Genomic DNA, 288358 nt, shown 5'->3' on the forward strand with positions numbered 1-288358 from the left:
AGGAACTGAATCCATGTCCTCTGGAAGAGCAGCAAGTGCTCTTAACCCCTAAGCTGTCTCTCCAATCCCTCTTTAATTCATTTTTTTCCATAGACCTCACAAACTAATGAAGCATTCTTCCCCCAAAGAAAAGATCCACACTGATTTTTATAGCGGTATGCGACTCAACTCTTGAGCAAATTCCTCACCACCAGGATGGATGGAAAGGTGAGCTGCCTTGAACTTGGACATTCACAGCAGACGATGTCTCATCTAAAGCTTGCTGCATGGCTTCAGAGACACTGGGGCAGGAGGCAGGGGGAGAGCCCAGAGGAAAGTTCTCGCCTTCATTGGCAAACACAAAGTTGAGATTTTCTGGAGGAGGCCCCCAAGCTGGGACTGAACTGGGGTGGGGGAGTTGGAGAAGCCCTTGTTATGATAAGGAGGGAGCATGGCAAGTGCCCAGCAGAAGTGGGATCATCGAGGTGTAGCCCTGGGTGGAAGGGAAGGGCTCCCTAAGGCCCTTGCCCTGGCTGCCCTGGGTAGTCTCAGGAGCAATTTCACCCATCCTCTCCAGTCACAGCCGCTGCCACCGCCTAGACCCTCAGTCTTGCATCTCCCAACACAAAGGCCAGCTGCTGGAACTCTCCCTGCAGCTCCAGTGAGAAGCAGTCAGGGAACAAAGCTATCTGTGCCTTGTGGTGCCCAAAATACGACTGTCATTTATTTTGTTATATGAAATTAGAGCACGCCTTGTAGCCATAATGAATCATTTCCTTCCTGCCTGGGCCACTGTGTCAGGCAGGAGCTCAGCATCCCCCATTCAGGGCCTTTCACTTCATCTCTGGCTAATAATAACCCACCCAGGTGAGCAAACGCCCTCCCCAGACAATGCAGGGCCTGGGCAGACATCTCCAAGAGAAGAGCAGCATGTGAGGGGTGGGGCCAGGCTAGTGTAGAGAAAGACAACGCCCATAGGCAGAGGAGAGGGCCTGTGCTCCATGGTAAAAAGATGCAAAACAGGAGACACCAGCCATCTTTCCCGGCTACTCCTCAGAGAATGCATCCCCTGCAGGCTGCTTTCTTGCAGACTTTCTTCCCACTCATTGCCTAGATTTAGCTCAGAAGGTATCCCCCACCCCACCACCAAGTTCCCACCATGACCATCCATCACTTTGCTCCCCATTTAAGCCTCAGGTTTCAAGGCACTATGTCACACCCTAACCTGGAGCTCATGAGGTCTTGCCCCTTCTCTCTCATCTCCCATCCTGGCTGGCTCTGTAGGAGCTGGTGCTCAACAAGCGAGTCAGTCGGTATCTCATAATAGAATCAGGCCAGTGGATTCTTCCCTCTGGGGAGAGGACCAAGGAGCCCTGCCCAGCCTACTACGGAGGAAGCCAAGCCAGGCCCTGCACTGCAGAGTCCCCCCAATGGGCCAAAAAGGAAGTTATCCCAAGCATGAAACTGCTGTGATCCTGTATCACTGGTCTTCTCCACCCTCAGAGTTGGCACACAACCAGGACTGCTCAATGAGGACAGATGCAGATGAGTGAATCAGTGAATGAGAGTCAAAGGCCACATTGCTAAATGATATAGGACCAATCCCAGAGGGACAGTGAGCAGAAAAGAGAAGCTGGCTGGCTGGCACAGGCACCTCAGCCTGCTCCTCCTGTCTCAGAGGGCTCTGCTGAAGAGGAACTGTAGCCAATGTCCCACAATTCCCTGTCGACACATGCTCCATAAACTTCTACTGCCACCTGTGTGTCCACTCTGTCAGTTTCATCTGTCACTCTTGGCTCCCTGCATTCACCTCTCAGCTCCATGTGCAGTCTGCCTGTTTCCACTCTTCAGTGATTAATTTCTATCTATTGTCAAGCTGATTTGGTTGAGACACTTCTAGAAAGTCAGTAAAGCAGACTGTGAGCAGAACCATGCCCACGGCTGGGGACCTAGCTGGAATAGATGGGGAGAATAAAGAAAGCCCACACTCTCGGTTTGCTGAATGCTGTGGCCTGAGCTGGTCTGCTCCACCATGCACTCACCTCTGCTGTGATGGACTAGAACCATGAGCCAAATTAAACCCCTCCTCCCCTCATTGTGAATATCTCTTGTTTTGTCTAAGGGGTAAGATATGACTAAGGTAATCATCCACCAAGGGTGTACCCTCTGCCTGCTCTACCTTCTCTCTCATTCTTCCCATGGGTCCTAGCTACCCAGCCATGCTGTTCTTTAGGGAGCCTCCTGGCTGTCCATCCTCCTAACCTCCATGACTCATATGGCCAAATGGCTCCTTGTATCCAAGTGAGCTCTTGCGGACACATACTAGGCACTGGCCTGATGCTGCTGAGAGGTCCGATTGGACAGAAGGAGGCTGTGTGTCTCCATCTCACCTGCAGGTGCCACAGTATCAGACTCACTGAAGGTCCCTGTGAGATGCTTTCTCACTGAGTGAGTCAATCAAAGCAATAACATGGAACTGACCAAGTCTCAAGTTCCATGCCTAATTTGTCATCCTGCACATTGCCATGAAAACTGAAAATACAAAAATCCATCCATAAAGTAACAAGTAGCTGCTAAAAGAGAATCAGTCTTCTGTTGTGAGGTATTTGATTACACTGTGTGAAGATACATCACTGTGACTGGTTTAATAAAAAGCTAAATGGCCAATAGCTAGGCAGGATTTGGGGTGGGGGGGAAGGACACTAGGAAGAAAAACTTCAGAGTTGCCAGCCAGACTCAGAGGAAGCATGACATGTAGAAGATAAGATAACAATCCATGAGTCACATGGAAGCATGTAAATTAATAGAAATGGGTTGATTTAAGTTATAAGAGCTAGTTAGAAACAAACCGAAGCTATCAGCCAAACATTCACATTTAATAAGAAGTCTCTGTGTCATGATTGGGGAGCTGATGGTCCTGATGAAATAGTCCAACTACAGTCTTCTCTAGGGACAAGCCTCTGATAGGTTATCCAGTCCTAAATGCTCAATCACTCTCTCTCTCTCTCTCTCTCTCTCTCTCTCTCTCTCTCTCTCTCTCTCTCTCTCACACACACACACACACACACACACACACACACATGTGCAACTCAAAATGATTCAGAAGGTTGAACATATGTGTCTACTATGTGAGTGTGTGTATAGCAACCATGATTACAGAAGAGGAGGTCACAAACTTGAGAGAGAGTATAAAGGACACAGCAGAGGTTGGCAAGGGGAGAAGGAGGAGTGGAAATTATGGAAACACAGTCCTCATGTATAAAGTTCCCAAACAAAGTAAGTTAGTAAAAGTAAATGACAAGGGGCTGGGGAGAGGGCTCAGCAGCTAAGGGCACCAGGTGCTCTCTCAGAGGACCAAGATTCAATTTCCAGAACCCACAGGGCAACTCACAAACCTCTATAACTTTAGTTCCAGGGGATCTTCACCCTTCTGGGCACTGCTTGCATGTGGTGCACAGACATACATGCAGGGTAAACACCCATACACATACACATACTACCTTATTCATATTATAATATATATTTATTATATTTTTAAATGTAGATAATCTTATTTATGTACATGTATGTATATAAATGTATATGTGTATAAATAAGAAAACGTATACATATGTATATAAACAAGATAATGTATTTGTGTATATGTATATAAATAGGTAAAATAAAAATGCAAATAGCTACTGTTATAGTTGTTGTACATCTTCTTCTGGTGTTCTCTACAAATTTTTACATAAATGAGAGTCTATAGTTTTTTGTCCACTTTTTGAATTTTTTGACAAATCCATAAACATCGTAGCATTTGATCATGAGATCACACTTCTTTGCTTTTCATGATTCTCTTATTAAATATGCAAATTATTTGTAGTCTTCTCTGTATTTCAAACAGCATTGCAATGAACATCTACATGCAGAAGTCAATTCTCTTCCTGCAGTGCTGAGGGTCACACCTAGGACTTAGGCTCCATGAAGCAGGTGCATGGAACTCTACCACAGACGACATCTGTAGCTCTTTCCAAATTTTAGTCCTATTGTTTAATGACATTTATGAAGCATATTTCCTGGGTCAGAGCTGATCCACACCTTCTAAGTTATTGATAATATTTCTAGGAAATATGTGATATTTTTATTAATTCTTTGAGAATTCTTATAAGCATACTTCATTTTGATCATACTCCTCCCTCGAACCCCTCTCCGATGCACCCCATCCCAACTGCATATTCTCTTTTTTCCATAACCCACACTTTGTGTTACCCATACACTCTTGGATGCAGGGCTATCTACTCAAGGGTGGGTTGGCCTACACTGTACTAGAGTGAGAAATGGCTGTATCCTTAAAGAAAACTGACTCTCCCTCCCCTAGCAGCCATTAGATGTCAATGGCTCCTCAATGGTAGGGGCTCATAAGCCGTTCCTGCTTCCAGGCTGGAATATTGATGACTCGACCTTGTGCACGTCTTGTCCTGGCATCCACAGCTTCTGTGAGCTCCAAGTGCAGCATGGCATGTCCCAGAAGACACCGTTCAATCCAGTTCTTCCTGACTCTGGTTCTTACCATCTTTCCACCCTATCTTCTTCAATAGTCCCTGAGCCTTGGGAAGAGGGAACATGGTATATATGTTCCTATATATAGCTGAGCACTCCACAGACTTTCTCTGGACTTAAGCCAGTTGTGGGTTTCTTCATGAGCAGACAGTAATGTTCTGAGGTAGCGTTAAAGCTGGGGATACACACATACAAACAACACTTACCAGAAGATAGGGACAGTAACCAGAGAACAAGCCATAAAAAGAGAGCAAGTGAAAAACAATGGCAAAATTCATCTCAAATGTATCAGTTATTACGTTAAATGCAAATATGCTAAATATAGCAATTAAAAGATATGATCAGTCCTAACCAACACATTCATGTCATCCCCTCTAATATTACAGAAGAGATAATGGAAAGAATGCCAGAGCCAGAAGATAGGGAGAGGGCTGCAAAATGTCATCTCCTGAACAAAGCAGCAGTCATTGCATTCATGATTCTCAGAGGCTCTGGCACCTACACTGGGTCTGTATGAGAACGGGTCAGCAGTCAGACGTGGATGGAGAAAGAGTTAGGAAGCCCCAATACACACTGGTGAGCTCTTTGTTGCTGACATGTTCATGAAAAGGGGAGCCTTTGCCCTCCCTCAGTTGTGCACCCATTGATAATCTCACCAAGGTCCAATGGTTAGTTCCAAATCAGTGACACATAGATACATGTGGCCTGGGTAAACTAAGACACAAAACAAAACCCAAGTCATGACTCTAGGAAAGGATTGACAGTGACAGGGAGGGGCTGACAGGGATGGGAGAAAGATGAGGAAGGGATAAACTGAAGACATTGTATACAAGTATGAAATTATCAGATAACAAAATTAATCAATAAAAAGACACAGTGGGAATGGGCTTAAAATATGATTGAACTATAATGCAATCTAAACGAAACTCACTTCAAATACAACACTGTAATCAGGTTGGAAACAAAAGAGTAAGAAAGATATGTCGCACAAGCATGAGTCAAAGAAAGGCAGCAGACTTATATTAACATCAGATAAAATAGAGAGCCGAGAACAGCACCAGAGAAACAGAAATGGAAGAAACAATGATTTTAAAAAGGTCAGTCATGAAGCAAACCATAGCATGCATGAAACAATGGAAAACATTACAGAATAAAAAGGAGAAGAACCCAGAGGGTGAACCACTGAGCTCCCTCTCTCAGCAGTCACATAGAATGTCACCCAGAACACAGAAAGGCTCCTACCACCGTCAACCAAATGGACCAAATTCAAGTATCAACCCATCTGACAGCAGAGCTGCAAATGTCTCCCCAACCACCCATGGAAGATTAGCAAAAACAGACTGTTGCAGGTCCACAAAAGAAACTTAATGGGGTTTCAACCTCACTGAACATGCTCTCCAAATACATCAAAATCACAGAAAAATCTCCAAACACTTGGAAACTGATGAACAAATTTCTAAATAACATGGCCTAGGATGGGAGTCTCAAGAGAAATAAAAGAAAATTTACATTGAGCAGAAGGAAAATGAAAATGTGATAGATCAGAAGTTGTGGGAAACAGCCACAGCTGTGTGAGGGAAACCTGGAGTACTGGGAGTACACAAGGGGAAGAGGAATCATCCTAGACCAGAAACTCCAAGTTCACAGACCTTGGCGGGGGGGGGGGGGGGGGGGGGGTACTAAACCAAAGTGTCAAGCATGGTGGTGCACACCTTTAATCTGAGTACTTGGGAGGCAGAGGCAAGTGGATCTCTGAGTCCGAGGCCAGCATGGTCTACAGACTGAGTTCCAGGTGACGAGCAAAAGAAGTGAAATAATAAGGAAGAAAAATCAAATTAAATGGAGAAGAGAAAAAGAATAAAGGAAATCAGTGGAACAAAGACTTGATTCTGGGGAAAGCTCGAGAAATAGACAGATCTCTAGGAAAACTAAACAGAGGAATGCCAGAAACCCTTCAGGCATCAAAAAAGGGACAGGGGATGCCTGGGAAACCCTCCACAAGTGACCTGTTGACAAACAAGGCAGGCAAGTTACTCTGAAAGTATAAATGACTATAGCTCAACCAAGATGAAGAAGAGAATGTAAATAATTCTGCTATGACTAAGAAACTTCAATTTGTAATTTTGTAAATTCCCCTAAATAGAAATCTTCAGGCCACATAGTGCCACTGGTGAGTCCTATCAAATGTTTAAATATGAATTGGTTGCTCTGGCTACTAACTGTGTGGTAAATCTGGTAATACTGTCATAACATGCCACATAACAACAATGCAATAAAATAATATAAAAGAGAAAGGAATGGGGAGAGAGGGAAGAAAAGAGAGAGGAATTGAAGAAGATTGGGGATGCAGCAGAGCAAAGGGCTATCAACCCAAAAAATCCTTCACAAATACTAGAAAATCAAGTCAGTCAACAGACAGAATTTCACAAAATGAATGCAAGGTTGGTTCAATGTCAGACAATCAACTAATGCAATCCATCACACAGACTAAACAAAACGTGTTGATATTAGTTGGTGCAGAAGGCACATGGAGCAAAATTCATGCCCATTCATGATTTTTAAAAATAAGAAGCTCCCTGTGAAGTAGGAAGTGAGAATTTTATTCAACTGGTGAGAGTGTCTATAAACAAGCCGCAGCTAACACTGTGTGTGAGTGTGAAAGCTGACGTTTTTCCTCCATGAGTGAAGCAGAATGTTGCCCACTCTCCGGACTCTAAATCAACACATTACTGAAGTTCTGAGCAGTCCAAAATGCCAAAACAAATGGTAAGTAAATGTTAAAGTTACAGATCAAAAGAAAAGAAGTGAGAGTATTCCTGTCTGCAGATAGCATGGCCGCCTGTATAGATGAGTTGAACCAAGCTCCAAAAATCTCCTAGAAGCCATATGTGAGTCCAGCAAGGTTGCAGAACAGAATTTAAACATAGGAAAGGAGAAGTTTCTCTGAATATTAGCAGTGAACACATGAACATCAAAAATTAAACATGTGTGTGGGAGAGATGACTCTGTTTAAGAGCACTTGGTGCTCTTGAAGAGGACCCAGGCTGGGTGGTGGTGGCACACACCTTTAATCCCAGCACTTGGGAGGCAGAGGCAGGTGGATCTCTGTGAGCTTGAGGCCAACCTGATCTACAGAGTGAGTTCCAGGACAACTAGGACTGTTACACAGAGAAACCCTGCCTCAAAAATAAATAGATAGATAGATAGATAGATAGATAGATAGATAGATCGAAATAAATAAATAAATCTTTTAAAAATTAAATGTAATACATATGTAAATATTTAACAAATGATACTAAGATACAAAAATAAAGCATGTATAAGGGTTGTATAATTAACTACATGATGCTGAAAACTCCAAGAAAATCTAATAAATGGGGAGACAGGCTATGTTTATGGGCTAAGAAACAGAAATAGTAAAGGGCTCCTTTCTCCTCACAGCCACATGTCAGTCAAATGCAATTTTTACCCAAATCCCAGAAAGTGCTTCATGTGCATAAGTACATACAATATTATTTTTTTAATTTATTAAGAAACCAAATATAAATGATAAATAAAATTATTTTTGGATAAAGAAGACTGAAGGCGTAATAATTATATTCAAGATTCATTCAATAACTATAGCAAATCAATCCAGTGAGATGCTGGCAGGAAGGCTCCAGACATGTGCATCAATGGAGTAAAGCAGAGAGAGCCACCAATGGGTTTCACTGGCTTTTGAAAAGAACATGAAATTTAATGAAGGAAAGATACAACTTTCTCAATCTTTGGTGCTGGAGAAATTATATGCCCATAATTTAAAAAAAAAAACACGAACTTTATCTAAGTTTCACAGTTTATTAAAATTAAAATTAAAAACTACTCATGGGCTTAAATGCAAATGGAAAGTTCTAGAACTCTTATCAAGAAGTATGGGAGGTCTGAAAATCACAGGAGTAGACAAATTCTTTGTACTTGACACTAAAAAATATATTCAGCAAGCAGAGAAATTGATAATTGGGCTTCACCAATTTACAATTTTTGTTTTATGAAAAACCAAGGTTAAGAGGAGAAAAGATAATCTATAAACTAAGAAAGCATTTGCAATAATGTGTCTGGTAAACGATGGCCATTGAAACTATAGGAAGAAATCTCGAAAGAAAAAATAGAAACATGGGGCATGGTGATATATGCCTGTAATTCTGGTGGATACTTAGAAGGCTGAGGCAGGAGGATCGCATTGAGGTCAACCTGGCCTTCATTGTAAGACCCTGTCTCAAAAACAACAATATAGCTAGAAAATGCACAAAACATGAAGAGGCCTCCTACCAAAGAGATTATAGATGTATATAAACAAGGTTTGCCATAGCCATTAGGGGAATGCAGCTAAAACTACTATCCACGGGCGCTGGTGTGGTGCCCAACTGGAAGACAAAGACAAACTGTGGTGCATCTGTACCATAGAGCACTCCTCAGCAAAGAAAAGCAACATCCTGGATGAATATCTGGAGAAATACATTAAGTGAAAAAAAGCCAGTTGCCAAAGTTTGCATGCTGTATGATTTCGTCGTTTACGTGGCATTCTGGGCCTAGGCTTGCAACCCAGTGGGAGATACTTAGCACCACAAAAGTTGGGCTCTGCACTTACATCTGTAACTCCAGCTCTGGGGAGGCAGAGACAGGCGGGTGGGTCTTTGGGAACTTGCTGTCCAACCATCCTAGTCAATCAATAACCTTCTGACTCAGCGAGAGACCCTGTCTCAAAATAAATAAATAAGGAGGGAAGCAATAGAGGGAGACATCCAAGACAACCTCCAGTTTCCACACACATACCTGTGGGCGGGCAGGCATGTAGGCTCGCACACACACGAGCACGCGCGCACACATACATACACACACACACACACACACACACACACACACACACACACACACTAAAACTAACAGAAAAACAAATTTGTGACGATAGAGTACACTAACTTATCAAATGCTGATTTTGAATTTTGCAGTGCTGGGGATGGAGCCAGGCTGAATAAGTACTCTACTGCTAAGCTACATCTCTGGAGTTTAATCATTTTTAATCTCTTAATAAATTATTAATTGCATGTATTAAATGTGTAGCAGTCATTCAAAAGTTAATAATCTTTAGTACGCATTGATATATTTTTTAAATGGGAATGTTATACTTCAAGATACCTGTGGTAGGTGTAATGATATGTGGAAATATCTGCGACTCCCATACAGATATCTTGTCCCCATTGATGGATAGATAGATAGATATAGGAAGATAGATAGATAGATAGATAGATAGATAGATAGATAGATAGATAGATAATAGCACGATGGTGGAGATCCACTTGGATAATTCACCAGAAACCTGAATAAACACCAAACCAAAAAAAAAAAATGAGGGGGGGGGACCCAGATATTAATGCCTCGGAGGTACATCAGCTGTTGGCAGTGGGTGGAACTTGTCTGATTCAGAAAAGGTTTCAAAGAAGGAAAAGGTTATGAGGTGGGCAAGACAAATTGAATACTGACTAAATATTTAACAATATTAGGGAATTTTTGCTCACCTCAAAGGAAGCCAAAGCCAGGATGTGTATAGTTTTTCTCTCTTGGAGAGATGTTCTTAATTGTTGATGGTTATAAAATAGTATGTGCCGGTAGCTTCAGATAATCCCGGGAAGGGGCAGACGTGACTCCGGAAGTGACAGCTACTGAGGATGGACAGTGTATGCAGGGGCATCGTGTTCCTGTCTGTACTATATTTGCATACTTTTGTATTTTCTAAAATAAAAAGGCAAAAAATATAACTTTGACGGAGAGTCTTTGTTTTCACCCAGGGTTATCTCCTGCAGACAAGGGGGACTGTCTATTAAAGGATGTGCACTCCTTACTCCTTTGGGGGGGCTGTGCATGTGCACATGAGGGTGTGTGTGTGTGTGTGTGTGTGTGTGTGTGTGTGTGTGTGTGTCCAGTGTGGAGGTCAAAAGTGGACACTGAGTGTCTTTCCTCATCACGTGCCACCTTTTTTTTTTTTTCTTGAAACAAAATCTCTCATTGAACACGAGGTCATAAATTGAGCCAGACTGGCTGACCAATGAGCTCAGAGACCTTCATGTCTCCACCTTCCCATCACTTCCAGGGCTGCCCATGCTGCCCTGCTGGCTTTTTACCTGGGCTCAAGGATTCAAATTCGGGTTGCCCTGCTTATGCAGCAGGTGCTTTGCCCACTGTGCCTTCTCCCCAAATCCTATATGCCTTTTATTATTATTATTCTCTCATATATTACATCCCAACTACAGTTTTCCCTCTCTCTTCTTCTCCTAGTCCCTCCCCCATCTCCACTCTCCCCCCACCCACCCACCCCATCTACTCCTCTTCCGTTTCCCTTCAGAAAAGAGCATGCCTCCCAGGGACATGTCATATCCAGTTATCCCAAGACTGAGCACCTCCCCTCTCTGACTCTTTTGCCTGCTTATGAGACCCTTTTCCTCCTACAGGATTGCTCGTCAGCCCTTATGCCTTTTGAGACACAGGGTGAGAGAGAGCACCTGACTGCCCTGAGCCAAGGTAGGCATCCCCCTCCCCATCCACCTTTCCTCAGCTCTGCTCCATCCTCCGTGGAAGAAATCAAAGTTCAGCAAACACTCAAGCCCCAGTTCTTGCCACTTACATCCTCACCCTAAGTGCCTAATATAAAACCTTGGACTTGTGCCACATCGGTGCCTGAGCATCTTCACTTGTCTGTTTCTCTGAAGAGGCAGGGAGTATGGTGCAGTATGTTTGATGTGTACATACGTGAGGGGGGGGGGCATATGTACACATGTGTGCACATCCTCACTGATCACTATGGCCATTGCCATCTGCCATGGGCTGAGGATAAAGTCCTAGAAGAGGTTCCCTAGGTCCAAAGAGCACACTTTGTCCACCTGGCTCCAGCCAATGCCATCAGTACTGCCAGTTCCCTCTAGCAGACACCATCAAATCCTGAGTTCGAATCCACCTGCCTGGCTGGTCCCATCTTTCTCTTTTTTTGTTTGTGGCACTTTTTTAAAGATTTGTTTCATGCGTATATGTGTGTGCCTGAGCACATGTATGTGAACAACATGCATGATTCCCCCAGAGGCCAGAGTGGCCTGGAGCTGGAGCTGTCTGTGACTCTAAGCTACCCTGCGTGGGGGTGCTGCGAGCTGAACCTGGGTCCTCTGCTCCAGCCCAATGGTTGAATTTTGAGAAAGGGTCTTGTTAAGTAGCCTTAGGTTGGCGTGATACTCACGGCAATTCTCTGGCCTCAGAGCTGAGATTACAGGTGTACACCACTACAGCCACCTGTAAACGTGTTATTGTCTTTAGAGTATTTGGACAATACTTGTACTTGTGGGTAGCCCCTGAATGTTGACCAGACTGGAGTAGACAACCACCTCCTAGTGAAAAAACTGTAATAAAAGCAATGAAATCTTTGTGGATTGTTGTAGTAGCACACACCTGTAGGAAGGAAGGAAAGAAGAAAGGGAGGGATGAAGGGAGGGAGGGAGGGAGGGAGGGAGGGGGGATGAGACAGAGGGAGGAAGGAGGGATGAGACAGAGGGAGGGAGGGAGTTCACCAACCAATAAACTCATGAATAAGCAACTAAGTGGGTCTTTAGCAGACTATGGACAAACGGATGGTAAACAGATGGAAGCCCGAGAAGCAGGGGAATCTGGAAGCCCAACAGAGGAGGAACTCAGCCTGGCCTACCAGAGCTGCACAACACTTTGGAGGAAGAAACAGAACCACATGACTTACCTACCTTCCCATGAGCCTCCTGAGGATGGTCACTGGTTCTCACTGAGAAAGGAGCTCCAACATCACCCACTGTGGTTTCAAACCTCTTCCCAAAAAATAATAGTTTTCTTTATTACCACACACTCATTGTACGAAGTGATGAGTTTCATTGTGACATTCTTATAAGTGCATCCTGTCCCTTGTACTCAGCCCCATTGTCCTCTCTTTACCCTGCCCTCTTCCTGCTGGTCCCTTCCCACTTTCCAGTCAGTCTCCCTTCACTCTCGCTATGTATCTACATAAGCTAGGCTCTGTGTGTGTGAGCAAAGGTACATATCTCTTTGCACTGGGCTTGTTTCCCTTCCACCCATTTCCTTGCCAATGATATCATTGTATTCCTCTTTATGCCGAATGAAACTCCACTGTGTGTGCACACCACATTTTCTTTATGCTTTCATGTGTTGACGGCATCAGGCTGGTTCTGTGTCTCAGCTGTCATGAATCATGCTAAGATGAACATGGGCATGGAGTATCTGTGTGTATGCTCTCTGATTCCTCCAGGTACATACCCAGATGGGATATGACTGGGTTGTACAGAAGTTTTGTACAAAATAAGAATTATTTTGTTGCTACAGATTTTTAAAGAACTTTTTAAATTGTTCTATATTCCAAATAATACCCAGTTCTTTGTGGGGAGAGGAGATACTTCAGCATTCAAAATAAAATCCTGCAAACGCATGAAGTCTGAAGACTCCCCAACAGGTGCCATGAGAGGAAGTCTCCTGCACACTCCTCGCCTCTCTCTGCTTCCTCCCCTCTACCATCTCCTTCCTGGGGCTGCACAAGCTACAGGAACCAGCCCTGCACCTCTTTGCCAGTCTTTGCTCAGAGGTCACAGGAATGCTGGCATGTCTGAGGCTCCCAAGTACTTCAGCTCTGGACATCTATGCTGTCCAACAGAGAAGTGATGATCTGACCTCTAACTTCATCCCAGTGTCTTTGGGAGCCACACAGCACCCAGGGGACCTCAGATTCCCCAGGACCCCAGTCCCAGTACTTCTAAGCATGTCTGGGTACAGCCCACCAACCATAAACACTGGGGTTGGGAAGAGATACTCCTGCCCCCCGGAAGCCAGGCTCATCTTCTCCAACACATTATTCTTTCTCCAGAGGGTCTCCCTCCTCAGTGAACTTAGGAGTCACTTTCACTAGTGGATATCACAGTGTTCATGAAGATTGTCTTAGTTAGGCTTCCTATTGCAGTACAACACCTAACCAAGTGACTTGGGAAGGGGAGCTTGCATCCCCTTACAACCCTCAGGCCACACTCCATCACTGAAGTCAGGGCAGAGGCTCAGGGCAGGATCCTGGAGACAGGACCTGATGCAGCCACCATGGAGGGGTGCTGCTGACTGCCTTGCTCTCCATGGCTTGCTCAGCCTGCTTTCTTCTAACACCAGGACTATCAATCCAGGGGTGGAACCACTCACAATGGACTGGGCTCCTCCTTAGGAATCTTCAACCAATAAAATGCACTATGAACTTGCCTACAAGCCCATTTTCCAGAGGGATTTTTCTCACTTCAGAGTGCCATGTCCCAGGTGACTCTAGTTGATATAAAACTAACCAACACAGAAGTGGATGACCCAAAATGTGATCAGGACTTTCCAGGAAGCAACTTTTACTCCTTCACTCCCACCGACCTTCCAGGATATTCCTCTTACCTTAGCACCTGGGGGTTCTGACCCCTGTAGGGCAGGAGATGCTGAGGACTTTGTTGATGTCATTCTGCTCCAGTGATCTAGGCATTATCACCTTTGTATGTAACTGTTTCTATTCTGTGGAAAAAAAAAAAAAAAAAAAAAAAAAAACAGCCCTGGATAGACCTGTCACCACCATCCTGAGGGCCAGGCAGAGATGAGGAAGTCCTTGTGGGTGCCAAGCTGCTTAATTACTCCCCACCCTGGCCTCTAGTTTTCTCTCTACCCTGTCTGTTCCTCCAGCTTGTCTGGACTCACCCTACTCCCTCCTCTTCTCTCCGACGTGACTTTGGGTCATAAAAAGGAACGATTCAGTGTTTATGCTTCTAGCTACATTTACGTTTAAGACTAAGATGTTGAGTTTAGTTTTAATGATGGAAGAAAAAAAAAAGCCTTTCAAAGACTAGCTCACTGAAACTCATTATGTACTATAAAGGCCACTATTTAAAGATTCCGTAATTCTACTGATAATCTTTTTAAGGCAGATTTATAGCTGAAAATAGTTAGATTCTTTGACTTCAGTTATAATTTTCCATTCTGTAATTTAATACTCCTTTAGTTTATATTTGCGCATTAAAAAGACTGGATCTAAAAGTCCATCATTAAATACTTTTAATAAGTGCAATAAATAAGTTTTACAGTGTGCATAAATCTAAAAACAAAACCCAACATAAATTGTTAATCTTACACTTTTTCTCATTAATTGCAATACATAAACATATGTTTTATACAAAGATATTTGCTCCAAAATAAGTATAATAAATACAGTTTACCACATGTATTAACCTTAATAGTTACAAGCTGTTAATCTTATATATTAGGTAATAATTTGTAATAAATAATTGTTTATTATCTTGATGTTTGCTTGTCTTGAGTTTTAGCAATATGCAATAAAGAAATGCAATTTTGAATAATTTGATTGTAAGACTACTGGGAAAATACTGTATGTTATAATTAGCCGGGAGATGGTTCTGCTCATGAGAACCAAGGAAAAGGGGGGGTTCAATAATCTAAACATATGTTATTGAGTCCATAAATAATTTTTAAAGTTGAGTTTAGTTTCAAACAAGACAAAAATGCTAAAACTTAAATACAAATGGAAGAGTGAAGCCATTTTCCTGGGCTTCAGAGCCTCTCTTGATCTGTGCAAAAAAGACAAGAAAACCAGAAGCCCCACACTGAGACAGGGGCATGGCCAATATTCAACTGCTCTTCCCCATCCACACCCACAGGAACAGCTGCATGTGTGTGCTCAAACACAGCACCCTCCAGAGCCCCTTCAGCACCATGTGCTTTCATAAGGATCCTGCATTTTCCAGGGAGGGGCTGGCAGAGAGGGGCAGGGAGAGGCTAGAAGGGAGGAGCTGGCAGGGAGGAGGGGTTGGCAGGGAGGAGCTGGCACCTTTCCTAAGCTTAATGGAAACCGCTAGTCTTAAAAGTAAAGGTAATAATTTGTCATAAATAATTGTTCATTACCTGGGCATTTGTTTGTCCTGAAGTTTAGCATTGTGCAATAAAGCTGTGCAATTTTGAGTAATTCGATTATAAGACTGCTGGGGAAATAAGGTGGATTTTAAAAGCTGAGGGAGGGTGCTGTGGGTTGGAAACACTGCTCTGTCAACCACTGTCCTGGGCAAGTGCAAGTGTCCCTAGAGCGACGGAGGAGGCTGTGAATTCTGCAGACAGAGAGGGAGCCTGTGTCTGCCCTGTCTGCCAGAGCAGTGCTCCAGGGACCAAGATCTGTGCTGGGTGAATTCAGCCTCCTCCCTCCTAGAATCCCAAGTCAGGGCACTGGGACTGCAGGGTAGTCTTGGCTAATGCCCCAAGCCCAGCACACCTGCTGGCCAGATGGCACCAAAGGCTCACCTGTGTGTGCCCAGGAGGAGCTTCCCAGAGGGGCACTCTCTCCAAAGTGCCCTGATGCATCTCAGGTCAGCTACCACTTTGTCAGGCCACACCCTTGCAGGCTGGGGGGAGGGCGGACTGCATGAAGCCACCTCAGACAGGAATCATGCAAATGCAAACGCTGAGCCTGTGCACTTGGGCCACATTCCAGCCCAAGAACATGAAGATGGGAGAGAGGGTGAGGTCTTCTGAGAGAGGCGCAAGAAATTAAAAGGGGGAGGGGACAAAGGAGGGAAGGGGAGGGGAGAGAAGAGGAGAAAGAAAGAAGAGATAGAGAAAGGACATGAAGGAAATGTGGGAGGAGGGAGGGCCTGGAGAGAGAGAAGGGAGAGAAGAACAATATAGTGGACCTAGGATGGTCTGCAGAGGATCTTCTTCACCAACTTACAGCTGTCATCCCCCTGCGCATGAGCAACCAGCATGCCTGGTGGAGCCCTGAAGCCTCACAGTCCCCTGCTCCCTGCCATGCAGTGAGCTCAGGTAGGTGCTTCTGTGTTTTCACATCTCCCTTTTCCACACTCTGGTGCTAAGGAACGTAAGGCTAGCCAGGTTTCACTCTTTACACACCACCCTGGACAGCCCAGCCGTCCCCAGCATCCTCCCCATGGCATCCTCCCCATGGCATCCTCCCCATGGCATCCTCCCTGCTGAAATTCTGACAGCTGGAGTCAGGGACTGGTCTCGCCACAGACAGCTCCACCCCCAAGTTCTTGCCTGTACTTCCAGCAGAGCTGGTTCCAGGTTCTGGGCAGCAAGTTTTGTGAACCCGAGGCCCAAGGAAGGTGAAAACAAGAGAGTTTCATGTCTCCCTTCCATGGGAGAGGAATCCTGTCTCTCTGACTGCGGCTGGAAGTAGAGGTCTCCACGTCGCCCCCCATTCTCCCCCAAAACTCACACATCACCACTAAGTCTCCAGCTGCCCCTTTCCCGGAACCTCAGAGGGAGAAACTCCCTCCTACCCCGTCGTGACCTCGGAGAGCTCCAAGGGGTCAACAGAGCCCAGCCCCAGCCGCAGCTCATTAAAAGAAGGAATTACAGGGACTGTCAACAGACAAAGGCTAGCCTAGGCTTCAGGTGGGATACAGCCTGCAGCCAGGACTACCTTGCCACCCGAAAAGATGACACACATGCCCTTCTCCATAGAGCTCCTTGCGAACCCAAGAGGGTGGGGCTTGTGGGAAGTCTGCTGGCCTGAAACTAGTGCTGCGAGGCCCCATGAGGACCTCTGGGGATGTAGGGCAGTTGGAGATGCTAGAAACCATCTCCACTCCCTGGGCAGCGCTGGGGCAACTGCGGGGATCATGCAGCCAGATGAAGCTCATAAATTTCCCCTATGAACAATTGTTTTCATTTCCCTCCCATGCCACTAGATATTATAAGTGGAAAGCAAAACACAAGTAAATATGTTCATTCCACTCTGTGATCGGTGATAAACGAGAGGCTGACAAAGGTCATCAAGCAGCCAGCCTGGAGTCTGCGAGCGGACACTGTCACCCTCCGGCCAAGCGCGGAACTGCATCCGCCTCCGCCACCCTGTCTCCACTGCCCTCCCAGGCTGCAGGCACGGGTTTGCCATCCTGCTCCAGATAGGACACCTCACACGTGCAAATGACACAAAAACCACAAAGCAAAGAGAGAATGAAATTAAAACTAAGCAGCATCCCTAATAACCTCTCTCACAAAGATAACTGCTTATTAACATTTCAGTCTGTTTTGCTTCGATCAGTGTTAGGCATCACATCACATGATGATATGTGAATAGGGAAGGAGGAAGGCTGTTTGTCCCAAACTCTGACTTTTTTTCACCTAATGCTCAAATTAAATTAACTCCTGTAAACAGCTGGAGATACTTTTTTAAGGGCTGTGCAATATTTTTTTGTTTTTTTTATTGTTGTTGTTGTTATTTATTATTAGTGGTGGCGGCGGCGGCGGCGGCGGCGGCAGCTGCGCTATGTGTATACAGTGGGGAGGAGGTTGCCTCCTGAGTACCTTCTGAGGATACCACATGAGTCCCAGCGGTCAAACTGAGCTTGTCAGGTTTGGCTGGCAAGCATTCTAACAGCATTGGTCAGGTGAGAGTTTAAGTTACAACTGTATCAAGTTAATTCACCATCTCCAGTTATTGTTTATTATTCCAATGTGTCCATCAGCACAGCTGATGCTGAGGCTAAAATGTTTATTCAGGAACCCTTGTTCATGAGATTTAGAAACGTAAAGGTAGAATTACTAAATAAAATGAAATTTGGTTCCATGTTGTTAGCATGCTAATCCCTGCTCATCCAACCTTTCAACTTTAATACCAACCCCAGGCAAAAATCCTATTCAAGCTTTCTTGACATTTTACCACATTTACGCCAAAGTCTATTGGATAAAAATAACTGAGGAAATATCCAAGAAACATTTTTTGGCAAAAACTGAGGCAAATGATTAAGACTTCAAGCAGATATTGATATACAGAAAGCTATAGAAATGAGAAGAACAGTACAGGGGCAGTCCAAAGCCAGGCACTGACAGCCTAACACAAAGGTGTGTCCTGGTTGTGGGAAAATGGTGGTTGACAGGTAAAGATGTGACCGAAACGTGCTACTATCAGAAAACAAAACATGTGTCTTCCTTCATGCCTGTCCTGTTTAAAAAAAAAAAAAAAAAAAACCTGTAGGAATGAAAGATTTGGATTCTGAAGTGGGACATGAAGGCTCTGAATCCAATATAAGGGGGAGTCCTTTCTGCATGCAATTCAAAAGAAAGGGACTGGATAGGAAACAGTGGTGTCTACATGGAGGTGGCCCACCTACAGCTGAGTGAGGTATACATGTAGAAAAATTTCAAAGAATAAGCAAGAAAATATCACTTTGAAAAAATAGCTAGATTTTAATTGTATAAATGTAAAAGGTATCTCTGTGAAAAAATATATATAATTTGGGGGTTGAAAAGCAAACCAAAATCAAAGAGAAAAAATATTTTTGACACATGTAACAGAAAGATGAATACCCTTAATGTACTCAGCTTTCTTACACGTGAATAAGAGATATTTCAATAGGAAAAAAAATGGATTGGGGACATGAATAGCAATTCACAAAAGAATAAATACAAATGATAAATATGCATAAAAGATGCCCAACCTTATTAGTAATCAAACACATGCAAATTAAAGCAGGAATGAGAGCGTATCTGTCCCCATGTTGATAAAGACAGAAACGGTGATGAAGATAGAATGTGGAGGAGTGAGAGCGGTCTCTCTACTGCACTGGTGGAGGGGTGAACCAGGCAACCAGGAGCAGGGATATTACCATCAGTATTACCAAACTGCTTTAAAATGCATGACCCAGCAGGACAAGCTGATGGACACCTGGAACCCCAGCACTTGAGAGGCTGAGGCAGGAGGGTAGGAGTCACAGGTTAGCCTGGGCTACATAATGAAACCCTGTTTCAAAAACAAAAACGAAAATCAGAATCCAGAGATTTTTGTTTCCAAAGGAACCTATCCCAGATGTATGAGAGTATTTGGATACAATGTGTTCTCTGCTCCCAGAAACAAGCCAATGCCCAACAGCAGAAGAGTATGTGTATTTCATATACAATTGTGGGGTAGGCAAGCAGACAGTGCTGCATTGGGTAAAAACAATATTGTAGAAATGTACTTGCTAACTGCTAAGGGTTTTTCATATCTGTTCTATAACAACAACAATAAAAGCTAAGCAAACAAGTATGGGAGCTGGAGAAATAACTCAGCAGTTAAGTATACTGGTTGCAGGGGCTTGGATTCAGTCCCCAGCACCCACATGGCAGCTCATAACTGTCTGTAACACCAGTTTCAAGTGCCCTGATGCCCTCTTCTGACCTCTACAAGCACTGCACTCATGTGGTGCACATACAAACATATAGAAAAACACTCATACACTAAAAATATAAATAAATAAATAACTTTGTTTCTGAGGCTAGCCTAGTCTACACAGTGAGTTCCAGGGCAGCCAAGGCTACATAGTGAGACCCTATTTAAAAAAAAAAAAAATTTAAAGCAAAGTAGAAACAATGATTGTGCTTCATCCAATCAGAGAAACATGCTAGGATAGCCATCCAAAAACCAGGATTACAGATGAGATCTCAAGTCCTTTGTTTTCCAATTGACTTTTTTTAACCTTTCTGCATTTAGCAATGTCCTACCAACTGAGGGAGAGGAAGACAGTGGTTTGAAGTTTTCTAGAATTGTCATACTGACCACATGCCCACCAGCAACACATGAATATCTTCATCTGTCCGTTTGTCTAGGCATCTGGTCTCGGAACACATCCCAGAGTGTTCTAGAACCTGGTGATCCCTGTTGAGGAGGTGGGGGTGAGCTGGTAAAGCGGCATGGTGGGTGGTGTTGATTCCCTTCTGTGGGAACAGACACTAGGGGCAGGGGAGGGAGATGGTCCTAAGAGGTAGCTCAGAGAGGGCCACTCTGAAGAGACCAGAGTAAGAAGATCCGGATGGCTGGTACGATGGCACACACCTGTGAGCCCTGCACTCCATGGGCTGAGGTAGGATGACCGTGGGTTTTATGCTAGTCTGAGCGACATAAAGAGTTGTTCTATGTCGGGCGGTGGTGGCGCACGCCTTAATCCCAGCACTCGGGAGGCAGAGGCAGGCGGATCTTGGTGAGTTTGAGGCCAGCCTGGTCTACAGAGTGAGTTCCAGGAAAGGTTACAAAGCTACACAGAGAAACCCTGTCTCGGAAAAAAAAAAAAAAAAAAAAAAGAGTTGTTCTACAAAAAAGAAAAAAAAGTCATGTGGGTCAGTGAGATGGCTCAACATAAGCCTGAGTTAGACCCTTGGAGCCCATGGCAGAAAAAGAGAAATTGCTTCAAACACACACACACACACACACACACACACACACACACACACACACACACACATACACACACACACTCATACACACACACACACACACTCATACACACACACTCACACACACACACACACTCATACACACACACACACTCACACACACACACATACACATACACACACACACATACACATACACACACACACATACACATACACACACACACACACATGCACACATACACACACACATACACATACACACACACACACACACATACACACACACACACACACATACACACACACACACACACACATACACATACACACACACACACACACTCATACATACACACAATAATAATAATTTAAGTATCTTTTCTAAACATTTTGCTAATTCTTTGAGAATTTCATGTAATGAATTCCAATCATATTCATGCTCACTCCTCCCAGATTCATCCCTGCCACTCCCCCCAGCTTCATGTCCCCTTTCATTTCATTTTTTATTCAATTAAAGAGATCTCATGAGTGTCTTCAGGGTGTAGATTACTCCAATGGCTTTTGAGGACTTACTTCTCCAGAGAGTCAATGCAAGCACTTTATATTTACATGAGAAAGAAAACTCTGATGTCCCTACTAACCCAAGCTAGAGGCACTCAGTCTCCACCTCTCCTGGCTCCCTATTGCCACTACTCCATGCCCTGAGTCCCCTATTTCTGAAGAAGACCCCCACATCTGCCCAAGCCCATCATCTTCCTAAGGAATCTACCTCCTCATAGTGAGAAAGAACCACTGAGGTCCTAGGGCGGGGCCGGGGGTGAGATAACTGTGGCATGACCCTGGGGACACAGCTGGAAGTGGCTTTTATGCCTTGCAGGGAGTCTGACATTGGGGAACATCATCTCCAGACAAATAGGTAGAGGAATCTATGACTTCTGTCATCCACACCCAAAGTGAGCTCCAGAAGGTGAACAAAACAAGAGTATCCAACCAGTGTCCTGATGCCAGTCTATGTAACAGACACAAAGACTCTAGGACTGGTGGGTACAGGTGTGGGGCCTCCAGACCATAGTCTTCCCATTCTCTAATGGAAACCCATCCATCCCAAGGTTTATGGTAAGACAATGACATCCCCATCAAATTAAAAGCCTTCTCGGCAAAGGAAATAATTACCAGGATGAAGAGAAAACCTTCAGGGTGCAGGGGCCTTGTGCCTTCAGAGATTCCAAAATTACAAGTAATCAAATTAATGAATGAAGAGCTTGAGAGATAGCTCAGAGGTTAAGAGCACTGGCTGCTCTTGCAGAGGAGCTGACTTTGTTCCTATGTTCCCATAATTGTCTGTAGCCCTAGTTCCAAGAGACTTGATGCCCTCTTCTGGCCGCCATGGACACTGCACACAAGTGGTGCACATAAACTCCCACAGGCACACATTCACACATATAAAATAAACTTAAGAAAAAATAATGTCAAGTCAATGGTGGGCAAATGAACAGAACATGGTTCTCAAAAGAAGCAGCCAAACGGCATCCTTAGCCATCAGGGAAATGCACAAATCCACAATGTCAGTGCCTCTCATCATAGTCAGAATGGCAATCATCAAGAAAACCAATGAGAAGAAATACCAGGGAGAATGTAGGGAAAGAAGAGACATTGTTCACTACTGGTGGGAATTTAAATTAGCACATCCACTATGGAAATTGGAATGGAAGTTTAAAATGAAAACTAACATAATATAGCATGGAGTTGAATCCAGTTATAGCGCTCATGGCCGTACATCTGAAGGAATCAAAGTCAGCAACATCCAAGTCCATTGCGACACTATTCACAACAGTCATTAAAGAATCAAATGATTCAATTTTTTAATATGGTATATTAGTCACCCATGAAAATTGAAGTATTATCATTTACAGGAAAATAGATGAAACTAGAGATGATCATATAAAGCAAAATTAAGCCAGACTCAAAAATATACTACATGTTTTCTCTTACAAGCAAAATTTATATTTTTTTAAAACATGGAAGGAAATAGGAGGGGTGATGTGTAATAGGTTCCCAGACTTCCTGCCTCTGAGCACACTTTTACTGCCTCACAGTATCTGGCCCAAACAGTGAACAGCAGTGGATACAGTTCAAGGCACTTAGAATATGTGACCTCTCTCTCTCTCTCTCTCTCTCTCTCTCTCTCTCTCTCTCTCTCTCTCTCTCTCTCTCACACACACACACACACACACACACACACACACACACACACACACCACAACTCAGGGAAGAAGAAGAGTAAAGAACTTAAGGCTTGGAAAACAGGGAGAAGGGCTGGGAGATGCTGACTTTGGGCCATGGCACAACCATAATGACCTCTTGATACCTGTGGGTGTCAGTACTATGCAGACTGGGCCTGTGGATAACTGGTCAGAGATCAGGGAGGAGCTGGGGGACCAACTCCTCCCTGCTGGACCATTAGCTATTGATGGATTCTGGGGGAGCAGCAATCATCACCTTCACAGATGTAGCCAACTAGAGGGTCACAAACAAAACAAAAAGACATGAACTAGGAGATGAGCCTGTAGAGAGGAGGGGGGATGACAGGGTGAGAGGAAGCTGAGAGAGGGTGGGGTGAGAGAAACCAAAACACACTGTGTACATGTATGAAACTGTCAAAGAGCAAATTTAATAGCATTGGGAGTGGGGGGGAGTGCTTGTGAAGGCAAAAAGGGCCAGAGTGAGGGACAGGAGGTATATAAGGTAACACTGAGTGAATATGATCAAATACACATGTATGAAAATACCACCACTGAACCCATTATCTTGTCCTATTTATTTGAATGCACTCATTAAAAAATAGAGAGTATTGGTCTCACTATGTATGAAGATCTCACAGTCTTCAGCCTCAGTTTCGCTGGTGCTTGAATTTGGACATGAACTTCTATGTTCTATCCTTTGCCTGAAAGACGATGTGGTAGACACTTAGCAAGTGTTCGCCAAGTGTATCAAGACACTAGCATGAGCAGAAAGGTAGGGAGACACAAGCCAGGGCATGTCTCTGTCAGTTTCATATGCAGAGGGTGGAACTCATGTCCTGACACCAGTGCCAACCTGAACAGCATCTGTTGGGGAGAAGGCCATTCCCAGGACCTGAGTGCAGATATATATATGGGGATGTGCAGGTGCTTGCAAAGGCCAGAAGAGAGTGTCACTCCCCAGGAGCTGAAGTCACAGATGGCTGTGAGTCATGTGATGTGAGTTCTAGCTTGGATCTTCTGCAAGAGCAGTATGCCCTCAACCACTGAGCCATCTCTCTAGTCCTCTGAGTGGTCCTTATCTCTATCACAATGCATCTTCTGAGAAACACTCTCCAGGTTTTCCTGGGGTAGATAACACAGAACCAGCTTCCTTGGGAGTGGTCTACAAAGTCCACAGCACCGCAGGCTTTCAGTGCGGCCCTTGGACCTAGTTAAGCAGGCTGTCAAAGTCAGACAAAACCCAATCTCCATTGCCCATCTGAAAGGTAGCAGTAATGACCTAGGTTCCTGGTGAGTCCTGTGACAATGAGCACCTGAGGCTCTCATCAGCCAGGGAGCAACATCCCTCCAAAGCTAAGGAAAGTAGTCTTTGTTGTTCCCAATAGCTACGGTGGGGCCATAGGTCTAATGGACTTGGCCCATAGCCTGTCAGACTCACATCTGAGGCCAGAATATTTGCCATTTGGATCTTACCTCTCCCCTTGGGACCAGAAAGCTATCTGATGGGCTGCACCCTTGGAGCGCTCAGGCATGGGCAGCCACACAGACCCAAAGAGCAACTCTAGATGTTGGATAACAGTGTCGTTCCTGGAGGAGCAGGACTCGAAAGTGGGAGAAGCAGTAAAGATGCCTCTCAGTTCCAGGGTGGATGCTCCCAGTGACCTCTGTGTGCAAGGACATAGGTAGAAAGTGAGCCCCTTTAGCTCACCAGTGATCTACCAGATCTCTCCAGGGAACCTCCTGGGGAACCCTTCTAAGCCCATGGACCTCTCTAAGCACACTTCATCACAGGGAGCAGACACAGTCTCCAATAAGAACTCCTCAACTCCTCTGTCTCAAGAAAAATGGAATTGAATATGTACCTTAGTGGTTGGGCACCGACCCAGAATATGTCAATGAGGGTCTGGGGTGTGGCTCAGGGATGGAATACCTGCCTAGAATCCCCCAGTGAAGGGTTGGGGGTACAGCTCAGGGGTAGAGCCCCTGCCTAGAATCCCCCAGTGAAGGGTTGGGGACATGACTCAGGGATAAGTCTTCTTAAAATCTACCAATGGGGTTGGGGATTTAGCTCAGTGGTTGAGTGCTTGCCTAGCAAGTGCAAGGCCCTGGGTTCGATCCTCAGCTCAAAAAAAAAAAGAAAAAGAAAAAGAAAAAGAAAATCTACCAATGAGGGGCTGACAGTATAGTTCAGAGGCAGAGTGTTGCTCACCGTGCACAAAGCCTTGGGTTCAATCTCCAGCACCACACACACACACAGAGAAAGAGAGAGAGAAAGAGAGGGAGGGAGAGAGAGAGAGAGAGGGAGAGAGAGGAATGAGAGTAAAATGCCTTAGAAAACAGAAACATAAAAACGCTTTGCTTGGTTTTCATTTTAATAATAATACATTAGACTGTAAAGCTGGTGCCCAGCCATCCCAGCCCACAAGATTAACATAGGGCAATGTTAGAAAGAGAGATGGATCACACTGACCCACTCTTTTCCCATATACATTCTAGAAACTGTCCCGGCTATCCACTCCCTCTCTAGAATAGCCCTATACCGTATGTAAAGGATAAATGCGGAAGAGGACCAGATACCACACAAGCCCTGTGTGTGTGAGGACAAAGACCCATACGGTCAGAGCTGCTTCCTTTATTCCATGGGTACAACGGGGGACAGGACTAACCCACCCCTGCTCAAGGGTCCTGTCAATCATCTTCATCATGGAGACACGTTTTAATCTAGCAATGCCCCTCAAACTAGTCCTTTAAGGGGCACAAGGAAATGGACAGGTGTTTTCTGAGTTGGGTACCCAACTCCTGTCCTGCTCAAGGCCAAGACTGCCAGTAAAGGAAAATGAGGTAGCCTCTTCCCAGAGCGCTCATGTTGAATCTAGAGAAAGGAAATCTAAGTACCAAGGACACTTTGGGAGCAGAGAATATGGCTTCAGAGGGCTGCAGTGTTGTGGACACCTAAGACGGTGTTCACTGGGGCAGGCAATCAATGCAGCCTTAGGGAGCAGACCTTGACATTCCGATGTGTAGAATGAATTATTTACCAAGTATCACTTACATTTCAAGGGTGGCTCTGGAAGCGAGTTCATTCAACTGCCCAGAGTGGCTTGGGGGGGGAGGGGCTGGCTGAAAAGCCAAGGGTTGGATTTGTCCCACTTTGAGGGGAGGGAATGCCAGAGATAGCTCAGATCCTGGGATCTGCTCAAAGTCCCTCCCACAGGGCTGAGCCAGTGGCCTGGAAGTTCTGCTGTGGCCTGAGGTAGGGGTGAAGGGAAGAAATCTGTAATAAAAGGCAGAAAGAGCATTGCTGAGAGGTGATTAAGTATGTCAACCACCCTAAAAGTCTAGGGGCTACCTCTGCCCACACCAGCCCTGTTTGCACACTTAGGCAATGGGCAAAATAAATGCACTTTTGAAAACCCATGATGATCATCAAAAGTTGAAATGAAAATAGGGGCCGTCTTTGCACACCCAGAGCCCACTTTCCCACTGCACTTCCCATGTCCATCACTGAATATGTATTAGGGTGATCTCTGACCTAATGAGAGTAGAGTTTGCCAGCCTGGGTGTGCCTGCCCCTCCCTACCTTAGAATTTGGAATGGAGGAAAGAGATGTTCCAGGCACACCAGACGAACCATCACTGTTGGAAAATCTACTGAACCCTGCAGGCCCCAGCCTCTTCCTGCAGGGAGGCCAGGCCTGGCCTCTGGGGGTCATTTGTTTCCATTTATAATGACAGGATGTAATAAAGGCAGTGATGCCTTGATTTTTCTGGGCAGTCTCAACTGCTGTCCACATTGTCCCAAGGGCCACCACCCTTCAGCCATGATGAGTGTGTCCTTCTGCCTCAAACACTGTAAGGTGTCTGGACTCCCACCCATTGGGAGGCAGATTGGACCCATTCCAAAACTGTGGCTCTATGTCCAGTCTTCAGAGAGAACATTTCTATTTTGAGGGAGTTTAATTTGAGTCCAGTCAGAAACCACAGTGGATGGGTTTGCCTCAAACACGCTAAGATGCAGGCAGCTGCTCAAAAAAAAAAAAAAAAAAAAAAAATCCCCAAATAGCCCTTGCTCTATTTTTTTTTTTTTTTTTTGGCATTTTTATAAGTTCTTTGAAAGGAAAAAGAGAAAAAGAAAGACGAAGAAGTGTGGAATTTCTCCCTTCTCCACATGACCTCCCCAGTGGCAGGAAAGACCCAGAACAATGGATCTGAAGAGAGAACCCCAGCTGTGCTTTGGCAGCTACCCACCCTCCCCACCCCCCCCCTCCCCACCCAACCCCAGCCAGTGCCACCCCAGCCCGCTCACTGCATGCACCTGTCCATTTCCTCTGCTTCTGGTTAGAAGAGGGAAAAGGAGACATAGCCTCCAAAGTGTATGTCCTCCCGATCCCGGAAGATGGCACATTGAGATGCCCATAATCTGTGTCCAGTGCCCACAGGCTCAGCACTGCTGGATCCTGGGGAGCCACAGCTGGGACCCACTGGGCTGACTGCTGAGGAACAGAGTGAGCACAAAGAAACATACTCTGCTTTAATCCTTTGTTTAAAACCCACCAGCCCCACCCCAGGTCTGCTCTCTCCCTTTCTGAAGGGACATCGATTTGCCTGCAAGATGCCCTTACAAGTCCCATATCCCCTCAGTACAGAATCCAAATGAGTCTCCAAATTGCCACTTATGTGACACTAAGCATTGGAAAAGTCTGGATGACCTTTTATTAACATTTTTTTGAAACCAGTATGTGTTATTAGGGTGTGTTTCGTCGCTGAACTGGGTGGGTGATTTATTTATTTATTTACTTTGCTACAAGCACCCTAAGGAATTATGAAAAATACTTGGTTTCTGTAGTTTATCCCATATGCTCTTAATAGGCTCACAAATATAATACCATTATAAAAAAGAAAAACTGCCAAGTCTGCTAAAAAATTGTCATAACACTAAATTATGATATAAATATAAAGGGAGTGTGTCTGTAAAATATTCAGTCAATGAACATCCCTAGGTGATGGTTTCGCCGTGTTGTTTTTATTCCTGGGAGATCCATAACGCATTTGGGTATGCCACGTGTCACCACAGGAGTCAGGCAGTTAACGCATGTGCTTTTCAGAAGGGTGTCTTCCCCATAGAACGAGCTATAAAAAAATGGAGAGATCTTGTTGCTTTGTGTGATAGGCATAATTTAATGTCTTGCTTATAACACTGCATCTTAAGGAAAAATACACACTGTCCTGTGTGGTTATTTACAATATATTGCTAAGTCTATGCAAATGGGTTTCCCGAGCCCGGGATTATATAACAAAGGTCAACAATGTTTGAAATATTTTGAAGCATATTCCCAGTATTCTCAGGGTACGTTGCTAATGTCCGATATATGCACATATATCTTAATATATTTCCAGATATTTCTGTTCCTTGTTCTCTCCGTTGCTTCCCACAGAATACCATTAGGGGGGTGTTTGGCTTTCTGAAGAGAGCCAAATGTTGCTGCTATCCATCTTGGAAAACTTTATTAAGGTGGCTAATTATGCGGTCCTTAATATTGAATTAGTAAGGAGGCTCCTTGATATCAGTGCAGAAAAGGGAAAACCAGAGTCATTTCCTTGGTGTTGAAATGAGGCACTCAACAAATGGGAAGCTGAGTATACACTTATGAGGTTCTAGTTTTTGGTCACAGATTTCCAAATTAGGCATTGCTCATACGTGTGTGTGTGTGTGTGTGTGTGTCTGTGTCTGTATGTCTGTGTGTCTGTGTGTGTGTGTGTGTGTCTGCGTGTCTGGGTCTGTGTGTCTGGTTCTGTATGTCTGTGTGTCTGTGTCTGTGTTTGTTATCAGGTGTTCACAGAACCAGGATTGAACACACACTTCCCAAATGAAGACTCCATTCTTAATTTTTTTAAGATTTTGCTTTTATTATTTCTAACTCTGTGCATACATGTATGTCCATGTAGGTGTGTGCATGTGAGTTCACGTGCCCATGGAGGCCAGAGGTGCTAGACTCACTTCCCTGGAGCTGGAGTTACAGGCGGTTGTGAGCTGCCTGACATGGGTGCTGGGACTCGAACTCCAGCCCTCTGGAAAGGAGAAGCACAGACTTATCCTCCACACCACCTCTCCCACCTTCATTCTTATGTTCTTAATGGGAATTATTTGACCATAAATAATTCAGATACTGAGGAGAAACTGACTGGCCGATTGCATGAGGGTGGAAAAGGCTTATACAAATCAGATCTCCTGGATCTAAGCCCTGCCCCAGAGAGGATACAAGGAGAGATCTGTCTGCTTCCAAGGTGTCTGGACTCAGCTTTCCATGCTGCCCTCCATTCTTGCTCCTCATAAACTCACTAGGTGCACTGTAACACCACTAGGAAAGAGACCTCTAGGAAAGATGCTCTCTGGAGTATGGGCCAGACAGGCCAGCTTCAGGTTGCCCTGGCCTTTAAGGTCCTCAAAACAATCCAGGCATGGTGGCACACTTCTATAATCCCAGAATGTAGGAGGCTGAGGAGGAAGGAGTGTGAGTCCCAGGCCAGCCTGGGCTACATAAAGTGTTCAAGGCCAGCCTGGGCTACATAAAGTGTTCAAGGCCAGCCTGGGCTACATAAAGTGTTCAAGGCCAGCCTGGGCTATATAAAGTGTTCAAGGCCAGGCTGGGTGGCAGAGCAAATTCAAAGTCAACCTGGGCTTCATTGGCAAGTTCCATGCTAGCATGGGCTCCACGTTAAGTTTCAGGCCAGAAAACAGGGGTGAGAAGAGCTCAAGGTGGCTCCATGGTGAAGGATGCCTGCTGCCAAGTCTGGCCACCTGAGTTCCATCCCATGACCCACACTGTTGAAGGTGAGAATTGACTCCTCAAGGTGTCCTCTGACTCATTCCCCCAACATAGACAGACAGAGAGAGACAGAGAGAGAGAGAGAGAGAGAGAGAACTTTGCTTTGTTTTTCATTTTTTAAACTCTTAGCTAGAGATTCAGCAGACGAGTTCCCTTGGGCAGGTGAGAGGGCTCAGCGAATCAAGGAGCTCACTGTCAGGCCTGGTGACCTGAGTTCCATCCCTGAGACCCACGTGGTGGAAGGAGACTGACTCCTGCAAGTTGCCTTCAGACCACTATATACTCACTCTGGCACACGCAAGCCCTCACACATGCACACACAAATACAGATAAATAAATATCATTTTAAAATCTTTAAAGCACAAAATAAACTTCCAAGGTAAAACTTTCTGGTGAATGCATTTTTTTTTTCAGACATTGACCAAACCCCCTACCCACTTTGGATACTAGGAAATCTGTCTGGATGTGATGGTAGATGAGGGCCTGTCAAGAGATTCCATTCCCCATTATCAATACACCAATCACAGCCTTCCTGGTGAGTCCTTTGCAAGGGACAGGAGCAGCAGGCCCACACTTCCTCTAAACAAAGTCTCGCAGCCATGTTCTCACAAAAAGGAGTGATGTGGAGCCTTCAGGAGCAGCACTCTTGGGATAGCTAATCTTGGCTATCAACTTGACATACTTGGGGAGAAGGGACCTCAGTTGAAGAATTGCCTGGATAAGACTAGTGTGTAACATGTCTGCAGGGCGTTTTCTTAATTATTGATTGACGTGGGAGGGCCCAGCCTTCTGTGGGCAGTGCAGTCCCTGAGCACATGGTTGTAAAAAAAAAAAAAGGGACTGCCTTGGGGAGCAAGCCAGTTCAGTTCCCGCCTCCTCCAGGTCTGACAGAATGTGACCTATAAGCTAAAATTAACCCTTTCCTCTCCAAGTTGCTTTTGGGCATGGTGTTTATCACAGCAACAAAGAGCAAGCCTGGATGCGCACCACCAGAAGCAGAACACAGATCTCCCCATAAGAGGCCAGCTTCCTCTTCCTCCGGAAAATGGCATCATGGCCACACACAGCTCCCCACATGCTTTCCCTGCCTTCTCTGGCTTGGGCTTCCCTGAGCCCCAAAATAATGACCCCTCTTATGAGGGAAGATGGGAAAATATATATGTACAACTGAAAACAGTCGCTGTTTCCTCCCAAACCTCAAAATGCTTTGTGGAACATTCCAGAAGGTTTGGAGAGAGGGATTTCAAAGGAGCCCAGAGAGCTATGAGCATCTTTGTTCTCCCACTGGAAACTCAACTGTATATAAAAGAGAGCAAATGTTAAATCATTTAAAGAGAGCTATTTTTCATAGTTCTCAGAACATAAATGTGTTTCGGTACATGTTATTGTAAAATAGTGTTCCTACTTACATTCTTATACATCTGTTGTTGTGTTTACTCATCTCTAGTTCTGACTTTTAGAAATAGCAATAAATCTATTTTTTAATCCCCTCTCCTGATGACTGATTATTCATCGCTAAAAGGGATGGAGAGGGGTCCATGTGAGGAGTGATCCGCCCTCCCCAGCAAACTCCACTTTTACAAGATAAAGAGGGTCCAGGGAGATTCCTCTCCTGTCCTGGGTAGTTTATGCAAACTAAATAAGGAGTTGGTGGCAGCTCAAATAAATACAAATTACCCTCCAGTGGAGACTCCAACCACTTGTTACAGTCTATTTCAACAAGAAGGAGCCAGTAGTGACATCTACAGAAACAATACAATTCATTTTTACACTGCAACCCTAATACAAAGATCACAAATGTCTTGGCTGAGACTCAGTCATCACGGAGCTAAAGTGGAGGGGATGGGAAGTTGGGAAGGGGAAGAGAGGAGGGATGGAGTTGCCATTTCTGAACCCTGGCAAGAGGGCAAGAGTCACCAAACCAAGGGCCTAGCTGTGTGTGTAAGTGAGGAGAGATCAGGCTTATGCTGCTGTAACAAACAGCCCCCAAAGTCTTGGTCATTTAGACGCATCAAGTGATTTCTTACTCTCAAGAAATGTGTAGAATCTATGAAACTCACAAGGGTAGATTTCCATCCTGTATTTCTGTGTTCTAATGATCAAGCTGTATTTATCTTGGAGCTCCTGTAGCTTGCTACAGGGTGACCGGCTAGATAGAAGAAAGGAGGCAAGAGCTGGCCATGTCCTGCTACCCACCAGCTCTTCCATGCTTTCCCTTAAAGCAGCTCCTTCACCAGAAGATGTCACCCATCCCATCTGCATGGGAACCAAGAAATTTAGGAGAACATGGGGCTAAAGAGATGGCTCAGTGGTTAAGAGCCTTGGCTGCTCTTCCAGAGGTCCTGAATTCAATTCCCAGCAACCACGTGGTGGCTCATAACCATCTCTAGTGGGATCTGATACTCTCTTTTGTCATAAAGTCTATAGAGCACTCATATACATAAAATAAATAAATAAATCTTTAGCTGGGCGGTGATGGCGAATGCCTTTAATCCAAGCACTCAGGAGGCAGAGGCAGGCAGATCTCTGCGAGTTCGAGGCCAGCCTGGGCTATAGAGTGAGTTCCAGGAAAGGCGAAAAGCTACACAGAGAAACCTTGTCTCAAAAAACCAAAAAAAAAAAAAAAGAAAGAAAGAAAAGAAAAAGAAAATAAATTTAGGAGAACAGGTGGGCATCTTTGGTGAACAATTCTTTCTCTGCCACAAGGGACAGATTACTTCCCAGTCAAGAACCATGTCGCCTGACTGGAAAGGAAGAAAGCATGCTTTTGCTGACCTACCTGTGCCCAGCCCTTGTTTGTTTGTTTGTTTGTTTGTTTGTTTGTTTGTTTTGCTCTTAAGACAAGTCTTGCTATATAGCCCAAGCTAGCCCCAAATTCCTTGTGCTCCTACCTTCACCACCCAAGAACCTGGATTACAGGTATGTGCCACCACGCCTCAATTGACTGGCTTCTTTGAGATATGTGACAGAGGATGTGACAATGCCAGTCTAACAGGCAAACACAGAGATGGAAGACTAGAGATTTATACATGTGCATGGTTAGTGCACACATGCAGATTGGTAAAAATAGCAATAATTACATGACCAACAGCTCAGCATGCCAGGACAGGGATGGGCATGGATTAAAAATTAGAGCTTTAACATACAGAGGAATCATCAGTTGGTATCTCATCTATTCCCAAGTTCCTTCCTAGTTTATATGTAGTAGCTTATACCTAGTCTGCCGGATAGTATTTTTTTCAATAAATTCCTACTGTACCCTAGAACACCTGATGATGCATAGTGAAACACTCTCTCAAAAGAAGAAAAAGTTAAGATGCAATACAATGACTCTGTAAGAGGGCCACACTTGGTTCTGATGGTAGTGCTGTTGCTACTGCTATCTTGTTGTTAATTTTTGGCTGGCCACTAGTTACAAGGAAATCTTCCCAAATGTTGCTTGGAAATACAGCATCTCTAGGTTACACAACAAAAGCATACTGTGATGTGATGAAAAACAGAACCCTCGGTAGCTTTACTTGGAGCTGGCATAGAATGACAGAACCTGGGGTTTGAACTTGAGTTCTAATCTCAACTTTTACCATCAGCATCCTTAGCCTTGACCAGACATCAGCTTTGGGCCTCTCCTAGCATGCAAGAAGGGCAATATAGGAAGGATTGCATAAGATGCCATGTCTAGGGAGTCAGGAGAGGTAACTCGGGTGTTAAGAGCACTGTGTTGCTCTTGCAGAGGACCTGAGTTCAGTTCCTTGCACCCACAATGGTGTCTCACAACCACCTGTAACTCTAGCCAGGGGATCTGACGCCCTCTTCTGGCCTCTGCAGGGCACCGAATGTACATGGTACACAGACATACATGCAAGCAAGACACTAACACACATAAAATAAAATAAGTAAATCTTTAAAAAAATAAATAAATAAGTGGCCATGCAAAGGATGGTGGATTGCTAAATACTGGGCATGTCCTTGGAGTCTCAATCTCTTAAGCTCCTGGAACCTCTCCAGACACCTGAAGTGTAACAGAACCAGACCATGTGTGTGACTTGGGAAGTTATGCAGGATATGTTGATGAAATGGAGCTACCCTCAGAAATGAGACCATAAGAACCTCTTTGGGGCTTAAATTGAGACCTCACAACACCCCACCATACAGTCATTCAACTGTAGATTCTCCAGAATTGCCAAGTTCAAGTCTGGCCTTGGCTGTGACAACCTCCTCCAGCACTGTGGCAGATGTGTCTGGTCCTGGAGTCATGTTATTCCTGGGACCCGCACTTCACTCTCAACAACAATGCCCCACACCCAGGAAAGCTTTTTTAACCATGCTATTGGCTGTTTCAATTGAATTACAAAACACAAAGATAAAATAATAAGAAATGCCCATTTTTCACTGAAACACCAGTAAGCAGGGCCTATAGGTTGTGAGCATTTTTAATATTATACTTTTGTGCTTTCCTAAACTAATTTAGCCTGCTAATTTTCTATAATTACCTGAACACTCTTAACTTCGCCTGGTCAGATGAGTTCTGCAAAGCTTATATAACCAGCATTAAAAAGATGCATTTAGCCACTCCGATTGTTCAAGTAACAAAGCCTGTGCAATCCGGGGCTTATTGTATTCTCCCAAAAGTACTTAAATAATAGCCTAAAATCTGAAGAATTACTTTAATACTTCAATAAAAATAACCCAATTCAAAACATTTTCAAAGAAACATAGTTCTTTGCTCTAGGCTACCAAGTAATGGCTGAGAGAAAGTATATAGCCTGTCACTTCTGATTAGAGGGCTGTGCCTCTGTGCTTTGAATGAGGGGCATGTCTGGTAATAGGAAGTGCAGATATTAAAGTTAATAAAATAATGTGGAATACAATCTATATGAAACTTGACCAAGTATTGCACTGACTAGCACATACATTACTCTGCTCAGTCAACTGCTGTGGCCTAGCATCTAACGGCAGGCTTAATTTCTGTTTCCAATGAGAGTACAGCTAAAAATACAATTTCCAGATTAGACAAATATTTTATCTGACTCCCTAACAAATGCAACCAAGGACGGCTGACACATCTACACAGATGCCCGGTCACCATGAGAGAGGATGACAAAGGTTAAGGATTGCTCAGCTTGGAAACTCCGAGAAACCCCGTCATCTTTGAGGTCATTATAAATAATTAGCTGTAAACACGGTGATGTGGAGGCTTCGTGACTGGAAAGGGACAAGGGTGGATCCATTTCTCTCCCGCCCTCAAAGGCTCTCAGCTCCCCCTTGGCACAATTAGGGCCTCTCCACAGACTGAGGCCCCTGCACGTTCATTATTGCATCTTTAATCTAAAATCCCAACACCAACCATAATGGTTTTGCTTTTCGATACATTAACCTTCAACTTGTATTTTCACTATTAAATAACCCAGCTCTGAGAACCACCTAGAATTCTTTTTTTTTTTCCCTAGTCACCTTCATGAAGCCATGCGGTAGCCATGATATGACCCTCTTCAGGGATTTAAAAGCAATTCCATGAGCTAATCTCAGTAAACCCAGAATTAAAGTTCTTGTTTCTATATTTCACTTTCAAAATATTTAGAACTTTGACGTATGTGACATTATGTTTTCATTAAAACAGCTGATTTCAAAATGCTGTGCTGAGCAGAAACGCCATAAACACTTTATGATGAACTGCCATGCTCTTAATTAAAACAATAAATCCAGCACACAATATTTGTGCAGCCTCGGGTCTGACCTTTGCCTCCTGCTATCCAGCACCAAGCCGCTGCCGCGTTCCCAACGCCAGACGTAGAAGGTTTTAAAACATGATCTACAAAGGCACTAAAGATAAAATAAGAGAAAAGCAACCATTAGTCTTTGCAGTTATGATTAATTCAGTTCATATTTTACAATCTGGTTATGGAGTAAAACTGCGGATTTTACATCAAAGTATTTGCCATGTCTGTACCTAATGTATAAAAATGCTAGATATTTTAGAAAATAGCACCATGCTGGTGCCCTATGATGCCATGATTGAAAATAATCAAAATAGACGAAATCGCTTATCCATCTGAAATGATGGACAGAGCTCACCTGTTGGTCAGTCTCGGATAATAATTAGTCCATTAGAACCCACCACTTCTGTATCACCTGTACTGGAGTAGTTTAAATTCAAATGGTCATTCAGTTTTCCCGCATCCATCCCCAAAGCAGGCAGCAGGAGGTGGTTAATTAATGAGCTGTAGTGACAGTGAACTGGTTGCATTGGTGTGGTGCCTCTAAGTGACCTTGCGAACTGCTGTTACCTCCAGGGGCAAGAACTGTTCTGAACTGTGCTAGCACACACCCCTAAGAGAGCTTAATGGGAATCTGGAGAGCCCATGCTATAGCTCTCACTAGATGGAAGGGCAGGTGACATCTGGGTTCCAAGAAAAAAGTAAGTGTCCCTATCCATGGCTGAAGCAGAGACTTCCTGCAAGGAGGGGATAGAATGGAGGATAACATTGTGATCCCTATGGTAAGGTAGCCCTTTAGTACCTCCCCAGTCACAGCTGACATGAGCACATGTCCTTGGTCCATTCCACTCCTCTGTCTTTTCAACCTTCTATTTTTGAGATTTATTTTTTATTATTTTAATTATGTGAATGTATGTGTGTCTGCATTTGGATATGTACACGTGAGTGCAGTTGCTCATGGGGGCCAGAAGAGGACATCAGATCTCCTGGAGCTGGAGTTACAGGCAATTGTGAGCTACCCAACATGACTGCTCCAAAATGAGCTCAGGTCCTCTGCAAAAGCAGTACTCACTCCACTGAGCCATCTATCCGGGCCTTTTCAACCTTCCCCAGGGTCCCAAACCTGCTGTGTGCTCATTTGAAAAACACCTGCATGTGCACATGTACAGAGCCTCAGAGTCCAGGGTGTTAATGAGGTGGTCTGCTCTTGCAGGTTACAGCCAGAACTCACCAAGGTTCTAGAAAGAGGTAGGAGAAGGAAGCTGTAAGGGTCACAGAAAGCCATCTAGACTCTCAGTCCAGGACCTGGGTCTATTTTACCTACATTTGGAGAAATGGAACTCCAGGAACTCCCACTGCAAAGACAAGATCTCCACCCTCGATTACTGGGCTTTGGTCATCAACCACCTATGAAGCCTGCTCTATCCATAGAGCATTGTGAACTTACAAACGTCATCCATACCTAAGTCCTGAGGGAGACCAAGACTACCCATTCCTGCCCACGGGCCACCAAAGTGACTTCCAAGGACAAATACCAAGCGAGTTCCAGAGCCCTTTCCACCTGACAGAAACATGAGTCTCTGATATCATTAGACTAGGGAATTCTGCTCCACCTATCTTAATAGAAGAAGAGCCTGGGGAAAACTGGGGTCTGAGGGTTCCTGAGCATGTCCAGGGTTCTTGTGCCCACACAGCCCTGTCCCAGATCTCAGGGGTGTCCTCTGGATAATTTTAGAGTAATTTAATGTCATAAAAACATATATTAAAGAGGCTAGAAAGAAGACTCAGTGGTTGGGTGTGGCTGATGCTCTTTTAGGAGACCAGAGCTCAGTTCCCAGCACCTATATAGGATATCTCAATGACAACTTGGAACGCCAAGTCCAAGGAATCCAGCACACTCTTCTAGCCTCCAGACACACACACACACACACACACACACACACACACACACACACACAATCCATGTAAAAATAAATAAATACAAACTAATTCTGGACCTCTTGAGGGTACAACTGGTATATGATTTCTTTGTCAAGTTTATGCTTTTCCATTGTAGGAGTGACAGACTCACTCATAATGTTCAAGACTGGAGTGGACAGAATCAATATGCAAGCAACACACAGGGGCTAAAAGAAAACAGATGGAACCACAGAGCATGGTCCAATGGAAGTTTCTCCCACCTCGGTGTGAGGAGTAAGGCAACACACCCCAGAGACTTGCCCACGATATATAACATATTTATTCTTTTCTCCAACTTTCTTCCTGTGGAGTGAACCCCTGGTGCATGCAGAATCTACCTAGAAGGACAACTGGAATCAACAGTTTTACTGTAACCAACCTGAAGGAGGGAAAATATATTCTGGCTCATGGCTTTGGGATTTTCTATCTGTGATCACCTAGTCCCATTGGGTTGGGCCTAAGGAAAAGCAGAATATCATGGTGGGGAGGGGATGGCAGAACAGACCTTCTCAACTCATGACAACCAGGAAACAGAAAGACACAGACAGACAGACAGACAGACAGACAGACAGACATACACACACACACACACACACACACACACACACACACACACACATACTGAGAGAGAGAGAGAGAGAGACCCTTCACATGCACACCCCCAGTGACATCCTTCCTCCAACCAGGCTCCAACTTTAGTTCCTACCACCTTCCATATAATGTCCTGATAGGACAGTGCTAACAGTGTTGTCAGAGACCTTATAATCCAGCCAGCTCCACCATCTGGGGACCATGCCTTCAACGCATGAGCCTTTTGTGGGGGAGGGGGAAATTATGTGCCCAGAGCATAATAGGAGGTAATGGAAGAAGGTATTCTGTCACCACATATGGTTCCAAGAAACAAAATGTAGTGGAAGTGTTAGGCAATCTTGCCCCTACCTTGGTGAGTTCTGGCTGTAACCTGCAAGAGCAGACCACCTCATTAAGATGAAGAGCAACTTCACCTTCTGGAAAGAACCGTAGGCATGTGGTCAGTTCTAAAATGGTGTTTCATGTCTTCTTCACTACTAAGTGAATGTTGCTGTTCAAAACTGTGTTCATTTCACCATTCTGTGTGTGCTTCATTGGTGAAGGTGACTTGGTTTTATAGCTGCACAGAAGCTACAAAAATAGTTGACATCTACTTGGGCAAAATCTACAGTTGAGAATGTTACCACCTTCTGTGCTGGGCATCTGTGAGGATTAACTACAACCCTGCAGGAGAGAGGTTGTGAGATGGCTTAGCAAGGGGGAGTTGCTACTCTCAAAGAGGACTCAAGTTCAGTTCCCAGCACTCAATCAGAAGGCTCACAGCCACCTGTAACTCCTCTTCCAGGGGATCAGATGCCTCCTCCGGCCTCTGCAGGCGCTGTACTCATGCGCATGTGTGAAAGAGCACACACACACACACACACACACACACACACACACACACACACACTTAAAAAATACATGAATGACACAAAGAATAAATTAAAAATATAATTAAAAAATAAAGGGGTTGGGGATTTAGCTCAGTGGTAGAGCGCTTGCCTAGCAAGCGCAAGGCCCTGGGTTTGGTCCTCAGCTCCGGCATAAATAAATAAATAAATAAATAAATAAATAAATAAATAAATATTTTTAATTCACAGCACCAGGCATAAAAGAAAAACCCAGTAAATGCTGTTAAATTAAGAACAAGGGAAGAGCTGTCACACTTTAACCCATTGCTCAGGCATGGCTGAACCCCTATTTCTTGGAACTGGCTAGACCTTCTCATTCACACCTAGATTTAGGCCAAGCTCTCTCAGCCTAGTGAATAGAAGAGCGCAGTCCCCCAGAGCACCAGGTAGGATGTGGGATTCTCGTTGACTGGAAACTAATGCTCACACACCTGACAGTGTTCTGTCCATCCCTCTCAAAACAAGCAAGAGCAGTGAGATGGACTTAGAGTTGTAAAATTCTCCCACAGTGACTGCACTGTGATTTGCTATCTTGCATTCTCTCCTACCTGGTTAATAAGATAGACTAGAATGGAGGGCTGACATCCTAAGGGGTGAAATCTACAGAATGGAGGGGTCTGTTAGTTTTATCACTGCTATGACCAAATACCCAAGAAAATCAACTTAAAGAGAGGAAGGATTTGTGTGGGCTTGTGGTTTCTAAAGGTTCAACCCAAAGCCCTTGGCTCCATTAATTCTAGACCCCGTAGTAAGACAGATATCATAGTAACAAGAGCACGTGGTGGCAGCTACTCACCTCAGGAGACAGGAAGCTGGGAAGGAAAGGAAAACTGAAAATGAGAAGCACATACCCTGTGACATTCTTCCTCCAGCTATGCCCCACCTCTGAAAGTTTCTAGAGCCTTCCAAGATAGTGCCAATAGCTGGGGCCAAGCCTTCATGACACGAACTTGAGAAGGGGTAAGTTGTGTTTCAGATCTAAACCATAACATGAGCCAATGCCCCCAGAGGGGGCAATCTGCATGGGCCAGTGGTCCAGGAAAAAGATCTGACTCCATAAAGAACTCAGCATATTCAGCCAGTGGCTGGCCTGGTGTCTGCTCAGAAAGAAAGGGGGAATGGAAACACGGAGGAAGAAAGGCAGAGGACAGAAAACCAACAGAGGCTACCTGTAGCGGTACACACCTTTAGTCCTAGCACGCAGGAGGCAGAGGTCCTGTGGGTTGAGGCCAGCCTGGTCTACATAGAGAGTCTCGGGGTGGGCTGCATAGTGACAGCCAGTCTCCAAAGGACAGAAAACTAACAGAACCCTAAGGGTATCTATGCTGTCTTCAGTTGCCCTCTGCCCACATCCCCACCTGCCAGGGGAAGTTTAAGTTCAGTGAGATGGGGATGTAGGTTGCAAATCTCGTCTCCTAATTAGGGGTGTATTTGGAGTTTTCTGCATACACCTCTGTTCTGTTTTGAATTGTGTCACCCACCCCCCAAAAGGAGATGTATGTTTGAAATCCTAGCCTCCAATATCTCAGAGAGTGACTGTATTTGTAAACAAGACATTTTTAAGTAGTTAAATTAAAATGAGGTCATTAGAGCAGCCTCTAATCCAACACATCTGGTGGTGTCCTTAGGAGGAGACACTAGGGTGTGAGCAAACAGAAGACAGCCATCAGTGGCCAGGGAGAGATGTCTCAGAAGAAAGTGGCCCTGTCTACTCTTCAATCTTAGACGTCCAGCCTCAGATGTGTGAGGAGGTACAGTTCTTGTGTGTGAGCTGCCCTGCCGGGCACTGGTTAGAGTAACACTAGCACATTGATGAACCCCGAAGTTCAAGAACTGATTTCTGGGCTCGAGTCTAGCTCAGAGGTAAAACATCTGCCTTGAATTCACCAGTGAAGACTAAAGATATGACTCAGCAGTAGAGCCCCTGCCTAGAATCCCCCAGTGAGGGGCTGGGGTGTGGCTCAGTGGTAGAGCTCCTGCCTAGAATCCCCCAGTGAGGGGCTGGGTATATGACTCAGTGGTAGATCCCCTGCCTAGAATCCCCCAGTGAGGGGTAGGGTGTGGCTCAGTGGTAGAGCACCTGCCTAGAATCCCCCAGTGAGGGGCTGGAGTGTGGCTCAGTGGTAGAGCTCCTGCCTAGAATCCCCCAGTGAGGGGCTGGGTATATGACTCAGTGGTAGAGCACCTGCTTAGCACATCCAGGGCCCTGAGTTCCATCCCTAGCACTGCAGAAAATAAAAACAAGCAACTGATTTGCCTTTTATGTAGAAGACAACTCTACCAACTGTCTTCTACAAGACAGATCCAAGTTGGTGTAGGGAGGCTGAAACAACAATACCCCAGACAACTTTAGTCTGTGACCAATCACAATTCCCCACCTCATGCTTGACCACTAGTACCCAGATGAACCTCATCTTGTCCCTGTCTCCAATGCTAATATGTATAGGTGTGACCTGCAGAAACACCAATCATCCACAGCAGACTGGGCACTTCATGGCATCTTCCCACTGTAGCTGTACCTACTGGGCTGGTCCCTAAGCGGGTGTGACATCAGGCACAGTGTCCATCTCTGGTTAGAGCCCCCAGGCACCTTGCTGTGCCTCCACCACTGCCCATCCATCCCTGAGTGCCTGCCATTTGCCTGCGGCCCTGCTGCTACACCCCGCTCTCTGCAGAAGATGAGGGCCAGAGGTACAAAAGGAGAGCAGGCACTCCCAGGGCTCAGCTCTGCTTTACAAGGGGACAAACGGACCGTTTCATTTCCCAAAATCGCCTTCCAAGAACACTCCCATACGGGGCCATAAAAAAGGCTCAGACCCAAGATTTTTTTAGAGGGAATTTTTATATCTGTGAGTATCTATTGAGTTTTATGTCCCTTCAGGGTGTCTGTGGGCTGTGGGCAGAGTGGAAAAGGTCTTTCATTAGACACAGGAAGCAAGCAACGGCAAGAAACATGTTGTCTCTTTGCCCTCTGATTTTAGGGTAATTCTTGGGAGTTTCCCTTTCGGGCAGTGGGCCGAAGCGCAGCACCCTCTGGTGGTTGATGGTGTTCAGAGTCCTAGCCTGGGTCACCCGCCAAGACAACCAGCAGTACAGAATGAACGGGACATTTAGGGGTCCTTGAGAGGTTGCTGACCTGCAGCACAAACTAAGCCCAGGTACCTCTGTGCACATGTAGTCGTGTAAAGGGCATATGCATGTGTGTGCACATGCAGGGGAATGCTTGTGGTTAGCCTCTGAGAAGCAAGGTCACCCATAGTGACCCAGGAAACATAAGATTCTCTCTTCCTTGGAGGTAGGATCCCCAATGTTTCCCTCTTACTCATTATTTACAACATGTTTCTTACACACACACACACACACACACACACACACACACACACACATACACACACACACAGAGTCTTGGGAGAAGGCGGTGTTTTTTAGAATGTTTGGGACACAACTCCCACAAGGAAATCTGAGAACAATGTGGTAGACTCTCCTGATACAGGAGACTAGTACTCTCTGAGGTTGGTGAGCAAGGGAGGTGTGTGTGTTGGCCTGAGGGAGATGAACAACTGGGAACCTAGCTCACATCCCCTTTCCTACCAACGCACAGGCATCTGCATCTCTACGGCTGAGGGCTTACAATATGTGCCAGAAGTCCCCTTGGTGTGCCTTGGCACTGCCCCTTCTGCCATCTATGCCTGAAAACTCCAGAGCAGCTTCCAAGGCCCTGGATGCAGAAGTGAGTCAGGACTTGAAGGGGTATATCCCAGCCAAGGGAGCCCTCTGAGTCTGCCCCTCAGCCAGCCACACCAAGCCTCCAAGCCTCAGTTCCCTCATCTCAACAGTGGAAGACAAGCTCGGAGCATGCTTCCCAGGCTGTTAGAAGAACAGGCTACACACAGGCTTCTGTCGATATGACAAAACACTGACCCAAAGCAACCTGGGGGGAGGAAAGGGTTTATTTCTGCTCACTTCTCTCATGTCACCATCCACCACCGAGGGCATGTAAGGCAGAAATAGGGTCGGAGATCACCAAGGACCACTGCTTACTGGCTTGCTCGCCCCCGATGGCTTGCTCAGCCTGCTTCTTTATACAAGCCAGGACCACCTGCCAAGGGTGCCACCACCCACAGTGAGCTGGGCCCTCTCACATCAATCATTAACCAAGAAAATGCCCCTATAGACATGTCCACAGAACCATCTGATGGAGGCGATTTCTCAGTTGAAATCCCCTCTTCCCAGATGACTCCAGCTTATGTCGAGTTGACAGGAAACCGCCTGCTCACCGTGGCCTGCAAGTGAACACTGGCCCTTAACCATCATTGTCCTCACCATTATCTATGCTGTTTCCTCACTAACACTACACATCCCACCCAGTGTAAGCAATAGCCCAGTGGCCCATAAAAGGCCCAAACTTTCCTAAGGGCCCAACAATCTCCATTTCCCATCAGCCTCTGAGGACACAGGACATCCCCCTACCCACAGGGATCCGTAGACAGGCCCCGGCTGGCTAGCTGGCCCCATCTGTCTGCTGTCTTAATTACTTCTCTCACTTGGAGGTCCCTACTGTCAAGCTTTCCTGTCAGGGAGATCACGGTGGAGGCTAAGACAGCCAGTGCAGAAGTCTAGAAACAGCTCCGAGGGGATGAGAAAGGATACTAGTGTATCCCCAAGTCTATTTCCATCTGGAACTTCAAAACGTCTCCAGAGACAGCCTTCACTCTGCAATAAAAGTGAATCCCTGTCAGCCCAAAGCCCACCTCCACGGCTCCCCCAAAGCTTGCATCCAGAGCTCCTCACAAACACAGGTTGTAACTGAAAGTATGAAATTCAGGAAGCGGGACGCTGCTAACTCTCACGGCAGCATTAACTCATTCGCTTGCACATATGGGGTATTTGGATCCCAGTGGGCCTGCTATATATACAGCTTATTATACAGTAGGTGCGACTTGGGAGAATTAATGTTACCATAGGAACATTTGGATCAAGGCTGGCTTCTAGGGAAGAGAGAGAAAAAATAAGTTTTCCTGCTCAGCGTGCTTCTCTGTTTGGAGTTGCAGAGAGGAAGGAGTCATGTAATGGAGTCAAATGAGGCAAGGAGGGGCTTCCCCCTTGGTGGCTTGGGGAAGGTGAGAATTCCTGGAAGCAGCTCACTGGGGAGAGAAAACAGAAAGTTAGAAACCAAAGCCAGAAGCCCCTGTAGCTCACAGGGTTGGGAGGGAGGGTGTGGGAACAAAGCCTTCCCTGCTAGAAGTGAGGGGCTGGGTGGCAAAGCTGGAGTACTGCCTTGGGGACAAGCTAAATTCCCCCCTCCATCTCTAAAATAAGATGTCCTTACTCCCCACCACCATACGCTAAGTCTTATTCTTCCAGGAGTCCATGGTCCTAGAAATACCATGCAGGCAGGAGGGGGTCAAGGATAAGATGCGCTCTGCTCCTGGTTAGGCACATAGCAGGGACCCATCCTTGGCTGAAGGGATCGGAAAATAGATTGGGGGTTGGTTCATCCATAGTGAGCACAATAGTTCTCTGTGGGAAGCAAAGACCTTGAGACTATCTATAGATTCCCTATCCCCAAGTCAAACTCCATTAATAAAAAAATCAGAGCTCTCAACCACTAGCATGTTCTCAACACATCTGGGTATGCACTGAGTTCCCACAGGCTCTGAAACCCATATGCCTACCACCTCTTTTTGGGAAACACAAGGGTCTGAGGTCTCCTGTCCCCTTCCCTGTCTTCGCACATCTGGGGGATCCTAACAAGCCACAGGTACGGAGATGGACCCAGCAGATTCATTCTACTCAAGCCAAAGGCAGCCCCACAACCCTGGGGACATGTGCCCCAGGTAAACCCCAACCCAGGGAGCCACACCGTCATGTCTCTGCATCCCTTAGCATGTGGCAATACACCAGACGTGGAGAGCTGGCCCGAAACTACTTGGCTGAAGGAGCGAGGGTTGAGTCCAGGATGAGAGCAAAGGGGTTGAGAAGAGGGCTGGAGAGACTGCTCAGTGGTTCAGAGCATTGCAGATTTTCCAGGGGGTCTGAGTTTGGTCTCCAACACCCAGATAGAGAGGCTCTAAACCCCCTGTAATTCCAGTCCCAAGGGATTCAATGCTCTGTTCTGGTCTCCACAGACAGACAGACGACAGACAGACAGACAGACAGACAGACAGACAGATACACACACACACACACACACACACACACACACACACACACTTAAAATTTAAAAAAAAAAAAATAAGTTCTTTTAAAAAGAACAGGGCACTAGCACCATTTCCTAAATCCAACTAGTGCCCACTTTGTAGCCCTAGTTGTGTGGATAATGAGACATTACTCTGCCTTCAAAATAGGGGGTGGGCAGAACATCATCAAGGACAGTGTCTGCCTCCTGTCTCCCTAGAATCCAAGCTTACACAGACCTAGAACAGATACCTGCCAACACCTCCAATAACATCAAGATGGTCGAGCAGCAGGGACCTGCTCAAGAGAAGTGAGAAGACACACACAGTGGGGGATTCATTCTGAACCACCGTGCAACACTCTGGCATCCCTACCTCCACCCAGGCTACCTGGTGACTGTAACCAAAGTCCTCCTCCCCTCTAGGCATTTCGGAAGCCTTTCAAAGACTGCAACAGAATTCATGGGACATTGCCCAGGTCGGGGCAGAAAGAAGGGAAGATCTTACCTGAGAATGGGGACCAGGCCGTGAAATGCTGTGCTCTGGACATGGCGTAGCTGTGGCTCTCGTGAACTCCCGGAAGCTGTGGTCTCCTGCACAAGATCAAGCCAGCGAGATCCGCTACCACTCCCGCAGGCGGTACTGACCAGACTCAGGGGGAAGGGGAGGGTGTTGGGGGTGCTGGGGGGAGGGGAGGCGGCCACGATAAAGATATTTATCTGCATGTATGAAATCGACAAAGAATACATAACAAAGAAACCACAACAGAGAAAAGGAGGGAGGCTCCCCATTTCATTTGAAGCTCTATCTTGAAGTTTATATAATAGTGAAGTGGGATATCTCAATGCCCCCTAGGCTACCCCAGCTTGGCACTGTGTACTAAATATCCTGACACCCTGAGTGGGAGGGAGCAAGTCCCAGAGATGGGAGGAAGTCACCCATGGCATCCTCAAGGAGGTCTGCATTCTCTCTTCCCACCCTCTAGTTAAAATAAGTGGGGAGGGTTGCAGTGTTCCCCAGCCAATGCTTGCCAAGTTTCTCAGGACACACCAGCAGGGGAGAAGGTGCTTTTGACATATCCATGGTCCTCAGAGGAGGGCAGACAGGTGCTAAAGGTTATCATCCAAAGACACCGGACACTACTGAAAAGGAAGGACACTGCCCCTTGCAGCACCCCACTCGTTATCACTCTGTTCTGTGCTGAAGATTTTTCTCTTTGTTCGTTTCACTCAGTTTTGTGTGTGACGTTTTCATTCTGTCTGTGGCATGATTTTGAAATTAAGCAGTTTGTGTGCAGACAGCTGGTGATACAACTGGCCTATTCCCTTCAGCCCCCACAAAGAGCCAACTTGTAGGGTGTACAGCCTTGGGGGCACTTACATACAACAAACACCCATCCTACTCACAGAGGGGGCAGCTCGGGGCAGAGGGAGGGTAATGCTGTCAGGGTGTGAGTTGCCACAGGTAAAAATGGAGAAAGGCTTCTGAGCTCTGGGGACATCCTGGGATGAGTCACCCATAAAACATTATCCTCTGCTCTTCAACACACCTTTCTGGGACCCAGTCCAGATGGAAGGTGGAACAATTAATCAGTCCCTCATGCTATTATTAAGCCCCTTCTCTAGGCAAAGTCTGCTTGCTTTAGTAACAGATAAAGTTGCCTCACCCAGATTCCTATGCCAGCTACACCTCAGGCAATTCTTGCACTAACTTAGCACATCTGATGGAGCCACTGTTGTCTTTTCCTTGAGACACCGTGCCCTTATCATTTAGACCTTTCCTTTATTATCACTGTGGTTTCTTTTTTACATTGCTGGCCTCGTGCATGCTAGGCACATGTTGTATCACTGGGCTCTATAACAAGCCCTTTCCATCTTTTCATTTTGTTTCTTATCATTATTGTTTTACTCTTGCTCTGTGTGTGTGTGTGTGTGTGTGTGTGTGTGTGTGTGTGTTTGCATGAGTTAATGGATGCCATATGCATGCAGTACCCAGTGAGACCAGTAGAGGGCATTGGATTCCCCCGGAACTGGAGTTGAAGAAGATTGTGAACTGCCATGTGCTCACCAATCCACCTTGATTTATGCAGATCTGAGAGGCAGGAGAGGAAATGTTTGGGGTGTTGTTGTTGTTGTTGTTGTTGTTGTTGTTGTTGTTGAAGTAACAGGTATTCTGAAGCAGGCACAGTGGTACCCTGCCTGTAATACCAGCACTCATGAGGCCAAAGGAAGTTTGAAAACAGCCTGGGCTAAAAAACATCACTACCTCAAACAGAAGGCAGAAGGGAACAAGTGTGGTCTGGCCTTCAATCTGCAAATAAGCCAACCTCCAAGCTAGGTGCCCAGCTTCTTGATCACATAAATGGAGAGTTGATATTAATGTATTATGAGACTATGTATGTTTTGTGTAAACTTGAGTTAATTGCTTATGAAGCCTTTCTTTTTTTATCTTTGTATGTGTGCCTGATTGTGTTTGATGCATGTATGTGCCTGTTCGTGTGTGCTTATTTGTGAATGTGAGTGTGTGAGTGACACAGCATGGAGATCAGAGGACAACCTCAGGTATGGATCCTGGACTCCTGCCTTGTTTGAGACTGTGTCTCTCTCTTTATTGTTCACCATTGCCTATGCCAAGCTAGCTGACCTGTGAGATTTGGGGATTCTCCTCTCTCCACCTCTATGCTCACCAGTTTTTGTCAACTTAACCAAAACCTAGACATCTAGGAAGAAGGGATCTCAACTGAAGAATTGCCTTCAATACATCAGCTTGTAGGCACATCTGTGAGGCATTTTCTGGATTGCTAATTAATGGCCTAGCCTACTGTAGGTGATGCCATCCCTAGGGGGGAGCCTAAGCTATAAAACAAAAGTGGCTGGGCAAGCCAGTAATCAGTATTCTCCATGACCCCTGCTTCAGTTCCTGCCTCCAAGTTCCTGCTTTGGTTTCCCTTGGTGATGGGCTGTAACCTGTGAGGTGAAATAGCCCCTTTCCTCCCAAGTTTGTTTTGGTCAGAATTTTAACTCAACAAGAGAAATCAACTTAGAGACACATGCCAAATGTCCAGACTGTTATGGGTGCTGGGGATTTCTACTAGGGTCCTCATGCTCCCATGGCAAGGGCTTCCCCCACTGAGCCCACACCCAGCCCCCACGAGGCCTTCAATACAGTGAAACTAGCCTGGCTGCCATTGCTTTCAGAGTGTTTCATCTCCCTTCACTGCCTCCCCAGTCCACCGATAGGGTCTTCGGCTCTCCAGTCCCAACTGCCCAGGATTCCCATGTCACTCAGCTTTCCCATGCCAGAGTGCCAAGTTCTCCCCACCCATAGGCTGCCTTTATGCTCCTTCCCTGTGTTTGGTTGGCTTTTCTCATTCTACATAAATGATGTCTTTCAGGGACTCACCATGAGGATAACAGAACTGAACCCAGGTCCTCTGCAAGAACAGAATGTGTTCTTAACTACTGAGCCATCTCTCCTGCCCCCTGAAATTGTATTCTTAGTTTCTTTCTAGCTGCACAGAGACTTGATCTACATGCTTTCCTCACTGTGGCCAATCTTCTCCTAAACAACCTCTTGGTGTTTAATGGGTCTTCGGGAAATAGATTTTTTTTTTGACAGTTTCACTGTGTAGCCCAAGATGCCCTTGAAATCGGAATGCTCCTGCCTCAGCCTCCTCCCGAGTGCTGGGACTGCAAACATGCACCACCATGCCCAGCTACAAAATGCCTACTTTTAATGAAATCCTCGTTTGTGCTATTAAGTCATGTACTCTGAAAAGCTGAAGTCAAGTGGGGGAAACCAATAAATAGGACCTCATCAAAATGTTAAAATTCTTACTCTGAAAAAAAAGAAACTACAAAGAAGTTAAATGAACACTCTGTGTATAGGAGAAATTAGTTGCAAACCACACAACTGGCAAAGGACCAGTATGGTGAATATGTAAAGAATTGCCAAACTTCAACAGTTAAAACTGATTCAAAAATGGGCCCCAAATACAAAGGCACTCTGTGGCAAAGGGTATTCACATATGTTAAACAGTCTCATGAAGGGCAGAGGAGATGGTAAAGTAATTGCTGCACAGACATAATGCCCTGGGTTCAGATCCCCAGCACCCATGTAAAAGGCTGTGTGTGGCTGGAACCCTAGACTTGGGAGGATCACTAGAGCTGACTGTCTAGGCAGGCTAACCAGCTAGAAAGTTCCAGATTCGAGAACAAGAGAAATTAGAGAGAGAGAGAGAGAGAGAGAGAGAGAGAGAGAGAGAGAGAGAGAGAGAGGAGAAATGGAGACTATTGGTTGTGTTGCTTGCTCTTTCAGAGGACCCAAATTCAGGTCCCAGCTCCCCCTCATCAAGTATTTCACAGCTGCCTACAACTCTAGATCCAGAAGATCTGATGCCCTCTTCTGGCATAGGCAGTAACTCACACATAAATAAAAATAAATCTTTTTAAAAGGTGGACTGTGATAGAGGAAGATTCCAGATGTTGTCCTCTGGCCTCCACTTGCACACACACACACACACACACACACACACACACACACACACACATGAGAAGAAACACGCACACAGCAGTGGGCTTTGAAAAGTCCACATTTCCTTGTGCTCCACAGCTTCTCTAGCCCAGTGGTTCTCAACTTTCCCAATGCTGTGGCCCTTTAATACAGTTCCTCATGTTGGAGTGACCCCTCAACCATAGAAGTATTTTTGTTGCTACTTCATAACTATAATTTTGCTGCTTTTAGGAATCATAATGTGGATATCTGTGTTTTCTGACAGTCTTAGGTCAGCCCTGTGGAAGGGCCATTTGAGCCCGGGTTGCGACCTACATGTTGAGAAACACTGCTGACAGGGGCTGTTTCTAGAGAATGCACACTTAGGACAAGGTTCTTCCTTTCCTCCATTGCTTTTATATTTGTGTATGTTCTACATATTCCAAGTTTTAGATTGTTCTAATTTTTTTAAGTTGAGTGTGTGTATGTGTATGTGTGTGTGTGTGTGTGTGTGTGTGTGTGTGTGTGTGTGTTCCAGATGAGCATGCATGTGCAAATGGACACACATGTGAGTGCAATGCTTGTAGAAGCCAGAAGAGGGCATCAGATTCCCTGGAGCTGGCATTACAGGTGGTTGTAAACTGCCTGATGCTGGACCTGGGAAGCAAATTCCATTCTTCCAAAAGAGCAGTAAGTGCTTTTAACCATTGGGCTGTCACTTCTCCAGCCCCTATTCCAAATTCTAAACAAAGAACTTTTATTTTCCCTTTTTCAGTTGAAAATAGTGGGAGGTTGGTCGGTGGGTTGTTTTGCTTGGGGGTTTTGTTTGGAGTTTCTCAAGACAGGGTCCACAACATAGTCCAAGCTGGCCTCAGACTCAAAACCCTCTCACTCAGACTTCCAACTGCTGGGATTAGAGGCATTCATCATCACACATAGCTTTCAGTGGTTTTTAATTTGTTTAATTGACACATAACAATTGTTCGTTTTTCTAAGTTTAGTGTGGTGTTTCAATACATGCATGCATTATGTGATAATCAAATCAAGGTAATTAGCATATCCATCACTCCAAGAATTCATCATGTCTTTGGGGCTTGGTGGGGGTGTAGTTTTACTTTTAATTGGCCCACAGTAATACATGGCAGCAGTATTTTCAAATAGCTTTGAATCCATGCAGAACCACGATGTTTTCTGAAACAATACAAGAGTTCCAAGGACAGCCACCCAGCCTTTTTCCCAGGTCACTGCCACTCACACCTTCAGGTCCCCCCCACAAGCCAACATGTCTTATTCACTCAATATTTTTCTGGGTCTCTTTATCTAAAGAAATTTATTTAGAAGGAATCTTTATCATGACCATAAAGGGAAATCAGTATCACTTGTCATAAATACAATGAAATGATACAGTAAATGCCATTTTAAGTGGTGTTATTTAGCACTAGCTGAATATCGTTGCCTGCGGAATGCTCTGAATCCAGCATCTGCCCTTGGTTTATCGAATAAGGCTAGCAAATTCACAGAGGCAGGTCTAATGACATATTTGAACCAAGAATCTCAGCTCCAGACACCATCAGGAAGCTTGAAAGCAGACTGTTGGAGAAATTACATTGAATTCAGTGTCATTGCAAGGTCCCTACAGAATTTCTCAGGGCACCATGGGACACATCTCACACCTCAAGCTCACCAGGCTTCCTGAATAAAGCCCAGGTGTGGGGCAGCGCCAAAGCTGGTCAGTCCCCTAATGGCAGCCTTCTGAGGGAGCCCTGACCTCCATGGAGCTCTAAGTAACCACACACACCCTCCCCTGCCAGGCTTCTGTTAGTCCTTGGGTAGCATCTTCCTCTGCCCCAGGAAGGGAGGAGTCAGATATGAGAGAAGCAAATTTCTCTTCTCCCTTTAGTCCAGGGAAGGTTTGAGAAGCCATTCCTGGATGCTGGATGGGAAGAGAGCAGGGCGAGCCATACACACTCACGTATTCAAGTTAGGATTTGGGGGAGAAATGATCTCTCCATGTCTAGAGTGTTATCAAGAGAACTGCACCAGCTCCATTAGTGTGTGAAGCTCCTGTATGAATCATGGGTGTTAGAGTTCTGCCTGGGAATGCATTCATTTGTGATCCGAAGTTCTATTACATGTGAATTCCATCCCAAACAGTGCTACCAACAGACCCAGATGTCTGACATTTTAAGCAACCTCCTTTCATTATTTCACACCTTGTCAGGGAGCAAAGGATGGATGGATGTGGGCTCTCATGATGAGAAGTGACTGATGCCCTGACATGAGAGGCTTTTTCCCACTCCAATTCCTCTGGCATGGGGGTCCCATCCCTCTGCCCTGCTTCAGCGAGCAAATGTGAAAACGGATATCACAGAAGGGGCTCACACAAAGTACATTCCAAACATCTTTTTTAAGATTTAATTGAGGGGGGGGAGTCTAGAGAGATGGGTCAGCAGCTAAAAGCATGAATGGTTCTTGCAAGAGGACCTGTGTTCGATTCCCAGCACCTACATGATGGCTCACACAACCAACTGTTGTTATTCCAGTTCCAGGGGATCTGACACTAACCTCTGACCTCTTCAGACACCAAGCATTCATGTGGTGCACATACATACATGCAGGCAAAATACTCATTCATAAATTTTTTTAAATATATAAGATTTGTTTTAATTTTAATTATGCATGTGTGTATAGATGAGCGCAGTGTTGAAAGGGGCCAGAAGTGGACGTCAGAGTCCCCTGGAGTGATCCATGGTTGTGAGCCACCCAATGTGGGCGCTGGAAGTCCAACTTGCATCCTCTGGAAAATCCACACATGCTCCTAACTGCTGTACCACCTCTCCATCCCCTGACCCAAAATCTCTTAAGTTGAACCTAACCAGGATAAATGATTCAGGTAGGCTGCTGGACATCATTTGGTACCTAACAGATGATCCACTGACAGCATTGTTAGGGTGTGATTCAAGATGTCTCCCCAGGTTCAAGTTTTGAACAATAAATCCCCCACTTGTAAGAAAATTTCAACGTAGTGGGGCTTGGCTGGTAAAGTGAGTCACTGGGGCAGACCTTACTCCATACTCCTTGCCTGCCACCATGGGAGGGCTGTCCATATGTCCCCACTTGCACTAATGCCACCATAACTGTGACAGACTGAAATCCTCTGGAACTCCAAGTTAAAATCAATCACCCTTCCATTAAGTTGCTTCTATCTGGTATATTAGTCACAGCAATGAAAAATAACTCACACAAATATCAAAAACTGTTTATTCAAAAGCTTGAAAATTTTTTAATTAATTTTAAATTTCCAGGAGGATGAAGGCAGGAGTTGTTGGGAACAGGGACATTGATCTTCAGACAGAAACACACCTGTCAATTTGGGTCCCAGTGGTGTCTCTCAGGGAGCCATCTCAAAGGTGGCACACATAAGACACATGAGGCCTCTTACTTGCTCTGCATCTGCTTTGGGATTCATTCCTTCCAGGGGAACAATTAGCCAAAAATACCATGATAACAAGGCTATGGTGTGGACCTGTCCACACAGCAGAATCAGGGGAGGCATTCCTGGGGTAGGGGGCTCGGACAGATGGTTTTCCTCAGGTTCCTATAACTAATTCATTCATCCATGGGTGCTTCTGCTTAGGAATGCTGCTCAGTGATAGAGCGCTCGCCTAGCAAGTGCAAGGCCCTGGGTTCGATCCCCAGCTCAAAAAAAAAAAAAAAGATTCTTTAGGCCAGGCGGTGGTGGCACATGCCTTTAATCCCAGCACTCGGGAGGCAGAGCCAGGCGGATCTCTGTGAGTTCGAGGCCAGCCTGGGCTACCAAGTGAGTTCCAGAAAAGGCGCAGAGCTACACAGAGAAACCCTGTCTTGAAAAAAACAAAAAAATGCCCAGTACCCACATAAAAAATAATGCTTTTCAAAAGCTTGGAGCCATGGTAGAAACCTGTAATGCCAGTGCTAGGGAGGCAGAAACAGGAAGATCCTTGAACAAACTCTGGGATCAGTGAGAGACCCTGTCCCAGAAACTAAAATGGAAAGAGATGGAAAAGACATCCAACACTGACCTCTGGCCACCACACACAGACACACACACACAGACACACACACACACACACACACACACACACGCACACGCACACGCACACGCACACGCACACGCACACACGCACACGCACACAAGCATGCACATGCCAACAAAGAAAGAAAAGACAAAATTCTCTGCAGTAGTGAGAGACCTGCTATCTTTTAGAAGTGTATGGCTGGGGTAGCCTTGGACACCCACAGTAACCAGTGGTAAAGGGCCCAGCCACATAGTGCTTGCCTATCACGTTCAGGGGTTTGGCTTCCATCTCCCGCATGATGGAATAGGGGTGTCAAGAAATTGCCAGCAGCAAACAGGTTAGGATGTAGCCTGGGTGGCACCAACCCGACTTGTTAAGTCCAGAAAACAAAAACCAAACTAAGCCTCGGTGTGAAAACTGCCCAGTGCTTGGGACACCGTGAGGGCATGTCCTTGAAGCAGAGCCCCCGCTCACCCTTGAGCCCCCATAGAGTGCTTCTCCCTCCCCTGCAGTTCATGGTCTCTTTAGAAGCAAGGCTACAAATTGCATGAAGAACAAGTAATTCAATTAACTCTCTAGTCTGTGATGAAAAAAATAGGCCATTTTGCTAGCTCTAGTGGAGAACTAGTTTAACCCCGGTGCTCAAGGAATTCCCAGGCCAGACAGCATATTAAACCAGATCTTCAACTTAAGAACAATTACTGTCATTTATCAGCCTGAATAGCAATAACGCACAAATCGACAGCTTTCAGGAGGCAAAAAGCTAGCTAGGTGTAATGATATGCAAAGCCACAGCAGTCTACATTTTGAGCTGTCTCCATCCCATCGATACATCTCCAGTTACCTACAATTTATCAATACAAATGTGGTGCCCGATGAAGGCAAGACCAAGAAGATAAATATGAACAGGGTGAGGGAAGAAAGGGCTCAGAAATGTTTGAATTTTAAAATGATGAAGTGCTGACCAGATTCTTAAAGCATTTTACATGCAATGACCCGATCACATCAAGTCCCTTTTGCAAGGAGGAGAGGAAATAGAAGGTTCTTTTTCTACCCCAAGGTTGCAGGCAGATGCTGCTCCTGTTCCGTTCCCTCTTCCTAGATGGTGTCTTTAGAGGTGTATGATCATGGAGGGTCCTAATAAAAGTCATAATGGTGATGCTAATTACAGTGATGGATTTGCATACAGCCTCCCCTCCTTTTTTTTTTTTTTTACTTCCACATCTATCATTTCATTTTCATTTCATCACATCTGCAAGAGGAAGTATGATACCCATTTTGAAAGAGAGGGAAACCAAGGCATGTCACAATTCAGGTACCCTCCACGTCAGTCAGGCACTGGTAAAGCCAGGGTAAGAATTAGACTCCAGTTCATCCCTCCAACATCAGAGTCAGCCAAGGACCCAGAGGGAACTCACGATGCAAATGGAGTTGAGAGAGGAGAAGGAGAGGAGAGGCAGAGAGGGAATTTCACATCCCCAAAACAGACGAGGATAACGTTCAGTGGCAGCACACAGTGAGCACCTCCTGTGTGAAAACTGCCGGCAAGAGTGAAGAAAAGCCAACTCCAACACAGGTGCGGCTTGTGGTCCTGTCCCCACCCCTTACATCCCCAGCCCTCCTAGCCACACACTGACATTCTGCTGAATAGCTCCGCTCAGTCTGATGGAGGAAATAGACTCTGCTTGCAGGGAAGCCCAGGAGGGCGGCACCCAGAGTAGACAGTGTCCCTACAGAGACAGGGATAGGATCCTACCAGAGCTCTTGACGAAAGTCCATCAAACAGTCCCTATCCACTGGCTCAGAGGACCCACTCAACCTATTTGTCTCCTTCTCCTTCCAGCTATTTCCACAGACCTAGTCAGACCTTCCAGCGGCTCAATCAGTGACGCTCATCATTTCAACCCCGGAATCTTACTAGCTTTCAACAATGACATGCAAACCCCGCCCTTCCTACAAGTCATAACTCTAGCCCATTTTAAAAGGAAAATGGTGATTGGACCAAAATTAAATAGATATTTGCTTGTCTGTCTGTTTAAAAGAGAAGTGGGTGTGTGTGTGTGTGTGTGTGTGTGTGTGTGTGTGTGTGTGTGATTTGTATGCATCACATGTATACACCTGTGTGTTTGCCTGTGCATTCACCTGTGGAGACTAGAGGTCCATGTCAGGTGAATTCCTCTATCACTCTCTTGTGTTTTGAAACAGGTCTCTCACAGAACCTAGAGCTTGCTGATTGGCTAGATTAGTGAGCTCCAGGGAACCACTTGTCACACACACACACACACACACACACACACACACACACACACACCAGCCCTGGGATTACCGACTCACACTACTGTGCTCAGTGTGTATATAGCTGCTGGGAATCCAAACTCATTGCCAGAACCTTACTCACTAAGCTATCTCCCAGTTCAGTTTTTTTTTCTACTCTTGTCTTCCTTTTTCATTACAGAATCTCTAAATAACACACATAGTGTGGTGGCTCATCACTATAATCCTAACACTCAGGAAGATGAGGCAGAAGAGCCCAAGTTCAAGGCCAAGCCTGAGCTACACAGAGACCCTGTCTTGAGTAGGGGGGGTGGAAGAGGAAAAGGGAGGGAAGAAGATATTGTACCTTGTTGTAGTGGTTTGAATGAAATTGTCTCCCATAGGCTCATATGTTTGAAAACTTGCTCTCCAGTTGGTGGAACTGCTTGGGATGGATTAGGATGTGTGGCCTTGTTGGAGGAGGTGAGTCACTGGGGATAAATTTTGAGATTTCAAAAGCCCATGTCATTCCCAGTCTCTCTCTTATGGATCAAGGTGTGAGTCCTCAGCTACTGCCCTAGTACCATGCCAGCCTGCCTCTTGCCATGCTCCCCAACATAATAGTCATGGACTCTAGCCCTCTGGAACTGTAAGCCCCAAATAAACTCTTTCTTCTACAAGTTGCTTTGGTCATGGTGTCTGCCTTATCACATCACTAGAAAGGCAACTAAGATGCTTGTAAAAGAATTTGGTGAACTGAAATCTTGTATTTTCATTTTCCCTCTTTTGTTAAAAATAGATTATTTTCTTATACAATATATCCTGGTTACAGTTTCCCCTTCCTCCAAGTTCCTCCCCACTTCCTCTCCCATCCATATCCACTCCCCCTCTGTCTTTCATTAGAAAAGAGCAGGCTTCTAAGATATAACAACAAAGAATAACAAAAATAAAATAAAAGATAAAAACCAACACATCAAAGTTGGATAAGACAAACTGACGTAAGAAAAAGAGCCCCAAGAGAAGGCACAAGAGTCAGAGACCCACTCACTACTGGTCATTCAGCTGTTTATTAGACCAATCAGGAGTTTGAAGCAGGCAAAGTAACACAGCTTCACAGTGTTGAACAAATGCAACATAAAAGAATGCAACACATCTTTGCATCATTAAATATTCCATAGCATAAATGAATGTAATACAACTTTAACTAATATTCCACAATAATCACCTGCACTAAAAGTAAGTGAATAAATAAATACATCTAGACATACTGTGAGGAAGGAAGACCCCCACACACAGAGTGTAATAAGCACTGGATCTCAGTGTAGCTAAAGCGAGGGACAATTGCATAATATAAAAATGATAGGGCACATAGCAACATTGCAAAGAATGGCTTTTACAGCCCTGGACACAGATCCCTCCCCATTTCCTCTTTGGCTAAGTAATCAAGGTGCAAGCCTACCCATCACCTGGCCCTTGCATCTATTTATTTCTCAACAGAGGATGTGCATAGGTTCTCTCTACATTTTATGTCCTGTTTATTTTAAGGTTTAATAGATGAGTGACCTCATCACTTCTGCAGGTTTTTGTGCAAGTTTGACTATTAATAAATGTTTGTCCTAACTTTCTAGTTTTGTTGTGGGGAGCTAGCCCAGTGGGTGTTAGCGGGGACAGCATCTTCTTTTCATCTGTAGCTGGCCTCAAGCTGGCTCAAGGCACTTTTGCTTTAACAATGGACCATTTTGTGTTTCTTAAGATACTTATTTTTATTTTATGCATATTAGTGTTTTGCCTGAGTGCTAGCTAGTTTTATGTCAACTTGACACAAAACCAACTCATTTTGGAAGAGGGAACATTAATTGAGAAAATTCCCTTGCTAGATTGGCCTGTGGGCAAACCTATGATGCATTTTCTTGATTGATGATTGATGTTGGAGGGCCCAGCCTTCTGTGGGCAGTGCCATCCCTGGGCTAGTGGTCCTGTGTTCTATAGGAAAGCAGGATTAGCAAGTCAGTAAGCAGCACCCCTCCGTGGCCTCTGCATCAGCTCCTGCCTCCAGCTCCAGATTCCTGCCCTGCTTAAGTTCTGTTCTGATTTCCTTCAGTGATGAACTGTAATATGGAAGTTAAGCCAAATAAGCCCTTTCCTCTCCAAGTTGCTTTATTTTTTTTGGTTGGTTGGTTGGTTGGTTGGTTGGTTGGTTTCGAGACAGGGTTTCTCTGTGTAGCTTTGTGCCTTTCCTGGAACTCACTCTGTAGCCCAGGCTGGCCTCAAACTCACAGAGATCCACCTGCCTCTGCCATCCAAGTGCTGGGATTAAAGGCATGTGCCGCCGCCGATGCCACCCAGCCCAAGTTGCTTTTGATCATGATTTTCATCACAGCAATAGAAACCCTAACTAAAACAGTCTATGTATGTGTGTATGCAACCTATGCATGCTTCAGGCCCTCAGAGGTTAAAAGAGATGTTGTGCCCCCTGGACGTGGAATTACAGATGATTGTGAGTTGCCATGTGGATGCTGGGAAATAAACTTGGGTTCTCTGCAAGATCAGCAAGTTTTCATAACCACTGATCCTTCTCTCCAGCCTGTTTGTTTTTTCTCACCATATGGGCAAATGTGCATCCTAAAGGCACACCTCAATTTGTTATCCCAGAGTAAACACATTCAAGTCACTATTATTGAAACTAAGAAATAGAACAGCATCCCTTTGTGCCTTCTGCCAATCACTCCTTCACCCTGCTACCCAGAGGTAGTTACTGTACTAAGGCCTAACAACACAGTTCAAGTTTTTCTTAGTTGAGGAATTTTATATAAATGAAGTTTCACAGTGAATGCTCTAGAGACTAGATTTCTTCTTTCAAAAGAGGAGAAGGGGTAGGGTTGTTGATCAAAACACATTATATACATGTGTGAAATTCTCAAACAATAAAAAAGACTTACTCAGTTTGTCAGATACAAACTTTTTAATTCATTTTTCTTGTCACTTAACAATCCTTTATATGAATACCCTGCAGTTTACGTATTCAATCTGTTCATGGCGATCTTTGGGGATTTTTAATACTTATTTTTTAAAGATTTATTTATTTTTATCATATGTGTGTATATGTTTTGCCTGCATTATGCACATGTACCATGTTCATGCAGTATCCTTGAAGGCCAGAAGGTAGCATCAAATCCCCTGGAACTGGAGTTACAGACAGCTGTAAGCCAGCATGTGGGTGCTGGGAATTGAACTCAGATCCTCTGGAAAAGCAGCCGGTGTTGTTGACCACTGTGCTGTCTTCACAGCCTCTCTTTGAGTTTAACATTGTAAACATTCTGGAACACATACAGGTGTTTCTGTTGGGTTTCTCTGTAGGAAGAGAAGTCTGAGGTCATGTGTTCACCTTCAGTAGATAAACACAAAGCTTTCCAAGTACATAATCAATTTATGCTTCCAACAGCAATCACACCTTCCTATATAGTTCATTCATTTCTGCTCCTAAGACTCAACTAAAGGAGACTTTGTCTAGGCGTGGACCATGGGAGAGAGCTAGAGATTCCTTTGTATAATGCAGGAATATGAAACTGGAACATCCAGTGTGGACAACAGTATAGAAGCTCTTCAAAAATACTAAAGACAGAACTCACATAGGATTGAGCTAGAACACTGTTGGGACACAATCAACAGAACCACAGCCAGATTATTACAAAGCTCCCCACAGACTCGTGGGTGCCAAAGCTCATCAATGGATGATGAATGGATAAATAAAGTATGAACTACACACACAGTGCAGCGTTGTTCGGGTATAAAGAAGAATGGAATCATGTTTCTTGCTCAGACATGGTTGAATTTGAAGGTCATTGTGTTAAGTGAACTAAACCAGTCTCACAAAAAGAAATAGCACAGGCTGGGTTGGGTTTCTTTTTTTTCTCTCCTGTATAGGATGTCAGGGGAACATAAAGATAAAGAATGTACTCAGATGTGGGAGAGGAAAGGGGGAGGAAGAGAAGAAGGAGTAATCAAGAGCAGTGGGTATGACCAAGCACAGTCTATGTGTGTACACAAATGTAGTGAGAGCCCTCACTCTGAAATGAATATTCACTAGTATAAAACTCCTACCTTCACTTTTTATTAGCTATGAACATTTCTTTGGGGAATTTCATGTGACCTCAGATCCCTGAACTATGAAAGGCCCATAATCAGAATATTCTTGAAAAAAAAATTGAGTTGAATTTTATACTAAAGACAAAACATGGTTCTCTTCAGACTACCCTGTAATCATGTGATGTAGGATGGATTTCTCCTGGTGGTGTAAGCAGAAAGAACAGCAAGCTGGGGAGACCTGGGTTACTGCATTATATCTGAGTCTTCACTCAAATCAATCTGATCCTCAGTTTTTTAAGCTGAGAAATAGGGGTGATAAGGCTACTCCATAAGAATTATAAGGATCAAAAGCTTCTATACAAAATTATCAATTAATAAAATTCAGCTTTTCTCCCCCAAGATTTCAGTCTTCTACCTGTTCCAGTGACTTGGGTGTTTAGTGTATCCAGAATGTCTGTTTCACCTCCCAAAGAAAGTTTACCATCTGGAGAGATCAAACGTCATGCTGGCATTTGATTGATGTTACAAGTCATGGGATATCAGGGTAGAGGGACCTGAGTTCATATTAAAGATGGGGAAACTGTGGTTGCAGGTCTGTGTTGGCACTGCTGGTTAATAGCATCACCAGCACTGAGGCCAGCTCTCTTGCCACTAGCCCAAGGCTGGGTCTTTAGCAGCTTCATATAAGCAATAACCTGCATTGCCCATTTTAATGAAGAGTCAGTTTATTAAAAGTCATTGGAGTGGAAGGGAAAGAGTTAAAGTCACATTTTATCCATCTGTTAATTAATCACATTTTGCTAAAATGTAAAACACAGACACAGGCAAATAAATATCAGCATTTATATTTCAAATAACATCTCATTTAAGAAATATTGGAGCACTCTGGCTTCCAGTCCTGCCAGAATAACTGATAGGAGCTTTGCCCTCCTGCCAAAAACAACTATAAGGCTAGACAAATATATGAGGCAACTGTTTGCAGATCCTGAACAGCAGGCAGTGCTGGATTGTAACTTAGAAGAAAAGCAGACACAAGGGATGAACCCCATTATTTCTCTGGCTTCTTCCTCTAGCGGTTTTCTCATGACACACATAAGCATGGGGGCAGACAAGGTGCAGTTGCTACCCAGTGCTGAGGAGGTGGGGGCTGGGGTCCCAGGCTGCTGAAGTGTCTGTGTTTTGTGGAACAGAATAACAAACAATAGAAAGCTTCACAAAGAGGGGCTCTGGCTAGAACTCTCCAGAAGATCTGGCTGAGGCCTGGGAATCCTTACAAATAAATGGTTTTTGTTTAGAAGCTGTAAAACCCAACCGTCATGCTTTACAAACAAGCACTCATGTGTTGGCCACACTAAAGTAGACATCCATGCATTCCCCCAAACCTCCAGTGGGGACCTCAAAAAGACCAGGCATTTGGGTGAAGAACCATGATCTACACTGTAAGTCCTCATTTAAGATTAAAATAGATGTGGCTAGAGAGATGGTTTAGTGGTTAGAGCCTGAGGTGGGTTCCCAGCTCCCACACAGCAGCCTGTAAGTATCTGTAACACCAGTTCCAGGGGTTCAACACCCACTTCTGGCCTCTGAAGGCACCCACATGATAGCTCACAAGCATCTATAACTCTAGGGTCAGAGAATCTGATGCCCTCTTCTGACATTCACAGGCACCAAACACACTCATGGTACCTATATGTTCAGGCAGGCAAAATTCATAACATAAAATTAATAACTATTTTAAAAACTAAAATTGATCTTACCAACAAATTGAGCCAACCTTAACAGAACAAAATGCGCCACAAATATTGCCGCCACTTGACTGGACTCTTGAAAGAAAGCCAGGCATGGGAGCACACGTCTACAATCCCAGCACTTGAAATGGAAATAGAAAGATCAAGAGTTCAAGTGTACCCCCAGCTACTTGACAAGTTCAAGACCAGGCTCAGCTAAATGAGACCCTGTCTTAAAACAAACAACAAAAAAAGACCCTTTAAGGAAAGATGCCATAGTTTGGAATGACCACAGTACCTGAGTTCATTCATGGTGTCCACTATAAAGTCAGAGATTACCAACTCATGAAAGCTGACCTCTGACCACCACACTTGTGCTAAGGTATATGCTTACTCCCCTCATATACACAGAAAAACAAAATGAAGGAAGGAAGGAAGGAAGGAAGGAAGGAAGGAAGGAAGGAAGGAAGGAAGGAAGGAAGGAAGGAAGTTGTTTGATCTAGGTTGGAGGCTCAGGGTTGGATTAGGTTCTACGCTAGGATCTGTAATTGGGTTTTCACTCATTAGCTGAGTATCCTTGTGTAAGCTACCTTAAAGATATGGGCAAGTTAGTTTCCTATACCTCATTTTCCACATTCACAAAATTGGGATAAACACCTGACCCACTGCAACAGTTCAAATAGTAAATGTCCCCTAGAGGCTCACATGTGCACCACTTGCCTCCCACCTGGTGGAACGATTTTGGGGGGCCTTGGGGAACTTGGGGGAGTGGAAGCTAGCTGGAGGGAGTTGGTCACTGGGGCAGGACCTTGGGGGTATAGCATCCCCTCTTCTGTCATGCTTTCTCGTCTCTGTCCAAGGTAATGTGACTAGCTATCCTCTGCCACATGCTGCCGCCGTGATGTTCTGTCCAAGGGCCTGGGCCCAGAGACCATGGGCTGCAGCCTCTGAAATTGTGAGCCATAATAGATGCATCTCCCTTAAGTTGTTCCTGTCAGGAATTTCTGTCATATTAACCCAAAGTGTGGAATACTTACTTCCAAGGGTATGGAATTAGCATTGTACCTAGAACAGACTGTGTGCTATTTGAATGTCTGTTTAATAGATCCTAAATGCAACTGGAATTATCTTCATGGGCTTCAAAAGGAGCATGTTACCCGGAGGGAGAAAACTGGCTGAAACAGTCAAAATTCAGACACATACTCATTTAAATGCACCACTCTCATGAACACTGGTAACTCAGCCATGGGGGAAATCACATACCTATAGGCAGCACAAGGCTGCTTTTAGCTTAGTCAACTTGAGCAGAGTTTTCCATGTGACAAGATAAAATAACATCAAAGACAACACTAAAAGAGGTGAATGGTGACATTGGGGTCAAGTGTGCTCAGATTGAGGGCACAGTAAGGAACACAGTGTGGGCAATGCAAGAAAGAAAGGGTGCTGGCCAAGGAGTGCCATTCATGGCCAGAGGAGCGAGACAATGAAGTCCAGCCTGAAGCTGCAGCTGGGAAGGGCAGAGTCAGGGAGGGACCTTCCTCCATCTCCCTTATGAAGGCAGAGGGGAGTAGATTGTCCATCACATAATGCTTAATCAGCATGAAGTCAGCAGTGAGACAGACCTGTTCCACAGTTAGGCAGCTCACCCGCCATGCTCCTCAACTCTCTCAAACTCAAAGACGGAAGTAAAAGACCTGAGCAGCCCTTTGAAGCAGTCACTGACAGGAGAGACCTCTTGAGCATGAACTAGCTGCCCTGGCTGTTATTGTGTATAGAATCTATCTGAAACATCTCTCGCAGGTTCACTTGTTGAATGCTTAGTGGTCTCCAGAAGGTGGTGCTATTTTGAAAGGTCATAGAAAAAAATTAGCAGCCAGCCTTAGCTAGAAGAAGTAAGTCTTGGATGGAGAGGGTCCTTGAGGGTATATTATTCCTGACTGCTTCCTGATCCACCAGGAAGTGAAGAGCTCTATGCCTCCACACATCACCATCACCATGATCTTGTCCACGTCCATTGGACCAAGCAAACATGGGCTAAACCCAATGAAACTGTAGTTCTGTCCATCACAGCATCAAAAGGGGAACACCCAACAAGGGTACAGGGTCCAGGAGAAGGCAGCATATATACATATATGCCAGCATACATAATAAATATGAATTAAATATCTACACCATACCACAGTCACCCCTAGGAGCATGAGACCAAGGATGATCCCAGCCATGATGGTGCCAACTTTCCAGTAAAAGAGACCAAATGATAGCGATAAACTTAAGTGATGGGATATTACATAGCATGTTGAAAAGGTGCTGAGTGTACTGGAAAAGAGAGCAGAGGGTGAGGAGTGGGGTTATTGGGTGGGAGTAGAGTGGGCTGCAGACTTTAGGAGGGTGAAGTAGATGTAAAGCGTGGATAAGAGGAAAGAAAGAAGGTGCCTGGATGCAAAATGTCGGGAGTGTCTTGGGTTCATAGCCACACAATAAGGTGAGAACCCATGGCAGTCCCTTCCCCCAAGAAACTGTCTCCTTCAATGGCATGCCCCAGGCACCTCTTCATTTGCCTCAGCCTCATTCAGGTTCTGAGTGCAAGCCTCTTTGATAAGGTTTCAGGCAAAACAATCTTGAAAAACAACAAAATGGAAAGCTTCCCCCTTCCCAATGTGAAAACTTACATGAAGCTGTAGGAACCAACACATGATGGTACAGACATGAATACAAGCACATGGACCACTGGACCAACAGAGCAAGCACAGGAGTAAACCTTCCCTTTTACTGGCTTTCAGCAGGAGTGCCAAGAACATTCACTGATGTAAGAACCACTATCCTCTAACAATAATGAATCAAAGCTTAAATGTAAGACCCATGATCTATAAAAACTCTTAGAAGAAAACATGGGGAATAGTTCCATGACATGTATTTAGCAAACACCTAAAACATAAAGGAAAATACCGATTGGGTGGAATTCATACAAAATAGCTCAATTAGAAAAGGCACATGTGATTGAACCTGAAAACCTGAGTTCAGTCCCCATAACCTACATGGTAGAAGAGAGAACCATCTCCTCCAAGTTGTCTTCTGACCTCCACATGTGCACCATGATGTTCACACACTATCTATCAATCAATCACTACTAAAAAAAATTAGTTGTAAACTTCTAATGCATTGAAAGATACAATCAAGCCAGGCAGTTGTAGCACATGCCTTTAATCCCAGCACTTGGGAGGCAGAGGCAAGAGGATATCTGAATTCAAAGCCAGCCTGTTCTACACAGTGAGTTCCAGAACAGCCAGGGCTACACGGAGAAACCTTGTTTCAAAAAATAAAAAAATAAAAAACAAAATGAAAGAAAGGGAGGGAGGGAAGGAAGGAGGGAGGAAGATACAATCAATAGAGGGAAAAGTAACCAACATAATATAACAAAACTGACAAATGATAAATCTGGTGAGGGTTAAAATGCAGAACTTTAAGTAACTTCAAATAATGGCCCACTTTGAAAAGCAGGCAAAGGCATTAACTAGTTCCTTCTTCAAGTAGGACCTATAAAATGGCCAACACACATGAAAAGATGGTCATTGTTTATCACTGGGGAAATGCTAAGCAAAGCCACAATGATGTACTGCCTCACACCTGGTAGATGTACTGTGGGTGAGCTGTGCAATGGTAAAGCCACTGTGGGAAAACAGTCTGAAAACTGATTCCCCAAAATACATAAAATAGAATTACTATCTGATACAGCAATGTCACTTCTTGGTATATGCCTAAAAGAATAGAAAGCAAGATCACACACACACACACACACACACACACACACACACACACACACACAAAAAAAAAAAAAAATGGTATGCCACGTTCACTGCAGCACTGTTCACAATAGCCCAGAGGTGAATCCAAGTCTCCATTGGTGGAGGAATGGATAAACTACCATACATCCCTACAACGGGATACTACCCACAGGCTGAAAAAAAAAAAAAAAACAATTCAGATATGTGTTACATGAATGAACCTCGAGGACACTGGATTAAGTAATATTAGACAATCACAAAATGCTACGGCATTTTCCACTTGTAGGAAGTCCCTGAAGTAGTCAAGGTGTAGAAACAGGTAGGAGAATGATGTCAAGGAGCTGGGAAGTGGTTGTGTGATGAGTACAAAGTTTTGGTTGCAAAAGGACAAGTTCTAAAGAAGGTGGTGGAAACCTGCATTCCCTAGCACTGAACTATCCCACTCTAAAATGATCAAGATGGGGCTGAAAGGATGGCTGAGCAGTTAAAAGCACTTGCTGCTCTTGCAGAGGGCTGGAATTCATCTCTCACCATCTATAAAGGCCAGCTCACAACCACCCATAACTCCAACTCCAGGAGATACGATGCCCTCTTCTGGCTTCCACAGGCACCTACACACACATGAGCATACACACACACACATACATGTATGTAATATTTTTCTTCAAAAATGTAAGGTTAACACAGTCATTTTTATGTTACAAGTATGGAGCACAATTTCAACAAGAAGGATAAAGGAGGTGGTGAATTTCGAGCAGCCGCTGAAGGAGGTGAACTTGAAGGGGTCAGAGCAGACAGGCAGAAGGCTTGTGTGACAGAACCACAGTCTTTCCCATACTTTATGCCACACCAGTGACAGTGCATGTGACTACCGATGGTCTCAAACATCCCCACCCAGCCAGCTCCTTGTCTTAGAGAGAATACATACCATTGTGCTGAACCAAAATCCCAAAAGTCTCCAGCAGAGTGGAGAACCCCAAGAGTGCAGTGCTTGATCTGGACTGAGACACCCACAGTCATTTGCCAACAAGAAGCAAGCTTGCAAAGAAATCATGGGATGAACACACCATGCCATGGTCCAAAAAGGAGTGAGGGCCCTGCACCATAAGGCCCCGAAGGCCAAATGGACTACATTGATTTGCCTTACTTGTCATTGTTTTGCTCATGCTTCACCAGTTAGCTGATAATGAGGCCTCAGACAAACCAGAGATTGAACTGTAAAAGACATCTGTGAACCACTGATCTCACAGAAGCATAAGAAGGGAATTTTTAGGAGCCTTTAAAAATTCGCTAATATTCTCATGGGGTGAGCACATCAATGGTGCATTTTAAAGTATCAAGTGTTTGGGAAGAGGAGAAAAGTTAGCCAAGATCCCTGTTCTTCTGGGACAAATGAGATCATTCACTGGGCTATGGCTGGATCTCCCTCACATGGGGTCCTGGGAAGGTTCTGGAAGTCCCCAAGCATGGCTGCTTTGTACTAATGGGGATTTGTAGGATTGGAGGCAAATGTGATCTAAAGCAGGACCCACACGGAATCCCCACAGGCAGAGGATCTGGGAAGTCAGAGGGAGAGAGACTTACCTGTGAGCCTGGGCCTTAGTACACACCCTGGGCCTCAGAGGACCCTACCTACTGTTCATCCCCATGCCTCTCTAAAGCTTCCAATAGGGGCATGATGGGATGCCAGGATGTTGCTAAAATCCCTTCCCTGGGGAACACATAAACAATGTCTACCCTCCTCCTAAGGTCCTTACAACAAAACAAGGTATGATTCCACCAAAGTTCACCAGGGGACCAATGAGTTTATGGGGGTATGGGTGAGGAGCTGTGGGCAAGAGCATGGGTGACAGCCACAATTGAAGGTCTGTACCCAGCAAGAATGGTTGCTTCCCAATGGCTGTGTGGAGGGAGTCTCATCATTCTCCAGCTGTATCCTCTAGCCCCTCCCAGACACCCCAAGGCCACATGCATTTAGGGAAGAATTGCATACAACTGGTTTATAAGAATGGCTGGATACTCAGGTATCCATGACCCTCCTTCCAAAACAGAAGGTCCAGTCAGCAAGCCCAGCCATTATGATTCTGGATGAGCAGGCTCAGTTGGACTCCTGAAAATAGTGACAGTTTGGCTCAGAGGATATTCCTGTACAACACAGGGTCATTCTAGCCTGGTCTGTGATCTCAGTAGGGAGATCCTTGTTCAAAGGGGCATCTGCCACTGTGGCTACTTAATATTCTCTTCTCCTCAGGTATCAGCTTTCTGTGATAGACCTCCCTCCTCTTGAGGCTTCTGCCCTTGCCTAGCCATGAGGCAACCATTCATCTGGGCCTGGCCACCTGTGATGACTAACCTTGGTTGTTAACTTGACACACCTGGGAAGAGGGACCTCAGCTGAAGAGGCTCTAACTATGGCCATGTCTGTGGGGCATTTTCTTCATTGCTAATTGCTGTAAGAGTGCCAAGCCCACTGTGGGCAGTACCGTGCCTAGGTAGGTGGGGGTATATGAGAAAGCTGACCGTGAGCCTGGGAACAAGCCAATAAGCAGCACTCCTCCATGGTCTCTGCTGCAGTTCCTGCCTCTAAGTTCCTGTCTTGAGTCCCTTCCCTGGCTTCCCTTTACGATGGACTATAACCTGTAATGTGAAATAAACCCAAGTCGCTTTTAGTCAAAATATTTTATCACATAAACAGAAAGCTAACCAGGATGCCATTGGAGCTCCTTAACCCGGGGCCCTAGGGCTACAAGGGAAGTGGAACAGGGAAGGAGCCCTTTAATTCCAACCTTGGTGCCCGGACTTGCAGATGTAGCCAGATGTCCACCATTATCTGAAACTCTACCCAGATGTCTTAATCTACCCTGCTTCCTCTCCTTTCCCCAGGCTTTTTCCTTCGTGCTTCCCATCCTCTCCAGAGCTGTCTGGAAGCCTTCCAGTAAATTCCTAATGTGTTAGAGTTAGTTTCAGTTGCCTGTCAGCAAAAAAGCCTGATGGGTACAGATGGGCACAGCCCCAGGGTATGCTACTAAGAAACATCAAAAGTGCTTGCACCAGCCAGTGTGATGACACAGGCTTGTTATCCTGGATACTTTCAAGGCTGAAGTTGAATATCACAAGTTCAAGTTCTCCCTGGGCAATTTAGTAAGATCGTCTCAAAAAAAAAAAAAAAAAAAAAAGGAGAACTGAAGATTGAATTTATTAGCAGAGCACCTGCCTAGAATCCCCCAGTGAGGGGCTGGAATGTGGCTCAGTGGTAGAGCCCCTGCCTAGAATCCCCCAGTGAGGGCTGGGGTGTGGCTCAGTGGTAGAGCCCCTGCCTAGAATCCCCCAGTGAGGGGCTGGGGTGTGGCTCAGTGGTAGAGCCCCTGCCTAGAATCCCCCAGTGAGGGGCTGGGGTGTGGCTCAGTGGTAGAGCCCCTGCCTAGAATCCCCCAGTGAGGGGCTGGGGTGTGGCTCAGTGGTAGAGCCCCTGCCTAGAATCCCCCAGTGAGGGGCTGGTGTGCAGCTCAGTGGTAGAGCCCCTGCCTAGAATCCCCAGTGAGGGCTGGGGTGTGGCTCAGTGGTAGAGCTCCTGCCTAAAATCCCTCCAGGAAGTGGTTGGGGCTCAGTGATAGAGCAATTGCCTAATATGTGAAAGGGCTTAGGTTCAATCCCAAATACCACAAAAAGGGGGACTCATCTCAAAGCAAACACTCCCTTTGCTTCCCAGAGGCTCTGCCTTAGGAAGACTAGTAAATTCCTCCAGAGGTTGAAATAAAGGTCTGTAGAACTATGAATATGGCTTTCCTCAGGGCAGGGGATAGACCTCATGTCCTTTCAAGGACCCCGACTGGATTCTCAGGTTAGAAGAGTCAGGAGCCATCACAAACCAGATGCACAATACAGGATTCCCAATTTCTTTTGACCTATGACAAAGTTTCTAGCAGTCCTGGGCTAGTTTGACTTCTGTGGCTGTGATAAAATCCTGACCAAACAGGCTTCCTGGGACATCAGGGCGGTATCTCAAGGCAGCAACCTGAGGCAGAAGCTGAAGCAGAGGCCATGGAGGAGTGCTGCTTACCTGCCTGCTCTCCTGGATAGCTCAGCAGGCTTTCTTCCACAAGACAGGACTGCTTGCCCAGGCATAGCATGACCCACAGTGGACAGGGCCCTCCTACATCAATCATTAATCATGAAAATGCCCCACAGGCCAGTCTGGTGGAGGCATTTCCTTGATCATGGTTCCCTTTTTCCAAGGGACTCTAGTTTGTGAGAAAATGATGAGAACTAATCAGTGCAAGTCTGATAAGTAAGCCCTTGCTCATTCTCCTGTAGGTAAGCCCAACAAACTCACCGGTTCACCAAGCTGGACCTAGGTGAGGCCATTATCTCCGTGTGTAATTACAGGTACCCTATCTTGAGTGAACAGACATTTTTCACATCTCTATAGCAAAAATTAATACAACATCTGATCACCAGTGCCTAGATTGGGCCTTGGTGCCACCAGGTCTCCCCAGATGTATGCTCTGTGCTAGTCAGTTTAGTGTCAACCTCGCACAACCTAGTGTCACCTGGGAAGAGGGAACCTCTGTTGAGGAACTGTGTTGATCAGACTGGCTTGTGACCAGGACTATGAGAATGTCTTGATTGGTAACTGATGTGTTAGGGCCCAGCCCACCATGGGCAGCACCATCTCTAGGCAGATAGACCTGGGCTGGGCATGAAGTGAAGAGTGAGTCGAGTCTGTAAACAGCATCCTTCTGTGGTTTCTGCTTCAGCTTGCCTCGGTGACAGGCTGTAACCTGAAACAAACCCTTTCTTCCCTAAGTCGCTTTTGGTCAGAGTGTTTTACTGTAGCAAAAGAATGATGCTAGAGCACACACTGCCCATCTGAAGGGCTACTCTTCATCTCTGCCTGTACGCAGTGTGATGAAGCAAGATCATCATCTCTGAGCCCTCTGGCCCTTGCAGCCCCCAGCGCTCTCCCTTCTCCCATGGCTGAGAAGCCAGGCCACCCCCTGAGTTCACTTAAATCACGGCATCCGCTCCCTCCGGAGCATGCATGCACACTTGAAACCCTTAAACAACCCTCGCCATATGTGTCGATTTAAATGGAAACCGAACGGGGAAGGATTCTTACGGCAGTCTGTCACCGACTGAGCTCTGCTTCCTCCAGTTAATTTATGTCTTCCGTAATCAAGTGGCTGCTTTTTAAAAGGCTCCACCTGGGAAGGCACATTTTCCCCCATACGTTCACATTCGAAGGTCCCCAGCCTGGGAGTTAATCGTCATTTTAGACACTGCGCTGTCAGAGCACTTTATCTTCCAAGCTCTTTACCTGTATTAATTAATTAGAACTATAAATACGATCAGTACATGACTATTCTGGAACTAATCAGTCATTGACTCCACTCAGGACCTGGAGGGGAATTAGGAAAATCAACTCTTTCCAAAGTTGGGTCCAGACAAGGTAATGCTATCAGTTCTGTCCTATGGGCTGGTGGGGAAGTGGCTGGCTAAGGCTCCAGCTGGGGACACTTGCAGTTTCCAGGACAAGCCAGCAACCCGAGCTGAAGGGACACAGATCTATCATAAGTAAAGAATGGTTATGCTTTCCTGCTGGTTAAGCATAGCACAATGGTTAGAGGTCTGTTCAGCGCCTGCCCCTGGGATGGAGACTAAGTGTTAGGAGGTGGCACAGACCTTTCCTACTAAAATGTCATGGCAGAATTAGGGAGGACCCAGACACAATAGAGGTCACACATCTTCATCCTCCCACACCACCACCACCATCAAGAGAGAGAGAGAGAGAGAGAGAGAGAAGCCAAGGAACTCTGACTGGAGAAAACACTACAGGACCAATGAGTCACTCCAGAAGTGTTCATTCTGTGTGCTGGAGAGACGATGGCTGTGCTTAAGAGCACTTGTTGTTTGCAGAGAACCCAGGTTTGAATCCCAGCACCTACATGGCAGCCTATAACTGCCTGTAACTCCAGTTCCAGGGCTTCTGACATCCTCTTCTGGCCTCCAAGGACACCGGGCACGCACATGGTGCACAGACATACTTGCAGACAAAACACTCATACACATACAATAAAAACAATTTTTAAATTTATTTATTAGCGCTGAGGACATAAGCCAATGAAAGAATTATGTTTAGCCCCCATACATCTTCCACAAAAAATACACAAGATACGTAGATGATGGATGGATAGATGATGGATGGATGGATGGATGGATGGATGGATGGATGGATGGATGGATGGACGGATGGATGGACGGATGGATGGATGGACAGATTACATACCAGACTTTCTAGAAATAAAACAACTTGGTCTTCACTCAAGCTTACAACTACTCAGAAAACATACTTGAAAACCACAATAAACAAATCCAGGACTCCATGACACTTAAAGTCTGGGAGGCAGAGTCCAAAAAATACCATTCTATATTCCTCAAGTCATCTGGCAGTGGACTGACTGAAAAGGCCAGAGAGAGACAAAGTTTGTTGACTTGACCATGGTTAGTATAGACATTAACTCTGAGTTTCTGGATTCAATCTGATTCTGAATTTACCAGTAGTGGATCCTGACAGGCTATAGGCATTGGCCACCAGTCTGGCAAGTTTCTGAATCAAAGACAAATACAGCTAAATGAGATGATATGAGAAAGGACACCACTGAGTCCCCACAGCTGACCTAGAACTAGCATTCCTCAAGCTACATTTTCTTTTGTTTATTTTTATTATATATATAGCCTGCATGTTTGTATGTGCACCACATATGTGCCTGGTGCCCACAGAGGTCAGAAGTTTGAATGTTTGTAAGCTGCCATGTGGGTGCTGGGAATGGAACCCACATGTCTGATCCCTGACTCACAAGTGCTCTTAGCAGCTAAGCCAGCCCCCTAGGTCAGTTTCTTCATTTCTCGTTATTTGCAAAACACATAACTTACATCTCTTGGTGTCTGGGGTTTGGGGGACTTGGGGGCTGGGGTTGGTATTCTGGCCTGTGAGTGGTCACCCCTCAACATGCATTTGTCTTTTGCGTGCCTTGCTGATTAAATACATCACTATCGTGTCCATGGGGCACAGAACACAACCCCAAAGGACTAGGATGGCGAAATGCTGACCCCAGCCTGGCACTGAAGAAAGGCTTTCTGGGACTCCAGCTAGGTACTTGGGTCTTCTTAGGGATGTGTCCATGGAAAACAGTGTCAAGTCCATAAGAGGTGCTAAGCACCAGACTCTGCCTACTCCAGTAAGAGAAGTGTGAATTTGCCCCACTCCAGCAGGGTGGGATAAAAAGAAAGCACTAAAGCACAAAGGCAGCTTGTAGGCGAGGGGAGGCATGTGCAGGCCACACTGAGTGCATATTACTTTTCTGTAGGTGCAACAAAACCCTCTGGCAAGAGCAACTTATAAGAGAAAAACTGCTGGGCAGCAGTGTGCACATCTTTAATTCCGGCACTGGGGAGGCAGAGCCAGGCGGATCTCTGTGAGTTCAAGGCCAGCCTGGTCTACAGAGCAAGATCTAGGACAGGCACTAAAACTACATGGAGAAACCCTGTCTTGAAAAATCAGAGAAGAAGAGGGGGGGAAGGAAAGCATCGGTGATTCCAGGGTGATGGGGTCCATCGTGGCCAGGGAAGCACAAGAAGTGGGAACTGTAGGCAGCAGCAAAAGCAGAAACTGCCTGACCACATTTTATCCACGTACAGAATGGGGGAAGAGGAGAGAGGGGATGAAGTAGGTGAGGCTATAAACCCTCAAAGCTCAGCCCTCAGCGACTACTCCAGCAAGGGTCCATCTCCACCAACAGCGCCACTAACTGGGGACCAGTCATTCACATGAGCCTATGGGAGACAGTTCTCACCCCGACCCCCACACTGAGTGACACCTGCAAGCCACTTTAATACCGGTCCTGAAAACACTCCTGGACTTCTGCTCATGTCCCCATCCAGTCTCCCAGACCCTCTCCTTCCCTGGTCACACACCTGAGAGCAGCAGAAGCAGGAACAGGTTCCCCCATGCAGTCAGTCTGTGGGAAATGACCTCTGCATCACTGGTACCTTCCCATTCCTTCTGTAAAACCGTGATGGGATATCATTCTAAGATAGCCCCACCAGGTAGAAAGAGGTGTTTCTTCCTTTTTTCTATCTTGGAGTAATAAATCAAACACACACACACACACACACACACACACACACACACACACACACACACACGACACACACGACACATACTTTCCTTCCTCTCTTGATGGATGAGTTCGAAGTCCAATGGCTGATACTTTGCTTAAGGGTTGAAAATGATAAAGGAAAATACTCATCCTCATTTTCTTAAAATTCTTTCTTAGACCAAAACCAGGGACTTTCAGGGTGGGGGGACCTCTGGACATGCTCACAAGCCCTGGAGCTAACAAGAGATACACTAATGCTGTCTTTGAAGCAACTTGTGGACACATCCTCCGTCTTCACCTCCTTGAATGGTACCAGCTCTTGGAGGTGACCAGCCAGGGCCATCACAGTGACTCTCCTGTCACAGATCTTTAGAATTACCAAGCAGCTGCCTGAGCCAGGCAGAGACTCCAACACACAACAGCACACCAAAATCCTGTGGCCTCCTCCCCCAGCATTTATGAAGTACCACTGACAAATAAAAACTGCATGCTTTTAAGGAATACAACATAATGACTTCCCATACATGTGAAATTATCCCTCAGTGCCTGTAGGAATTAGTTCCAGGTCTCCAAAGAGTAGGTCAGCATTTGCACAGAACCTGTGCAATCCTGAATCCTTTAAGTTGTCAATATAACACAAGACTTCACGGAATATCAATGGATATTATATTCAGTGGATGACAAAAAATGCTTGAACATATTTCTAGTGGAGATGCAATATTTTTTGTCTCTACCCACAGTTGGTTGGATCTTAGGACGTGGAAACCTGATACAGAAGGCTGTGATTACCATAATCAAGCTAATTAACATATCTACTACCTTATGCAGTATAGGGGTGTGTGTGTGTGTGTGTGTGTGTGTGTGTGTGTGTGTGTGTGTGTGTGTGTGTGTATGTGTGTGTGTGTGTGTGTGTTAAGAATACAAGGCCAGACATAGTGGTGTGTGCCTTTAATCACAGCACTTGGAGGCAGAGGCCAATGTATCCCTGTGAGTTAGAGGCCAGCCTGGTCTATATAGGACAGTCAGGCTATGAAGTGTCTCAAATAAAAAGGAAACCTGGAATCTGTTCTCTTAGTAAATGTCAAACCTAAGCTGCACCGAGATGCCATGCTGCCCACCAGTTCTCCAGGACTTACCCTACATAAATGACACCCTACACACATGAAACTTTGTCTCGCCTTTATGCCCACCAGCTCCTGATAACACTCTGTCTGTTTCTACACAATTAACATTTTGGGTGCCCCTTTTATCCAAGTATACAGTGTTTACTTCTCTGTGTGTGGCTTATCTCATTCAGTGCCCTGCCCTCCAGATTCACATCATGATGAGTGGCAGCCTCCTTTATCAAGGCTAAATCAAATCTTGTATCTTTGTGTGTACATGTATGTGTGCATATGTGTGCACGTGTGCAGGGGGGAAGAGAGGAGAGAGAGAGAGAGAGAGAGAGAGAGAGAGAGAGAGAGAGAGAGAGAGGTCTATCCTTTTAACAATGGACAAACTCACTGATTACTTCAGATCTTGGCTGTTGTAAATAACACTGAGTACACACAGAGCAAAGAGGGTGTGGGGAGTCACCTCATTGGGTATACACTTCTATAGAACATCTTTTCCCTCTGGGCCTGACATGAACGTCACCATCACAAAGCAGAGCACCTGCAGTGACCTGGGTGTACAGTTGTGACGATGAAATAACAGACCTGCAAGTTTCTAAGCCAGCTGTGGCTACTAACACCCCCTCCTGGAGAGCAGCGGGGTGCTCACAAGATCCTCAGAACCTACCTCAGTTCTCCAAGCACCACTGGACCCTGCCCCCGATAAGCATCATTGTGAAATACTGACAGCGGGGCTTTTGGCCATCCAGCTGCCCTGGAGTTACCCATGCTGCTGGAAGCAAGCCCCTTGTTTTTTTGTTTTTGATTGTTTGCTTGTTATGAGACAGAATCTCACTATGCTGTACTGGCTGGCCTGGAACTTGTTGAAATCCCCCTGCTTCTGCCTTCCTCAGAGCAGGGATTAAAGGTATGAGACATCACACCTGGCCTTGCTGCATTCATTTTGATGCCATTTACTGTAAATGGTACTTTGGGGGTGTTTGTTTGCTTGGACAGTTGTTTGATAGTGTATGGAGAACTGATTTTGTGTGTTCATTATCTGTCCTGTAATCATACCATATTTATTTACTAATTCTAATAGTTTTGGGTGGAGTCACTGGTATTCTATGCATGTAAGATCATGTCATCTGCAAACAGCAACAACTTCTCCTGTTACAGCTTTTTATTGTGTAGTTGTTCTGCCTAGAACAGAAGTGGCTGGAGCAGGCATTCTTGTCTTGCTCCTTGTCTTTAATGAACAACTTCAACTTCTAGTGTTGACCGCGGTATTATCCGTGGGTTTGTGAAGCTTTATTATGCTGAGGTACATGCCTTCTATACATAAATGTTTGAGTTTTTTCTCATGGAATGTGATTAAACTTCGTCTAATTTTTTTTTCTGTATCAACTGAGACAATGATCCAGTTTTTATCCTTTGCCTGTTTATTGATCTGCATATATTGAACCATCCTTGCATTACAGGAATCAGACCCATTTGATCATAGTGTATGTTTGAATGTGTTCTTAAATGCCGTTTGCTAGGATTTTCAGTGAGGATTCTGGCATCTAACTTTGAAGATATTGGCCAATCATTTTCTTTTCTTACAGCGTTGTTCTCTGGAGGACAGGCTAATGCTGACCTCATAAAATGCATCTGAGTTTTGTTTCCTCACTAGTAAAGCCATCTGATCCTGGGCTTTTCTTTGTTGGGAGATTTGGGGCTTTTGGGGAGGGCTGTTTGCTATACATTTGATTCAATTTCCTTATTTGTTATTGCTCTGTTCGTGTTTTCTATTTCTTCAGAACTCAGTCTTAGTACACTGTACATAATGGTAAATTACCCACTTATGGCGAGTTATCTACCCAGCTCTTGCACATGACAGGTCATGCACGGTACTCTCAAGATCCTTCATGTTTCTGTGGAATCTGTTTTAATGTCTCCTTTCACACTTCTGATTTAAGTCCTTTTCCCCCTCAGTCCAGCTAATGACAATCCACTTGATCTATTTTTTCAAAAGCAGGATCTTTATTTGATTTATCTTTTCTGATGTCTTTTTTTTTCTAGATGTGATTTCATTTATTTCTACTTTAATCTTTATTCCTCCTACTTCCTTTGGTTAGTGTCTTTTTCTAGTTCCTTGAAGTATAAAATTGGGTTCTTTGAAAGCTTTCTTCTTTAAAAAAAAATTATTTCATTCATTCATTCATTTATTTATGCGTTTGTGTGTGCCTGATGGAGGGGCACATGTGCCACAGCGTGCATGTGGCAGCCATAGACCAACTTGGAGGGCTCAGTTCTCTTCTCCCATTATCTTGGTCCTGGGAATCAAAATCAGGTTGTCAGGCTACATTTGAATATGCATGTGTGTGTGTGTGTGTGTGTGTGTGTGTGTGTGTGTGTGTGTGTACAGATGTCCAAGGAGGCCAGAGGCATCAGGTCTCTCTGGAACTGCAGCTACAGGCAGTTGTAAGCTAGCCAATGTGGATGCTGGGAACTGACCTTGGGCCCTGTAGAAGAGCGCTGTGTGCTCCTAACTGCTGAGCAACCTCTCCAACCCTATCTCAAATATTTAATTTCTTCTTTGATTCTTCTTTAAAGCCATGGTTTGTTGCTATGGTCTGAATGCTTATGACATAATCCTATTAGGAGATAGGCCCTTCGCAGGTGATTAAATCATGAGTGTAACCAGATTGCTGCCCTGGCCAAAAGACTATAGAACAGGCTGCCTGCTTCCTCCAGGTGAAGGCACAGTGGGAAGAAATCAGGACCTTCGGGGCAACAAAAACCATCAGTTTTATCTTGGACTTAGAAGCCTCCAGGACAAAGAAAAATGGGTGTAAACCACCCCTAAGCTGCTCAGTTGTGCCTGGGCTGGACTTAAGACAGTTGTTTAAGACCACATTGTTTCATTCCCAAATGTGATAGTCTGAATGAGGATGGTCCTATGGATTCACGCATTTGAATGGTTGGTCCACAGTTAGTGAAACTGTTTGAAAAGATAAGGAGGTGTGGCCTTGTTGGAGGAGGTGTGTCCCTGAGGGTGGGCTCTGAGGTTTCAAAAGTCCATACCAAGCCCAGTGTCACTTTCTCTGCCTGCTGACTATGGATCAGGATGTAATGCTCTCAGCCACTTTGCCAGATCATGCCTGTTTCCCACTATCATGATTGTGAACTAACACTCAAAAACTGTAAGCAAGACCCCAGTTAAATGCTTCCTTTTATAAGACTTGCCCTGGGTAGTGTCTCTTCACAGCAACAGAACAGTGGTTAAGACACCAAAGCTGGATTTCTTCCAGCTCTGCTTCTGAGACCAATTCCTAGTTTTACCATATACTGTTGTAATCAGAAAAGATATTTCAAATAGCTTCCATCTTCTTGTATTAATTGGGATTTCTTTGTGGCCAAAACATCCTGGAAAGGCTCCATGTATGCTTCAGAAGCATGTGTACCTAGCTGCACTTGATGCAAAGTGCTGGCTATATCTGTTAGGTCCACTTGGTTTAACATGTGGCTGGAGTCCAACAGTTTTTATTGATTTTTCAACCAGGTGATCTACCAGTGGCTGGAACTGAGTACTGAAGTCTGTTACTGTTATCATGCTGCTGTCCATTTCTCCTATCAGATCCGGTGACATCTGTCTTTATATAATAGTTAGGTACGTCATTGTTGGGTATGATATACATTTACAATCACCCTATCGCCTTGATGGATTGTCTCCTTATTATACCACAACAATTTTCTTTGCCTCTTGTAATAGTTTCAACTTATCTAGCATTGACTGTCCTAAAACCTCCTGTACAGCTCAGCCTGGACTCAAATTCTTGATCCTCCTGCCTCATCTCCCAAGTACTGGCCCAGCTCCACCCTGGATGCCCTTAAAGCTAACTTGAGTCTCTTATGGGTAACATAAAATTCAAAACCATTGTGATTTGATTTCTTTCTTTCTTCTTTTTCCTACGACAGGGTTTCTCTGAGTAGCCCTGGCTGTATTGGAACTCACTCTGTAGACCAGACTGGCCTCAAACTTAGAGAACCAACCATCCAAACGCCTCTGCCTCCCAGTGCTGATCCGGATTAAAGGTGTGTGCCACCATCACCACCACCCCCATCCCCACCCCATGCTGGTTTCACTTTTAGTATCCATTCAGCCATTCCACATCTTCTGGTTGGAGAATTTAATCCATTGTCATTTAAGAAAATTGTTGCTAGTTAGGACAATTGCCACTTTGCTGATTGTCTGTTTTGCAGTTCCTCTGTCCCTTCCTCGGTTTTTTAAATAAAATCTCCAAATTTTAATTCTTATTAACAGCATTTTATACTTTTGACACTGTAATTTTTCTTTGAGACAGGGTCTCACTGTGTAGCCCCGGATATCCTGGAACTCACTCTGTTGACCAAGCTAGCCTGGAATTCACAGAGCTGCACCTGCCTCTGTCTCTCAGGTGCTGGGATTTAAGGCTTGTGCCACCATGCCAAGCCAACTTACTTCTTTTGATATTGGGTATCCATTAACAAACTATTGTAGCTGTAGTTATTTTAGTGCGTCTGTGTTTTAACCTATATGCTAGAGGCAAACACCATTATGGTATTGAAGACGTTGAATTTCACACTCGCTGCCATTTTTTCATTTCCTCTTTCCCCTGGAAGCAGGCACCTCTGCCTCCAGGTTTTACAGCATAGCATCAGGAAACACCATTACCTATCAGGCTAGCTAGGGATTTGGGGCCCTCCCACCCAGGCCAGATGCCAAGAACCTCCTTTGTGTTTATTTTCCCTACTATATGCCCGTAAATTCTCATGTCTGCGTCCTTTCCCTGGTCTGGCCTAATATACATGTTGTTAGCCACCTTCAAGGTTCACATCACTGCCCGGGGGCTCTCAAAGAACCTGGGCATAAGGCAGGAGAGACAAGGTAGAACACTGAGGTAGCCATAGGGCACTGGAAAGAAGGCTCTGCAGCTGCAGCATCCCAGACAGACCACGAGAAGACATCCTGACAGAGCCCACAAAACAGCAGGTTATATAGTTGAGTCCTGAGCCCAAGGTGCTTCAAGTCCCCACCTCTCTACAATGAGACAGCTCCTCCGGCCATGTAGCCATGCTGATCACACACATGTTCTCAGTGAGGCAAGAAGCGGATGAGTGCCTTGTATCATGTACCTGACTGCAGCTGGGAAGGGTCTGTCTTAGCACTGAGCTGCAATCACTGGTGGAGAAGAGTTTGTGAACACAATAACACTGTTCTCCGATGATCCTGGTGTGGGCTAGAAAATCACAGACACTTGGCATGAAACAATGGGCCCTTGAACACATATTGTAAGTCCACCTAGAATTTCATAGCAAGATGGCATAAACTGAGCAGCTTGTCGTAGTCCCGGAGGCTTCAAAGTCTAAGATCAAGATGGGGGCAATGGTGGGGTTTGTTGCCTGCTGTGCTGGTTGTTCTTTTGTTTTTGTTTTTGTTTTTGTTTTTTGGCAGCCTGATGCAGACCTAGGCACATCCAGTGTGGTGGCTGAAATGAGAATGGCCCCCTTGGGCTCACATATTTAAATACTTGATTCCCCAATTGGTGGAGTGGGGCTTGGGACCATTCCCAGTCAGCTGTCTCTCTGCCTCCTACTTGTGGGTAAGGCTGTAAGCTCTCTGTTGCTGCCCCAATACCTGCTGCCATTCTCCCACCATGATGGTCAGGGACTCACCCTCCAAAACTGTAAGCACCCAATGAAGTCTTTCTTCTGTAAGGTGCCTTGGACATGCTGTCTCTTCACAGCAATAGGAAAGTAACATATGAGAAGAAGCCTCAGCAGAGGGATTGCCTCCATCAGACGCCTGAAGGCAACTCTGTGGAGCCTGTTCTTGCTTACTGACAGATGTGGAAGGGCCCGGCCCACTGTGGACAAGGGCAGGTGGTCCAGAGTTGTAAGCAAGCCATGGGGGGAAGCCAGTAGGCAGCATTCCTCTATGGCTTTTGCATCAGTCCCTGCCTTGAGTTCCTGCCCCAATTTCCCCTTCATGACAGACTGTGACCTGGGAGGAGTACAATGAGAGAAGTCTTTCCTTCCCGAGTGGCTTGTGGCCGTGGTACTCACTGCAGCAAGAGAAAGTGAACTGGGACACCTGGTGAGTGTGACTTCTTCAAAATTTAAATCTTCAGGTTGTGACCTCACCTGAAGGAAGGGGCTAGCTGCTCCATAGCCTCTTGTACATGTTCATCACCACCTCCTGTGATTAGCATGCAAGAACCAATCTGTCCTGTTCATTGCTCTTTCTTAAGTCCCCAGAAGAGTCCCTGGAAGGCAGCAGAAGCTCATCAAATATTTGATGAGTGAACAAATGAAATAAGAAATATTTAGCACCATGGGCACTGGGTTATGTTGTTTAAGATAATTCCCCGAAAGTGGAATGCCCGCATCCGAGAGCACATGCATCTTACAATTTGGTATCCACAAACATTGCCCACAGTGACAGAACTTCTGTCCCCCGACTTACAGTCTTCGTGGACACACACACACATGTTCAATGTGCTCCCCGTGCAGCCACATGAAGAGACCTGACACCCCAGCACTACCACAACCAAGCATTCAGCCTGTGACATTCAGGGGCACACAGTTTAAAGCCAGGGGTAAGGGGGAGGGGCTTTTCACCTGACTGATGAGGGTGATTGGTCATCATGATCTCCTCTCTGGTGCTCTTTGCAGGAAGGACCAACGTTGGCAAATTACCTTTCAAGTCCCCAACTATCAGACACAGCAAAGCAGCAGCTAGCACTGCCCTGGCTCAATAAATGTTTAATTAATTAATCAATCAAGCCAAATCAAACATGAGCATGATTACCCAGATATTTCTGTCTACACACCACGAGGTGGCTCATTAATTTCTTTTTCTCTTCTCTTAAACTTTTCTACTGGAATGAGAATGTGTTTGGGAATTCTGTAGAGTTAGCCTGAGAGGTTTAAAAAAAAACTGATAAGTATGAAATATTCTCAGGATATCCACCAGAGAAGATTGCTGATAAAACAATCGTTGTTATCCTAAAGTCAATGCCTTACTGTTCATAATGCTGAGGTAATAAAATACTACAGCCTGTGAGAAGACAAGTTTTAAAAAAAAAATGGGGGGGCTACAAATATGGTTCTACGAACATAAAAAGCCGAACTCAAGGGAACCTAGATCAGCACATTTTGCCCAGGGTGAACATCCTCACTTCCGCTAATCACAAGGACAAAGGGATGCTCTGTGGCATGAGATTCTTAATTGTGCCTCTCCCTGTGGGATTCCGTCAGAATCTCCCAGCACTGCAGCTCTGTAAGAAAATATTGCATTGGGTCAAATGTAGGAAAGTGAAAGCCTGATAATCAAATAACCACACTGGGCAGGTGTGCTGTCTGGTTCCTGTGCTTAATAAACTTACAGCGGATGCTGGAGGTCTCTAAGAAACACCCCCAAACACACACATTGGGCTTCAAGCAGCTTGGCTGAGTTCTGCATCTTCACAGTCACTTAAGACCATAAATTATCTGCCTTGGTTTCATTTAAAGATCATAAGATGCTGGGATTTTGTACTGTTTATTTTGAGCTATAAATACTAGCTGTGGTCTTTCTGGGTATTAATGTGATGGTAATTGTGCTCCTGGTGGATTTAGAATGGGATAAATGAATGACATTCCTAAGCCCCACCAGCCAGTGGTACTCAGAGCAGACACTGCTTCTGCCTCTGGCAGCACTCAACCCAAAAACCCCAGCCCTCAGGAAGGTGCAATGGTCAGAGCAAGGAACCCTAACAGAGTTAATATAAATGGAAATTTCTGATAACGTCCAGAAGGTAAAGTAATAATAATTCACAAAAAACATATTTCCCCTACTCTCTTAAGATTTGCCTTGTATTTTTTTTTTTTTTTTAAGCTCTTCTGGGTTGAGTTCGAGCACTCACTCACTCACACATTCGTCTGGGAGGCAGTGATCTGGCAGCAGCCCACGGCTCAGAGATGTGCCAGGAGGACTCCAGCAACTCATCGAGGCCTCCGATTCCTCACAGACTGAGCCCCAGCACAGAGACGCGTGATCCCGACCATAAGCGCTGCCTTCACAGGCTGTCGGGGAGTGTGAACCCGGGACAGCAGAGCTGGCTAGAAGCCCAGCAATAGCCACTTCCTCCCTCGCCTCGGCAATGCAAACACGCAGATCAATGCTGTTGCTTTGGAATCTGCCTCATTCCAACATTGTCAACACACGTTCAGCCACACATAGTCCACAAATACACATGCCAACACACACAGCCATCACACGTCCATCTTCACCATCAACTCTTTACCTTTAAATGGTGCAAGGCATGTGCCCTAGTTTGCTTTACTGTTTCTGGGATAAACATTGACCAAAACTAAGTTTCGGGGGGGGGGGGGGGGGGGGGAAGGGCTCTGTTTGGCTTACAGGTTATATACAGTCCACTATCAAAGAAAACCAAGGCAGGAATTCAAGGGGAGAACCTGGAGGCAGGAACTGAAAAAAGAGATTACAAAGGAACACTGCTTACTGGCTTACTCAGCTACCTTTCTCGAGTAGCCAAAATCCACCTGCACAGGGGTGGCATGGCCCACAGTGCCCCACCCCCATCAATCATTCATCAAGAAAATCCCCCACAGATATGCCCACAGGCCAGTCTAATGGAGGCCATTCCTCAAGCCAGGTTCCCTCTTCCCAGGTTTGTCTATGTTTGAACCAAGTTGGCAGTAGCTATGACAGGGTGCAAAGGAACAGCCAGATCAGACCTGCCACTGCCTCCCCAGGTTCTAACCAAAAGCCACCCAAGTGCTGGATCTATTTCAGGCAACTCATCCTACAGGCTCTCGGGGGTCTGGCATCTAATCAAGTTACCAAGGTTTTGATGAGTGATCTGGGAAACTTGCAACCCTGAAAAATCACCTGTGCTTTTTACAAGCCTCGGTCATGGGTAAAGAACATGCACCCCAGGATCTGGGCCTGTCCTCTAAGGATCTGAGTATGTACCCCAGAATCTGAGTATGCACCCCAGGATCTGAGCCTGCCTCTAGGATATGAATATGCACCCAGGATCTGAGCCTGCCTCTAGGATATGAATATGCACCCAGGATCTGAGCCTGCCTCTAGGATCTGAGCATGCACTCCAGGATCTGAGCCTGCCTCTAGGATCTGAGTATGCACCCAGGATCTGAGCATGCACCCCAGGTCTGAGCATGTACCCCAGGATCTGAGCATGTACCCCAGAATCTGAACCTGTCTTCTAGGGTCTGAGCATGCACCCAGGATCTGCAACTATGAAGAAACACTGAGGCATCACAGGGAGGGTGACATTTTGATGAGTGGAACCACAAAGCAGGCACCTCCCCTCCCATCGGATTTGCATTTTCATACCTGACTCCTTTTCCATTGAGTGTGGTTGATCCTTAGTAGGGGACAGCACTGGAAGAACCAGGTTCCAAAGAATCTGCATCATCCTTGTTGTTGTTTTTTTAAAAAAAAAAAAAAAAAAAAAAAAAAAAGGCAAAGCCAAGCATGGAGGTGTACATTTATGATCTTAGGTCTGGGAAGGCTGACTTAAGATCACAAATTCAAGATCAGCTGAGCTACATAAAAATAATCCATCTTAAAAAGAAAGTGGGGAGGAGGAGAAAATGAACATTTTTTAATTTCTTTTTGCTTGGCATGGTGGCACACATTTTCAATCCCAGTACTCAGGAGACTGAGGCAGGAAGCTCTCCAGTTCAAGGCCAGCTTGGATACACAGTGAGTTCAAGATCAGCCTGTGCTACAGTGAGATCCTGTCTCAGAAAAAAAAAAAAAAATGGACAAATGACTGATTGATAGATCAATCATTAGGTAGACAGATTATAGATGACAGGAAGGCAGATAATAGATCAATAGTAGATGTGTGAGAGAGAGAGAGAGAGAGAGAGAGAGAGAGAGAGAGAGAGAGAGAGAAATACCATCTATCCCAGAGACTATAGCACAGAGGCACCCAAGATCCACAGAAGTGTGCAATTGGTAGCTATGTGTTCAACTCTGGCTCCATCATCAATATCTAACTGACTTTGTACAACTGATTCTTAATCTTTAAAATGGGACCACATCCTCCCTCCTTTTGTTAGTTGTAGTGATTAAAGATGATGTGTATGCAATACTTACTACCTCCCATGGAAACCTGACCCATGGAGGTGGGAGGGAGCCAACAGTCAACCAACCCACCAAGCAAGAAAACTCAGTCTCCTCCTGTAGGGTCACCTTGCCCAGGGTGCTGCAGAAGCAGAGATCAGGAGCTGAAAGGCAGCTCAGTAATAGAACACCTGCCTCTGTATGTACGAAGCCCCGGGTTCAATCACCAGCACCACACACAAAAACAACTAAAAATATCAAATTAGAAGCACAGATAAGAGCCATGTAAAGGATTCCAACTTGGGTACTGACCGTGAGAAAAGAGAGTCAAGGGCATTTGGAGTTGAGGCTAAGGGCAGAGTGTGGGCAGAGGCAGAGGAGACCTGGGCTAAGAACAATATGAAACCCTTTGCTAAGTGTGCCTCTCCTACACTCGCAGTCAGAAGAGATGGGTGGCAATGAGCAACTCCATAAAGGGTGCTACTGAGGCACCAGGAGCCTCTTGACTAGTGCCTTCCCCTGCAGCTCTCCACTCCTCTGATTTTTGTGCTCACATGATGAACCGTTCAACAGCAGATCCCCTGTCCCACCCACTCATGAAAAAAGTGAGGATCGGTCCTCTCTCTGCTAGTAACCAGCCAGCTCCCCCCAAATAATTACTCCCTGCTGTATTATCTAAGACTATTGCAAAAACAAAGCCCTCTGGAGACTTAGACTCATCAGGATCATGGGGAAGGAGCTTCCCTTGCAGTGTGGGTGAACTGAGAGGGTGCTGGCCCCTCCAGGTGGGCTGTACACACCCCATCACACAGACAGCTGAGGAGATTGCCTGTGTCATTGCAGATCTGCTCTGATAGAATCTGAGCACACAATGGAGAGGTGGCCAGACAGGTTCCCAGAGCAGAGACTGAAAGGCCTCTGGGAACACAACTTGGGAACCTACATACCAGAAGAAGAAGTGTATGTAGCTCAGTGGTACAACCTTTCCTGGATATGCACAAGGCCCCGGGCTCAATTCCCAGCACCTCTAGAAAAGGAAGGGAGGACGAGAGGAAGGAGTAATTTCGTTTTAGACTTCATCCTGGAAAAAAACAAAACAAAAACCATGTTTGGCTGGGTATTGTGGCACACAGCTGTAGCTCCAGTGTACAGGAAGCTGAGGTAGGGTGATAGTGATATCTCTTCTAGCCTGGGATATATTATTTAGCAAAATACTATCTTTAAAAACAAAAACAAAAACAAAAAAAAACTGCTTAGAGGAAATCCTTTGATGAGCTTCCTGTGCTGTGGGGTGACACTCTAGGAGGACATTCTGTGACAGGATGCCATGCTGCCTGGGGGATGCTTTTTTCTGTTTGTGTGTGAGCGTAGAATTAAGGGAAGGCCCAGGCCACGTGGTGCAGAAAAGAAAAAGAGTTTGCATCCTGATGTGATGACGACCTCACTGAACATCTGGGGACCATTTAGGAAGCCACTGGAATGACAGACTGTAGTCACTAGAAGCTAGAAACATCTGTAAAGGGTGCTACAAGGTCTTTATGCTGTGACTTAGGAGGAAAGTCTCTATTACAATATTCATGACCTGTATGTGTGGGTTTTCCACAGCAAGTCATTTGTCCCACCAGACCCCTACTTCAGGCACTGAGAGATGACATCTGGCCCCACCAGACCCCAACTTTAGGCACTGAGAGATGACATCTGGCCCCACCAGACCCCAACTTTAGGCACTAATAGATGATGTCAGGTCCCACTAGACCCCTACTTCAGTCACTGAGGAATGATGTCAGGCCTCATAAGACCCCTGCCTCAGGCACTGATTACAAGTAGTGGTAAGAATGTTGATTGACTTGCATACACACCAGAGGTTCCCACAAACCCCTCAGTAGGCTCAGCAATTTGTCAGAATGCAACTCAAGAAGACCCTTTACTTATGAATGCTGACTTGTGAGAAAAGACATAAATGAGTGACCAGATGAAGAAGTAATACACAGAAAAGAAGACTGGGTGGGGGAGGAGGGAGCTTCTGTCCCATGGGGCTGGCAGGTGGATATATTCACCGATCTGACAGCTCATCAAATCTCCCGTAGTGTCAGAGTTTTTAGAATTTAATCCCAAGGCCTCCTCATCTGCCCAGAGGTTAGTTGGTGAGGCAGAACATTCTGCCCTTCTTTCCAGTGACCAGCCCCTTAGAGGTCCAACCTCAGTCACCTCATTAAGATAAACTCAGATGATATGACTGGCAGGGGCTGGCTGTAGATAATCCTATCACTCAGAAAACTCAAAAGATTTTGGGAGCTCTGAGACAGGACTTTAGGACTAAAACTAAATATTGTTTCTCTTGTTTTGTTTTCCCTTGAGGGAGTTGGGGAGACAGGAGCTTACCATGTGGACCAGGCTGATCTTGAACTTGCTACATTATCCATGCTAAACTTGAACTCATGGCCCCCTGCCTCAGTCTCCCAAGTGCTGATATCACAGGCATGCACCACCATGCCTGGGTCTTAAATTTTTTTCTTATTATGTCACTGACAGTCTTTGCCATCACAACAATCATTAAAGTTTTGTGGGCAAGGACTTTAGGAGTGTCTGAGAGCAAAGCCTAAGTTGTGGTGTGAGCCAAACACACACAACACACACAGAGCCAGAAGGCAGAGGGTAATGGCAGAGATGACGCCCGCACTAGAGGAAGAGTGACTGGTAGAGGGCAGAGGCTCCAGTGCAGCCCGGGCTCTGCAGCTGAGTTCTTGAGGTTCCAGAGATATTCCTTTCTGGTAGAGTCCATGCCTTCCCAACCTGAGGACTCTAGCATAAAGTGGTGGTGATTAGCAGAGCAGCCATATATTGCTATAAAGTATGATTAATGCCATGGAATAATGAATTTTCTCACCAATTCCGTGCACAAAGCATTGCTTGGATTAAACTATAAGATCACTTCGGAAGCACTATTGATTCTCATTATTTTAGTTTTCTCCATCCCTGAGCTCCTTGAAGCTACTCCCCAGTTTGATTTTTATCCAGCAGAACAATCTCCACTTCCTCTTTCTAGTCAGTAGCTCATAAAATCTCAGGACTTGATAGTCTGAGGGAGGAAGCTGAGTGACATAGAAGTTCATCCTTCCAGAGGGATGATGGTTTCTGATCTCCTGGAGCCTGTGGGAACCTCTCCCTCTGGCACAGTAGGTGTGTTGTGCAGCATTTTCCTCTGAGATAAAACATTCTGTCTTGGAGGGAAACTCATTAAGTCTAAGAATGTTCGAAGGGGTGGGGCCTAAACATTGGATCCTGCAGGGGAGCTTCCTTAAGCTCCGGAAGAAAACAATTCAAAAGGCTTCAGGAAGTCCCTGAAACTGACCAGATACAGAAAACACCTCCCTCCCCAAGCATACATAAGCAGTAAGGATTCTGAGAGACTCTCTCTCTGAGCCACCTGGAAAAGGTTCAGACCAACTGAGGACATTCTCCAACCTACTAAGCTGCCTGCAGACTGTGCACTGTGCTCCGGGTTCCCAGCTTTGGTGGGGTGAGCTTTGGTGATGCAGCTGTCTTTGAGTTATTTCTGTTCCTATAAGTAAACCCAATAAAATTCATTGGGTCACTGAGTTAGTTAGACTTTGGTGGTATCCTTACTTTGGTCTATCATCAGGACCCTATTTTGGAGGAGTAGACATTTATTCACATCTCCCCAAGAATAGTGTCACACAACAGAGTGTCATCATGGAATCACAAGTCAAGCATGTGTACACGCTCTTCTTATATAATAATGAGTGTAACTTCTGTGATGAAGAAACATTCTCCCAGTTTTCAGATGCCTCACAAGACATGAAGTCACAGACTGTCCACTGGTAACACTAGACAGCCCTGATGCATGGGGCTCCTCCAGGGTTTACATCCCCACCCACTTCACCCTTCTCACACTTGTTTCCTGTAGCAACTGGGACACACAGCATCAAGGCAGAAGCAGGCCTTCAAAGATAAGCATGGTAATTTCCCAGCAGAGGCCTCTTTTGACTTTGCAGGGCCATCCAGGAGGCTGGGGTCCCTGGGGTGCCTTGGCAGTGCCTCTCCTCTCATTCGCTGTCACCGTGGAACAGATTACCTCTGCATACGAGCAGCGAGATATTAAAATTGGACACCATTCTGCCTCTGATATTGGGGAACAATCACAGATGGCTTTGTGTAGAATGACTTCTACGACAGAGCAACAAGATGTACAACTCCAAGGCTGTTAAAAATAAAGCCACGTACAGCGAAGCTGGAAGAGCTATTCAGACAACAGCTTCAAAGTGAACAGAGACTGCCACAGAGAAAGACATCACAGAGGACACCACGGTTTCCTGAGGGTTGTGGGGGGAGCCTGGTGGTGGCAGGGAGCTCACTCATGGTCGTCCATCTGTCCTGGGTGCTGAATCCCTATCCTGCTCAGAGCAGTCCATTCTGGGACTCACAGCTAGGCAAGGAGAGATGGTCAATCATGTTGTAAACATACCAAATAACAGGACTTTAAAAAAGTTGTAAATGTGGACTGGAGAGATGACTCAGAGGTGACAAGCACTTCCTGCTCTTGCAGAGACTGAGGTTTGAGGTTACAAGCATTCATATTAGGGCTCACAACCAGAGGATCCAGTGCCTTCTGGCCTCCACAGGCATCAGGCACATGTGCGCTATGTATGTGCAGACAAAACACTCATAACATGAAATAAAAATAAATCTTTTTTTTATTGTAAAGGCACATAATTCACTTCTTTAATACCCAGCACTCAGGAGGCAGAGGCAGACAGAGCTCTATGAGTTCAAGGCCAACCTGGTCTATATAGAGAGAGCTATCTAGTAAGACCTTATCTTTTAAAAAAAAAAAAATTGTAAATGCTAGGAGGAAAAGAACAGGATTGAATTATTAGGAAGTACTGGCCAGGCTGGGATGGCCACTCCTATAGTGTAGATGATGGAGAAAGTGTCTGTGAGAAGACAGCATCAAAAATGGGTATGAAAAAAAACAAATTCAGGAATTTGTAGGGTTTGAAGGGATCTTGCACAACTTGATGGAGATGAGTTCTGCGTGTCAAGGTTACCAACAACTTTTTTCAGTGTCTGGAGGGACAGCTCAAAGGTTAAGAGTACTGGCTGCTCTTGCAGAGGATCCAGGTCCAGTTCCCAGCACCCACGTGACAGCTCAAAACTATGTATAACTCCAATTCCAGAGGCTCTGATGCCGTCTTCTGGCCTCCTCAGGCACTGCGCGCGTGTGCGCGCACGCGCACACACACACACACACACACACACACACACACACACGGTACACATACATACACACAAAATACTCACATTCATGGAATGGAAATAAAGAAATAAACTTTTTTTTAACCATTTTTGTGTACTTCTGGTTGTTCTGGTGCTTTTGTTTTTAGACATTTAGGAGCCAGCTCATATGAGATATGAGTGGTGGTTAGCACTTGGCTCTACAACATGAGAAATATTTTAGATTTTGTTTGCATATGATGATTTTTTTTAACCTACTTCTTCAGCAGAACAAATGCCAAGCAGAGGTTAGAAAGAAATGTTAGCATGAATGTAAACATCAACTTCATAAAGATTCAAGCAAAGGCAGGCCCTTTTTCTGCCAGAACATTTTTTTTTTTAATTTCTTATCTGCAAAGGTTAGATAAGGCATTCACATAACTCTTGGGTTGGAGACCCAATCGTCAAACTCTTGAACTAACCTAACAGAGAAGAGAGTGTCCCTTGGTGAAGACCCCAATGTATGTGCTGGAAGTGAGTAAGAAGGCCAAGGCAAACTGAGGGCGCTGGGGAGGGATAAGCACTCTGGAATAGGCAAGAGTGCTGAGGAAGAGAGACTGCAAACAGACTCGCGAGAAGCTACTGGCTGCCTAACACAAGCAGCACTTTTTGCCTCCTGCAAAGGAATCACACGGACTAGTTCCAAGTGCTTCGGGTTGCTGTGTGCATGGCCTCTGTCTAATGAGACACAGTCTCCAGCCTGTTGGATTTCACACTGTTTGGTGCCAGCTTGGCAATTTGTTTTGAATCAAACTCTAAAGCCTGTTAACCTGGTGGGTAAGTCTTCTGGGTGGGCAGCCAGAATCCTGCATGATATTTCACTTCTCTTAAAGGAAAAAGAAAGAAGAAGATGGTGGTAGTGGTGGCTGTAAAGATAAAGAGAGTGAGTTCAGAGGTGGGCACAGTGGTGCACATCTGTCATTCTGATAATGTGTCAAGGGCTGAGGCAGGAGGATCACAAGTCTAAGGCCACCCAGGGCTTACATAACAAGACCTATCAAGATGTAAGGGGAGGGAGGAAAAGGAGAGAGGGAGAGAAGGAGGGAGGGAGGGAGGGAGGGAGGGAGGGAGGGAGGGAGGGAGGGAAGGAGAGGGAGAGGAGAGTACAATCAGGTTGTTGTCATGAAATTTTGAGCCCAACAACAGGGTCTTAGCACATAGTTGCAGTGGGTAGCTAAGGGCAATGGTGAGAGCCTGTGTTGTTTTGGAGACCTCTGGGGCCTCCCTGACCAGTGTCTTCTATGGAGGGATCCCATGCCCTGCATGCCATTCAATACCTCATGCCTCCTGGGAGAGGCATTGTCCAGCCAGGCACTGTACTTCCATTTGAATTCTCTTTTGTTTAAACTGTGGTTTGTAATTGCTTTATCACCTAGAAAGCAAGACACTTTAGTCTACAGCAAATGAGTTCCAGGGGCTAAGAACTCAGAAACAAAGTCGTCTGTGATGGCTAACTGTGACTGTCAGCTTGATCAAGGTAAAGAATGCCTCAGGGATTCATGAAGCCAACTTCTGGGTGAGGTGATATGCTACTTCCAAAGACAATTAGACCATGAGGGCTCTGCCCTACACTAGGGGATTATCCAGTGATGGGTGTATAATACAATGGAAATGCTGGGAGGCAGTGTAAGGTAGGAGGTGGGGGTTGGGCTTGAAGATGTAGGTCAATGTAGGTGTGTTCTTATGGTTGTATCTCCTTTTCTGTGTCCTTTTTCCTCTGCTTCCTCTCCACTATAAGATGAGCTGTTCTGACAAGCATCCCTGCCACCATGACACACTGCTTAAGAAAGTGGGACCGAGTTACTATAGACTGAAACCTTAGAAACTGTGAGCCACAATAGCCATCACCCCACCACTACCCCTGTACCTGAAGCTCTGTCTGTCTCAGATGACAGCAAGAGCAAAAGCAGCTGGCACAGAGTCTAACCTCATGCATTACAATGGTAAATACCCAAGTTCCCCAGGGGCCAGAGAGATGGCTCAGTGTGAGCAAGTGCTTGCTGCACAAGCCTAAAGACCTGAGTTCGGTCCCCAAAACCCATGCAAAAAAGGACACAGTGGTGCTGCAATTCCAGCATGCCTACTGCAAAACAGGAAGTGGAAACAGGAGAATTACCTGGAAGCTCAGGAGCCGGCTAGCCCAGAGTACACAGTGGCAGAAACAAGAGAGATCCTAAAGAGAAAGGAAAAGGTCTCATTAGCTTTGACATCGGAAACATTAGATGGTGTAGTGCAGACGGCTGGGCACCGTCACTCCACAGAGGCCCAGGGGCAGGAATGGCTATTTCAAACCCTTCCCACAAGGTCAGGAGTAAGGCAGAGAGGATCTATCTTTATAGGACTAAAATTTCTCACCTTCCTCAGCATCTACTCCATTGAGAACTGCACAGAGCTAATCGGCCCCCCAGGCTGCTGGGACAAGACAATGAAAGCTGCTCTCCGTCAGCATAGGAAACTGAAGTGACAATTATCTAGGGCTTGGGTGGGATAGCAACAAATGCCTTTGACTTACAATGAAAGAGAAAGGCTTCCCTAGCTTAGAGAGGTCGTGAAAACCAATGTGCCCACATTCAAAGGAGTGTGTGCTAGAGGGGTTACAGACTTTAACACACATGCCTCATGTGAGTGTGTGCGTGTTTCAAAGCCACAGGAGCTCAACTGTCTATTGATTTTCTGACAAGCCGCATGGTCCTTTTCAGCTACTTTCAAAGACAGAAAGATGAGCCTGAGCAGTGGAATACTGTCAAGAAAGTTCTGGAAGTGCACACGAGGAAGCACTGAGGACTTGATTCAACTCAACATTGGTGACTGATCCCAACAGTGTCTGCTCACAATGTAGTCAACCCTCCAAGCACCAGGGTCCCCTGGGCTGAGGCCAGAAGCTGCGGAGCCCATTGGTTCTAAGCCAATGCATACTGATTGAAAAGTTGCAGCCCGAGAACTAGGAATTTTCATATGTATTTTACCATCTACTCTCTTAAGATCTGGAGCAAATGCAATCAATTTTTGAAGACTATTTCCTTTATAGTTTGTATCTGTTACTTTGTATCACTGTTAACAAAACACCTGAAAAAAACACAATGTGAGAGAGGCAAAGTGTATTTGGGTTTCAGAGGGATTTCAGTCTGTGGAGCGAACACCCTCCTCACATGGCAGAGACCACTCACATCAACACAGACCAGAGACAGGGCCCGGCTACAGCCTTCAAAGCTCCCTTCCTCTGGACCTCCACCAACTAGGCCCCACCTCTAAAAGTTCCACAGCCTCCCTGTGTTCAAAACATGAGCCTTGGGCTGAAAATACAGCTCAGTGATTAAGAGCACTGGCTGCTCTTGCAGAGTTTCTGAGTTAGAGTCCCAGCACCCACATCAGGTGGCTCACAACCACCTGTCACTCCAGTTCCAGGAGATCCGACCCCTCTGGCTTCTTCAGGCATGTGCACATACCCACACATATATACATATATATACACAAAAGTAATTCAAAATAACTTTTAAAAGTTAATTTTGGGGGTAAGGGAAATGGCTCATTGGTTAAGAGCACTGGCTGCTCTTGCAGAGGACGTAGAGTCAGTTCCCAGCACCCACATGGTGGTTCAAAACCATCTGTAACTCCAGTTTCAGGGGATACAATGCTCTTTTCTGACCTTCTTGGGTACCAGGTATTCATATAATACACAGACTCACGTTCAGACAAAACAAACATCCATACACACAAAAATTAAAAAAAAAAAACAAAAAAAAAAAAACCATGAGCAGACTCTGGATGAGGTGTTTGATGGGACCCCTGAACCACCCACTCCTTTCGCTTTTTGTCCTGTTTAGATCCCTACCCCTGTGTCTTTCTGCCATCACTCCTTTGAATGTGTTCTGGGAACAAGAAACTGCCATCTCAGGAAAGCTGCTCTCCATTGCACTGTCGACCTAAGTCACTCTGCCTCTCCCTCAGTACCTTCAGCATATGAAGCTGCAGCCATAATACAGGACAGCTCTGAAATCCACACACACACGTGATGTTGTTAGTACAATTCAAAGAACTCATCTTGTTAGACCGCTTTCCTCAAATACTTCCCAACACAGTCAATCAAGTCCCTCAACCTGACACTGTCACCCAAATTAAATCAATACTTCTTTGCAAGAGTGAAATAAGTATTTCATTTAATAACCAGCTTATTTGAGATTTGCAGTACTGGCTACTGTGACCAAAAGGCATTTCTCAATTATTTACATTTAACCCTACATTATTTCCATCTTTGTATCAATTGCACTCAGATAAAATGTGAGTATTTAATTGAATTCTGTTTGGATCGCCTATGAAATATCTATCTATAGCAATTTCCCAGGAGGGAAAGACCATCAGTCAAAAGGGTGGTTACAGAAAACACTTATCAAGCACTCTCAACACGCCAGACTCTGGATTTGAGCTACAGTGCAGGTGGCTTCTCTGTGCCTTGGTCATGTCATGGTTGATCTCCACTGTCAACTTGACTAGATTTGGAATCACCTACAAGGCTGGTCAGGCACACTTGGGTGGGGGTGGATATTTCTAGAGTAGTTTGACCTTCTGACCTTCTAGGGATCCTGCATGTACATGATACATGTAGAGAATATAAACTCAGGAAGTCACACATACATACACACACAAACCACACACACACACACACACACACACACACACACACACACACACAATTGCATGCTTTCTCCAGTCCCAACACACTGTACAGACAAAGTGTGTTAAACTCGAGGAGAAAAAGGCTCTGAGTCCACAGAACCCCAGCCACTTGATTTCTAGTCCAAATCTTGTCCAAGGTCTGTACACCACAGCAGAGCACCTCACATTGGAATTTTCTAAAAACATGGCATTGAGCTTGGCATAATGGTACATGCCTGTAATCCCAGCACTAGGGGTTCAAAGCCAGCCTACACTACACAGAGGTCGAAACAAAACAAGTACAGTAAACCACTAACACTCTGGATTTTCCTTTCCAACATCCCATAAATGACATGTCAGCAACCTATCTCTTAAAATTAAAGGTAAAAATGGGAAAATAGGGGTGTAAACATTTTAGTGTCTTGTATCTTAAATAATTATACAGTAATACTATGATAATCTGACAGCAGTTGAGATGATAAAAAGGCATGGTAATCAGGTATTGTGCCTGATGTAAGCAGAATGGTGCCACCTAACACCCTGCCTTTCATGTCACAGTTTCACTGCCTGGACACCCCCTCCAGGTAATGAATATGCTATGGAGGATGGTTACATTTGTGTGTTTCTATTATAGCCATTTCTCAATAAATTTCTCTGACTCCTTTCATAAATATATGTCATTAATTCTCATTTTTTAAAAAATCACCTTCTTCTTTCCTGAAGGAATGTCATGTATGAGACGACCCTTCCCATATAAAACAATAAACATCAAAGGGCCAGACAATAAGAAGCCACGTAAGCAGACAACAGGACACGGGATGCAGCTGGGCAGACATAAGGCATATTATGGGTATGTTGACGTCTTCAAAAGGAATATTTTACAATGCAAAAAAGAAGGTCTAGTTTTTTATTACAGCATGAGACAAGTCCCAGATTTCACACAGTTTATCACTGGTGTCCTGATTCTGTTGTTTTCAACATGCTTTCAGGACATGCTGGACAGCTAGTAAAACCCGCATACAATGCAAACGATGTTTAGATAAGTTTCAGTGACTTGATGCTCTGATAATAAAGTTATAACAATCAGTGTTATTCTGATTTGTTGCAATTTTTTGCTTTCACTTTGTGATGGACTCGGGACACGGCAGAATTGAATGTGATGTTGCTGCCATCTCAAGGTCACTCACTGGAAATGAGATGGCTCACTTCAGCCTACACACACTCTCACACATAAGGAACCAAGGGCTTTGTGGATGGAAATACCGATATGCAGTCACATCACAGTAAATCTAACCTTTTATTTGCAATGAAACCATGAGTTTTATATGCAATTTCCAGTGAAAGCATATTCCAGTAACGCCAGCGTGCACCGTGAATGCCAGGTCCAAGAAGAAAAAAGCTGTTAGACCGTAGTATGTGGAAAGAAACGTGGGCACAGCAAACAGAATAATCATCTGTGCGTAGCTGCCACATTAGCGTGGCTTAATCCAGATGCAGTGGCTTCTTGTTTTAAAAAGGTCCATAAGTGTGTTTCTCGCTTACAAAGCTTCCTTGGCTCTTTCCTTATCTCCAGACTTTCTCTGTTGGTGACTTCCATGAATTTGACACTCCCTGTCTGGATTTTTCTCAAGTACCCCTCATACCAGCAAAGAAAAAGAACAAAGCACTAACTTCCTCATGGAACCCCAAGTTATTTTATTTTGTTTTTTAAATTTATGATCTACTTGTTTTTGTTTGGACACAGGCAACAAGTGCAGATGCCCTCAGAGGCCACAAGAGGGCGTCAGAGACCCCCTCCACCCCACCCCCACCCTACAAGCTGGAGTTACAGGTGGTTGTGAGCCACCTGACAAGGATGCTGGGAACCAAACTCAAGTCTTCTGCAAGAGTAGTGTGAACTAGCTCTAAACCACTGAGTAATCTCTCCAGTTCACAAGTTTTGTGAACAGACTATTCGAGATTAACTTTGGATAACACTGGTGTTGAAGGTGGAATTGTAAATCAGAAATGAAGGAAATGTGTCCATACTATTTTTCCAAAGTTTAAAATGCCTATTCCTTCTAATCAGGAATCCCCTGTTCTAGCAATTTATTCTTCCAGCACAATGTACACGTGTCCCAAGGTAACAGGGTAACTCACTACAGCAAGGGGCTGACAACCAAGTAAGTGTCCCTGTAAATGTAACCATCTTGTTAAATAAGAAACACAGAGCAAATTGCAGAGTTAAAAGCCAAGAGGTCAGAGCAATAGCTGAGAGCTGAAAACCTCACCCTTCACTGCTGCTCTATCTTTCCTCTCTGCAAGAGAGCTACTTCTGTGTCCTGTCTTTTATAGAGACTTTTTGTTCTGCCTTCTAATTGGTTGTAAACCCAGCCACATGACCTCCTCATCACTGCCTGGCTGTACAGACCTACAGGTCTTCTATGGTTGGTATTGAGATTAAAGGTGTGTGTCGCCATGCTGGCTGCATCCTTGAACACACAGTGATCCTGCCTAGCACAGCATCCCAAGTGCTGGGATTAAAGGCGTGCACCACCACCACCCAGCTTCTGCTATGGCTTGCTCTGACCCCAAGGCATCTTTATTAATATACAAATAAAATCACATTTCAGTACAAATAAAATATCACTATATGTCCCTCTACACAAGACTTGTAAAGGATGGTGAAGCCGTTAAGTGGGATTCTGCACTGTCTTCGCAGTCAGCAAGGCAGCTCTGTGCGTACCAATATGGCACCATTTCCCAAATCATATGGCTGAGTAAGGCGGGGGAGCAATGTGGAAAGCAGTGTGTATGTGTAGTGTGTATGTATTTACAGAGTCTCTGAGAAAAATACAATAAATCATTAGCAATGATAGTGAGTCTAAGGGAGACCACATTGTCACTGTGTGTCCATTTCTGTCTTGAATTTTACACTGTATATGCTTATTAATGACTCAGAATGTATAAATAAAAATAAAAACCTTTTGAAAACTGCATTGGATTGCAATTCATCATGAAAGTCAATAACTTTGAAGAAAAGACAAAGGAGGCTCAGAAGGGGGAAAGAAGAGGCAGGAAGCATAGGGACAGAGGGAAGGAAAGACTGTTGGCCAGGAGTGGGGTCTTCTGAAAGCACTGTGCTCTGATCCAGACTGAACCTGCATTCCTTCCTAGTCTCCCCACTTTCTCCCACCTCCTCCAATTCTCCATCCATTTCCCTTCTAGTCATCCATTCGCATTTCAATGTGTCTGATCCCTTGTGTTCTGCCTGCCTCTGAGGAGCCTCTACCGTCTTCTCCACCAGGAGGCTCGGAGCCAGCCCTCCTCCTCCTGGTGCCAGTACATGGCCGTGCTTGCCAGGTACACACTTCGTGCACCCTGGACGTACAAAGAGTGTGAAGAAGCGGCATGAAGATTAACAGCCCCATCTGCCACCCGCCCTCTACTGGAACTCAAAGTAGTCTGCGGAGTTGTCTGTGTTTCGCTTCCTTAAGACGCCACAGCCCTGAACTTATCCTCCCATTGATCAAACGGCGGCCAGCATGCAGGAGGACGTACTGGGAGGTTGAGAAATCTAGAGAAATGAAATGCCACAAACTTGGGACTTGCAGTGTTATGCACGAATTCTGAAATGTCTCCCACATTTTTAAAGTTTTGGTCCCTAGCTGGCAGTGCTATTTTGGGAGGTTCTGGAAACTTTAGGAGGTGGAGCCTGGCTGGAGGAGAGCAGGCCTTTCAAAGGTATATTTATTCCCCCTCCCTCTCATCCTTCCTCTTCCCCACTTCTTCCTCTCCATCCTTCCCTTTCACCCTCCCTTCCTCTCTCCCTCTCTCTCTCTTCTTCCTATTAGCCCTGATTCAAACAGGTATCCTCTCCCACAAGATCCCCCAGCCTCTGCTCAGGTGCAAGGAACCTTGAACAGAACACTCCGAAACCATGAGCCAAAATTAGTCTTTCGTTCCTGGTTCCTGTCAGGCATTTTTGATCATAATGATACCAAGGGAACAAATATATACACTCACTCAAATGGACCACAGTCACAGACTAATTAAATGTCTGTGTTGGAAATCTCTGCAGAGGTGCTAAGGCCCAGCAGCAAGGAAGAGAAGAGGGAGGAGAAAGGTGAAACTCCTAGCTTCATGCCTTTCCTCTTTTATTACAACATCTCTTGATCCTTCTACAACTCCTTTCAATGACATGTCACTAACAGTGAAGCCAAAATTCTATTTGGTATTTTGTACTAACTAGAAGTCCACCAAACGCCCATCTGAACACTTCTGTAAGTCACGGGGATGCAGCATTTCATAAGCACGTATACTTCTGCTACCCAACTCTCCCACATGCTGATTGATTCTTTTTTGTTACTAATTTAAAATGTTGCAACTCAAAGCTATCCCTGCACCAACCCAGTGTGTTTTTACAACTCTCACCCACTTTAAAAACATCCATGTCATTTTCACTACATTTGGAGGTTATTTGAAAAGCTAGAAACAGAGGCTGGAGAGATAGCTCAGTGGTTAAGAGCATGTTTTGTTCTTGTAAAGGACCCAAATTTGGTTCCCAGAACCTAGATCAGGTGACTCACAACTGCCTGTAACTCCAGTTCCAGGGGAGATCTGATGCCCCTTCCGGTCTAATAAGGGCACTGCACTCATATTTACAATCTCTCTCTCTCTCTCTCTCTCTCTCTCTCTCTCTCTCTCTCTCTCTCTTTCTCTCTCTCTTTCACACACACACACACACACACACACACACACACACACATTAAAAATAAAAATGAAGCTAAATCTTTAAAAGTTAGAAGCAAACTAGTGACTGGAGGAATGGTCAGCAGTTAAGGAGCACTGCTGACCCGAGTTTGGTCTCCAGCACCCACATTAGGCAATTAATAATCACCTATAACTCCAGCTCAGAGGATCTGATGCCCTCTTCTGGCCTCCATGGGCACCTGCATGCATGTGATACACATATATAGACTCAGACAAACACACATATACACATAAAATAGTTAACAAATAATTTTTAAAGTTAGACACAAACTAATAAAATGATTTCTTTGTTAGAGCAGCACTGTGGCAGATTTTTCTCCCATATGGAAATCTGTTACTTTTCTTAATCCCTCCAGAGAAGATGAACAAGGTAAACCCTGCCACACCCTATGTCCTAGTTAGCTTTAACTGTCAACTTGATATGGCCTAGGGCCACCTGAGAAGAGAGTCTCAACTGGAGCATCAACCAGACTAGATCAGCCTATGGGTGTGTCTGTTAGGAGTGTGTCTTAATTTTTAATTAATGTAGTGAATCCAGCCCACTGTGGACAGCATCATGCGCTAGCCAGGTGGTTCTGGGCTGTATAAGAAAGCTAGCTAAGCATGAACCTGTGCAAGTCAGCAAACAGCCTCCTCTGTGGTCCCTAGTGTCTTTCTTGGTCAAATGAGATATTTGGCAGGAGGCAATGCTATATAGAATAGCAAAATTGTCTGCCTCCAAATCCTTGTTTGCATTACCACTCTGACTTCACTCCGTGATGGAACCTGTAAGCTGAAATAATCCTCTCCCTCAGCCAAGCTGCTCTTGTCCAGAGTGCTGTAGGAGAGCGACAGAAAGGAGACCCCCAGAACGCAGTGCAGGAACCGGGCCAAGATGGGCCTGCTGAATCCAGGTGGAGTCTACTGCTCAGTGGCCCTGGACACACCACCTGGCTGCCCTGTCTCTCCAACAGACAGCTCTCACCCTACGACATAAATTCTGAGGGAGACAATTAAAGAACTGGAGAACAGAGCAATGAGGAATATTTAAATGAAACCGGAGCCCAGGCAGAGATAGAAATGAATGCCCTTCCTTCTCTTTCTCCTTCCCTCTCCCCTGTTCACTTCCCTTCTCCTTGTCTTTTCAAGGTTTTCACATACACATGAACTAAGAGACCATTTCAAAAGCATTTTTGCCCCCACATCCACTCTTCTCTTTCTTCATAACTGCCTGTCATCCCCAACATACAAGTGGATACATCTAAAAATACTCCCATCTGAGCAGGTGGTCCAGATTTGGTTCTGAAAGGCCATTCTAGAAATCTGAGACCCACTGAAGATATAAGGTATGTCAACAGAGGCGGAGAAGAAGTAGAGTCAATCTCTAGAGCCATGGCTGGCGCCTCAGACCCCTGAGCACAGCAAGCGAGCATGGCGATCACAGAATGATGACCAATAGGGGAGCAGAAAGGGGAACTGAGGTGAAAGGACACCTTGAGACAGTGCCTGTGGATGTGGGGAGGAATTCTCCAGAAGGGAAGAACTGAGGAAACTTTATGATGAGAGGCTGGCCTGGTGAATCAAGTCTCCGACCTGACATCTGTCATGATGATCATTGGCTATTGCCAACCTGATGTGACATCTCCCTGCCCACTCCATCCCAGAACCGTGGCAAAGTGGGCTGGATGGTCCTTCTACAACATCACTGGTGTGCCAGGGTTTCAAAGATCTTTATTCCACATGGCAGTTAAGCTGGGGAGCTCAGACTGTCTTTCATCTGGCTGGAAGCCAGCCACTTGGAGGATGGTTTTAATTCCTGGGATATGGAGTCACACAGTCAGGAAGCAGCCCTGACCCCAATAAGGTCAGTGCTGTGGCCAACTACCCTGGGCTCAATTTAGAGACATAACTATGGCAACGGCTGTGCCCAATCGGTTATTAGAGGAGATTTATTGACGGATATGCTTGAATAGCAGGGCCATTAATTGCAATTACCAGACAAGACACTTTGCTCATCTTGGGGGACTGAATGCCAAAATGCCCTAACAACTTTAAAATCCCATTTGCTCCAAGGCTCTCTGCTTGTCTCACAGTTTGCTCCAGATTCCCAGTCCTGGGGGTTAGGGGGCAGAGATGGGTTGGAAGAGAGGAGAGAAAGGGGCATCGCTTGAGATGGCACCACCCAAAAAAAGACAGCAAGAGCTTAGTGCTGAAGCAAGAGCTTAAGATTTGCATGCAGTCCCTACATGACCCCTCACAAAGACAAGGCAAAAGTAGTCCACCCATGTCCTACCGGCTGGTCCCACCAGCAGTCATAAATAAAACACCTTCTAACTTTGCTTTCTAGTCCAGAAAATGGCCATTTTCTCCAACATACTCAGCTCAAGCTCTACCTACTGTTCATCCCAAGCATCCCAAGCCTGGAAAACTCATCAGTGGATTTTGTACTTCTGGTCTACTTCAAGGTAGTCTCCCCTGAACACTCCCTCCTGTAGTTTTACAAGGTCTTTCTATGTAGCCTGGCTATCCTGGAACTCATTCAGTAGACCAGGCTGGCCTCAAGCTCACAGAATCTGCCTGCCTCTGCCTCCCAAGTGCTTAAAGGTGTGTGCTAGCACCGCCAGTTCTCCTATACCTCCTATTTCCTTTTAGCACTAATGTTGTACTGCACATTGGTCTGTCTGTTCACTGGCCTCTTCCTACGTCCCTGGTAAGACTCCCAGGTCCATGAGAGCAGATGATCACTCTGTTCTTTCCAATGCTGACCTGTGAGTGCCAAACACAATAACCACCACAAGGTCCACACTCAAGAAATATTTCCTAAGAGTCAATGAGATGTCTTAGTGGGTAGAAGTGTCAGCATGCCTGATGGCCTGAGTTCAAGGTGGAAAAAGTGAACCAACTTCAGAGAGTTGTCCTCTGGCCTATACACACACACACACACACACACACACACACACACACACACACGAATAAGTGAGTATTTGTTGAAAGTCATGTACAGTGGCATACACCTGTCATTTCAACACTCAAGCAGTCCTGAAGCAGAAGGATTATGAGTGCAAGGCTATGGTGCACATATGTACATATGTCCACTCACAAAATAAAATGAAGAGATCTAATTAAAAAATGAAATAAAACATATTTTAAAAAGGCACTATTTGGGGGACTGAAGAGACAGTAATTAAGAGTATGAACTGCACTTCCTGAGTTTGCTTCCCAGTACCCATGCCAAGTGGATGGTCATCACCTGTAACTCCAGGTCATCTTCCGGCCTCCTCAGACACCTCACTCATGTGGCATACACAGAAAGACACACAACTACACTCCACGTAAGGCTAAGACTTGATATTTCTCCTTTCCAGGTGAAGCATCAAGGCACTCCAGTGAAGCTAGCAAGGTAGACAATGGTTTAGGAGTCTTTCAAAAGAGAGCTGAATGTGGCTCTTCACCCAAAGCTGTGGGAAGGCAAACCCCACTCCTATCTGCCAAGGGTCTGGACTACAAGTTTCCTAACATACACAAACGTCTCACAGATGCAAAAGGGCTGTATCAGTTCCCCTTCAGCCTTCATCTTGCTGTTACCAGGCAAGAGGGGCTTTGACGAGTGAGGTGACTTGGAAAACACTAAGGCCCACTTTCTTAGTTAGGATTACTGTTGCTATATTGAAACACCATAACCAAGTCCCCAGATCAGCAGGATGGAAAGGGGTTGACACCGACCTAATAACACACACATAAACTATAGCTATGGGTTTGTTTTTTAATGTCAACAAGGGGCGGAAGACATGAAGAGCAGGTAAGGGGTGGAAGACATGAAGATCAGAAAGGTCAAGGAAGGCTCCCCTAAAAATCAGTTGTTTTGTTAAGACCCAAAGACTGAGAGAAGCACTCTGAAGGATGAGGGCTGAAGCATCTAGAAAGCAGAAACACACTTCACTGAGTGTCTTAGTTAGAGTTTCCATGCTGTGAAGAGACAACATGACCACGGCAATTTTTTTTTTACTTTTTATTGATCCTTTGTGGATTTCACCATGCATCCCAATCCCATTCATCCCCCTGTCCCCCTGCTTCCACCCTCTGCCTTGCAATCTCCCCCAAAAAACACAAAATTTAAAAGTAAAACCAAAATATCACAAAAATTTTAAAAACAAAATAAAATAAAAAATCTCAGCGTGGAAGCTGTAGTGAGGCCCAGTGAGTCACACAGTTTACCCTTTAGTCCATACATCTTTACTTGTAAATGCTCATTGCAATGAGTCATTGGTCTGGTTCGAGGCCTCTGGTTTCTGCTACACAATAGATACTGGGCCCTCACTGGGACTCCTCTTGGATACCCTGTTGTTGAATTGTGTCATGGAGATCCTGCAGCTTTGGATCTGCAGGTCTGGCCCCTTCACATGCTCCAGCAGTTCACAGATGAGGTGGATGTTGGGGTGGGGTATCTCACAGTCCTGGTTCTGGGCCTGGGTGGTAGCTGGGTTAGTCAGACCGCCAGCTTTCCCTCATCATCACCACACAGGCGAGCTCTCCAGCACTGCCCCTGCAGCTCACCCAATGCAGCAGACAGGGCGGAGAAGGGCCCGCTCTCCTGCTCTCACGCCCTCCGGTCCAGTCCATCCATACTCACACCACCGGGGCCAGCTCTGCCATTCTGCCCATGAGAGGTGAAGGTCCCACTCTCCGTACTGCTGCACTTGGTGAGGGACAGAGTCAGCTCTTCCACTCTCGTGCCCCTAAGGCCAGTTCTCCCACAAGGTGGCAAGGGGTTGGGAAGAACGGCATATTTCCCTTACCCTTGCCATCCCACAGCATATGAATGGGGGGCAGCTCTCCTGCTCTCACACCCACAGACCTTGCTCACATGTACCCCCACAACTCTGTTGTGCTGCCCAAGCAAGGTGCTGTGCCTGCTCTCCTGGACCATGGCAACTCTTATAAAGGAAAACATTTAATTGGGGCTAGCTTACAGTTTCAGAGTTTCAGTCCATCATCATCATAGTGGGACATGGCAGCAGGCAGGCAGACATGGTGCTACAGAAGGAGCTGAGAGTTCTACATCTTGATCCGAAGGCAATAGAAACAACTGTGTGCCACACTGAGTGTAGCTTAAGCATAGAAGAACTCAAAGCCGACCCCCACAGTGGCACACTTCCTCTAACAAGATCACACCTCCTCCAACAAAGCCACACCTCCTAATAGTACCACTCCCTAATAGGGGCCATTTTCTTTCAAACCACCACAGGCAGACATGATGGAGCTGAGGCTGGGGCAGCATCAGAGACATTAGGCTGGACCTCAAAAGAGGCCGTTTGGAGATTCACAGGCCCCTTCAGAAAGGGAAAGATTGAAGGACTACTGCTATAATTTGGGTATTCTGTCCTCCAAAGGCCCACATGTGAGGAGGGACTTGAGACTTTAGTAGCTGACATAAGATGCAATGGGAAGAAATGAGGTGACAGGTGTCCTCAAGACGGATATTAAGCCCTAAGTCCCCATTTTTTGTTTCCCTCCACTTCTCAGTCACCACAAGGTAAACAGCTCTGCCCTGTCACATGCTCCTGCCACAATGTCCTGTGTGGCTACAGGGTCATGTGACCATGAACCAAGTAAGTAAACCTTGAGTCGATCTCAGGTATTTGTGATAGTAACAGAAAGCTTAACATAGGCTAACACACATATCCCACAGGTTAAATCAACAGCTTGCTGGGTGTCAGATCTATATATTCTATTTGCCATAGCAGGAAACTGGAAACTAGACTAAGGAGATCACAGAGAAAGGGCAACAGTGAGAGTTAAAGTGAAAAGCATCCCATAGTCCTCTTAAAGTAATCAAAACAGAGGGATGGAGACGGCTCATAAGTTAAGAGCACTTACAGCTCTTCCAGAGGACCTCAGTTCATTTCCCAACATCCACATCAGGCAGCTCACAGCTGCCTGTAACTCCAACTACAGATGAAGTATCTGTCACCCTCTTCTGGCCTCCACAGGCACCTGCACTCACATATGCACATACCCACACACAGACATACACATATACAGATAATAGAAAAATAAAAGCAATGGAAATCAGAAGGGATGGTATTCAGAAAGCATATCCTGAGTGAGACATGTTAGCCAGGCTTAACCACCTCACCTACCTCTAACTGCAGGGCTCTGCAAACAAGTGGGAAATGAACTTCCAAGCATATTATCACCAAGAGTCAATTCAGTCACCCAGAGAGATGGACTCCACTTTACATTTCCCCTTCAACTAACACACAGAAAGACAATAAGGTAGCTGTGTTTCTTATGCTGATGCCAATATTACTAGGCATCAATATAGCAGGGTGCTAATTTTAATCTGCACAAAGATCACAAAATGAGAGGAAACTTAAACGGCATCTGAATTTTTGTGCATTTTCCAAGCACACTCGCAGACGCTTTCATGAATACTTTATTTCTTATTAATATGCATGTTTGAAACACATTTTAATTTTTTGCAATTTTACTTATTTTTCTTTTATGTGTATGAGTGTTTTGCCTACTTGTGTACCACATAGTATACATGGATTCCAGAAGAGGGAGTAAGATCCTCTAGAATTGGAGTTGCAGACAGTTGTGAGCCACCATGTGGATGCTGGGAATTGAACCCAGATCCTCTGCAAGAGCAGCCAGTGCTCTTCACTACTGAGCCATCTCTCTAGCCCATGTTTGGAACAACTTAAGTAAACTAAGTCTATGTTTTCTCATAGACTGGGCTTTTGTGTGTGTTCTTTCAAGCCTCTCTTACTCACACCTAAACAGTAGGATGCACACACACACACACACACACACACACACACACACACACACACACACGTGCATGCACACACACAGTGTACCCAGAAGGTGCTCAATAGATGCTATTAGCTGAGTAACTTACTGACAATAAATCAAAGGCCAATAATGAATCTGATGGTCAATGCCACGCAATGGAGAGATTGATCTTGCTTCCATTTAGAAAACTCTGGTTCTTAAAAGCAATAGGCCAGAAGTGCAGCTCAGGGATGGAGTGCTTGCCCAGCATGCACAAGGCCCTGGGTTCAAGACCCAGCACTGCAAACAACAATAAAAGAAGTAGAGACTATATGAACTTTCAAAACATGTTCCACAGGCTCCTCAAAGAAAGACTACATACACACACAAAGAAGGCTCTAGAAGCCAAGGCTTGGCCCCTTCCCACACAGGGAAGATGGGTCCTTCCATCTGGCAGAGTGGACTTGGCTCAAACAGAATATAAAGTGTGCCATGTGGCTGCCTAACAGGTCAAAGGGAAATAAGAAGAGCAAGCAATGCGGGGTCTGTTGTCACTGGAGGAAGGGAGTAGTGTGCTTAGGTGACAGCTGAGTGACACTTTCCTTTCATTGATCCCTGAGTGCCACTGTGGCTACCGACCAAGTTCATGTGCTCTGAGCTGACATGCTATGCATCGGAGACGTGTTAACGCACTCACTTTTCCAAACAGAGAACAGACATCTTGGGTGAAACCTGGAGAAACCAACCCCTAGATGTCATTGTTGCTGATGAAATATCAAATCTGGAGCCTTCAAACATTTAAATCTGAAGAGAGAGCCGTGCAGATCCGGGTAAGCCACTTAAGTCATGTAAATTCTATTCACTTTCAACACATCAGTGTCAAGTCCAAAGGCTTCTGGACTTCTTAACCAAATGTATCTAAGTCACAGGGTGTTACGGTGTGCTTAGTTGCCAACAAAATCCATACATAGGAAAAATAGGCTGATCCCCACATGGTCATATGTGACTTGGCTCTAAAGCTCACACCACAACTCTAAGCTGAGGGCAGTGGCTGGGTGAACTGACCTACTTCTCCTTTTCTGTGTGTCCGCTGATGTCTACGTCTGTCTATCACTAAAGCTTCCTGCTCAGGACATGCCAAAGGAGCAGAGGGGCTGACCATCTCTCAGCTCCACTCCTTGTTTCCAATCAGCTATCAAAAAACAGCTCAGAGTCTCCCTCATAGTGACTTTCATTTCAGGTTACATTTCTCTGAATCTTTTACAAATATACTATTTATTGATCACTTTCCATCAATCAGCCACATCAGTACCTCATACATATTATGTCCTTTAAACCTTTTTAGGGTGTATGGGTTTTGCCTGCATTTATGGATGCACAGTGTGTGCTTATAGCACCCAAGGAGGCCAGGAGAGGGTGTTGGATCCCACAAAACTGGAATTATAGATAGTTATGAGCTACCATGTGGGCACTAGGAATTGAACCCCATTCCTCTGGAAAAACAGTCAGTGCTCTTAATTGCTGAGACATCTCTCCAGTCCCCCTTTAAATGTTTTAACAACACTTTGAATATCATAATCCCCACATTATGATAAAATACAGCACATAGGGGTTAAGGAATACACTGGGTCACACAGCTAGCAGGTGCTAGAAGATTCTGAAACTAAGAGCAAAACCCAGTCCACAGGTGGACTCTTAGAACTCTCAAGCCATCACTAAGACTGACACCTAGGTCCCTAACTGGATGACGCCAACCCTCTCCCTGAATACTTCCTTGGAGGTGGGTATTAGTTCATTGAGACAGGATCTCACTATGTAGCCTATGCTGGCCTCAAACTCTGCAATCCTCCTGTCTCACTCCTCCAACTGGTGGTATCACAGGCATGCCCCACCAGTCCAGCTCCAAAAGACGGCTGTTAAGTGCCTCCTCTAGCTAAACCCATGCCAGGTGTGCTAAGTGAAATCACTGTTTCATTCGATTGCTGCCTGTCCTCAGCCAGAGGAAATATCAATGAATAAGACTGGCAGACTCCTAGAGCCTAGTGGGGGCTCAGTCCCACCAGGGCATACAGATGCTGAGGCAGCAACAGAACCTGTGACTAATGACAGAACAGCTCACACACAAATGTGTGAAGAGGCAAGGCAGAGTCCCGGGCACAGAGCCTCCACCTGCAAAGCCCTCCCGAGATGCTTTCCACCTGGCTCAGCCACCACTCCAAGATGCCTTTCAGCTGCCTCAATGTCCCTGAACCGAGCCCTCCAAGCCAGTCGGAGGACTCTGTGGCATGGAGGCACTTGTTCTGCACCATATCACACCTGCATCATGCTGGTCTTTGTCTTCATGTACACCAAGTGACCCATGTTTTTAGTTTTATTTTATGTGTATGGTTGTTTTGCCATATGGAGGCCAGAAGAAGGCATGGGACCCCCTGGGGCTGGAGTCACAGATGGCTGTGAGCCACCAGGTGGGTGCTGAGAATCTAACCCAGGTCCTCTGGAAGAGCAGCAAAGTGCTCTTAACAGCTGAGCCATCTCTCCAGGCCCTGAGTTGATGACCTTTTTCTGAGGCTTCTTGCTACCAAGAGGTCATCCCTAAAGGTGACTCTGAGAAAGGAGCTGGAGAAGCAAGGCAGATCAGCAAGATAAATGTCACAGGAGCCTGGTCACGTCCTCACAAAAGCCTAAAGCCATCCATCCACATGCCTGGTAGGGAACACGCCAAGCTCAGCTCAGGACACATTGCAGCAGACCTCTCTTACCTGCGTCATCACTTGTGATAAGACCTAAAGGGACATGGAAACCGTGCCCTGGACTTTCTCTGGGCACCTCGAGCCTTTCTCCTCTCGTTCCCAAGGTTCCCCATGTTTGCTTTTTCATGGTATATGAAGCTGGGGTCCTAAAGGTTACTTGCAATCTCTGTTATTTATTTATTTGTGTGTGTGTGTGTGTGTGTGTGTGTGTGTGTGTGTGTGTGTGTGTGTGTGTTGTGGTTGGGCTCTTTTGTTTGGTTTGATTTCAATACTGGAGATTGAACCTGGAGCCTCCCAAAGGCTAAGCAAGCATTCCACTGCTGAACAATATTCCCACCCCATCCCCTTCCTCCCACTATTTTGTTTTTGCTTTTAATTTTTGAGACAAAAGTCTCACTAAGTTTTCCAGGATGACCTTTGTAGTGGTATTTGCTTCACCCATGACCTTGGGCTATGTGGCCCAAAGGAGGTTTCCTACCATTTCATGACCTCTTATAAGGGGTTGGAAAAAGGTCACATTCCCTTCTCCCTGCTCCCTACTGCAATTAAGAGCACTGTCTGTTCCAGAGGACTCAGGTTCAATTCCCAGGCTGTCTGGTGTCTGATCATGATAGGATTAAAAAAAAAAAAAGGACCCATGTGACCCTTCTCCAACCCCTTATAAGAGGTCATGTACAACAGCAGAAAGCACGGCCTCCTTTGGGCCGTAGAACCCAAGGCCATGGGCAGAGCAAATGCCACTACAGGCCGTGAATTTACAATCCTCCTGCCACCGCCTCCTGAGTACCTGGGATTTCAGGCCTGCACCACCTGGCTCAACCAGCCATTTGATGATGTCTTCTTGATTTTAAGACAGGCTCAGTATGTAACCCAGGCTGGCCTCAAAACTTCTGATCCTCCACTTCAGCTCCCTCTGAGAGCCAGGAATACTGGCATCCACCACCATACCAGCTTTCCTAATCACTGAAAGAAGCAAGAACTCCATGCTGGCGGCAGCGGCAGCAGCTGCTGCGGCTGCTGGCTCCTCCTATCTGTCACGTCAAGAGGAGCTGTCAAAATAACAAATGACATATTTTGAAGTCCAGGATTACCCCTCAGCTAGACTTCCTTGGTATGATAGGCAGTTACCTCTCCCAGTTAGTGTCTTTCTTCATCTCCCGCTTTTCATTTTCTTCCTTCGCTGCTCTCATCAATAAAGGTCTCTGCTCTAAGGAAAGTGCTCCTTCTCCCGGAAGAGTCTAGCAGTATCCTATTACAACCCTCCTCAGAAGCAGGTGCTATTACCTGTCAACAGGGTTGGGGCATAGCAAGTAGCTCCCACCCCCTCCCCCTCAGCTGGGCTCCTACCTGGCTCCTAGTCAGATAAGTGGCAAAAGGAAACAGTCCGTTTGGAGACCTCAAAATCTCATTTTCATTCCCCTTGCAGAGAGTAGAGTGGCTTTATTGACAGAGACGACTGAAAATTGCCAATAACCAGTCTGCATTGAGGCAGAGAGACAGTCTGGCTGAGGCTTGCTCCCTGCTCCCGCGGGCAGCCCTGCTGTGCCTCCCATTGCCGCAGCCCAAGTCTACGGCATATGCAGCCTCGTCTGCAAGGAGCCTCTTGTCATCCTCTAAGGTGCCCCTCCTCCTCCTCTCCCAGCCTGCTGCTGAGGTTTCCTGGATCCCCACCACACAACATGGTGCATTGGGGAATTGCTGTCAGAAACCAAACACTTAGACTGATTCAAGGACCCAAGGTCACGCCTGTGCTAGCTGGACAAGGGAAATGGCTCACTTCCCGCTGGAGTGCCTGGTGGCATAACTGCACATCCACGATAGGCCACTAGATGTCACTATCATAGTTTATTGGGGGTTTGGGCGTTTTGTTTTTTGTTTTGTTTTTTCTTTTTTTTTTTTTGCCTCAAACTCATCATCCTCCTGGGCCACATCCCTGGTACTGAAGGACTTACAGGAGTGTGTATCACTACACTCATCATGTAACTTTTTCTTTTCTTTTTTTTCCTCAATGCTAGGAATAGAATGCCGAGTCTTTATTAGTGAATGAAAAGTTTGCTCAATGTAAGTCAGAAGGAATGTACAATTAAAAGACATGATATATTATCATATATCTAGCTGTCAGTAATAAATTAACATTAGCTCTGGATTCTGTACACTTTGGATCCTGAATATATACCTAGAAATACTTCATAATTATAGTTCAGGTCTCAAGAACCATCGTAAATTACCCACCTGTCATTCATTCTCTGTAAGAGCCACCGACCCTGTTACCAATGTGGTGCACTGGCATCTGAAGTCGCTGGTGCTAGAGTCAGGAAGCTGGCTAGTGGGTTAAAGTGCTTTCTGTGAATCCCCGGAACCCACAAAAAGCTGGTTCAGTGAGGCCACTCTCAACCCAAATTTGTATCATTCTGCCCAGATCCTTGAAACAACCTCTAGGCAAGGAGTGCGCTAGACTAAGTTCCACTTCAGCCTCACAGCCTCTCTGCTGATTATGACGGGGCTCCTGGGAAATTTTTTCTAAATGAATTAGCATGGAAATAACTGGACTGAAACTTAAGCCAGACCCACATGAGCTAGAGCATACACCCATTGTCACAATAGGCCTCTCTGTCCTTTCTCCTCTTCTTCCTGGCTGTCGATGACTGCTGCACATTCTTCTGCTTTATTTAGAACCTCATAGGAAACAAGTTGAGGGGCTGGAGAGATGGTTCAGTGGTTAAGAACACTGGCTGCTCTTGCAGAGGACCCGGGTTCAGTTCCCAGCACCTGCCCGGTGGCTCACAACCATCTGTAACTCCAGTTCCAGGGGATCTGACACCCTCTTCTGGCCTTTGCAGGCACCAGGCATGTATAAGGTACATAGACATAATAATATCAGGCAAAACAGTCCTACACATAAAATAAAAATAAGTAATTCTTTTAAGACGTGATTAAAGCCAGGCAGGCTGGCTTACACCTGTCATCCCATCTCAACTCAGGAGAGTGAGGCAAAACGATCAAGAGTTCAAGGTCAGCTTGGGCAACATGGAGATCCCATCTCAAAAAAGGAGGAACAGAAGGGCCTCACAACACTAAAGATTTTATGACTTCTATTTATTTGTATTTTTGTGCATTTGTGTATGTGTACCATGTGTACGTGTCTTGTGTGTATAAACATTAATGTGGACACACACATGCAATGGCACTCAGATGTCAGAGGACAATCTTACATGTTGGCTGGTGCCTTCCACCTCATCTGACACAGTGTCTCTCATTGGCCATTGAGATTTGGGGGGTTCTCTTGTTTCTGCCTTCCATCCTCTCCTAGGAGTGCTGGGAATTGCAAACACTCACACTGGATGTTCAGTTTTTTGTGGGTTCTGGAGGCTCAAACTCAGGTCCTTGCACTTGCACAGAAAGCACTTTAACCCACTAGCCAGCTTCCTGACTCTAGCACCAGCGACTTCAGATGCCAGTGCACCACATTGGTAACAGGGTCGGTGGCTCTTACAGAGAATGAATGACAGGTGGGTAATTTACGATGGTTCTTGAGACCTGAACTATAATTATGAAGTATTTCTAGGTATATATTCAGGATCCAAAGTGTACAGAATCCAGAGCTAATGTTAATTTATTACTGACAGCTAGATATGTGATAATATATCATGTCTTTTAATTGTACATTCCTTCTGACTTACATCGAGCAAACTTTTCATTCATTAATAAAGTCAAGACTCGGCATTACTCTTCATGATGAAGTTCCCTTTTGAACCCAGAGGACCTCCTGTAATTAAACTCTACCTCCACAGACTAGACATCTGAAGCTTAGAAAAAGGATAAATTGAACTTCTGGTTTTACAAGAGAGGTGGAAAATGTCAGAAAGAGGAGCCCACCTGCTCAGTGCCCTAAACGAGAAAGCGAAGTCAGAGGCGACCACCAGCGCCCCTGCCACCTCCCTCCTCCCTCTGCCCTTTCTGTCTCTGGTATGGGGATTACACACGGCAGGCAAGGGCTCTACCCCGAGTTACAATCCCAGCCTTCCTTTGACTTTTTGAGACAGGCTGACTTTGAACTCATCATGATCCTCCCACCTCTGCCTCCTGATTAGCTGAGATTACAACAATCTTAACTTTCTAAAAATGTTTTTTAAAGATTAGGGTTTTTTTTATTTTATATGTATGAATTTGTTTGTTTGGTTGTTTGTTTGTTTGTTTGGTTGTTTGTTTGTTTGGTTGGTTGGTTGGTTGTTTTTGGTTTATTTCGAGACAGGGTTTCTCTGTATAGTTTTGGTGCCTGTCCTGGATCTCACTCTGTAGACCAGGCTGGCCTTGAACTCACAGAGATCTGCCTGCCTCTGCCTCCCAAGAGCTAGGATTAAAGGCGTGCACCACCACTGCCTGGTCTATATGTATGAATTTTACCTGTAGGTATATAGGAGTACCTCATATATGTCAGATGCTATCAGAGGCCAAAGAGAGCCCCAGCTCCCTGGAACTGCAGTCATAGGCAGTTGTGAGCCACCATGTTGGTGGTGGGAACCAAACCTAGGTCCTCTAGAAAAGCAGCAAGTGTTCTTAAACACGAGACATCTCTTCAGACCCAATATTTCATTTTTTGAGGCAATATACTTTTTTAAGATCACAATACAAAATATACATATTACTATCAGCCAGATGTAGTGGCAAATGTCTGTGATCTCAGCAGCTGAGAAGCTGAAGTGGAAAGATCTGCAGTTCCAGGCCAGACACTGACTCAAAAAGAAAAAAAAAAAAGATTCTTAATTACTGTATGTCTTATAAAGGCCTCTTGCCTCCTTCAATTCCCGCACTGTTCAAAAGGCTTACATGATGAATCTCTCTACAAGAAAGCTAATCTAATCTCATTTTACCAAAGACAAAGTGTCCTTCAGAAGTATCATAGTTTGAAAGACTTCTGTTTATTTATTGCATGTGTGTGTGCTTGTTCCTGTGTATACACACACACACACACACACACACACACACACACACACACACACATATATCATGGCACACATGTAGAGGTCAAAGAACAACATTCAGGTACATGCTCTATCCCCTTCCACCATGTTCAGGTCATCAGGCTTGGCAACAAGCACCTTTGGGCCATCTCACCCATCCAGAAACAAGATTCCCTCAGGGGCCAGCTGCTCAGGTGTCTCATTCAGTTTCTGGCCAGTACCTTGCAATGTACTACACTATCTTTTGTATCCCCCAAATTTTAATAGTGGGCTGGTTTAAGTTGTATCAGACTTTGTGGTAACTTTAGAAGATACAGACCCATGATACTTGCAGAAGTGAAACCTTTAACCTTATCAACTAATTAAGGACCCTAAAGTAGAATAATGAGGTGTGTGGAGACAAGGACTTGGTTATTGAGGTCATTGCTCATCTGAGAACAGAATCAGATCCCATTGAACAAGTACTAGATAACTGAGTAAGCAGGTTTCCTATCTGGAACATGAAATCTTGCTACGGCTGGTTAATTAAATCATGATAAAAACATTCTGTGGCAGGTACAAGGTGCTGAGAGTTTATTGAGACGTCCACAAGCTCAGTGGAATGATGCCTGGATCTTCACATTCCTTTGACTTTTAAGAAACCTTTACTACAATCTTTCTATAGAGGTTTTTGGGATTGGGGATGCTTGTTTTTCTTTCTTCTCTCTCTCTCTCTCTCTCTCTCTCTCTCTCTCTCTCTCTCTCTCTCTTTCTCTCTTAGAAAAAGTCATATTAAGCAGAACTGGCAATGCAAGCCTTTAATATCAGCTACTCAGAAATAAAGATGAGAGAATGGAAGATTCCAGTGCAGCCTGAGCTGAATAAAAAGTGAAAGAAGACCTGGGGATGTAGCTAAGTGGCAAAACACTTGGCTAGCCGACATGAAGCCCTGGATTCCAGACCCAGCACTACAAAAGTGTGTGTGGCCGGGCGGTGGTAGCACATGCCTTTAATCCCAGCACTCGGGAGGCAGAGCCAGGCAGATCTTTGTGAGTTCGAGGCCAGCCTGGTCTCCAAAGCAAGTTCCAGGAAAGGCACAAAGCTACACAGAGAAACCCTGTCTTGAAAAAAACAAAACAAAACAAACAACAACAAAAAAAACCCAAACAAACAAAAAGTGTGTGTGTGTATGTGTGTGTGTGGTTTTTTTTTTTTTTTTTGGTGTGTGTGTATGTGTGTATGTGTGTGTGTGTGTGTGCTCAGATATTTACATGGATACGTGTGTATATACAGATATACATATCTATATATACATGTATGTATGCATGTACATATGGATGCACATATACACACACATGTAATTGCTGAAGTTTTGTATCATAGACTTTTTGAAGTTGTCTGCATTTTTCAATCAGATTTCATTTCATTCTTTTGTACTAGTTGGTTTCTATTCCTATGATAAAACACTGACCAAAGCTAACATGGGGAGAAAAGGTTTATTTGGTTTACCAATTACAGTATATCAACAGGAAGCAAGGGAATGAACTGAATCATAGGCCACAGAAGAACACTGCTTATTGGCTTGCTCCCCATGGACTGTTCAGCAGGCTTTCTTATGGAACCCAGGACCATCAGCCCAGGGATGACACTGCCCACAGTGAGCTGGGCCCTCCCCCATCAATCATCAAACAAGAAAATGCTCACCTACATACCAATCTAGACGAGAAATTTCTCCATTGTTATTTCCTCCTCCCAGATGACTCAGGTATGTCAAGTGGTCAAAACCAAAACAGAACAAACAAACAGAAACCCAGCAGAATCTTCTTTCCTAATTCTACCTCCCCCACCCCCAGGAAGGTACCCAGAATTTTGGAAGTTGCTTACCATGCATTTCCTGTTTACTTAGGTAATATTATATCCTTCTGGGATCTTTGATATAGTTGAAGACTAGATAGTTATAATTATGGTTTTCCTTAGTTATGATAAGATATAAAGTAGATATAAAACCTTGGACTCACAAATATAGGATAAATAAAATATTTTCTTTAATTTGCCAAATATAATAGACTAGATATTGTAACTGTAATTCTTGCTTGAAAACTGTTTTGTTATATATAATTCTACTATGTTAAAGTTAAAACTTTCCTTTTTAATTAAACAGAAAAGGGGAAATGCTGTGGGATAATGCTTTTGTACACTGGTTTAATAAAACAATGATTGGCCAGTAGCTAGGCAGGAAGTATAGGCGGGATAAGCAGACAAGGAGAATTCTGGGAAGAGGAAGGCTGAGTCAGGAGATGCCAGCCTGCCATCCAGGGAGCAGCATGTTATGGCACACAGGTAAAGTCACAGAACATGTGGCAACATATAGATTAACGAAAATGGACTGAGTTTAAGTGTAAGAGCTAGTCAGTGGTAGGCCTGAGCTAATGACAGAGCAGTTTTAATTAATATAAGCCTCTGTGTGTTTACTTGGGTCTGAGTGGCTGTGGACCGGGCAGGACACAGAAAAACTTTCAGCTACAAATGGCACCCAACATGGGCCTCGAACCCATGACCCTGAGATTAAGAGTCTCATGCTCTACCCACTGACCTAGGAGTCTTAGTGTTATTTCCTAATTATTTTATTAGCATCCTTTTCTACCTGGAATGGTTTGTTTCTCTGCCCCTTCCAGTTGCTTCCATGTAGCAGAGAGTACATTGGTAGTTGCTAAGCATGCTGCAGTAACAAACAGCTCCCAGACCTCAGAGAATGGCTACCCTCACGTCTGTATATAGTAATTCAGCTAGGCCCACTATCATTCTGTGATACAGACTGGTGGGGTGGCCACCATTTAAAAACTGCCAATCACTAAACCAAATGGAAAAGAGGACCCTAGAGGGTATTATACTGGCAACTAGAAGCTCCAGGATAGGGCTGATTCACTCTGCACACAACTCATTAGCCCTCATCAGTCACCAGCCACACCCACTTGGCCAGGAAGTTTGATCTAACCGTGCCAAAGACAAAAAATAGCAAACTGTGGATGCCAGGAATGACTTCTGGGAAGTCAGACAAAGCTGCATCTGCTCATTTTGCCTTGCTCAGAAGCCTTCTATTTTCTCTGGGTGGTCCTTTCTCTGTTTGGGATGGGGATGCCCATGGTCCTGGCACTGGATTTGGAACCCAGGGCCTTGTGAGCACTAGGCAGGCTCCACCTCTGAGCTATAGCCACAGCCCATTTCTCTAATATGTTTTAGCTCTGTTGCTTGACCCAAGAAATTTGTGATTTCTCTTGCATCGACTTTCAGATTCACGGATACTAGAGTAGACATCACTCATTGGCACTTACAAGCTTGAGGCATTTTGTTGTTGTTGTTGTTTTGGTTTGGTTTTTGGTTGTTGTCTGTTTGCTTTTCAGTAACACCAGGGAAAGGGAAGTGGGGAGGGGAGAAGAGGGGAAGGGAAATGAACAAGGAGGATATGGAGAAGGGGAAGAGGAAGGGAAGGGAGAGGCAGGGAGAGGAGGGGAAGAGATGGCGAACATGGGGTAAGGAAGGGAAGGGATGACATTTCCATTTTGTCTCTTGTCCTTCTTTTCAGGCTTTCCTACCTGAGGCTGACCCAAATTTTCTTCTCTTTCTACCCTTCCAGGCAAAATGCTCCTGCCCCCATGCTCCACCTCCAACTTGTTCTGGAAAACAAATCACTCAGCCCTTTATTTTCAGTTCTTCACCACTTGGCCCAAATGGTGGCTGAGTCTGTGAACCAAAAGACAGAATTCTTACTTCTTTGGTTTTCCAACACCCAAAGGCTGGTGACCTATCTTCCAAGATTTGTTTTTATAATTTTTCATTACATTTGGGGAAAGTATGTACAAGTGAGCACAGGTTGCCCATGAGCTCTAGAGGTTCCAGATCCCCCATGAGCTGCCTGGCATGGGTGCTGAGAAGCAACAGGTCTTCTGCAAGAATAGAATGCACCCTTAACCACTCAACACTCTCTGTAACCCCCAGCTGGTGAACTGCTATCCAGAAATGCAGTAAATAAGATGGTAGCCATACCTAAACACTAACACAGAATTTTTACGCATATTTTGGGTCTCATTTGGTAACTGATAACTCAAAAGCCAAACTCTTTGAAATGGTTTCTAAATGTACAAGGAAACATCCAAAAGAAACCTACCTCATTTATCATGTCCTGGCTGATGCCAGCACCAGAGTCTTCTTTAACTTCCTTCCTCCTGTGCACGCACACATGCACGCCCGCCCACTGAGTGTAGACTCAAGCACCTGGCTATATGGTTCCTGCTACCCCCTAACTGCCTGCTTAGTACCAGCTTGAAAGTTGGGTGACATTGCTCCACTCACTTTGCATTTATTTCATGGTACCAGCACAGGACCCAACAGGGCTTGTTTCAGCAGAGTGTGTACTTCATGAAACAGATCCAAACCACAAACAGAATGGCTTACTCAGAGTTACTAGGCCAAGCTCACCAAGTCAGACCCTACAACCCCTGAAAATCTTTCAAGAATCTCAAGATGGCTCAGCAAGAAAAGGAACTTTCAGCCAAGCTTGACAACCTGAGTTCAATCCTTGGGACCTACATGGTAGAAGGAGAGAGCCAACTCCCAAAAATTGTCCTCTTACCTCTACACACAGGCTGTGGCACACTCACACACAAATAAATAAATGCAATTTTTAATTTTAAACATTTTCTCTTAAGAGAAACTATTTTTGAGCAAAGATATTCCCCAAAGGCAGCACAGTCTTTTATCAGACACCTGAGTCCCACATGGGTAGAATCTCTTCATTTACAGTGCCTCGAAAACAACAGTCCAAGCAGAGTCTGGGATGCTGGGGGCACATCTACACTCCTGGCTACTCTGGAAGACTGAGGAAGGAGAATCACAACTTCAAGATCTGCCTGGGCTACATAAGGAATAAGAAGCCAGACTGAGCCATCTGTTTCAAAAAACTCAAAGAAGATCAGGGCTGGGAGATGTAGCTCAGAGGAGGAGCCCTTACCTAGTATGTGCAAGGCCCTGGGTTCAATCCCTAGTACCTCAGGGCAGGATATATAGTTCAATGGGTAAAGGTGCTTGCTACCAATCCTGAAGACCTGAGTTTGGTATCAGGACCCATTTCATGGAAGGAAAAACTAGACACCTAAAAGCTGTCCTCTAGCCAACAAAAGCCTCCACAAACACCATAAATAAATGGGTAAATAATAATTTAAAAATATTTAGATTTATTTTGTGTGTGAATGGTTTACCTACATGTATATCTGCACCATGTGTGTGCCTGGTGTCTGTGGAGGTCAGAAGAGAGTAAAGGATTCAGAGCCCCTGGAACTGGAGTTGTTCAAAGTTGTGAGCCACTCTATGGGTGCTAGGAACCCAAACCCAGGTCCTTTGTAAGAATCTCTCCAGCCCCCAATAAACCTTTTTAAAAGAGTAGTCCAACCAGATTCACATGCAAAAGGGTGAAAAGAAAGATGGGGTAGATGAGGGGATGAAGAATGCCCCAGCAGGTTGAGGCCATAGTGCATATTCATTGAGTTTTGGATCTACACCAGCACTGCCTGGGCACGGATGCCATTGAATACGCCCAGAGCCAAAGGCACTGTTCTCTGGAGGGGCGTGCCCTGTAGTGGCCCCGCCCCATCGTGGGCCCCGCCCCCGCCGCGCGCTTCCTGGCTCACCTGACCCGCCCGCCGCTCACGTGATCCGTCTCGGAGCCGCCATCTTGGAGCCACGGCTGAGGAGGGGGCAAAGCGGGGGAAAAGAGAGGGAAAAGAGTCAGGAGCGAGGCGGGCGAGGACGAGGGCGAGGGCACGGCGGGGTCCCGGCCGGCCAAAGGAGGCTCGCAGAAGCAGCAGCCCGCCGCCCGACCGCAGGTACCGAGCCCCGGGCCGCCCCTCCGCTTGAGCGCCGCGGGCCATGTGCGGCCTCGCTGGTGACGCCCGCTTCCTCCTCGCCGGTGACGCCCGCGGCGCTGCCACGCACCAGAGCTCCAGGGCCAGTGTGCACTGTCGTCCCTCTGGCGGGCCTGCGGAGACCCGGGGCCCGCCGTGCCGCTCGGCTGGGGGTGGGAGGCCCGCTGCTCCTCAGGTTCCGCTGTGGCGGCTTTTGCTTCTGGAGGCGTGGAATCGCTTAGGCCAGCCTGGATGGAGCTGAAGTTTCTTTAATCCCCGGCCCTTTGACCACTGCGTGGTGTAGGAAAAAAACAATGCAAAAGAAAATAGCAATCCTGGCCTCCCACACTTACACATCCTCTGGGATGACTGATATTTCCAGAGATCGCTGAGACCCTTGGGGAAAGAGCGTCCACCTTTCCAGACCTGGGACATCCTGAGCGTTGGTTTGGAGTGCTAGGCCTGGGTGATTAATTAGGCCCAGGCAGCCCCCCCCCCCCCACCCCAGGGCGACCTTTTTAGGTTCCCGCAGTGGACTGGAATTTGCTATCGGTCTACATCGCCCAAGGCAATTACTGGCTTTATCACCTTTCCTGAGTTTGTAGTTTGCACTGAAATCTGATTCAGTGTATGGATTGCTTAATTGATTAAAAAGAGAAAGCCTGGCCCTTCGTTTCTTTAACACGGTAACTTGTTGGAAATTAACTTCGGAGGACGCCCTAGCAGTGTGCTAATTTTACTTAACTCTAATCACTAAGTTACTTTCTACGCGAACCAAATAAGCATCCTTTTAAGCAGCTATAGGAAACGGTAGCAAAGAAATGGAGGACCAGGGCAGGAAACTGCATTGGAAAATATATAGGTCACGCCACGCTGTCATGTCTTTTCCTCGCTACCATTCTGCCCACTGTGTTTGACTAATTTACATAATCACCCCTTAGGCTGTAATTTTGGTTAAAGTTAAAATACCAATATGTGATTTATTATTCCATATTGGTTAGAAAATTATGTCAGTAAAACCAGTAGTTTGCTGAGTAAATTACTTACAAGGTGGGGTGGGGGGAACCTTAAAACATACAATTGTTAGATGTTCCCACACTCATTCGTTTTAGCTTCCTCAAAATCCTCTACTTGTTAAGTAAATTATGTAAATTTGCCTCACATAATTACATTGCATGAACAGCCTTCTGAAATTTCTTTTTAATGTTAAGTATTGGAAGTTTCTTCACTGCCAAAGTAAGTCATTATGTTTCACCAAGAAAGAGAAATATTTGATTCTGTTTGATTTCCTTCTTGGCCACAGCTGGATTGTGACGATTGATCCAGAAGACTGCATTAATTTCAGGAATTGATTGGAGAGACACTGTCTCTGCCACTAACAGCCATGTAACCTTCGGTAAGTCACTTACACCTCACTGAGTTATCTTATTTGTAAACTGTGACACCGTTGTAACTGGACCCAAAGAATTCTGGGGCTCTAGTACAGGGAGCTGTTTCTTTCCTCCATGTGGATGCTTTGTTCACCTTGAGGATGGAAATACTGGGGAAAGCATGGTTTTAGAATACAATTGGCAAGGATTCCGGTTCTTAAACCAGATACTACCTCACGCCTACGAGCCTCAGGTGTGTTACTTTACACCTCATATCCAGAGAAGGGGCTGGGTACCAGAGTTAGAGGAGTGTAACAGGAAACGGAGAACGGCCCTACTCTAAGTTTGCATCTCAAGGACAGTGGTCCCCAGCACTGTGCTTGGCTTGGGTGTTTCATGAATTCCACTGAAGCTTAGTACTGCTTGATGTTAGTTAGGCCTGTGTCTTAATCGTAGCTGCCAAGTCAGAATATTGTCTCAGGCTAGGTGCCAGCTAAGAAACTCTACACTGTGAGACCCATTACTTACGTATTTATACTTTGGTTTTCTTTTACATTGAGCTGAGAAGATTTTAAATAGATTATAGCTGACATTAGGAAGGTCTGAAGCATAAGTAGCTTTTATGTTACTTTTAATAGACAGTTTGTAACTCTGTGCTCTAAAAGTCTATCCAGCTTTACCCTCACACTCAACACGAGAAGACTCTAAAACAGTAACTTGCCTAGGGTCACACAGCTGAGAGCATGTCAGAGGAGGGAGGACCCTACCTTCCTTTGGTTGAAACAAATGTCAAAGAGATATTAAAATTCTTGAGAATCTGAAAGAGTGTGAAATTCATTGGCCATCACTTCTCTTGTTTTGGGCTTGGAGTTTTTGTTTGTGTGTTTGCCTAGTTGGAAAAAAAGAAATCCTTAGTCTGAAAGAGAATGTTCTTACATCATCTTGTTCTGTCTTCACATATACCCAGAAGATTACAGCCCTTTCCCCATGCCCACACGAATTGTAATCATACTGCTATAACTAAAAGGGACTAATTAGATACACAAATACACCAAATAGCAAATTATAAGAAAATAAAGACAACTGAATTTGTTCACTTTTTGTGGGAAAGACACTAATTACAAGCTTTTTCCTGTGGATTACTGTTGTCAAGGACAGATCTGATAGACTTAGTGGGAAAGACTGTAGAGCATTTCTGGTTTGGGAGAGTAGTTTGTTTACTGGACCTGACTTGATCTACTGATCTAATGGTGTAGCTAATGATTCCAAACAAGAAAACTTCCACTTGACTTGGGTCCTAGTGAACCTTCCTCGAGTCCCTACCTCAGGGAGTATGCTCTTTCCTTCTTGTAAGAAGATGGTCATTTAGAGCAGGCTTCCTCATCTCAACCTTTCTTGTTACTCTTGCCCTGTTATTAACAGTAGGGAGGCGAACAGCAGCAAACTCAAATCCAGGTAACTTGGGGAGTTGTATTTACAAAGATGGTATTAACCCGGGTATTGTGTTCCTATAGGCAGGCCACAGAGGTGGTGGCGTCGGTGGGAGTAGCAGCACCAAGAGCCGGGCAGCACCAAAGCCAGAACCAGATTTGTGGAGAGCAGCTCTCTGGGAACCTTCTGTCAAGAAACAAGCAATCCAGGGTGACCTAGAAGTAGGGAACCAGGATGTTGACTGTCCCTCTGGTCCTTATGGCTCTCCATTGGCAATACCCAGCCAGAAGACCAGGGAGCATAGTGATAAAATCCCTTCTGGGACAGAAAGTCCCATAGAGAGGAGGACACAGAGGATGAAATCTGCCGTGCCCCTAGGTGCTGGGGTCTTGTCCTGCCTCTTCAAGAAGCCTGGTGCCTGCTCTCTGCCTTTCAGTCTCTCAGGACTTGGCCATTGTGTACTTAGCCTTGATATTACATTGCCGTAGTATTGGAAAGCTGGCACTTAGTCTTCCCTAGTTTCTCAATGTTCTTGTCTTTATCCATCTGTGAGTAGCTAAGGGAGTGTAAAAATGCTCCTGTCCTGCCTGGTTGCTTTGTGCATTGCACCTGATTATGATTTTGCTTTTTTTCAGGGCAGGGTGGTACTTTTATCTTTGGTTGTTTTTGATAGGAAAACCTTTAGTAGGCATTTGCACAAGTAGAAAGAAGAGTATAATGTAATCATCCCATCCCCACCTTCACTGACAGAGTCGGGGTTCTTACCCTAGCTCATCTCCCCAGCCCCACCTACTTTCATCCCCAGGAGCATTTCTTTGAGCTGTTTACATCTCTCTCTCTCTCTCTCTCTCTCTCTCTCTCTCTCTCTCAGGTACAAGGGTGGTCTTCAGATCCCTCGGGTTCCCTGCTGTGATAGGAGTCAGTGGGGTTGTATGCTGACTTTCTTTTCAGCTCTCAGTTAAATGAGGTTGAGTTCACTTGACATATATAATGTACAAATAGATATCTACATATCTACATGTATTGTGTATATAATACACAGGGACTGTGTGAATGAGCTAAGAAAAATATTGTGAAAAGTGAAGAGTTGGTTTTAGTGACCTCCTCTCCTGTGTACTTCTACTAGGGGATGTTTGTGACCTTTTATTTAACAGACTTTTCTTTTAATGAGTTTGTGCTTGCTTGTTGGTTTTGCCTGCAGACCTACACTGGTTTTTTCAGGTGTTTCTTGATGCGTTTTATGTTGTCATATCGGTTTGATAGCTGCTTTACTGTACTTATCCCCAAATGTATGCAGCCTCTAAAATGAGATACTTACATAAACGTTCCCGGGGAAATTGGAGCATCTGCCGCAAATTGCCATTAGCTCTTAATGCCTGAGCACACACAGCTTTGAAAGTGAGTGTTGTGTCAAATTCTTTTGTATTGTCTTTCTTGAGCTTAGATGAACTCCTCCTCCTCCTGATTTTACTTTCTAAGGAACACATTGAACTATCCCTGGGGAGCAATTTGCACTCTGTCTTTCTCCTATTGGATCATTAAGTAGAAGAGAGAAATCAGGAGTCACCTTTGTAACACTGGTGTGAGGTCTGTGGAGCAAACATTAACAGTTCTCTAGGTTAGCCTGTGTGGCTGTTACACGTGTGGGAAGGAGACCTTGGCTTTACAGTAGTAATAGAGAGCTGTATCCGGCCAACAAACTGGAAACGTGTGTAGATTTGTTACTTTTATTATGTAACTAACATACTTTAACAGTTGAATTGAATGACAGCAAAAATCCTTCAGTTATGGCCCCATAAGGAAGTCAGCATGCACATAAAGAGTCACAGCACCGTTCGGCCAAAAAACACTGGATTCTTGTTTTTTGGAGTGGTCTGTGCGTTAACACTTGCCTAAGTGAGGTCAGAAGTCAATGTCAGTGTCTTTCTCTCTTGATTTCCATTCTTTTCTCCTCCCCCACCAACCCCAAACAAGGTTTCTTCGTGTACCAGCTCTGGGGTTATAGGCATGTGCCACCATGCCCAGTGCCTAGCTTTTACATGGGTGCCAGGGATCCAAACTCAGACCCTCATGCATGCAGCAAGCACTTTATCCACTGAGCCCTCTCTTTCTAGCCCCTAAGACTGGAATCTTAAGACAGTGAGCTGTTGTTAAGAAGAAGCCTCAGGAAGGGGTTTTTGTTTTTTCCTGAAGAACCATGGTGTTCTCTATCGGTCTCTTCTGTAGCAGCTGGAAGTTTGGTATAGAAATCTAAAAAGACTTGTTTTTGCTAAGGATAAACAAATGGACACAAATGTTCTGAGAGGTGTTTTCAGAGCCTAGGATGGCTATGTTGTGGCTCTGGAATAGCCCTCCATTAGGCGGCTGTGACAGGCTGGCCCTAGGACAAGAAAAGCTGGTGTTAGCTTTTAAGATAAAACACTTAATTTTTGTCTGACATGGACCTAGACACAGAAAACTCAGGCTGAAAAGAGTGGGACTTAAGAAAGGAAAGGCCACACAGGGTGACTAGAAACTGAGAGGGGCAGGCCGAAGGTGCAGGTGGGGAGCGCGTGGGACTCTGCCTGACGTTCCGTGATCTTGGCTGAGAGCTAAAGGGCTCTCGTGCAGGATTCAGCCACGTGGGGAGAAGAGTGCAAAGCCTGTTACTGGACTTTAAGAATGGTGCCTAGTTCTTGGTCTATAGCTTGTGGCGCTGGAAATCTTGTTGGCATTTATTGAATGTTGTGAATAAGGTTCCAGAATGTACCTAAAATGTGGAAAAACAAAACTTATTGCTGGAAAAGAGCCTAAACTTAAAATTGTGATCCAAGTCAGCAGAATAATCTCACTTTAAGTCAAAGGAAATGTCTGAAGTGAGAGGGCTGCCAGGAAGTATGGAGACTATTCAGAGGCCTAGAGGGAGGGTGATTTCAGGGTATCATGTTCCGTGCCTTGTGCATTATCCAGGCCTACCGCAACCCCTCCCTGACCGTCTTTCTGGAGCCAAACCAGAACTGGAGTGGCAGCATTTTCCTTCTCTGACCCCCCTTCCCTATTGAGGAAGGAGAAACATGTCTGGGAATGAGGAACAGTTGACCACTGATGACCTCTAGAAAGCCACAGCATAGTTTGTGGTTTATCTGGTGGACCATAAATCAAAGGAAAGAAAAGGAGGAAGTGAATCATTGCTCTTATTTCGTTTCATTTGCATATAGTACTTCCTAAAATTCAGTGTCCGGTACAGTAGATTAAAATGAATATATTTTCAGAATTTCAAAGATTTGAGCAGAAAAGTGTGATTTTTGTTATCTACAGTTAAAATCTGGCATAAGAAATCATTTATCCAGAGTTGTATCATACCATTGGCTTCACAGACTGATGCGTCCCAGGAACTTAAGGTGATTCCGAAGGATAGCTGTGTTTCTTAAAACAAGAAATCCGGGTCTCTTTGGTTCTAGAATTTTGGGGGAGAGACAGGGTAGGGTGGGGATGTAGAATAAAAGTGTTAAAGTCATTCCCAAGGAACTCGAAGTCTCCTTCATCTGTCTCTAGGACAGTGGTTCTTAGCTTGTGGGTTGTGACCCTTTTGGCAAACCTCTGTCTCCAAAAATATTTTCCTAACAGTTAAGAAATAGCAACAAAAATCATTTTATGGTTGGGGATCACCACACCAGCAGTCACAGCATTGGGAAGGTTAAGAACCTCTGCTGTAGGAGAGTGCATTTCAAAGTGGAATTCTGAACTACTGAAGTCTGTATCAGAGACAATCAGGTGCACTGATGCAGACCTCCCAACTTAGAGGATAGTTAAACATTTCAACCACAAGAGTTGACTTTGGTTTTCTGCATTACATGCATATCCTATAACCCATGCTCTGCTGTGCACTGTCCCTAGATATGGAAGAAAGAAACTGCATTGCCATGTTGGTGCCAGAGATTGGAGAACAGGAAGCTGTTTTAACTGCTGAAGGAGTCCTCAGTCCTGCCTCGGAAATTGACGAACAAAGAAAAGCCAAACCAGATCCATTGGTCCATGTCATCCAGAAGTTAAGCAAGATAGTAGGGCATGAAAAGTCACAAAAATGTCTTCTGATTGGGAAAAAGCGCCCACGTGCAAGTGTGATGCCACATTCTCTTGAAACCCTAGAGCACTGTGAGATTCCAGCTAAAGCAGCTGAGTCCCCTGCTGCTGAGATTAGGAAATCCGAGATGTCACAAGCAAATCCCACTCCAGACTATCCTTCCTCAAATGATGGGAAGGCTATGTCCTACCAGTGTAGCCTTTGTAAGTTCCTGTCATCGTCCTTCTCAGTGTTGAAAGAGCACATCAAGCAGCACGGGCAGCAGAACGATGTAATGCTAATGTGCTCAGAGTGCCACATCACCTCCAGAAGCCAGGAGGAGCTCGAAGCTCATGTGATAAATGAACACGAAAACAGTACCAGTAGCCACGCCCAGCTCAGCTCCTCCGGCCAAGGAGCCACAGAAAGAAAGAATGAGACCATAGTGGACATCCCAGTGAGCATGGGCAGTCCTCAGAGCCATGCTGTCCAAAGTGCAGCCGTGGCAGAGGTGGGCAGGAGGAAGTGGTATGCATATGAGCAGTATGGCATGTACCGGTGCTTGTTCTGTAGCTACACCTGTGGCCAGCAGCGGATGCTGAAGACACACGCTTGGAAACATGCAGGAGAAGTTAACTGCTCCTACCCAATCTTTGAGAATGAAAATGAGCCCCTGGGCCTTCTTGCTTCTTCAGTGTCTGCTGCACCTGGTGGGGTCGATGCGGTCGTCATTGCTATTGGGGACAGCGAACTGAGCATCCACAATGGGCCATCTGTACAAGTACAGATTTGCAGCTCTGAGCCGCTGTCCTCTTCATCTCCTTTAGAAGAGAGCACAGAGGAGGGAGTACACCTAAGCCAGTCAGTCACCCTGGACTCTAACGAGGAGGAAATGCTGGAGGTGATGTCTGACTCCGAGGAGAATCTGTTTGCTGATAGCTTGCTCTCATCAGCACAGAAAATCATTAGCAGCAGCCCAAACAAAAAAGGACATGTGAATGTCATTGTGGAACGTTTGCCAAGTGCAGAAGAGACCCTCCCGCCCAAACATTTCCTCATGAATGCTGAGATGGAAGAGGGGAAGAGCCTGAGCCCTGCCAATGCCCAGACTGGGTGTGGAGAAGCAGGGGACATCTACCATGCTGACAAATGTACTGTTGATATTGGGGGGTTGATCATTGGCTGGAGCAATGCAGAGAAGAAAGACGGTGAGCTAAGTAAGGGCCTGGCTCCTGATGAGAATGCCCCACCAGGACGGAGAAGGACCAATTCTGAGTCTCTCAGGCTGCACTCCTTAGCTGCAGAAGCCCTTGTCACCATGCCGATAAGAGCTGCTGAACTAACGAGAGCCAGCCTTGGGCACTATGGGGACATAAACCTTTTAGATCCGGACACTGGACAAAGGCAGGTCAGTGGTCCATTGGCAGCATACTCAAAAAAAATCATGTCTCCTCTTAAGAACTCTTCAGATGGAGTGGCAAATTTTAACCAAAGCAGTTCCACTGTGGTAGCACTTCCAGAGGGAAGGCAGGAATTGTCAGATGGGCAAGTTAAGACAGGCATCAGCATGTCACTTCTTACTGTAATAGAAAAACTGAGAGAAAGGACAGACCAGAATGCATCAGATGACGACATTTTGAAAGAGTTGCAGGACAATGCCCAGTGTCAGCCCAACAGTGATGGGAGTTTGTTAGGGTCCAATGTGGTGGAATACATCCCGGATGCTGAGCGGCCCTACCGCTGCCGCCTGTGCCACTACTCAAGTGGCAACAGGGGCTACATCAAGCAGCACCTCCGTGTTCATCGGCAGAGGCAGCCTTACCAGTGTCCTATCTGTGAGCACATAGCTGAGGACAGCAAAGACTTGGAAAGCCACATGATCAACCACTGTAAAACCAGAATCCACCAGTGTAAGCAGTGCAAAGAGTCTTTCCATTATAAGGTGAGCAGCAGTCGTGAGGGTGGGCAAGAACTTAGTAGATGTAATCCAGCCACTTCATTTTGTATACCAGGCAAATGAGTTCCAGGGAGGTTTGATAAGATGTGTTTAAAAGCTGAGTCTCTACAGTTGCTGTCCAGAACTTCTTGTTAGTCTGTAGCCTCAGCACCTGTTGCTTTCGTGTTTTCCCTTGTGCATATTTTAGGCACTGGATTGTTACTTGTAAAGGAATGCAGAGTAGGCTGACCAGCACACATTTGACATAAAGGGCTAGACCAGCCGCCACACAACCCGCAAAAAGTCATATGTGTCATTGCAGAAGGGAAGCAGGCAGTGAGACCTACTGGGAGCGGCACCCTAGAGATGAAGCCATACTTGATGGACAGTTGAGGAACTTGGCTAGGGATCAGCCCAGAACCTCACAGCTGCTAGGCAAGTGCTTGGCTGCAGAAGAACATCCCCAGCCCTTGGGTTTGTGAGAGTCCTGCTGAATGTACCAGGCAGCACTTGAACTTGCAGTCTTTTTCAGACTCCCTCCTGTGTGCTGAGATTACAGGGCTATAACCCACACATGGCCATTGACTGGACTTCCATGGGTGTTCAAGGCAGGTGTTCATCTTGTACTGAGCCAGCAGCCATTGTAAAACGTTATTTGCCTTCCCTAAAGGGTACCTGAGTCAGTCCCGGGTCGTTATTGATGTAGATCTCCTTCAGTGTGGAGGTATTTGAAAACGAATCTTTATCAGCCAACTGGGTCATAGACTGTCACACAGATTACCTGTAGTTGGGGTCCAGGTGGTGAACTTCTTAAAAAAGGAACAAAAAGTTGCTTGTGTCTGAGGTTCATCTCTAGCCTGCTGGCCATGTGGGAAGCACGCCCATGCTGTGTGTAAACACCTCCGAAGACAGACTCTGTGTTGAAAGAACAGGAAAAGATAGACGGACTTTTTGATGAGATTGCAATCAGCTAGTGTCTGTCTTTCTATAGTTTCACATGTGCCAAATGGTTTTTAGTAGATTTGACTTTAAAATATTAATTTTTAAAAAAGCAAGTAGTAAATTAGTAAGGACTTGGCTGCAACTGAGCAAGCAAGTAGATGAGGTCCAGGTGGTGGTTTTTTTGGGTTTTTTTTGTTGTTGTTTTAAGAGAAAACAACACCCTAGAATCCAATTGGTAATGGGTTCTAGGCCAAAGATCCCAAAAGCAATCAACCCCTTACATAGCCTCCTGGTAACTGTAAAGGTGTCTTACCTTTTTTTTAGAGCCAACTGAGAAATCATGAGAGAGAACAGCACTGTCTGCCCAACACCTTGTCAGTAGCTTCAAATGAGCCAAGAATTTCCCGTGATGCTGCTGATGGAAAGTGTATTCAGGAAGGTATCTGTGCATTTTCATTAGCGTCTGTTAACTATACAGGATGATGTTTTTCATTAGGGCATTTTTGTAAATGCATGTAATGTGCTTTGGTCACATTCACACACACCCCATCGTCCTCACGTGTGCCTTATTAAATGCGGGCTGCACTGACAAGCTTATGAGGTGAAAATGGAAGAGTGTGTATGTATATTCTCTGGTTCTATGCTGTGGGTGGGAATGAATCTTTCCTTTGTTCCTGTGGAATTTCTGAGAACTGACTAGAGTAAATTACATCTAGTTCTGGGTCAGAAGTACTAAATTTGCAAGGACTGCAGCTGGGCAAGTAGATGTTATGGGTAAAATTTGCAGGGGTCTGTAAGAGCCAGGGTACAGCAGAGAGCTGGAACACAGAAAGCGAGTCTCCGCCCCTTTTCCAGTACCAGATGACCTGCCCAGGCAAAGCTTTTGCAGATGGCAGCCCCTCCTCAAACTTTAACTGAGGGTTCCTGCTGTGATCTTACTCTTCTCCAAGTATGACTGCCAGACTTCATCTGCATTATTTAAACACACACAGAAACCTTTTATGTGCTAGTTAGGTGCTAGCCGGCCGAGTATCTGGTAATAGGAATATTAGAATCAAAAGATTTAATTAGAGTTCCATGAAAAGGCGATGCCACATCCAGAGAATGAGGGATAGAGTGTAATAAGCTGTGCTTCCTGGCATTGGTTCACGTAAATTGATATGCTTTAAATGTCTTCAGTGTGGTACATAGTGTTTATGGGAAATAAAACATATTGGGGTGACTTTCCTTTTTAGATTTCCTAAGAATTAAAGTTAGAAACAACTGCAGAGTAAAATGTTTTACCATAATGTCTCATTAAATTATACCCCAGAAAGCATAACTGATTCCAGAATGTTTCTGAAGGAACTGATTTTGACACCACCGTAGCACCAGAATCCCCTTGTCAAACAGATGCCATCCCCGTAAAACCATCCCGAACAAAAGGAGTTTATGACATGGCATCTGCTTCCGAGGTGGATGGCTGAGCGAAAGAGTTTTGTTTCCTTTCTACAGAATAGCCCTAAATGCCTCTTTTTATTTTAATTCATTATGTTTCCATATCCCTTATAAAGGAGACATTAAGCATTAGACATGATTGGCCCGTAAATCCTAATGAGGGAATAAAGTACATGTGACTCAGTAGCGCCACCTGCAGTTGACTACAGTGCTGGGACTGTTTCCAGCAGCATCAGAGAAAACAAGGGCTTAAAACTACCCAGTGTTTTTAGCAGATTCAATGAAGACTTCAGCATGACCACTCCAAAGTCATTGTTCGCACCTTACCCTGCTCTGCAGTTTTTGTCTGTGACTTAAACACTTGCTCCTGGGATTTAAGATTGTATGCCATGATCATCTTGTTGGTTTGGTTTGGTTTTTGTTTTTCATTTGTTATTTATTTTTGTGGTGCTGAGCAAGCACTCTTCAACTGAGCTTCACCCCAGGCCTTACCATGTTTTTAGTTTTAACCCCCACTTAGCTGCATTTGCTATTCTGTCATAGTAGTGTAGCGGGCATAGCTGATCTCTTCCCACATATTCTCCTGGATGGGTACGTGATTAATTCAGTATTGTTATGATTCATGCTTTGTTAGAGTTCTCTTACTTACTCTGTAAGCTTATTAAACAAGGTGGGAGGGAGGTGCGTGACTGTCACCCTCAGGCTTTGCTGTTACAGAGTCCATTCAACCTGCTTTCCGCACAGAGACCTGATAGAGCAGTACTGCAGATCTTTAGTCAGGCAGAAGGCATGGCATGCCTTGTCTTGAGCAGGGTCTCCTGCCAGGCACTGGAAGTACAGTGAAGGGCATCAGTGCCCTGGAGGAAGTCAGGACTGAACTAGTGGATATAATGTCAGCAAACGTCCTGGCATGGCACTTCTAGCCTTCCTGACAGGGTTTCTTTGTGAAGTTTAAATTGTTCTTTCTTAGAGATCTGTCATTTGTGCAGCCATGGGTTATAATGCCAACACTGCAGAGACTGTGCCTAGACACGTGCAGAAAGAGTGCAAGGCTTATTCAGACCATTTGGTGAAGCCCACTGCTTCCCTCCTATTCTGTAGAAAAGATAAATGAGGCCTCAAGAGGTGTCATAATTTGTTCATTCTCAGACCAGTGGCAGAGCAGAAATTAGGCCCAAGTTGTTAAACTTTAAATCCAGTCTGGATTCTATTGGAAACATTTGCCTGAAGTAGCATGGACTCTCATTCTGTGCTATATTAGGCTTTTCCATCTGTCAGTTTTATTAGTTGTCATTGATCTGTAATATTTCTCACAAAAAACCATTATCCAATGTTTCACACTTCATTTTTTTTTTTCGGGTCTTTTAAAATAAGGAAAAAAAAAACTATATTTGGAACAATGCCATTTATAATCAAGTCCAAGTTTTTAACCTACCAATTAAGAGCAATACTTAGATTGTAATTATGATTAGTGTATTAATGTTATAGATTTATACCAGGAAATTGGGACATTTTGTTCTGCCTGGCAGTAGTTATTAGCCAAAGAAAATTTCAATTTTAGAAAGCTTGAATTTAACTTAAGAATTTTTGGGTTGGGGATTTAGCTCAGTGGTAGAGCGCTTGCTAAGGCCCTGGGTTTGATCCTCAGCTCAAAAAAAAGAATTTTCTGTGTTGAAATTACAGCGTGGGTTTTCTTTTCTTCTGTGATTTTGCTTTGATACTGTGTGCACTCCTTCCCACCTAGGTTTGCTTCATAGCTTGCTTCCTTCCAAGAGCACACAGCTCTTCCCACTCTGCCTGATCCCTGAGCGTCCGTGCTTACCTGCTGGCTGAAAATAACAGTTATAATGAAGATGTCCTGAGCACCTGTAAACAAAGCACAGGCTGTCTTCAGGAAACAGTGCTTATGATGGAGTCCTACAGCTTATGTTGTCATGTGTGAACTACTCATTTGCAGAATGAGCTAGTAATAGGGCCTGTCTCCACTAGATCCGGGTTTGCTACACGTGAGCTGAGTATTTACAGCCCTTGTCCCCCAAACCCATCAGCGTACTAGGTGTGCCGAATTATGGAGCACTTCAGAGTTGGCAGCTGCTCTTCCTCGTCCGTTTAATTGAAGGCTGACATTTAGCAGTAAACTGAGCAAACCCACAAGGTGAAAACTTGAGACTTTTTGTAAGTAGCTCACTACATATGACTTGCAGCCACACTTTATTTTTACTTATGTGGCTCATTATTTTGCTGCATGTATGTGTAGGGTACTACATGAATACAGTGCCCATAGAGACCAAAAAAAAAAGCTCCCCTAGAACTCAAGTCATAGGTGAGTTAGAGACAGTGGTGAGCCACCATGTGGGTGCTTGGAACTAAGCTTGGGGCCCCTGCAAAACCAGCTACTGCTTTTAACCACTGAACCATCTCTTCCATCCTCTGGCCATACTTTATAATTGTATTATCTTATGCTGTTGGCAAATAGATGTTTCTTTAAGACACGGTGCCTGTTGCAAATTCACAGTATATCTTGGTTAATTTAGCTGCTAGACAGTCAGCTTAGCAGCTGGAAGCAAGTTCATTCTGCTGTAGAACTTGGAACATGGTTACACAGAACCAGCCCAACCTGCCCATGTTTACAGGTCAGATGCTGTTCATCTCATGCCTACTGATGGTCTGAGTACAGGAAAGTCTAGGGAGCTGCTTAACACATGTTAATTATACTGTAGGAGAGCCTTGATTAAAATGTTGGCTGCTATGTGAGTCTTACCAAGTCATGCCTGTAAACCTCTCTTCTTGAAGGGAACAAGTCTTCAACCCAGAAGCAGTATAGGTGCGATGTGTGTGATTACACAAGTACAACATACGTTGGTGTCAGAAACCACAGACGAATCCATAACTCAGATAAACCATATAGGTAAGTGTAATGACTCTAGAATTCTAATGCTTGTATTAAAATGATAATTTGATGATGATGATGGTAAATATTTTAGAAATAGTTTGGAATGTGTGGGGCTTGTGGAAACATGTTAAAAACTTAGAAACGATAACATACTGGTTTCTTAAATGTCATTTTAGTTCATTAGGAAACATTTATCGTGAGTCTTAGTACAGCAGATATTCTGGGGCAGTTGGAATACTGGAAGATATCCATGTCTGCCGGTTTTAATGCTCTCATTTCATTCGAGTATGAATTATCATAGCAGTTTCCAGTGCTTTAGAGCCCATTTCCATGATGTAAGATCAGATACTTGTCTATCCCAGCAAAAAGTCAAAAAGCATGAAGGAGGTAAACGGCCTGGGAAAAGGTTTGTTTCTGAAAATTAAGCTACTGTGGTTTGAGCAGTGCCATTTGATAAGTCTTATCTTATATGCATTTAGAGAAAATAATGTATTCTTGGCTAGACAGAATCAGTTGCTAAGCAGTGACCACTGTTCAATAAAGTTGACCTCCTGAAGGTAAAAGGCTACTTAGAGTAAAGGTGTGAGCTTTTCAGAATGTGTCCACCCATCACAGAGCCACACCAGGCACTGTCTGCATAGCCAGGAGCATGAGTGCTTAGCCCATGAGTGCTTGGCAAAACAACTTTTCCCCAATTTCCAACTGTTGCTGGATTTTAGGTGTGATACTGATGAGTCTGAACAGGTTGCTGCATTAATTAATCTTAATAATGATTTTAACTTTTTCTATTCATGACCCTTTTCACCTGAGAAATTTTTCCACAGCTCCAGGTATGTGGGTTTCTAAAATAGGTATTCAAATCAGATATTTACTGATAATCACAAGAAACCTTATGTTAAATGTTACTCGGTATTTGTAAATTTTACCATTTATTAAAGACAGAAGGTTAAGGAGATGTATTTATTTATTTTACATAAAGAATTATACCTTGGTTGAGCAATTGAAACTGAAGGACATAGGTCATCTTCAGCATTTTTCAGAGTTGATCAATATTTTGATTTTATAGCTATCAAAGCTGAGAACACCATTCCCCATAAATACCTGGTACAAAGTAGCAGAAGTATGTTTGGGGCCATTTCAGGAACTTCCAGAAATTCTGTCTTGCTCCCAAGCCAAAATTCATTGAACATTTTTTATTATTATGTATACAGTATTCTGCCTACATGCATGCTTGCAGGCCAGAAGAGGGCGCCAGATTTCATTACAGATGGTTATGAGCCACCATGTGGTTGCTGGGAATTGAACTCAGGACCTCTGGAAGAACAGCCGTGCTCTTAACTGCTGAGCCATCTCTCCAGCCCCGAAGATTTTTTTTTTTTTTTTAATGTAACTCAAGTCAGTATTTCAAGCAGTGATTTTTTTTTAAAAAACAAACTTTGTAATGGAGCACAATCTAAAGATATATGGCTTTGATAATTATGCTGCATCTGGGAGTATAGCTTGGTTTGTAGAGTGCTTGCCTTGCCAGCATCAAGTCCTGTCATCAATCCTAGAGTTGCATAAACTGGGTGTGGTGGCATGGACAGAGCAGTGGCACTTGGGAGTTAGATGCAAATGGATCGGAAGTTCAAGGTCATCCTCAGCTCCATGTGCCATTTGAAGCTAGTGTGTGCTATATGAAACCATGTCTCAAGAAATAAAATATGAAGTCTTTGTTTCTGTATTTAAACTGTGTCTGTAAGAGCAGAAGCTTCTCAGGTAAAGTAAAAAGCACTGCAATTCAGAGCATCACATATCCATCGGCACTTCCTGACTTGACAGGCTCCTCAGGGCAGGGTGTGCATGTAGTGTGTTCAGAGCTGCAGTGAAGCTACATGGTGGAGCACCGATGAGTGCTGCCAGAAACAGCTCAGAGTCCTTACACGTTTGAACTAATGCTTGATTGCTGTGTATTCAGAAGCCCTTTACTGCTGCCGTGTTGTTCATGACCCAGCTTAAGAGACTGAGAGCAAAAGGAATTGACACAGTTACCTCACACAACGTTGTTCTTGAGGACCCAAGTTCAGCTCCCTACACCCACAGGGCAGCTCACAGCCATCAGTGACTCCAGTTCTGAGAGATCCAAAGCCCTCTTTGAGCAGCACACATACACGAGGTGAACAGACATAACACCCATACACATTAAATAAAGATTTTTTTGGGGGGGAGGGGAGTTGAGACAGGGTTTCTCTGTAGTTTTGGTTCCTGTCCTGGATCTCGCTCTGTAGACCAGGCTGGCCTTGAACTCACAGAGATCCGCCTGGCTCTGCCTCCCAAGTGCTGGGATTAAAGGTGTGCACCACCACCGCCTGGCAATAAAGAATTTTTATGTGGTTCTAAAATGTAATGTGCTTGTGCTCTCATGTACTCTGTGTGTTGTTGCTAGTCTCAAGCCTGCAGGCACCTGCTGGTGTGGGAGCTCTGGGAGACACTCGGCTTTTGCCTTAATACCTACCTCTATTTTCAAGGCAAAGAAGGATTTTTACCAAAACATGACGGCCATTCATTATTGCTAGTCACTTAAGTGCTGTGCATTCTCAGTGAGGAGTCTACCTGGATTGAACATGTGGGAACACCTAGGAGAGCCTGATAGATACAGGGCTTTCCTGATATCAGAAAGCTTTCCATTTAAATCTCAGTACCTTTATTCGTGAATGTAATAGGAGGTATACCAAATACACATGATTCGGGCAGGATATGTCTCAGGTCTAGAATTAGATCATACATTCACTCATTGGGAAATTGGTTGCAAATGTTATGTCTCAGGTAACAGAAAAGGCATCTTTACCATCACAGGGTTTATGGATAAACTTACTGTCTAAGACAAAGGTTCCAGGCCCTGATCCACAGGACTAGGCAGGACCTAAAACTCCCTGAGTAACAGCATGATGAAACAAGAATTATTTGTATACTACACATCTCAGCCAAAATGGGAACACTCAAAAAAGATTGTACAGAAGTACCCTCGGTGTGCATATAAGGTGTATATGAAATATGGGTGGGTTTGCTTAGATTTGAATCTCATTATACATACATTGATACTCCAAAATGCAGAGTCTGAGCCACTTCTCTGACTGTAGAGGAGGTTTCAGCTGAGAAGATTGGGCTCACGATATCTGCTGTTGGCATGCCCTGTCCTGCTGCGTGGGTTTATGTACTCAGATATTCTGCCAGGACTTGGTCTCCATTGGTATAGGTCTGCAACTCACTGAGCTAGGAAGCACAATCTTCTTAGTATCTGGTTTCACCCGAAGACCATAGCAGTACTTTCTAATTACTTCATAACCAATCTGGTTCCTTCTTATTGCCTGGTAAACTTACCATCAGTGTTTGAGCTTGTCTTCACAGTCTACCTTGTATGCGTTTCTGATTATTCCTTTGTTTTATCTCTTAAGAAAAATGTGGTAAATTCTCATAGAGCAAGAATGCCTTTTTGTACAGATAGCTGGTCTTTGTCCAAATGCACAGGAGGTTCCTTGTGTGTTTGAGCAACTCTGGTGTTAAGGCTTTTGGTTTTCTCTGTTGTGGTTCCAGTCAGCCCAGCCTGTCTGTGTGATTTGGCAGATACACTGTCATGTGTGAGCCTGTGCCAGCATTAGTCCTGGTCTTCAGTCTAACCCCTCCACCTTAACAGGGTTTGGGCTAAATTCTGAGCCCCCTGCCTAACATGTAGTAGATGCTCAGTAAAGGCTCACTGATAGTTTCTGATATGTCTCAGGTTTGCTCATTTATAAAATGGTTCTGGTTTGCTACAATTTTCATTGAAAAATAAATGCATGTTAGTATTACTATGCCTTTTTAAAGAACTGGCCAAATATATATATGCTAAATTGTATACTGCCCTGTCCAAAAATATTGGTAGCGTTTCCTATAAATATTAGTTTGATCGAATGAAGAACCTTACAAAACACTATAAGTTTGATTGTTAGGTTCCCTGTCTTTCTTTGTGATGTGAGTGGGTGTTTTGCCTACATGTATGTCTGTGTACCATATGCATTCACTGCCCGTGGAGGCCAGAATAGTTAGTCAGATCCCCTGGGGCTGGAATTAGAGAAGGTTTGAGCTGCCACCTGGGTGTTGGGAATTGAATTCAGGCCCAGTGCTAAAGTAGCCAGTGCTTTTAACTGTGATCCATCTCTCTAGCCCCTTTGGTTAAGTTTTTTATCTCTCTATCCCTACCCCTTCTCTCTCTTCCCTCCCTTCTTCCTCTCTACCCTTCTCTCCTCCACTCTCTTCTAAATGTCTTAAATCAACTTGCTGATTAAAGTTAGCATACACCCTGAAAATTACATCCCAAATTCACACTTGATAAATAATCACAAATCTTCTCCAGCTTTAGACAGCACAGCCTTCTTGGTCTTCCCGTCATTAAGTACCCTCACCCCTTTCTCACAGGCACCATATTGACTGGTAGCATCATAAATTAGTTTTGTGTGTTTTGAACTTAATAGAAATAGAACCATATGGTGCATAGATGTTTATGCCTTTTACTCATTATTGTGTGAGTGCTAATAAATTTCATTTCTATATTATGTTCTATTATAAGACTATAATACATAGTTGGGGGTGTAGCTCAGAGGCAGGATGTTTGCCTATGTGCACAAAACCCTGAGTTGATTCCTGGAATTACCAGAAACAATTATTTACTCATTCTGTTATTGATAGACATTTGGATTGCCACCAGATTTTCTTCCTTGTAATGAATAATTCTTTCTTAAGCATTCCTTCACTTGTTTGGGGTGCACATAGGAAACAAGCCCATTTCTGGTCACTTGATACATGGCAGTAGGGTTTCTGGACCTAAGGTGGAGGCAGTGTGTTTAGCATGGACAGTGTCTGCAGCTGAGGGGAGTGGTAATGTGAGCTTCTGCCCTCCTTAGTGCTGTGTGTTGTCTTCGGGTATGGCAGGTGCACTGGTCCCTGGGATAGCTGCTGCCCACTACTGTGCTGGTTTCTTTGCCTGTCCTTGCTGGTGTGCAGGAGTTCATCTTTATTCTGCACAGAAGTCCTTTGCTTGGGCACTGCCAATACCCTGTCCTGTGCAGTGGCTTCCCTGATAGCTGATGTACAGAAATTTCTAATTTTCCTATGGTCAGATTTGTTCATTTGTATCTGAGACTCTTGTGTATTTAAGTCTGAAAGTGGCTTTGATTTTTCTCAGGAATCTAAGGGGTAATGCTATAGAAGTAAAAATACGACATAATAACCAGCATAAATAAATAAACCTTAAAAACAACAATGGGGAGGGGGAAAAACACACCAAAGCTTTGCAGGTTTCTGGGAGTGAAAGTAACAGAGTGGCAGTGTTAGCAGTGAGGAGAACACTGTGTTAGAGAACACTGGGCTGGGCCATGTGCTAAATGGGTGCTCCTGTATCTAGGGTTTTCTTCTGTTGGCTGTCATAGGCAGGCGAACAGGCTGGGATACATGAAGTACAACTTGAACCCTTGTTCCTGTGGACCTACCTGCCTGTGCTGTGCCCTGGAGGCAGCATGCCAGGCCACTCCACAGCAGTAGTGTGAGATAGCAGACATTCCCTATGCTCTGGGACTCTTGAGTCAGGAATATGGAAAGGGCACGTTCCACATGACAGCTCTGGAGCCTCTGCAGGGAAGATTTAAAGCCAGGGGGGAGTAGACAGCTGAGGGGTCATCTGTCAAAGGCTCCCTAACCAGTGTGTGGCTAGTGCTGTGTTGGCTGCACCTCAGCTGGAACACGTCCACAGGTGCCCAAGTCTGCAGATCACATCCCTTACTTATGTCAAATGACATAGTATTTCCACATAGCCTATGCATATGCTCCTGTGTGTGTCATTCAGCTCTAGATTCTGTCTAATACAGTGTCAGTGCTGGCTGAGTGGGTATTGTTGAGGGGACAACAGAGGTAGAACATGTGCAGATTTAGTGCAGATGGAGTTGTTGTGGAGGGCTGACCACATTGTTTTTTATGACTTGAAAGCCACATTCATCACCACCACCACAGTTAGAATTGTGCGTGCTTTAATGTGTAGATGTTGACTCATAAATCAGTGCTGTTAACCTAGGGGAGAGCTTATGTTTTAGAGGCATGGGTTGGTTTTAAAGAACACTGTTAACCCGATAATTTAATCTGAACAGTGGTGTGGGTGATAGGGCTTTGAAGGGACAAGCTGAAAGAAATTGTTCCCACAGTGACAGAAGCCTTTAAAAGCATCTCAAGCTTATTACATAATTTAAATCACCACTTTTCTAGGTCTTTTTCTTTTCTTTCTTTCTTTCTTTCTTTCTTTTTTTTTTTTTTTGTTTGTTTGTTTTGTTTTGTTTTGTTTTTTGAGATGGTTTATCTGTACAGCCTTCCTTGGCTATCCTAGAACTCAACAGAGATCCACCTGCCTCTACCTCCTGGGTGCTGAATTAAAGGCCTGTGCCACCACCTCCTGGCTGTCTTACTTCTTTTTTTTTTGTTTTGTTTTTGTTTTTGTTTTTGTTTTTGTTTTTCAAGACGGGGTTTCTCTGTGCAGCTTTGCACCTTTCCTGGAACTCACTTGGTAGCCCTGGCTGGCCTCAAATTCACAGAGATCCACCTGGCTCTGCCTCCTGAGTGCTGAGATTAAAGGCGTTCACCACCACCGCCACTTCTTAAAGCATAGAAAATGAGGGCTGGATCAGCAATTAAGAGCATTGGCTGCTCTTAGAAAGGACCTAGGTTCAACCCCAGCATATACTTGGTGGCTCACTGCTATTAGGGGTTCATATGCCTTCTTCTGACTTCTGTAGACACCAAGCATGCACTGGTGCACCCATGCACGTATTTATTTCCAAATAAATCTAAGGAAAAAAGAAAGCAAACCAAGCTTGTGGTGCACTCCTTTAATCCAGCACTCAGGAGACAGAAGCAGGCCAGTCTCTGTGAGTTCAAAAGCAGTCTAGTCTATATAATGAATTCCACAACAACCAGAGCTACACAGAAAGATGCTACCTAAAAAGTAACAACAGCAAATGCATAGAAAATGAATTGTATGTAATAATACAAACTTGGTTGCAATATTTCTATTGAGCATGTTAAAAACATATTCAGCCTCCGTAATATATCATAAGACATTCAGCTTCTCCTAGCTTCCATGTGGCTCTCTCACAGCAGTTGTTTAGTTAACTTTGGAGACTAACCAAGGAAGGGCCCAGGCCAGGGAAGTAGTTGTTTCAACCAGCAGCTGCCTGTCTGGGGTTCTGCAGGTGTGTTAACTGCCTTATAATGATGAAGTAGTGATGTAAAGCCAGTAGAGTAATTCTGACGTATTGTTTAGTCAAGACATGAGAAGCCCTAAGTCTTCTCATTGGCTTTCTTTTGATGACAACGTTGGTGTTTTGTGAAGTTATGGATGGGGTGTTCTGATCATCATAGAAAGTGGTTAGTTCTGTCATTCCAGAGCTTTGAGGCAGCAGTGGCTTACTCACAGGTTGTCAAGACTGGCCAGCAGTTGACTATTAGACTGTTTGCTTGTCTTCTCATGTCACAGGGATGGTTTTGCCTTGACATATGTGCATAGTGGAAGTGCTCGTGGCTCTGTCACAGTATCAACAGGCAGCTCCACTAAAGAAACAGTAGATTGATGGCAGCTGAAGTCAGGGCAGATGTGCTTCTGTCTGAGTGCTTCTACCCTGTGCTCCCAGGGGATGTTCTCGTAGATCTGCCCTCTTAGTGTGGTGAGTAGATGTGCTCTATTAGTCTGTTTTAAAACACACGTCCTTTCTCCCTTCACTGGGCACTTGATGGATTTGGATCAGATTGAAATGGGGTCAGCTCTTCACAGTCTGACTCAATAGAGCATGTGACCATAGAAGGTACTGTTGGTGAAGAAGGTGAGCACAGTGAAGTAGTCAGGGTGGTGCTGTGCCAGGATTGTAGTCACTACTTTCTTAGTTGCTGAAACACCTGGTAGAACCAACTTAGGGAGAGGCTCTGTCTGGCTGTCATTTGGTGGTGCGGTGGCACGGTAGAATCCATGATGATAAGAACAGCTTCTGACCACAAAGGCAGGCACAGGAGTTGGCTTGCTCATACCTCTGGACCAGGAAGCAGAGAGCTTGCCAGAACTTGGGCCAGGTTGGAACCCTTGAGCCCCACCCCAGTGGCCCTACTGCTGCTGTCCACAGCAGTGCTGTCAGCAGAGGCAGCTCATACAGTGGGCAAGCCCGATGACCTGAGTGTGAGCCCCAGAACCCACATAGTGGAGGAGAGGTCCAGGTGGTTCTTTGCACCTGTGCCATGGGATGCACATACCTGCTTGCATATTCCTATTCTCTCCCCCATCGCTCCCCCTCTCTGCCTATCTCTCCCTCAATAAACAAACAAGTAAGTAAGTAAATGTAAGAATAAGGCATAACAGGCATTCATTCTCAATTTACAATTTCTTATGAGTGTGTGAGTGTGAAGTATTTATATGGGAAGAAGAATGTCGGCAAGGACAGTTTTGTGAAGCTGACTTTTTTCTTCCAACTTTATGTGGGTCCTAGGGGTTTGAAACCAGGTCACCAGGCTTGTGCAGCAAGCACCTTGACCCACTTGATACAGATGTGTCTGCTCAGTAGAGAGGGTAGAGAACTTTGTAAAGAGATTGAGAAAGCAGGGGGCACTCTCAGCTGAGCAGTGGGGTGTTCTGTGTGAGTCACCAAGGAGCATTTCTGCTTATGAGATTTCACAGAAAGTTTTTTGGTTTGTTTTTTTTTTGGGGGGAGGGCGGTTCCGAGACAGGGTTTCTCTGTAGCTTTGCGCCTTTCCTGGAACTCACTTGGTAGCCCAGGCTGGCCTCAAACTCCACCTGGCTCTGCTTCCCGAGTGCTGGGATTAAAGGTGTGTGCCACCACCACCCAGCTAGAAAGTTGTTTTTTTTTTTTTTTTTTTTTATCTTTATTTGTTGTTGTTCTGTTTGTTTTGTTTCTTCAAGACAGAGTTTCTCTGTGTAGCCCTGGATTTCCTGGAATTCACTCTGTAGACCAGGCTGGCCTCGAACTCACAGAGATCTGCCTGCCTCTGCCTCTCGAGTGCTGGGATTAAAGGGGTGCACTACCATGCCCCTCTCTCCCAAAACTCTTTCAATGTGTTTGTCCTTCACAGACCTCCAAAGGTAATTTGGACATTATATCTAAAATGACATGATTCCCTCCCTACATAAGTATCTATTAATTTAAAAAGCAACTATATCGTCATTCCTGGTTTATCCTTGACACTATAAATGCTGAAAGTGCTTTCAGAGTGCTATGCCCCAGGCTGGAACGATATCTCAGAGGTTAAGAGCACTGACTGCTCTCCCAGAGGACCCAAGTTGATTCCCATCACCACAGTTCCAGAAAGTGTGAGACTCTCTTCTGACCTCCACAGGCATCAGGAACACACGACACACAGACATATATGCAGGCAAAACACCCATATATATAATAAGTAAATCATTTTAAAACATTTAAGTTCTATGATCCACACTTCAGGTAAGGTGAGGGATGCCAAGAAGACAGGGCCCACATACAGTCTCAGAGGTCCTGTGTCTTAGGTGTAGAGGTGGAGTTTTCCCTTTTTCTTCTCATGAATTATAGGGGAAATAGACTCCCTAAGAGCATGGTGGGGGACATACTTGATTTTTAATGAATTTTTTTGTTTAGGTATCTATTATGGCACTTGACATAACAGAGGATGAAACAGCTCGACAGTGCTGGTGGAATAACTTCCCTGGGGTTGAACGTCTCACCCGATGAAATACATGGTTTTAGTGAGGAAATACTCAGAACAGATCATCGCAGCTCTGGTACAGGTTAACGTCCACCTTAGAAATTTTACATCTGCAGTTTCTTTCAAAGAAATTCTGAACTGCAAGAGTAAAAATCAGAGTAGAAGCAGGCACCTCATAAGCTAAATAAGCCACACACCATCCATGTGGATGAATCTGAGAGATAGCAAAAGCCCAAGGAGTGGGCCACAGAGTGATGCATCAGATAGGATGGAGGAGTACATGGGTATAAAACCAAGAAATAAAGCAAGTCATATAATAAAAACATGAGAAAATTGATGTCTCCTTTGGGGAAAGACAGGCTTGAGATCAGGGAGACAAGGCTTCTTCCCAGGGTGTGGTGTTGTTATTCTTCAGCAGGGATTACCTGCTGTGTTTATCATTTTGTGAATTGCATTCATACCACTTTCCCATGATGAGTTTCAAAATAAAACATTTCTTTAGCTGAATATGAAAGTTAAACAAATTTTGTAGGAGATGGGTAATTAAGAAGTAGAGTTCGGGGCCAGTGAGACGGCTCAGTGGGTAAAGGCACTTGCAGCCAAGCCTGGTGACCTGAGTTCAGTTCCTGGAACCCATAGGGAAGGGGAGAGGACTACTCCTGGAAGCTGTTGTCTGGCCTACAGTCTTGAACACACATCACACAATAAGAGAGTACAATTTAAAACAAAAACAAGAATTAAATGTTTCTTTTTAGTAGATATTTCTTACCATTTTGAATGAATAGTATATAGATACACATGAGTTTTGTAATCAGCCTTTCTGATTTTCTCTTAAATTACTCTGTTACACTGAGATGTTAAACTTCTAAATTGATTTAGAAAATATTAACAGTTTTACGTGGTGGGCCTTTTCATTGGTTCAAGTCACACTCTGCACATAAGTCATGTTTTAAACTTGTCTTCATATGTATAATTATGAGAATGTTTTCTTTTTCTTTCTTTGGGTTTTTTGGCTTTTGTTTTGTTTTGTTTTTCTGCATTTTTGAGGTATGGGGTCTTAACTGTAACCTTAAACTTACAGTTCTCCTGCCTCAGCCTCCAGAGTTGCTCGGTTTATAGGCCTGCATTACTATGTGTATATATGTGTACATATATACACTTAAGGGAGGAAAGAGCTAACTCCCAAAAGTTGTCTTCTGACTTCCACACAAGCAAGCACACATTTATACATAAAACAAATAAAATACATTTTACAAAGAATATTTTAAAATGTACTAAAAACCTTTCTTGCTGGTTTTTATTTTCATGGACCAATGTTGACATTGGTTTGTAAGGAATAAATATAATTTTTGGTTGGTTGGTGGTGTTCCTCTATCATGTTCTAGTATGTAAAAATAAACCAGTTTGTTTCTGTGTTCTGGTGGGAAAGCAGTAGTTGTAAGCTACATCCTTTTTGCTGTTCACAGCCATAGTGAACACTGTGAACATGTGCTAGAGAGCCTATAGGGAAAAGCCCAGGATGTTGTGTGCAAATGTTCTTCATTGTGTTCACCCTTACATACAACTGGTGCATTTCCATCTCTCCATGTCCTGCAGACTCTTCTGCACTACATCATAAGCACACTGTCTTTTATCTCATATGACTGTGCTGGATTTCTTGGATTATTAGTGAACTTCAGCATCCTTTCAGGTTTCTAGTTTTGGAAGTTCTATTAAGAATTGCCTAGTCATGGGGCTGGAGAGAAGGCTCAGAGGTTATGAGCACTAGCTGCTCTTCCAGAGGACCCAGGTTCAGCTCCCAGCACCACATGGCAGCTCACAACCACCTATAACTCCAGTTCCAGGAGATCTAATATCCCCTTCTGCCCTGTGAGGTCACTACATGCGTATAGTGCACAAATGCACATGCAGACATAACATCCATCTATACACATAAAAGTTTTGTTGGGGAAAAGAATTGCCTTAGCCTTGTCAGGTGTGGTGGCATATGTTGTGGTCCTAAATTCAGGCTGAAGCAGGAGACTAATTTCAAAGGCAGCCCAGACTACACAGGGAGAATATATTAGGTTTTTATTGCTGGCAAGTGGGCTAGTGTTTCTCAAGGTCAGTGGTCCTTAGGATATGTAATGAAAAAATGCCACAGCTGTCTTAAAAGTAAGTTGGAATTGGTTAGGATAAGAGTTAACTGTTTGCCAGCCCTTTCTCATGGGTATAGGGAAGAGTTGAGAGATCTGCTGTGTTAGGCTTGTGATTGAGCACATTTATAGGTCCAAAAAGATCATACTTGTACAGTATAAGCTGGAAATTATACACTTAGGTGTTTTTTCTACAAAATAAAAACTCTTATCCCCAGAAAACATCCATACAGATGCTTATAGAAACTTTATTCATAGTAGCAAAAGCTAGAAGCAAGCTAGTGAAGTATCTCATTCAGTAGAGGGCTCCTGAGCAAGCATGGTGATCTGCATCACAGGTCCAGAACTCACAGAAGGAAGACCTAAAAAGACATGGTAGTGCTTGTAATCCCAGTGCTGGGGGCAGGGGGGAAGCCAGAGACTGCTGGCTTCCTGAGGCTAGTAGCTGGCCAGCAGCCTGGCATGCTTGGTGAGTTCCAGACCAGTTAGAGACCCTGTCTCTGAAAACAGGGTGGGTTGGTGGTTGCCAGGAGTCAAGGTGAATAGGCAGAGCACAGAGGACTGTGAGGACAGTGAGGCTCCTCAGCAAGACACTGCAATAGGATGCACAAAGCTGTGTGTGTCTAATTCTAAGCAGAATTAGGCAAACTATGAGCACAACTTCAAACTGCAGAGTTGTAACAAATCACACTAATGCAAGATACTCAGATTTACTTAAAACAGAATTTGGGGCTGGAAAGATGGGTCAGCATTTAAAAGCACTGGCTGCACTTCCAGAGGACCAGGATTCTATTCCCAGCACCCATGTGGTAGCTCACTTATTTGTAGAAGACACTTTACTGACTGAACCATCTCTCCAACTCAGCTTTCTCTCTAGGTGTGTGTATTTTATGTGACCCACATGTATGCAGTGCCCATGAAGGTCAGAAATGGGCATTGGGTCCCTTGGAGCTGGTGTTAATGATGGTTGGGAGCCACTATGTGGGTGCTGGGAATCCATTCTGGATCCTCTCCACAAGAGCAGCCAGAGCTCCTAACTTGCTGAGCATCTCTCCAGCCCCAGGTCCACATTTCACTTTCTTGATAAACAGTGGAATAAACCATTAGACCTGTGGGTGAAGAATTTTGAACAAAAATTTAGTGCTTTACTATGTTAGAAATCTTTCCACATGTGTTTTCACTAAAGTAAAATGTGATGTTTATTTAGATTCCTAGAAAACCTCATATTATAAAACATCTCTTTCCCTTGGTTTTCTTTCTTGTTGTTTATACTTCTTTCCAGTGCCCCTGTAAAGTCTGTGTGTGCCTTAGAACAAGTGAAAATTTAAGTTCTGTGAATGGTGGCTCAACTGAGAACATGTGGGGGGTTACAGTTAGAACCATTGTGAGTTTTTAAAACGTGCTTTTAATGTTTTTTATTTAAGTAGCATAACATTACTTTCTCTCCAGCCTTTAGTCTTCCCCTTTAGTCTCTCCCAAACATCCTCCCTCACCCCTCTCCCATGTCCTCCAACATTCAACTTGATAACCTGTTTTCTTTGATAATCATTGTTACATGTATATATATTCACAAACATAGAGAAATACAATTTACTGAACCTGTTTTTGTTTGTGTGTATGATTACAGGCCTGACCATCCTGCATTGGACAACCAGTGTAAGGAGGCTCATTGCTGGGAGAGGCTGACTCTCCCTCTCAGCAGTCATTAGTTGCCTGTAGTTCTTTGTCTAGGCCTGGGGTCCTGTGGAATTCTCCCCTTCAATGTAAACCAGACCATTGATATTGCCTATGTTCCAGTCTTTTTTATGCAGCCATTTCTCAGAGAGTCTTTTACAGCAGACTTCCTAGGATTCTGGCTCTTAACAATTTTTTTTCTTTCTCTTCAGTGATGTTCCCTGAGCCGTAGATACAGGAGCTGTGATGTAAATGTGTCCAGTTGTGGTTTTCTGTAGTGGTCTCCATTTGCTGTGAAGAGAGACACTTATCCAGGAAAGGTGGCTCTCACATAAAACTATCGTGAATTTTCAGTAGTGTTGTGAGATGGTTGTAACTTCCCTGGAACCTGTCTTCCAGGTGCTCCTTGTGTGGGTACGTGTGCAGCCACCCCCCTTCCTTGAAGTCACACATGTGGAAGCACGCGAGTGACCAGAACTACAACTATGAGCAAGTTAACAAGGCCATCAACGATGCAATCTCACAAAGCAGCAGGTATGCCACCCCAGCCCTCACTGATTGCTAGCCACAGAGCAAGGCTAGAGGTGATCTCCTAGCCTACAGCACAACCCACTGAAAGTTTGCTATGTTCTGTTTTTGTAAGAGTTCTGGGAAAATCCCCTGGGAAAACATTCTTAACCAGCAGTGAAGAGAAAGCTGACCCTACCACAGGCAGTCCAGAAGACTTGGTGTCGTCCTCAGAGCTGACTTCCCAGCTGTCCAGTGAGGTCCTAGATGCCAGCGAGCTTGAAAAACTGAGCCCCACAGGCAGCAACTCTGACATCTCAGGAAGGAGCTGCAGCTTGGCTGCACCAGGCACTGAGTACTGCGTGCTGCTCTTCTGCTGCTGCATCTGTGGCTTCGAGTCGACCAGCAAGGAGAGCCTCCTGGATCACATGAAAGAACATGAGGGGGAGATTGTCAGCATCATCCTGAACAAGGACCACAGCACAGCCCTGAACACCAACTAGCTGGGAGCATGTGGGAGGGACCCTCTGAACTGCAGGTCAACCTTAGTGCCATCACTAGCGCACTAGACACGGGGAAGGAGGTGTTGTGGCTGGTGTTGCAGTACTTGAGTGGAATATAGAGCTGTGACCTGTGTGAGTCTCTGTCAAGCCTTCTTAGTGTCAAGTGTTTGTTATTAAAAGCTTACCATCGCTCACAGTGAGGTGCAAGCAAATGAATTGAGAAGGACCTGCAGAGCCACACTTGCCAGCTCTACAATGGCCAGGCTCTGGTAGGGAAAGTGGCACATGGGAGAGAGTGGTTCCCACTGTCTCCAGTGGGCAGCAGGCTGTGGAATAGGCTTTATCAATCGTTTCCCTGGTGAATAAGAATTTATCACAGACTTGGTGTAGGGGATGGTCCTTTACTCCCTAAGAAAGATGGAAGAGGGATCACAGATCACATTTGAGAAGTAAATTATTATTTCAAATTTACAGTGACTCCCCATAAGACTCAACCAAATCTCAGGTTCACAGAAATGGGTGGCTTCGAAGAGGTTCTATGCAATGTGAACACAGTGAGCCTACTCCTCCACCAGCAGCAGCAGTTACCTGACCAAGAGAGTCTGTGTCACTGGGCCATAGAAATGCTTTTGGGGAGGCTGGGTGTGGTGGCACAGGCTCTAATCCACACCTGGGGTTAAAAGATCACTTGGAGAATAAGAGCTGAAAGTCATGTAGTTACATGTAACAGAACAATACAGTATGACTGAAGGACAGTAAAACTGGAGACAGCTGGGTTCTGAGGTTGAGGCTAACCTGGTCAAATAGCAAGTTCCTGGCTAGCCAAGGCATCAAAGTAAGATCCTTCCTCAAAAAACTAAACAAAATAATAATTGCAAAAAGGACCAGAAAGATGGCTCAGCAGTTAAGAGACTGGCTGCTCTTCTACAGGATCCAGGTTTGATTCCCAGTAAGCTCACAACCATCTGTAATTCTAGTTCTGGGGGATCTGGTACCCTCTGGCCACCCTTAGGTACCAGGTATGCATGTGGTATACAGTCATGCATTCAGGCAAAACACTAATAACAAATAAAGTCTCTAAGGAACAGAATTTTGGAGACTTGAGGATGTAGCTCAGCAGTTGAATGCTTCTCTAATGTGCATCTAGCCACAAGAAAACCAAATAAAAGCAATTTCTTGTCAGAAACATCATTGGCAATAGAAACATCTATTTCTAAAAGAGGCCATTTGTTAGCATGCAAGACATACTGAAAACTCACAGCACATTTGTGCTAAAAGTTTACACCATGCAGATGTGACCTCATTAGTCACATGTTTTATGTCATTATTTTGGAGGCTGAGGCGAACAGGGTGTTGCCGTTTTTTGTAGTTCTGATCATTTACATACTGTTGCATTAAAGCAGATTCTGCATTGCTGTTAATGTGGGTATTGTTTACACACTCAGAGGTGAGGGGCAGCTCCTGGAAGGAAAGGGTCCATTTGTGTTGACAAGATTTTTACAGCATTTGTTCCCAAAGTTCAAGTGTCCAGGAAAAGAGTTCCTGGCTTTCCCAGGGCACTGAGAACTGTTGAAGGGGCCAATATGTGGAAATACTTTGTGGTTTGTTTTCTTTTTCCCCACTCATTTTGATGACACTATTCAAAAAAAATTGGATAAAACTTTGTCATGCTTGGTATTTGATTTTAGGTAGCCTTTTTTGTTGTCATTGTTTTAAACAGGGCCTTTCTGTGTAGTCTTGACTGACTTGGAACTCACTATGAAGACCAGGCTGGCCTTGAACTTAGAGATTCACTTGCCTCAGCTTCCCAAGTGCTGGGATTAAAGGCAAGTGCCACCACACCTGGCCAGGGTAGGCTTAACTTACTTGTGAAAGTTAATTCATTTCTGATACATGGATTTTAATTAAAAAATGAATTTATTGATACTAATTAGATTCCCCTAAATTCACTCTGTGGATTTAAATAAATTTTCTCATATTTTCACAATTAAAATATTTATATTTAACGCCAAATGCAAATAATTTCCATGTTTCCATTTTTATCACCCACTGCTGTTACACACACTAGATCTGTTTTTCATTGTGCTTTAGTCTAAACAGTATTAGCCTTCACTTTATTTTCTGTGGCTTTAATTTTCTAGTAAATACCCAAAACATCCCACCATTCTAGCAGTATGGCTCTTTAAATCTTTACATGATTGCGATCATGAGTTTAACATTTCCCCCACCCCATGGGGGAAAATTAACCCAAAGGTTCAAAGCCTCCACACTGTCATCTGTTCCTATGAGCTCTTTGGCCTAGACGAGGGACAGAGTGCCTGGTACACTGTACACCCTGCTAACATTTGCAGCAAGCCTTAACCAGTCTCTACCAAGAAGCAAGTTTCATGATAACAGAAACGTGTGTGGTTGTTGTTGGGGGAGACACAGTCAGGGTCACTGGCCACAGGAGTGTACCTACTACTGCTGTACGCATGGGAACCCTGTTGTCTGTCTTCTGCGATGACCACCTGCAGTTCTAAGATTGGATGGGGAATTCTGCTTTAAAGACATTTACTGGACTCCGTAAACATGAAATGGAGAGGTGATGGTTGTGATCTTCATAACTATTATTTTAAGTCTTTATCATCTTGCTGTAACCATAGGAATCTGGCAGGTGCCCCCACTGACCTGTCAGCCACATGCTTACTCTTATTTTTCTGTGTCTAGAGCACATCAAGCAACAATACCACCTGAAGCTTTTGCCCTGGACCTTTCAGTCCTGTTGTGGTAACCATTGGTGGCTTTGTAAGTGTTTTGCTTTTTTCTTCACAAAACAAACGTGAGTATCATGTTTACATCACACCTCCCCAGCGTACTTGGCTTGACAAAAGATGAGCAGACTTCTGTTTCTCAGTTTCATAAACACTTATTTAATCTTTTTTTTAATTGTACATCAAGGTGCTCAAAGTAATAGTCTATAAATATATTTAATAGAAACGAGTTTGACATTCATGAGCATAAGGATGTGTATTTTTTTAAAGAAACACTATGGCTTTGCTTCTGTAGCCAAAGTAGAGAAACTTCTGAAATACAATGTAAAAAAGCAACAATTGATTTCTGACACTGTCATTAAAACTGGACAATTGGCATTTGGTCATGTTATGTTGCACATAGAGCTGCAAGCCTTAAAGCCACCTGTGCAGAAGAGTGCAGCCTGCCACCAGGTACTTCCTCACCTTCAGAAGGACTGTGCAAAATTAGAATAATTTATTTTGCGTTACAGGAGTTTGTCATGTATTGACTTAAATATTGTATTTTGGTAATAAATTTTTTTTGTTAAAAACACCTGTTTCTAAGTTTCAATAACAGTACACATCCATTCTTGTCTTGGGTTTATTGATTTCGAAACTTGTGTTTGAATCATTGACAGCTCCTCAAGAGCTGCTTGAGGTTTATTAATCAGCTCTGTCAACTCTCTGAGCTATCACTGGAGTTGCTACATTTCACAGGCATCACACTTAAAGGCTCTGTGCCTTCTTCCTTGTTAAATAGTTCTTTATCTTTGGCATCAGACACAGAAATGCTTTCAGTACTGATCTGTTGTAGTTAGAACTCTGCTGAAAGCCAATGATTACAAGGTTGGGTCATACTTTGATCCTTTTGTGGTCTATCACCAAATAATCTTTTGACATCAGATTCATTGCAGAGGCCAGGGGTGCTTCACCTAACTACAGCACAGTTTGTGCCCTAGAATACCATGCCTCCCTAGCTAACGGTGATGAAAACCAAATCACTCCCCCTGATAGCTACACCCCCTTGTCCTGTTCTCTGTAGAGTGATGTGGTCCTGTCTTCTACTCTTCAAGGACCAAGTCTCAACACTGCGTTGACAAGTTAGTTGTAGAGATCACAGCATGGGGTGGATACCTAGGCCCAGATCACAGGGTCCCACATGACAGCCATAGTCATGTCACTACTGAACACTAGAATTGGGACTCGTGAACAAAGTGTAAAAAACAACAGTTGCAAACATTTACTATGAAAAGAAATGGACAGTATCTCAAAGGTTTTATATATTGACTATGTGTTAAAATATTTGGGCTATATTGAATTTAATAAGCCATGATAAAGTCATTTTCACTTTGTGTTAGCTTTTCATTGCTGTGGCAGAATACCTTTAGAAAAACAATTGGGCAGTGGTGGCACACACATTTAATCCCAGCTGGAGGCAGAGGCAGGCAAGTAGTTGAAGGTGGAGCTTTTTGTCCCACCTGTAACCAAATTCCTGACTAGAGTTTCTCTGTCTTAACCTCCTAGTTCCAAGTAAACACACAGAAACTTATATTAAATATAAATGCTTAGCTGGTGGCTCAGGCTTATTACTAACTAGCATTTAAATTCACCCATTTCTATTAATCTATGCATTGCTACATGGCCTGTGGCTTACTGGTTCTCTGACATCTTGTTCCTTGGACAGCTGGCTCCCATCTGCCCTTACTCCACCCTTCCCCTCCTTAGTTTGGTTTTCCCACCTAACCTTATGCTGCCTTGCTATAGGCCAAAACAGCTTTATTATCAACCAATGAGAGCAACACATATTCACAGCTAACAGATGGGCCATCCCACAGCACAGGTAGGTCTTAATAAGTTCAAGGCCAGCCTGGTTTATAGAGAGTTCTAGGACAGTCTAGACTAAACAGAGAAATCCTTTCTTGGAAAACCAAAAACAGAATAAAACTTTAAAAGATAAAATAAAATAACTTAGAAAGGTTGACTTAGCCCACAGGTTCAGAGGCTTCTGTCTAAGATCATCTGCCTCTTGCTGTCACACTGCAGGGAGGCAGGACATCATGGTGGGAACCTCAGACTTCACAGCTCATGGTAGCCAGAAAGCAGAGGGGTGAGACAGGCAGGCAACAAGACAGACTTATCCAGGGCATAGCCAGGAGCTGCTTCCTCCAGCCAGTCCCCACCTCCTGATAGTAGCATCAAATGGTGAATCCATGGTTGGGTTACTATCAATTCCCAAAAGCTCACAGCCAAACCTAACACATGCACCTTTGCAGCCACTTACCTCCAAACCACAACACATGTTAATGTGGTTACTAAATCTTAAATCACATATACATTTTGTTTCCCTTGGGTAGTGCTGGTATAGATGAGAGGTTAGCAAACTGTGGCCTCCATTTCAAGTCCAGCTTACCACTTGCTTCCATAAATAAAGTTTTATTAGATCTCAGCCACATCCTCATTTCTCTGTTTTGAACTTTCGTATCAACTATTTTCTGAAACAGTGTGTTACTGTGTTTGGGTGATACATTGTATGACTCACAAAGCTGACATTTTTACTCTCTGATATAGCTACTGTGTAGTAGGACTTTCCATCAGGACCACAATCAGCTCTCTTCTGACAGCCATTTCCCAAATATCCATTCAGAGACTTACTATTAATTATAAATACTTGGCTGAAAGCTCAGGCATGTCTTGCTCCCTCTACATCTGGCAACTCTTCTGACTCTGCCCTTCTTCCCAGTGTTCTTAGTCTGGTTCTCCTGCTTAGCCTTATCCTGTCCAGCTATTGACCAGCCAGCTTCTTTATTAAACCAATCAGTGACATATAGTCACACAATGTAAAAGGCTCTGAGACAGTGCTGAAATCTGGGCTCCACAGCTACCAGAAATCAAAACATGTTGTAAAGAAAGCTATGTTCACAGAAGTGTTCCAAGCTAGGTTGTATTTCTTCCTTTTCAGTTTGTCCTGTGTGAGAGTGGGGCATGTGTGTGTCACAGCATGTCTGTGTAGGTCAGAAGAAAACAGAGTGGGTTCTCTCCCTCTACCTTTACATGCTTTCCTGGGCTCACACTCAGGTCGCCAGGCTGCCACAGCACATGCCTTCACCCACAAAGCCATCTCACTGGCCCCTCTGTCATCTTCATTATCTACCTTTTCAAAACTCTATAGTCAATACTTCAGGCGCTAGGCATGTAAAGCCAAACAATTTGCTCTGGGATTCCTCCTGTCAGCCTTACCATGTCTGAGTCACCTTCCAGGCTTCCTCCTCAGTGCTGTGAGCCCTTCAGGAGTGACTTGGTCACAGAGCCTGCCTCTGTCATCATGGTGTGGGATGAGCTCAGTAAAGTCACTGGAGCAGGCTGAGCACTGGCTGGAGTCTGAGCTATGCTACAGCAAAGCGCACCACCTTCAGCCAGGTCCATTGGTGCTGAGGGCCTCAGCTTCGTCTTTGCTGTGAAAGAGCTGAGGACAAGTCAGAGGTGTCTTTCAGATCAACCATCCAGAATGTCAAATGAGAACACTGCTGGCTCAATAAAGCATCAGACAAGTCTGATATCTGAAGGTTTGTTGTTATTTTTAGGGATTTTACTTATGACACATGGACACAGTGCCCACAGAGGCCAGAAGAGGGCATTAGATTTCCAAGAGCTGGAGTTCCAGGCAGTGGTGAGCAGCCCAGGTGGGTGCCCTGGAAGAGCAGGGGATATTCTTAACCCCTGAGCCAGCTTTCCAGCCCTGACCAGTGTGTTCATGGTCATCACTAAGCAACAACTTGCTTAGGTAAGAAGGGTATAGATCTCAGGATCCAGCATGAGCAACAGACCCCAGTTTGATACTGTCTTAGAGGCTGTAGGCCCATTTTCCTGGCAGTACCTTACTACATTTAGTATCTAGGCTTATCTCTTGATCCATAAAGTATAGGTAAAATTATACCATCTTAATGAGTGTTACTTTCAATAACAGGCAATCACTTTGAACTATTATCCTTGCTAAAGATTACAGTACATCTTCAAATTAAAAAGTCTGATTTTGGGCTGGAGAGATGGCTCAGTGTTTAAGAACATGTATTGTTCTTGCAGTGGACCTGAGTTCAATTCCCAGCACCCACATCAGGCAGCTTACAACTGCTTGTAACTCCAGATTCAGGCGATGGCCCTAATCTTAGATACATGTACATATACGGACAAACACACATGTACACATAAATAAATAATAAAAAGTCTGATTTTAGGCCAGGCAGTGGTGGTGCACGCCTTTAATCCCAGCACTCGGGAGGCAGAGCCAGGCAGATCTCTGTGAGTTCAAGGCCAGCCTGGTCTCCAAAGCGAGTTCCAGGACAGGCGCAAAGCTACACAGAGAAACCCTGTCTCGGGGGAAAAAAAAAAAAAAGTCTGATTTTAGATAGCTATTATAAAACGATATAATGAAATGCCATGCTATATAATGAAGTCATCAGATATGACCTTTTTGTGCACCACTTAACCAAATTTATACTAGTTGGGTTGCTGACTACATAGAGCAAGGTGCCATTCTATAACACTTTGCAAAATTGAGTATATGATGGGCACCTCTACAGTAACATTCAGGGATGTTAACTCTTCAGATTAAGTTGATAGTTTTATTTACATGGATCAGAAAGTATGGAATCCTTGTGAGCTCAGGCCTAACAATTCCAAGGAAACCCGTTCGATCTGAGATGACAGCCCACTGACATAGAACAGAACTAAACATCTTCATTTCAATTCTGATAAGAGCATTACTTTTCAGCTCTGCCCTTCATTAAAACAAAGTACTTATAAATATCCATGTCATTGCCATTGGCATTAGTATCAAACAGTTTTAAATTAGTACTACAGATGAGGTGTGGCTCAGTGGAAGACAATGTGTGCAGCATGCATAAGGCCCTAGGTTCCATTCTCAGAATAAAAATAAATAAGGACAATTAGTAATCAAAATGTTATCTTAGGGCTGTTGAGATGGCAGAGCTCCTCTCTGGTATATGGAAAACCCCAGGCTCAAAGCTCAAGTCACAAAAAAACTAAATAAAATTCTTACCTATTAAGTGTGTACACAGTGACCTGGAAAAAGCCCTTGCCAAAATAAAGCATACTGGGCATTGTGGTGCACAGCTGTTATTCCAATACTTGGGAGGTGGAGGCAAGGGGATCAGGAGGTCACCCTAGTCTCCACTACATTGTGAGCAGTGGGAGCTAGCCTGGGCTATAATGCAAACTTGTCTCTAAATAAATACAAATTTTAAAAAAGCATGTTACTCACTTTTTCAGGTCTTTTATTAACACCTGCTGGTGTTATTTAAAGAACTATCACTACAGGACACGTCTCCAAATTTGGGGCTTTTTCTCCTTGTCATTTTATTAATTTTAGTCTCCACATTCAGAAATAACATGGCTGCAGCTCCCTGAAATAGACACATCAATCCACAGCTTGCTCTTTTTGTTTATAGCTGCAGTCCTATTTAAATTCAGTGTATCCAATCACAAAAGGTGTTAGAAAATTTTATTTCAGGCTTGTGAGAGAAAGTATAGCGGAATGTGATTGAAATCTTAAGTTGGTGAGCTGCATAGCAAGACCCTGTCTCAAAATCCCAAAAACTAGGGCTGGAGGTATGGGTCAGTGGTTAAGACCTTTGCTGATCTTCCAGTGGTCCTGAGTTTGGATCCCAGCACCTGCCTGTTACACTACATCTAGGGATCTGATGTCTTCTCTACAGGCAACTGCACACACATATAAAAAGGCACATCGAAATAAAATTAATCCTTCATTTTCATCCAAAAAGAAGCCATATGTGGCAGATCATGCCTTTAACGCTAGCACTCAGGAGGCAGAAGTAGGCAGAGTTTGAGACTAATCTGGTCTACAGAGAATTCCAGGCCATTAAAGTTCTAGCACTATACAGTTAAGAACACCAAAATCTATGCCAACCTGGGGCAACCCAGTGGTCAGTCTGCAAATGCTAAACATCCAGAGGCCCCCAAAGACCACCAAGAGACCAAATCCGATACAAAAGCAAAGTCTTTTTACTATTATTAGTTAACCAGGACTCTACATCTGTCTGATGCAGCAGCAGAGCAGGAGAGACCCTGAGTAGCAATGGGGAAGGGTTTTTAAAGCAAAGGGGGCTTGGGGTCTACAGACTACATAGGAACAGACTCAGGATAGGTTTATGCCAGTGGCAATCATGTTAGGGTTAGTTGGGGGTTACAGTTACCCATTTTTGGGGAAGTCCCAGGCTTTGCCCTTAGCTGCCATGGAGGCTGGTTGGCCTAGCACATACTGACTATGGGGGCTGACTCAGTAGCCCAGGTTCTGTCTTTGACTCATGTGACTCATGCATGTAGCTCTAAGTTGGTGAGGGGTCCCAGACAGTAAACAATGACTGAACCTTGAGCAGTCAGAGTACGTGCAGAAAGGGAGCTACTGCAAGAACTATGTCTCTTGTTCATGTCCCTCCCAGAAACTGCTTGTTCAAGTCTCAGGAAACTGAAATTGAGGCCTGATCTCTGAGACAAGACTGAGCAGTCTGTTATGGCATCTGCTAGGTCCTTTCATTTTGTCTGAGAATCTTTTGTTTGTGTGCGCGCACTCTCACACACACACACACACACACACGCACACACGCACGCACGCACGCACGCACGCACACAGTAGCTATGAGTTGCATCTGAAGCATAGGGTGGGGAAAACAAATGTGTCCAATCCACCAAAAGCTGCACTGAGAGTGAGCAAGGTTCCCTCAGCCTGGACAAGAGGGCAGGCTTGGCACATCTGGGTTTGGAGGTATAGATATTGAAGAGTGTGTATAAATACATTCTGTAAGTTTGAGGCTAGCCTGTTCTACATAGAGAGTTCTAGGCCGGGCAGGGCTCCATAGTGAGACCCTATCTTAAAAGAAGAAAAATTTAAACAAGTGTGGGAAATCAAAGGTTGGGAAAGCATCTTCTAGGGGATCTGATGCACTCTGCTGGCCTCTGTGAGCTCCTGCACACACAGGCGCATTCACACATACACACACACACACACACACACACACACACACACACACACACATACACATACACACACACACTGTCCCCCAGGCTGTGTAAAGGCTCTAAGGGATGCCAGTGTAACCTTGGAAGAAAGAGGTCATTTCTTCACCAGGGCACTGGTGCTCAGCAGCCAAAAACCTGAGGTCCAGATGCCAACCTGTTGGTACAGAACAGTGAACTGTAGGCCAGGAATAGTGTTCCACCTTCTACCAAAGGGCCTAGTGATCAAGTAGGAAATGTCAGAGGGAGGAAAAGAAAACTAAATCAGGGGCTGGAGAGGTGGCTTGACCATTAAGAGCACTAGCTGCTTTTCCTGGGGACCTGAGTTCTTTTTCCAGCACCCACATGACTTCTCATAACCATCTGTAACTCCAGTTCCTGGGGATCCAACACCCTCTTACCTCTGTGAACCTCATACACATGCTACACTGAAATACATGTAGGCAAAACACCCATATACATAAAATAAAAATAAATCTTATTTTTACAAATCAGCCCCATGTTTGACCATCATCTATGAATGTCACTTACACTTAAAATTACAGTGGCTGGGGATAAAGGAGCTTGGCAGATAGTTCAACAGTTAGGAGCACTTTCTGATCTTCCAAGGACTAGAGCTCAGGCTTCAGCAGCCACACTTGGCAGCTCCCAACCACCTGTGACTCTAGTTCCAAGGAGATCCAACACCCTCTTCTGGCCTCCATATCCATCAAGTCATGGCCCACATAGAGAGACGAGACTAAATAAATAAATAAATAAACAAACAAACAAATAAATAAACAAACCTCAAGGAAAGATTCGAAGGACAAAGAGGTCCCAGCTCTTGTTCACTATTCAAGGTGGGGTTACTACCAATACTTCAGTCTTAACTTCTGGGTCTCTGAGATTGGGTGACCCCCAATCTTCATCAGAGAAGCCTTCTATTGCAGTGGGAAAGGGTTAAAAACTGTCCGTAATGGCAAGAATAAAAGATAATGGAATACAAAGTCCCATCCCAGGACAGACGTATCACCTCCTCCAAGGCTCAGGGAATGTCGCAGAAGGGGCAGGGGAAAAAAGTGTAAGACCCAGAGTGCAGAGTGATGTGCAGCAAAAAGATGTCTTCTGGACATAACATCAGCATTGAATTCATGAGCTCACTGCAGCTATGGTTACCTGTGCAAAATTTGGCCTGTCAGCATCTCATCATGGATAAGGGAAGGATCCTCCCTGAGTTACTGCTGGCAGTTGATGACTGCTGGAGCCAGGGTGATATCATTTTCTTCAGTAGTGTAGCCACTGATCAGTTGTGCATGCTCCCACATTCATGTCAGTAACTAATTAAACTCCATGGGTTACAGATATAAAGGAGATACAAGAGGGACTTGTTGAAAAGAAGAATGGGGGGCTGGAGAGATAGCTCAGAGGTTAAGAGCACTGACTGCTCTTCCAGAGGTCCTGAGTTCAATTCCCAGCAGCCACATGTTGGTTTACAACCATCTGTAATGAGATCTGGCCTGCAGGGATACAGACAGAACACTGTATACATAATAAATAAATAAAATTTAAAAAAAAGAAGAATGGCTTTAGTGGTTGCAGGTGGGGTGTGAGAAAGAATGGGGGTGAAAACAACTAACATTCATCATATCTGTGGATGAAATTGTCAAAGAATTAAAAAAAATAACATTAAATGGGCAGAGAGCAATAATACTTCCCACCTATGTTATACCTTGCCAAATGGATGAGAATGTCTCCCATAGGCACATGTGTGTCAACACTTTGTCCGCAGCTGGTGGCGCTGTTTGGGGAGTGTTTAGGAGGTATGGCCTCATTGGAGGACAGATGCCACTGGACATGGGCTTTGGTAGTTTAAAGACTCACAGTTTCCTGTTTGCTCTCTCTGCTTCACACTTGTACTTGAAGATGTAAGCTCCCGGCTTCCTGCTTCAGCTGCCATGCCTGCTGCTTGCTGCTCTACCTCCCATGAAGACGGACTCTTATCCCTCTGGAACTGTAACAGCCAATAAACTCTTCATTCTGTGAGTTGCTTCGGTCATGGTGTTTCATCACAACAGTAAAGTATAATACACCAAACAAACGGAGTGTATGGAAGACAGGCACAAAGGAAAAGACATGTAATTCCATCAAAACCCTACAATGGTAGCATTCATCTTCTGTGAAAAGAAGTGCAGAATCCTGATGTAGCTGCACCACTGCCTTTATGAAATACCTGAAGGGCTAGAACAATGAATCTCGACCTCCCAGTAATTTGCATTTACACAGCACTATTCAGCCAGTTTACTAAATCATTTAACAAATGTCTGCTAGTGGAGTTTCTATGTCCTGGAGTTCTTCAAGAAGAACTTATGTCATAAAATTGTATTTTCAGTTCTAAAGAAGAAATCCAGAACTGTTAGGTGTGGCTGAGTGATAGAGCACCTGCCTAGAATCCCCCAGTGAGGGGCTGGAATGTGGCTCAGTGGTAGAGCCCCTGCCTAGAATCCCCCAGTGAGGGGCTGGGGTGTGGCTCAGTGGTAGAGCTCCTGCCTAGAATCCCCCAGTGAGGGGCTGGGGTGTGGCTCAGTGGTAGAGCCCCTGCCTAGAATCCCCAGTGAGGGGCTGGAATGTGGCTCAGTGGTAGAGCCCCTGCCTAGAATCCCCCAGTGAGGGGCTGGGGTGTGGCTCAGTGGTAGAGCCCCTGCCTAGAATCCCCCAGTGAGGGCTGGGGTGTGGCTCAGTGGTAGAGCCCCTGCCTAGAATCCCCCAGTGAGGGGCTGGGGGTGTGGCTCAGAGGCAGTGTTTTTAGAACTGATGCTGAAGAAAAGTCTATTCTTCCATGAAAAGAGACAGTCTCCATTTCATACCAAACCAGATAATCAGTCATTTTTCATTGACTTTGGACCATTCACTAGTATTTAGTTATTTTGGCTCTGCTCTTCCATTCCAGACCATTGCCACACACTAGCTTTATTAATCATGCCGCTTAAGATGCTGGCAAAGAGTTGAAGAAACAAGTACATCACACAAAACACACTTAACCTTGGCCTTCAGTAGAACATGTTTTCCACTTGAACTGAGGCAGACAGACTGATATTCTCCAACATTCATTATTCTCTTCCACAGTGTAGAACTTATACCCAAAAAAGCACATAAAAATTATACTATGAAATGATTGGTGCATTTATATACCAAATATTGTTTAAATCAAACATTTATCTCTTCATGTACAAAATCTTTTTAAAGATTTTTAAAATTTTATCTTATTTATTTTGTGTGTGCGTGGGGCTATCTTGCCATGTGTATGTCTGTGCACCACACAGATGCCTGTGACCTTGGAGTTCAGGATAGAGCATCAGACCCCTGGAACTGGAGTTAGAGACAGTTGTGAGCTGCCATATACATGCTTGGAATCAAATCCAGGTCCCCTCAAAGAGCAGCAAGTGCTTTTAACTGCTGAGCTACCTCTACAGCCTCTGATTTATTTTAAGTGTGTTGGGGGTGGGGGCAACATGCATATAGGTATGACATGTGAGTGCAATGTCCCCAGAGGCCAGAAAAGGGCAGTGACTCCTCTGGAGCTGGACATACAGGTGAGTATCCTGATGAGAGTATTGGAAACTGAACTCTGGTTCTCTGCAGGAGCAGTAGGCACTCTTGACAGATGAGCCATCTGTCTATCCCCATTTACCAACTCTTTGTGGTGGCAATTTTCAGCCTTTTCTTCTGGCTTTTGAAATGCATTATATAAATTTCTGTCTGCACAGTAGTGCCCGTTAGTGTTTGATTATGAAATATCTCCCAAGGAGCATGTGGTGAATTCTAGATTATGATGCTATTTAGGGAGGTTCGAGAAGTGTTGAGAGATGGGGCATGTGAGACTTGGACTTTGAAGGTTCTCTACAGTCTCCAGTTCCATCATGGCTCTGATTCCTGTTCACTTTGAGGTAAAGAAATTAGTCTCCACTCACTGCTCCTGCTGTGATGTTCTGGCCAAGCAACTATAGGCTGAGCCCTCTGAACCCTTGGGCTAAATAAATCCTTCCTGCCCTGTTGTTTTGTAAAATATTTTGGTCATAGCTATGTAAAAGTAAAAGCAAATACAGTACCCAACAGTTTTTACTGGTGTGTAACTCTAATACAGCTATTGATCCCCAGAGGTAAGATTTGTGTGTGTGTGTGTGTGTGTGTGTGTGTGTGTGTGTGTGTGTGTGTGTGTGTATTTTATGTGTTTGAGGGTTTGCCTGCATGTATGTTTGTGCACCATATGTATGTACTATCCATGGAGGCCAGGAGAGGGCATCAGATCCCTGGGAACTGGAGTTACAGATGGTTGTGAGTCACCACATGGGTGTTGGGAACCAAACCTGGGTCTTCTGAAGAGGAGCCAGTGCTCTTAAGCACTGAGCCATCTTTCCAGCCTCCAAAGTGGGTATGAGTTTTAGCTGAGCATATGGCTGCTCAGCTAGACTTGGTCCCCAGCCTCTCTTGTAGCCCTATGGGACACGTGAAACATTGTGATAATGAGATATGGCTGGTGGCACATGATGGCCCATCAACACCAAATTAATTTTCATTCCTACCTCAAAAATAGGCAAAGAGCTTCAGTAGACATTGTCTGCAAAAGATATATTGGGGAGACGATTATTGGCTAAGGCCCTTGCCCTGCAAGCAGCAAGCATAAAGACTGTGTTAGGATCTTCAGAACCCACATAAATGCCAGGTGGGTACAGCGGCCTGCCTCTAATTACAGTACACAGAAGTCTGAGGCTGGAGCCACAGAGCAAGCTAGCTGGATCTGTAAGCTCTGGATTCGACTGAGAGACACTGTCTCTGGCCTGGAGATGGCTCAGTGGGTTGTGACACTCACTGCCAGAGTTTGATCCCACAGGGAAGGTGAAAACTGACACCCACAAGTTATCCTCTGACCTCCATACAAACACACAATAAATCAATGTAATGGAACAAAAAGAGGTGAGGAAGAGGGGGAGGAAGAAGCCACCTTCAGATAAGCTCATCCCCATCCAGGGGCTCTCAAAATTTTAGAAAAGCAAGCCCAGCACTAAACTGGGATGATAAAATGTCTGGATTTTGGAGTTCTAGAAACACATCCATTTCCAGCTCAGGGTTCTACATTTTCCTGTAGAGAACCCACAAAGAATCTGAAACCTGACAATATGCCTACACATCTGTTACTAGGGTGACTTTGCTTTGGGCTCTCAGCATCCAGGCCTATCTGTTGCACAGGGGCTGCTACTAAGGTAGTCCAGAGAAACAAACTGGGAGGACCAGCCAAGGCCACCGATGGATGAGAAGTGAGAACAAGTGGAGAGCTTGTGCGACCGAGCACCATCATCGGCTGCAGTTGGATAGTTGGACTATTCTTGCTCCTCATTCAGAAACACTGATTCCAGGCCTGAAAAATGAAAAGACATGTAGGAGGTAACCATAGAGATGGGAATTTTTAAAAAAGCACAGAGAAGTCAAGGTAAGAAGAATAGCAGGTGTGAAGGAAGGAAATGAAAATGGATGCTTCGAAGCTCTGTGCACTTAACCCTCAACTGCTGGTGTTCATGCCTGTGCCAATCCACCCATGTAATTCAGTTTTGAACCATTCTGAATCTAGTCAATACAAAGTTTACAGAGGAAGAGAAAAATATTAGCAATATTTCAAAATGCCTGGTCTACAGACACTCACAGAGAAGGGGTTGTATTGGCTGGAATATGAGGCTGAAAAGAAGAAGCCAGGACAATTTCAGTTCCCATGATCTGTGAGCACTAGCAAAGCTCAGGGACCATTGTATGGCTTCCTTTAGAAATAAGAATTATGGTTGGGAGCACTGCTCAGTGGTAGAGCCCCTGCCTAGAATCCCCCAGTGAGGGGCTAGGGATGTGGTTCAGTGGTATAGAATTGCCCAGTGAGGGGCTGGGGTGTGACTCAGTGGTAGAGCCCCTGCCTAGAATCCCCCAGTGAGGGGCTAGGGATGTGGTTCAGTGGTATAGAATTGCCCAGTGAGGGGCTGGGGTGTGACTCAGTGGTAGAGTCCCTGCCTAGAATCCCCCAGTGAGGGGCTAGGGTGTGGCTCAGTGGTAGAGCCCCTGCCTAGAATCCCCCAGTGAGGGGCTGGGGTGTGGCTCAGTGGTAGAGCCCCTGCCTAGAATCCCCCAGTGAGGGGCTGAGGTGTGGCTCAGTGGTAGAGTGCTTGTCAGCCAATCATAAAGGCCTGAGTTCATCCTCAGCATTACCAAAATCACAAAAGACTTAGTGAGCCAAACCAGGCTGAGAAGAATGCCAAAGACAGACCCCATCTCTGTGGTTCCTGACATGGAGCCATACTCAAGGAAGGTGTGAAACAATCAGGAATTCCACTTGTACTGACTTTAGTTGAACACATTTATATGTATACAGAAAGAGGATGAGGAGAAATAATTATCATACGACAAAACCTGGAGATGACTGCTGGGTTATGGAAAGCAGGTATGATGGCACACATCTGTGACCCCAGCATTGGGGAGGTGGAATCCAGGACAGTGCAGCCAACCCAGGTCCTCTGCAGGAACAGCAAGTGCTCTTAGTTACTCAGCTGTCTCCACAGCCCTGAGCCAAACTGTCGTGAACTACGAATATGCTACAGTAACGGAGGCTGTGTGTAAGAACCACATTTTCCCCACCCATTTCTATGTGCTTTATTCCATCACAATAACGATTATCATGAACTGTTTCATGGAACCTGGAAAATTATTATAAAGTTTATTGAAACAATATACAGTGTAGCTGAACTATTTGTCATGCTTAAAAATTGACTGCTCTCTCAGACTTAAAAGGGCATTCTTCTACAAAGGGACAGTACTTTCAGTCTTGTGGCACTGCACATGCTGGTTCTGTAGGGAATCAAACCCATAGCCTTGTGCACATAGGTAAGAACTCTAGCATTTATTATTTTTAAATTATGTATGTGGGAGGAGAGGTGTGTGAACGCAGGTACCCTCAGAGACTGAACAGTACCCTGAAACTAGAGTTGTAGGTGGTTGTGAGCAGCTGATGTGGGTGCTGGGAACCTGACTAGTCCTCTGCAAGAGCAGTATGTGCTCTTAATCACTGAGCTATCTCTCCAGTCCCTATCTATTATCCCTTCTGCCTTAGCCTCCCAAGAGCTGGGATTATAGGCATGCACCCTTGGTTCTTTTTAAAGAAAATTTAAACAGGGACTAGAGAATAGCTCAGTGGTTAAGAACACTTGATCTTCCTGTAGAGGACCCAGGTTTGGTTTGAGGCACCTACATGGCAGCTCACAATTGCCTCTAACTCCAGTTCTGGGGGAATCTATCGCCCTCTTCTGGTATCCATGGGCACTGCAGGCACACATATACACACAAAATAAACTCTTCAAAAGGAGAGTATAATTTGGGTTTAAAAAATAATTTAAATATAATAGTTCACAAACTGGCTGTAAATCCATGAGAATTTATTATGCAGTATAAGTCATTTAGAGCATCAAAGTAAGGGTCATGAAATAATGGTACAATTGGAAAAAGATTGTGTTAGATCTCTCATTCCATATTAAAACATTCTGAAGCCAGGTGGTGGTGGCACACGCCTTTAACCCCAGCACTGGGACACAGAGGCAGGCATATCTCTGAGTTTGAGGCCAGTCTGGTTTAAAGAGTGAGTTCCAGGCCAGTCTGGCTAGATGGAGAAACCCTGTCTTGAACCACCGCCCACCCCCCAAAAAATTAGTGGGAAAAATCCATGGAGTCTGCTTTAAGGGTAAAGGAATTCATTTGGGAAAGAAAACTCACAAGACAGACTAGAGTAATTTGTCACAGGGTCCTGGAAAAGTGAGGCATGGTCCCACACTGTCCTTCTGTCTCAGATCTGCCTGGTCTTTCCCAGCATCCAAAACCCTGAGGGAGTGAAGAGAGAGAACACCGCATATGTGCATCCCAGGTCTTAAGGGTCCCTAGTGGACTTCAAGGTCATAGGCAAGTGTAACAGTTACCTGTTACCTCACTAGGGGTGGTGATTCAAGATCATAGCTAGAACAGCTACCCACTACAAAAATATTTTGTATTTCAAAATACTAGAAAAAAGTACGCAATAAAAATTGATCTTGAAATGAGAGAACTTGTAAACAGTATGAGGTATAAGAATTACATATTTATGGGGGCTGGCAGAGCACTGGGTACTCTTCCAGAGGACCTGGGTTCAGTTCCCAGCACCCACATTTCAGCTCACAACTGTCTGTAACTCCAGCTCCTGGGGACTTGTTACCCTCACACAGACATACATGCAGTCAAAGCGCCAATGCACATAAAAATAAATAAATAATGACAAATTTAATCATATAAACCTAGAAAATGTCTACATAGCAAGAGACATAACAATAGATAATAGAGTAACAAGGTGCTATCTGTGATGTATACAACAAACAGTAATTAAACAGTCACACTGAACAAATGATAATTTCACAAGAAATTAAATACTTGAGCAGGACAAGGAATATAAAAAGATCTATGATAGTAAAAATAAATAATTAGAATACCTGATATCATCATCTTTACCTAATAAATATATACATGGGGTGTGGTGATACATACCTGTAATCGTAGTGCTTGGAAGGATAAGGCAGAATGATCCTAAGTTCACAGCTAGCCTGTCAGCTAGCCTAGACTACATGATGAATTCAAGGCTAGCCTGGGAAATATACCAGACTCAAATTCCTGCTGCAAAAATGAAAGAGTGAGGAGTAAGACTACAAATAAATGGTAGAGCATTTGCCCAGCGTGTGGAAAGTCTTGTGTGTTATCCCCAGCAGGCCATGCCCTACCCTTAAAAATCCCATAAGATAATGATAGATGAGTTTTCATTTAACACTGGAAAAGATTAAATATGTCCACTGTTGGCAAAGGTACAGAGAAATCCTAGCTTTGATACACACTGGTAATAAAAATTAAAGTAATGGAAGTGTTCATCCTTTTGGGATGTAGTTTGCCAACTTTTATCACAAATTAGAACATGAGTTTTTTCAATTCTATTTCTAGAAACATTTCCTAAAGAATTGTATATGTCTAAGAATGTTCTTACAGCATTGCTTAAAACTGCATAAAACCAGAAACAGACTGGGTATGGTTGTACATGTCTTTAATCTTAGCACTGAAAAAATAAAGGCAGGTGGATCTCTTGGAGGCTAACCTGGTCTACATAGACAGTTCCAGGCCAGCCTGAGCTACAGAGATCCTGTCTCAAAAAACAAACAACAACAAAAAGACAGGGGCTAGAGAGGTGGCTCAGTGGTTAAGAGCCCTTGCTGCTCTTGCAGAACCTGGTTTAATTCCCAGCACCAACACGGTGTTCCAGAACCATTTGTAACTCCAGTTCCAGAGGATCCAATACCCTGTTCTGGCCTCCTGGGGCATCAGGCATGGTTGTAGTGCACAGACATTCATGCAGGCAAAACATTCCTACACATAATATATCAGAAACAACCTAGATGTCTGGCTCAGTGGGAGTAGACACATCATGACATATCCATATGGGTGATTAGTTTTGTATTGATGTATCTATCAATGTACAATACACCCCCAAACCTAACCCTCACAACAACATGCATCCACTGTCTTGAGAGTTCCAATGTGTGAGAACGACGAGCAGAGATGGTTCTGCCGAGGATCAATCCTGATACCAGCCAAAGCTGACCTAAGTTGTCTGATATGTTAACAAAATAGCTCACTCCATGGCTGGCAGGTGGCTGGCTAGAGGCCAGTTGCTGCTCTCAGGGCTCTCTCCACAGGCTGTTGGAGTAGCCTCAGTTTAACCACTGAAATTCCCCCCTAAGTAAGCAATCCAACAGAAGGCTGACACTATGCCCTAGCCTCAGGAGACAAAATGACATAAGGACATTGAGTCAGCTTGTCACCACTGTGACCAGACTACCTGACAGGACACCTTAATAGAGGAAAGCACTCATTTTGGCTCATGGCTCTGTGGGTTCTGTCTACAGTCCTTGGGGCAGAGCATCCTCACAGCAGTAGGATATGTGGAGAGAGCTGCTCACTGTAAGTTGGACAGGAAGAAAGGAAGCAGAAGTGCATGGAGGACGTTGATGAAACACATCCCAGGGCGTAGCTCTGAGAAAGGATTAACTGAGTGTGAAAGACCTGCTGGGAATGTGCATGGCTGCATGCCCCAGGCCTACCCTCTGCTGCCATTTCTTTTCTGCATGTCCTAGCCACCATGCCACTGGCTCTTCCCTACCACAGACACCTCAGAAGCCTCAGATCTCAGTGCTTATGTTTTGAGGCTATTCCAGCAGCCTGTGCAGAGAGCCCTGTGAACAGCAACTGGCCTCTGAGGCAGCCCCTTGTCAGCCACACAGTGGCTGATCAGACAGCACCAGGTGAGCTTTGACTGATCTCAGCAGTATCCTGGGCAGACCCACCTCTGCCTATGAGAAAACCCTCCTTCAGGTTATTACACATTCCACACCCCAAGCCTGCTTTTCTTTTGGTGTGTCTCACTGGCCTGATTGATTGCTCAAGTCAGAAACCTAGGAGCTAGCATCACTTCCTCCCTCTTACATAATCTGTACAGACACCCACACTGACTCCAGCTGCATGGAGCACCTAACATCCCAGGCTGTGCTGAGTTTTTTTCACCTCTGTGGCTATCACCAAAGTTAATGCTTTTTTAAAGACTTGTTTTTATTTATTTATTACATTTTAAAAAAAGATTTATGTATATGAGTGTTGTGCCTATATGTCCAGGCACCATGTGCATGCATTGCCCGCTGAGGTCAGAAGAGGACATCAGATCCCCAGGGACAGGGGTTACCAGGCTATGAGTACCGGGAATCTAACCATGGCCCTCCAGAGGGGCAGCCAGTGCTCTTAACTGCTTAGCCATCTTGACAGTCAGCCCTTACTTATATTTTTTTATGAGTGTTTTGCCTGCAAGTATGTGGACCTCCTGAAAACTTGATACCCTGGGGGATCAGAAGAAGGCACTAGATCCCCTGGTATGGGAGTCACACATGGTGTGAGCTACCACATGGGTTCTGTAACCAAACCTGGGGCCTCTGCAAGAGCAGCAAGTACTCTTACTGCTGAACCATCTCTGCAACCCTAAGGTAGGATATCTTTACTGTAAACAAATGGTAAGTGTCTTCCTTGAGATTCCCAGGTATCTGGGGGAAATGAATGAGACCCAAACAAAGGTTCAGCCTGGGTCACTGCTATTTTAACATTAGATAGCTATCCATGAGAGGAATATCATTTTTGTGTTGGTAGCCTTTACTTTATAGCAAGTGGTGTGTGTGTGTGTGTGTGTGTGTGTGTGTGTGTGTGTGTCTGTGTGTGTGTCTGTGTGTGTCTGTGTGTGTCTGTCTGTGTGTGTTCTGGAATTCCTGTCTACAGCTGGGGAGAGGCTTCATCTAGATCTGCGATAGGATGGGGGATTCCTTTTCCTGTTCCCATAATTTCCTGTCTTTCTGTTCTGCTTCACTACAGCTCATTGCCTTATTGTATTTTTGTGACAAGCAGCCCAAGCAAGAGTTGGAGTTGCCATCCTCCTGCTGCACCCTCCTGGGTGGTGAGACCATAGGCACCATGCTCTACGCATGACCTAAGACTCCAGCTCTCAGCAGCTGGCACCTACTTCCTATGAGAAGGGCTACAACTTGATGTTCTTAGGACAGTTCTTGTTACAGAAATTGTTAGGTTTCAAACCTGGGACAAATGGCGGAGGTGCCTACTTAACACATCAAAGTGGACGTTGCAGCCAGGTTCTCCCTGCATCCCTCTGTCCCTACCTATTTCAGGGCCCTCCTGGCTGGAGTACCCGCCCCCTACCCTGAACTCTCCAGGCCAGGGGGCTGGGCTGCTTTTCCCCCTGTAATACAGCCATTTTGGTTACCCGCTCTTTCTGTGCCTTTGGTCATGTCCACTCTGGACTCTCCCAGAGGTCCCTGCCTCTGGCTGTACTCTCCCACATACCTAAAATAAATCTTTTCCTCCACCTAACCTAGGAGAGGTCATCTTCCCTTTTCATTTCCTTTTTATTTCTGTTTTTTTTCATCCATAAGTCAGGCAGCAGCAGAATACTATTTCTCTAAGGGACACACCTCACAGCACTTACATTTTCCCCAAGTTACTTTAAGGGGAGAAAAAAAAAAAAAAAAACCCTACCTAATAAGAGAGCATTCTGAGGCGTGTGTTCTTGGTATTTACAGTTGATATCCAAACTAGAAAATGATCTAGCTGAGACTGGCAACTAAATTTTTGTTGGAACTGGATGACAGGCCACCTTTTCATAGGTACTGACCCCAGAGGGCCATCCATTACTAAAGCTCAATCTGGGTACAATAGTGCCCACTTTTAATCTCAGCACTCAGGAAGCAGAGGTAGAGAGATCCAGGCCAGCCAGAGCTACATGTCGAGACCCTGTCTCAAAGAAGAAAAAAAGGCTGACAAGCAATTTAAAGATAAGAGTAACATCAGGACTCAACACCAGTGCAGCCTGTTAAGGAAAAGAATAGCAAAGCCCAGAACACAAACAACAGGGATGGGGATGGGTGAGGGTGGGGTGAAGGTGGGAGGGCGTGTCTTTCGAGACGCAAACGTAGCTGTAAGTCTGTCACTAAACGTCTAAAGCACAGATAGGTGGGCACTGGGGACAGGAAGTAGAGCTGGTAAAGCCCCCCCTCCCAGCCCCCGAGACTGGGTGACCACCCCTCCGGGCAGCAGGGCCTCCGAGGACAGAAACTGACCAAACTTAAGAACTGCCTGTGAAAGCAGTACGCTCAGCAAGGCTCCGAGCGGAAGTGAGCTTCTTCCTTCCGGTCTGCGCCGCACGAGACGGGGCGGGGCAGTGCGGGAGGCGGGGGCGGAGCCTTGCGTGGACGAACAGCTCCCGGGACCAATGAATGCAGCGGCAGCGGCCCGGCCTCCCTGGCGCGCCCCTTCCAGGGGCTGTAGACGCCCCCCAGGCCCAGCTTTGCACCGCGCCTCATAGCGCCGTCCACCGCTGGGTCTTCCTGGTCTCCACATTGCTCTAGACCGTGGTGTGGGCGCGTTCCCAAGGCCTGGGTGTCCGGCGTGCTTCTTTGCCAATCCCAAGCCGCCCGCGAGGACTGCTGAGGCCGCAGGTCTGTAGCTGCGGGTCGGGCCGCGAGGCAACTGGACGAGCAGTGTCTATGGGACACGTGGGCGGGGCGTGGGAGGGAGTTTATCTGAGCGGGAGCGAGTGCCTCGACGTTCCGGGGGTTGGCCGGCACCTGGCCCTCTCGTGGGCTCACCAGGTGCGCAGGGGAGTGGCTCCAGGTGCACGCTGGCGGCGCGCATCCTGATCGACAATCCTGGTGTTGCCTGCTAGTCCCTTAGCTAAAGCCTGGCCGGGGCTTTACGTCCCGCTGGCCAGAGCAACTTTTTGTTTCCTAGTTCCTGGGGTTGTTGCCATCATATCGCAACGACGCATATCATAATTAGCACCTGCCATGTTTGTTAACTTTCTGTCTCAACAGGCTCAGGGTGGATGCAGATGGGCCCTCTATATCCCCTGCCCCGCCTAGGGCTAGGAAGGGCATGACTCCCCAAGAGGGGACAGAATCCCAGCTGTGGCTGCAAGACTTTGAAAAGATCCCCCCCCCCTTTTTTTCCTTCCTCACTTTCTTCGTTTCTTGTGCCTTCAGGCACAGCATTTAAGTCTGTGTTCCTTCTCATTATTTTTGAATGAACAAATCTTAACAAAAGCGTTGTGTATTGTTGGCTTCCTCTGTTGTATTGAGTAAAGTGGCTTACCGTTAGGTAAACATTGGTACCTCGAGTACAGGTTGGATTAGCTGCCGAAACAGTCGCGTCTTGCTACTCCTCATCTTTAATAGATAATTAGTAAAACGCTATTCATTATTCAGAGGAACGAGGCAAGATGTTCTCGGGGGACTGGAGCCAGCTTACTCACCGCCACCACACCCCCGCCTCCCCCTCACAGCTTCCAAACTAGGTAACTGCTCCCACAGCTACACCTACACCCACTGTTGCTCCCCAGCGAGAGCAGCCACCCTGATTGGCATAGCCCGGCTGCCTTTGACACTGAGGCGTGTAGCTTAGCCCTGAGTGTTTCAAAGAACATAGGTGCTAAAATTCAGGTATCAAAGAACAATGTTTCAGTTCTTCAAAATCTGGCTGTCACAAGTTTACTAGGAATCCCTCCCACGTGGTCAGTTCTGTGGGAGAATCAGACCACTACTTTCTGTAGGAACTGTAGAAAATAGTGTAAAACTGTCACGCAACAATCGCATAGTTAGTGGTGTGGATTCGGGGAAGGAAAATATCCCAAGACTTTGAGCATCCAAGATGGCTTCCTGGAAGACGGGCTGGGCTTCTTCATGTGGCTCACCTGTATCCCTGACTCCTGGAAGTGCCTGTTGCAGAACAGGTGCCTCATAAATATGGTTGAGTTAAACATTTGTGTTGTGTCTTTAAAGGCTGTTTAAGAATTATATGGGAGGGTCTGCTGACAGCGGACTTGAGTTAAGCCATTTAAGTACATAAGAGCGTAAGAGTGTATTGGGGTAAAGAGGGGGCTGACATATCCATGGGGCATTTATCTGGGTGTTGTTTGTAGGAATTGTTGGAAGAACAATGCACATGAATCTTTGACATCATGATGTACATCCGGCAAAGAAAAGAGACAAAAACCATAGAAGTTTCTGAGGATTTTCTATCACCAAAAGAAAATGTGAAGTTGGAAAAGAAATTGCCATCTGGTAGGTGATTTGAGCTAAAGTAGCACTTTGGATTACTTTTCCTTCTGCGTATTAGCGTGTGTCACAATCTAAAAGGGTAGAAAAAATTAGTGAGACTTAGGAAGGACACTAATTTCAGCAGCAGATATTCTGATTGTACTTTGATTATATTGGCTTTTCAGCTGTCATCTGTAAAAGAGCCTGGTAAAAGTTGTCTGTTGATTAACGTATGGGCGGCAATGTTGTCGGGTCCTCTGATGCTTCGCTTGCCTTCCCTGACCATTTCCTGCTCTAATGCCAGGTCTGATTTGTGTGTGCTGTACCACCCAGGCAGCCTTATCTCGACTGAGTCTCATTTCACTATAGTCTTTGAAAAAGAAATTTAACATTTTATATTCAGCCAAATTCCTGAAGTTATCTCTTTTGCTTTATTTTGGGGGTAGGTAAGAATAGGGGAGGAGGAGAAAAAAATAAGAACTTGGTGAAACCTTTATATAACATTGAACAGTTGCTAAGTGACCCCTGGTCACATTTTGTAAGTAAATGTGGTGAAAATTTTTAAAGTAAGCTTGAAAAACTCCACATCTGTCAGCCATTTTCAATATCAGACATAATTTCTTTGTAGCCAGATGAATTCTTAGCAGCCAGAGCTAATAGGTAGCAGAAAAAGATGCCTATGTTGGAGAGCCAGGCCACTCAGCTAAATTGATGGGAGCCAATGCATGGAAGGTAATCTGGAGTAGTTTCTGATGAAGTTACCCAGTTAAAATTTATGTTAGATTGTGCCTTTGTTTTTTTTAATTGCATTTATTTAGTTACCGTGTACATGTGGTAGCTCAACAGTGTATGCATGTGAAGGGCCAAGAACAACTAGCAAGAATCTCCCTCCTCCCACTTTATGGATTGCAGAAATCAAACTCAGGGCATCAGGCTTGGCAGCAAGTGCCCTTACTCCCTGAACTGCCTCACCAGCCCTTAGATTGTTTCTTGTTTGTTTTTAAAGACGTATTTATTTTTATGCCCGCATGTGTGTATATGCACTGCCGGCGTGCCTGATGTCCCCTGAGGTCAGACTTGGGTATCAGATTCCCTGGAACTGGAGTTTGAGACAGTTGTGAGCCACCATGTGGGTGATAGGAACTGGGTCCTCTGCAAGAGCAGTAAGTGCTCTTTAACTGCTGAGCCATTGTTCCAGCCCCATTTTGATTTGTTTTATTTTGTTTTTACTTTTAAAAAAACTTTGAGGATTGTCCATTTTATGAAATCATGTCAGAAAAAAAAGCAACCCTGAAAATTAAAGACAAATTTTAAAGAGAAGGAAAAGCTACTTTTCCCCACTTCCTCTTCCTGAGAGTAGCACAGATGACAGTGTTTATCTTGCTGTCTGAATGAAGCTGTCTCCACATGGTTGCCCTCAAGCAGTCGTATGTAGCTTTACAAAACCGAGCAAGATCCATGTGCTTGCTGTTGGGGAAGTAGCTGCTCTTCTGTTACCATGTCCTGAACCTTTTCATAAGTACACCACGTGCATGTGCCTGGTGCCCTCAGAGGTCAGAACAGGGCATCGGGTTCCCTGGAACTGGAGTTACAGACAGTTTAAGCCACCATGTGAATGCTGGAAATGGAACCTGAGTCCTTTGTAAGAGCAACAAGTCTCTAGCACCCAAGATGTTTGTTTATTTAAATCCATTTCTGTCTTAGTTAAGTGATGTGATGAAACACCATGACCTAAAGCAGCTTGGGGAGGAAAAGGCCTGTTTTGCTTACACTCGGTATCATTGTTCATCACCAGAGGAAGTCAGGGCAGGAACTCAAGCAGGGCAGGAACCTGGAGGCAGGAGCTGATGCAGAGGCCATGGAGGGTGCTGCTTACTGGCTTGCTCCTAATGGCTTACTCAGGCTGCTTTCTTATAGCAGCCAGGACCCAGCTGTTGCACAGCTCACAGTAACTGGGCCTGCCCATGTCAGTCTCTAATTAGGAAAATCCACTACAGACTGGCCCACAGCCGGTCTTACGGAGGCAATTCCTCAAGTGAAGTTTTCTCCTATCAGCTGAGTCTAACTTGTGTCAAAATCAAGTTGATGTGAAAACTAGCCAGCCCATTTCCAAAGCAGTTCTCAACTCCATACCATTTATCCCTCCTGCAGTGTTGGTCAGGCCATGCAGGGGCTCCACCACTGAGCTACACTCCCAGCTCATATATTAGAAATTTTAAATTCCATAGTCGCCAAGAATGTTTTTAAGTTCCACTCATTCTTTTGTCAGTGCTAGAGAATCTGAGTGAGTTTTAACATGTTTTCTTCTGTTACATTCATTGTATTTTTCCCTTTTGTTCACTGCCTGTTCGTGTCCTTCTGTTACATTTATTGTGGTTTTCCTTTTGTTCACTGCCTGTTCGTGTCCTTAGTCTGCTCCTTCTAGGACATTCATCATTTCTTACTATCTGTAAATCTCCTGTTTGCATTTTCCTAGTTTGTGTGTCCTTTGGTCAGTGCTGTATTGTTTCTGTGAAGTTTATTTTGATTTTCATGAGTGTCTGTGTGTTGGTTGTACCCATGAGCACAAGCCAAAAGCGGGCATCAGATCCCTTACAGCTGCAGTTACAGGCAGTGTAAGCGGCCTGGTCTGAGGGCCAGAAACCAAACTCAGGTCTTCTGCAAGAGCAGCAAGTTGTCTTAACAGTGGCACTGTCTCACCTGCCCCAGATCCTATATTCTTGTTTGATGTGTTTCACTTTCCGAAAAGGTTGTGCCTCGGGAAGGTTCTGGAAGATTCTGTCGTCTGTGGTTGGTGGAATTGTGGCCCTTTGCATTGGACTTCTTACATCTGTCTACCTGGCCACCCTGCATGAGAATGATTTGTGGTTTTCCAATATTAAGGTATGAGCTACTTTGGACCATTATTATATGATCTACTAATTCATTTTCCCAGTAGTTAGCCATGTAGATGAATGGCCAAGGCTACACAGTTTTATCCTGAGAATCCAACCCACTTTCTTATCCTGGCATGGTAGTGCATGTCTGTAATCCCAGTATTCAGGTGGAAAAAGGAAGATTAGGCATTCAAAGGCTAGCCTGGGTTACATGAGATCTTATCCTCCCCCCCACAAAAAATAAAAGAATCCTGGATCTTGAAAGGGTTTGACTCTAGGGTAAAAAGACTTACGTGTTTGCCATTTAAAAATGGCACCAAAATGTGTATAATCAGATGAGTTTCTTACTCAGTATGGTGGTACCCAAATTGTCTCATCACTAGGGAGACAGAGGCAGAAGTGTTGAGAGTTGAGGCTAGCCTGGGCTACATAGTAAGCCCCTGTCTGAAAAACAAAGGAAGAAGCACTATGGGGATGAGCACATTGGTGAAGTGCATGCTGAGGACTTCAGTTCAGATCTTCGGCACTCATGTAAAAAGCCAGGTGAAGTAGTACACTCTACAATCCCAGATTCCAGGAAGACAGACGGCTCCCAAGGAATGCCACTCACGGTTGACTTTTGGCCTCCATTCATGTGCACATAGAAATGCATGTGCCCGTGTATCCCCATACCCTATACACATGCAGAAAGAAGAGAGAGAAAAAGAAAGTTGAATTTTGTTATTTTTAATCAATTTAGTTTTACTGTATTTGTTTTAAACCATAGTATTTGTCCAAATGTGGGTTATGAAACAGGCACAGTAGACTGTGAGTCATGCTTTTCGATGAAATCCAGTGGAATATTGTAGAGTAGGATTGAAGATTGCTTTGTTACTTTTAGTTTTGATTGTATATATCTGCATGTGAATTGGGTCATGGTGGAAAACTTAATTTTTAAGTTTTTAATTTTTTCTGTTGGCTGTGATAGGCAGAAGGAAAGGAAGAAACTCAAATGGAGCCTCATCTCCATCAAGAGCTTCAGGCCTTCCTTTCTGATATTGTGTGTGCAAATGGAGCCTCACCTCCATCAAGAGCTTCAGACCTTTCTGATATTGTGTGTGCAGATGGGTTTGAGTGGAAAAGCCATCATTTTCTTACAGTTGGGGGGTTGACTCTCTAAATATCATTTTGTTTTCTTTCTGTCTTAGAATATCTAGAGCCTGCTGGTATCGTTTCTGGGCATGTCTGTGTGACTCCATAGAAGGAAGTTTTGATCCAAACATGCCTTGCTTTTTTTCCTTATGATTTACTTTATTATTTAGGTATAGTATGTATACATGTGTGTGCACCTGCCTGTGGGTGCACCTGCCTGTGGGTGCACCTGCCTGTGGGTGCAAGTGCCTGGGAGAGTCTAGAAAAGGGCATCGGATCCCCTGGAGCTGGAGTTCCAGGTGGTTGTGAGCTGGGAACTGAACCCTGGTCCTTTGGAAGAGCAGCAAGTGCACATAATTGCTAAGGCATCTCTCCAGCCCCAGGTAATGCCTCTTTATGAACATTAATATCTTTATTTTGAATAAAGCCTAAAATGCCTCTACGGGACTATATGGCCAAAGTTCAATACTGATAGCAGTGTGGCAGGAAGACATGTTGAAAGAACTATTAGTCAAGCTCTTTAAAGTTTATGAGTGGCCTTGCTCACAATCTTAAAGAACCATACTCGGTCATTAAGATGCTTGGGTACCCTGGGTCAGAGTAGCCACTGTGCTACTTTTTCAATAGGGTTGAGCCCATGGCTTGTGGGTTCCACCAAACTAAATGCTGTGGAGAACATGGAGGAACTAACAAAGGTCTCAGCTTGTCTAGTAAATGTGCAGTAGACAGCTGCAGTATCAAGCAAGCACTGTGCCTGACGGTAGTGGCACAAATGAATAAGATGAGACCCTTCCCCCATGTGGATGATACTCTTGAGAATACAGGCAAGTCTTCAGATAGTGGTGCACATCCTGAATCCATGCTCGGACCTGGGTAGAGTTCCAAGGAGGCCCACAGGAGGGTCAGGGAAGGTTTCTACACGTACTGGTTAAGGAATCCTGAAGGAAGGAAAATGAACACCACAGAAGAGGAACATGTGCTTAAGGCCAGGAGGCACGGGAGACTTGAGTGTGCAACCAAGGCAGCACAGCCTTGCCGGAGGACAGATGGGCAAAGGGTGACTGAGTGTGGCAACAGCTGATGGTGAAGGGCCTGTGCTCCTGTCTGAGAGAACTGCCTTTGAGCGTGCTCGGAAGCCCTGCATCTAACTAGGCTGCAGCGCTTTACTAGCGAGATGTCTCAGCTATGGTGTGGAGAATGGATTGAGGAGGGCAGAATAAAGCTAGAGCCCACCGCTGAGTTAATCTTGTTCAGTGGATTCCATGAGACCTGAATATCCAATTAGGATATCCAATAAGCGATTATCTTCTGTGAGCCAGGCACTCCTCAAGGCCTGGGAATCCGGCATTGATGGAGACTTAATTTTGATGAGGGGGACAAAATCAGAGAGAAAAATCAAAGCAGATGAGTGACTAGCGGCCTCCTTAGAGCCAGGATAATGCTGAGCTCTCAAGGGTGAGACGTGGAAACCAGGACCTACATGGTAAAAAGGAAGAAATGCATCACAGGGAAGGGACTGCAAAGTGGGAATGAAGTTGGCCAGTCCAGAATCAGGGAGGAGGCCCGTGGGACCAGAATTCTGTGAGCATAATAAGGAAGGAAAATAAGACCCTGTCTACACAGCACAGCTCTGGCCCAGGAGGGAATGAGACAGTTTATTTTGAGCCAGATATGAGTGAGCATGGCCTGGACACTGATTCCTGTTGCTCTGAGTGACACATGCTGCTGTGGAAAACCTCACAGGGACTTCTCTAGTCACACATCAGAGGGATCATCAATCAGGGCGTTACCCAGATGTAGTTAGAGTTTTCCTGCCTGGCCCAGTCAGGACAAATCTCTCTTACCCGCCAGTCCCACAGTCGCTCAGACCCAACCAAGAAAGCACACAGAAACTTACATTGTTTAGAAACTGTATGGCCGTGGCAGGCTTCTTGTTATCTACTTCTTCTATCTTAAATTAACCCATTTCTGTTAGTCTATACTTTGCCACATGGCTTGTGGCTTACCAGTGTCTTTACATGTTGCTTCTCATGGCAGCGGCTGGCAGTGTCTCTCCCAGCCTTCTACTTCCCAGAATTCTCTTTTCTCTTGTCCCGCCTATACTTCCTGCCTGGCCACTGGCCAATCAGAACTTTATTTACACAGAGCGATATCCACAGCACCCAGATACTTGGTGGAGACACTTGGTGTGTGTGCTGGGTTTTTTGGTTTGGGTTTTGGTTTTTGGGTTTTTTTGTTTGTTTTTTTGTTTTTTTTTTTTGCCAGCTTGACACAAGCTTGGGTCATCCAGGAAGAGAAAACCTCACTTGAGAAGATGCCTCCAACAGACTGGCCTGTAAGGAAGTCTCTAGGGCATTTTCTTGATTAATGATTGATGTGTGAGTGTTTAGCCCACTTGGGGGGCAGGGCCATCTCTAGGCAGGTGATTGGGGTTGTATAAGAAAGCAGGCTGAGCAAGCCATTAAGCAGCAGCACCCCCACCCCATGGCCTCAGTTTTAATTCCTTCCTTGAGTTTCTGCCCTGACTTCCCTTCATGATGAACTGGATGTATAAGGCAAACCCTTCCCTCCCCAAGTTGGTTTTGGTCGTGGTGTTTTATCACGCAGTAGAAACCTAACTAAGACATGGGTTACAGCAAGGTGGGGGGAATCTCTACTATGGGCTCCAGATGCTGTCTTATGACATTCTTAGTCTTGAATCTGGGAGAAGCTAGTGGTTTGCTAAGTGAGTGGATGCCAAAAGTTTCACCTACTAGACAGACATCCTAGTCAGGGAAGGAGGTTGGGGATAGATGGCTGCTGAGACTAAAGACAGCAGGAGATGATTTGGCTCTGGGTCTGCAGCCATCCATCTCTCCACAGGCATGGAGCTTCTAGTCAGTTCCTTGATCTGCAGGGCCTTCCACTCAGATGTGCCTTCTTTGGAGCACTTGCTTTTGCACTCCCGTTGTGTAGGGGTTCAGAGGCTGGGAGGAATTGGAGAAGAGGGAGGGTGGAGTCAGAACTTTCTAGGAAGTTGGTTTGGAAGGACATTTTGCCATTTTTAGGGAAGGTGATTGACAGAACAGAAAGATAGTAATTGTGGTCTTCTATGAGCAGCTTGGTGGCTGGTTGGCCGCATCTGCCTTTCCCAGTAACATGCAGACTGCCAGATGCAGTTCTCTGGGGCACAGTGACTTCTCTCCAGCTACTACCCGGTATGCCAAACTTCCCAGGTTGAGAACTAGCCCTCGGCAAAACTGCCCTGGCTGCAGACTGGTTGCTGCTGGGTGTGGTGGTGCACACCTTTAATGCCAGCACTTGGGAGGCCGAGACAGGTGGGTCTCTTGAGTTCAAGGCCAGCCTGGTCTACACAGGTCCATGCCAGCCAGGATAACATAGTAAGACCCACTTTCAAAAAGCCAAATTCCGGTCTCAAGTTGAGGGATCCCCAGTTGACTCACCTCTAAGCAGTTGGCTATCACTTCTGAGGTGCCCACTAGCTATTCAGGATGAGCAGTTGGCTAGAGTGACACCTGGAACTTAGGGACATGCTGTACTTGAAGGTGGCATAAAGATACAGGCTAGAACCAACGGAAGGGAAAGATACAGGGCAGTCTAGGATGGCCCAACCCAAGCATCCATTCCCCTTCCTTGTGAGCTCAGGTTGAAGTACTCTCTTGGCACAGTGTAGCAGTGTCTGGTTTGATGCCAGTATGCCATCCGAGACAGCTCATCTAAGGTCCCGTGCAGACAAGTGTCTTAGAGTTTGTATTGCTGTGACGAAACATCATGACCAAAAGCAACTTGGGAGGAAAGGGTGTATTTCAGCCTATACTTGCACAGTCCATCACTGAAGGAAGTTAGGGCAGGAACTTGGAGGCAGGAACTCAAGCTGAGGCCATGGTGGAGTGCTGACTACTGGCTTACTCCTCATGGCTTGCTCGGTCTCCTTGCTTTTACTTGTGCGGGTGGAGCACCACTCATAGTGAGTTGAGCCACCCCACACTGATCAAGAAACACAGGCCAGTTTGGTGGCCACATTTCCTTAATTGAGGTTCTATCTTTCATAAGGACTCTAGGTGGGGTCAAATTGTTGTGAAAACTAGCTGGCACAAGACTCAGTGGATCCTTGGCAATGGGCTGAACAGTCTGCAGCCTAGAGAGGTCAGAATGATATACTGTGTGGCTCAAAGCCCTAACCTTCTAGTTACTGGCGAGGCTTACTGACATCCTGAGACATCTTCATACAAACAAGAGGCCCATTCTGAGTCAGCAGCATCAGCTGTCAGATGGGGTCTTCTGAAAAAGGACACTCATCACTCAGGAGTTAAGGGCTGCCTTCCAGGAACAGAGGGCTGAGAGCAGCTGAATTCTTGATTTCTGGAGTTTGGAAGTTCTTTCCAAGGACAAAGTCTCACTGTGTAGCCCAGGCTGACTCTGAACTCGGGGATTCTCCTGCCACCAACCCCCAGCTGACTTTCAACAGTGAAGGCACTTTCAGAGTTGTCATGCCAAAGATAGGGAGTTGAGGAAGCTGGATTTGTGCCTCCGAAAGCAGGCACTCCATCTGTGTTGAAAAATGGACATTTTCATATTACCAGCTCGTAGATGTGTGGGTGAGATTGTTTCAGAAGTGTGTAGAATGGGGAAAAGAGAAGCCTGGACAGCCTCTCTCTGTGCCTCCGATGCCATCTGGGAAACCACAAGCTGGCACACCCTCTAACAGGTTTCTTCCACCCACCACTCCCTGTCCTGTGGAGGCTACAACCAACCCCCCCCACACACTTTTTATTCAAGCAGTATCTCTTTTTGTTTGTTTCCAGACAGGGTTTCTCTGTGTAGCCCCTGGCTGGCCTGGAACTCACTCGCTCTGTAGACCAGGCTGGCCTCGAACTCAGAGATCTGCCCTCCTCTGCCTCCTGAGTGCTGAGATTAAAGGTGTGTGCAGTTACTCCTGGCACTAAGCTATTTTTTTTAGTGAAAATACTTTCATTTTGAGTACTTGGAATTGTTAATTATTCAGAGACTAAAAATAATTCCTTGAAAGATAAAGAGCTCACGTATTAAGTTTCTGTGTTCCAAATGACTTACTGGTTTACTTTTTACTTGATTTTAAGATAACATCTCACTGCATAGCTCAGGCTAGCCTCCAGCCATTGGTCCTCCAGACTCAACCTTGAGTGCTGGGATTCCAAGAATATACCACCGGGCCTTACCTCAATGCCATGTGTCTTTGTGTTTGTTTCCTTTGAAACACAGTCCCAGTGCCCAGCCCTGGATGACCTGGTATTGCAGTCCAGGAGAGAAAGTTACAGACTACCATACATGGAAGGCCAAGTTGGAGGTATTTATTAGTTGGCAACCAAGAATAGGCTCTGGCACCAAAGAACTCTTGGCCCATCTACTGTAATGAGATTGGTGACTGCTCTAATTGTCATCAGAGATACTCTATCCAGTAACTGATGGAAGTAGATACAGAGATCCACAGCCAAGCACTGGGCTGAGCTCCAGGAGTCTTGCTGAGGAAAGGAGGGGGGAGTTGTATGAGTCAAGGGCGCCATGACGGGGGAACCCACAGAGACAGCTGACCTGAGCTTGTGGGAGCACATGGACTCTAGACCAACAGTTAGAGAGCCTGCATGGGACGGACCTAGGCTTGAAGCAAGGAGAGGAGCTGGGTCCTGCCTCATCTTGATGTGCCAAGCTTTGTTCAAGCCCATGGGAGGCCTGCCCCTTTCTGAATAGAGACAAGAAGTGGATGGGGAAGGGAGTAGATGGGAAGGAGGGGAAAGCGAGGAGAGGAGGGAGAGGAAACTGCAGTCGCTGTGTAGAATAAATGAAAAAAAAAAAAAAAAACAATAAAAAAACAGAAAACCTCTTGGCCCCAAAGCTCAGGAGTAAAGCATTTCTAAAGGCAAACACCACGATGACATCATTGTCAAGTGTAGGTCACAGGAGCTGTGTAGCATTTTTTTTTCTTACACATGTGGACTGTGGTTAGGGTCATGGGAAATCACAGATGTGTTGTCTAAGAGGACATGGTCATTGGGTACTTAGGGCTGAGAAGCGCCTGAGCAGACACAGATTGGAGTCCTGGTAAAATGAGGACACAATAATGTCACCTCGTCACTTCACTGGAACTCCGAGAATAACCCAGCTCACCTTGACTGTGGGACAGTTTGCTTCAAAGTGATTTTTGGAATGTTCTTTGCAGCGTTAGAGTTTGAAAAGCGGGAACCTTGAAAGCTGCAGGGAATGATACTGGCTTATGCAGTATAGAAAATCTATTTCAAACCCTCTGAGCCTCATCTATGGGGTAGAGAGTTTATTTCCTCCTGTTCAGTCACTGTAGTTTATTTTTCTTGCCATGAAACTTCAAATGTTATAGATTAAAAAAGACACATCCTGCTGGGTGGTGGTGGTGGCGCACGCCTGTAATCCCAGCACTCGGGAGGCAGAGGCAGGCAGATCTTTGTGAGTTCGAGGCCAGCCTGGTCTACAGAGCGAGATCCAGGAAAGGCGCAAAGCTACACAGAGAAACCCTGTCACGAAAAACCAAAAAAAAAAAAAAAAAAGATACATCCTGTGTGGACTGTCTGCAGTGTTCTTGCTGCATTTTATGGTGTTTTTTGTTTTTTGGGGTTTTTTTTAACTTAGTAAACACCTTAGCTTTAAAGGCCTTTAAAAGTAGCCTGATTTTTCTACTGTTCTTTATCACAATCAAAACAAACCAAAAGGGCACAGTCTACATTCTTACTTGCTACGTTGCTGTCCAAGCCCAGTGCATTAGTGGGGCCAAGTAAATAAGCTTGTGTTTGAAGCAGGGTGGACCTCTGGGGTGGCAGGAAGGGAAAGCAGAGGAATGGGGAGGCAGCTGGCTGCTAGGAAGATCTGCCTGGAGGTGGATCAGAAGGAGCAGCTTAGCTTGGCTGATGGGGTGCTGTTATTCCTGGCAAGTGGGAGACAGCCAGTGCATTTTAATGATCAGTGTCAGCAGAGGCTGCAGGAAAGCCATGTTACTGCCATGCTTTTATTTAGTGAACGTTTATTATGCTTTATTTGTTGTTGTTATACATGCTATACTGTGACGGTGAAGCAAACTTTGTTTATAATGGTATCATTTCCTCCTTGCCTTTCCTTTAAGCCTTCCCAAATGCTTAAATTCATGGCCTCTTTTTTCATTAATTGTTGTTATAAATAGGGAAGGGCACACCAGTTGATTATCAATACCAAATGATCAGTCCTGAAAACATACATACAAATAGCATTACAGAGACTGAGCAGGTTGTACTTATGTATTTAGGAATACACACACACATACATACACACACTTTTTGTGATTTAGATTGTCTCACTGTGTAGCCCTGGCTGGCCATGGAGGTATAGTCCAGACTGGCCTTGAACTCACAGACATCCACTTGTCTCTGCCTTCTGAACTGTGGGATCGAAGGCATGCACCTCCCACACCCATTTTCAGTTCACAATACTTTTATCAAAAATGTTTTCAGAGCTAGCTGGATCAGCTGCTCCAGAGGCAGAGGATTGCTGAGTTAAGTTTAAGGCCAGCATGGGCAACTGATCAAGACCCTGTCTCAATGTAAACAAAGTGAAAAAGATCAGGGATGTAGCTCAGCAGTAGAGTATAGGCCTAGGCTTCAGTCTGTCTCCTCTCTCTCTCTCTCTCTCTCTCTCTCTCTCTCTCTCTCTCTCTCTCTCACACACACACACACACACACACACACACACACATACACACACGGGAAACTTTTGAGTGCTGAAGGTAAAAATGTGGTTTAGTGGTAGAGCATTTGTCTAGTTTGTACATGCCTGGGTTTCATTTCTGCCACCACCACCAAAGAAAAATATTTTCCCCTTCCATTTTTCATCCTACATGCATATGTATTTTACCTAGCAAACCCAATATCATATGTATAATTGCCATATCTGATATCACATCACATACTTCTTACACAGACACTTACACATCTTTACCAAGCTTGCACCATTATTAGATTAAAAATGTATGCTTATAAAATTCCACAGATTTGACACTTGTATACTCTTATTTATTTCACTCTTTGAATGTGCCCCAATTTTGGAGAGTTAGATTGTTTCTAATTTTGTGTCATTAGATTCCAAAATTACTTACTTAACTTCTCACTTTGAAGTGGCAGTGAAAACATGTCACTTTCTACTCGTCTTGAAATTGTGTCAGAACAATTAAGGAAAATGAAGAGAGCCGGATTCTCTTTCCCCTCCCTCCCTCCCACCTAAGGCTATGCATGCAAAGCATACTCTACCTACCACACTGTGCCCCAGACTTTGTATCTTCTGAGTCTCAAAGTCCTATTATCCCAATTCCAGACAAAACCAGTGAGGTCCAGAGTGTAAAAGGTGCTGACCTGACCAAGGGCTGTCCAGCCCCACCCTCCAGTGAAGCTACAGAGTACAGCTAGGCCTGAGGTACTGGCTTGTCCACCCATGCCCTGATGGGGGCCCTGGGGACAGACACAAGGAGCCATAAAGCAGTTTTCCTAGATGTGCCTCTGAACAAGAATGGAGCTAGGCAGTATGAAGGGAGTCCTAACAGGGTTTGGCTGTATCTGTAGGACATGGGATTTAGTAGAACAGAAACTGCTGTTTGGACAACCCTGACATTGCCAATCACCATTGACTAAACTCAGGGGAACTAAAGAAATCATTCTTAAGGTCTCACTATGTTGCCCTGGCTGGCTTGGGATCCACTATGTAGAGTAGGCTGACCTTGAACCCAGATTTCTCCCTGCCTCTGACTCTGCTTCCTGAGAGCTGGGATTTAAGACATGCACCACCAGGACAGGCTACAAAATCACTGTTGAGAAGCAGCCTCTCTCCTAAGTGACTTTGCTGGTGTGAGTATGCCCCTCCCCTCTCTCCACCAGAGCCTTTTTGGAAAGAACTGATCAAGGAAGAACTTGTCAGTTATATTCACAATGATCAATTATCCAGAAGGAGCCAGCAGAAGGTTGTGACATGACACAGTAAGAGAAGGGGAGAAGAAACCAGCAAAACTTTATAGCAAGGGCTTGAAGATAGACACCACATAGATCACAGATAGCCAGGCACAGTGCTGAGGCCTAAAACCCCATCACACAAGAGGCTAAGGCAGGAGGGTGGAGTTTAAGGCCTGCCTCAACTACACAGTGAGACTCTGTTCCCAAAATAAAGAGTATTTGCCAGTTTGGAAGATAGACTTTAAAATTTAATTTATGAATATGAGTACTTGCCTGCAGGTCTGTCTGTGTACCAGAAGAGAGCATCAGATCTCCTGGAACTGTCCAGTGGATGTGCACCTCCACGTGGGCACAGATCTGCTGCAAGTGCTCCTACTCACTGTGGTGGTTGGAAAGAAAATGGCTCCCAAAGGCCCATAGGGAGTGGCACTATTCGGAGGTGTGGCCTTGTTAAAGTGGGTGTGGTCTTGTTGGAGGAAGTATGTCACTGCGGGCTTTGAGGTTTTTGTTCAAGCTATACCCAGTGTGGTACAAGTTGCTTCTGCTGCCTGTGAATCAAGATGTAGAACTCTCAGCACCATGTCTGACTGCACCCTGCTATGTTCCCCACCATGATGATAGTGAACTAAACCTCTGAAACCATAAGCCAGCCCCAGTTAAATGTTTTCTTTTATAAGAGTTGCCATGGTCATGGTGTCTCTTCTAGAAACCCTACACTGAGCCGTCTCTCTACCCCCAGTCTATACTTTTTAAAAGGAAATAGAGGAAGGCCACAAGAGAAAGGAAACAAGAGTCAACAGAATTCAGAAAGGAAAGTAGGACCAAAGAGGGTTCAGCATCCTGCAGGTTCGTCTGTGGGAAGCACAGAGGAAGAGTTGGACAGGTGTGTAAATGGAAGCAGTGGAGTGAAATTTGGAAGTGTTGGAGGGGAGGTGATGGCCAGGAAAGACAAAGCAGTCATGCAGCATTGGTGTCCCAACAAAAGACAGGGGGAGGGGGCATAGAAACTTGTTGCCCAAAAATCAAGGATAAAGGGAAACTTGGGTATACAAATTGAAAGGACATAGTTGGTCCCAGGGAATGTTAACCCAGCAAAACTGTTAGTCTGAAGTAACACTATGAAAACATGATGTGGCAGAGCAAACCTGTAATCCCAGCAATTGAGAGGAAGAGGCAAGAAGATCAGAGGTTCAAGGTCATCCTGGGCTACATAATGGATTTGAAGCCAGCCTGTGTGTGTGTGTGTGTGTGTGTGTGTGTGTGTGTGTGTGTGTGTGTGTGCGCGCGTGCGCCCACATGCACTAATTCTGAGCCACTGAGGTGGCCTGGTGTGTAGAAGCAGTTTGGACATAAGCCTGATGATCTGAGTTCGATTCCTGGAATCCATGTAAAAAAGGGGAAAGTGCCAATTCTACAAAGTTGCCCACTGAACTCCGTGCATGTGAGGTGTGTACAGAATAAAAGTATAGAGCAGTGTGACATTGTAAGACTTAGCACTGGGGATATAGCTAAGGGGTAGAGTGATTTCATACCATACACAGCCCCTCAGTTTCAGAGAGCGAGAAGAGAAGGAAGATGCATTGCAGGACTTAAAAAAGGAACCAGTGGGCATTACAGAACACATGACCTAAGAGGAGAGTCTTGGGTTTCCATGATCACACATGAAACTCAGGGTCCATGAATGGAATTGAGTGTGGTGGTACATACCTGTAATGCCAATACTCAAGAAGCTGAGAATCACAAGTTAGAGCTTATCTAGGCCTACAATAGTGATTTGCATATTAGCCTGTCACAATTTTTTTTAAATTTTGAATGATGCTTATAGAATATTCTAAGTGATTTATATGTTAACTTATTTCATCGTAATTAAAGGCATTAGTCACTCTTCTGTGAGGAGACACCATAACCAAAGCAACATTTTAAAGAGAAAACATTTAATTGGGGGATTATTTACAGTTTTAGAGGTTTAGTCCATTATCACCAGGGGAGAGAGCATGGCGGTGTACATGGCTCAAGAACAGTAGCCAAGAGCTATATCCTGATCTGAAGGCTAAGAGAGAGCCTGAGCCTGTCTTGGGCTTTTGAACCCAAATGCCCACCCCCAGTGACACATCTTCTCCAACAAAGCCACACTCCAGTGAGTCCATACCTCCTAATCTTTCTAATCCTTTCAAAGAATGCCACTCCCTGGTGACTAAGCATTCAAATATATGGGCCTGTGCTGGCATTCATTTTTTCTTTTTTTCTTTTTTTTTTTTTGGCTTTTCCAGACAGGGTTTCTCTATGTAGCTTTGCGCCTTCCCTAGAACTCACTCTGTAGCCCAGGCTAGCCTCAAACTCACAGAGATCCACCTGTCTCTGCCTCCGAGTGCTGGGATTAAAGGTGTGTGCCACCACTGCCCGGCTGTATGCTGGTATTCTTATTCAAACCACCACAGGCACTATACCAACTCTTCTTATAGTGGGAAATGATTTTCAAGTTCCTAAAGAAACTGAAAGAGGAAATACTTACCCAGCCTTTAGACGGAAGTGGGACGTGGCAGTGTACAGCCTTAAGCCCAGTACTCAAGAGGCAGAATCTGGCAGATAGAGGCCAGTCTGGTCTATGAAGTGAGTTCTAAGCCAGCCAAGGCTATATAATTAGACTTCATCTCAAAAAAAAAAAAAAAAGTGTGTGTGTGTGTGTGTGTGTGTGTGTGTGTGTGTGTGTGTGTAATAGAAGAAAAATGTCAGAAATGCTATCAGTGGAACTCACATTTATTTACTATAGGACCAAGGCTACATAACACTACAGCACAAAGTGTGTTGGATGTAAGCAGCACAGGTTGACATGTGTAATGAAGTAATGATTGATTGTGTAATATAATGACTAAGTAATGATATGATAGTAGTAACTAACATAGCACATGAAAAGGAAAATGAGAAAAAGGTAGTGGAGACATCCTAGACTTTTTTTTTATATAGCTAGAAGCAAAATATGTCTATAAATATGTGTCTACTTCAATCTGGTAAGCTGGACTGGGGGACCGGGCCTCAGAAGAGTGCTTGCATAGCAGGTTGGCAGCCCTGGCTTATCTCCAGCATCATGCAAACTGTGCACACCTGTGACCTCAGCACCAGGCAGTGGAAGGGAGATGATCAGCAGTTCAAGGACATCTTCAACTACATAGAGATTTTGAAGTCTCCCTGGGCTACATAATAAATCAACAAATAGATCTGACTTTTGTAATACATCCCTCTAATCCTACCACTTAGGAAGTGGAAATAGAAGAGTTGAGAGACCTGGGTTCAAGACCAGCCTGGGCTCCATAGTGATACTGTCTCAAAATGCACACCCCCATAGGTGTGTTTATGAAAGAAAAATACCCAAAAGCTCAGGAGAATTATACACAACACAATATACCATCACAGTTAATCAGAGTAGAACATCAGTAGATAGTATACAGAGACATAAATAAGTTGTCCTGTGTCATAGTTAAGAAAGTCACCCTGAACCTCCCCAGTTAAAAGCAGGACCACACACACACACACACACACACACACACACAGACACACAGAGAGAGAGAGAGAGAGAGAGAGAGAGAGAGAGAGAGAGAGAAGCATTCCCAAAAGCAGGACATAAGATGCATGAACACAAGTATATCGAATATCCAAACTTATTTTTAATTGAAACAAGGTCTCACTACTCCTGGCTGTCCTGGAACTCATATTGTAGACCAGGCCGGCCTCAGACTCACAGGTGTTGCACTACCATATCCGATTTCCACACTTTTACTTTTAAGTTACTCATATAGGTGTGTGTACTGCAGGCACACAAGTGCTATGTCCCCAGAGGCCAAAAAAGGACATTGGATGTCCTGGAACTGTAATGCCAGGCAATTGTGAGCCTGCTAATGTGGGTACTGGGAACTGAACCTGGGTCTGCTACCAGAGCAGAAAGTGCTCTGGATGGCTGAGCCATCTCTCTGGCTCCCCAGAGTTTTTGTTTTGTTTTTGAGAGGCTATAGAAGGACTTTATTCTCCCAGTAAAGGAAACACTCAGGCTCCTACCTCAGGATAGTGTGACAGTTTCCTCTTTGATGCATTCATTCCTTGACATAAAAACTCAAGCTAACTAAAAACAAAACTCCTTGCTGCTTGTAATGAGTGTCATCCCTCCTCCCCGCTCTCCTCCTTGACTCTCTCTTCACTTCATTGTACCCCTGAGGATTGAAGCCAGGGCCTTCTACATTGCCTGAAAGTGGTTCTTAAACAATTCTTGGAGCACGAGGGAAGGAATGTGGAATGTTTGGAAATTAGAAATGAAAACCAGGAAGCAGAAGTGGGTTTCAAAGCAGTGTGCAGAGTTTTGTTTTAAATAGTATAATATAGAACAGGACTGAAGCACCCAAAAATGAATGGAATATTCCTTCGTGGAATTGCAGAGTAAACAATCTGGAGGGATACAGCTAAGTAGTAGATCGATAAACAGGATAACGTTTGGTGAAAATGAAAGTTATCGGGGCTGGAGAGATGGCTCGGTGCTCTTCCAGAGGTCCTGAGTTCAATTACCAGCAACCACATGGTGGCTCACATCTGTAACGAGATTGGGTGCCCTCTTCTGGCCTGCAAGGACACATGCAGACAGAACACTATACATAGTAAATAAATATATAAGTAAATCTTTAAAAGAAAATGAAAGCTATCAGTGTGGTCTTGTCCACCAAAGCACAAAGATGGAAGAAATTAAGTAGAATCCCAGAAACTAAAAACCAGAAGCAGGTCATGATGTCACGGGTAGCATGTCTGTGCAAATCTGAGGCCTTAGAAAAAGGTGGATTTAGCTGGGCGTTGGTGGCGCACACCTGTAATCCCAGCACTCGGGAGGTAAAGGCAGGTGGATCTCTGAGTTCGAGGCCAGCCTGGTCTACAGAGTGAGTTCCAGGAAAGGCGCAAAGCTACACAGAGAAACCCTGTCTCAAAAAACAACAACAACAAAAAAGAAAAAAGTGGATTTAATTCTAGGAAGATAGAAATGGCCAAGTGTGGCCCCAGAAAATAATTTCTGTAATTTTAGTAGAGCATAATTTGCCATTCTTTACCCTAAAAATACCAGGCACTAGTGATTTTTTTTTCAAGTGAGAAATGTTCCCTGTACTAGGGATGCAAGTAAGGACCCTGCCCATTAGGTAAGTGACCTCCTTCTGAGCTGTACCCCCAGCCCCTCACTGGTAGAGTCCAGACAGTTGTAGCCATAGCCACCCAAACTCTTACAAACGAACAAGCAAACAAACAAACCCAAGACCAAATGCTCCAATGGGTTCAAACTGTTCTAGAACACATTTTACAAAGCCATTGAGTGCCAACATAGAACTGCATCTGGTTTTCCTTAGCATCTGTGCAGTGGCTGAGAACACAGAACTGGCCAATGCTGAACTCCTGGAGGAAACATGTTTATGCACAGGTATATATACATGACATATAGATGATAACCTGAAATCTTGAAGGCCTCCTCCTCATAGAGTATATTTTATGAAAGATAAGTTGAAGTTCAAAAAGATTGAGTGATGTCACTGTTTCTCCATGCTACAGCTGGAGTGGAACCCTGTCTAGCTGACATCAGAGCTGAGGTCCTTGCTACACTGACCCCGTTCTCTTCATCCTCTGTTCATCTTTGTGTGAGAGCTGAAAAGGGTGACTGACTCCACCTAGGACCCACGAACACTGGGCATCTTGAATTTGTCACAGCCTTGTGCTTGTGCACAAATGACTGCATGCCTACTGGGCCCACTGAGTTTCGGCCTCTGCAGCTGTGAGATTCCAGGTATGGACTAGCAGGCCCAGCTCCTAGCTCATGTCTTCAGAAGGCAGCCTTCTTCAGTCCTCATCCTGCCTGGGGACTTGAGGACAAGTTGTAACACCGTACCCAGCTGGCTCTTGTGCACATAGCTTTGGCTTCTCTCTACCCTTGCTGACGCAGGCCATTGATGGTTTCACCTTGGCTCCCATCGGGGGCACGTCCGCTGTGCCCTCTTCCTTTTGAGCTGCTGTAGTCCCTGTTCTTCTCGCATGGTTCTTTCTGGAACCCTTTTCAACTGGGCATGAGTACATAGTCCTGCTCTAGAAAGGCGCTTAGTAAAATGACCAATGATTCCAAGATGCTAAATCCAGTGGTAGTCACTCAGCCTTGCTTGGATTTGGTCTTCCAGGACATAGTTCTTTGGGATTGGCTCCTGCCTCTGCCACTGAACCCGAGGGGCTTCTCATGCTGCTCCTTGGCCTCTGACCTCTTCTTGGCTGAAACCCCAGGTCTCTTCCATCCACCCTCTTTTCTAAGATCTGCATGCTGGTGGCTCCCAGTGAGGACCCCACTCAGGTATTCCCCTGAAATCCAGACCTGTGTATCAGCCTCTTAGTTGGCCACCTTCTTCTGGTGTCCAGTGGGCATTTCAGATGCAGCAGGCCAAAGCCCTGGCAGCTGGGAGCCACCTTGGCATTTGTCACATCTGCAGCTCACAACTTATGTCTGGCTGGCATAGGCCAGAAGGCTTTTGAAAGATCTTGTTCGTTCAGACCCTACGTGAAGTCGTTCAGCAAATCCAGTCCTGCACACATGTGATGTCCAGAAGGCAACTGTCTCGAGACTGCCTTTTCTCTGCCTGTGTCACTGCAGAGAAACACAGCCCCCAACACAAGCCCAGCTTTGCTGCTTTATTGTTTAAACCGAGTATAAACAGTGGCTTTGTTGTGAAATGTCACACATGCCGTCATTGCGCTGGGCTCCATTCACCTGCGGACTCTGTCTGTTTGCCCCAGCTCTGTCTTGTTCCCCTTCCCTCCAGTCCACTCCACATAGCCACCCTTTCCTGTTTCACACGTGTATGCTGTATATATAGATCCTGCACGTGAGGGAATGTCTGCACTGTTGATCTTTCTGAGGCTGGCTTATTTCACCCAGTCGTCCAGGTGTACCACTCTAAACTCTGCAGTTTTTTAAAAAGCCTTTTAAAATGTAAACCCCAAGGAGCTGGAGGGGTACCTCAGTGGTTAAAAGTAATTATTGTAACTCCAGCTCCTTGGGATCTGACACCTTCTGCCCACCGTGGACACCTGCACAAACGTAGTCTACATTCACACATGTACACATAACTAAAAACTTCAGCTATATAGAGTACATATACTATATGAGAGAGAGAGAGTGTGTGTGTGTGTGTGTGTGTGTGTCCGTCCGTGTCCAAGCATGGTGGTACATGTCTACAATCCTAGCATGAGGCAGAAGCACAAAGATCAGTCAGTGCTGGCCAGCCTGGCCTACCTAGTGAGTATAAAAACAAGCTCCTAACTCCCCTCTGCACACTTCACTCTTCCTGGCCATCAAGTACAGGCCCAAAATGAGTCTGTGTCGCCTGTGGGAGCAGAGGACCCCTCTATTACCTCCTTCCTGCTCTTAATCCCCACTCTTCCTATACCCTCATCTGTACTCAGGCTGCCTTGCCTTCCTGCCTATTTCTGGTACTTGTGTGTGGATCTGTATGATTGCCAGATCCTTCTCTCAGATATCCACTGGCCCACAGTTACCTCCAGATCTCTGCTCAGATACCACCCCACCACGTTGTCTTTTTTTTTTTTTTTTTTTTAAGACATGATTATATATACATATTCTAGCCTGGAACTCACTGTGCAAACCAGGAACTCACAGAGATCCACCTGCCTCAGCCTCCCAAGTGCTGAGATTAAAGGTGTGCGCCACCACACCCACTTCCTAGTCCGTTTCCATGGGCTTATGTTTCATCAGTATAGGTTTCCTGCTGCAGGATTTGCATACTTCTTCAAATCAAGGTGTCTCTGGAATAGCCGGGGTTAATCCGCTGCTGCTGATGGCTTCCAGGCAGGCCCAGTGCGAGCTGGTAGAGCCTGTAAGACTTAACCTTCTCACCAAAGCTGCTTGTCAGCTGTCACGTGTCACAGCTTTAATCAACTCTGGGGCAGGAATCCTCACATCTAACAGATGGATGTGAATTTAACCAGACAATAAACCATGTACATGCCGTAAATATGTTTGCCAAGGGCATGGTTCCCAGTGTGGGCTTTCTGCACAGCTGTCTTCCCTTGAACTCCGGTTTCTTGGTGAGATGATTTGTTAGCCTAACTCTGTAACAGCGTTTCAGAGAGCTAATGGGTCATCAGCATCTCCATTCCCAGCAGCCTAATTATTGGGGGTAGGGAGAGAATAGTCTATCAACGCAAGTTACTGATAAGAGATATTTTAAATGAGCTTGATGTGTTCCCAGACTGGGTGTCATTTGTCTCAAAGGGCGTGATAACCTTTCTGGCATGGCTAGCCACTTGCTCACACACCCCTGGGGTACAGACCAGGGACTGTGTTTTCACCTTTTAGTACTTAAATTACTATCCAAGCTATTACTGCAGTGCTTTTAGGGATGCAAATCTCTAAAACTACAGTGCACAGGGTCTAGAGAGATGGGTTGGAGGTCAAGAGCACTTGCCGCTCTCCTAGAGGACTGTAATTCAGTTTCCAGCACCCATACTGTCTGCTCATAACTGCCTGGAACTCTAGCATCCAGAGGCCTGACACCCTCTACTGGCTCTGCAGGTTTGTGCTTGTGGGTGTGTACATGTACACACAGACACACAGACACAGACAGACACAGACACACACATACACACACACACACACACACACACACACACACACACATGAAAAAGAGAATCCAGTTCATCCATCTGTCTGCTTCTTTCTGTCATGATTTTCAGACACGTTTTTTATTCTTTCACCAAACATGCTGTCCCCTCCAGAACCTATGCAGATTAAAATGGGGAGTGTTCGTCCACCTTGCATTCTGCAGAGGGTGACTTCGAAGGATACACATTTTCACTGGTGCAAGCCACCAGCCAAAGTGTAAATTGCTGTAGAACTGGGAAAGTGTTTGAGTGAAGCAGATGTTCGCTTAGCGTGAAGCAGATGTAAAACTTGCGAGTGTCTGTCTAATAAAGGATAGCATTTGGTTCTAGACAGCTGGTGCCAGGATTACCAATTAATCATGTTTGAATGCGGTTTTCACTAATTAGATCCCCCTTTGGTTTTTACTGTTCTGGGTATAGTAAAGAGGGGGAAGGGCATAAAAGCTTTCCATTTTTTACACTTTGAGTAACCCCCATCTTTATAAGACTTTTTAAAAAAAAAAAAAAAAAAAAAAAAAAAAAACTCTTGGAATCCTATAGGAAATGAAGCCCGAAGATGGGAATAACTGAGCTCGCTCCCCTACTGAAACTATAGGTTTGAAGTTAGGGTACTCTGTGGAAGGCAGTAGCTGGCACTGTGAACACTCAAACACAGCTGGAAAAAAGAGGAGTGTAATTACACTTAATGTGGGTTTATTTTCGTTTTATTCTTTTGCATGGACCAAAGCTAGTTTGCTCAGTTATCATCCATAGGCAGTCTCCACGGTTATCTGAGTGGGAGTTTGAATAGGACAGAAACATATGGTCAAAAACGATGGAGCATGTGTTCACAAAGATGAAAGATGGCTAGGTTGGTGTCGGTATTGAGAAAGGTCACCTCTTTCAGCTGCACCACTATGGAAGCAGAGGAGGTGGGCTGGCCCCAGAGTCCTTTCCAGGAAGCAAGCGTGCTGACGGCTGAGAGTTGTGGTTTTGTTCTGTTTGGCTTTTGCGCTACAGGGATGGAACCCATATGTAGACCAGGCTAGTCTGCACTCCTGGGCTGCATCTTCAGCACTATTTGTTGTTGTTTGTCCTGTTTTTCAAGACAGGGTTTCTCTGTGTAGCCCTGGCTGTCTTGGAACTCACTCTGTAGCCCAGGCTAGCCTTGAACTCACAGAGATCCACCTGCCTCTGCCTCCCAAGTGCTGGGATTAAAGGCGTGTGCTACACCTATACCTCCAGCCCTTTTAAAACTTTTATTTTGAGATGAAGACTCACTATGTAGCCCAGGCTGGCCTTCCAACTTGTGATCCTTCTGTCTCCACATTCTGGGTACTGGAACTGCAGACCTGAGGCAGCCCGCCTAGCAGACTCCTCTTCCTTATCTTCCTCTCCTTTCTGTCTCCCTTTCTCCTTCCCCCCTTCACAGCCTTCCCCTCCTTCCTGCTCTTCTTCCCCTCCCTCCTGCTCTCCTTCATTCCTCCTCCTCCTCTCTCTCCTTCTCTTCTTTAATGCACAACTTCCCCAAGATATGGTTATTTTCTGTGACAGGAAGTTCAGGATATAAAGTTCACCCTCCTGTGTTCCCAGAAGGAGTAAATGCCATCCATTCCTAGAGTTAATAGTTGGATATTTTGACATTCTTAGAAGACTTCTTTGCAATTGTGCATGTGCATGCATGAGTGTGTGTGTGTGCTAATATTTCATTAGTGATTGTTCCATAAGCACATGAGTCAGTTCTTAGTGTTTATATATTTTTACTCTATTTTTTTAAGTTTTGCATTTCTCTGTGTGTGTGTGTCTGTGTAGTACATATTTGCCAAAGCACATGTGTGGAGGTCAGAGGGTAACTTATTATTTCTACCAAGTGGGTCATGAGGATGGAACTCAGGTTGTAAGGCTTGGCAGCAGGCACCTTTATCTGCTGAGCCCACCCACTGGCCCGAATTCGTAGTATTTTTAAAGGATAGGTAAAAGAAACACATTAATTTATAGGTCTAAAGATAAATAGCCCAAGTGGCTCTCCTTTTTTAAAAAAATTATTTTTTAAATTTTCTGTGTGTGCATGTTTCTAAGTGTGCCATGTGCATGCAGTGCCCACAGAGGCCAGAAGGAGGCATCAGATCCCCCCCTGGAGTTATAGATGATTGTGAGCTGCCATGTGGCTGCTGGGAATTGAACCAAGGTCCTCTGCAAGAGCAACCAATACTCTCCACCACTGAGCCATCTCTCCAGCCCATAAGTGGTTCTTTGAATAAATGTTTATTACTCTTTGGAAAGATCATGGCAGGTAGGGATGAGCAAAGATGTCTGGAGTGAGGATTTGTAGCAAGCAGTGTGAGTGTTTATGACCTCCCCCGGCTACCTGAGGGTGTGGTGATGTGCATGACACCACTTTTTACACAGTGTGAGCTCAGCTCTAGGACCTGGCTTTTAGAACACTGACTAAAGGAGTCTGTAACGGCATAGACTGGAGCTTTTCAAATCACGTATACTTTAGAAAAATGCATATGGAATGTCTTCACTGCTGAGTTGTCTCTCTAGCACTCTTGAGATTTAATAGTACTTGGGTCTAGTGGTGAGTTTTGAGAGTTTCTTGTTTGTTTTGTTATTGTTGTTTTTGTAGTTTAATTTGTGTGAAACCATGAATTTCAGTATACCCACTTAAATGGAACAAGTTCCGTCAGGTTTTAAAAATGGTTTCTCACCGGGCAGTGGTGGCGCACGCCTTTAATCCCAGCACTCGGGAGGCAGAGCCAGGCGGATCTCTGTGAATTCGAGGCCAGCCTGGTCTACCAAGCGAGTTCCAGGACAGTCACCAAAACTACACAGAGAAACCCTGTCTCCAAAAACAAAAACAAACAAAAAAAATGGTTTTTCATGAAATCACACTTGGAAAAGTAGAGAGAATAATGGGCACCCCTGGGCATCCAGCCTGTTGTCCAGCATCAGCACCCTCAGCCTTCATTTGGTTGTTTTGAGGCAGGCTCTCTCCGTATAGTCTCCTGACCAGACATCATGCCTCTGTCTCAGCCTCCTGCTGCGGGGATTGCAGGCGCTTGCCTCCATGCCTCCCTGTGTCAAGACTTCGTGTTTGCAGGGTCTCTTTTCTTTCCTAAGTTCTGTAGTTCTGCGTCTTGTTTCTATAGCAACGGTGGATGGTTCAACAAAACTAGGGCAAGTAAACCCAGTAGTTCATTCTCATTTTGTTTCAGGAAGTAGAGCGAGAAATCTCATTCAGGACGGAATGTGGACTATACTATTCATACTACAAGCAGATGCTGCAGGCACCAACCCTCCTGCAAGGTAATCATAACTGCTACAGTCTGGGCACTGTTGCCTGCCCTGCACTGATACAGTGTGTGTGTGTGTGTGTGTGTGTGTGTGTGTGTGTGTGTGTGTGTGTGAGAGAGAGAGAGAGAGAGACAGAGACAGAGACAGACAGAGACACGAATGCCTGCATTTGTTTTTTGGTTTGTTTCATTTTTTGAGGCAGAGGTTCTCTGTGTAGCCCTGGCTGTCCTCACTCTTTAGACCAGGCTGACCTCAATCTCAGAGACTCTCCTGTTTCTACCTCCCCAGTGCTGGGATAAAGGCATGTGCCAACATACCTGGCTCATAATTCTAAATGTATGAATGTTTTGTGTATCATGTGTGTTCCTGGTGCCTGTGGATGTCAGAAGACAGTACCGGGTTCCCTAGGACTGGAGGTAGAGATAGTTGTGAGCTGCCGTGTGAGTTCTAGAAATCAAACTGGGGTCCTTGAGAAGACACCAGTGCTCTTACTGCTGAACCATCTCTCCGGCTCCCATAGCTCCTGGTTTTATTTTATCAGACTGTAATCCCATTCAAGGTACCTCTGGAGCCAACCTGTCTTCTCAACTTTCAGGAGGGAAACAGAGGCAAAGGAGGCAGGTGATGTCCTGAGAAACACTGAGCAGTGAAATTCCCACAGCTTCCAACACCTTCCATATAGTCACCGTGGGGCACGAGATGCAGGAGCACGCTCTTACAGTAGCCCGAATCTGTCTGGGATGTGCTGGCCCTCTCTTCTTGAGAGTTTAGCTTAACAGCTTTCATCTCCTACTCCGCCTTCATCATACTGGCTAATTCTGAAATTATTTCCAGCATCAAAGCTATACATCCTGATTTGGCAAGAGTCAGGGTCCCTCAAAACTTCAGTAACCTCTCAGGACGCTGAGGGCAGGTTTGGCATCGTGGAGCTGGGTCTTTGTCCCCTTACTGCTGACTTAAGCCCAGGTTGAGGGTGTCAAAACCAGCAGTTCCTCTGAATGTACCCGTGACGGAAGCATGTTCTTAGTTGTACCTGTTTCATCATGTGCGAGAGCAGATGGTGGGCATGACATCAGGTGGATCTGTGTTCCTGCAAATCCCAGTCCTGTGTACTCCTGGTACATGGCAAAAACAACTAACTCTGTTGACAGGCTGCACTGGATGAGCAATCCTGGGATGAGTACTTTTGAGGAAGAAATTATCTTTTAAAATTCTTTGTCAAATTTCATATGTGTATATAATGCATTTTGGTCATTTTTATCTCCCTCATTATCCACTCTCATCCCCCTGCCTCCGCTAAACCTTGTTTTCTTCCCAACGAGTTTCCTTAGGTGCTTGCACGTCTTTGTAGGTTTGCTTCCTTTTGTTTCTGACCACTGAGTTAAATGGAGATTGCCGGCGTGATCCTTTGTGGGTGGTACTTACTGGAGCATGGGCGACTTCACAGTGCTTATACCATTGACAGACATCAATCCACCTGCCCCAGCAAACATTAGCTGCCAGTAGCTTCTCGGGCATGTGCATGGGGTGGGAGGGGCTCTGGTTTTTAATGGCCAGTTCTCATTGTCTGAAAAGCCTCCACGCTGGTTTCCACACTGGCTGCCCCAGTTTACACACCCACCAGCAGTGGAGGAGGGTTCCTCTTCCCCGAAAGTCCTGTCCAGAATTTGCTGTCTTTTGTTTTCTTGACGATGGCCAGTCTGGCCTGCATGAAATGGATCTCCAAGTCATTTTAATATGCATTCCCCTGATGGTTAAGGATGTTGAACACTTTTAAAAAGATGTGTCGACCATTTGTGTTCTTCCTTTTGAAAATTTTGTTCGACAGCTTATAAACCCATTTATTGGTTAGCAGTTTTGTTTTTATGGTGTTCAATTTCTGTTGTTCTTTATATATTCTAGCTATTTATCGTCTGTCTGAGGTGCATCTGACAAAGATTTTTTTCCCATTCTGTAGTCTTTTGTGTCTGCTCTGTGGTTTATTTCCTTTGCTCTGCACCAGCATTTTAAATTCATGCCATCACATTTGTGAGTTTGGGGGCTATTCTGTCGGGGTACTGCTCAGAAGTTTTTATGTGTACCTATATTGTGACGTGGTTTCCTCTAGCAGGTGCCATTTCAGGTTTGGGCTGGTTTTTTATTTTGTTTTTGTTTTTGTTTTTTGAGACAGGTTTCTCGGTGTACTACTACTGGCTGTCAGGGAATTCAACTGTGTAGACCAGGCTGGCCCCAAACTCACAGAGATCTCCTGCCTCTGCCTCCCGAGTACTGGGATTAAAGGCATTTACCGCTGCTGCCCTCACCACCATGCTGCCACCACCGGCCACCTTTTTTTCCCTAACACGTGTTTCTGATGTGTTTGTCAGATGTTAGGTTGCCACATGGCCTTGGTTTATTATGGGCCTTGGTTTCTTATGGGACTTTGTTCTCTCCCATTGTTCTGCTTGTCTGTTTCGTCTCATTGCCGTGCTGTCTGTCACTATGGCTCTCCAGTTTACTCTGAGGTCAGTTCTTTTGACCACACTCTCAGCATAATACTGAAAAGTCTGTGCATCGTGTTGAATGAATAGAAAAGTATGATGGTCATTTTTTTTCTCTGATTTTACCCCCCCAAATATCCTTAGGTTTTCATGGCCTAATCTATGACAATCAAACGGAATCCATGAAGACGATTAACCTCCTCCAACGAATGAATATTTACCAAGAAGTTTTCCTCAGTGTTTTGTATAGAGTCCTCCCCATACAGGTGCGTGGCGTCCTCTTCATTGCGTTCTTAGTGTCTGATGAAGGTCCTCACTGCTGCTCAGAGCGGAAGTCTTCGCTCATCTTCCGATTTCAGCTGGTTTGCTTGGGTTTTATCCTGTAAAATACTGTTATTTTGTTTTTACAAGTAGATGCTTCCTGGCTTATCTCATAATATGCTTGCAGTCTACAAGCTTCAAAAATAGTTGTTTGGAAATGTGTGACCATTCCTGACTAACCAGCTTCTCTATGACTTAACTTCTTTTGGGAGAGGGGTTTCTCTGTGCAGCCCTGGCTGTCCTGGAACTCGCTCTGTAGACCAGGCTGGCCTGGAACTCACAGAGATCCGCCTGCCTCTGCCTCCCGAGTGCTGGGATTAAAAGCGTGTGCCACCACCACCCTGCTCTATGACTTATCTTTATGATCTAAAAAAAAACATAAAATTATCAGATCACAATGACCACTTCTCCTGTGACTGAGGCAGAATGAGGGAGTTTGGTGTTGGTTTGTCTAGAGGCCTCTCTTGCATCTTCTCTTTTTTTTTTTTTTTTTTTTTTTTTTGAGCTGAGGATCGAACCCAGGGCCTTGTGCTTGCTAGGCAAGCGCTCTACCACTGAGCTAAATCCCCAGAAAGACAGTTTCCCTCTGTACGTGGAAGGTGATAGTGCCCCTGCTGCTAAGCTCTGCCACAAGCTTTTCAGCATTACCTTTCTGTGGACATATTTCTTTAAGGATTTCTCTTATTTGGATATGTGGGCTTTGTGTGTCTGTGTAGGGGTTTGTACATGTGAGTACAGGTACATACAGAGACCAGAGGCTTTAGAATCTCCAGGGACTGGAGTTACAGGTGGCTGTGAGCTACCCAGTGTGGATGCTGGGAACTGAACTTGGGTCTTCTGCAAGAGTGGTGTGTACTCTTAATCACTGAGCCAGCTCCATAGGCCCCTTTCTGGATATATTTTTTTTAAATGCCAGTGAGGAAGGTTAGGACTTCTATGATAAACTTTCACAGTGTGGGGAATGAACCAAGGACCTGGTACACCTAAGTGTAGTATTTAAGTGAGCATGGCCCTCATAGGCTCATATATTTGAATGCTTGGTCCCCAGTCAGTGGAACTGTTTGGGAAGGATTAGGAGGTGCGGCCTTGTTGGAGTGGGTGTGTGTTGGATGGGGGAGGGGTTCAAAGCCAACACTGTTCCCAGTTAGCTCTCTCTTTACCTCCTGCCTATGGATCAAGATGTAAGCTCTCAGGTACTGCTCCGGTCTGCCTGCCTGCCTGCCACCATGCTCCCACCATGATGGTCATGGACTCACCCTCTGAAACTGCCACCAATAAAATCTTCTATATGTTGCCATGGTCACCATATCTCTTCTCAGCAAGAGAGCAGTAACTAAGACACTAGGCAAATAAGCTGCCACTGAGTTGCATCTCAGGCCCTGATGAACAGTTCTTATTGTTGCCGTTTACAGAAATATCTAGAACCTGTTTATTTTTATATCTACACTCTTTTCGGGCTCCAAGCAGTCTACGTCACAGCCCTTTATATAACCAGCTGGCTCCTCAGTGGCACCTGGCTGTCAGGACTGTTGGCAGCTCTCTGGTACGTCACCAACAGGTGAGTCAGGTCAGCTTGCTCTTCTTCTTTTCTGGTTTTGAGTGAGAAGGAAAGACTGTAGTGTGGTTGGTGAGCCATACTTCCTGTGTTGAGAGTGGTTTCTTGTTTAGCCCCGTTCAGAAGTACCACATCACAGCCTCATCTGTTACAATCTCACTGTCGTTTCCTGCTTGCTCTGTGGCCAGTATTTCTTTAGGCACACACATCATGTCTGCAGTTAGGTGATGGCACAGGTGTGTAAATGTTTGTGTGTGAGAGAGGGTGTATGAGTGTGTGTGTGAGAGGAGTGTGGGTGTGAGTATGTCTATGTGAATGTATGTGAATGTATGTGTGAATGTGTGTGTGAGTGAATGTGTATGTGTTAGAGTGTGTGTGAGAGTGTATATGTGAGTGTGTGTATGAGTGAGTCATTGTATGTATATATGAGAGTGTGTATATATGTGAGAGTGTATGTGTATGAGTGAGTGAGTGTATGTGTATATGAGTGTGTGTGTGTGTGTGTGTGTGTGTGTGTGTGTGTGTGTGTGTGTGTTGAACCAATGGCATTGCATATGCCCTGTAGGCATTCTGCTATTAAACTCACTTTGTAATTTTCAGGTTCTGTGACAGGGTCTCACTGTGTTGCCAGGCTGTCTTTGAACTCACTCTGTAGCTCAGGCAGGGTTTGAATTCAGATCTGCCTCTGCTTTCCTAGCTGCCGCAGTCAGAGGCTTCCCCACCACACCTGGCTTCCCTGTCCATCATAATAGAATTTGCAGCAGAATACACAGTGCTGTGTGCATGCAATTCTTGTTATTATTATTGATATATATTTTCATGTTAATTTGTAAATGTGGGAGCCTTATGAAATATCAGTTTAAAAACCTATTCAAGATTATTGGCTGGGCATGGTGGCTTATGCCTTGTAATCCTAGCACTCAGGAGACTGAGGCAGGGGGATCACCATAAGTATGAGAGCAGCCTGAGCTATATAACAAGTAACCAGCCCATCTGGGCTACAGAATGAGACCCTGGTCTTGAAAAAAGACTTATTGGATTGTTGCCCAGTTTACATTAGCAGCAGCAATAGTTAGTAAGGCTCCTAAAGTTTTAAAATGAATTCTAATACAGATTTTCTTCTTAATCTTATGAAAATTATTTTTAAAGTTTAATCATATTTTATGTATTTAAGTGTTTGCCTGAATGTGCGCCTCCCCCCCCCCCCACCCCCGCCCCGCTTTCCTCCCCCTTGTTACCTGTGAAGGCCACAAGAGGGCATCAGATCCTCGGAAACTAGAGTCAGAGACAGTTGTGAGCTGCCATGTGGGTGCTGTGACCTAAAGCTGGGTTCTCTGCAAGAGCAGCTGGTGCTCTTAACCTTTGAACAGTCTCTCCAGCTTTCCCAAAATTATTTTTTATTACAAGTCTAGTGAATGCTTATAATGTGCTCAGCACTTTACAAAATCTATTCTTTTTTTTTATTTTTATTTATTTATTTATTATGTATGCAGAAGAGGGAGCCAGATCTCATTACAGATGGTTGTGAGCCACCATGTGGTTGCTGGGAATTGAACTCAGGACCTCTGGAAGAACAGTCAGTGCTCTTAACCTCTGAGCCATCTCTCCAGCCCCCAAAATCTATTCTTTTAATGACCATATAAGGGACTGGGTTTGGTAGTATACCAAATATAGTGGCAGGCAGATCTTTGTGAGTTTGAGGCCAGCCTGGTCTATATAGTGAGTTCCAGGGCAGCCAGGGCTACACAGAGAGACCCTGTCTCAAAAGAAAACAACAGCAACCCCACTTGGTAGGTACTGTGACCTCCATTTTAGAGGTATTGACCTTGAGACTCAGAAGGGGGCCATCTGCGCTCACACACACTGAAGTTCACTGCCATTCTTTGTAGTTGTCATCAGCTGTCTGTGCATGAGTGTGTCTCAGTACTGATTACACAAGTGTGTGCATGTGTGTCGGTACTGATTACACAAGTGTGTGCATGTGTGTCGGTACTGATTACACAAGTGTGTGCATGTGTGTGTCTCAGTACTGATTACACAAGTGTGGGCATGTGTGTCAATAATGATTACACAAGTGTGTGCATGTGTGTTGTCTACTGATTACACAAGTGTGTGCATGTGTGTCGGTACTGATTACACAAGTGTGTGCATGTGTGTGTCTCTACTGATTACACAAGTGTGGGCATGTGTGTGTCTCAGTACTGATTACACAAGTGTGGGCATGTGTGTGTCTCTACTGATTACACAAGTGTGGGCATGTGTGTCAGTACTGTTACACAAGTGTGGACATGTGTGTGTCTTGGTACAGATTACACAAGTGTGGGCATGTGTGTGTCTAGGTACTGATTACACAAGTGTGTGTCTCTACTGATTACACAAGTCTGTGTGTGAGTGTGTCTTGGTACTGATTACATATACAAATACCTCTTCTTGTCCTCTGGAGGGTGGCATTCTATTGGGGTAAGCCATTTGAAAAGGTCAGATACAAAGCACTAAGGAAAATCGGGTCTTGAGCTCTGGAGAGATGGCTTGGCGCTGGCTGCTCTGGCAGAGGACCCAGGTTTGGTTCTTCTCAAAGTGGCTCACTATATCACCTGTAGCTCCAGTTCTAGGAGGTCCGATGCCCTCTTCTTCTGGCCACTGCTGGCAAAACACTCATATACGTAAAGTAAAAATCTTTAAAAGAAAAAGCAAAGAAAAGAAAATGTTGCCTTCAGCATCTAGAGAAAAGTATGAGGGGCAGTTTGGCATGGGCCTGGCGTCCTCAGTACCCTCGCTAACATGGGCTTGAGTTCCGATCCCACAACTTAGCTAACAAGGAACCCAAGGGATTTTATGTCCTGGGGGTCATAGTGATGAAGATGGTGATGACAATTGCCATTGAGAAGAAATCATTATAAGAACATGATAAGAACATTATTCTGGTTGTCTGTGTTCTCTCCCTACAGAACAGATACCACGAGAGTTGAGTTTACCATTCCGCTGAGGGAGAACTGGGCTCTGCCTTTCTTTGCAATTCAGATTGCAGCAGTTACCTACTTTCTGAGACCAAACTTACGGCCTCTGTCTGAAGTAAGTTTCAAGAACACTTTAATTACTTATTTGTGTGTGTGTGTGTGTGTGTGTGTGTGTGTGTGTGTGTGTGAATGAATGTGTCTGAGTATATGTGTTTTGTGTGTGTGTGTGTGTGTGAATGAATGTATGTGTATGAATGTGTGTGTGTTTGAGTGTATGTGAATGAATGTTTCTGAGTGTGAGTTTGTGTGAGAGTGTGTGTGTGAATGAATGTATGTCTGTATGTGTGTATGAAAGTGTATGTGGGAGTGTATGTATGTGTGTGAGTGTATGTGAATGAATGTGTCTAAGTGTGTGTGAATGTATATATGTGTGTATGAGTGTGAGAGTGAGTGTGTGTTTATGTATGTGAGTGTATGTGAATGAATGTGCCTTGAGTATGTGTGATAGAGAGTGTGTGTATGAATGAATGTATGTGAGCGTGTGTGTGTGTGTGTGTGAATGAATGTATGTGAGTGTATGTGAGTGTGTGAATGAATGTATGAGTGTGTGTGAGAGTGTGTGTGTGTGTAAATGAATGTATGTGAGTGTGTGTGAGAGAGTGTGTGTGTGTATGTAAATGGATGTATGTGAGTGTGTGTGAGAGAGTGGTGTGTGTGTGTCTGTCTGTCTGTCCAGGTGTATGTGTCTCTGGGTTTGTGGGGTGCCACAGCACTCATGTGGAGGTCAGAGGAAAACTCAGGGGAATCATTTCTCCCCCACCATGTTGTAAGATCGAGGGATTAAACTGGGTCCATTGTCTCTATCTACCTAAGTATTTTGCCAGCCCGAAGTTTCTAGAGTACTTTTTAATCCCCTGGTTTTGTCTGAGAAGCAGGATGCTGCAGTTCTCAGGGGTAGCTCTCATTCTGTGACCAAATTTATTATTTTTAAGTGGGATGTATTTTTGTAGGTGTACAGGCACTTGGGTTCTGGTGCCTTGGAGGCCACAGAAGGGCATCAATCTCCTCAAGCTGGAGTGACAATTGTGAGCAGCCCCAAGTGGGTGTTGGAAACCAATCTCAGGTCCTCTGTAGGAGCAGCAAGCTCTCTTGACTGCTGAGCCATCTCATCCTTTCTAAGTTAAGCTCTCTTCCTCTGAGCATTTTCTTCCTTTGCAAAGAAAATGTTTTCAAGTTTAAAATGTCTTCTTTACAATCTACCCTCAAGTAGTTGCAGGAAGCCCACACACAGTTCTGTGAAACTGTCAGAATTTCTGAGCCTTTGCTCTTGAGATGTGCTGTGGTATATTACGGCCTTGAGATCGGCGTGGAATGCACATACCATATGTGAATATTTATATGAGAATGTCACTTCGGGGTATTTAGAGCTTAAATAACAAATGCAAGGGTTTTCAAAGCAGCAGTGTGTGCTTTCTCTACTTTTATTTGGTTTATAGGGATACAGGCTACTCCTAAGAAAACTTAACTGCAAGATTTTTTTATGACTGGAGACATATAAATTATCCAAAGCTTTCTCCTTTTTTCCACAGAAGCTGACACTTCTTGCCATTTTCATATCAACTTTTCTCTTTAGCCTGACATGGCAATTTAATCAGTTCATGATGCTGCTGCAGGCGCTGGTGCTGTTCATCCTGGACTCCTTGGACATGCTACCTGCTGTGAAAGTGAGCACTGCCTGCCTTCATCTTCCCAATGGGCACTGATGAGATGCAGACTTGTGATGGAGCTCTTATGTAGATCTGTGTGATTATACTGTGGTCACCTGACGCTGAGTGCTGTGTGCAGCCCGGTTTGACAGTCACTTATTTACCTTTTTTCATTTTATGTGTTTCAATGTTTTTCCTGCATATATGTATGTGGGCCACATGTGTGCATGCAGTACCCACAGAGGCCAGAAGAGGGCATTGGATGCACCTGGAACTGGAGTTATAGATGTAGGTGCTGGGAATTGAACTTGGATCCTCTGTAAGAGTAGTTAGTGCTCTTAACCACTGAGACATTTCTCCAGCCCCTCAACATTTTTTTTTTCAAGTTAAATAGTACCTCTAGACACTAGAAGGATAGTTCAGTAGTTTTGAGCACTTACTGCTCTTGCAGAGGATCAGGGTTCAATTCCCCACAATCACATAGCAGCTCATGTGGAGTTACATTCCTTTAAATCCAACTCCAGGAGATCCGATGCCCTCTTCTGCCCTCTATGGGTACTTCATGCATGTGGTGCACATAAACTCATGCAGGCAAATACTATAAATAAATCAATCATTTGAAAGGATATCTATTGAGGCACAGGTATTTCAGTCAGTTGCCATTTATAAACATGACTTAAAATTTAAAATACAGTGTAGCTCTTAAAATTTCTTAATATAGAGTACCTACCTATTTTTTAATACAAAACTCAATTGGACATATAGTTCTTTTGGAGGTGTTTTGTTTTCATTTTTTAAAAAAGATTTATTTTTACTTTATATATATGATCATGTTGCTTGCATGTATTTATGTACCTCATGCATGCCTGGTACCCACAGAGGCCAGAAGGGGCTCCAGATCTCCTGTAATTGAAGCTATGGATGGTTATGTGCTGACAAATTAGAGCTGAGGACCAAACCAGAGCCCTCTGCAAGAGCAGCGAGTGATCTTAACTGCCAAGCCATCTGGAGACCAGGTCTTACTCTGTAAGCCAGGCTGGCCTGGGGCTTCCAGCAGCCCTCTGGCCTCTGCCTTCTAAGTGCTAGGGTTACAGATATGAGCCGCCATTCCAGAATGAGCAATTATTTTATTCCATAATATTTTACAAAGTTTTCATAGTCACATTCTCCCAATACGTAGAATGTGTGCTCTTGCTGACTGGTTATACACTACATATAAACTAAACAAAGCTATCTCTGCCTCCTAGTGTGTGTGCCGTCCTTTAACCATGATTTGACATGGTCATTCTTGATTGACTGTACTTCCCTCACAGTACATACCCGTTCATAGGTACATACTTAGAGATGCACATGCCCATTCATAGATACATACTTAAAGACATAATCTTAAAAAAATAAAATCTTGCCAGGTGGTGGTGGTGCACACCTTTAATCCCAGTACTTGAGAGGCAGAGGCATGTACATCTCTGTGAGTTCAAGGCCAGCCTGGTATACAGAGTGAGTTCCAGGACAGCCAGGGCAACACAGTGAAACCCTGGCTTGACAAACCAAAATAAATAAAATAATAAAATTTTTTAAAAAGAGAGTTAGGGGGCCAGAGAGATGGCTCAGCAGCTAAGAATGCTTACTTGTTTGCAGAAGACTCCAGGTTCAATTCCCAGCACCCACTGGCAGCTCATAACTGTCTGTAATTCTAGTTGCAGGGAATTGGACAGCATCTTGTAGCCTCTACAGGCTTCTACATGTACATACATTCAGGTGCTTACACACATCTGTAAGATACAGTCTTTTGCCGGGTGATGGTGGCCCATGCCTTTAATCCCAGCACTCGGGAAACAGAGCCAGGCGGATCTCAGTGAGTTTGAAGCCAGCCTGGTCTGCGAGTGAGATCCAGGACAGGCACCAAAACTACACAGAGAAACCCTGTCTCAAACCGCCCCCCCCCAACAAAAAAGAAGGAAAAAAGATACAGTCTTTTGAAAGCCAGAGGCTGAGTGCAGACAAGGTAGAATGCACACACTTCTTGTTCCTATTCCAAGAGCAATGTAAAGCCCTGGGCATGTACACAGAGCAAATGATTGACCGTAGAGTTAAAAATGGAGATGACCAGTATGGTGGTTTGAATGAAAATCTACCCCCCCCACACACACACACACCCCACACACCCCCGTAGGCTTCTAGGAAGTGGCACTATTAGGAGGTGTGGCCTTGTTGGAGGAAGTGTGTCATTGGGGCTCTGAGGTTTCAAATGTTCAAGCCACTCTCTCACCCTGCTGCCTGCTGATCCAGATGTAGAACTCTTGGCTGCTTCTCCAGCACCATGTCTGCCTGCGTACAGCCATGCTTCCTGACCATGATGATAAGGGACTGAACCTCTGAACTGTAAGCCAGCCCCATGTTTTCCTTATAAGAGTTGCCGTGGTTGGGTTGGGGATTTAGCTCAGTGGTAGAGCGCTCGCCTAGCAAGCACAAGGCCCTCGGTTCGATCCTTAGCTCAAAAAAAAATGAAACAAAAGAGTTGCCGTGGTCATGGTATCTCTTCACAGCAATAGAAACCCTAACTAAGACACCTAGAAACTTCCAGGCCAGAAGGAAAATGTGGCAATGAGTCACCTGTGTTTCCTTTTTCCTTCACAGATCCCTGAGTAGACACTTGAAAAATCAGAAACCCAGAAATAGCAGTAGATTCAGACAGAAAAGCACAAGAAAACCTTCTCTTCAGCAAAGGACCAGAAAGGAGAAAACTTAGCAAGACAGAAACTAACAGCTCATGGCGACCAACACCTTCCAAACACATGCAGCTCCACTCCCACCTCTGCCAACAGCTGATGGTGGGAGCACCCGGATTTCTGCCCTCACCCAGCTCTGCTGAAGCACGTCTGCTTCCTGTCAGGGCAATGTCAGAAAATCTGGCGTTCTCACCATCTCCCACAGGCCACATGGGGAGCCTGACTTAGCCCCCACTTAGCTGTGACGACATCCTTTCCCTCCCTGCCAGCATAGTATCCATTGCCAAGGTTGGAACACTAAGAAACTTCATAGTCAGAAAAACACCTGATACTCAGTGCTCGCCCTAAATGGGACCCCATCTCAATCCCCTTCTCCCAAAAGAGGGCAGAAAAAATGTAGGAGCAGGAGGATGGGCAGGAGGGCTGTGAAACGCTGTCTTCGGGACATGACATGGCCACTGCACCATGAACTCACCGCAGCTGTGGCTCCCTGCACTAGATGAATCGATATCCCAGCAGGCAGCACACATTGCACTCAGTGGAGAGGATGAAGAGGAAGGGAGATGTTAAGAGTGCCTGGGGTTGGGGGGAGGAAGGAGCTGGGGTGCATACGGTCAGGCTCATACACATAAATTAAAAAAAAATTTAAAGCAGATATACCCATGTGATGTAGCTGTGTCAAAATGGCCTATAGTGAAACATTGTGATTATAGCGACTTTTCCTACTGCAGGGACAGAACAAGTTAAGGATACAAGGTTTGTTTTGTTCCATGGCTGCAGAGAGATTTCTGTCTATCTTGAAGATGTAGTGATGGGATGGGTTGTCTAGAGCACAAGGCAGCATTAGAGTCAGCAGGCAGGGAGCAGAATCGAGGATCGGAGCCAGAGCTGTGCATAGCTTCAAAAGCCTGATGCCAGTGACCGCCTTCCATGTCTGGGCCCCATCTCCCAAAGACTCAGCTCATTGACCTGTCAGCTATGGTTGCCTGCACAAGACCTACAAAAGATCAAGCCAGCTGAAATCCTGGCCTCAACCCCCACCCTCAATGGCTGGTGGCAGTGGATAGTTACTAAGGAAGAGAGAGTCATTCTTTACTGAAGAAGTGGTCCTGGGAGGTCTTGCACGCTGTGATGGATATCTCACACCCATACACCTATGAGCAGCACTAACTGGACTTAGTGGGCTGTCAAAAAGGAAGAAATTGCTGGGTGGCGGTGGCACACGCCTTTAATCCCAGCACTGGGGAGGCAGAGCCAGGTGGATCTCTGTGAGTTGGAGGCCAGCCTGGGCTGCAGAGTGAGATCCAGGACAGGCACCAAAATCTACACAGAGAAATCCTGTCTCAAAAAAAAAAAAAAGAGAGAGAGAGAGAAATAAAAAAGACCTGCATTTTTAAATTTTAATCCCCAAATAACAATATGGAAGGGAGCATATTGGGAGACATAAACTAGAAACAGACTAGATATAATCATATTCACTGTATACATGTATGTAATTCTCCCTACCCCCTCCAAATTTTAAGGTACCACAAGCTAGGGAACAAGCCTTACAAAGAGAAGCCTTGGGGGCTTCCACACAGTTATGCAGTGTTTTGAAGTTTAAGTTTTCACAGAATAGTCATTGACATGAGAAAATTATACATAGTGTGGAGCATGTGGTTTGTATGAAATAGTAGGTGCCAGTCTGAACCTGCATGGCCTCTGTCAGTAATGGCCTTGGGTTTTAGCTCTTGACTCTGCCTTCCTATCAGTTACTATTCCGTTTCATGTTTTTCTGTGTACAGTAAGGTGTATTGTAATCCTAAAAACCACTAGCATCCTCTGCCCTGTGCCCCTGCTGACATGAGGCATCGACAGAGCCTAGGGCCTCACTTCTCCATGTGTGAAACAGATTGGTTTCCTTTGAGTTTTAAAAGCATGAGCCGTTAGGGAAGTCAGGTCTGTTGAACAAAACGGTTATTTTCCATAGGTCTGTGTGAGTATGAAATTGAAAAACAATCAACTTGCTTTGAAAAAAATTTACTTATTTTTTTTCTACATGTATAAGTTTTGCCTGTGTGTATGTATGTGTACCACATGCCTGTATGTATGCAGTGCCCACAGAGGTCAGAAGAGGGTGTTGGATCCCCTGGAGCTGGAATTACAGGCAGTTGTGAGCTGCCCAGTGGGTTTTTAGACATAACTGGGGATGAATACAAACTGAATGTGGAGTTATGCATGACACAGTCATGGATGGTCTGGAAAGTAATAGGAAGAGATGAAGTCCTGACTGTTGCTTATAGATAGTAATTATAAAAAGAATTGGAAAGAAAACTGAAAATTATAAACCACATTTTGTCATTTCCCCAAGTAACATTTACCCCTTTGTTTCCCTTTTCATTAATGTCACAAAATGTAAAATATTCTGTTATTGGGCTGGAGAGATGGCTCAGCAGTTAAAGAGCACCCTGCACCAGCACCCTGCACCAGCACCTGGTGGTTCACAACCGCATGTCACTCCAGCTCCAAGGGACCTGGCGCCCCCTTGTGGCCTCTGGAGGCACTGCATACACACATGGTCGAATTCATGTGAACACACACACACACAATTAAATAAAAATCTTTAAAACTTTCTCTGTCAGTAAAAGTGAAAAACAAATGAAATTCATACAACATTGTGCCCTTTTATAGATGATGTTGCTTGGAGCTAGGTACATGTTCTGCATTGCTGGTAACCTGAAATGTGACCACTGTGTCACCGTGGCTTGGTCTCCTGATGAAATCTCCCTGGTATCATCTTTGTTGCAGGCCACCTGGCTATACGGCATACAGATAAGCTGCTTGCTCCTCGTCTGCATGCTTCAATTCTTTAACTCCATGATTCTGGGATCACTGCTCATCAGTTTTAACCTTTCGGTATTAATTGTAAGAAAACTTCAGGTATGACTTTTTTATCAACTGTATTTATTTTCAAAGTTTTTTATTTTTAGCTCTGCATGTGTTTTGTGGGGAATGTGCACATAAGTGCAATTCCTATGGAGGACACAAGAGGGCACTACATCCCTTGGACCTGGAGTTAATGCTGTTGTGAGCTGCCTAAACTGGTGCTGGGAACCAAACGGGGGTCCTCTGCAAAAGCAGTACACTCTTAACTGCTGAGCCATCTCTCCAGCCCTATAAAATCTATCTTTGATTGTGTGGCTCTCTGGGCCTTATTTGCAGGGTCATTGCTAGGTAAGATCATTTAATGTCTTCCCTGTCCCCACCCCACCCACCTAGTATCCTGCATAGTACCTTTCTGCACCATGAAAGCTGGTCAATTCCAGTTTGGTTTCTCTACAACCCCTGTGTTCGCCATGTAGGGCCTTAAGGTCTGTTACAGTGGGCAGCCAAGAATGTGTGTTTTCTTAGGGTCTGCCGGGGGGCCTTCTTATCCAGTAACTCATAGGGAGGTCTCCCATGTGTTCCCACCAGGGTTTTCATTTAGCAACCTGTGTCTTCTAGGGTCAGCCTTGTTCACCCATGCAGGTGACCTCTGTTCCAACTCTTCCTTTATTTAATTGCATCTTCAAATTACCTTACAAACTAGTAGGTTCCACGAGGCTTTTTCATACACTCTTGATGTCATCTCACCAGCCCCCCCCTTCAACCGCATCCTTGCTTTGTTTTAACCACCTATATCCCCCCTTTTCATGTCACATGTAAAGTTACTAAAGATCCCATGAATAGGTTTTGTTTCCGTGTGTGTGTGTGTGTGTGTGTGTGTGTGTGTGTGTTATATGAGCCAACATTTTAAATCTTTGAGTAATCTCATGATTATGAAGTCGTAGTTAACATTAAAGTGTATTTAAATGTTCATTAAAAGTTAAAACGGGGCTGGAGAGATGGCTCAGAGGTTAAGGGTGCTGCTTGCTCTTCCAAAGGTCCTGAGTTCAATTCCCAGCAACCACATGGTGGCTCACAACCATCTGTAATGAGATCTGGTGCCCTCTTCCTCTTCTGGCCTGTGGGGATACATGCAGACAGAACACTGTATACATAATAAATACATAGATCTTAAAAAAAAAAAAAAAAAAAAAAAAGTTAAAACAATTCTTTCATTTTCTAGAAAAACCTAAAAACTGGGACCTTCCTGACTAGGATTGGGAAACTATTGTTGCACTTACTTCTAGTTTTCTGTTTGACACTTTTTCTCAACAACATTATTAAGGTAAGTTAATAAGTGAGAGTGAATCCTTTCTGAAATGTATTTATGGGATTGAAGATAAGCTTAGAACTTTTAATTAGAAATAGTTATTTTTATAAATCGTACTTGAATCCCTGAGTCGGGATTGATTGACCTAGCGAGGGCCACACTTGGTTTTGTTGGTTTTGATTATTCATTTCTCTTTCCTTTCATGGCACACATGTATTAGTCGCTTTTCTGTCACTATGACAACGCAATTCAGACAAGCGTTTCTTAGGGCCTGTGGCTCCAGAGGCTTAGAGTCCGTGGTGGTGAGCCAGGCAGGTTGAGAGCTCACATCCTGGACCGTAAGCAGGAAACAGGGAGATCAGACTGGGAGTGGGGTCAGGCCTTACACTCTCAAAGCCCACCCCAGTGACAGCACACTCTTCCCACAAGGCTACACCTCCTGAGCCTCCTCAGACAGTGCCACCAGCTAAGGACCAAGTGTTTAAGTGCCTCAGACTGTGGAGGACATCTCATTCAAATCATGAGATGCTCTCTGTCTTAGTGAGGGTGTCTGTTGTTGTCATGAAACTCCATGACCGAAGGCAAGCTGGGGAGGAAAGGGTTTGTTTTGCTTACACACCCCCAGTCACAATCCACTGAGAGAAGCCAAGGAAGGAACTCAAACTGAGCAGGAACCTGGAGGCATGAACTGGAGCAGAGGCCATAGAGGAGTGCTGCTTACTGACTTGCTCCCCATGACTTACATAGTTTGCTTTCTTACAGAACCCAGGACCACCAGCTCAGGGATGGCCCTACCCATGGTGGGCTGGGCCCTCCCCCATCGATCATTAATTAAGAAAATACCCCCCAGGTTTGCCTGTAGCCTGATATTATGGAAGCATTTTCTCAGTTGAGGCTCCCTCCTCCTAAAACTAGCCAGCACAGTGTCCGTCCTTGAGCTCATCAGATTGAAGGCTCGACTTTAAAAACATTAACTATTTTCTATGAACACCATGGTATTTTTTAAATGATCATTTTCTATTTGTTTTGTTGGGGAGGTTTTTGAGACAGGATATAACCTAGCAGGCTTAGGTTACACATCCCACTGCCTCAGCCACCTCTGTGTTGGGACTACAGGTGTTCACTGCCATGCCCCACAAGGTGGGCTTCATTGAGGTTCTTTAGTTCAGAAGATGTAAGTTCATTTTTGCTAAGTTAATAAAATGAACAACCCGAGGCTGGGATGTCATTGTGGGCATGTATGAACTCAGCATGTACAGAGCCCTGAGTTCCATTTTCGCCACCAAAATAAATTAAAAATAACTAGATAGTAGGATAACTCATTTAGTAACCTAGTCACTGTGCAGAATAGGCTACAATTCACAGAGCTCTGCCTGACTGCCTGCCGAATGCTGATCTTAAAGGCGAGCACCATCATGCCTGGCTTTCCTAGGATTTTTGATTGAATGTTCTGTGGCATAGTTTTGTTTACTGCTTGCCTGAGGGCAGGCTTTCCCTCAGGGTATACCTCGTGGAACTTGGTGTCCCATTGGTTTTTGTTTTTACTTTTATTATTTTTATTTTATGTATATGGATGTTTTGCCTGCATGTGTGTCTGGGCACCACATGTGTGTCTGGTGCTCCAGGATGGGGTATCAGATCCACTGAACCAAAGTTATAGATGGTTGTGAGCCACCATGTGCGTGCTGGGAGTCAAATGTGGGTCCTCTGTGTGAGCAAACAATGCTCTTAGCTGCTGAGCTGCCTTCCTGGGCTCCCACTTGTCTTTAAGCTAGAGCAAAGTTCTTGTGATTTCATCAGACACTCTTGCACCCCACTCCCCTCTTCTTGAAGGCTGGTCTAGCCAAAGAGATACCTATAAAGCATCTTCCTCCCCTCAGAGGAAAACAGCAGTCTCTTTCTTCTCCCTGTTGACTGTCAAAAAGGAAAAAAAAGTTAGTCAGTGAACCACAATGAACACGCCACTTTGTTTTTTATTTTGGTTTGGTTTGGTTTGGTTTTGGGTTTTCCAGACAGGGTCTCTCTGTCCAGCCACAGCTTGTCCTGGAACTAAGTTGCTCTGTAGACCAGGCTGGCCTCAAACTCACAGAAATCCACGTTCCTCTGCCTCCCGAGTGCTGGGATTAAAGGTGTGTGCCACCACCACCTGGCAGCCACCATGTTCTTAAACTCTGTATCATACCCACAGTTTCCCAATTGGAAGACTCAAAATTATTCAGAAAAGGAGCTAGAGAGATGGCTCAGTTGGTAAGTTGAGTAAGTGTTTTCCACTCAAGCACAAAGACCAAAGTTCAGATCCTAGGTCCCATAGGAAAGGCTGGGCATGGTAGCACGTGTCTGTAAACCCAGTGCCCAGGAGGCAGACAGGCATATCCCTGGAACTCACTGGTCAGCCAGTCTACCAGAATCAGTGGGTTCCAGGTTCATTGAGAGGTCCTGTCTCAAATATTAAGTGAAGGAAGACACCTGACATTAACATCGGGCCTTCACGCACACACATGTGCACCGCACACATAAACACACAAACAGGAAATGTGTGCCTATACTGAACATGTATAGCAGCCACTTATATAGCATTTATTTTATATTTGATATTGTAAGCAATCTAGAGTTGGTTTCAGGTCTACAGAAAGACAAGCATGGTGGTGGTGCATTCCTGTAATCCTGCACTTAGGAGAGTGAGGCAGGAGGGTCCTGAGTTTAAAGCCAGCCTGTGCTCTGCCAGCCTGTACATCTAACAGTACAGTAGACTGCTTGCTTAGCATGTGCAAAGGTCCTAAGTCCAATACCTCAAACTGTCCCCTCCTCCCCCAAAAAAGTGCACGAGAACGTTTGTATGCAAACACTACATTGAAGACCAGACTATGAAGGATTCCCTAAACCATTGTCTGTGGTAATAGCAAGGATTGACTGTGCTCACTCGCAGCTTCATACCCAAGGCTTCTCCACGTTCCCACTTGGCAGACTCAGTGATCTGCTCTTTGATTTAACCAGTAGAGACCTCTGATCCTAGACTTCTGCTTTTTGGCACTCCAAAGGACAAGAGTCTATTGATCAACGCTCGCTGAGTGTTTTAGCAGAGACCTACAACAGCAAATTAGAAAAGGCAGTCTGTGAAACCCTTTCACACACTCGACCACAGGAAGCATTTTCCTTGCTCCAAGTAGTTACAGTCGCTGCTCAGGGGCACAAGCCACATGGTTGCCTCATTGTTAATGAATATATTTTGTTTTCTCAATTCTGACTTCATCCTATTTTTTTCCAGCCTTTCTTTATCTGATTCTGTTTTCCCCATTTTTGTCTTTAAGATTCTATTTTTGCCAGGCTGTGGTGGTACACCTCTTTAATCCTAGCACTTGGGAAGCAGAGCCAGGCAGATCTCTGTGAGTTTGAGGCCAGCCCGGTCTACAAAGCAAGTTCCAAGACAGCCAGGGCTACACAGAGGAACCCTGTCTCGAAAAACCACACACACAAAAAAATTATTGTTGTTGTTGTTTTTAATGATGCATATGTGGGGAGCAGGGGTTATACATATGAGTGCAGTACCCATGGAGGCCAGGAGAGGGCATCAGATCTCCTGAAGTTGGGATTACACACAGTTCTGAGCTGGGGTGCTTAGGAATCCCGCTCCGGTCCTCTGCAAGAGCAGGACAGGCTCTTAACCACCTGAGTCACCTGTTTGTATTATGTGGATTTTATAATTCATAAATAAAAATAAAATTACATAAATTAAAATTACAGTGTGCAATGGTGAACACTGGAATTGGGGGCATCTACACGTTAGGGTCACTTCTGTCTGTCCAGAGTTATCTGTGAATGACTGAGTCCTGAAAGCCATACAGGCTGTGTGCCTGCTTGAGATTTCAGATCATTTTGTTGATTTTTTTCTGACATAAAACCAAAAAGGTCACCTTTCCTTGATCTACTTTGCATGTAGAATTCATGCAGCTGTTTGAATGAAGGATCACCCTTAGAAGGGGAGAGGCAGTGGGGCAGAGGTGAGAGCTTGGGAACTGCTCCTCTGCGCTGTTTCCATCACAGGCTGTCAGGGAGACGCTAATAGCTCATTTCCTTTTCTCTGTTCCTAATAGAAAATTCTTAACCTGAAGTCAGATGAGCACATCTTTAAATTTCTGAAGGCCAAGTTTGGGTTTGGAGCAACCAGGTATGACTGGCTTCAGACTGTGCCTGCTGTTTGATACTGAAGCCCCAAAGCCTTCCCCTCTCCCCTGTGTCTCCTTGCCTCGTCTCGGGTGTAACCTCCCCTGCCTCACTCCCTCCTTCCCCAGGGATTTCGATGCGAATCTCTACCTGTGTGAAGAAGCCTTCGGCCTCCTGCCTCTCAACACATTCCAGAGGCTCTCGGAAACACTGCTGCTTTACGCATACGTGTTTGTCTTATTGGTCACAGTGATCACAGCTTCCGTGGTTGCCTTTCATAACCTCAGGTAGGCCTTCGGAACGCTCCTGCTTTAGTCACGTTGTTCTGGACGGGAGCTGGCAGAGGGAGGGATGGAGGGTGAAAGTCCAAATGGCAAACACATTGGGAGATGAACACACCTGTTCATCTTCAAAAGTGGATGCAGTGCAGCGTGGACTGCAGCCCCGTCCGGCTGGCATGCTTGGGTGTGCCCATCTCTGGCAAGTTGGGTGACCCACCCGTTCTTCTCTTTCCTTTCATGTAAAGAAGATCATCGGTGAGACTGCTGTGTAACTGTGAAAAACCACACTAAGTACAGAGAGTAGTGTCTGTGCCAAGACCCTGTGGTGGGCGTCAGCTGTCACGTGCTGCTGCTGTCCGGTCACAATGTTTCAATGATTAGTTCCCTGGGGCTTTTTTCTTTCTTCCTCTGGATTAGACACATGCAGCCTGGGTCCTGTTACCAGTGAGAGTTATAATGTAGCACTATATAAAATAGTAAAGTGACTGAAAATGTGGGGAGTGGGAGGGGATGTTTTGTGTGTGCATGTATGTGTGTGTATGAATTTTTTTTTTTTTTTTTTTTTTTTTTTTTTTTTTTTTTTTTGTAACTCCATCACATAGTTCTCAAGTGAGAACTTTGTACACAGTGACAAAGACCTGTAAGCCTCAGGAGGCCGAGGCAGGAGGATCACAAGTTCAAGGCCACCCTACACTAAAATGAGTTTAGGGACAATGTGAACAACTTAGACCCTTTTTCAAAATAACAAGGGAAGATAAGGGCCAGACATGTGGCCCAGTGGTATACCACTTGCCTAGCATGCCTGAGGCCCTGGGTTTGATTCCCAGAAGAATAGTTGTTGGTTTATTCCCTCAGGTCTCATTTGAAAGCTCATCAAGTTGGTATGGATGATAGTTGTGAGTGTTTACTGGAACTCTGTACTCATGCCTGTGTTTAAGAGACTAGCACATCTCACTGGTACAGAAGAAAGCATCAGGGAGTACGAAGGTTTTTTGGAAGACTCAGAATACTTCCCTCCACGCTGATGGGTTTTACATTTACAGTCCATGTTTCCTTGAAAGAAAATTTGAAGGTTGACTCGACTGTCATTTGTGAGAGCTTAATGGAGTTCTCAGGGAAGCCCCTTCTTGGTGTAGTTCCATAGCTACTTAAAATGCTGGTGAACGGTGATTCCCAGTCTCGAGAAGTGTGATGAGAGTGAGTCCAGACCACTGCAGCCACGTGGTTCCTGAGAATGAAGCAGGCCCTGAGAGATGGCTCAGTGGATTCGAGCGGTTGCTGCTCTTCCAGAAGACCTGAGTTCTCAGCACCAGTGTTAGGTGGCTCACAGCCTCCTGTGATGCCAGTTCCAGGGGACCTCACACACAGACACATAGATAGAAATCTTCTTGAGAAAGGAACTGTGAAAATGCTTCATCTGTTGTGAACTGGCTCAGGAAAGGCCTCAGCACCCAGGACAGGAGAGTTCTAGATGTTACAATTAGTGTGACTAAAGAGACACCGGTGTGGAGACAGGACAGGACCCAAGACTGTGTCCAGAGCAAGGGCAGAGTCTGCTGAGGTTACCATGAGTCTGGGGGCTCCGTCTGGAGGCTGGCTTGCTATGTGGTTGTAAGTGAAGGCAATAGAGCAGTGGTTCTCAACCTTCCTAATGCTGAGACCCTTTAATACTGTTCCTCATGTTGTGGTGATCCTGATCATAAAGTTATTTTCTTCATAACTAATTTTGTTCCTATTACGAATCATAATGTAAATATCTGATATGCAAGATATCTGAGATGCAACCCCCGTGAAAGGGTCAATGGACCCCCCAAAGGGCTTGTGGCCCACAGGTTAAGAACTAGAGCATTAGATGGTCCTCATCTATCTGTTAGAAGTTTCAAGAGGTTTTCAAGGAAAACCACTATGTTAATTAAAGAAGTCAAAGGGTGATTCTTTTTCTAAATGTTTATTTACTTTTATTTAATTTGTATGTGTATTATGCCTATTTAACATGCTAACAGCACTCTCAGAGGCTAGAAGAGGGTGTTAGGTCCTCTGGAACTGGAGTTACAGACAGTTGTGAGCTGCCATGTGGGTACTGGGAATTGAACCCAGATCCTCTGGAAGAGCAGCCAGTGCTCTTAACCACTGAGCCATCTCTCCAATTAGAAATTAGCCAATCTCTAATTTCCTTTTTAAATGTTTTAAAACTGGGGCCAGAGAAATTGGTCAGAAGTTAAAAGCACTGATTCGATTCCCAGTGCGCACATGGTGGCTCACGGCCAATCCCAGAAGATCCATTGCCCTCTTTTGGATTCCAAGGGTCCCAGACACACACACATGGTGCACACACATACATGCAGACAAAACACCTGTACATATAAAATAAAAACAAAAAGGAGCAAGAAACAGTTCCTGCAGCTGGACCTGGTGGTGCACAGCTGTAATCCCAGCACTCTGAAACCAAAGCAGGAGAACTAACAGAGTTCAAATGCAGGTGGAGCTACGTAATGAGACCCCGTTAAAAAATAAACAAGTAAAGATAAATGGATAAATAAGGACACAGTTAAATGATATTAAGAGTCAGTGTTTTTTTTCTACTGGGTGTTTAACTACCATTCACACTGTCCCATTGTGTAACTGGAGTATCTTTTAAATAATAGTAACAGTCATCTATTGGGTATAAATAATGATGCATTGGTAGGTAAAATGCCCCTTGATCCATTGACTGAATTCAAAATTCATAGATAAATAAATATATGTGTACATATACATATATATTTTTCATTTTTATTTTCCAAGACAGGGTTTCTCTGTATAGTCCTGGCTGCCCTGGAGCTCATTCTGTAGATCAGGCTGGCCTCAAACTCATTCTGTAGACTAGGCTGGCCTTGGCCTCAAATTTAGAGCTCTCCCAGTTCAGGCATCTCCAGAGGATTTGTTCCTGTTGTTCTTGAAAGAATTGAATCTGTTTACATTTCTATTTAAAATCTTCTGTGGAATTACAGTTGCTTAATTGCTGATGCATTTATATTATGACATCAAGTCTCAAATTCCACACTGATGGATGCTGATTCATTCCCTTGTAGGGGAAATAACAAGGTCCACCTAAATCAGAGTTACACATCTGGCTTTGATGTTGCTCATTTGCTGTTTTCTCCAGTGATTCCGCAAGTCCGCAGCCCATGGGTCAGACAAGAAAGTGTGTGGTTGACCTGAAACCAGAAGCCGCTTACAACTTAATCCACACCATTCTGTTTGGGGTCCTGGCACTGAGTACAATGAGGTACTTCCATCTCAGCTGATTTATTTGATTTAACTTGATGGCTCTTTAATTGATGTTGTCTAGCAGCAGGATTCAGAACCTGGCATCACCTTTGTTGATGATTCTGTCCCCATACATCTGCCCTTCTGTATTCTCTTCCCTCTGTGAAATATCACTGCCAGTGTCTTCCTTGGTTGCAAACATTCTCCAATGGCTTACTTACATGAGTGCTCCTAGAAAGTGATGGAATGCATTAGTAACCCTCCAGCTTCTCTGCAGATTGACAGGACAGTCGTGTGTGGGAGCTTCCCTCCCCGGCTCCCTGGCTTGCTTGCACTGAGCAGACGCTCACACAGCAGGCTCTGCTGACATCCCTCTCTCTGCCGTTTCAGGATGAAGTACCTGTGGACCTCCCATATGTGTGTGTTCGCATCATTTGGCCTGTGCAGCTCTGAGATCTGGGAGTTGCTCCTGAGGCTGGTTCATCTGTGGAACCCAAAGAGGGTCAGTGCTGTCCTCTGTCCGTCCAGGTGGAAGTGAGCAGTAGAGCTTCTTCCCTGTCAGAGCTTCAGTAGGTGCCCGGTGTCTCGTAGAGTAGATACAAAATCTGGATTATTGTTGTTTTGTTTTCGAGACAGGGTTTCTCTTGTATAGCCCTAACTGTCCTAGAACTTGCTCTGTAGACCAGACCAGCCTTGAACTCACAGAAATCCACCTGCCTCGGCCTCCCAAGTGCTGGGATTAAAGGCGTGCGCCACCACTGCCTGGTCCTGTCAATTATATTTTTAAGTCACTTACATTTCTACATGTCAGATATGTTCACTATACACAGAATTTAGGAATGCATTTAAAAAAAAAAAAGCAAAATTAAAACTTTTCAATAGTTCCATTGTCCAGAATTGCAATCATTATTATAAGCCATTTTCCTAAAGATAATTTACTGGCATCTCCATGATAGAGCTGAGCAGCCTGTAGCCATGAACCGCTCTGCCCTCTGCATTCATTAGGTGGCAGGGTGCCTCACTCCGCTCAGTTTGACAGACTGGAGACTGACATTTCGTTCAGTTCGTTAGATTTTGTTGCTGTCTTCAAACGGTGTGTGTGAACAAAGCCAGACTGGGAGGCCTAAGAGTCCAGAGAGATGTGATGTTAACAGAGTCTTTGTCCACAGATCTGGGTCATGCGGTATTTGGTGCCCATAGTTACCCTGCTGTACCTGTGCTGTAAGGTAAGGCCGACTCACTCATTTCTTGTGTGGAAGCAGGGGGCTTGTGGCATCGGTAAAGACTTCCTTTGAATCTTATTGAGTGGCCATTGATAGGAAAAATGGTCTTTAAAAACGTGGGATTTTTAGAGGTCAAGCCTTATAGTACAAAAGCCATTCAGAAAAGAGGGAGGGAAAAAAAAAAACTTAGAAAAAGCCATTCCTTTAGTTTCAGCTCTTACTGGAGGCAGATTCTGAAAATGTTTTCAGACCTATTTTGAAACAAATAAGTCAGGGAAAATTGGTTTATGTAGAGAGAGAGTTTTGTTTTGTTTTGTTTTTAAGATTTATTTATTTATTATGTGTACAGAAGAGGGCGCCAGATCTTATTACAGATGGTTGTGAGCTACCATGTGGTTCCTGGGAATTGAACTCAGGACCTCTGGAAGAGCAAGCAGTGCTCTTAACCTCTGGCCATCTCTCCAGCCTGATATACCACCGACGTTAACCTGTACATTTCATTAAATGCTTTCACGGGAGCTGAACACATGGAATAAACACTGTAGTTCGTTTCTGGGGCCAGGTGTGGTGGTACCCGACAGTAATCTCAACGCTGAGAGTCTGGGTTGGGGGCATCCATCCTTCAGAGCCAGTGAGACCCAGACAAAACAAGACAAGGGCAGAAAGATGGACCCTCTCCAACCCAGAGACACTGTAGTGACGCGGAGAAAGCTGTCTCGTCTCCTTTACCTGACTTGAAAGGGCCAGGGCACCCCTCAGAGACACTGTCATCGATCATTTTCCCACTTGGTGATTCAGTTTTTATGTCTTTGAGATTTATAGGCCTTGAATTATCACCTGGGAAAATGACACAGAATACTTAATCCAACTGAACTCTCGCCCTTTCTCTCTCTCCTCCCCTCTCCCCTCTCCTCCTCCTCCTCCTCCTCCTCCTCCTCTTCTCCCTCCCTCCCTCCCTCCCTCCCTCTCTCTTTTCATGGATTTTTGTTTTTTGGGTTTTTTTTGGTTTTTTTTTTGAGACAAGGTTTCTCTGTAGCCCTGGCTGTCCTGGAGTTCACTCTGGTAGACCAGGCTGGCCTCGCACTCAAAGAGATCCGCCTGGCTGTGTGTGTGTGTGTGTGTGTGTGTGTGTGTGTGTGTCTGTGTGTCTGTCTGTCTGTCTGTCTGTCCGTCCGTCCCCGAGTGCTGGGATTAAAGGTGTGCACCATCATCCAGCTCTCTTGCCCTTTCTTAAACCAAAACCAAACTCAAACTCAAACAAAACCAACACACTTTTGATATTTGTATGTGCATTTTAAGTTAGAGCAGTGGACTGGAGGTTGCTGTGGAGAGACGGGCCTACTGTATGTTCTACTGTAACATGAGTGATTGTAAAGAAGACTTTACCCTTGGGAACTGCACCTGATACTCTGTGTCCTATCAGAACAGCTGCCATTACAGGCAGCACCCACCAGCCTCCAGAATTTTATTCTTGGATGTAAATAAGTGAAAACAAGGTAACTGTTTAATGAGCAGCTTGGCAGCTTCACCTTAACATGGAACTAGAGGGTTAAGCCCCTGCAAGCTCAGCATTGGTCTGTCACTACAGCTGTGGAAACAGGACAGTGTGGAGCAAGGACTGACTCTGTGTCTGTGTGTGTATAGATGCATATGCACATGCGTGTGTATGTACGCCTGTCTGTATGCATGTGTTTGGGTCTACCTGTATATGTGTGCCTATGTGTAGGGGTGTGGGGTGTGGGTGTAGGTTGAATTCTCCACTGCCTGTAGAAATTTGATGAATTTTTTTAAGCTGGCTAAGGACTTGGTGATAAGATTGAGGAAGGGTTTAGAGAGCAAATAAAGCATGCTCCAGAGCTTTGGCTTTTAAACGTGGTCCTCAGGCAGGCAGAAGCATCAGCAGCAGTGAACCAGGAAATTCAAGATGTGCATTGTACTCCAGACCCACCGAGTCAGAAGCTCCTGCTCAGCCTTGGTGACGATTCGGACAGCATCGGGTTTGTGAGACCTGCTGCTCTGCACTAGGACTTTCTCACGGATAACCATGTCACGGGCGCTGACTGCGGACGGTATAGCAAAGGGCCTACCTTCTGCATCCTGTAGTGCTGATGGTTCCTCTCCTGTAACAGCCAGTCATTGCCCTACACGTTGCTATACCAAGCCCTGCCTGGTGGGAGCAAAGTCCCTTCCTCTCCAGAACCACTGCTGTGGGGGCCAGTGGGAGAACTGGGAAGGCTGCACTCCAGCCGCAGCCAGCAGGGGTCCTGGGGTGAGAGAATTGGGATTTTGATGAGTTTCTCAAGACTATTGCTCAGGCCTTGGGCAAATAGCAGGAAACTTCTACCCACACTGTACAAAATCCTTGAGCTACTTTATCTCAAATACACAAAGTAAAGCAAGGCACTGTAGCATATGACTTCAATCCCAGCAGAGGCTGATTTCTCTGTGAGTTCGAGGCCAGCCTGGTCTACAGAGCTAGATCCAGGACAGCCAGGGCTACACAGAGAAACCTTGTCTCAAAAAATATATATATATATGTAATAAAATCAGAGAGAAAATGAACAATATAGACATTAGGAGTTTTTCCCTGACACTAAGACTCTTTTCCATCTGTGCCAACTATTAAGCTTTTCTGTCAGTGATGTAGCTATTTGAACGAAGCCTGGCTTGAGTTTCGCTGGCAGTTATAATGTGGGTTCTTTCTTCTAGGATAATCCCATTCAAAGGGAAAAGCATATGCTAGGCTCCTCAGAACCAGAGATTAATAGCATTTACTCTGGTCTCAACTAGCTTATTGGATTGTGAAATCCCAGCTAATCTATTGCATTCTGTTAAAAGGTGACATTTAGTTTTTATTTGCATATTATTTAAGAAGTTTCCCTCAGGACACACTAGATGTTTAACATTCATTCAGTGTCAGCAATTTTAAAATTAGAAAAATATCCAGTACCCATTGAATTCACAGATATACCAAAATAATTGAATTATTTTATTAGATAAATGTTGGTATTTTGTTGATTGTCAAGTACCAAGGACAGCACATTTGATGTCTAAAACACTTAGAGTGAGTCAGGAGTTTAGGCTAACCTGGGCTACATTGTAAGACTCTGTCTCAAAACAACAAAAATAAGATTAATGGAGGAAGTGGCTCTTGCTCCACCATCATCTGAGAATAATTATTAAGATTTAATTGACTATTGGACTAGATCAGTGATGGAGAGGAGTGTTATGTTTACATTGTCTAACCCTAAGTGACATGAGTTGACCAGTGGCATAAATAACGAAGTCCAGTACATTAGACACTCCTGGAGAGTCCAGTTTCCAACCATTTTTCCCCTGTGGCAGTGTTTGTGTTAATGTGTGTCAAGCCATTTGCCCAGCATTCTAGCAGCACAGTAGAGTCATGATGCTAAATAGCAGGGGCTCGTTGAGAACCTGTTTAGAAGCAGGCTCTGAGGCACAGCTCTGCTGCTTTGGGCCTCCCCAAGTCAGTTTCCATCCTGAGAATCAGATATGACGGTGATGTTCCCTGCTGCGCCATCTGCCTTGTGAGTTAGGTGAGGACAGGGTGGTATTCTGCTTTGGAAGCCTTTTGCGTGCGTGCACGCTCACAACACCCACAGAGGCCAGAAGAGGGCTGCAGATCCTCTGGAACTGGCGTTGCAGTCGCTGTGACCTACCATGTGGGTGATGAGAACTGAACCCAGATTCCACCTGCAAAAGCAGCAAATGTTCTTAGTCACTGAGCCATCTCTCCAGGTCCAACAGTAACCTTTTCTTTTCAAGGCAACATAAAAGTCTATATGTAAAAGCTAAGAGAGCCTCAGACTCCATTTGCTTCAGCAGGGATGATTCTGGAACTTTGCAAGGTAAAGCGGTTCTGGTTCCAATTGCCATTTCTGTTTGGCTCCTGAGTGCATGATACACAATTTCTCTGTCTCTGTTGTTTACTCTTGGTGACAGTTACAGGGGTTCGTTTTTGTTTTTCATTTCAGACCTGGCCAGGAATGATGGATGAACTCTCAGAGTTGAAAGAATTCTATGACCCAGATACAGTGGAACTCATGGACTGGATTAGGTGAGAGGAACTCCTCAAGTTCAAACAGAATGCCTTTCTGTAGTCAACTGTAGACCTCATTCGTCTCGGGGAGAGAATTGTTTATTTTCTAAGTGTGAAGAAACATCTTTTTTTAAATCAAACTTTTCTTTAATACTCTGAATTTGGAAGAAACTCTTCCTAGCTGGGTGCAATGTCACACACCTGTGACCCCAGCACTGAGGCAGAGGCCGTGAATTCAAACCAGTCTAGGCCACATAGTGAGACCCTGTCTCTAAACAACAGAAGTTTCTCTGCAGCTATATCCCGAGGGGGAGGAAGTACTCATTTGAAGTGGAAAACAGGATCAGAAAATAAACTCCTAACGCTGACAGAAGAGAGACTGGGATTTTATTTACCCATGAGGCTCAGAAGTTGAGAGCATGCACTCATTGTTCATGCAGAAGACCCAAATTCAGTTCCCAACACCTATACCTCGTAGTTCACAACCACCTGGCTCTAGTTTCAGAACCTCTGACCTCCCTCTGACCCTCCCCCTGGCCTTGCAAGCAGCTGAATTCACATGCACACACCCCACATGGGTATACTCACACGTTTAAAAACAAATACAACACCTTTTACTTTATTTAACTCTCATTAAAGCTTAGTTTCTACTTTTTGCTGATTTTATCTTTATTATTTATCTGAATACTGTTCAGATTTGCTGGTAATACTGACATACACATGAAAGTGTCCTTTCCTTGAAGTTTTAAATTAAAGCTCACTTCAGGCTTCATCAAACTATTCACACTGCTTACATTTTTACTTTACAGAAAAATTTATTTATTTTTGTTTAAAACATTTTCCTTAGCCCAGCATAGTGGTGTATGCCTTTAATTCCAGCACTAGGGAGGTAGAGGCGGGTGGATATCTGAGATCAAGGCTAACCTGGTCTACACAGAGAGTTCTAGGATAGCCAGGGCTACAGAGAGAGACCCTGTTTCAAATTTTAAAAATTAATTAACTAAAAAATAAAACACTTTTCTTTTTTTTTTCTCCCCTTCCCTCCCCACCCCCAAAACAGGGTTTCTCTATGTAGTCCTGGCTGTCCTGGAACTCCCTGTGTAGACCAGGCTGTCCTCTAACTCAGAGATCCGCTTGCCTCTGCCACCCAAGTGCTGGGATTAAAAGTCTGCACCACCACCACCACCACCCAGCAAACATTTTCCTTTTTAAAATCATTTTAATTGTATTTTTACATGGATGGGTGTTTTGTCTGCATGTGTGTCTGGTGCTGTCGATGGTTCTGAGCCATCACGTGGGGGGCAGGGAATTGAACCTAGGTCCTCTAGAAGAGCAGCCAGTGCTCTTAACTACTAAGCCACCTCTCCAGCCCATAGAGAAGATTTTCAATATAACATCGGAATGCACTAGCATGCTATTGCTCTCTCTTTTTTTTTTTTTGCCTGAACATGGTTGCTTTACCTCAGCCTCCAGCCTCAGAATGAAACTTGTGTTTCAAAGTTTTGTTCAGAAACCCTGACTCTCACTGGCAAAGACAAACTTCTGTACCTGACAGCATGCCCATGCTCTGTAGAACGAGCGCTCCTGCTTTAAAAGCAGGAGTCACCTGTCTGGCACACACATTAGTCTTGAAGGCGTCATCCACTGTCTCCATCACTTAGGATTTTAGCAGCAGCCTCGTGGGTCGCTGCCTCAATTAGTGCTTACTGGCCATACCAGTTAGTGCTGCTTCAGGTGAAGAGATGGCAACTGCTTGCTGCCTGGGTCTCCTGAGCACCATGCATGGGTTTTATAGAGACTTAAGTCTAAGTATCTGTGTGGCTTTGGTCTCAGTGTCCAACTGGATTTGACTGAACAGGAGTGTAATTTGTGACATGTTTCTGGGGGGAGAGGAACAGCACTTTGCCCTTATTTATTAACTTTAAATCATGATGGGTAATATTGGAGTAAACAACTCTTTCAGTATTTATTGTAAATATAAATATAAATATAAAGAAAAGCTAATTCCTTTTGTACTAACTAATTGATTAGATAAATATCTGGAAGTGAGGCTGGTCCTCTCTGTCTATATTTTTTAAGGATTTATTTTATCTTTGTTATGTGCATGTGGGGATGTGTGCTTATATGGGGGTCTCCACAGACTCTAGAAAGGGTGTCATCCCCTAGAGCTAAAGTTGTAGGGTATTGATGAAATTATTAAGGCCACTGTTGGTTAAATCGGCGCTGCTGGTGGCTGGCTACCGCCCGTGGCGGCCATGACGATGGAGGAGAGTGCTGGTTGGCAGAAGAATCACGAGCCATGGTTACCTTTCTAGAGCTTTATTGGGAGAGAGGGAAAGAGAGGGGGGGAGGGGGAGAAAAACAGAGAGACAGGGTGGAGGGAAGAGAGCAGGAAGAGAAAAGGAGGCACACAGAGAGCCTGTCCACTTTTTAGGATGGCCCGAGGTCCCAGGCTGATGATGTAATTAAGGACAGAATCCTTACATCCACTCCACGTAGTTAAAAGGGAGGTTTATTTTGTGGCGTAACTTACAAATGAAGGGATAGGTAGGTTGCAGGGTCTGGCAAAGGTGTGGCGCAGTCTGGTGGTCTTCTCTGGAGAACTCTGCTCGGTCTACCTCCATCGTCCAGGGTCCAGGAACCAAGAGAGACCGAGCATCTGGATCTTGGTCTTCAGGGTCCTCTCTCGGCCCCACCTTGTAGGCATGACAGTTACCGAAGCCTCAATGGGGGTTGGAACTTCCAGGTCAAAGCTGGAATGGCTACCCACTACAGTAGGGCATTGTGAGCCACCCACCATGGGGGCTGGGAACTGAGCTCAAGTCCTCTGTCTTAGCCCTGAGCCTCTTCTCCAGCACTGGTCCTCTGTATTTTTCAGATGCCCTTGTTGAAGGTAGTGCCATAGGCTGTGTCTTACAGATGGCAGCTCTGCTGTCCCTGGGACACCCTTACCATCTCCACCTCTGTTCCATCGCTTGCAGAAGCTAATTATAGTCCAGACGATTGCAGCAGAGCCCGGACTTCTCTGACTATCTCCAACCCAACATTTATTATTTTCATGTTTTCCCCTCAAAAAACATCTCTAAAGCAATAGCTCTAGCTCTGCAGAAGTATGGGTGAGATGATATTGTGGGATAAAGGAGGCTGTGGCTCCTCCCTGCTGGGGACTGGCCTTGGCATGTTAGAGCCCCTTCAGCTAATAGCGTCTTTGCGGCATACTCAAGTACTTTGACTTACTAGCTGGTTGGCTTCTTTCTTCTTGATCTCATTCTCAGCAACTCAAAGATTCGTATTGTTCTAAAAATACTGCTTTGTTACATTGTCATCTAATCTTGCCTGTTTTCCCTGAAAATTCCTCAAATTGAAACGATCTTTTTTTTTTTTGGTAAAAAAAAATAGCTGCTTGGCATGTTTGTAAATTAAGCCTAAGTGATGATGAATGTATGCCAAAGTAGGGTCTATTTAGACACAAAATATGTTTGTTTAAATCAACATTCAAATCAGCTGTGGTCGGCAGGCTTCGAGTCTCCCTTATAAGGGAGTACATTTAATATTCTTATTGTTTTTTAGTACTAGAGGTTGAACCTAGGGCTTCACACATACCAGGTAAGCATCAGTCAACTGCTGAGTACCATCTCCAGACCTCTTTTTACTTTTTATTTTGAGCGAGGGTCTCACAAAGTTGCACAGGCTGGCCTTGAGCTTGCTGTAGCCCAATCTAAGCCTTGAACTTTGAGCCTCCTGCCTCAGCCTCCCCACAGCCAGGCTTACAGGCCTGTGCTACCATATCCCTCTTTAGTGCTCTCTCAGCCCTCCTATTTCTCCTGTGTACTTTGGCTCCATGGAGATTGGTCACAGGGTATATGTTTGCTGCCAGGAGAGAAGCTGCATGCAGCTGGGGACAGCACGTGACTGACGGGTACCACACCTGCTCTGGCTTCACTGCTGAACTGCAGGTTGACTGAGGACTCATTGGAGGCCATCACCTTGGTGGGAGTTAGTGATTGTCCCACCTTTGAAAGGAGCCCAGCCATGGTTTTCTTGAGAGATTACCTTCAATACGATAGTATTCATGGGGGGCTGAAGGGGCAGGAGTCCTATGAAAGCTTTGAAGCCTTTAAGTTGTCAAGCTTCTCACACTGAAGTTATGTGCTGATTGGTGCAGTTCAGTAGCTTCTACATGAACACCAGCTGTGCGCACACAGGACACCAGGGGACAGGCGAATACTGGGGGCTGTCCATCACACTGTCCTTCATCAAAGCATGGATCTCTCTGCCCACCCTGCTGACTGTGTTCCCCATGCTTTTTTTTTTTTTTTTGATTGATTGATTGATTTTTAGAAACAGGGTGTCTCTGTGTAGCCCTGGCTGTCCTGGAACTTGCTCTGTAGCCCAAGCTGGCCTCGAATTCACAGAGATCTGCCTGCCTCTGCCTCCTGAGTGCTGGGGTTAAAGGTGTTTTCTACCCCAATGCAGTTCCCCATGCTCTTACTTCACCCACCTTCAGTTTGTAGAAGCTTCACAAGTGTGGTCAGAAGGTGCTTGGATTTAGGTTTCCTAATAGAATAAATGTGGAAGTTTATAAACCAAGAGTACCCAGGCCTGGCATTCTAGCGCTTCCCTATATTCCTAACACTTGGAGGGGGACAGGAACTCTGAGTGCTCAAGGTCATCCTTAGCAACATAGTGAGTTGACGGTCAGCTTGGGATACAAGAGACCTTGTCAGAAAAAGAATGAGAGAGAGAGTGTGTGTCTGTGTGTGTATGTCTGTGCGTGTGTCTGTGTGTGTGTCTGTGTGTGTATATGTGTGTGTGTCTGTGTCTGTCTCTGTGTGTCTGTGTGTGTCTGTGTGTGTATATGTGTGTGTGTCTGTGTCTGTCTCTGTGTCTGTGTGTGTGTCTGTGTGTGTGTGTATGTCTGTGTGTGTGTGTATGTGTGTCTGAGTGGTGTGTGTGTCTGTGTGTATGAGTGGTGTGTGTGTGTGTGTATGTCTGTGTGTGTCTGTGTCTGTGTGTGAGTGGTGTGTGTGTGTGTGTGTGTGTATGTCTGTGTGTGTGTCTGAGTGGTGTGTGTGTGTGTGTGTGTGTGTGTGTGTGTATGTGTCTGTGTGTGTGTCTGTGTGTGTGTTTGTGTCTGTGTATGTCTGTGCGTGTGTCTGTGTGTGTGTCTGTGTGTGTATATGTGTGTGTGTCTCTGTGTCTGTCTCTGTGTGTGTGTGTGTGTGTGTGTATGTGTGTGTGTGTCTGTGTCTGTCTCTGTGTGTCTGTGTGTGTGTCTGTGTGTGTGTGTGTGTGTGTGTCTGAGTGGTGTGTGTGTCTGTGTGTCTGAGTGGTGTGTGTGTGTGTGTGTCTGTGTGTGTGAGTGGTGTGTGTGTGTGTATGTGTGTGTGTCTGAGTGGTGTGTGTGTGAGTGTGTATGTGTCTGTGTGTGTGTCTGTGTGTGTGTGAGTGGTGTGTGTGTGTGTCTGTGTGTGTGTCTGTGTGTGTGTCTGAGTGGTGTGTGTGTGTGTGTGTGTGTGTGTGTGTGTGTGTGTTATTCCTCTCCCCCCCCTTCCTTTCTTTCTCCCAGATGAGGTCTTGCTCTGTAGCTCTACCCTTGTGCCATAACTCTCAGCAAATTTTAATGAACTACATTTGCATAGAGGCATGTTAGCCTGCAAGGACCTTTTGTGGAGATCAGGTCCCTGGATGTGTAGCCCCAGCCCTCTCTGACACTGGGTACAGAGATCAGATCTTGTGTCCCTTCACAGGCTTTAGGTGTGACCAGAGAGCATGTTTACTTCAGCCAGGCTGACTGCGACAGCCTCCTGGCCTGCTCATGCCATGTGCCAGTCTATCCTGGAGTGCAACGTTTTTGTTGCCTGGAAATTTTCTTGTGCAATTAAAGGGATCTATAGGTGGGAATATGTTGAAAGATGACATTTTAATTACTTGCCGTTAAAAGATTTTCACTAGAAGTAGTCTCTCTGCAATCAAGAAGCTTGCTATGTGTGGAATGTTCTCAGCACAACTGAAAAGCACACGCTGAATTTCTTCTGTTTTAATCAGGTAGAAAGAGTTGCCTGTGTTTGTCTAAGTTCAGAAATGAGGTGCTGGTGAGCCTCTTATTAAATGTGTATGAGTGTTTGCCCACCTATATGTATGAGCACCCTGTGTATACAGTGCCCTCAGAGTCCAGAAGAGGGCATCAGATCCCCCAAAACTGTAGTTAGAGACATACGTATACCCATGTGGGTGTTGGGAATTGAACCAGGGTCCTCTGGAAGTGCTCTTAACCACTCCAGCCCCTCACCCCTAAACCTTTTATATTTCTTTTTTTTTTTTTTAGATTTATTTATTATGTATACAGAAGAGGGCGCCAGATCTCATTACAGATGATTGTGAGCCACCATGTGGTTGCTGGGAATTGAACTCAGGACCTCTGGAAGAGTAGTCGGTACTCTTAACCTCTGAGCAGTCTCTCCAGCCCCAACCTTTTATATTTCATGTATCACTTCTAGCCACATAATTCTGTTATTTGAAGTGTTCAGTTTGTCCATTAGTTCAGCAGTAATTAACCTATTGAAGCTTGGCACTTCAAGACTATGAAATTGGGGCCAACTGTATCTCCTGCTCTGGCAGACATGGAAACCAGGCTCCTTTTGCCGTGTATTCTTAGTCTATGTCATGCAGAAGATACGTTACTGTAGGTTTATTGCAGTGGGATGGCGCATGCCATTGAGAAGAACCAAGAGGAATGAGGACTAGCCTGGGAAAATAATGGCTCTGCCTTTCATTCATATTTATTCCCCTTAGCAACTGTGATTCAGTCTAAAATTAAGAGTATAACTAAAATTTAAACTCTAAATGGAGGGTAGGAAGACAGACAAGGCCCAGGATAAGTGTTAAGTGAGCCTTGATTGAAGTTCTCTACCTACGCATGCCTTTATTTAAACCCTCCCATGCCTTCATAACCCTCCGGTTCCTCCGACCATGTGGGACCAGTGTCAAACTTCCTGTAAATTGTGGATCTGGGGGACAGAGCAAGTGTTGAGCTGGTCTGTATGCCTGAGTCTGCTTGTTAGAATGCTGACAACCCCGTCAGGCCAGCCAAGCTCATTGCTAGAGTTTTAGACTTCAGGGAGGGCGAAGGAGGGTGCAGATGATGTGTCTGTCATTCCTTCCCCGCTCATTGTAATTCTATCCGCTTTCCTCCCCTCACCCGGGAAGCCTCATTGGAATGCAACAGTCGATGAATGTCATGGTTAGAAAGAAACCTCGGATTTTCTAGAAGTAATTTATTTGTAAGTGTCATCACTCAGCACAGCGTGTCTTGCCCCCAGACGCCCATCGGCCTTTGCTGGCCTGCGTCCAGGCTGTATTCTTAGTGTTACGTTGGAATGAAGATAGGAACTCAAGGAGGCGTCCAGAGCCACCGCGGCGGCAGAGCAGGGTGCGGGCCTGCTTTCCAAAGACCGCAGCCGCCTGCTCTGGCTTTCTTTTCACATTTCAAAGAGTCTTCAGGATTACCTTCGTCTTAGTACAGATTAGCAGCCTCCTGTTTCTTTTCTACTTAGTCTTTTGTTCTGTTTTGTGTTTGAGGCAGGGCCTTACTGTGCAGGGTTGGCTGGCCTAGAACTCAGAGATCCCCCTGCCTCTGCCTGTCTCCAGAGTGCTGAGATCAAGGGCAGATGTCATGCCAGCAATCCTCCTGTTTCTTAACTCAAAGATAAACATGTCTTGGGATGTTCCTAGTGAGCATCTGGGAGGTCCTTCTTTGGGGCAGAGGCCTGGAGGAGCCCCTCCCCAACAGCTCTCAACTTTCCCCAGAAAGAAGGGAGCTGAGTCAGCTATAGGCTCTTCTTTTTGGTCAGACACATCTGTCATCCCATCACCCAAGAGCTGAGACAAGAGGATGGTGATTTGAAGGCTAACTTGGGCTATGCGTCGACTCAGTGTCAAAATTTAAAAGAAGAAAGCTCCTTTCTCTCCAGTGCTGAGGGAAAGGAAGGGCCTCATATTTGCCGTATGTCCTGTGTTCTCCATCATTGCCCTCACAGTCACGAGGAAGCAGAGTTGGAGCTTGGTGGTCATTGGGAAATAAGTTCATGAGATAGTATTAGAGTATCCCACACTGTTTAAACTTTGGCTTTATGTATTGTTTTTTTTGTCAAGGTTAAAAAGGAAGAATGTTCCCATGTCAGAAATAATGTGCATCCGCTCTGTGTGAAGGATTTACTACTTAGAGGTGTCTTCCCAGCTCTTGGGTTATTTGCAGGCTTTCTTCTTTAGATGTCATCTACAGTGATACTGGGTGCTGTTTGTATGCGCCTCTACCCTATGAAATTGAGTCTCGGTCAACTGTGTTTTCCTGACTTCTCACTATTTGTTTTTTTACTTTTTTGTGTATGAGTGTCTGCGTGTGTGTGTGTGTGTGTGTGTGTGTGTGTGTGTGTGTGTGTGTGTACACATACATACACACATATACATACATATACACACATATATACACACATATATATGCATGGTGCCAGAAGAGGGAATCCTGTCCTCTGGACTGGGAGTTCCAATTGGTTGTAAGACCCTGAGTGGGTACTGGGAACTGAGCCTGAGTACCCTTCGAGAGCAGCTGGTGTCCGTAACCACTGAGCCTTCTCTCCAGACACTCACTCTTCATGTCTTACCTTTACTCTCAGCTGCCCTGTCGTTTAGCTCCTGCAGAGACTGTGGGTTCGGGAGCTCACTGCCTGCTTCCAAAAGTAGTCCATTCATCATAAAAGCCAACTCTTCAAACTGGAGAGCAAGATGCTCCTCAGCCTTTGCTCTAGTGAACAGAAAACAGACAGGAAGTGGGCTGATGCTGAGACAGGAAGATCCCGAAGCCCAGGCAGGTTAGAGCTACATATCCTGAGACTGTCTCAAAATAATTAAATAATTAAAGTTTGCATAAAATGCCTTGGATGTAAGTCAGTTCAAGTCATTTGTGTGACCCCCCGACTCTGATTCTTCATGTTTCCCTTCAGAACTGGGGGATTCTGAGGGGGGAGGTATTGTCTTCTTGGAAATTGTAGTGTTGGGGTTAATCGGCACTCTGAAACCTTGTAGCTCTAACACACCAAGAAAGGCCGTGTTCGCTGGGAGCATGCAGCTGCTGGCTGGAGTCAAGCTGTGCACGGGACGGACCCTAACCAACCACCCACACTATGAAGACAAAAGCCTGAGAGAGCGGACCCAAGCGGTGAGGCCCATCTTTTCATGTGCTCACTTCTCAGTGCCCTGTGCTGCCACTGAGGCCAGAGGACAGGTCTCCCTGAGCCAGGATGATGGGATGCATGCTACACACCTCCTGCCTGTGGCCTAGGAAGGAGCCAGAGCCTAAGGGCATGCGGCCGGCGTCTCCTGACTCTGCCATTTAGGGCTGGGTCCAGCGCATGCTCCTCTTAGGTAGGGAAAGGACTAAGGAGATCAACATCCTGGGACATAGGGGAAGAGGCAGTATGTAGGACCCTGGAACTAGTGATTTGGGAAGGAAAGGAATGAAACTGGAGACATACTGGTCATGTCTCATAAACCAGCAGTGGGCCATTTTTGGTGTGTGTGTGTGTGTGTGTGTGTGTGTGTGTGTGTGTGTGTGTGTGTGTGTGTTGGGGGTGTTTACTGTTGCTGTTCGTTTAAATAGATAATACAGCCACATAGTTTACAGTTCAGAGCATACAGAAAGGAATTGCCTGAAACATGTTCACCTCATCTCTGTATCCTGCCCATCCGCTGCCTTCTGAGGAGACAGATAGCATGTGTGTGTGTTTCTATGCATCTGTATGTGGGTGTGTGTCCTTGAGTGCAGTGCACACAGAGGCCAGAAGACAGCATCAGATCCCCACTGAAGCTGGTGCTAGAAGTGCTTATGAGCCTCCAATATGGGTGCCGGGAGCTGAACCTGGGTCCTCTGCCAAGAACTGTGCCTGGTTTAAGCCCTGAGCCACCTCTCCAGCCCCGTCTTTTCTTTGTCTTCTTACAAAGAAGTACTATAGTCTGCCTTCCTTCTTCTTGACTCTGTATTCTGGAGATGACTGTACCAGTGCAATGGTTCCTGTATAGTAGGACCTCAGATGAAGATGAGGGCTGCTCCCAGGCCACAACCACAGCCCCTCCTGGCCACGTTTAAGGCTGTAAATACTTTATGTGGGTGTGGTGTGTTCTCTTCAATCATTTAGGCCATTCCTGTCTTTCACAAACGTGCATAGAGTAGTCAAGAGAGGGAAACGATATGTATCTTTTCTATATAGTCTCTGCTGGTGTATTGGGTTCTTAGGTTTTATCAAGCCTCTTAACAGGTCCCTTCAGTTTATATGCCAGTCAGCAGTACAGGAAGGTCTCTGGTACCCGAGTCCTTATCAACCCAGATTCATACTGCTGAATGTTTCAGACTGCTCACTTTATATACATACATATGTATGTATGTATGTATGTATGTATGTATGTATGTATGTATGTATGTATATCATCTCACTTTGTTGCCCAGGCTAGCCTCAAAGTTGTCATCCTCCTGCCTCAGCCTTCTGAGTGCTGGGACTATAGGCTTTTCCTAATGTGCCTGGATCCTATTAACCACTACTTTTCTTTTTTGGTGTATTTTAATTATGTATAAATGGAGTATTTTGGTGGGTTGCTGGTTGTGAACTATATAGGTACCCACAGAGGCCAAAGGCGTCAGATCCTAGAGCAAGAATTATAGGCAATTTTGAAGCACCCAGCATGGGTGCTGGGAACTGCACTCCCATCCTCTGCTCGAGCAGTGTACACTCCAGCCTCTGAGCCCTCTCCAGCGCCTGCTTCCTAATGTGATTAAAAAGCCAAAAAGGTTCTCATCTGGCTGGAGTGTTAGCAGGTCACCCCATATTTGGTAGAAGGACAGAAGGTTCCATTGGGAGTTAGCCAGCTCCACTCAGCTACAGAAAGATAGCTGTGTCCCCCCTCTCTCAGAGGTACCGTCTGTAAAGCCCTGAAAACCGATGTCCCAGGGACACCAGTCCCTGCCTTCAGTGTACTTCAGCTGAGGCCTCCTGCTGACCCAAGGGGTGATAAGAGCAGATCACCCTACCACCTCACCTACCCATGTGGGTGCCTCACCGTGCAGCAGGCCTCACATACAGCCATGTGTCAGGTCTCAGGGCACAGAGGAAGTGGTACTTCTCACAGCCCCATGCTGTGCCCCAAGCTGCCTTCTCTCACAGTGTTTGCTCAGGGTGTGTGGTGGTGGACTTGAGGGCAGGGCACCCCCAGGGAAAGGCTACTACTGCAAATTCCCTGGACTCCAGGAAAGAGCTGAGATGGAAGGTGAGTTCTAGGTCTCCTGGGCCTCAGCATACAGTGTAACAGCCACAAGGCAAGAGGGCTGGGGGCTGGAGAGATGGCTCAGAGGTTAAGAGCACTGACTGCTCTTCCAGAGGTACTGAGTTCAATTCCCAGTAACCACATGGAGACTCACAATCATCTGTAATGAGATCTGGTGCCCTCTTCTGGCCTGTAAGCATGCATGTAGGCAGAACACTGTATACATAATAAAAATAAATAAAATAAATCTTTTTTTTTTTTAAACAAGAGGGCCTGCTCCAACCAAGGTCAGGGGCTCTTCGACACACATGTACCACCAACATGCTTGTCATGTTAACTCAGTCATGTTTAGTAATTCTTAGAATTATAATCTGATAAATGTATTCAAAACTTAAAATTATTGGCTCTGAATCTAGGTCTTTTTGACATCTAAGCTAGATGTGTTCAATGTGACTTCTGTTCCCTCTTCCTATTAAACAATCACAGTATCCATTTGGGAATTCCCTACCCTCCTACTCCAGGCTGTGATTGACAGGACAAGAGTGGCCTGGACAGCAAGGAGATTTGAGTGTCAGATTTTAGCACCGCCCCCTAGGGATGTTCCCTCCCTTCCATTAACTCCCAGGCAACTGAGAGGCTAATGTGCCCTTTCCCGTTTTCTCTCATTTTGAAGGTTTATCAGATATACGCAAAACGGTCTCCAGAGGAAGTGCACTCGCTCCTGAGGTCCTTTGGCGCTGACTTTGTGATCTTAGAAGATAGCATCTGCTATGAACGCAGGCACCAAAGGGGCTGCCGGCTGCGTGATTTGCTGGACGTGGCCAACGGACACGTGAGCATGTTGCTTCTTCGTCTCGGGGAGCTTTCAGAGAGGGTGGAAATCCAGGATGAATTCCAAATGATGTACATCACTTCATACCACGTGCGTGAATGACAGTCAGATGTTTGTAGAAGTCCTGCTCTTTAATGACTGCAGGCCTGGGCTAGGGGACAGAAGGTCCAGGCCTGCAGTTTGACTCAGCTCGAGCACCTCTCTGCCTTTGGCTGTTTTACATAATGAAGCACTGTATAGACTTTATTTGTGAAGACTATGTTTTCTGCTACAGACAACACTTCTGCCTCTGAACGCACCACTCCAAAGCATCCTGCTGACACATCTTTAAGTGTCAGGCAGCAGGCCACCCCTTCTTCCCAGGCTCAGTGGCCCACACATCCTGCTCCCTCTTGTCCATCACCACACACAGTCTCAGGGTAGCTAAGCTTGCCCTCCACAGCAGAACAAGCTGTGTCTCCCTTAGAGAAAGGAACATTCCCTTGGAGCTGAGCCAGGTCACAGTAAACAGGGTCTTTGTTCCTTTTAGGATGTGGGATAACTAGTGGCGTGTGGAAACTAGCCTAAATCCGAAAACAACCTGAAGGTGAGAATTAGAGACTCAAATTTTTGCCCAAGGAAAGTAGTAAGCAGTGACTGCCTTGACTTCCGAGGCTGAGCAGAACATGCGCCTGCATGTGTGTGAACGCGTGTGAGCACATGTGTTGCTTTTCCTCACCCAGTATCTGAGTTGGGGAATTGTCTCCAATTATTGTAGTTCTCTGTGTTTAACTTTTGTTTTTGTGGTTTTTTGTTTTTTTGGGTTTGTTTGTTTGGTTGGTTGGTTGGTTTGGTTTTTCGAGATAGGGTTTCTCTGTGTAGTTTTGGTGCCTGTCCTGGATCTTGCTCTGTAGACCAGGCTGGCCTCGAACTCACAGAGATCCACCTGGCTCTGCCTCCCAAGTGCTGGGATTAAAGGTGTGCACCAATGACGCCCATCAATAAAGAATTTTTCAGCTTTTGTGCATGAGACAGGATAATGTGCTTCTAGGAACAGCATGGCTCAGTCAGCTTTTCTGGGCTGTGATAAATACCATGGCTAAAGAAACCTGGAGGGGTGTGGTGGTTTGAAAGAAAAATGGCCCTCAAAGGAAGTGGCACTATTAGGAGGTGAGACCTTGTTGGAGAAGTGTGTCACTGTGGGAGTAGGCTTTGAGGTCTCTTTTGCTCAAGTTTCCCTCAGTGTGACACTGAGACCACTTCCTGTTGCCTCCTGATCAAGTTGTAGCCAGCTCCACGGCTGCCTGCACACAGCCATGCTCCTGCCATGATGATAATGGACTGAACCTCCAAAACTGTAAGCCGCCACGCCAATTGAACGTTTTCTGTATAAGAGTTGTTGTGGTCATATTGTCTCTTCACAGCAATGAAACACTAACTAGACAAGGGGAAAGGATTTGTTTCATTTACAGCTTATGGCCCTTTGTGAAGGGAAGTCAGGGCAGGAGCTGGCACAGAGGCCATGGAAGGATGCTTTTTATTGGTTTGCTCCCCACAGCTTACTCAGCCTGCTTTCATATAGAATTCGGGACCACCAGCCCAGGGGTAGCACAGTAGACTGGTCCCTTCCACATCAATCAGCAGAATGCTCCAGACTTGATTACAGGTGGTCTGATGGAGACGGTCCCTCAGTTAATGTTCTGTCTTCTCAATGAGTGATCTGATGGAGGCGGTCCCTCAGTTAATGTTCTGTCTTCTCAATGAGTGATCTGATGGAGGCGGTCCCTCAGTTAACTGTCTTTTCAATGAGTGATCTGATGGAGGCAGTCCATCAGTTAACTGTCTGTCTTCTCAATGAGTGGTCTGATGGAGGCGGTCCTTCAGTTAACTGTCTGTCTTCTCAATGAGTGATCTGATGGAGGTGGTCCCTCAGTTAACTGTCTTCTCAATGAGTCTCATTTTGTCAGGTTGACAAAAGACCAACCAGGACACAGGGAGATCTGAGTTCTGGTTCTGATCTGCCATGAACGGTGACAAATCTCATGACAGAATTCTCCTTTCCAGCCTTGGTTTGCTCTTTGGAGGGAGGAGAGCATGTTGCATAGGCCCTGGGTGAATGGGTGGGTGGGTGAATGGGTGGGTGGGTGGGTGGGTGGGTGGATGAGGTCTCACCACTGTCACTCAAGTTGTACTTGGGTTTGGTTTGGTTTCAGGAGATGGATGGGCCAGGAGAGAGTGACCCCGACTTGAGACCTGCAGACTACCCTCGCTTCTGTGAGGAGATTAAAAGGAACCTGCCCTCCTATGCAGCTCACTTCACTAGAGTATTCCAGAACAAGACGTTCCATGTCTACAAACTGTCCAGAAACAAGTAACTGTGTCCATCCTTAAAACCCCAGTGCGTCTGCAGCCGATGGAGTCAGTGTCTATGGTCAGGAGCAGGGCTTGAGTGCTGGGATTGCGGGCAGCTGCAGACAATTCCACCATCCTTGAAACTTTCACTAATGCCTGCCTCTTCCATCCTGTCTCTGCCTTTTCCATGAGTGTTCTTTCGCCTGTGTGCACCTGTCCAAGACTGGGAATTTGCCACTGAGGGAGTCGTGTGTGACCCACTGGTGGCCTGGAATCTGTTTAAGATCTGAAAGACTTGTGCTTTTCAGTGAACCTGAGCAAGTTATGAATGAGTGTAGTTGACAGGCTGCACGGTTCAGTTATTGATATTTCTTTACCACTGGGACCAATCAGTGGCTTTTTAAAAGCTTATTGTCCTGTGTCCTTTAAAATTTTATAACATTTTCCAATTTACCATGCTTTCACATGTGAAGAAACAAATCATGTTAGGTCTTTGAATCTTAAATATTCCATTTGTGCTCTAAAATGTCACAGGTGCAGAAAAATGGGGCAGACTTAGAGTGTGTTCAATTCTGGGCACAGCAATCAGGGTGCTTCTGGGCCAGGTGTGGTAGCACACTCCTTTAGTCCCAGCACTCGGAGGCAGGGTTGAACAAATCTCTTGAGAGTTCAAGGCCAGCCTGGTCTATATAGTGAGTTCTGTGCCAATCTGGGCTATGTAGAGAGATCCTGTCTCAAAGCGAAAAAGTCTAGAGGTCTGCGAGGGGCAGAAGTGCATGGAGCTAGGTAGCCTGTGCCACTGTTCAGGCTTGTTTAAAAACTCATTCGTGGTATTTAGTGTCTCTTGCAAGGAAAATGTTTTGCTTCATTTCTTACTCATTTCAATTTCCTGGGCTTGCAAAACTTTGTAAACTTTTTGTGTTTTTAGCCTTTGTATTTTTCATAGCCTAGAAACTTGCGAAGTCTGGGGGTTTTTTAGACACTGTATCTTGACTCCTCAAGTTCAGTGTGGCATTTTCATACCCTTCGGCTTGTGGTCTCCAATCCTCCCTCTCGGCCCCGGAGACGACACTTTTCCTCCCTAAGAGGTGACCAAGTGCCTCCAAGCTGTGCTCAGTTGTCAATAGCAGAGAGGAGTGGCGTACCTGCTCAAGAGTTTTTTGATAATTGCTTTTATAATTCATTTCTAATGGTGGGGGCATGTAAAAGCTGCTGATAGAGGCATATTGTCCACTTAATTAAATCAAGATAGCTAATGAAATTAACTTTCTCTCCTGTTCTTGCCATTTGGAAGTGATTTAAATGTTTTTCCTCACACATTAGTGCAATAAATCCCTTGGAGCACCAGGCAGGAGAACCGAGTGCTCCACTGAGTCGCTATTGGGTTACTGCTTAAGGAGCTTTCACAAATGCGTTTCCATGGTCTCATCAGGCTCAGGGTTTTTATGCAAAACTCATTTAAATAAAACATGGACAGCTAGGTTTTTAAATTAGGCCACTGGAACTTTAGAATCCTGCCTTTTCTGAACTAAGGTCTCCTAAGGTTGGAGACCATTGCAATTAGGGGTAACGCAGCAAGAAAACATGTTCATCAATGCCAAAACTTTAATGAAGCCAGCAATGTTGCATGCCTGCCACAGCCACCAGCACTGGTGGAACATTCTGGGCCAGTGCCTTACTCTTAAGGGACAGCAAATGCAGTAAGGCACAGTGTATCGAGACCCATGGCTGTTGTTTATGGGCCAGTTTGCGTTTGTTTAAACATTCCCGTATGTATGTGTCTCATCGCTCCGAATTTGGCATCTTGGTATCCAAGAGCCATGGACTTAACTTGGATGCACATCCTTACCGTGATACAGTCATGCTAATTGGCGCTCACTTTATCCACAGCGCCCTTGCTGCCAAACCATTTCCTAGAAAATTCGAAGTGCCGAAACCAGTCTTCACACAGGCGCTCTCCCCGAGACACTGTGATGTGTATAGGACAAGTTTTTACTCTTGGTGACCAAATCTTTCAGCAAATCATGTTTGATATTTTTAGCTCTGATCAGGACTTTAGCTTGTGATCCTATCATCAAGCACACAGGAGAAAAGATGGACTGCCCTTGGCTGCAGGCCTCACTCCCTGCCATTTGGGCCCTGAGGGCTGTTACATCTTGGTAATAACATTCAGTTGTGGTTCCAGATAGAACAAGCACTAGGCTTTGAGTTCACTGAAGAACCTCTAAGTACAACAGAAGTGCTCTTAATTAATGGCACCTCTGACTCTGCAGAGCCTCAAGTCTCCAGCCCTCTTGGGAGCCACCTGCTGCAGCCCGGCAGGTGGCCACTGCCTTGTGTGCCAGGCTCCAGTGGTAGCCCAGCCCACTCTCTGGTACACATTCTGCTTCTGACTGTGAGTACGGAGGCCAGCCACAAGAGGGCTGGGGTGTGGCTTGACAGTAGTGCTGGCCTAGCATCCCACAAAGCTCTAGGCTTGACCCCCAGCACTGCAGAAGAAAACAGACAGAAAAAGAGATACTTTTTGCAAAAATTTAAATTGGATACTTTGATAAGGTAGATTTCTCATCACAATTGCTTTTAAATTAAACGTGCTTGGGTCTGCAGAGATGGCTCGGTAGTTAAGAGTGTGTATGACTCATGCAGAAGACCCTAGTTTGGTTCCCAGCACCTGTGGTTGGCCAGCTCACAAATGCCTGAACTCCAGCTCCAGGGGAACCTGGTGCCTTTTTCAGGCCTCTTCAGGCACTGCACTCATGTGCCCATTCCCACTCACAGACAAATAATTAAAAATAAAAGGAAAATCTTTTTAAAAAATTAAATGTGGTCAGGAAAGTTATTAAATATTAGGGGATAAAAATGAAGGAAATGAATGAGCTTAGATTCCTTCCTAGATAATATATGTACTCATCCCACCTTTCTGATGTCTAAGATAGAAGCTGGGCATGTGGCTCAGAGGTAGAGAACTTGCCTGTCATGCATGAGGTCCTGGGTTCTGTCCCCAGCACTGGAGGAAGCCCCAGTGGACAGGAAGACTCAAGAATATTCCTCCCAGATCATGTTGTTGGTGTGATTTATGCAAGAAAGAGATCCACAGACAAGGACTCCCATGAAATGAAAGCCCCTGGCTTCTCATCAAAAGATCAGTGAGTGATAATGGTACTATTGTCCACCGCTGGTGACAGTCCCCTGCATCAACCATTCAGTAGACAGTTACCATGCCTGGCAGAGGGTCTGTAAGGAGGACCCACCACTTGATTCCAGATGTGTTAGCCAAGCACATAAACAACGAGGCCATTTAAAATATAAAGATACTTCCCAGAAATGTAGCTCATCTTTAGCCAAAGTGTATTTGAAACATTTGATTTTAAACACAGCTTCGAACCAGAGAAAGAGCGTGAAAGTGTCTCAGATCCTGTCCACCATCTCTCAAGTCTGCGGCTGCTCCAGCCATGGTGGCCTGTGGCTGGGGGAAAACACTGGTCTGTTAGGTCGGGCAGCGACTGACCTTCCCGTTTATGACATCTGTGGGGAAAACCTTAGAAAGAGCATTTCTAATTTGTTGTACTGAATTGTATAGAGATTATATACTAAATAAAGCTCTTTTCAATGATCCGAGGTGTCTTTTGGTGATTTAAAAGTCAAATTGGAGGGGATGGAGATGTGTGCCAGTAGAGCAAATCACCAGGGATGGGGAATGAGGTTCTGTTGCATGGCCATGCTCCTCCTCTCTCACGCCACTCTTTCCTTCCCCCAGACCTCGCTGTGTCTCCAGGGTATCCTCAAACTCAGGATTCTCCTTCCAAAAACTAGGCTTACAGGTCTGCACACCATACCCAGCCATATAAAGATGTATTTATTTTATGCGTATGGGTGTTTTGCCTGCATATATGTTTGTATACTACATGAGTTCAGTGCCCATGGAAGCCAGAAGTAGGCACCAGATCCCCTGGAACTGGAGTTACAGGTGGTTTGTAAGTAGCCATGTGGGTGCTGGGAAGCAAACCCTGGGCCTCTGAAAGAGCAGCCAGTGCTATTAACCACTTGTTGGGGGGGGGGGAGGCAGGGACGCATGTTGGCCAAGGAGATGGCTCAGTGGGTACAACTACTACCAGACATGCCCAAAGACCCAACTTTGATCACTAGAACCCATGTAGAAAGCCAGATGCAGGAGCTGGGGTGATGGCTCAGTGGTTAAGAGCACTGGCTATTCTTGCAGAGGACCCAGGTTCAATTCCCAGCACCCACATGGCAGCTCACAACTGTCTGTGACTCCAGTTCTAGGGAATCCAACACTGTCCTTCAAAGGCACCAGGCACAGACAGTAAAACACTCATACACATAAAATAAAATAAAAAAGAAACTACGTATTGGGTGGAGGAGATGGACCACTGGTTAAGAGCACTAGCTGCTCTTGCAGAGGACCCAGGTTCAATCCCCAGCACTCATGTGGCAGCTCACAACTGTCTGTAACTCCAGCTCCAGAGGTTCCAACACCCTCACACAGATATACATGCAGGCAAAACACTAATGTACATAAAAGAAAAAAGTCATAAAAATAAATAAATACATCTTAAAAATAAAATCATCACATTTGTGTCTCTCTCTCTGTGAGCACAAGAAAGAGAGAAAGAAAATGAAAACCAGGAAGGACCACTGACAAGGACGAACACTGACAGATTGCTTTCCGCATGCCATCGCTTTGTGCTGTGTGTGATTGACATGCACAGATGTGTGCACATGCCCAGAAGTGCATATTCATAAAGGAGAGAAATAGCTGATTGAGTGTGGATGTGCAGGAGAGGGAAAGGGGTGCAGGAAAATGATTTCAGGCCCCTCACAATAATTAGAACAGCAGTGTGCTAATTAAGACTCATAAATTGAATGAAACTATTAGCATTTTCTCTCAGAAGAAAAGGTGGATTTTTTTCCCCAGGAAATGACACCTGTGAACAATTATCTCTCTTATTATTGCTACTAAGATTATTTACATAAGCGGTGCTCATTTAGTGCTCAATGATGTGGGTTTTATTCCAGCACCTGATCTCACCCTGGGGATTGTGGGTAATGGTCAGTGCAGCCATTATGGGGAAGCCCTATGTATGGTGGTCTGCTGTCTTTGTGAGCAGTGGTCTTGCCTGTTTAATGAAGAAAACGTCTCAGAGTCTTATTTTCTTTTTTTTTTTTTTTTTTAATGTGTATGCATGCTTGTCTGTGCACCACATGTGTGCAGTGCCAGCAGAAGCCAAGAGAGGGCGGCAGGGCACCGGAACTGGAGTTACAGGCAGTTGTGAGCTGCCACTTGAGTGCTGGGAATGGAACCTGGGTTCTCTGCCAGAGCAGCTGGTGTTCTTAGCTGCTGAGCCGTCTTTCCTGCCTAGAGCTCCATGTCTTCATACATGGATTGCAGACACCAGGAGTGTAAGAACTTACCTAGTCTCCTGAGCCAGGAGGACACCTGATGATAAGGTATTAGATAAGTAACTTCATGATACTAACATGAATGAGAGAGATCCCAAAGCTGGGCATAGTGGCACACAACTGCAATCTCATCTTTTGTAAGGCAGAGGTAAGAGGACCACTCTAAGTTCACAGCTACTCTGATCTGTTAAGTGAGTTCAGGTCAGCCTGAGCTAGTGTGAGACTGTCTCAAAAAACAGAAATAAGTCCCCTAGTTTTACTAAATAAAAGTTGTATGACTGGGGTCATGGCTCAGTGGTAGAGCCCCTGCCTAGAATCCCCAGTGAGGGGCTGGGGTGTGGCTCAGTGGTAGAGCCCCTGCCTAGAATGCCCCAGTGAGGGGCTGGGGTGTGGCTCAGTGGTAGAGCACTTGCCTAGATTGTTCGAGCCCCTGAGTTCCATCCCTAGAACTATATAAAGTAAATCTATTACCATGGCCTTTAAGGAAGAGTGCCAGCTTGCAGCTCAGACTCAGTTACAGAAAACCTAGCCCAGGTTGGCTTACACCATCCATGGAGATTTTGAGCACACTGAAACTAGCAGACCTTCAGATAACATTTACTCTAGCTTCCCAGTTGATTAAGTCCATTCGTTGGTCTTGTTTTTGCTGTGTTTTGTTTTGCTCTGGTGTTTTGATGCAGGGTCTCTGTGAAGCCTGGGTTGACCAGGAATTCAGGATCCTCCATCCTCACCCTCCTGCGTGTTGGGATCCTAGGTGTATGCCACCATGCTCTGCTCACTCCATAGTTTTTGAGCCCTGATACTTTTTGAGGCTCTGGGTTCCCATCAGTGGACAGTGCAGATGAAGTCCCTATTCTCGCTGAACTTAACATTATGTAGTGGAGGGTCAGGCACTGAGTAAGAAAAGTAAAGGAAATGCCAGATGCTTCAGAAGGAACGTGCTGGGAGACCATCAGACCGAGTAGCTGAGCTGTCAGAGCTGACCAGGTGAGACCCACCAAGCCAACAGACAAGCTGAGGGAAGAAGTTCCCAGGTAGATGAGGTGGGAGAGGAGCTGGAGAAGGAAAGGGGGAGGCCTGACGTGAACATAGTACTCATGTGTGAAGTTTTCAGAAACACTGTAAAACTTAAGAGGGAAAATGGCGGAAGTTTGAAATAGCTGTGTCAAATGGGGAGGTAGCTCAAATGCAGCGACAGAAATGTTGTACTCGTATTGCTGATGGTCTGACAGAGGTGGAGGGAGTCAGTGGGCTCCTCCTAAAGAGAGAAACAGTGAGAGCGGGAACCGTGCTGCCTGACAAACTAACTTGCCCTTCCCACTGCCTGTCAAAGAAACTGACTGAGTTGTACATTCTGAAGGAGCGCATAAATATGAAAATCCCACTAAAAATATACGATCGCTCAAGTCGACAGGCTCTAAATATGCAAGGGTGGCAGGAATAATGACAGAATGTATTTATTTTTAAAAATGATAAGACATGAGAAGGCTCAGGAATGTGCAGGCAACGAAGATGGCCTGTAAGATTGCCAAATGTCAAATTCAGCAAAGATGTCAAGATGGCCATTTAAAACTTGTTCAGAGAAAGAAAGAAACCCGTTAGGCATCCATCCATAGGGCAGAGTAGCTGTGCCAGTTGGTTTTTTGTGAAATCGATGGCCCTAGACTGGAGGGAAAGGGAACTTCCACTGAGAAAGACTTCCGTCAGCTTGTCCTGGAGGCAAATCCATGGGGCATTTTCATGATTTGCTGATTGATCAGGTGGGTGGGAAGGTCCAGCCTATCATGGGTATTTTAAATTTTAAAGGCTTACTTTTAATTGAGTGTCTGTTTGTCTGTATGAATGCATGTGCATGTGGAAGCTAGAAGAGGGCACCAGATCCCCTGGAGCACAGAGTTGTGAGAGACCACTGTTGGAAACCCAGCTCAGGTCCTCTGCATGAACTCTGGTGCTGGGGAGCACTGTGCCATCTCTCAGCCTCTGTTGGCCACTTACATATTTTCTTCAGAAGCATTTCTAGTCTTTAAAGCAGGTGTGGATTTAGCAAAGTAAAGTGATGGTATCTCAGCAAGCCTTGAACTTGCTGCTCCAGGGCAGAGGTTGCAGTGGCAGATTGCATGTTTACTATTTTGTAAAATAATGGCCTTTGGCCCATTTAATCAGGGTATTTGCTTTGGGGGAACCTGTGTATTGTCGGCAGTGCATCCATTATGAAAGGAGTTCCCAGAGAGTGGAGTTTTCTGGACCTGAGAAGTGAAGCAAGTTTTACTAGGGAAATATTTCTAAAATCAATTGCTTTGAAACAAATAACGAACCATAAGTCAAGAAAGTAAATGAAAATTTGGTTAAAAAACAAAACAAAACAGCATCCTTGGCACCTGAAGCAGAGCCTCTTTTCTCCTTAACTCCCAGCTCAGTGTGACAAAAACATCTCTAAGGACAGCCTGGCATTCCCAGCTCAAGCAATCATGTCCTGGGGGGCGGAGCCAGGGGAGGGGCCTGACAGGGTTCCTCACCATAACAGTAGTTAGGAGTTCTATAAGTGGGTGGGGGTGGTGTTCTTAGTTCCTGTCTTCTGGAAGAGAAGATCTCAGTAAAGAGACGGGACACCTTTCACAGGTGTGGCACAGGAACGTGACTGAAACTCTAAAGAACATTGATCCCTGCTGACACAGCAAGGGATAAAGCAGGAGACTATGGGTTTGCTGTTTTGTAAGAGAGGATTACAAACATTTATAAGTTTGGGAGACATATTTATGGGCTATGGTGACCTTCCCCTTCCTAATCATGGTGGACTGGATCTCCCCTTTAGGATGTGTCTTTCCATAGTGCTCCGGGTCATGCTTTTGAGACTATGTAGGCCAGGCTAATCTTGAACTCCCTTATTTCATTTACTTTATCTTATTTTTATGGATGTCTTGCCTACTTGTGTGTCTCTGCATCAAGTGTGTGCCTGGTACCCATGGAAGCCAGAAGGAATCAGGTTCCCTAGAATTGGAGGTACAGGTGGCCCTCTGGAAGAACAGCCAGTGCTCTTAACTACTAAGCCATCTCTCCAGGCCCATAAAGTCCCTTTTAATATATTCTATCAGTTACGTTGCTCTAAAGAACCCTGACTAATACATTAAATTCATTATATCCTTTCTTGTTCCTTAAGATGTGAGGGAGACAGTGGCACCATCTCTGGGTGTAACATTATGTGACTGTCTTGGTAAGAAAAAGCACATGAGGGCTGGAGAGATGGCTCAGAGGTTAAGAGCACTGGCTGCTCTTCCAGAGGTCCTGAGTTCAATTCCCAGCAACCAGGTGGCTCACAACCATCTGTAATGAGATCTGGTGCCCTCTTCTGGCCAGCAGGCATACTTGCAGACAGAATACTGTATACATAATAAATAAATAAATCTTTGTAAAAAAGAAAAAGAAAGAAAGAAAGAAAGAAAAAGCACATGAATTTTCCCTCTACTGACCCTCTTCCTGGCCCCATTTTGTCTCATTCCCCTGTCCACAACCCAGTCTGATATCCCAGGAATTTAGAAATAAGTGAGAAGGTGGGCTTTGGCCAGAGGGCATTCCTTTATCATACTTGAACTCAAGTCAGGGGTTTACAAATTAGACAGCAAGGAGATACCACTACTCATTAGAATGTCTCAGTGGGCAAAAGCTTCTGCTGGCAACCCAATGGACCTGAGTTCAATCCCTGGGACCCACATGGAACTAAGAGAACACACAGCACACACAAGTTTTCTTCCAACTTCTGCATGTGTGCCTGTTGTGTGGTTTCCTTTGAGATGGAGAACTCCTAAGCCAGAAAGTAAACAACTCAAAATAGCTTCAGGAAGTCCCTGAAACTGACCAAGTCACTAGGCCCCTTCCTGCCAGAGAAAGCAATTAAAACTGAGTCACTCTCAGACTAAAGGACACTGAGCTGCAAAGAAGAGTCTGAGAACAGACCAGCTGCCTGGAAGAAGCAGAACACAGCAGAGCTGCTGGAAGAGGTTTAGACCAACTGAGGCAACTGGAAAGGACATTCTCCAGCCTGTTGCTGTGCAGTGGGCTCCAGATTCCCACTTTGTGAGCTATCACCATGTTGGGTGGGTGTTGGTGATGCTGCTGTCTTTGGATCATTTCTGTTCCTGTAAGTAATCGCAATAAAACTCATTGAAGGGACTCTGCCCAGCTTGAGTGTGGTGAGCCTGGCTCTGGCAAGCCTTGCCTTTCTCCCCCATTCCCTCTGCCTTGTGAAAAACTGTTAGATTACACTCCTAAAGCTAGCCACCAAGGTCTACTCCCTTATTTGGGCACTTCCCCCTTCTGAAGCTGACTACCAAGGTCCAGCAATTAAAAGCTCCCTTTGGCTCACCTAATTAACATGCCCAATTGAAATTAAACACCCCATCCTAACACAGGGTTTCCCATTTTACCTTTATAAACCACCATTTTCCTATGTGCCCTGTCTCCTCTCTATCCAGAGGCAGCTGGTCTGGTCTCAGAATCAGTTTTTGTTCCCAGCACCTACATCAGACAAACAGTGTAGCCAAATTTCTAAACGGTCTTATTAAATAAGAAACACAGAGCCAAATATAGGGGTGAAAGCCTTAGCGATCAGGGAAGTAGTGATAGCCACCGACCTTACCTCTCTATCTCTGCAGCTACCAAAATGCAAGTTACTCCTTGTCTACCCGCGCCTTTTTGCTGTTCTGCCCTCTCATTGGCTCTTAGCCCAGCTACCTCACTTCCTTGTCACTGCCTGTCTGTACAGACCTCCAGGTCTCTATGGTTGATACTGGGATTAAAGGTGTGTGTCATCACGCTTGGCTGTTCCCTAGTGTGTGCTTGAACACAGAGACCCTGCTTGCCACGTGATTGGGATTAAGGGCGTGTGCTGCCACGGTCTGACTTCTATGTTTACTTAAATATGGCTGGCCTTTTCCCCCTTGATCTCCAGGCATGCTTTATTTATTAACATACAAATAAAATATCACATTTCAGCACAAATAAAATATCACCACAAGGCAGTGCACAACCAACATTTTTGGCAACTCCAGTTCCAGGAAATCTGATACCCTCTGCTATTCTCCATGGGTACTACACTCACGTGCATATACACAGACACACACCTATAAGAATAAATTAATGGTAAATAAGGTAGAAACTAGGGTAAGAGCCTTTGCTGTGAAGCACAAGGACCTATGTTCAGATCCCCAGCACCCACATAAAAAGCCAGGAACAGTCATGCACCCTCCCAGTGCTAGGGCTGGGCAGAGACGGGATTCTGGAGTTTTGTGGCTGTCAGCCTAGCATCAAAATTTACCTAGGTCCAAATTCAATGAAAGACCTTTTCTCAGGGGATTAAGGCAGAGAACCATAGAGGGAGACACTATGTACATATGCATGCATACAAAGAAGAAGGTAGGAATTTAATCCAAGTTGATGTTTGGGGATAGGACTTTTAGGGATGGTGCTTCAGGTTAGATGCCCTCTTCTGGCCTCTGTGGGTACTGCACACACGGTGTATACATATACATGTCTGTGAAACACATACATATGAAATAAAAATAATAAAATTTATTAAAATATAGGGGACAGAAGGTTGAAGAAGGCCACTGAGAGGATCTTTTGTGTGTGTGCTTGTGTGTGTGTGTGTGTGTGTGTGTGTGTGTGTGTGTGTGTGTGCTATTGGTGAAATTAGTAAGGCCACTCCACGTAGTTAAAAGGGAGGTTTATTTTGTGGGATAACTTACAAGTGAAGGGGTAGGTTGCAGGGTCTGGCAAAGGTATAGCGCAGTCCAGCAGTGTTCTCTGGAGAACTCTGCTCGGTCTCCCTCCAGTGTCCAGGGTCCCAGAACCAAGAGAGAGATCTCCTCCCGATCCTTGGTCTTCCTCTTCCTCCTCTGCCCTGCCTTGTGGGCGTGACCATTACCAAAGCCTCAATGGGGGTTGGAACTTCCAGGCCAATGCTGAGATGGCTATCCACTACAGTGTGCTTGTGTGTGTGTGTGCATGTGTATGCACTATGGAGTGTGCTTATGTGTATATGTGTGTGCATGTATGTGCACTATGGACTACACTTGGATGGGGAGTTAATTCTCTCCTCCCACCATGTGGTTCCTGGGGACTGAACTCATGAGTCAGTCACTTTAAGTGCTGAGGCACCTCACAGACCCAACAAGGAGAACTTTTGAATCAGTGGCTGCTCCATCTCAGGTCATGGTGATACATAGACTTTGTCATGCCCTGAGGGAACTGAGACTGAAGTCTGCACCTGGAAGGTAATGGTATTCATGTCACCTCCTTAACAGGGAGGTATCTCACGGGTTGCTGGGAAATCTCTGTAACAGCAAAGGGTGGAGGGAATGAGTCCAAATCCCAGCGCTGCAGAAGATGAGGCAGGAAGACATCTTGGTTATTATACTCTTTGTTTTCTACTATTCTTTATATTTAAATTTAATTTAATCGTATGTGTGCCTGTGTATTTGTATATGAGTTCAGTGTCCTTGGAGGCCAGCAGAGTGTAGAATCCCTTTGAAGTTAGAAGAGGTTGCATACTGCCCAATATGTGTGCTGAGGACTGAACTCAAGTCCTCTACAAGATTAATGTGTGCCCTGACCCTGAGCCATCCCTCTGAACCCATTTTCTGTTATGTTTTCATGTCCTTCTGAGAGGTTTGGAGGAAAAGCCAGCATTCAGTCTGGTGTCAGCACTTGCCCGAAGCATAACCTTGGGCATATGTGTTGACTGTAAATAGATTAAGTCAGCAGTCTTATCCCATGGAGTTTTTGAAAGGATTAAATTAGTTAATAATTTAAAGCTTTTAGAACAGCACTGAGCAGACTAAACACCTAATAAATATTTATTGCTATTATTAACACAATTCTGACAATCCTAACAGGGAGGTTGGCTCCCGTGATTACTCCTTTACCCTTCGCTATAAAGTGTCTGCCCAGGACATGGCTAAAACATATATTAATGTGTGTTTTCTTCTCTATGCCTGTTTTGAAACACTTTCTTCCATCAGCAAAAAAAAGCAAATCCAACTTCACTGATTGCAGGTGCCACTCCACATGGAGGTATGGCGCCTTTGCTGGCCCTTGGGTGGGCCTCAGCTACCCTTGTCATGTGACCCAGCCCCCTCCATTCAGCTCTCAGTGCCTGGGATGGAGCTTCGCTTGTTGTTTTTATTTTCTCGCACATTGAATGGGAGAGGTAGCCGCAGACACCATCTGATCAATGCTTTTGGCATTCTGGGCTTTTGGGCTTGTGGGCGCTACAGATCTGCTTGGCATATTCCGAAAGATTTTACATGAGAGTTAAAAAGAGTTTAGGTCAGACAGCAGTGGGAAAGAAATGGCCCAAGATAATTTGGCTCTCAATCTGCAATATTCCAACTCTCCACAACTCTAATAGTCAATCAGCCTTTGACATAGTATGGATTTTTTTCTTCATTTCTGGGAACTTCACACTTCCTTAGCTCTGTGGTTCTTGAATTATGACTACATACCTTCAGTTCTTTTCTCTGTCTTTATGTGTACTTCACATATGTCTCAAACTCCCCTGTACCTTCCTCTTAGAAGGTCCCAGAATCATCTAGAATGTTCTCAAGATTCTTTTTTTAAAAATAAAGATAGCCGGGCGGCACGCCTGTAATCCCAGCACTCAGGAGGCAGAGGCAGGCAGATCTCTGTGAGTTTGAGGCCAGCCTGGTCTACAAAGCGAGTTCCAGGACAGCCTCCAAATCTACAGAGAACGCCCCCCCCCCAATAAAAAGAATAAAAAAGATTTATTTTATTTTTAATCATGTATATGTGTGCACTTGGGAGTGCAGGTCCAGAAGAGGCCATCAAATTCCCCTGAAGCTAGAGTTACAAGCAGCTGTGAGCTGCCCAACATTGTTGCCTGGAATCGAACTCAGGTCTTCTGGAAGACCAGCAAGTGCTTTTAACTCCTGAACCATCTCTACAGCCCCAAGATTCTTTTGTTTTCTTTCTGTCTTTCTAATGTGCATTGGCATTTTGCCTGCACGTATGTCTGTGTAAGGGTGTCAGATCTTGGAACTACAGGCAGGTGTGAACTGTCATGTGGGTGCTTGCCCGGGCCAGCGGGGTGTCAACAGGGCCACCCACCTGTGGGAGCGAATGACAGGACAGGATGACACGAAGAGACGGACAGCAAGACAGTATTCTTTTCAAGCCGCCAAACTTTATTTTCCTCCACATGGCTTATATAGCATAAGAGGGGAAGGGGCAGGAAGGCAGGAAGTGGAAGGGATGTGGAAGGCGTTCAGTACTTTCAGGTCGTGCAACTACAGGAAATCTGCTAAGGTGACTGGTCAGGGGCCATTTGTTCTGTTGCTAGGCTACCTGACCATGGAATGCTCTTTACATTCGGTTGCCATGGCACCTGACTGTGGAATGTTCTTATCTTTGGGAGCCTCCAGTTAGCAAACAGGTGTTACTGCCCTGGGGGAGGGGAGAAGGCAGTGGGTTTATGACTTATTCTCTGGCTTAGCTAGTACTTTCCATGGTTCATGTTTGGTTCCTGAAATCTTGGTCCCTAACAGGTGCTGGGGATTGAACCCAGGTCCTCTGGAAGATCAGTCAGTGCTGTTAACCACTGAGCCATCTCTCCAGCCCCAATTGTTGAGGTCAGCCCCAGGATTCTTAATTGCATCCACAAAAACTCTTCTCTTTTCCTGAAGGGAAGATGTATTCACGTTCCAGGTAGACATATGTTCTGAGACATGCAGCCGATGACATGATGACATATCTCTGTGTGAACAGTACCTTTTTGTCCACCCTGTGGCTCAAGCCAGAATCCTCAGTACTGTATCCATGCATAGTTTTATGTGTCCAGAGAATCCAAAGAATCCACGGTTTGTGTTACTTCTCCACATATCTGGGGTCTGCCAGTGGCAGCAGAAGGGATGGACCCTCACTGCCAACTGCAGCTCGAGGGATGGACCCACTTTAGAACTCCACCCACGTGCCAGCTGGGATCCCAATTGTACCACAGAACAGAATTTCAGGATGAGTCTGTTGATGCAGAGACAGAATCATTAAGAACAGAGACAGCACACTCTTAGATTTGAGTGCAGGATGGTGGAGGGACTGGCTGCTCTTCCTGAGGACCTGGGTTAGATTCCCAGCTCATACCTGTCTGTAACTCCAGGTCTGGGGGACCTGACACCCTCTTCTGACATCTGATGGTACTAGATACATATGTGGTCACATACATGCAACAGGCAAAACACATACCAATAAAATATATCCGTTTTTAGAACCACTGTGTTCAAACATGACATCTCAGATGATGGTGCAGAGTGAGTGAAGGAAACAAAATCAAGGCTTCAGAGGAAGCTCAGCGGTTAAAAGCAGTTCTCAGCACCCACATCAGGCAGCTCCTAACTGCCTGTATTCCAGCTCCAGGAGAATCTGACACCTTCCTCTGGCCTCTGTTGGCACTGCACTCATATGCACATACCCCCTTTATTTATAACAATATAAAATTATTATAAAATAATTTTAATTTTATAATTAAAAATAAATCTTTTTAAAAAATCACTTTGCCAGGAGGTGGTGGCGCATGCCTTTAATCCAGCTCAGCAGAGGCAGGCAGATATTTGAATTAAAGGCTGGTATGGTCTACAGAACGAGTTTCAGGACAGACAGAGAAACCCTGTCTCGAATAAACAAAAACAAAAATCACTTCAAAAATTGATAGCTTTAGCGGGGCTTCGTACTTGTAATCCTAACACTTGGGAGGCTGAGGCAGGATGATTCCCATTATTTCCAGGCAAGCCTGGGGCTAGAGGGTGAAACCATATCTCAAAACAACAACAGCCAAGCCAGGTGTGGTGGTCCATGCTGTGCTGGCTGAAGTCATTGAGAGGAGGGAACCCCAATTGAGAAAATGTCTCCATAAGACAGGGCTGTAGGCAGGCCTGTAGAGCTTAATTTTCTCAATTAGTGATCAATGGGGGAGGACCCAGCCCACTGTAGGTGGGGCCATCCTAGGCTGGTGGTCTTGGGTTCTCTAAGAAAGCAAGCTGAGCAAGCCAGTAAGCAGCTCCCCTCCACAGCCTCTGCATCAGCTCCTGACTTCAGGTTCCTGCCCTGTCCGAGTTCCTGTCCTGACTTCCTTAAATAATGGATTACCATGTGGAAGTATAAGGCAAATAAACCCCTTTCCTCCCCAACTTGCTTTTTGGTCACGATGTTTCATCACAGCAACAGAAACACAGGCCTTTAATCCCAGCACTTGGGAGGCAGAAGCAGGCGGATTTTTGTGAATCCCAGGCTACCCAGAGCTCCACAGTGAGACCCTGTCTCAAAGCCTAAACAAAACAATGCCTTGAATTTGGCTTCTCCCAGTTCTCAATCTCTGTATAAGATGGGTATTGACTGAGTTCTAGCTGAGTGACTAACACAGGATTGAAGTCTTGTTATTTTTAAAAAGATCAAAAACAAAAAGTAAATCTGTGTCTATCTCACCCTCGAACACCATGTCCCTATTACAAAGAACAACCCAGAAAGAAAGCTGGGGCGCTCCTGTAACGAGGCACCGGCTGCCATAGGTCTAATGGGCTATTAGCACCAAGATGAAGATGGAAAATTGCCTGATAAAAAATGGCAATTTGCATAGATTTGCCCCATAATTATAAAACTTATTAAGCTCCATTTTCCCGATGCCGTAATGGGGTTCACCTTTCATTTAATGCGATTTGTGATCTCTGACTCCGCAGGCAGCGACAGTCAGCAAAATCAAATCCGTAATTACATTCTCGGCTCGTACGTGAAGGACTGAAATATTCATTAGCTGGTATATATTCTATTGGTTAAAATTAAGCAGAATGAGAAACCTTGAAGAGAGTTTCCCCCCATTCTCTAAGTGCCCTTCCCAATGCTCTCAGTCCATTGACTGTGCAAGGTGAGGCTCCAGAGGTGAAGGCATGAGAGTTGCGCCTGGGCCCTTCCAGCACAACCCAGACAGTGTCCTGAAGATCAGCTCAGATGCCAGGGCCTGCCAGAGCTAAGCAGGTGGGCAATGCCCAATGGCCGTTGGATGCTTGTGTGAGAGACTTTTCCTGGGGAGACACAACACACACACACACACAAACATATATCCTGGACACACACATCACACAAACACACATAAGCAAATACCACACACAAACACATATATAAATGTACACATATAAAAATACACACATACGACAAACACACATTACACACACACACAAACTTACACACAAGCAGCCACACAAACATACACACACTACATACACACATAAATGTATACACCACACACACACACACACACACACACATAGACATACACATATACAAACATGCATGCACAGGAGACAATGGTGTTAGTTACATTATGAGCCCCATGCCTAGTTCTACATTTTTCCAGGGAACTAGTACACATGGGCTTACAGGCAGCACCCAATGGACTCAGTGGGAATTCAATTAAAAATAAAGAGCACATGAATTTGGGAGGGAAAGGGGCGAGAGGCACAGGGGAGAAAGGAGATGGGGGGCGTGGGAGGTATCTGATCAAAACACATCACATGCTGGGCTGGAGAGATGGCTGCACGGTTCAGAGCATGTGCTGCTCCTGCAGAGGACCCAGGTTCTGCTCCCAGCGCACACATGGTGATGGCTCACATTGTGCCCACAGTCAGCAAGCAGAAAGGAATGAATGAGTGCAAACTAGTACTTAATTCCCTTTGTCCGCCTTATCCAGGCCATAGTCTCTGCGGATTGGTCCTTCCCACTTAACACAGTCAAGATAACCCCACCCCCCAGACATGCCCAGAAGCCCAGTCTCCCAGGCGACTCCATTTTCTGGTAACCTGATATTTCACACCAACCATCACAGAATATAAAATCATACAATCTTTGGAGAAGGCAAAAATGGCAGTTTTGTCTACATCTTTCCTAATACTGCATCTTACAGGCTAAAAGGGAGCAAGTGTGTGACTGAGTGTGTAGAGCACAAGAGTGTCAGTGTGAACGAGTGTGTGCATGAGAGTGTGAGGCTCAGGTTATAGCAGTCTTCTCCCAGAAGCTCTGTGCAAGCAGGCACTGCAGTGATTCTCTTCAGCATTTTGTTCCCAGCATGGTGCCCGGGGCTGGCAGACACACGAAGGAATGGTTACCAGGCAGCTGTCAGCTAAGGAAAGCCCATGGTTAAGTGTGATGTGGCTTTGGGTCAAGATAGTAACAACCAGGAGGAACACTTCCCAGTGAAGATGGTCAAGTCGCTGACATAAATGTCAGTTACCAGAGCTAAAGTATGAAGAAATGTAGAAGAAACTGAGGAATGGATGTCTGAAAGAAAACCCCCAGTGAGATGCTGCTGCAAGAAGGTCTCCATTTATGACTCTTTCAAGTAGGAGCACAGAAGAGTTTGGGGCTCTGCAGCGTGGCTTGACCAGCAGACCACACAACTTCCCTGCTTATGCATAATCAGCTTAGTCAGGGACATGATGGAAGTGTCGAGAGTGGAAAATGTCTAATTCCACCACAGGATGTACCAATTTAAAAATCCAAACCCAGAACTAAAAGACACTTTTTTTTTCTTTTTCTTTTTTTTTGGGGGGGGGGGGGTGTTTCTCTGTGTAGTTTTGGAGTCTGTCCTGGATCTCACTCTGTAGACCAGGCTGGCCTTGAGCTCACAGAGGTCTGCCTGGCTCTGCCTCTGGAGTGCTGGGATTAAAGGCATGCACCACCAAAGACGCCTTTTTAAAACAACCCTCTGTCAAGGAGGAAGCCCACACTGCTGCCAGCACAGGATCCTTAGGCACTAGGATGCTGGGGTGGCAGAGACCAGCCAGTAGGAGAGCCACAGCCTCTCAGAAGTACTTTCACTGTCATACGAGAAAAGTAAGTGGATTCTTCACTGGACAAAAAGCTGCAAAGCCCAAAATAAATGCAATGAATGGAGATAAGACTAACGGAGAAAACATCCAAAGTAGATGTATATATGACATCCATACATGCATATAATTTGGGGGTTTTGTATATTTTTATTTTATGTTTATGAGTGTTTGTGTGTATGTATGTTTGTGCACCACATTTGTGCCATGCCTACAGAGGCCAAAAGAGAGTATTGGATCTCCAGCCCAAAAAATAAAGCCATAACAAATTAAAGCAGGGGCTGGAGAGATGGCTCAGCGGTTAAGAGCAATGGCTGTTCTTCCAAAGGTCCTAAGTTCAATTCCCAGCAACCACATGGTGGCTCACAACCATTTGTAATGAGATCTGGCACCCTCTTCTGGCAGGCAGAACACTGTATACATTATTAATTAATTAATTAATTAAAGCAGAAGAGATGGCTCAGTGGTTAAGAGTGTTCTTGCAAAAGACCTGAATATTCAGTTCCCAGCAGATCTGATAGGGATTAAATGCCCTCTCCTGGCCTCTGTGGGCGCTGCACTCATACATACATACTCACACACACACACACACACACACACACACACACACACACTCACACACACTCAAAGGTTCTTCTGCCACCTGAGTCACCTTCGGATTTTTATTTATTTATTTAGTTAGTTAGTTAGTTTGTTTGTTTGTTTTTGGAGACAGGGTTTCTCTGTGTAGCTTTGTGCCTTCCCTGGAACTCACTTGGTAGCCCAGGCTGGCCTCAAACTCACAGAGATCTGCCTGGCTCTGCCTCCTGAGTGCTGGGATTACAGGCGTGTACCACCACCGCCCAGCGCACCTTCAGATTTTTAATCCACATGTAATCTCATCAATGTCATGAGAGTGCAGTCACCATTTCCCCCTTAAGAGACTAACTCATTGTCCTGGCAATGTTAGTGGACCATTCAAGGGACAAACAGCACCCCTATGGCCAGAGAAAGGGACAGCAGAGATGGTGGGCAGAGGCATAAACAGAGTGTGTTCCAGTGCACCAAATTCTTCTTTCCAGACTTAGAGGCTGTATTTAAGAAGCAGTAAACACATGGTGGAGGGCTGTGTCCAGCCTGCAGACAGCCTGCTGTCTTAGAGAAAACATATCTTGTGTCTACTTTGAGTCCAAGATACCAGGGGGAGGTGGGCGATGACCACCCAGTGTTGAGCAGTCTCCAAATCTCAGAAAAACAAATGCCCCACAGAGCAAAGGGAGCTGGTGAAGGCTGCATGCTGGGGCACTTCCATGGTGACCAACTCAACACAAAGCCAAATCCTTTGTTTTCCTAAAACTCAAACACTACCCTAAAGACAGGTTGTCATGGTAACTCTTTCAAAGCCAGAATCTTTCCCAGAGACCAGTTGTCTCACTCTGGAGAACATTTGTTTCTTTTGATGACAATTGAAACTCACTGGGAAGACTGGTCCTGGCCTTATAAGTCAACCTTATTACACAGCCTCTCACTTTCTGACCCGAGGTGGTGTGAGACCCAAGGAGATTCTGGAAAACAACCTCCTATGGCTACAATCAAAACCCAGTGAGAAGGCTAAACCAGTCGGAACCCCATGGAAAGAATGATGGGCTTTCAGAATACTTCAAAATTCAATCTAATACAAGGACTTAAGACACATGATAGCTTTTAATTTTTAAATTTTTTAGATTTATTTGATTATTTTATGCATGTGAGTGTTTTGCCTGCATGTATGTATGCACACCCCAAGCATACCTGGTGCCTGTGGGGGTCAGAAAAGGACATGAGATCCCCTGGAACTGGAAGTACAAAGGGCTCTGAGCTACCATGTGGGTACTTGGAATTGAACCCAGGTCCTCTGCAAGAGCAACAAGTGCTCTTAACCATTGAGCAAAACCTCCAACCCCGACTTGACATCTTTTTAAAATTCTTATTTTTATTTATGTATATGTATGCATGTCTGTGTAGGGGTATGTGCACATGAGTGCTGTGCCCTCAAAGGCCAGAAGAGGTGTCAGATCCTCTGGAGCTGGAGTTAAAGGCTGTTGTGAGCTGTCTGATGTGGATGCTGGGACCCGAACTCAGGTCCTCTGCAAGAGCAGCAAGTGCCCTCAGCCATTCATCTTTCCAGCTCCCATGACTCCTCGTTTAAAAAGCTAACTCAGTTAATGTTTTAGAGCAACTGTTGTACTGCGCAGATATGAAATAGCAATAGGAAAACATGACAAGATGAATGGTGGAATCGCTGTAACAGGATTCTCCACGTAAAACACGGAGATATTCAGCATGAAGTTTGAATGCATGGAGTTGGTGTGGTGGTGCACATACAGTTCCTGTTAAACCCCAGTGTTAAAAAGACCGAGGCAGGAGGAGCCCAAACAAAAGGGATAAAATTCACAAGCCTAAGCTTTCTCCATCTTTCTGTGTGGCATATACACGAGTGCCTTTGACAGTTTCAACCCACGGACCAAAGGGATCAGTTCACAGTGCCTGTGGATGCACAGCAGGTGTGAGGGGCAGCTGGTGAGGGCTGACTGCAATGGAGAAGCATGTTGGATTCAATCAATAGTGCTGGAGCTGCTGTGCCCTTGGACCTGAACTGGAAGTTGTGGAAAGGATCTCCCTGTGTTGGGGGGTAGCCTTGGGTAGAAGGTGGATGCCAGAGGGCAGGAGGTGGTTCTGGGATTGAAGTCCTGCCTAGACAAGTTGTGGGCTTTTCCTTCCACTGCCAAGGTCAGAGGGCTAAGGTACTTCCTAGTCAGAAAAACATCTGGTACCCAGTGCTCACTCCTAAATGGGACATCTGTCTCAACTTCCACCCCTCAAGTTCAAAAACATCATGGCGGTGCGGGGGGGGGGGGGGGGGAGCAAAAAGAAGAGCTGGAGGATGGAGAGGATGGAGAGGATGGAGAGAGGGCTGCAAAGTGCTGTCCTCAGGACATGACGTGGCCACTGCATCCATGAACTCGGCAACTGCACAAGGCATAGACAAGCTCAGTCAAGGGCAGCACTGATTGGAGTCGGGGGAGGGGGAAGGGGTGGGGAAGAGAGAATATGAAGGGAAGACACATCAAGGTGTCTGATAAAAGTACAAGGGAGGAGATGGGGGCTCCTGGGGAGTGTGAGTTTGGGGTACATATGATTCAGATGTATTATTTTCATGAATGAAATTATCAAAGAATAAATAAAAGATGTTCTGTTAAAATACACGTGTGTTTAAACACACACACACACACACACACACACTTGGGAAAGGAGCATGGTGGTACATGCTTGTAATCCTAGAACTCAGGAGACTATTGCAGGAGAATAGTAAGTTTAAGGCTATCCTGAGATACACAGTGAGTTCCAGGCCATCCTAAAGGCACTTGGAGCCATGCCTGGCTCTGTTGATTGGTCTTCAAACATTTACTCCTTAGTATAAACAGACAGAGAAATTAACCTCGCAAACTGCACAGGTGAAGTAATTTTGATCATAAAACCTGTATCGCAGGGCACTATCAGGTGCCCATGGAGGCCAGAACTAGAAGTTGGAGTGCTTGTCACTCAAGTTATAAATGGTTGTGAGCTGCCAAGCATGGCTGCTTGCAGTTGGATTTGGGTTCCCTGTAAGAACAGTGAGCTCACCATTAATACCAGCACTCCAAAGGCAGAAGAAGGCAGATCTCTGAGTTCAAGTCCAGCCTGGTCTACAGAGTGAGTTCCAGCAAGGACTAAACAGAGAAACCTTGTCTTGAAAAACCAAAAACCAAACAAAAAACAGTGAGCTCTTTTAGCCTCTGGGCCTTCTCTCCTTGTCTCCAGCCCTTCAGTTCAACCGTGTGTGTGTGTGTGTGTGTGTGTGTGTGTGTGTGTGTGTGTGTGTGTGTGTGTGCCTGTGTGTGACAGTGTTCCAGTGCTTTTCTGTGTAGGACAGGATGGCCTTGACCTTGTCTATCCTCCTGCCTCGGACTCCCAAGTCTTGGGATTACAAGTGTGCATCACCAGGCCCAGGTGGATCCTTGGGGTATTGGTTTGTTTTGTTTTTGTTTTTGTTTTTGTTTTTGTTTTTGAAAACAGGGTTTCTCTGTGTAGTATTGGATGTCCTAGAACTGACTTTGTAGACCAGGCTGGCCTCAAACTCAGAGATCCACCTGTCTCTGCCTCCTAAGTGCTGGGATTAAAGGTGTGCGCCACCACCGCCCGGCTAGTTTTTTGAATTATTTTCTAGACACATTAGGAGCAACATCGTTATGGGGAGTAGTTAATATTGTCATCTTGGACATGCAGACAGTGAAAGATGTGCAACAGCAGTCCAGAGCTTAGGGAGAAGGAGCAAGAAGGCCAGCTGGCCAGGAACTCCAAAATCGTCACTCCCCCAAGGGACAAGCCCAGAGACACTACACACACTTTATGAAACACGACTCAAATTTAAATAAGTCATTTAATGTTTCAAAGCCATCCACCACCTGGTACCCAAAAGAATCAATGTCTCCTTGCTGTAGGGTCTGCCCCTTGTGGTTCCTGAGGCTTTCCCACAGTAGCCAAGCTACACAACCTGCCCAGCTGCCCATCAGCAGATGGATTGATGGTACAGAAAATGTGGTGCATACCCACAATGGACTCTCCTGCCATACAGAAGAAAGTCACATTATTGCAGGAAAGTGTGTGGAACAGGAGACTGTGCTAAGTGAAATCAGCCAGACTACAAAAGACAAGTACTACACAGTCCCCCCCATTGTGGGATCAGGATGGGGGGCAGGATGTGGAGGTAAAGGGGACTGCTGGGGATCCAGGAGGGGAGACAAAAGGTCGTAATGAGGGGATGGGTATAATCCAAATGCATTACGTATGTATGTGGAAATAATACAAACCTTTATTTAGGTTTTAATTAATTTGGGGTTTGTTACACTGTCTTCTCAACATATGCACATACTGGAATTCCTACATTAAAGCTAGACTCAGGATAGGAATGCTGAATGTGTCCCCCAAAAGGGCTTCTGTGCTGAAGGCTTGGCCTCTACTACAGCAATGTTCACTGTGGGACTTTAGAACAACTATTGGGTCACAAGGACTCTGACTTCATCAGTGTGTCAACTCATTAGTAAATTTGTCATTGGAAGGACCACTAGCTGGGCCAGCTAGATGGCTCCATGCATGGGTAAAGGCACTTGTGGCCAAGCCTGATAGCCTCAGTTTAGTCCCCAGGACCCACATGGTGGAAGGAGGCAACAGACTTCTGCAAGCTGACTTCTGAGCTCTCTATGTGCGTGTGTGCACACAGACACAGAGTAAATATGTAAAATGTGATGCTGGGGACTGCTGGGAGGTGGCAGAAACTGGGAGGCAGAGCTTCCTGGGTTGGAGGATGTGAGTGTGCCTTTGAAGGCATTCCTTGGCTCTGGCCCCTCTGATCCTCTACTTCCTAGCTGCTGATAGATGATCAGCCTCCTCCTCTGCCACACACTCCTGTCTCTGTAGTTGGTTTTGTTTTGTTTTTTACTCTTTGGGGGCCTGCCACCCAGCTCCCAAATAAATACATGAAGACTTATTCTTACTTATGAATGCCTGGCCTTAGCTTGGCTTGTCTCTAGCCAGCTTTTCTAACTTAAATTATCCTGTTTCTCTTTACGTTTTGGCTCTGAGCTTTTACCCTTCTTTATTCTATATTCTTTCTTTTCTTCTTACTGTGTGGCTGGCTGTATGGTGTCTTCCTCTCCTTCTCCTTTTCTTGCTCCTCTCCCTTTCCTTCTTCCAAGCCTAGATTTCTTTTCCTACTTATTCTCTCTGCCCATCAGCCCCACCTATCCTTTCTCCTGCCTCGCTATTGGCAGTTCAGCTCTTTATTAGACCAATCAGGTGTTTTAGACAGGCATAGTAACACAGCTTCACAGAGTTAAACAAATGCAACATAAAAGAATGCATCATTAAAAAATACTCCACAGCGCAAACAAATGTAACACATCTTAAACTAATATTCCACAGCATGTCTTCATCTTGGCTCAGGCCTAGAGCCATGCAGCCAGCCAACAATGAGCTGAAACCTTGGAAACCGTGAGCTCAGGTAGGTCATCCCTCCTCTAAGTTGCGTGTGCCACAGCAAAGGACACATCTTACTGTATAAATTAGGTCCATGTTAATGTGTCTTAAAGCTGTTATTTGGCCATCCCATCCCTTCTGAGACATTTGAAAATAGATTTCTCAACCAGAAGACAGCAGCATGGGCCCTGCTGGGAGACTCCAGCTCTTCAGTTGTGTGAGACAGAGAGAAGCCAGCAATATGCACCATGCTCCCCAAAGCTCTCAGGATTTCTGCACAGAGCCAAGTCCCACTCATCCCATACTGGCACCCCATGATCGATTGAGGTGACAAACCAAGACTCCACTTAGAAAAACAAAGCCAGATCAGATGGTGTGGGCTAACACCTAGAATCCAGAACGATAATGGGTCAGCATATCCAGTAAGTACTTCATAGATGTTTAACTGAGTATCCAGGAGCCAAATCAATGACACCCAAAAAAAGTAGTAACTGCCCCCCCAGAGATAAGAGAAAAGTCTATGATAAAGGCCACACTGAAGATATATCAACACTTTGTTTTCCTTTTTGCTATGGTCTAATGTCTGTGCTCTGTATTGGCATACTAGACCCCCAAAGTGATGGCATTAATAGGCAGGGAACCTTCAGAAGACTACAGCATGATCACAGTTGGGCTTTGGGCCTCATGAAAATGGGAGCAGACTAAAGATGCAGCTTAATTATAGAGGGCTTGCCTAGTATGCACAGACATGAGATCCTGAGTTCAAATCCCCAGCACCCACATAAAACACACACACACACACACACACACACACACACACACACACACAGAGAGAGAGAGAGAGAGAGAGAGAGAGAGAGAGAGAGAGAGAGCTGTAACCTCAGTGTTGCAGGATGGAGACGGAGATTCTGAGGAACCTAGCTGAAACGGCAGACTTCATGTTGGAGAGGAGACCCTGCCTCAAGGGCATAGGGGGAGAGCTGGAGGAAGGCAATGACATCCTCCTCTGTTCTCCATATGCTCATGCATGGGTATGCAAGCACACGTGAACACACATCACATACATACTGTACACTACATACTACACACAAACACATTGGACACCACACACAGAACACACACAACAAATACAAACACACCACACAGACAGACAGACAGACAGACAGACAGACACACACACACACACACACACACACACACACACCATACACACATACCCTACAAACAACAGATGCACATCACAAACACACACCCTCACACAAACCCACACGAGGGAATATGTCATCTTAGCCGAGTGGAATCGGCACTGCAGACATGACAAGACGCCACATAAATTGCTTCAGCTGAATTGAGACACTCAATTAGGCACTTAATTATCCTGAAGCGTATTGATGCCCTGTTTGAAGCAGCCCACCCCTTTGACTTCCAACAGACACATGGGTCAGCTCGCTGAGGAAGTCAGGCATTCGGGGAGGGGAGATAGCATTAATCATGGCTCCCAGCCTCCTTGCCTCCCAAGTCCTTGTCACTCACCGCAGCTCCCTTTTGAGAACTCTGGAATTTGAATGTTAAACATGGATTTCATTCGGGACTCCGAGCAGGTTGCTCTGCAGGCGCCACCATGAGGACGTCAACCTCCAGCCACGGCTGATCCTTCTCGGCCCCACATCGAGAGTCATCCTGGGAACTGTTCTTGTTAAGCCTTCAGAATCAGGCCCCGGCTGATAGAGTCTGTTAATGGCCCCGCTATAACTCACAGCGCAGGCAGTGGTGTGGGTCCCTGCTCCTGCTAAGGCATTATTACATCATTATACTCAGATTAGTTTTTCATACCCCTTGGACAGAGATGTGCTAATTTGGATTCTTAGACATTAAAATCTTAGAAGTTCTGAAGCAGGTGACATTAGGCTCAGTCTCGTCCTTGGAGTGTTCTATCAAGACAAACACATGGGTACCTGCTTCCTACGGAGAAGCCTCAGTTTGTGAGTGAGTGACTCTCACCAATGTCTCTCTCTCTAGGCCGGGGGTTTCTGTGTGTGAAGTACCGGGGACCGAACCTGGGGCTCATGCTGGCTGCTAGGCAACCAGCCAACAAGCACTGAACTATAACAGCAGCCCTCTTCTTTCACTTTCTTCCTGTTTTGGCTTTAAATTTTCCTATGTGTATAGGTGTCTTGGCCGCACTTGTGTCTATGCACCACATGTGTGCCGGTGTCCATGGAGGCCAAAAGAGGATGTTGGATCCCCTGGAACTGGAGTTACAGATGGTTGTGAGTTACCATGTGGTTGCTGGGAATTGAACCAGGGTCCTCTGGAAGAGCAGCCAGTGCTCTTAACCACTGAACCATCCCTCCAGCCCCTTAAAAATTATTTGTAGCTTCATTTATTTAATTGTATGTGTGTGAGCATTTCATATGCGTATCTGTACCGTGTGTCGGCCTGGTGCCAGTGGCAGTCAGCAGAGGGCGCTGCATCCCCCAGAGCTAGAGTCACAGGTGTTCATTTGGGGAAGTGAACTTGGGGTCCTCTGCAATATGCACTCTTAACTGCTGAACCGTCTCTCCAGCCTCAGGGAATTTTTTGTAACCTTTTCATTTTTAGTCAAGTGACTATATTTTTATTCAAGAGTTAAATATGCATGAAAGTCAATTAGCTGTTAATTGAAGAAAAGCAAGTCATATTACAATGATTTCACATTCATTTAATAATTCATTATTAAAAATAAATCCATTATTTTGTTAAGACTTGCCTAACATATTTAGATACATAAAGTAACAGGGAACTAGCCAGATTGTTCCTTTCAATTTTTCATTTAAAATGTATTTATCTATCTACTTATTTATTCCCTTATTTTTGTTGAAACCAATGGGCTCATTGGGCTTCTTATACAGCACGGTGAAGGGTTACTTACAGGAGTATAGGTGCCCTTCAAGCAGCTACATCACTGCAAACTCCTCCCCCATCATGGTGTTGACCTCATGGAAGGCACACACAGTTCTGCTTTGTGTAGCCTTTCACTTTCTATGTGGCCTATCTATAGAGCTCCACACTCACTCCAGTAATTTGGATTATTTTTAACCTTCAGGAGTATTGAAATAATAATGTGGTAAGCCTCCACATGGCACTCTCCATTTTTAATATCTATTTTCAATGGAGACAGGGTGGAGGGGGTGGGAGGGTGAGGGGTAGGAATGGGGCATGTTCATTAGTGCAATGCCACATGAGCCAGAAGAGGGCGCTAGACTCCATGGATCTGGAGTTACAAGAAATTGGATTTGGGAACTGAACTCAGGTACTCTGGAAGAGCAGTGTGCACCCCTAACCACTGAGCCATTGCTCCAGCTTTGTCTTGGAGATTTGTGTGTATGTGTGTGTGTGTGTGTGTGTGTGTGTGTGTGTGTGTGTGTGTGTGTGTGTGTGTGTGTGTGTGTGTGTGTGTTTGTTTTGAGACAGGGTTACTCTATGTAGTCCTGGCTGTCCTGGAGTTCACTAGATCAGGCTGGCCTCACACTCACAGAGATCCTCCTGCCCCTGCCTCCTGAATGCTGGGATTAAAGGTGTGCACTATCACACCCAGCCTCCTATCTTAAAGGGATGTTTGTTTGTTTGTTTGTTTGTTTTTGGTTTGGTTTGGTTTGGTTTTGGTTTTTCAAGATGGGGTTTCTCTGTGTAACAGTCCTGGCTGTCCTGGAACTCACTCTGTAGACCAGCGGCTCCTGCATTGAACATCTGTTTCCCAGGCAGCAGCGTTCAGATGTGGGACTTTGGGGGAAGTGATTGACCCCAAAGGATTAACCCATTGATAGATTCACAGCTAAAGATGTATTGTTGCTGTTGTTTAATTTTGTGTATGTGCGTGGGTTTTGCACATGTGAGCGCAGAGCCCATGGAGGCCAGAAGAGGACATGTATTTCCCGGATCTGGAGCTTCAGGCTGTTGTGAGGCTGGAACCTGAACTTCAGCCCTCTATGAGCCTAACTGCTGAGCTAGCTTTCCGGATTCTGAGCTTAATGGGCTATTGGGAGGTGGTGAAAACCAGTGTTGGAGCCTGGTTCAAGGGAGTGTGGAACCAAGGATTACCTACAGCTCAGAAGGGAACAGTCCCAACAGAAGTGTACAGCTCTGTTCTGGTGGGGGACGGTTTCCTCAGCAAAGTGTCCTTGCTCCCAGAAAGACTTCCCTGATGCAAGTGTACCAACTCTGCTCCAGGTCCTTAGCTTAGGGAGTGTATCTTATCCCTGTGCCCACCCACTCCCACTCTTATTTCATCTTCTCTCCTTCCTGGCTGTCATGAGGTGAGCAGCTTAGCTCCATCACTACTCCCCACCATGATGCTCTAGCTCACCACAGATTCAAAAACAAGACAGTCAAGTGACCACAAACTGAAAACACAGACCAAAACAAACTTTTCTCCTCTTGGCTGTATTCTTTGGTATTCTGTCACAGTGCTGGGAAGCTGACTGACACAGAAAATGACTTAGCATTTGTCAGACTTCAAATACGAAATATCTCCCAGAGGATCATGTGTTTGAACTAGTCCCCTGACTGGTGGTACTGTTTTGGGAGAATTGGAACCATTAGGAGGTAGGGCATACCTGAAGGAAATGGGTTTCCTGTCCCCACTTCCAGACCAAATGTCCTTTGTGTCCTGTCTGTCTTCCAGGGTGATGTGGCAAGCTGCTCCAGGCTCAACCCCCATGCCTTCCCCATCATGAAACCACGAGCCCAAACACCTCTCCTCCCTTGCCATGCTTCCATCCAGGATCTTGTCATCATGAGGAGAAAGGTAACTAGTAGGATCCACTGATTGATTTTGCTTAAATCAATTACAAGAAAACTTGCTTCAAAAAGCTGTTTCTTGGGGCTGGAGAGATACTGCTCAATGGTTAAGAGCAGTTGCAGCTCTTGTAGAGGACCTAAGTTTGGTTCCCAGCACACATGTGGGGCAGCTAGCTTACAACCTGCAACTCCAGCTTCAGGGAATCTGATGCCCTCTGCTGGCCTCCACAGGTACCTGTACTCACATGCACATACCCACAGCTTAAGCTAAGTCTGGTGTTCTCTGAATATGTTTCCATCAATCCTGAGTATGTTCAAGTTTGATTTGTACACAAAAATGTACTTTCTATTTTTCTTCACACCTTTAATCCATCATTCCAAGGAAGCCTTGGTTCCTTTTAGGAAGGAATGGTGCTTAGAGACCATGATTCAGGTGTTGGGTTTTCATGGTTTCCAAGCCTTCTATTGCTTACTTCCTCTGGAAACACACACATACACACACCACCACCAACAACATCACCACCACCACTACCACCACCACCAACAACAACAGCAACCACCCACCACCACCACTACCAACATCACCACCACCACTACTACCCCCCTACCCCCACCAACAACCACCCACCACACCACTACCCCACCACCGCCACCACCACCACCACCACCAACAACAACAACAACAACAACAACCACCCACCACCACCACTTCCAAAATCCAGAAAACAAAGTGAAAATAGTCTTTGGTTTCTGCTTGCCAAATCCACATATCTGCCCTCGTTTTCTTCCCAACTTTCTTTGGGCATCAAATCTTTGACAAAATGTTGGAACCTTTGAAGACTATGAACCTCTGACCCTAGTGACAGAGTTTGGAGGGAGTCAAGGTCATTTCTTTCCCACATCCCCTGGGCTGAAATAGTCACAAGCAGCTATTTGGGGGACTCCTTATGAAGAAAGGAACCACAGGAGATCATTTCCTAGTCAGATGTTTTCCTGGGGGTGGGGGAAGAGGAGGAATTTCATCTAATACAAATATCATTTGAATTTTAAAACTCTATGTCTAATTGCTACTTATGACTATAGTAAAAATTGATTTTATACGCTGTAATTGTATGGTTTGAATGTGTAATCAGAAATGCAAAATTTGATGCCTTTGGTTTTAATTTACATAACTAATGTTTCTCAGCTCACTTATTTCAGCAGTGTCTGGATAGGAACATTTTTTTTTTTTAATTAGTGATCAGACGCACACAGTAGGTCAAGATCTTGTAGGGGTCTGGACCTTCCCAGATGATGTAATTCATTTCTTGTCATTACTGTGTTTGGTTTTTACTGAATTGGTCCTTACTTTAGTCATAGAAAGACATCCCAACTGAGAATCAGCTCTTCAATTCCTAAATGGCCTGAGATTTAGATAATCCAGACAGGTAAAAGGGTCAAATTTGTCTACCACATAACACATATTTTAAAAAGGGAAGTTTAAAAACTATAGCTTGAGGGCTCAGTGGTTAAGAGCACATGCTGCTGTTTCAGAGAACCAGGTTCAGGTCCCAGCACCCTCATGCAAAGTTTGATGCCTTTGGTTTTAATTTACATATTTAATTTAAATAAATAAATTACATATTTAATTTACTAAGCTCACTTATTTCAGCAGTGGGGGGTGGGTGGGAACATGGTTTTCTAATTAGTGATCACATGCACACAGTAGGTCAAGATCTCGAAGCTGCTCACAGCTGTTGTAACTCCATTTTCCAGGAATATGATGCCCTCATCTGGCCTCTGAAGGTAACTACATGCATGTGGTATATATATATATATATATATATATATACACACACACACACACACACAGACACACATACACATAAATAACCCTTGTGAAAGTATAGTTTGTAAGAGTTATTATAGTCTAGTGTTTAATAAAAAGGTCTTCATTCATAAACAAAAGATTGGGACATCTCATAATTCCCACAAGAAGTAGGACAAGCCATGGGGGACCTGTTCTCTTTGCAGTGGTAAAGCATGATAGTATATTTGCTTGGGTTTAGAAGTCCATTAGAGGGCTGGAGAGATGGCTCAGAGGTTAAGAGCACTGACTGCTCTTCCAGAGGTCCTGAGTTCAGTTCCCGGCAACCACATGGTGGCTCACAACCATCTGTAATGAGATCTGGTGCTCTCTTCTGGCCTGCAGTCATACATGCCGATACATAATAAATAAATCTTTAAAAAAAAGAAAAAGAAGTCTATTAGAGGGGCTGAAAAGATGGCTCAGTGGTAAGAGCACATCTTGCAGAGGACTGGAGTTTGGTTACACTCACATGGTGGCTCACAACTAACTGTAACTCCATTTCCACTGGATCCAGTGCTCCCTTCTGCCCTCTGAGGACATTCATCTAACCTGGTGCACATACATACACTCAGGTACATATCTGTAAAATAAATAAAAAATTTAAAAAACCAAAAAATGATCGGGTCATAAGGGCTTGACTTGATCAAGATTTAATCTACTTACAAGCAGACTATTAGGAGATGGAGGGACGGTGTCCTGGTCACCGGGGTAATGGGCAATGATGGAAACTCAGGAAGTGGGAGAGGGTGGGTCCTTGGAGGCATAGAACTAGGGGCTGTATCTCATCCCTAGACCCTTCCTCTCACTTTCTCCCTCCATCCTGGTCACAATGAGGTAATCCCTTTGCCCCAGTATGCCTGCCACCAAGATGCTCAGCTTCAGCCTAGGCCCCCTGAAGAGACAAATGCTAACCATAGTCTGAGGCCATGCACCAAAGTTAACTTGTCCTGTAAGTTGATGCTGTCAAGTGTATTGTCACAGTGACAGCAAGCTAACACATAGCCCCAAGAAAGTTCCACTTTTCATCCAAATATTTCATAATCACATAATCTTGTGATATATATTACATAAGCTTTTTATTTTTGATAATGACACTTTTTGTTTTTCTTATCCAAACATACCCTCTTGGGGAAATAAATGATGGTATTCTTCTGAAGAAAAACTTGAAGTTGTGAACTAACTGCAATAATACAAACAAGAGGCTAAATGATATCCGAAAAGATTTAGAGTCAAACAGAGGACTTTTAATTTTAGAAAACAATTAATTCAAGTCAAAATCAATTAAGGAGAAGTATCTAATTCTCCAACCATTCGATACTTTTTTTTTTTTTTTTTTAAGATGTATTTATTTCTTATGTATACAGCACATATCCCTTCAGGCCAGAAGAGGGCACCAGATCTCATTACAGATGGTTGTGAGCCACTATGTGGATGCTGGGAATTGAACTCAGGACCTCTCGAAGAGCAGTCAGTGCTCTTAACCTCTGAGCCATCTCCCCCCCCCCCTTTTTTTAAAACTAATCATATGTCATTGGTCTCCTATGAGAAGAGTGTAAGTTGAGGGGCCGGGAGATAGCTCAGGGTTGAAGTGCTTGCAGCCTGAGGTGGGATCCCCAGAACCCACTAGATGGTAGATCACCTCTAATTTCAGCCTTGAAGGAAGAGACAGGGGATCCCCAGAGCAAGCTGCCTATGGAGAGTAGCCTCATCAGTAGCTCTGGGTTTGATTCACAGACCTGCCTCAGTGACTGAGGTGAAAGTGATTGAGGATGATGCTGAATATCAAACTCAGGCCTTCACACACACACAAACACACATGTGCAAGCATGCATACACATGTCCACCACACACACATGAAAATGGAAAATAAAGAGACAGTTAAAGAATATAAGTAGGGTCCAAAGAAACAGGACAGGGAAATGATGTCACAGGTTACTTAGCCTTGTTAAATGACAACCCTGTGTTTACAATGCTCTGGTCTCTCTCTCTCTGTCTCTCTCTGTCTCTCTCTCTCTCTCTCTCTCTCTCTCTCTCTCTCTCTCTCTCTGGTTTTCAAGACAGGGTTTCTCTGTGTAGCTTTGTGCCTTTCCTGGAACTCACTTGGTAGCCCAGGCTGGCCTCAAACTCACAGACATCCGCCTGGCTCTGCCTCCCGAGTGCTGGGATTAAAGGCTTGCGCCACCACCGCCCAGCCTGGTCTCTTAATGTATGATCTTAGTGATGGTCTGGGATAGTCATCTCTTTAACTGGTATATTGAAACCATGGCTGTTGGACACCAATGTGCCTGGGCTTTGGTCTGAAACTCACCAGGAACCCTGTGAAGATACAGAGAGGAGATTCATCTACCAGGCAAGGAGAGGCCTCAGAAAGCAAAGCTGTGACAAAAAATCTGTTTCTCTTGTTCCATCACATAGCCAGGGGTTCATTGTAGCCATGGAGGGGCCCAGAGATCTCATTGGCTCTTCCTCATCCAGCTCCTTGCTCATCTGAAAGGCTTCTGAGGAAGGAGACCCCTATCATCTGCCTGCCCAAGTCCTCCATCTCATTTCTCCTCAGTCTGCCTTCCCCAGGGGCAGATGGACTAGTGGGTGGAGCTTAGGGGATTTCACTGGGGTAAAGACTGGGGGCATTTCTATAACTATCTGTTTGTTGAGTGTTTGTCTTTCCAAGAAGCATAATAAACACACCTTCACTGTCTTGAAAATGCTTCCTGATTGACTCATTGATGTTAATAACTTTTGATTTGGGGTGCCAACCACAAAAATTAGTGGGAGGATTTTAACTCACAAAAATAATAGGTAAAACCATTTGGTCCTTTTCTACAAGCATTTATCTTGATATGAGAGCTGTACACATATATTCATATGCATTCATTCCTGTGTGGCACAGTTGGCTTAATTATGAATGAACGCATAGATGTAAGAAGTCTCCTCACACTGAATAGTAATTTTCTCTGACTTACAAAGTGAAATTTAGATCAATCACTTGTATTCATTCAATTTTTTTCAACATTGGGGAGTCAAACCCAGGGCCCTAGGCAAGTGCTTTCTCTTTCAACTACATGCCTTACCCCTGGGGTTTTTGAGGACACCATCTCACTATGTAGCTCAGGATGGCCTTGACTTACTATGTAGCCTAGGCTAGCCTTGAACTTCATGATCTTCCTGCCTCCATTTCCTCCATGTTCCAAGTGTGGGCATCAGGCCTGTTAAAAAAATTTTCAAAAATCATCTTAAATTTTAGAATTTTTTCCTAGCTAGATTAGAACTATGTGATTTAAGTGTCACGGGAGGCAGATGGAGAAAGGTCAGGGCTGTGGCAGAGGGGTTTAGGGTGCTTAGAGTCGACACTGAGTGCTTATCACCTGTACTCTCCAGGTCTGAGCATGCCATCAGACACTGAGTAGGCATAGAATAGCTCATCCGTCCATCCATCCACCTGTCCATCCATCCACCTGTCCATCCATCCATCCATCCATCCATCCATCCATCCACCCACCCACCCATCCATCCACCCACCCACCCATCCACCCACCCATCCATCCACCCACCCATCCATCCATCCATCCATCCATCCATCCATCCATCCATCCTTTCATTATTTAGATTTTAGATTGAGATAGGATCTTGATAAGCAGTACAGGCCTCAAACTCATGATTCTTCTGCCTCGGCCCACTTAAGTGCTAGGATTATAGGCATGCATTACCATACCTGTCTATTTGTTTACTGTGTACCCATACAGCAGCTCACAACCATCTGCAACTCCAGTTCCAGTGGGATATGACGCCCTCTTCTGCCTCCACAGGTGCTGCACACACATGGTGCACAGTCACACATGCAGGCAAAATGCCCACACAGGCATTGCTAGCAATGAAGTGTTTTTAACCAAAAGGTCATTGGAAAGCCCAATAAAGTGTTCTTTGTAGATGCAATGCTGTGCACTTAAACACATTACAGGGTCAATGTTTGTTTTCTGTTGCTGGGACAAACACCATGACCAAAAGTCAGTTGGGAAGGGTTTATTTAGCTTCTACCAAACAGTTCATCACTGAGAGATGTCAGGGCTGAAACCCAAGGCAGGGACCTGGACCCAGGAGCTGATGCAGAGGCCATGGAGGAGTGCTACTTACTGACTTGTTCCCCATGGCTTTCTCAGCCTGTGTTCTTATATAGCTCAGGACCACTTGCCCAGGGTTGGCACCACCCACAGTGAGCTGGGCCCTCCAAAGTCAATCATCTATCAAGAAAATGCCCCCACAGACTTGCCCACAGACCAATCTAAAGAAGGCATTTTCCCAATTGAGAGTCCTGTTTCCCAGGTAACTATGGCTTGTAGCAAGCTGACAAAAACAAAAAAAACAAAAAAAACAAAAACAAAAACAAAAAAAAAACCAAAAAAACAAAAAACAAAAAACAAACAAACAAACAAAAAACAGCATGGTAAACATAAATTTAAAATATTGTTTTATTTTGATGTGTAGTATGTGTGTTCTTGAGTGTGTATGTGTGCATGTGGGTGCTCCCCACAGAGGCCAGAAGAGGACATTGCATGCCCTGGACTAAAGTCATAGGTTGTGAGACTGCACGTGGATACTGGGAACCAAACCCTGGTCCTTTACAAGAGCAGTGAGTGCTCTTAACTGTTGAGCCATTTCCCAGTCCTGTAAAAATAATTTTTAAATGCATTGGGTAGAAATCATGTGATTGACTTTATTGTAATGGCCTGCAACCAAACTTGCCATGTCCCCAAGCGATGCTGGTGTAGTTGAAGGAACATTTGTCAATTAGTATCTCAGCCTCTGTCCTTGATTATCTGCTTACACACTGAGTCTGACATGTGAGAGGACCACAGCACCAAAAGTAAGGGGTCAGGGAGATGCTGACCATGGTGTTCTGCCGGACGGGAGACCGAGCATTCATCTACAATGCTGGGCTAGGAGACTCTGGCCAGCTGACCTGCCTCTTGCATTTGGCCACCGTTGGTGATGACCTAACTGATCAGCTGGTGCACTGTAGCTAAGGGACCACCAGGAAGCAGCCAGTGAAGGTACAAACTCCGAGTGTGGGAGGTGACAGCACACAATACAACATGCAGCAAGAATGGCACTGAAGCCCAGACTCACCAGCCAACCTGGCCCAGGCTTTCCAAGAGTGACGCTGCACATGTGGGCCCATAATGGAGCATGGATTCACAGCAACAGAGATGTATGAGGGAGGGCAGAGCTCTGTCTGTGAGGACATACTGTGGCACAAAGCAACAATTGCAGTCTTTTCTGCTTTGGAGTATAATGAAGAACTCAGTCCCTTTTGGTAGAGTATGGGCTCCCTCTGCTGCCGACAGTAGACACCCAAGGCTTTGCTGCCTGGGGGCTTGAGGATATTTAAGCAGAGAAGGTGGCCTGCCCAGGGAAAAGAAGGATGGGCTTAAGCACGGTAGAGGGGCCAAGGGGTGCTGTAAGCATTGCCTCTGTGGCTCGGGGATTGCTGTCCAGTCCAGCTGCTGTCACATAAGCAATGGCCTATACAAGGCAGCCATGGGATGCCCTGAGTGTCACCTGTGTTCATACCAAAGGCATTTTCCATCTTTTCCCTCCTCCCTTCCCTCCCTTCCTCTCTCCTTTCCTGTGTGTGTGTGTGTGTGTGTGTGTGTGTGTGTGTGTGTGTGTCTGTATGTGCTGTACGTCAATATCCTCTGAATCAATCCTCTAGAGGGGAAGGCTCATGAGACTCTGGGGGTGTATCAGTTACTCTTTGTCACCATGATAAAACGTCATGCCTCAAAGCAACTTGTAGAAGAAAGTTTATTGGGGCTGTGGTTCTAGGGGGAAGAGTCAAAAATGTCACGGCTGTCAGTGACTGGAGCAAGAAGTGTAAGGATCCCATTTTCAACCAGGAACATGGAACAGAGAGACCAAACACAAAGGTGGTGAGGCTATAAATTAAAAAGAGCCCACCCCCATTGACGTACTTCCTCCAGCAAGGTTCCATAACCTCCTCCAAACAGCGTCACCAACTGGACCAAGTGTTCAAATACACAAGTCATTGGGTATGTTTCTCATTCCAACCACCACGCAAGTAAACAAGATGTCACATGTCTGGGAAAATGAAAATGTGGAAGATTTTGGAAGGCCCTTCCCCAGTAAAACAGCTGATGGGAGTGGAGACTCTCACTGGATGAGCTGATTCAGTTGGGAGAGGCCTAGACACTGCAAGTTGTGCAGAGTGCGCCAGGGTTGTAGCTTTCATGAGCCCTCATCATCCACGCCTGGGCAACCTTCTTGGTGACAGGTCTGCTTTGTGAGTCATCCCCGCTCCTGGAAGTAATCTTCACATACTCATGTGCATAACCCCAGGAAAAAATGCTAGAGTTCACAAAGTTGGACTTTGGTGTAATCATGACTATGGTTTGTCTTTATGGTTCCCTTTCTGGGCTGAATAGATATTTGTGTCTTCCTAGGGGAAATCTGTCACACAGGAGTGTACTTGTGTGCTCCTGTGCATACGTGTGGAAGCCAGATGTTGACATAGGCTGTCTTCCTCTGTTATTCCTCACTTTATTTTTGGAGACAAGAGTCTCCTGCTGAACCTGGAGCACTGCACTGTGGTCAAACTGGCTCTCCAGCAAGTCCCAGGGACCTGTGTCTGCCCCCACAGCTGGGGTTCTAGGCTGAATTCAGCTTTGTATGTGGGTGGAGGGGATATGAACCCGTGTCCTCACACTGTGTGTCAGGCACCTTACAGGACTAAGATATTTTTCAGCTTCAGATGCCTGCATTCTGACCTAGTTAATAAGTGGTTTCATTTACCAAGGTGACAAGCAATGGAAGGGCTGGCTAGTGAAGAAGTCAAGGGTCAGTTTGGAGTATGTTGAGTTTCAGTAATTATTAGAACAACAGAGAGAGCCAGGCAGTGGGGGTGCGTGCCTTTAATCACAACACTCAGGAGGCAGAGGCAGGCAGATCTCTGAGTTCAAGTTCAGCCTGGTCTACAGAGCAAGTTCCAGGACAACCAAGGCTACACTACAAAGAGGTTGAGAGGGGATATGTTTGAGAAGGATTAGGAGGTGTGGTCTTGTCAGAGGAGGTGTGTTCCTGAGAGCTCAGCTTTGAAGTTTCAAAATCCCAAGTCATTCCAAGTTAGCTCTTCTGCCTCATGATTACTGTCGACAGATGTGAGCGCTCAGCTACTGTTCCAGTGCCGAGCCTGCCTGCCTGCTTATTGTCAGTGAGCTCCAAATGAAACACTCTCTTTTACAAATTACCTTGGTCCAAGCATTTTGTCAAAGCAGTAGATAAATAACTGTCTTGGTTAGGGTTTCTACTGCTGTGAAGAGACACCATGACCACTTATCATGGAAGGCATTTAACTGGGCTAGCTGACAGTTTCAGAGATTTAGTCCATTATCATTATGTCAGGAAGCGTGGCATAGCACAGACAGACATGGTGCTGGAGAGGTAGCTGAGAGTTTTGCACTTGGATCAGCAGGCAGCAGGGAGAGTGACACTGGGCCTGGCTTGAGCACTTGAAACCTCAAAGGCTTCCTCCAAGAAGGCCACGCCTACTCCAACAAGACCACACCTCCTAGCTGTGCCACTCCCTGTGAGCCTAGGGGGGCCATTTTCATTCAGACCACCACGGGACTCAGACAGCCCAGGAGCAGCAATTCCACCACCCATGGGCATAGATTTAAAATAACTGACCGCAGGAGCGTAGGCAGGCACTTGCACACCAATATAGATTAGGGCTTTACCTACAACAGATAAGAAGTGAAAACAAGGCAAAACTGATGGATCCATCTACGTGCTTTATGCAGTAAGTGTGTTCAGCCTTTACACCAATGAAATGGAGGAGGGAGAACTGGTTTGCTTGAAGACAAGTTCTCACTTTGTAATGGCAAGCTGGTCTCCAATTCTAGATCCTCCTGCCTCAGACACCCCTGGGCTGGCAGAGTTTATAGGCATAGAACACCAAGTCCAACCAGGAATGAAGTCTGTCACGTGGTACATTATGGATTAAAAACTTGAAGATTATATGATTGACTAAATATGCCAGTCACAAATCGAGAAGCACTGCATGAGTAGGCAAATTTATAGAGACTGGAGTGCTGTTTGTTTTGTGATGGGAATAGGGGGGTAATTATTATTTAGGGAATGGAGTGCCAGTCTGTGATGATGAAAAAGTTATAGAGTGATCTTTGCTAAACAGTGTGGATGTAGGTATTCAATGGGTTGGAGAGATGGTTCAGAGGTTAAAAGTATGTATTACTCTTCCAGAGGCCCACAGTTTGATTCCCTGTCAGGAGGCTCACAATTGCCTGGAACTCCAACTCCAGGTATCCCACACTAGGTCCTCCAGCACACACACACACACACACACACACACACACACACACACGCGCGCGCGCGCGATTTTTAAAAATTATGAAAATGGTTAGGTATATTTTGGCATAATTAAAATACGTACACCTCAAGCAAGTCACAGGACTGGAGAATTGGGCGTTTTGTTTGTTTGTTTGTTTGTTGTTTTTTCAGCCACTCCACCCCATATGGCGACCTCCACTTCAAAATCAGTGTGTGCGTGTGTGTGTGTGTGTGAGCGCGCGCGCGTGTGTGTGTGTGTGCGCGCGCGTGTGTGTGTGTGTGTGTGTGTCCGCGCGCGCGCGTGTGCGTGTGTGTATGTGTGTGTGTGCGCGCGCGCACTGTCAGAGTTCACACACAGCGTCTTCTCAGCGTGGGGCTAAGGCAGACAGGGTATCTATTAAGGAGCTTACACTTTGCGGCAGTGCCCATCGCCAGTCACTAGGGATCACTTGCACCCGCATCCCAGCCTCAACTAAACGTAGCCTAAACTTTGCTTTCCCTAGGCTTGTTTATGGCCAGGTAGTCTCTTCCACTTTCTCCTCACAGTTAGGCATCTCAATCCGCTACAATCAAATGGGTTTTTTCAGTGTATGTAAAAAATGTTCAACCATCGCCACAACCCAGTTGTAGAACATTTCGAACCCCCACTTCGCCTTTCCAAGCCCCCGCGTCTCACCACGGAAGCTACCAGTAAATTGCACTGATTATCCTTGCTAGTCGATGTCTTATAACTAGACGATTTAGGGGGGGGGGGGGGCGGCGATAAGAAGCGTCCTCCTAGAGCGGCTCTGCGACTTTTATCATCGAAGGATCGGTCCTCTGCAAGGCGCCCTGGCAGGGGCGGGGCAGCCGTGGCTCAGGACTCGATTGTTGATGCCTGAGTGCCCCCACGCGCCTGCGCATTAGCGGGCGTGCTCTGGTCTTGGGCTGGGGAGATTCCTTCCGAGCGTACCGGAGTGCCGGTGCGGCTGCGCGACCCTCGACGGCGGCTGCGGCTGCGGCTGCGCGACGTGGGACGGCCGCGGCATGGCGGACGAAGAGCTCGAGGCGCTGAGAAAGCAGAGGCTAGCGGAGCTGCAGGCCAAGCATGGGGTGAGCGAGCGGGCGGGGCGCCGCCCTCGTCCCGGGAAAGGTCTCCCGGCGTTTGTCCGTGGACCACGGCCTCCCGCGCCCCCATAGCCCCTTGTGTGTGCGGAGACAGGGATGTCCCGGAGGCCGCCTCAGCCCTTTCGGGTCGCGCGGGGTCCCACGTGGGCCTTGTGCGGGTCGAGGTGTGCGCGCCCTCGGGTCGCCCCCAGATCTCGGCCTTCGCCGCCGTCGAGCCTAGGGCCAACCCCGCCGCAGTTCTGGTCGTCAGGGATTCGGTCTTGCTGACCGGATGTCAGCGCTGTGTAGAGAGGGGCCTCTGAGTGCGGAGAACACCCTCCCGATGGCGAGTCCCCGGCGGGACTCAGAAGCCGGGCTCTTAGAGTGCTCAGCCCCTGCGGTGCCGTCTAGCGGGGAGTGGCGGGCTGCAAACGAGTCTCGGGCAAACGCTAGTGATGGTAGGTGCCTCGGTGGCAGCACCCCTTGACGCAGCATCCCTCGTGCCAAGCCAGGGTCTCTTCAGACAGTCGTCTTATTGGCAAAAATAAGCCTCCATGATCCGGGGCCCCTCCAGGGATTGTGTGTGTTCCCAAACATTCTATTAGATTGTGACTTTGGAAGCTTGTCCTCACTTTGTAAATGTGGGGCTGGAGGTGGGAGTTAGCCTGAGCCACGGTGCTTGACTAGTATGCTCAACAACCTCCCTCCCTTACCACCCTCAGCCCTTCCATAAATAAAAACAAAGCATTGCAAATGGAAACCGACTCACTGATTTTTGTGAGGCCTAGTTTCCATCCCAGGAGCCTATTATAGCAGAAAGAAAATCAAATAAGCCCTTTATTTTTGTTTTCATTTATTTTGAAATAGGGGTTCTGTCTATAGCCCAGGCTGGCCTGCCTGTAACTTGAGGTCCTCTGCCTCGAGTGCTAACTTGAGTTACAGATGAGTGTCATCTCACCCTTTCCCCCACCCCTGCAATATACCTTCTATTTTTCTCTCTTCTTTTGAAGTTCCACTCGATTAAAAGGTAAAATTACCTTTTCCCCCCCACCCAGGATCCCGGTGATGCAGCCCAACAGGAAGCAAAGCAAAGGTATGAGCTAGAATTGGAACTTTCTGGAAGGGTGGTTTCACAGATTGAATTTGTCTCTTTTATTTAGTAGTTGTAATTGGTATGCTACTCTTAACAAATTTCCTAACATAGTGATTTTCTAATAAATCTGCATCAGGGTAATTCCCTTTTTAGGTTGATTGAGTATATACTCATGGAGTTCCTTTAGGGCCTTGTTTTGAAGTTCTGCCTGATTACTCTCTACTAAGCTTAATAGAATTACTTCATAGGGATTTCTAGAACCCAGGACCACAAGTAAAGGGTCAGTAAATATTACTATACACTGCTGTTTTGTTGTAGAATATTATTTTAAGGTGTGCTACTTTTGTTTATGTTACATTTGTTTAACTTTGAAGCTGTATTACTGTCCCTGTCTAAAGAGCTGAACAGCCAATAGTGAGGCAGGAGAAAGGATAGGCGGGGCTGGCAGGCAGAGGATAAATAGAAATCTCAGAGAGAAAAATGAAGAAGGACCCAGGTGCCAGCCACCCAACTACACAGCAAGCCACGGAGTAAGATTTACAGTAAAAGAAAATCCCAGAGGCAAAAGGTGGATGGGATAGTTTAAGTTAAGAAAAGCTTGTGAGAAACAAGCCAAGCTAAGGCTGGGCATTTGTAATTAAGAATAAACCTCCGTGTGTTATTTATTTGGGAGCTGGGTAGTGGGCCCCCCAAAAGAGCAAAACCAAACAACAGCACCATCTTACCCCGCACATGGCAGAGCCTTTTCACAGAAGCACAGACATACATCTGCTGTGTGAGTACACCCTGCTTTTCCTCGGCCATAAACTATTCTTGGGTATAGTTCACATCTGAACACTCTGTCGAGTGGCTCTCTTCCCTGGTAGTGTAAATCCAGATAGCAACCTGCAAGGTTAAACCTCTAAGTCCACATTCTTCAAGGAGCTTGTTACATGTTCCTTCTCCACTCAGGATCCCTCATCGAGGGTCTCTTTTTCATTCTTTGAGTACATAAAGTGCATGCGTCTAGTCTCAACTGCTTGGGAGGCTGAGACAGGAGCTCATGTTCAAGGCCTGCTTAGGCAACTTAGCAAGAAGCTGTCTCAAACTGAAAAAGATTAAAAAAGAGAGGCTAGGGATGTAGCGCAGTGGTAGAGTGTTTTCTAGCATCTGCAGAGCCTTGGGTTCAAGTACTAGTATGGTGAAAACAGACTGGCACATCTTATAACCCATAGTATCTTAGTTAGATTCAGGAACGCTGAGAAAATAGCCTTTATAGGGCTTAGTTTATTACTTTATAGTAGGCACACCTAGCCCCAGCTGTCCCTTTAATTCTGCTAGTCCATGACTGCTACTGTCTGCTTTGTGTGATTGCTTCCTTGGATGGCTGCCTTAGAGGAAGACTTTAAGTCTTCTACTAAAGTCTTAAGGCAGCATTAGGTGGCACAGTCCTGTCACCCTAGCACTTGGGGGTGAGGAAGGGAGGTGAAGAGGTTGAGACCAGCTTTGGCTACATAGTGAATTCCGGGCCAGCCTGAGCCCCGTAGCCCTGTCTCCAGAAAGTTTGAAAGCAGTGTCCTGGTTGCTACTTGAGTCTTCAAGAAGAAGCAAGGATAATTGCAGAGTTAGAATTTCATAGGCTCTGGTTCTACCTGGGCTACAGTTTTCTCTTTCAGAGTCTCCACAGGTTTCTGTATCTTCCCTAAGGAAAGTACACTTGGTCGCTCATTGCTGAGACTTTCTACAGGTTCGTAGCATGTGTCCTGCTCGGTACTTACTGTTGGTGATGGTTGTTGAACTGAAATACTACTTCATGAAATAGTGTTCTACCGTTCTGGTAGGTTTACACCCACAGAGCTAGCTGAAGGCAAAAGCACCTAGCATCGTACCGTCTGTGAGCCACAGGTGTCTCATAGTGGCCTGCTGGATGGCTCAACAGACGGGCATTTGCCACCACGCCTGATGATCTGAGTCAGTTCTCAGGACCCACGTGAGGAGAAGCGAGAACTGACTCCAAAATTGTTCTCCAGCCTCCACATGTGCGCTGTGGCGTGTTCTCCCCGCAAATAAATACATAAATAAAAGTAAAGATTCTTTTAAAGGGACTTTGAATAAATGACTTTGTACTCAGCATGCTGACAACTTAGTTCTAATCTTGTATGACCTACGTTTTGTTGTAGGGAAGCAGAGATGAGAAACAGTATCTTAGCCCAAGTCCTGGATCAGTCAGCCCGGGCCAGATGTAAGCATCTTCAATTTCTTTTATTCTCATAAAATTGGATTGAGGTAATTGGATGGGTAGAAACATATATGTAGTTATTTTTCTCATCAGAACAAATGTTTAAAGGACTTGAAAGACATTGTAAGAAGTATGAAGTTTGTAAAGCTAGAAAGAGATTGTTATTACTGTTGAAGCACATTTTTTAGCAATGCCCCTTGAGGACATTTTAGTAGAGTTTGTGAGGATTGACTCTTGAACAGTCACAGAGTTGTGGTGGGGAGGAGTGGCTAGGGGTTGATTATATTCTGGGTTTTAGTACTATGTCTGGAGTCTTCAAAGTAAAATCTAGAACACCATGAGGAAAGGAAAGAATGAGCCAGTCAGAGCAAACTATCATCTTTTCTATTGGAAACTTGAGTCCAGCCTCTACTTTGAGAGGCCACTGTAGGTGGGTCGTGCCATCATTTCATAGGCCACTGTATATTACGAGAAGCAGGAAAGCATGGAGAACCTGAGAACTCAAGTTTAATCTTGGCTCTCCCACCACAGAGTGACTGACTTGAGATTGAGAGGTATAATCACACTGTCTGCCCTGACTACCTTTTGCCTGTTGACAGACAAAAGCTTGTGAAATACTTTGGAAGTGTCAGTGGATAGCTTTAAGTGTAAGTAGTGCATTTAGTCTTCATGCTTTTTTGTCTGTATTTTTTTTCTTTTTAGTAAGTAACCTAGCACTTGTAAAGCCTGAAAAAACTAAAGCAGTAGAGAACTACCTTATACAGATGGCACGATATGGACAGCTGAACGGGAAGGTAAGCCCAGACGGCCTGAAGGAGCGCGGTGGTCCCACAGGCGGGAACCCTGGCTTGGGGGCCAGGTTCAGTGCTTGCTCTTGCAGAAGACTGGGGCTTGGTCTTAGCACCCACATCAGACGGCTCACTACTGTCTTTAACTCCAGCTCCAGCAGATCCAGGGCTCTCTGACTTCCACACATGCGCTGTACACATTGAAGCAAAATACTCATGCACATGAATTTTTAAAACTTAAAAAATCGGCTGCACCAACTAATTTCCATACTTGAAATATAGAATTCTTGTTGACTCAGAATTTTAAAGGAGAGAATAATCACCCCCACTGTAAATCTTGAGTGATGATTGCCTGTCCTAAAATGCTGTCCTGGCATTGTGTTACATGTGACCCAGTGATTATTAGAGTCACCTGGCTTGAATTGTCCCTGCACTGGAAATAGGGTTTGTCAATATCATTAAAATACCACCAGTGTTTGCAGAAGCTAGGCTTGTTTTGCACTTATGGGGGAGGTTGAAATCTTTGGCTCATATGTCTGTGTGTCTGTGTCTGGCTGTATCGCCATAAGGATTCTATTTGGGAAGTCCCGTCTTCAAGCTTCAGTGGCACACAAGCCCAGCCTGCACTGAAGCTAGAAAGAGCTTGTCTGGGGTGGTGTCGTCAGCAGAGGTGGTATATGCATGCCTGTGACCTTTCACACAGTGGTTGTCATCGCCTTGCTAGCAGTGACAGAGATGGCCTTCAACCCGCTTGCTTTCCTCAGGAGCTGTCCCTCTGCTTCCCTCCTGGGCTATTTCTGCACCTCAGAGGGACTTCACAGGGACTGCTCTGCTTAGAGGTGACGTCTGCTTTGAAAAACACTGTTTCTCGGCCGGGCGGTGGTGGCGCACGCCTTTAATCCCAGCACTCGGGAGGCAGAACCAGGCAGATCTCTGTGAGTTCGATGCCAGCCTGGGCTACCAAGTGAGTTCCAGGATAGGCACAAAGCTACACAGGGAACCCCTGTCTCAAAAAACCAAAAACCAAACCAAAACAAAACAAAAAAGAAAAACACTGTTTCTCTTTGGTTGTAGGTGTCAGAACAAGGTTTAATAGAAATACTTGAGAAAGTGAGCCAACAGACAGAAAAGAAGACAACAGTCACGGTAAGTACCCCATGGGCATGCGCCTGAGCATCGCGTGCCTTTGAGAGCGTCCAGACCTGATTCTGTTATGTGCTGGGGTGAGAGACTGGCTTTGTGGAGTATCAATTCTAAGAGTCTTACCTCCCAAATTACCCCTCTTCACTTACTACACTTGAGTAATTAAAAATGTTTTTCTCAGAAAATCTGAGGCTTTATAAAGTGTCTGACATTTCCTTTAATTTTCCTCTAGTTCAACAGAAGAAAAGTAATGGAGTCCGATGAAGATGACGATTACTAAGAGGAGATGCTTAGACTTATGGAGCAGTGTCTAGGACAGTTACAACCTTTTAAATGTTTACTTTGTTTATTGTCTATATGTGCATTTTGAAAAAATAAACTTGTTACTCAAACTAAAGCAGTTTGGGTGTTTAAAAATCACAGGCAATTCTCAAGATCTGCATTTTGAATAATTTCCCCTTCCAAAAGCTTTTAAACTTGGTAGTGCAAGCTTCTCCTTTGCAGCTGGGACATTAACGTGAGGTGGAGGTAGAAGCTGTGCCAGCATGCTTCAGCAGCCAGAGACATCAAGGGTACGAAAGCCCTGGGCAGCCCAAGCAGCTGAGCACATGTGGCATTCTTAAGGCAGAACTTGTCAAAGCAGGAACATTTCCTTTTCCTTCAGGTAGCATTTCAAATTCCCAGCTTTTGATTTAATTTATGTTTCAGAGGCACTGAGTTTACATTCTCCAACAGATAGGACTCAGATCCAGAACAACTAGAGTAATACTTTTGCAGATAACTAGGACATCCCGTGGTGACTGTTGAATAGTGACATGTAGGCTAGAGTAGGCTAGAGATGGCTGAGTGCCGACGAGCATGGGGCACAAGTTCTTTTCCCAGCACCCATGTTGGGCAGCTCATAACAGCCTGTACCTCCAGCTCCAGGGGATCAGACATACTCTGGCCTCAGAAACCTATGCCTGAACCCCCTGATACACACACACAAACACACACACACACACACACACACACACACACACACACACACACGATAAAAATAAATCCTAAAAAAATGCAAATGAATGGTCAATTTGTGTTCAGGATTGCACTGCTGTAGGGCTTTATGGGTGGTTTGGGTTCAGAGGGTTTTGTTGAATATATTTGGGTTTGTTGTTACTGTTATGTCTAAAACTGATCTCAATTCTCCATTTAGCTGAGGATGACCTCAGACTCATGATCTTCCTGCTTCTACATCTCTAGTACTGAGATTACATATGTG

At 45.2% G+C, this 288358-nt stretch overlaps 3 protein-coding genes and 1 long non-coding RNA gene across 4 annotated transcripts; 3 read left to right on the forward strand and 1 right to left on the reverse strand.

Moving 5' to 3' along the window:
* Positions 1–59185: 59185 nt before the first annotated feature.
* LOC118585013 lies at positions 59186–83179 on the reverse strand. The gene is made up of 3 exons (XR_004945147.1): positions 81464–83179; positions 80987–81108; positions 59186–59324 (listed from the first exon to the last, which is right to left on the reverse strand). It is a non-coding gene; the product is annotated as an uncharacterized LOC118585013 (long non-coding RNA).
* Positions 83180–119799: 36620 nt separating this feature from the next.
* Znf507 (zinc finger protein 507) lies at positions 119800–149488 on the forward strand. Its single transcript, XM_036189250.1, has 7 exons — positions 119800–119969; positions 121291–121383; positions 126665–128772; positions 130033–130147; positions 133939–134053; positions 147985–148119; positions 148229–149488. The coding sequence occupies exons 3-7, from the start codon at positions 126667–126669 to the stop codon at positions 148593–148595; spliced, it is 2838 nt and encodes a 945-aa protein (XP_036045143.1). The 5' UTR covers positions 119800–119969; positions 121291–121383; positions 126665–126666; the 3' UTR covers positions 148596–149488.
* Positions 149489–171289: 21801 nt separating this feature from the next.
* Positions 171290–242093, forward strand: Dpy19l3 (dpy-19 like C-mannosyltransferase 3). The gene is made up of 19 exons (XM_036203989.1): positions 171290–171537; positions 173016–173157; positions 175883–176016; positions 197995–198085; positions 200698–200819; positions 202287–202432; positions 205378–205501; positions 206976–207110; positions 212609–212740; positions 213909–214010; positions 218087–218160; positions 218285–218443; positions 221583–221705; positions 222077–222188; positions 222856–222912; positions 226905–226987; positions 236054–236186; positions 238956–239114; positions 241307–242093. The coding sequence occupies exons 2-19, from the start codon at positions 173055–173057 to the stop codon at positions 241466–241468; spliced, it is 2151 nt and encodes a 716-aa protein (XP_036059882.1). The 5' UTR covers positions 171290–171537; positions 173016–173054; the 3' UTR covers positions 241469–242093.
* A 39569-nt stretch (positions 242094–281662) lies between these two features.
* Pdcd5 (programmed cell death 5) lies at positions 281663–287519 on the forward strand. Its single transcript, XM_036174036.1, has 6 exons — positions 281663–281861; positions 282911–282948; positions 285108–285169; positions 285869–285960; positions 287029–287100; positions 287330–287519. The coding sequence occupies exons 1-6, from the start codon at positions 281796–281798 to the stop codon at positions 287375–287377; spliced, it is 378 nt and encodes a 125-aa protein (XP_036029929.1). The 5' UTR covers positions 281663–281795; the 3' UTR covers positions 287378–287519.
* The last annotated feature ends 839 nt before the right edge of the window (positions 287520–288358 follow it).

This window comes from Onychomys torridus, chromosome 1 (genome assembly GCF_903995425.1).
Source record: "Onychomys torridus chromosome 1, mOncTor1.1, whole genome shotgun sequence".
NCBI lineage: Eukaryota > Metazoa > Chordata > Mammalia > Rodentia > Cricetidae > Onychomys > Onychomys torridus.

Coding starts and splice junctions, on each gene's coding strand:
- Pdcd5 (XM_036174036.1), top strand. CDS start 281,796: ATGGCGGACGAAGAGCTCGAGGCGCTGAGAAAGCAGAGGCTAGCGGAG. Junction 285,170..285,868: donor TCAGTCAGCCCGGGCCAGAT/GTAAGCATCTTC, acceptor TTTTCTTTTTAG/TAAGTAACCTAGCACTTGTA. Junction 287,101..287,329: donor AAAAGAAGACAACAGTCACG/GTAAGTACCCCA, acceptor ATTTTCCTCTAG/TTCAACAGAAGAAAAGTAAT.
- Znf507 (XM_036189250.1), top strand. CDS start 126,667: ATGGAAGAAAGAAACTGCATTGCCATGTTGGTGCCAGAGATTGGAGAA. Junction 130,148..133,938: donor TGGAAAGTGTATTCAGGAAG/GTATCTGTGCAT, acceptor CTCTTCTTGAAG/GGAACAAGTCTTCAACCCAG. Junction 134,054..147,984: donor AACTCAGATAAACCATATAG/GTAAGTGTAATG, acceptor CCTGTCTTCCAG/GTGCTCCTTGTGTGGGTACG.
- Dpy19l3 (XM_036203989.1), top strand. CDS start 173,055: ATGATGTACATCCGGCAAAGAAAAGAGACAAAAACCATAGAAGTTTCT. Junction 200,820..202,286: donor ATAGAGTCCTCCCCATACAG/GTGCGTGGCGTC, acceptor TGCCGTTTACAG/AAATATCTAGAACCTGTTTA. Junction 218,444..221,582: donor GTTGCCTTTCATAACCTCAG/GTAGGCCTTCGG, acceptor TGTTTTCTCCAG/TGATTCCGCAAGTCCGCAGC.